We start from the raw sequence: 207293 nt of genomic DNA, 5'->3' as shown, positions 1-207293 counted from the left end.
CGCTGAACACGCACCCGCGTCAAGCTTTGACACGAGAGGAGCGAAAGCTATACCGCCATTATTTGTAGTCGTCTCAAGCACACGTGATCTCTGCCAAATAGCTAGGTGTCACAACTTCTTTAAATTTACAGGGTTCTCTGGTAGCGATGAGAAACAGAGTCAGGAAATTTGCTTGATCGCTTGATTGCTTGAGGCTTAATCCTTTGCACACGTTGCGAGCTAACGAGGGGCCGGGCATTCGTCGAGAAGAGCACGTGATAAAGCGATCAAGCTTCAAGTGCACTACGCTGAAAGAAATGGAGCTGCAGGTGCCCACCAGGGAGACCACATAGCTCCAGACACCATCCAGTTAGATGAAGAAGAAGAAGAAGAAAATGGCGCCGAGCAAAACGAAATATTTTATTGGACAAACATCGAACGTACAAGTACAATTGTTGGTAGACAAGTAAATGAAAAAAAAAAAAAATGCTAGTCTTAAATAGGTGGATGGAACTTGTGGACTTTGATATGAGGTGCACTTTATTCCCGCGACGTATTGCACTTTTACCGCGCTCTTAAATGAGGGCCTCCGTCCTTCAGCAACCACATAGTAGCTGTGACTACAAAGCTTGGGCATAGCCTCCTATATACTGAGCTAACAAGGGGTATCAGTATATAGGAGGCTATGGCTTGGGACGGTAGTCGCGTGCGTTGCACGGGCAGCACGGATGGTCTTAGTTATACCTATAGGCTTATAGCCTAGTCCCAAGCCGATGAAAAAAAAAAGAAAGGAAATGCATAAAAGGGTAAAATCTTCAAACGGAAAACCTAGCTTCACGTGTGAGTGTCCCAAGCCTTATGGGCAGCTATAATCTGCATAAAAGGGCGATTGCCTATCCCCCAGTCGGACGCAAACCCTATCTCAAGCACAGCTCGTCCCGCAGTGAAGGCCCCCTTTTAAGAGCGGTATATTGCACAGACATGGAAATCAAAAAGGCTCGATCAACGGCCCGCATTTGGACATGACTTAAAATGCTGTACAGATCGTGTAAGCGTGCTTGCGATGGCAGACCACTAACATATGAAAGATGACATGCGCAGTATAACGGGCTCTGCAAAGAGATTCGAAACTGAATACCGCGTGGAGATGGACCTAACTCGATGACGTTTCGTGCCGGAATGACCATTTACTCGCGTGCGGAGCGTGCATAGGCTTCAGAGCAAAACTTCACGGCATTACACGGCGTGCGGGGAAAGAACAAAAGAGCATTTAGGCAGCATCACCTATAGAGCAAACATAGCCTGATCGCTTAAACGACGTGACGTAGTCATTAAGAGTCCGCCAATCAGGAGCGTTGCTTGAAATCATCGGCGGCGATTGGCTGAGGCAAACGACCTCCCTACTCTACATGCCCATGTGGCGGATGAGTGAGACGATACATTAAGCAGGCTTTTCTCTATCTAAATGACGTCGTACTTAAGGAGCGTCCGAACATTGGCCCATATTTAAATGTCATTGAACCAATCACGGGTATTCTTTCACGCACTTGCAGAGGTCTTCGTTGGAGATACATTTTGAGGATGGCTGCTACGAATTCTTTGAGTGAAAAAGTAATGAGAGCAAAACGCGTGCAAAACATTGACAACCACAAAGAGACGAGGGGGACACGGACTGGCACTGAAAGAACAGTTATTCAAAGAATAGTAGGCAACGGACTCAACTTTTCCGATTTTGAGTATACCCCGGTCCCAACGAAAAAAAAAAGAAGTCTCTGGTTCAAACCGCCGATCTTTTCACCTTATCCGTGTATTCACATGAGCGACATTCTCCCAGAAGCGGAAGTTGCGAAAAGCGTCATAGCTTTCTGCTGTCACGTGAGCGCGAGTGTTCAACGTTGTGTCTTCACGTACACTGCTGACCGTAAGGGATATCCTGCTACACAGTCACAAGATATTCCGTAGCAGACGACAGGAAAACACGCTGACGGTGTCGTCTGCTAAGTGTCGTCTGCTAAATGCGCAGTACGCCACTCCCGACATTCCGCAGCGTGTGAATGCTCAACATAACACAGGACGGAACTTCGGCTCTGTGAACAGTGTTTTCGCTTTTTCTTCCACAAGAATATTCCGTGAGGATGTCGCTCGTGTGAATACACGGTAAAGCTAAGAAAGTTGGTAGCGCCTTAGGGCACGCCCTCATGTCCTCGTCGTGGAGCACGGAGTGTAATTTTTGGTACCACTCGAGACAGCTAAGCTAAAAATAACTTCTTCCGTCGGCCCATCGGCACCAACAACAACCACTTTTCGAGCTTGGAGTGTTTACAGGTTTGATGGGATATAGCGCTTGTCTTATCACGTACATAAATAGACTACGTGCGAGAGGCGTTGCCCTGATAGTCAAGCGACCTTTGCTGGTCTCTGGCCCCTCCTCGTCTGCTGTGCTGTAGGTAGGGTTCAGCGTTTTCGGCGTTTATTCCTGGCGAAATTTGGCGGGCATTTTTCGGCATTTATATGTTTTGCCAAATTCGGCTATTTTCGGCATTTCAAAACGTTAGCGCCAAAAATAGATGCCGAAAAATCGGCAGCTAGGAAATGACTCAAGGAGGACATTGAGAACGCCAAGAACATCCTTTCCCTTGTTGGAGGGTTCCACGCGTACTTGAACCCCATTGACCCACTGATAAAATTGTAACAGGAGAAGGTTTGTCGCGAGCAGCACCGCAGGGCGGTATTCCCCGTAACTGGAAACGAGGTGAAGGTAAAACAAAAAACGTAATGCCCCGAACGAATAAAAACAAAAATACAATCGGGTACCGGCATTTTCGGCATCTTGCACTATATGCAAGACTGTAATTCGGAGTTTTTCGAAATATGCCGAATTTCCGGAAAAAAATATTAGACGGGTGTTTTTCGGCAAATGCCGAAAACCCGGAGCCCTAGGTATACACTATGCAAGTGTGCCTTTGCGCATCGGAGGAGGAAAAGGTTGGAGAAAGCACGTGACGAAGTCAGAGTGCGATCACTACCCCAACAATACCGAATGTCCTCAGGATGTACGAATAATGTCCCAACGGATTCTTACGTCCGACGGATATCTGAGGGACATCCGTAGGACGTCCGAACTCGTTTGGACGTTATTGATTATTCGTACATCTAGAGGATATCCGGTGTTGTTGGGGTATGGATCTACGTATCGGTCCCTGCTGACCTAGGGTACAATCACGATGGACTCAGCGCACAGTCGCAGAGGACAAGAACCCAAGTGAAAACTAGGAAAGGGAAACGCGTGTACTATTGTTTGTTCTTGATACAGTCATAAGTGCGGACACTAGATCTAGTCGCTGTCCAAATCCATAAAATTGTAACTAATCTACCAGTTTGTATTGATGCGAGTGGGTAGAGTTCATTTGAATAAATAATAAATAAATAAATAAAAAATAGCGAAAGGGTACTTCCGAAGGTAGCAAAGCTTGCGAATACCTACGTGCACAGCACGACGACAAAAGAACGTTACCGCACAGCACGCAAACGAGGGAAGAGGGAGTGGTACGGGAAGAGCGCGCGGATTGTACAATTTTTCACTGTCCAATCAGAAAGCAGCAATAATATGGGGCATTCCACGTGGATCTCACGTGCACTTGGTATTTGAGGGCGACCCAATATATCTGAACAAGGGGAAAGGGAAACTGAGTGGCTGCGCGAAAGGTTGACCTTCTTGTGCAGCGTATTTTCCTAGCATGACGGTGGGGGCAAACTGTAGAATCGAAAAATTGAATCTTCGTGTAGATTACCCCAAAATAGTACACCTAAATAGTGTTCCGTTGTCAAGCATGTCTTTACCATTGCGGCTTACCGTCGACAGTAAAGATACCACCTTCGCGTCAGTGAAGGGAAGTGCTTCAGGACGAGGGCGAGAGCGAGATATTTCGAACTTGGACAAGTTTTCTTCTGGGCAGAAGAAGAACAGTCTTTGTTCGAAATGTCGGCTGCTCTCGTCCTAAAGCACTTCCCTTGTACACATATGTGTCAGCGATGTTTGGGTGAAGGTGGTTGTATTACGTTCACATTTTCTCGCTGCTCGATAAGGTATATGTAAAAGACACGGACAGCTCTGAGAAAAGAATCCGGAATAGCCGTCGTGCCAATAGCCTCGGAGTACTTTCCTTTTCTTTTCTTTTTTTTTTTTTTGCAGTTTACGACATGACGTTAGTGAAATTCCAGAACTGCTCTCAGTTGCTTTAACCCCATCAGCAAAGTGAACATCATCTTCCACGATGAAGAAGTCGTTGCAGCCTCCCCTCGAGCAGATAATGCTTTTCAGATAAGCAATAAAGCGCTATACACGAATCCACCTTGTCGATGATCCTTCATGGTAGTCCAACACGATTTTTTTCCGTCCGCGAGAGATTCAGTCAAAGTCTGCTTTGTGTTTCCCCAGATTGGAGACGGTGAGACTACGCAGGGATCGAGATCGTTCGAACAAGGACGGGTCCGTGTAGATGGGTTCGCTGGGATCTTCGAACTTGGAACCCGGATGATGGCCGACGCCACCGCCTTGGAACTGGGAGACGTACAAGTTGTTCGGAGGCTGGGACGAAAAGTCCGCTTGGGCGTTCTTCATCTGGAAGAAAAGTCATAGAAGACCTCGCAACCAGTTCATCCGTAAGTTTTCCTGTTTAAAATTACGTTTGTCTGTCTGCAGTTATCCTGAAAGTCACCGTAACAGCCTTCCAACGGCTATAAGACTATAGGTGATGAGTGATGACAGAAGCAAACCGACCTTGATTTAACGCTTCAATATTTCTATGGCAATGCCAGCTATTCGCCCAAAGGTTGTCACCGTACCTGCAACTTGGCCTTGCGGATTAGGAACGTAGATCCCATAGCAATTCCCACGACGGCACATAGCAGAAGGGCCAGCATGGAGACCAAAGCATAGTAGCCGGACTGTGCCACGCAAACCGTCGGCTTCTTGTACACTGCGCATGCAACGTTGCAGTTGGTAAACTGCGCTACAGGTTTTGCCGTAACAATAAAATATATTGGCTCAATATTGGCAGTATATCGGCAATACCGGTCCAAGATTTGACCGATATTGGGCCGGCATTGTCAATGTTCAGCCGATATTGGGCAAGATGTTGTGCTACTTGGGAAATTGGCAATGCGCTATATTACAATCCCGACCCTAGCCATAGGAAGAGCCACTGACATGCTGAAGGAGTATCCAGAGGTATGTCCGCCCTGGACAGGTAGACGTGAAGGAGTTCACGGACTTCCTCCGCTTCTTCTTCGGTACTGTTGCCGCTGGTGGAATTTTTGACGTTAGTCATCGTCGTGGAACTCGCTGCGACGGTTCCGTTGAGCTGCGTCAGAGCAGCGGGCGAAGCGGCATCCACTGCGCGCTTGCGGCGGCCCCATGACGGGAACGTGCCGGGGCGACCGCGGTCGCTGCATATTACCTGTCACGAAGAGCAAAATCAGACAGTCATATTGATGGTGAGTCGCGTGGTTAGGTGGTGATACAGTGTTACAATATCAAAGGTACATACAGGTTCGCAGGGACCTCTGCACGTCCGAACAGTTGCTTGGAAAACGAGCAGATTGGAGTCTGGTATCTTGAAAGCGTAGAATTCTGCCTCCAGAGCGCCGTCCGGGGCCTTGTGAAGTTCCGGGAAGACGTACAGGTCAACAGGGCATCTGTGAAGCGTTATTTGTTAGAGTTATCCCTAGTTTGTAAGGATCCGTTTTCATTGTCATGAGGATTCCGCGTCATGCCTTACCCCCTGGAGTCGATGAGGTGTACTTGTCTGCCGGAGTACGGGTCCTTAGCGATCACGTTCGTGGCAAATATATCGCTGTAGAAGTCGAATTGATCTGCAACGGTGTAAGAATCCTTTGTACTAGTACTGTGGTTCTCAAGTTCTGTTATGCGAGGGAACCCGCAATGGCGCCAGCACGACTTCGTGGAGCCCACCAATACACAACGATAGATGGCGATAGCTGCTTGGTCTGTACTAGGGATGTGCCTCGAATCCTTGAATCCTAGGCGGGGATTCGAGATTTGGGAATTCGAATCCCAGTGCCCAAAATGGCGACTCGAATCTTTCGAATCCCCCAATCACGTTTATTTGTTTCTTTTTAAAATTGGCGCCTCCGGAGTCCGCCGAAAGCCTCATTGACCGACGGGTGTTTTCTTGTTTGTTCGTTTACATTGCGATAGACTGAAAGAGTTCTTCAGGCAGGAACTGTTACGTTGACAAGTTTAAAAGTAACATGGTTTTGTTTTTGATAGTTGCTTAGTTTTATAGAAATAATTCAGACATGAGAACTTATGTATTTCTTGTAGTCGTTGAACAACACGTTAAATAAATTACGTTTAAGAAGAACTATACGAACCGTATATTTCCTCCTGAAACTGCACTATTATTTAATTTCTTTTATCATATTCTGCTTCAAAACACTTTTCAGTAGAAGTTTTCTTCTTTTTTTCTGGCTTTTTAAACTCTTTTTAAAGAAAGGATTCGAAAGATTCGTGGATTCGCAGAACCTTCATTGGATTCGGATCCGGATTCGGATTCGTAACGTTCTGGATTCGTCCCATCCCTAGTCTATACTCTTTACAACAAGCGTTAGGCGCAGCGGTTCTGCGATATCGATGCCAATTCCGATGCCAACGGTGAGATGTCGGGTACGGTAGTCGGTAGTATATCAAAGCTTAGACCTAGGTGGCCTACGCCGTGCACTGGTACGCACTCAAGTTGCGCTTGCGGGAGCTCGACAGTTTCTCGGTACCTTAGTAGAAGGTTTGAGGAACCCCAGTTGACAACCACTGTATTAGCACATCGACGTAATGAGGGACGTAATCGGCATTGGTTTAAACCGGTCGAGTTTATCCTCCAGCTATTGCCCAACTTTCCTGTTCAGTCACATTATGTCGAGTAAGTAATTATTAGACAGACGTACGTTCTTCGCGAACCAGGTGGATTTCAAGGAAAGATCACTAGCACTGTCAATGCGTTACAGGCGTGAAAGACACGTAAGACACCACCTGTACGAACAACGTTCTAGGAAATTTCGCTCACAACAACGGAACGCTGAGACAGCACCATATTCTTTCGCGCTTCCATTGTCAGATGAAAGAACGAAGAAACAGCTGCGCGAGGGACCTTCGATACGACGGTAACACAATGTATTTAAAGTTGATGTACAGGGTGTGTGCAGAAAAACGTGACCCGCATTTAGGCACATAGCTTGTTGCCTACCTAACTAACGAACTTCCGGTGGCGCACGATGGCGCATTTATGCGTGCGAAATCTGTAGAAAAATTGTGTAAGCCATACCCAGCTTAAAAAATAAACGGAGCAACGAAAACGTCGGCTTCCTTGCATCAGAATAGGGCAACATGGTGGACAACAGGGTGTATTTGAAAGGGCAACATGGTGCACGTAGGAGAGTTGTGTTCAAGTACCGCTAGGGGAGCTGTCGGTGCATAAATCGAAACGATGTCCCACATGGATGCTCATCGGCAGTACCCCTAGCGGTGCCTGCACATAACTCTCATGAGACCGAAATGCACTACCATGCACTGTCATGACCGCCGTATTCTAATGCATGGAAGCCCATGTTTTCGCGCTCTGTTTATTTTTTTACACTGAGTATGGCTTCCAGGATTTTTTTGTAGCTTTCGCACGCATAAATACGCCGTCGTGCGCCACCGGAAGTTCCTCGGCTAAGTAGACAACGAGTTACATGTAAAAACGCGGGTCATGTTTTTCTGCACACACCCTGTACAAACGTGTAGCTGTACACCTTGTCGGGCCTGTGCCTTGGGTGGCTGGGAAAATGGTAGCATTCTAAAAGAAAAACTAACCGTTCAAGCACAAAGCAACTTACTCGCGCAAGAAGTGGCTTGGAGGTCAACTTGATGAATAGATAATAGATTATTTTTACACTGTACACGATTAATATGTAACTTACACTTCCCTCTCGCTTCGAGCCTGAACGTCAATAGATCCCCGACGGCGATGGTGGTAGTGGGTGTCCCCCTGTAGAGGATTCGCAGCTGCACGTTGGACGTGAGTATGTTCTGAGCCGGGAGATGCTCGATTTGGGTCGGATACCGCCTGAAACAAAAATGTCCCGCATTAGACCGTGCTGATAGGAACAGCTCGTGCCATACCCATCGGTCCTCGTGTCCAAGTAGTTGGACGTGACCACGGCTTCTCCGGGACCTGAGAAGTAGCAAGTGAGGTTGTACTTCTTGTCCCTGCTGGTCTGCACATAATCGTTGAACTGCACCACCACGATGTTGGTCATGGCGTCTCCGTACTAAAAAAGAAACGACGATGGGCTGTAAGTGACTTAGAGGAAGGTCGGGGTTGCGGGATCACCTGTTGAGTGCCACAGCGTGGAAAGCCGTTAGCACGGCTTATTCGGAGGACATTGACACTGCCACCGTTGCCGTCGTAGAAGCAAGAGTCGTAGAAGCCGTACGTGTAAATGCGGCCGTAGAATCCGTCCACCGTGCGAAGGCTGAACTCCATGCCGTCAGGAGTGCACGTCTGACTCACTGCAAGGGGAAACGCTCATTCGTCGAATGACTCACTTTCCTACCGCCCCAGATTGTGATACACTCACCGTCTAAACAGTCTCCTCCTCCGGGTCCATGTCCTAGGTCGTCCCTCTCGTAATAGTCAAACTGCGTGCTTTGATCGAAGTGGGAAGGATTGCCCAGCTGAAGTTGACGAGAGTCGTAGTCGCTCAGCTCGCAGTTGTCCGGAAAGAATGCGCTGCGCAAGTGAAAAACAATGATAAAAAGCGCGAAAGAAGGATGTTTTTCTTTCCTAACTCCAACTCCAAGGATGTGAGTGTGCCTTACCGGAAGTTGAAGGACTTGCACTGTATGTCCCTGGCCTCGGAGCATGCTTGCTCGCATTCCTCCAGCCTCTCTGTCCTGGCCACCCGCCTCACATAAAAGCTCTTGAGCCTCGTGCCGTAACCAACCCTCCGAAAGACGGCGGACGAGAACTTGCACTTGTCAGCCAGTCCCGGAGGCAATGGTGGCCCACCGAAGGGGGGACTTCCAGCTCCCACGACAGGTGGCAAAGCTTGATGCGCGTGTGGTGGGGGCGCTGGAGGAGGTACGAAACTCCCACCATGGCTTCCCCCGTGGTGAGTACCACCACCGTAGCCAGCCCCTCCTCCTGCGCCGTAGCCACTTCCGCCTGTGGCGCCGTAGCCTCCGCCTGAGAATCCTCCTGCTGCGGACGAGCCGCCGTAACCCCCACTCGTTGAGCTCCAGGGTGCACCGTATCCGCCGCCTCCTGAGCCATACCCTCCGTATGATCCGGAACCGTATCCTCCTCCGGCGCCACTTCCGTAACCACCAGCTGAAGTTCCTCCTACAACGCCGGTGGCACCACGTCCAGGAAGGTAGCCTCCGCTCGGTGGCCATCGACTGTGAGGGTATCCCGGGTCGTAGCCTCCGTCGTGATGGGTTGGAGGATAACCTCGGTGCGAGCCGTGAACTCCATGCCATCCACCGGCTGGGTAGCTTCCTGGAGCACCACCGGGACCACCGAAGCTCGGCGGTGGTGCTCCTGGAAAGCCTCCGACATGGCCTCCGACATGACCTCCGACATGACCTCCGACATGGCCTCCGACATGGCCTCCGATGTGACCTCCGCTGCTTGGACCACCGAAGCCGGGAGCGCCCGCGTGCCCCGCACTGCGATCTGTGTGACAAAAAGTTCTCACTGTGAAGCACCGCTTGGGGACTCACATAGCGTGCAGCAGTGAAGGGCAGTACTCGTGTCGCACGTATGTTTTACTTGTGGAACTTTCAAAAATCCCTCATTTGTAGCCTACCTTACGCGCTGTGTGCCGTTTAACCTGATTCGCAGGTACTAATACCTTAATCTGCGCAGCCTTCTTTACATGTCCTCTCTTCTAAATCTCCCCAATCACTTACGGAATTTTGTCGGCACACTACGTAACTGTATTTCATGTATGCCTTGCATATTTTAGCACATTTTCCCCAGTGTACTTAGTAACTTCGGGATGTACTGTGTATTATTATGTGGTGCTTTTTAGTCTAGTTTACGCACAGTTCAGGAGTACTTTGCCCACCACTGCTGTTCAGTTGCATTGGAATGCTGAGAGATGGGCAGATTGTGAGCAGAGGCTTCGCCTGCAAAGGATGGGCGACGCAAGCGAAGCGACGGAAGCGAAGCGAGCAAATCTCCTGCTGGAAGCAGAACGTCATGTTATCGATGGCGCAAGCAGTGAGGAGAAACGGTGCTACATGAAGCCAAAGCACCGTGCGCACCATTCCGGCAGTTCTCCAATGCAAAAGCGGCACCTCCTTTGTGCGAAGCAAAGCTGATTCACGCTGGCTCAGAGTGAATTTGTCACGCTTGCTTTCCTTTGAAACACTTCTTTGCCGCCTACGCCAGTTTAAAAATGGTAGCCCGTCATACATGTTGCCTATCAGCGCTGCAACAATGGCGGGATAGTCGCATCGCAAAGGATATCTGTTCAGGGCACAAAGTACCGAGGTAACGTCCTGCAACAATCATTTTGTTGCGCCTGGTGAATGTATTACGATCTCCAGGAGGTTTGCCTTCGCTGCGTATTTTTCAGGAATAGCAAGCCGTCCTTTCTGGCTGAATTTTCCTTCCAAAATAAATTGACCCCCCCTCCCCCGTATTTTCATGGGTCGTTGAATAGTATAGAGTAGTACTTAACTTTATATACGGATAATATATTAAGATATATATATATATATATATAGCTGCGACTATTTTTCCTTATATACTTCACTGGTTTTGCACTGTGCTTTCAGTGGTGAGTCGCACACCCTGATGGGAGGAATCACGTGTCACGTGTCACCCGCTCAAACGTTGCGTGCCTGCGTACTGCTGACGATGATTCGGCTGGTTTCCGTTGTTTAAGTGGAAGTAAAATTGACCTAAGGGTCGACTGCTTATCAGATGCTTCTTAATATTATTCTTTTTTTAAAAAATCAAAATTAAAAGACGGAAAAACATGATACCGAAACCGAAGTCCTTACAATGGTTACCTCCCGCAACTTGACGTTACCTTCAGGGGGTCCGTAGTTGAGTGACAATATATCAGCTGATGATAAGAACAGTGTTGCTTGACTGCTGTCTCAAATAAGAGCTCCGAGGAGATCGATTCACGTATACTATTACAACCTATTTAAAATCGCATGTGTAACTCGGACTTTAAATTTCCGTTTGCCTAGATGCGATAATGGGACAATAGTATAGGTCTTCCCGCTCGTACAATGCAAGGCAGTTTGGCTCTTCAACGAACGTGTTCGGTATTTATATTTCACTTTCGAACTACACAGCCAATTCAATTCAATTCAACGATAACCACGCACCCTGACTCACGACGATATATTCTCAGTTAGTGTGATCAGCGTATTTAAGGTAGCGGTGCACCATAGAAGCGTGTGGTTGAAGCCACCGGGAAGCGAGAGCAGAAAGAAAAGCAAGCGTGACATCTTTTTTTTCCCTCCCGAGCAAGCGTACTTACACCACTTGAACTCGTAAAAGTCGTAATAGTCGTCGTCAATGAGGTTTGGCCGGGAGGATCCTTCGTAGGAACTGAACCTGCACGATTGGTAGCGGGAAGAATATTCGACGGAACGACAGTCCTTCCCGTATCGACGCATGCACTCGTCCAGGCACTCCTGGAACGAGTACGCCTTCACCTCCACCTGGTGAGAACCGTCCAGGCGTTTGCGACGGTAGCACTCGAACGTTGCGTTGTTCAGCACGTTGTCTACGACGTACATGGGAAATGTATAAGGCACATATGTGGCAAACAGTCGGGTACAAGGTGAATCTTGACTCACTACTGGTGGGAGGCTGTCAAGTTAACACCAGTGACTATATACTATAGAGGGTACGCCTGCACTCTAACAAGAACAGGAGTAAATTAGACAGTAATTACGGCTCGCAGTCTTTTAGATCGCAGTTACTCTAAATTTTCGGTCCTCCGTGAAATGTACTCCCCAGAAGAACTGAAATTACTCCACTTTTTCTTAGAGTGTGTGTCTTCAACTACTGTTCGACCTAAGAACGGCACGTTTAAGCCCCACCCTACGCTTGTTCCTATTGACTGCAGTGGCAAGCCTTATCAATCTACGCTGCAACAAGTAGTGCGTGTAGAAACGCGTGAAGATATACATATAGGAGTCGCTATAGGCTGTGGCAGGTGGTTCTGCAGTATAATTTCTCCGACTCTATTAGGGTTGATGGACTACATTTCTTGCCGTTCTTAGATCGAACACAGTTACAACGAATATCCCTTGGAGAAAGAAAGTCATTGTTCTTTCACCTAAACATCAATGCAAAATGCGGTGCGGTGTGATCTACTCCAATTTGCAACTTTTCGGGTTTGAGGGCACAAAACAACGACAACAGCAGCAACGGTTATTCCGCCACGTCTGTCGTCATTGGCCAATGGGGGAAAATGGCGCCGTTGACAACATGATCCATATGGGACAACGAAGAAGAAAACGCAATTGTTGGCGACCTACCACGTTCCGAAGTGCCGCAGAGGACACGGTATAGATCTCCCGTGCTCGCCTTGAGCGGCTTGTGGGAGTCCGGTCCTTCGCCCAGAGGGTCTTCGTCGTACAGGGTGCACGTGCGTGCCTTGTCGTCGAACAGGAACGAACGACAGAAGTATCCCCTGTCCGTGAGACCCCTGGTGCAGTAGTTTGAGCACTCCTGCAGATCTCTGGTGGTGATGACCTCCCGCTCGAAGGCGCCATCTAGTTCTTTGCCCGCTTCCAGGATGAACGCTGTTGTCGTGCACAGCTGGGTACCTGAATGTGGCGAAGGCGGTGAACTTGGGTGTTGGTGAAAGTCATAAGACGTCATATAGTCCACGCGTAACTAACAGGCGCTGGTGATGGAACTGCTTAGGCGGGCAACGTCACAACTATCGCCGGTGGGTACCGTTCGTCCCGGGCTGACTTCACGGGGAACTGTGCCGACATTTGCCTCGAAACGTCAAAAACTCAGGAAAAACACCAAACAGCATAGCCGGCTGGGTTCGAGCCCGGGTCACCTCCTAGTCTCGGCGTCGAATACCATCATCGTAACCAGGGCCACGGGAGCTGGTGCGTAACTAATAGTATTAAAACAGTGAAGGGAACGAAGGAACAAAGGGCGACCAACAAGTCTACTTTCGGTACACGTTTTCCGATGAGTCTGCCTTCAAGACGGCAGTGTGCCGCTCAGAGAAGGTTTAATAATAATTGGGTATTTACGTCGCGAGACAACTGAGGCTCAGAGAAGGGAGATTGCGCGTCGGGGAACTATGCTGACATTTAATTTTAACGAGCGTCTGAGGGAATCCTGGCTAAAGCACCCCAACACAGCCGTGTGTTGCAGTATTGTGCTCGCCCGAAGTTTTACGTGGTTTTATGTAGCTATGCAGAACGAGCATAAGGGTAGAATAACCGCGTATTCATACGAGCGACATCATCACCGGAAGATTCTAGTGGAAGAAAAAGCAAAAACTGTTCCGTCCCGTGTTATGTTGTGCGTTCCCACGGCACCCGAATATGGGGAGTGGCGTACTGCGCACTCAGCAAACCACACTTAGCAGACGACACTTAGCTGACGACAGTTAGCAGACGACGCTTAGCAGACGGCACTTAGCAGATGACACTTAGCAGGTGACACTCAGCAGACGACACTTAGCGGACGACATCGTCAACCTATTTTCCTGTCGTCTGCAACGGAATATCTTGTGGCTCTGTCGCAGGTTATTCCCCACGGTTGGCAAGACGTTATTGAAAGCTCGCGTTGACGTGACGGCACAAAGCTATGACGTTTTTCGCATCCTCCGCTGGAGCCTTCTGGGAAATATCGCACGTGTGGATGCACGGTAAGGGGAATTTCGGAGATAAGGGGAACAGGAGAAGACGAACGTGATCTCTTTAATGCGAGATTACGTTTAGCATATATATGACCCGGTTGTTTTTACTTGGTACGTATTGTGTCATCGTGAGGGCGCCAGCGGAGGTTACTAAAGGGGTGTCATTATGTGATGACCTCTTTTCTCTCACTTCCTCAATTAGCGCCTCTATACTTCCAGTTCGGCACGCACGTGACTCTTCAGTTCTGACCCATTTTCAAATCACCTTTCTGGGCGTTGTGATCGCACCACTTAGGTTTTTACACCCTGGCGGATCCTTGTTGGAAGTATACCGTATATCGCGTATGCTCGTTAACACATTTTCTATTCATCATACTTATACAACGAAAAGGAAAACACGAGATCGTACCATGTTATCTGAAACACAGTTTCAGTACTACTTGCCAGTATTTCACACTCTCCATGACGTATAATAAACCTTTATGACCTTTACTTGAGGAACGACCAGGGATGCATTTCATGCCTGTCACTTTGTGGGGTACCTGAGACCAGGGAATTGACAGGATTTTCATTCTACGGTAGTTTTGGAATTTTGTAGGGGTGCGTGGCGCCCGCACCACTGGTTACTGCCATACTATTCATAATAATCCATTGAAAATTTACTCGTATAGAAAGAAAAGTGATTTTGTGAAATATTTGGGGGGAACGGTCCCTGTCTGGAGACCATACTCTACGGGTAGAACTTGGCCGCATAGCACGCTCCGAGACAACAATTGGGAAAGGAATACGAAAACCTCCCGTTCATTATGAAACGCGGCGTTGAACTCCCAGAGATGGTACATGTTCCTGACACTTCGAAAGATGCCACATTCGCAGTGAAATGAAAGCCTGTACTCACTTGGCAAGCAGAGATTTTCAAAGTACTCGGAGTTGGCGTCCGCCTTGAATCCCTGCGGGTTCATGTACTTGGTCTCGGGGCTGAGCCTGCACCTCTGGGCCGCCCTGTCGAATGTGGCAGAGCGGCATACCAGACCCAGTTCACCGAGGCACTTGTCCTCGCACTCGGTACGGTTGGACGCGAACAGTTCCTTGTCGCCGTTTCCCTCCAATCGGTACCCTGGCGTGCGGTCGAACACGTATAAACGGCTCGAGCAATCCGACGTCACCTTCGGAGCTGCAATGAGACAAACAATCTCAGTGACTGCTGTGATGATCAGAAGCATGCAAGGGTCTCCGTGCTGGTTAGGGGCTATACTATGTGCCATGATAAGGTGTGGTTCGTATGATATACTACGCCAGTTTAGATTTTTATAAACCTCTACCCGAGAAACGTCGTCATGACTTTGGTAGACAGACTGAAACCGAAACAAATCGGAAGGGGAGGGCTGGGTTCCACGAATGGGCACTTGTTCGCTGCCTCCTATTGAAAGAAAGGTAGGGCCTAAGGTCGCGTCCCTTTCAGGGACCATCGCAGTCCCCTCAAGACCGTGGCTTTCTGGCGTGACCTTGTTCGCCCCTAAGTTCGAGCATAGTTCAACTCTCACAAACTGGTGGCGCTGTCGAACACTATGACGTCATTTGTTTACAAACAGGAAGTGGTCGATTGCCAACTGCCTCGTAATAACGCATGGTAGAGGGAAAAGCATCAGGCTATGAGCGGCCGACAAGAGTAGAAGGTTGTCTTTCTGCTAGGGCCTCAGTTCAACAGAGATGGGTATAGTAGGTTGAAGCAAAAACCACGGAAGCAAAAGCCCTGGAGCTGCAAGAGCGACAGTGAGGAACACTGAGGACTTCCATCCAAAAAGCCACAGTTCGAGAGTTGGCTATTTCGAACGGAGACGGTTCTGCAGAACAACAGTCTCCGTTCGAAATATCGGCGTCGCTCCACTTGAAGCTTTTGCTTCAGTCCTGTAACTGGAATATCGAAGGGACGCGTTCCTAACAAGAGGGCACGCTGGGGGGTATCTTTCTGTCATTACAAAAGTGGCATTGGGGGAGGGGGGATCTGTTTATTGAAAAAAAGAAAGGGAGGAAAGGTTAGTCAGGCGTAGGCCGACTTGCTATTCCTTAAAAAACAGAAGAAAACAAAAAAAAACAACAACAAAATAAAAACAAAAACCACACACACAGAAGGGGGCCTTAGAGGCTGGTCGAGAGGCCGGAGGCATCAAGAAAGCTCAAGAGGGCAGTCATAGCCGCCCCCTGGTTGTGCAAGACTGGACCGAGCAGAGTGGCCAAAGAGACGTTGAGGTAACCAAGTTGTCACAAGTGGCGTTGGAGGACGAGTCGTTGAGAGAGATACCGGTTGCAGCATAACAGATAGTGCCCAATGCCGCCTTCCACGCAACAAGTTGTGCAATTGGGCGAGTGACATTGGCTCAATATATAGGTAGGGGGGGGGGGACATGGTAAGAAATCACATGCTCACAGCTGACGCAGACTTCGTTGAAGTGCCACGCGTTGTTCTGTCGTACTAGCGTCTCCCCGCCGTCGGGAGACGCTCGGTCGTAGTACAGGTAGCAGACGGACTCCTCAAATTCGACTGGACCCGGCTGTGGTGTTCCTCCCCCTGCAACGGGCGCTGGCCTGCGTCTCCCGGGCATGAAGTCGAAAGAGAGGCATTGGGCCACCGCCGTGGTGCGGTCTTCTTGGCATCGCCTCACGCACTCTTCTAGCACTTTGATCGGCTGGTCGGCTCGGGTGATCTGATATGGAGTAACATTTGTCTCAATATCATTAAACGAAAACTAATTTCAGCTTATGTTTATGACGCTATTACGCGAGCAAGTAATGTTGCCCACATGGCAAAAGCCGGTTTCCCCAGCGATTTGTCGTTTCAAATGCGCCAAGAAATGTGCGCGTAGCGGTCATCTTGATGCATCTGCAGCACACATGCTGGGAGGTCAATGGTGACACTCCTCTGTACCTCTATACAGGTTGAAAGGAAGAAAAGGAAGACAGATTCGGTGTCCAAGTTTGGGAGTACTCTTATTCGGGGTTAGGCCCTAGGGGGGGGGGGGGGAGGGGGATATGTTTAATAGAATAAAAGGAAAGCACAAAAAATGGAATGTCAGCCAGGCTACTGCCGGCTTGCTATTAAAAAAAAAAAAGAAACTAAAAAAAGGGAAAGAAAGAAAGAAAGAAAAGGAAAACAAAAACACTCCACCCCGGTTCCACAGGGTTCCTCCGTAAGCTAGGTTGACGGATGAAAAACTTGTTTTTTTAAATATATATATTATTATTGACGTAAAACGAAGAGAGACTACATTGGGTTTGGAAAAGAACGTTGGAAATACTTGAGTGTCGCATTGAAGACATATCGTATGGCCATAGATAATGAGATAATGAAAGACTTACCAGTTCCACCCTCTGCCTTCCTCCACCGAAACCCGCACTGAGCTTGTAGTCGGCTATTTTTTCATACACCAGCTTTCCCAGCCCATTATTACAACTTTGAGCTGAAAAAAAAGAAAGGAAAGAAGAAAAATAAAAACGCATTCAGCACATCATCTCTGACCCTGCCTATCGACGGGACAGTGTTCGTTGTAGAATACGTGCCGCAATCCTGGCCAAGCGTAAGAGGCGACTCATGCCTGGTTCTCTGGAGTGCGTCCTTAAGGACAGAGTCATTATGAACATTACGATAAAAAGAAGCTGAACGCCGTATAGTTTGTGATGCTTTTTCTAGTCCACAGATGAATTCAAATTGGGGGTAGATTGACAATAAAAGGTGGGTTAGCCTATTTTGTAATGCGGCATGCTGCACGTGCCACAGGGTAGGATTGCGGATGATTTGCACCGTGTACGTTGCGTGCTTCTGGCGTGCACAGACGAGATCGACCCAATGGCAGAGAATCTGCATTATTTCAATCAGAATCTCTCGTTTTGCCCGAGAACAGCATAAGCATACTTTAGAGTGACGAACTTCTCCAAGGTTTTTGCAAAGGTTCCGCAAGAATATATGCTGTCTCATCTGGTTTGTTTGTTTGTTTGTAAGGGAAAAGAAAGAGAGAGGAGAAATTGATCCCGTCTCCCGACATGTTCTGCTACTCCTAACATAAATTCCCCCCCCCCCACACACACACACTTCCCAAAAATACTTCTAATGTACTCTACTCTCAAGTTCGCTACTCACTATGCACATGTTCGCTCAGAAGTCCCCTATTCGCATGTTCACTAGAAGTCCACTATTCACAATTATTCCAAGATCATGCACAGAACGCAATATACTGCAATGCAATGCAGTATATAATATATGCAATATATGCAATATTATATATAGTAATATTTGGGTCATAGAATTTGGGTCAGTTGCATATGGAACTGCATTGGACAAACTAATGTTGCGCGTCTAGAAGCAGTTTTTAAGCGTTATTTCAAAACCTGTTCTCGAAGATTCCCACTTGGTGATATGCAACACGCATCTGTATCCTTCCTATGTAACCGAAGAATAAGTCGTGATTTAATTTTTCTGTACAAGTGCGTTCACAATATTATACATGCAGAGTATGTGATTCACCATTTACGTTTTGATGCACCACTCCGTACTGTCTGACACACTTCTCTGTTCTATGTTAAGGATATGGCCGCTCCACAGTCACCGTCTCGACGAATACAAACATCTTTGAATGTTTTCACCAATGAGGCATTGATTTACTTCATCCCTGCTTCAATCACTTTAGACAGGAGCTGCTCCAAAACGTCAGCTTTGTGTAGTATATGCGAAAGTGCGTAATAATAATAATATTATAATATTAATTGTATTTAATTGTATAATAATAATAATTTATTGTGTAACAATATAATAGCAATATTATTGTTATTATCTTCACGGGACATGAGCATATCACGCATCTTTTGTTTTGTCGGACCTATAGATGACATTGATTTGTTTCGTTCCTGCTTCGGTCACTTTAGACAGGAGGTGCGTAATAATAATAATACTCAGTATTCTTATTAATAATATTATTGTTATTTTTAATATTATATTTTTCTTTTTCTATCACATCACTCACATAATAATAATATTATAACATTGCATTATATCATAAATTGTATTGTATTGTATAATAATATAATAATAATAACATTATTATTATCTTCACGGGACATGAGTATATCACGCATCTTTTGTTTTGTGGTACATATAGACCCGTTGGCTGTACAGACACCATGGATGTACGCATCTGTGAATAAAAGCTTCTGCGCACATTTCACGACATTTCAAAAGAGGAATCCAGGTGGCTGAGCCCACCCGATACGCAATATCGTCGCTGTAGCTGTCACAGCGAAATGTCATTGAGACCACATCGAGAACTATACATACACATGGAAGCCTGTTCGCGGGAATGCGATTTTTTGATACCCAGCGTATCGCCCGCCCAATCCTGTGCCGTAGCAATAGCGTTTGCCATTCAAAATAAACGCTTCAATGCAATGGTACCCAGCGGTTCGATGAGGACGGTGACAATAGAGGTTGACATTCCAGGAAGCCGATTTCACCAGTGCGTTGTGGACGAGCGCTTTTTATCCCCGTCTACTCAAATTCCCTCTCGCCAATAAAAAGGAATATAGTGGTGGACGCAGAATACACCGGAAGTGAGCAACGGGGTCGACGCTTCCGCACTGACCGGATGTGACGATGTTGCTAACCGCCCATTCCCTTGAAGCCACTCTTTGTGCACGCACGGTGTTGTCGGACTTTTGGTTATATTTTTTCACCAAAGGTAATTCATTTACTTTTTGTGTTCCGCTTTTTTTTTTCAGTCTGCAGGGGGCATGGACGTTCAACTTTGCACGGTTATATCATGCATTTTCTCAGCGCTTAATTTTAGTGTTGGGTTAAGCAATGATATTTTATGTTCGATAAATAAAAGATTGGAACCATTATAAGGCAAATAATATCTTGGAACGTATTTACTTCTCCATTTCCTCTTCTTTTTACTTCTCGAACTTCACAAAGTACTACAGCAATAGAAGTGCGCACGGTAGATGCATTACATACTGTGTGCACCAACGACACACAATTATCAATAGGATTTGTACTATGTGGTCAGGTCATGGTCACGATTTATTTGTTGTTGTTGTTGTTGTTGGTAGTAGCCGAAGTCGATAGAAATATAGGGAAGTGTCTTGTAACACGTGGGGCCGACCCTATCCGCACAAGAAGAAATTATTACACTGCCCCTTTCAATTGAATTTCCATTTACTTGGTGTTAACCATCGACCCTTTGTTACCAACGGTTATATTTGACCCTGTTTGACGGGAAATCTCGCTATCCCGCGTTGGTGAAACAGGCCTGACGATTAATACCAAGTTTAGGGAAGTCTGATCTCTGTTCGAGTGTTAACTCGCGTTGGTGAAATCGGGCCGTACATTCTTAGAAATGAACTTCACCGCATAGCACGCTCCTAGCCAACCATCATCTCGAATGATATCGTTATTTGTCCTGATTTGCTGAAAACGGGAGGCGTACGCCATTTTTGTGACAATTATGAATGGCATAAGTGTCACAAACAAGGCGTACGCCTCCCGTTTTCAACAAATCAGGGGAGGGTACAAGGGCATTAGTTAATCGGAAGCACTCTACGCTCTAAAAACAGACCTTCGCCGCATAGCACGCTGTGCTCCAACCATTACCTAGAATGATAGGGTTATCGCTTCTGAGTCGACGGGAGAGGGGGGGGGGGGGGGCGTACGCCCACCTCTCCCTTCGAATCAGAAGCGATAACCGTATCATTCGCGGCAATGGCTGGCGCACAGCTTGCAATGCGGTGAAGTTCTGTTTTTAGAGTGTACGGAAACGACGGATCAAGGATGCTTTCAAGTCAGAGATAAGCAGGGTGATGTCAGCAGGCATCTCAAAGGAGTCAGGCGACTGGCTAATCATGATTTGGGAACCGTTATCGTCAACACCTTCTTATCTACAGAAACTCGCAATTACCTCACTCAAACGCACGAATATTATAACAAGCATATCGTTTAGATATTCAGGGAAGATCCTTAGGACGAGAGCTTCCGATATTTCGAAGAGAGTCTACTCTTTTGTCCGATCAGGGGCCCTATTCTCGTCAAAGTAATCGACCTCGATTACTTCGTGTCTCGCCTGTCATTGGTCGTTACGCGAAGAAGGCATGAAGAACTGAGGGGAATGCCACATCGTGAGGCCGACAACGGTAAGCCCCATCACCACCACCACCACCACCACCACCAGGGGAATGCCACGCGCCCTCAACCAATAGCCGGGCTCTTGATTCTGCACTCTTCGTGCTTTATCCACTTTATCATGAAGATTGCAGGATCAAGAGCTTGACTATCGGTAGAGGGTGCCTGACATTAATTTCTGTTCTTCACGCCTTCTTCACGTAACGACCAATGACGGACGAGATACAAAGTAATCGAGATCGATTACTTTGACGAAAATAGGGCCCCAGAAGCCAAAAAGCCCAGAAGAAGAACAGTCTCTGTTCGAAATATCGGCGGCTCCTATCGGTTCACTGAATTTTCTACCTTTCTATATGATTTGCATAAGGTTTAGGAACTGTTCACGTAGCTACATACTTTTATGTTCATCAGACTCGCGATTTTCGGCTGATATCGAGACATATGGTACGATATACTCAGTACTTTATCCCTGCTAGTGGTACAGGAGCTGCCCGGAAGTCCGGAACAAGGGGTGCGGAACGGAAGAGCCGCTATTCAGGAAACGTTGCACTCTAGTTTGCTGTCGTCTCTCTCTCTCCCTCCCTCTCATCCATAAAGATCACATATCATCCCAGAGACTCGAAGGTCTTGCTTCAGATTATTCGCGCAGCCTTTGTAAAAGAATTTGCAGTGATCCTAACACCCTTTTGTCACATCCTCGTTAATGTGTGTTGCATGTACTGCGCAAACTGCGAAGTGCGCAGAGTTATTTGTGTGTGTGTGGTTTTAACGTTATTCCTCTGCAAACAAGCCCCAGGTCGTCCCTTTCATAGTGTCATTCGATATTTTCGCAATGGAATACATTTCGGATAATTCTTGGCGAACGTTTATGTGGGACGTCTCGCGTAAAGGGCTGTCTATTGCTTTGTTAGTTAATATGTTTCTCTGTACGCGAATATGCAAGTAGTTTGTGCTAGGTCGGCGGCAGGAGGTCGGCGGTGAATCGCCGACCTCATCATCATTCAATGTGTGCACTCTTAAAAATGAACTTCACCGCATAGCACGCTCCTAGCCAACCATTATCTCGAATGATATCGCTATCTGCCCTGATTTGTTGAAAACACGGGGCGTACGCCTTTTCTGTGACAATTATGAACAGCATAAGTGTCACAGAAATGGCGTACGCCCCCCGTTTTCAGCAAATCAGGGCAGATAACGATATCATTCGAGATAATGGTTGGCTAGGAGCGTGCTATGAGGTGAAGTTCATTTTTAAGAGTGTGTGTGCGTGTCATTATGTTTGTGACTATCGTTCCGGGCAAGCATGTATTGGTGAACGAAAGACGCATGATATTTCGAAAGGGAAGCTGCCGCATTATGCGGAGGATCCAAATTAACATAGGTGTTCGCACAAAGAAGTAGCGCGGAGAAGTAGCACAAATAGAAAACGTAAAAACAAAAGCTAAATGTGAACACAAGACTGTAAAAACAAAAGAACCACTATAAGCAATAATTTTTTTAAATCAGTGTTTGTCAGTCGCATCTCCTTGACAATAAAAAAAAAAAAAAGAGAGAGAGGAATCAAACTGCCGGACAAACTGCAGCAGCAACTGGTGCTATATTCTCTGCAGTATATGTATCGGTTACCTCAATCGCTCTGCAGCTGGTTCAGTAGGAAAGAGGATATGGAATTGCTTGCCTCACACTATAGTGAAGTCAGAATCTCCATTTTAATTTTTCTTTGCATCAATCAATTAATTAATCAATCAATCAATCAGGAGAGGGCATCTTCTTCTTATAGTTCCTTCTATTCTACGCCTCTCTCCTGGCAAAGCAAAAGCCTGGCGGCCAGTAACGGTGCCATATATTGTCCACGCAAAGATGTCAAGTAAAATCCAAAATTTTCTGTATTAACAAAGTCGGCCCTACTGTAGGAAACGTTCGTGAAAATCATAACATCGGGCGAGAAATATGTTATGACGAATGAGTTTTCTTGCAGCTAATTTGCATATTGCACTTTTCATTTTGTGAACACTGTTTTCTTTCTCTCGTTGTCGACTACAACCTACGTTCATACATGGATGATGAAAAGAAAGCGAGTCTGGAATTATGCACCATTTGGTCCCGTTGATTTGCAATTTCGCATCATAATTTATGTAAAATTCCTACCATATTTATATATATTATATTTTATGACGCAGTTCCGACATACCATTATCTCGAGACTTTTTGCTAAAATATCTCAAGGAGTCCTGCTCCTGCGAATGTCTATTAAAACACAGAAAAGTAAACAGTAAATGTGAAATCGCGAGTAATAATAATATGAAGAACGTAGAATAATTCTAATAATATTACTTTATGCAGTTGCTCGTAGAAAGCAAATATGTTTCTACAGAAGTACCCCTGGAGGAACAAAATGGACCAATTAGGGACTTACCTTCAGTTAAAATCCTAAGCGCTGCGAGGAAAGACACCAAAGGTACCATGGTTGTCCAGCTATAGACCATCTTGCGCCGAAGCACCGTCTACACAGAAAAAGCACCCATCGTCACTGTTGGTCATTCGCACATTGTTGCCACGCGACAACCGCTTCCAAAAATGAATCCAATTTCAACGCGCACAACTGCTTCAAAAACGGCACCCCGTCTGGAATTCGACAGGGGACGCCCATTGGTTCCCGCTGCGAAAGCGCACCTTTGGTCATCCAATGGGACGGCTTCCTGTCCTCCGCGACACAAAACCAACATGGCGCGGGGCGCGTTTCCGGCGGCGAGGTCGCCCCGTTTCCGGGATGGCATCGATTCTCAACGGTTCAACGGTGACGTTTCGGAATAGTCGCTCTTCGATATTGTCCATAGCGGGTCACCGTATACGAGCTTCACTGGGCCATTGCCAGCACATTCCAGCCACGGTGGAGAGATGCTTATCTGTGCCACAGCTCTTTCATTGACATTGATTGACATCTTTTTTTTTCGCAGCCATTTATACTTTTTAATGACTCCTGGGACCGACAGTGCGTGACGACGCATCCGAACAGTTACCCAAATTTCATGGTAACGGTTTGCTAGGCTAACTTAAAGGCTAAACGGATATAATAAAACAGACGTAACATCAATTTAAATCAAATTATTTCGCAAGAAAAGACCAAATTCCTCAATGGGCTTCGCAAGCTTGAAAGATGTAGTACAGTATACATCACGTACACGTTGCACTGCACACCAGGGTACTGAAGAAAAAAGATAATTTTTCTACACATGTCGTACTTTGCGTCATATAAACCGTCGAACACACGCATACGTCAAGCTCGGACGTCGAAACGAGAGCTTGGGCCATTTCCATTGGTATAGTAGTAAGCACGTGACCTCTCTCGCGCTGCTTCATTGGCGGATACACCTTCAGTGATATCAGAGAAGGATCAGTTTCTGGTATTCGCGGTGCCGATTTCGCGGAGGTGCTTCAACTTGTCGACCATCCTCGGCCCTTGGGACACCGCGGCCGACTCCAGGGCGGCCTTACGTCACGTGGTTGACTTCTTTGAGGCGACAGGCCTAAAGGACTCACTATGACCCCAGCAGCGCCCTCGGACGCTCCCACCACCACGATCACGTCCAGCATCGTCATCGCCACTTCGATCATTCCCGTCATCTCTCATCGTCATCACTGATCGTTGTCACCACTCATATTAGACCCCTAGCTATGGGGTAGCGTTCCACTCCTAGAGTGGAAAACCTCCCCACTTCATCATCACAATATATATGTTGTTGTTGTTCGCGGAGGTGGTGGGTTCGAATCCTACCACCGTCTGTGCTGTCTGAGGTTTTCCCTGGGTTTTCCGAAGACTTTCCAGACGAATGTCGGCACAGTTCTCCCTGAAGTCGACCCAGGACTCATACTAACCCCCCACTCCTTCCTGCTGTCCTCTCTCCATCTGTCCACATCTTTGCGCCGCTCATAGCTACAGTTGCTTCGCGGCGCTAACACAGAATATAAAAAAAAATTTACCTTCCCTGCTGTAAAATACTTGGAACGCAGGTTCACATCGATAGAAATAATAGACCTCTACCCGAGAAACGTCATCATGACGTTGGTAGATAGACTGAAACCGAAACAAATCGGAAGGAGAGAGCTGGGTTCCACGAATGGGCACTTGTTCGCTGCCTACTATTGAAAGAAAAGTAGAACCGAAGGTCGCATCCCTTTCAGGGACCATCGTAATCCCCTCAAGACCGTGGCTTTCGGGCGCGTCCTTGTTCGCCCCTAGCTTCGAGCGTAGTTCAACTCTACCAAACTGGTGGCGCTGTCGAACACTGTGACGTCTTTTGTTTACAAACAGGGAAAGGTCCATTGTCTTTCACAATTTATTCGGCATAGCTTGGGCACGAAGGGTCGCAACCACTTTTGCTGTATACGATTTTATTTATACGACGATGGCGTTCCACGTAGAGACTGGGACGTGACTCGATCGTGTTCGAATCCAAGCGTCGGCACATGTTCAGTGAAGTCTGCCCAGGAGGCACGATCCCCCTGATCAACATGCCGCCACACCGGCTGTCAGACCGCTCGGAAATAGCGCACCGCCACCACCACTTTAGCTGACTCTTACAGCTTATCCTGCTCGAATGTAGCGCACCGCTCTCGAAAAGCGGGACTCGAGGGGCAAGGACTGTACGGGGGATCCTCGGGCTCCATCTCCGAGTGCCAGGAACTGCAATCCATTTAGCCGTAGTACGCAGCATAAAGAGCATAAATAGCCAGACATAAAGCGTGGACCAAATGCATACAGCGCAAAGTTTCACGCTTTCCTCAGCAGAGCGCCTTATAATACGTAGTTCCCCAAGAAGCACGTCATCTTGTAGTTTGCTCATTCTGACGTGATGGATGTGTACAAATGAGGGAAGATAAGTAAAAACGGCTGATCCACAGCAGAACACACTATAAGAAAAAATGAGTAATTTTAGTCACTTTAGGGACTGTTAGTCAACCGTCAGTCCCTTTCGGGACTAATGGGGTTTATTCACATGACGTCATCCGTAGGAGACCTATCCGGATACTGCCTAAATAATAGTACGCGGCGCGGGTTTGAGTCCCGGCAACGGATGTGCCTATGTGCGTTTTTCTGTGCTTTCCTTACGCGCTCCAAGGCAGATGTGGGCAGAGTTATCTATGAAGTCGGCCCAGAACGCGCGATTCCCCCTCCCCAGAGCATGGTGCCATATCCACACTCCACAGGCAAACATCTCGATAAATAACAACGGCACCACCGCCAAGTCTTTCGTGTAAATATGCTGAACCTCATAATTACGTGGTTGTTTGATCATTCGTAGCTTGTAAAATACGTGGCTTAGAATCGCTGTTCGAGAAAGATATAGTATCGGGTATTGTCTAAAAATTCCGCCTCTGTTGGTTTTTCTTAGATGAATCCGAAAAGTATTTTCCGCAGGGGATGCTCTATGATGTCCTGCCGTTTCCCCGCTTGAGGGAGGATTGTTACGAATAAAAGGGGCCGTTGTGGTCGAGCTGGGAAAAACGCGTCACATCCGGCAGTCGTTCATCGTGCAGTCGTTTAGCGCCATCTATTGGGAACCTTACAAAGCTCGGCGCGTTGAGCCTGTAAGCTGGCTTCACTGTGAACGATGCCGCGGTTTTTTACAGCGTCTAGCTACGCGTGCGTCGTCTCGAACATAACCGCCGCGATATTTCGAAACACCTGTTCGCTAAATAGATAGAGTGGATATATGGTAAGGTCGTGTGGCAGGAGGGCTTCGAAACATAGGCATCGCAAGGACGCGAATAGAGAAACGCGCAGAAACAGTACACTCTAAAAACAGAACTTCACCGCATAGCACGCTGCGCGCCAACCGTTGTCACGAATGATAGGGTTATCGCTTCTAATTCGAAGAGAGAGAGAGAGAGATGTGTACGCCTTTTGTGTCACTTATCATATATCGAAATTGATACCAAAAAGCGTACTCTCTGTTCGAACCAGAAGCGATAGCCCTGTCACTCGTGGCAATGGTTGGCGCACAGCGTGCTACGCGGTGAAGTTCTGCTTTTAGAGTGTACGCTATAAAGGATTTGCGGAGAGAAATTTCTTTACATCGAACCCTGGAGGAGGATAACGAGCCATGCCATCAAAAGCTGAGCGAAGGCGAACATTTACCACGCAAAGTAAACAAGCACTGAGATAACGAACACATAAGTCCGGATAGAACAATCTCGGTTATAACGCGGATAATACTAGCCTACTCTTAGATACGTACACCTCTACCAGTTGTAGCAAAGTCCTAAATAATCATTCGCCATTTTTCTTTACCTCGTCATCATTATCATCACCTAAATAATCATCGGGACCGGTTGCTCTCGGCTTTCACTCAGTAAGATGACGCAGGATTAGACGTTTTTGAGAACGTGGCATGTTAGTCGTGGTCGAATTCCATATTCCTAATGCTCGTGCCTATCTGGTGGTGCCTTGAACAGGGATTGGTCTACTTTCTCATTTCTTCTAATTAACTTTCCTATCATTCCTATCATTTATCATCGAGGACTGTGAGCGGTACACGTGTGAACGCCGGGTACTTCGACGCCAACTTGAACTCCTCGACCATAGACCATTCAGCTTGTCCAAAGTACTTGGCCCATGGAGCTCCCCTGAACATCAGTGCCGGGCTCTTCGCTCCCTTTTTGTTTTCATGCAGGCCACTGGACTCCTTGAAGAGCTCTAAACAGAACTCCGACCTGTCGTTGCCTCATTCTCACCATAATTCATCCTCTCACATTAACCACTGTGAAATGGGGTAGTGTCCTGTGGCTACCACGGGGAAACATCCCATGTCATCATCACTTCTTCATTTATTGTTGTTGTTGTTCCTATCATTCATTTACTCCTTCGTCTTTTACCATTTACCAAAATCCACCCCCCCCCCCCACCTAAGCCACTGTTACATGAGTGCGACAGAAGCGGATCGAATCGAGTGATCGCACCCCCTCGCACCTATCTCGACCAGTGAATTGGATCACTTGGCTCAGTAGGAAAGGATTTGTTGCGATAAGTCCACACGATACGCTTTTGTTGCATGCATGTAAACGCAGCTCTAGTGTCGATAGCGCTGAATGCAGAACGGCAGTGATGGCGATTCATTGCCATGACACGGATAACTTTGATCTGTTCAACAGATTGCCCATTGCTGTGCGGGATAAAATCTTTTATGATGGGCAGGTGAAGCTGACGACATCCTGGAAAGAGGACTTCGCCGCACATCAGGTTCAGGACCAACTAACTAAAGCAAATGTAACTGGATCCTCAAAACATAACTAAAGTAGGAAACTTATGAGAATTCGGGACTTTCGATTTTCGAAGAAGTTAAATCAACGGAAGTTTCGAAGTTTTAAATCAACCTCTATCACTGCATCCGAGCACCACCTGATTGTACCCGTGAAGAACCGCTTGGATTGCAACTTACCATTTCCTTAGCGGTGCTGCGTTTATTCCAAAGGTGAATCGGAGTGACACCCACGGCCTCGCCCTCGAATGGACAGTCCAATCGTAAATGATATTTCGCAACGACTGCAAATCACCGATGTCCGTCATAGGTGTCGCCACCAGCTCAGCTACACGACGAACTCGACTACAGCCAGCGCGCGTATCAAGAGGCGTTGTCAGCTAGATGGCGTTGCCATCTCCACAATGAAGCCATTTATAAATACCTCGGGAGAGAGAGAGAGAGAGAGAGAGAGAAGGCCATGCTACCGACTTTGTTGCTGCCAAACTCGTGGGTGGGACTTTTAGACCCCACTCTCCCCTTGAACGATGCCTCTGTTGTCTTTGCGTTCATTGGCTGAATCATGCGACATTGTCCATAGCAAACTGCAACGTCGGCTTGCAGCTCTGGTTTAGTCAGATAATCAAATTCGTTTTGTAAGGCATTTCCTGCCACGTACAAACACCAACGAAGCGAGAATGATCCTGTTTGTGTCCTTGGTCTTTGGGCCAGCGCAACGTTGCAGCGTTTGACCATCGAATGTCTTGGACATTTTCTCGTGCACGTGCACGGAGGACTGGCGCCTCGTTTTTAACCGTGTCATGTGATCATGTCAATGCTAGTGCGGTGCATTTGGGTGGATAACATAAACTGGACACCCTTGCTAACAACCCGTGAATTCAGAGCAGCAGGTCCTGATTTTTGGTGACCGCTTTCTGTTCCTGACCGATAAAAGGATCGGAGGTGTCTAATGCTCTGCGGTGGAATACATTGTGTCGTGTCGTCATTTCTGTTCGTTCCCTTGCCAAAGTTCAGGCTTTTTCTACAATTGAGGGGGTGTAGGCCGACTTGCTATTCCTTCAATAAAAAAGAAAAGAAAGAAAAGAAACACACACAGACACACAAAAGGGCCCTAGAGGCTGGTCGAGAGGCCTGTGGCACAGAGAAGGCTCAAGAGGGTAGTCGTAACCGCCCCCTGGTTGTGCAGGACCGGGCCGAGCAGTGTGGCCAAAGTGACGTCAGGGTAGCCAAGTTGTCGCAAGTGGCGTTGGAGGATGACTCTTTGTGAGAGGTACCGGTTGCAGGATAGGAGGCAGTGCTCAGTGTCGGCTTCCACGCAACAAGTTGCGCAATTGGGGGGAGTTCATCTTGCGCATTTTATACAGGAGTGAGGGTGGTCGTGCAACATTCATTCGAAGACGATGGAATTCTACAATGGAATACATACCGTACCAGTCGCTCGTACTAAAGTCGAAAGCTTGTACTCATAGAAGTATAGAAAGCTTGTATACTCAAGTCGTGAGACTGCAGCGAACACGTTATGGTACCAGCATATAGGCTGCCAGACTTCACTAAACATTTCATGTTGATCCACACATGTTTCTCTTCTTCCGCTTCGAAAGTACTACCATGTGTTTCCAGGGGACCTATTCTAACAGCGAAATTGATGTTCATAGCTAATCAGCGTTTAGCATTGTCGATCTGTCGTGCGATTCCTTTAGAAAACGCGCCTTTCCATAGCATTCTTCCTGTCAAAAAGATGCAACTACTTTCGCTTTAGTTCAGAGACGGGCAGTATGCTTCAGACGTGGTAGCATACCACGAAGCAAGGATTTCTAGGCGCGTGGCAAGGGAGCACAATACTTGCTTCCACTGAGAAAATTTACACAAAGGGAAGAAAAGAAGAAAGAAAAAAAAGGCTTCGCTTCTTCTTACAGCCTCTTCTCCCCTAGATTGCAATCCCATTTTAGTCACCTGGTCCCGAAATTTAGTCCCCCACTGCAAATAGTCCCTAAACTTTGCATAAAACTTCCGTGCATATGGTTCCGAAAGAGACTAGCGATTGTGGCTATCCATCGATAGTTCCCAGAAGGACTAAACTTATTCTTTCGTCCCCCCCCCCCCCCCCCTTAAAGTGCAAGTACACTTTGGCCAATGACTCGCGTTGCAGTTCAGCGATGTCCTGTCCTTGTACTTGTCTTCGTCTTCGTCTACGAGCGCTGATAGCACCCCGTCTGCACTTTCGCTCTGTTGACCTCGACCATCCCAGAAGACAGAACATGCCGCTCTGGGTGTCCTGCTTTCTAGCGCGCTGCGTACTGTGCATGGCAACTGCCATGAGGGGTCGACGCTGGTGCCTCAACCATGTTGGTTATCATGCTCATGCCCTCGTCACACATGGAAGCCACGCCTCGATTCATTCCCTGTTTCTGTTAATGGTCCGAGCGGACGCATAAAAGAGTTATTGGTCCCTCCATTTTCCCGAGCGGAAAGTACATGTTGCCAGACGACGATCGGGTCAATCGCAAGATTAGCGACCTCTTTCAATTGGCGCCGGATGTCCTGTTGGGTAGACGATATTATTTGTGGCCAACGCGTGCAGTGGCCGGATTCTTTATGTGTGTTACAAGCGAAGGGAGGAGATGCATGGGAGTTATTTGGTCAACGGGTTAGTCATATAAAGAGAGATATCCGTCAGAAACTCGCAAGAGGCATTGACGTCGTTAATTAAATGTACTGTCGTCATTGGGCGTTTTGTACGTGACGTATAGGCGTGGTGGACCACCCGCAATTACGGGAGGAACTGGAATATAGGGGCGGGGCCTCAGGGTAATGCGGTGGGCGAATTTGTTATGGCTAATTCATACTGTCGGTTATTATCCTTTTATATTTTCTTTTTCAACTAGTTTCTTTTCTTTTGTCTAATTCTTTCCAACTCGTTGAAGCTCGAACAATTGAATATGCAATGCGCACGCGTGTGTGCACGTTACGAGCAAAGTTTATGCCCTTCCACCGGGCGTTCTCTTTATTTATTTATTTTTTCGATTTCAATGTGCAAAATTATGTTATTATAAGAACCTCAGTACTTTGCACAGTTGGTATTTCGCCTACTGCATACGGGGTATTTATTTTAATGACCGAACTCAAATTTCCCTTTTACAACAAATGTATCTACACCAAAATTTCATTGTGCTGGAAGCAAAGACAAGTTTCTAGTTTCGATTATTGCTTCGATTACACCGCGTCAGAACGATGATGGCGATGATGATGTGATAAAGAAAAAAAATATGGATGTGAGTCGCGATAAAGTCTTACTGGCTACCCCCAGGACGCGTACAACACAACGTGAGTACAAACACCGTGAACGCCTTAAAGTGATGGAGTGCAACATTAGTTCAAAAGTTTGAAACGAGTGAGTGTAAAAGAATATACGCACACACACACATACATGGGACGATGGTGAGGTGGGTTAGAAGAGGAATCACTGGGGCTACATACTTAGCAAGTCATAGAACGTCCATTAGCCCACTTGTACATAGAAAATCTTCAAGTACCCTCAGCGCCTTGTCGGACGACTGAGGACGTAACAGTTTCGTGGTGTCGAAGGCTCGAGAGTCCACACGAGGCAGGCTCAGCTCTAAAGCCCTTCGAGAGTGTACAACGTATTTTCGACACCTAAAGAGGATGTGTTTTGCGTCCTCTACAACGCCACACGCACTACAGCACGGAGAGTCACGCTTGCAAGTTTGAAGAGAAGACGTGCGCTGCACGGTACATTAAGCCGTGGCCTATGTTGGACAGTCGTCCTTTGTCGCGAAAAGGAAGGCGGTGCTCGAAAGCGTAACTCTGGGTCGACCTTGTAAAGTAGCGAATCCCGAGCAGATCCTGTTAGCCAGGAGGTGCTACACATCTGTTGCTTGAGTTGGCTCAGCCTTCGTCACCCTTGGTGAAGTAGATGGGCATTAGTAGGACGTGCCTGACTTGAAGAGCCCGGCGTGCAGCTGCGTCTGCAACCGTACTGTCTTTCTGTGAACTTCGGCCCTTTATATACCTATTAACAGATCGAGGCTACAAAAGGTTAAACCAGGGCGCTTACGAGGGAAGCGATTTTTCCATGCCATAAAAGAAACCTATACTGCACCAAGCACTGTACAAAAGCTCGCTGTTTCTCGCCCATATTGTTAGCCTACGAAGACAATCATCTATATCTACTGTAGAACGTTTCTTAATGAGCGGCGCATCTTATTGAATAAATAATACGTCTTTACTATGGACTAGCTTGACTGGACCGGCTAGACAGGAGCTTAAACCTTCACGTGAACCCGATTCGTTGTCATGGAAACTCTCGCCTTACACGGACAACAAGAGGGCTATGAAGCAGACCACCAGTCACTTCGACAAGCACGTGACCGTGGGCCGAACGCACGCCTGGGGATGGAGGTGCTGCTTAGGCGACCGCGGTTACGTTCAACCTCATTACCATCTGTACTGCGCTGAAGACACTACACCAAGATAAGATATGAGACGTTTTAATTTCCATTCCGTCTTAGTACGCCGCGAAGCAACAGCTGTTAGCGGTATACGGATATGGAGAGATGGAGAGAGGATAGCAGGGATGAGAGAGAGAGAAAGCGGGGTTAGCACGGGCCCTGGACCGTCAACTGTATGCTGGCATCTATTCGGAAACTCCTATAGCAACCCTAGCGAAACCAATAGACAGCACAGCCTGATGGTAGGATTTAGCTCCCGATCTTTCAGATGGTCTTAGGGCAACGCGACAAACACGCAGATGCTCTACCAACTTAGGACAAAGGGCAGGCGAGGTTACATGACCTGAAGTAGGTTCGGATGCTATAGGCCGAATGACTAGATATACCGGGGAAACATCCATGTGAATTGCGTTCGTTGCGTACGGTCGACCTGGTGAAAGTGAGTTCTGGTACGTTCTTCTAAGGAACGTCATCTGTTTTGGAGCATCATCCTACCATTTTCCTTGTGCGTTCCTGTGGCATTTTGTATTTGCACGAGTTGTGGGTGAAGGGACTCGAATCGCCATATTATGGCGCTGTCGTGGTGCCGTCGTATGACGACGGTCAAGCTTGTCAAGTAGATCGTCAGGTCGTCTGCTTCACTAGGGACTTGTATTCAGTTGAGATGCATTGACTTTGCCCGTGTCACCATAAAGGCTGGCGGCGGTGTTGGAGTAGCGCATGCAGTGGCAGAAAGTTGAACAGGCTGTAGGTTACTAAGGTCAGTCGATCTGGGCGCCAGAAACGTGTAGGGTTCGCGACGTGCACATTTATTGTACCATGACGTCAGCACGAAGAGGTTTAGAAGCCGAAACCGGACTTCGAACAAACCAGCGTGTGTTCAAGGCGCCATGCGTAACTTCTTGTTTTGTCTGACGCATGATATGTGCTTCAAGACGAAATTACCTCCATTTCTGGTCTGAGCCTCACGACATCGAACGTGGGTTACGTCGGACGACCTAGGTGGGAGGACAGGATATTCCGTACGGAACTGTACATACAAGGTGTCGCGACACGTAATCCTTTCACATCTACCGGAACACTACCTCATCCTCCAAAGCGGCATAGCTACCCTTCCGCCATAAGCACTATTTTTGCCCAATGACGAGCTTTCCTCTCAGAACACAGAACATCGACATATGAGCGCTTTCGCTGATCCTCCCATCTGCATGACAAGTGGGCGGACATCCGAAAGCTCTTGTTTCACTAACTGAGCACAACCGACGCCATTATTCTCCAGAAGGGCCCTCTTTTGAATATGCTTTCCCTGACATGCATTCGTTGACCCAATTGCCGTTGTCTTTCGCGCCGACGCCTCCTCACCATTGGCTGTGTGCCGTCACGTGGGCAGCGTCATGACGGTCGTCGCCATATTGTGTCACTCCGCGTTTAGCGATAATTCAACTCCTCCCCACTTTTTTTGCTAATTTACTTTTGTTTAACGCTTTGTGAATGTTTGTAAAAGAGCTTTCGTTTTTTTGTGAATGCAGAAAGATCGGCCTTGAGTGGTGGCTGTGCGACACAAGAGAGATGCTGAATCCCGATTTAGGCACCGCGCGCGATGCCAGTTAATTAATTGGAGGTCCTTTCTCTCGTTTTGACAACCTTTTCCTTGGAAGCGATGGCAGGCTCGTCCGGTAGTCGTCGAGGCCTTTTATTTCAACCAATTAGCGAGCAAGGCTGACCGTTAGCTTTGCGTCATTGGCCCTCGTGTTTTTGTTCAGGGTCGTCGTCTGCTTCTGAATAGATTGTTCGTTTTGCAGACGACGCTCACTATATAACAGACTTCCGCGCAATAGGATCTCGCACGTATACTCTTAAAAATGAACTTCACCGCATAGCACGGTCCTAGCCAACCATCATCTCGAATGATATCGTTATCTGCCATGATTTGTTGAAAAAAGAGGGCGTACGCCTTTTTGTGACAATTATGAACAGCATAAGTGTCACAAAAAACAAATCGGGGCAGATAACGATATCATTCGCGCTGATGGTTGGTTAGGAGCGTGCTATGCGGTGAAGATCATTTCTAAGAGTGTATGATCATTGATGTACTCTCGTTATCATATGTTATCATATCGTTATCATATCGTATCATCTCGTTAACAGATTGTCTGTCGCTCTCCCGTCACACCGAGGATTGATGAAGAAACATGTAATCACCTGTCGCCTGAACAGGCAACCAAGACTTGTGAACTCAAAGCACACGGTCCGTTTGTTTACTGTACTTACGTACTGTACAAGAAACACGGGATTGGATGGTTATATATTTGGTACTTGGATGTTTTCGTCACAGAAGAGTTCCAGATGATGCCCACAGCTCTTAAACCCGTAATCCCCTACCTGTTAGCCCTTACACTGTCATGCCGAGAATGATGCCTAGTATAGAACAATCTGTATTCGACATATCGGTGTCTTCGGACGTTTTTGCTTCCATGCACCTACACCGGATTGCTGGATTACGAAGCGATCGATACGAACCGGTGATCCGCAGCCTTTATGCACGATGGTTCCACTTATAACGATACCGGTTATGATGATAGCGGGGTCGCGTGTATAGTTACTACCTGCTTACGTTTATTTTTTAATTTCACGTTACCTTCTTGTTATCTTTTCGAAAAACGAAGCATAACCTTCTGTCTCTTGACTTTGTCTCCCTCCATACAACTGAACTCTCGTGTCGTCTTTCTTTGTGCCTAAGACATATTGTGTCGTCCCTGCGTGTTCCGCTGTCTTGGCAGTTTTGTTCCTACCGTGAACCTTAAAGTTATTCTTATAGTGAAGCCAATTCAACAAACGATGGTAAGTTAGGAAACGGGGTAACCAACGAAATGTATTTACAAAAGGCACGATTGCTCTGAGGGAAGCTTCGTAACATTTTACATTCTCTGCCTATTTGCTTACATGGCAACCAGCTCACATTGCATATTACTGAACGCGCGCCACAGGCTTATATGTGTTTCTCCCCAAGCTTTGTCCTATCTGTCTTGCTAACAAGCTACAGGTGTCTGACAAAGGTACTCGATCCTCTCTCCGGTACCGGTATTCGATCCCGGATCACCTCCCAATGTTACAGTGAAGGGAGGCTAAATAACCTGCTGTTACTCCCTTCGGAGTAAAGAAGCCTGCCTGGGGATGTCGCTCCAACTTCTCCCATGCCATGTCGTGCTTTTTTGTTTTCTATAGCCTCGAATAAAGCGGGAACCGCATACGGCGTTTCTCCCGACGGAAAATCGTCGAGCTCCGCTGTCGTGACATCGTTCCGACGGTAAATCGCCGAGCACACCAGCAAACGCGCGATTTATCGACGGTTCCTCGCGTGGGGTCAGCGACGCTTGGCCTTCGGAGCCCCTAGCGGCGTTCCTTTTCACGAGCTGAGGGACGGCTCTGGTCTCACGCCTAGAACATAAACCACACTACTGCCTGCGTATAATTTGGTAACTGAAAAGAGTCATCCCATTTTGTGGAACCGGAGGGCTTTCAAGGATGGAGGGAAGCAACCGTCGTGAGAATATAGGTGTTCTGTGACCTGGGATGATTTTTTTTTTAAATATTCCTTCTACAAAAGGAATTCTCCTGTATCCTCAATTCTGTTGTCCACTTCGTCCGTACTTCGGCAAACTACTTTCATTGTGTGTCCCCGGCGGCGCGAGCACATTGGGTTACAGCTGTGCCGGCTACCGTTTCCGGCAGGCGCACCGACTGGTGAAGATAGAGGCGTCACTTCCTCCCGTCGTTCGCCTGAAGTTGCTGCCCAATCCAGACGTTGGCGAAACAGGTCTGCGCCTATTGTATTTGGAGCCTAAGGGAAAACCGTCGAGACCTCGACGTTTTTCCGTCGCGAAAACGTATGCGTGCCGTAACGTCATATGTGGGTCGGCCTTAAGCGCACGGCGGCTAGTTTGGGGTAATTTTTCTTAATTTTCATTTTAGCGCGAATTTTGTAAACGGAACCCTGTAATCGTTTATGGCTGCAGCAACGATAAACATTCTGATTGATTGAGCTCTCGAATATCTGCGGCGAAGTAAAATACTTAGTTTATAATTATATTTCTGATCAGGAGTCGTCGTGATAGGCGTAATCCGGTTTGAACCGTCCCGCTTACAGCGATGTCTCGGTTATAACGTGACTGCACGATCCTGAAGAGTAGATTATAGGGAACAAAAATGGGAAACTCACAACGAGTAGAAGCTGGATCATGTTGGAAACCAGAGGCACGGACACAAAAAAGCAGGCACACACAAATCGTCTGTCCGTGCCCCTGCTTTCCAACATGATTCACTATTAGGTTGCCTGCACACTGTCTCTTCTCTCAGAAGTAGAAGCCCCTTGTGGAGTGTAATACCGTCTTGGTCTGTAATTAACTTCGGATTGCTATACCGAAAACAATTTTAAACACCCCTCTTAGCAACGCAAGTCCCTCGTGGTGACACGCAAGGCATTTAAACATGCACTGATGAATAGCGACAAAGACGATTTATGAAGACAGCGATGAGGAGCGTCGTAAGGATGTTTCACCCGGCTCCACAGCGGCTCTGCTTTTTCGCACAATAAGGCTGCTGTCATACCAGTCCAGGAGACAGTTTGAGTTACTTCGTTTGGGTAACTTCGTTCCGACACCGCAACGCCTCGAGGGTCCTACCTTTTTTTTCCCGCAACATGGACGCTGTTAACGTGGGTTCTGAATCATACTAAAAAAAAAAACGCACCAACATTCGTCTGGGAAGTTTGTTTTTTTTTTCGATAGCGTCACGGCAAATCCTAGCCAGCAATGTCGGCCGTGGGATTCGATCTCTGGCAACACCACCTAGATAGAGAAATCTTGCTCACTCGTCGATGTGACGCAACAACTAAGAGTCAGCCAATCGGGATCGTGTATTCAATGGCCGTAGCCAATCACGAACGTGCTTTCCGCAGTCGTAGCCATGGAGACGAACCGCCGTCGTCTGCGAGTTGTGATTGGACGTCCCCGTGTATTAAATGGGAAAAAAACTTTAAAATAAGGCGCAAAACTGTCCCATATCTTTCTCAAAAGCGTGTTGCGCTTTTTGTTTACGGGTTCGAGTCTGGAGGTTAAAAGTTAGGTTAGGTGCAATCCTTTGCGAGTTCTTGAATTCGCAGAACTGCGATTTGGCAGCAGTAGCGGACGAATTCTGACTTTATATGCCCACGTAGCGAAGGAGGGAGAGAAGGCAATAAGCAGCCCTACTGTATCTAGGTGGCGCTGTCTCTAGTCAACCCTGAGCCCTTGCCCTACGCCCGTTACGGTACTCTAAAAACAGCACTTCACCGCATAGCACGCTGTGTGCCAACCGTTGCCAAGAATGATAGGTTTATCGCTTCTGATTCGAAGAGAGATGGGGCGTACGCCTTTTTGTGGCAATTTTCATATATCCAAATCGCCACAAAAAGGCGTACGCCCACCTCTCTCTTCGGATCAGAAGCGATAACCCTATCATTCGTGGCAATGGTTGGCGCACAGCGTGCTATGCGGTGAAGTTCTGTTTTTAGAGTGTCTAGTCCATGCCCTCGTGGACACGGTTGGCGCAAAGTGAAGTTTTAGAGCGCAGTTACTTAGCAGGAGGCTAGTCAGACTTTGGTATTATAACGTGGGCCCCACATTTCGCAAAAATGAATGTTTTTTATGATTTCGTTCTTGGTGTCCTTGCTTCGCAACGTGATGGCGAGTTTCGAACGCGCATGGCCTTTCTGTTTTCCTCTCCAAAGCGGCAACAAAAGCACACACAGGATGCGCGCGGAATAATACCGCACTCTCGTGGAATGCAGTTTTGTTTCTGGCCTACATCGGGCTGCCAGTTTACATGCGTCCTTTTCATCTCTCTACTGACACACATACGACCATGGAGCATGACTGATAATAACGCGTCAAACCGTGTTCCACGTTGTCTGACCGTTGGCTAAATGATACAGAAGGACCGCTGCTGAAGACATGGTGTACCTTCGGCTCCTTGTTATGCCTTGAAGGGAATTGATAGCGGATCATCCAGGGATCTTTTATCAAACGAGGATTCTCGTTTCAAAGTATGTCTCGCGACGGAGTACAATTGCGTATAGTCACCAAGCCTGACGAGTTCTTCCCAAGACGTTAACAACATACAGTACTGGCGCGGTTGAACAGGAAGATTTTGAGCTGACTTTTGGTTATTGTGAAGTTCTGATTCAATTTTCTACGTGATTTTGCTAGAAACCTACATTATCCAGGATATTTGGGGATCTTTTTTTTTTTTTTTTCTGCCCCGCATTTTTTTATCTTCTTTTTGGCAGGTTGATGATGGTGGTGGAACTGTTCGCCGTGGTGGACCACACGTGTAGAAATGTAGGCGTTACTTTTTAGTGATACATTCGGCTTTACTGCGACAGAAATGGCCAATAACCGCACAATTTCTGTCATTGCAGCATTTGTAGCGATGCTGTCAGAAAAGCAAACACATGTTGTGACGACGAGTCAGGGAATTTGCGAGGGTGTTATAGGCAGCGATTATCATATTTCATTGCCGGTTCAAGGTGTCCTTAACATGTGTTACGGCAAAGGTCTACCAAGAGTTTGAACACCTCAACTAAAAATGTATGATGATTGAAGTTTTTCTGGCGCACAGACATAAAGAACATCACTCGTACGAACTCATGTTGCAATGGCTGGCTGTTACAATGCCTGGAAATTCTGTGTTAACCTCTGACACTACTATAGCCTAGTCGTCTGAACGTGATGCCCCGTTGTTAGGGGCAGATATTCCCGTTGTGCAGTCATCGCAGGCTTGCTACATAGATCGGTGTCTGCGCGAACAATACACAGACACCTTTTGCTCACGGCAGAGCACAGCTACCTTGAACTACTTGAGCAAGACAACTACCTGGTCCATATGCTATGCTCGAAGAACTTTTTTAATTGTCCTCGGGTCTTCCGGATTCCTTTTGAAACTACTCAACAAGCTGCCAGCCAATACTATATGCTTTGGCAGCCGTGTATCCTTCCACGAGATCACATTCATCACTCACCTCGACTGTTGAGACGTTCTTCCCTGAAGAAAAAATATAGGCCACCACCCCGCACCTTCCGTCTGCATGCACTGCCGCTGAAAAAAACCACCAGAGTCCCTTCTGTTATGGCACGCTAGCACGGCGCGATCTCCTGGAGCTCCCTCTTCAGGTCCACACACTGACCAGACGCTACAAGGAGTGGACGCGGACCGATTTGAGCACGCGCGCGCAGTTCCGCTCGGACCAACTTCGGCCGGATGTGACGTTGCCGTTCAGCCTTTCCCGTATTGTGTCTGGCACTCGTCATCGAGTGGCCGATATAGACTACATTTCGATTGTGCAATGATTATCTGGTACAGCCCTTTTGTGCGCTCTCTGGGGATGTGTGCTTTTACACCCTGTCTGTATAGAGGACTGTGTCTGTGACACGGGAAGTGTTAATGGTTTGCTCCAGAATGCGATTCGAATGGAGGTTAAGCTCGATGTGCTTTTTTTTTTTTTTTTTTTAGTTTTGATTGTGACAGTCCAACGGCAGAAATGTTACACTTCAAAGATTGTCTCAACACAGTATGTGTGTGGCTATAAGAAGAGTGAGTAACCGAGGAACACCTTCATCCTTCGTAACCAAGACAGTTTTCAAGACTGGTGTTCCTGTTCGAAAAGCAGAAGGGATGGTGTGTTGGGGTGTCGAACGAATAAAGAGGTCAACTTACTCCTTACTTTGTTGCGAGATTAAAGTAACATTTTCCTGACTTTGAGGCAAAAGGCACAACACACAGGACAGAACACAAGGGAAAACTCCTATGCACTGGCGTAGCCAGAGAAGGGGTTCTGGGAGTTCACCCCCCCTCCCCCGAAATGGTAGATTTGGTAATGCATTTGGAAGAGGCTAACCAAGGTGGAAACCCTTCTCTCCCACGTAAAGTCCCCATAGAACTCCTTCCGCTGCACCGTGTACCATTAATGACAATTTAACGTCGATTACGATTAGGTATACTTCACATTACAAACTCGTTTACACACCTATCATATTTTTCGCACAAAGGAAAACGCAGTCAAAGTAAATATTCACTCTACATACATCGCTCATTCCCGCTAAGACGTCGTTGATTGCGCTTAGTCATTATTTACTACTAAATTTAGGTTTTCCGCATAAGCAAACTGCAGCACAAATACTTCGTCTAGAGCGTGTACCCATCCGTTAAAAACTACGTCCACCTTCAAGTGCTACAGGTTGCAAGCTCATAAATGCTCAAGTGCTGAGAGAGAGAGAGAGGTGTTAAGCGTAAGAGAGCGAGAGTATGTTAACTATCTTCCGTTAAATCGATGGTCTCGTCGAGAATGGCAGTTGACACAAACGAGTCGTCCGCCAATATCACGGACCATTCTTTCGCGTCAACGGCAGTCCAGCTGCCGTCTTCGTAGAGCTGTACTTCTGCGCAGGACGAAGGCACTTCCTTTAGTATCTCGACCCAAAGTTGGTCTATTTCCAGGTCCGTCACATCGACGATACGGTAGCACACGGGACAACGCCATACGCCTGGCCCTCGAGCTGTCTCGTTGGTTTTCAAGTAACAAATGGCGTCGAAACACTGCAGGTGGTTGCAGGTGATTCCTCGACAGGGTACCTGGAATAGTCGATATAGTCTTCAAAATCCTACAGAACATACATGGTGTTTATTTTTAGCCTTTAAGTAAGTTTTGTAAAAAAGACAAAAAAAAAAAAGACAATGAGAGCAGCATGGTCGAGTTCTAGGGCCTGACGGATATCCTCTGGGAAAGGGGGGGGGGGGGGAGGGTATAACTACCAGGTAATTAATTACCTGAAGATCATTTTTAATTAGGGGGTGTATGTTTATTAAGAAAACAAAAAGGAAAAGTTAGCCAGGGGCAAAGAGCCGGCTTTTAATTAGGAAATTTCGTGCAAAAGCGAGATAACCGATTGAGAGACTATCCTCGTTGAATGCCGTTACACGTTTAAAAAATTCTGAAACAAGCACGTGCGTGAAAATATCCATCCCCGAATTTTGATATGCAAATGAGCCGAAACGGAAAAAGCGCGCCTAAGGAGCGCATCACCTTCGCTGACGGATGCTTATCTGGGCCGGAAAGGCAGCTTATCTGGCCAGCTGAGCGGCGCACCTGCTCCAATCATCTCCATTGCTCCAAATCACGTGGCCCTCTGACGTAAAACGAGTGCTGTGTACTCCCCGCGTTCCCAATCGCCGCTGTTTCGACTCATTTGCATATCAAAATTCGGGGACGAATATTTTAACGTACGTGCGTGTTTAAGTATTTGTGAAATGGCTCGCAACTAGCATAGTCTCTCAATCTGCCACCTCGTTTTTGCCCGTAATCCCCTAATTAAAAGTTAATTAATGAATTTTAGGTAATTAGCCATCTTGTAGTTACACACTTTCTTTGAGAGGATGTCCGTCTGGCCGTAGAATTCAACTGGAAAAAGGATACCTATACTGCTGTCATAATTTTTGTTTTGTTTTTATAAACATTCTGTAAAGGCTAAAAATGAACACCCTGATGTCATTGCAAACGACGTGTGTCACACTACACTCTCCCAAGATATTGTTTCTTTCTGCCAACCTTAAAACACGCACGCACACACGCGTTTCCCTCTCCACTCTCTTCTCTGCCTCCTCACCCTCTCTGTACCCGGAATCGGTGCCAGGAACGATCTCCCCCACTTTCCACGCCTGGGAGGTTACCCGGGTTCGAATCGCCGCACCGGCTCTGCTGTCTGCGCTTTTCCCCTGAGTTTTTCCGGCAGAGTTTCCAGACGAATGTCGACACAGTTCCCCCTGAAGTCGGCCCAGGACGCATACCAACCCCCCTGTCCCCTACACCTTCCTACCATCCTCTCCATCTGTCCACGTCTGTACGCCGCTCATAGCCACAGTTGCATCGCGGTGCTAACACGGAATTTAAAAAAAAAGCATCCTCTCCCACACCTCTTCCTCACGTAAGTGTCCTCCGTAGCGGGACGCGAAGAATTCCGAGAAAGGGGGCGACCGAATCAAATCATGACATAGTTGAGACGAGGTGAGTGGGAACGCCCCGGTGTCATCAAAATGTCGTCAGACCGACAATCGCGCATGCGTCGCTCCGCGCGGGAATTTCAAACGGTGCGGATTCCAATGATTTATATACTGCCGGTAATAAATTTACAGCGCTCAAGTAGCCGAAAAGAGAATCGGGGATTAGGTAAATTAAGAAATTGATTAAAACCTACCAGTACATGCCTGTAGAAATCGAATTAGAGTCCACAATGTTGCAACATTGAATCGTATCTCACCTGAAGTCTGGTTCTGCTGAGGGGACAGCTGACAGACACGACAGCCGTCGTGGCAGAGACTTCGCTGTCCAAGCTCGTGTTGATGGTCTCCGCTATTAGGGACTTACTTCTTTCCGCCGAATTCATCTTCTTGCCCAGTTGGTGCGCGCGTAAGAGCTCACCAGCGGTGGCGCGTTTGACAGAGTCGATGGACACCAGCACCCCTCCTTTACCAGACATTGCATAGTGGTCTATTCGAAGCCGGTTGGTACCGTGTTTGAGGAACGGGGTGACGTTTACGGTCCCCACGGTACGCGGTAATGGTATACCGTTGATGGAAATGGGCAGAAAAAGTTCGTCATCGGCCTTCCCAATATCGAAGGTCCGAAGGAACACCAGCTCTTCCGCGAGGGGTAGCGGTTTACCGGACTGGGTTGCAGGCACGGCAACGTTCCGAAACACTGGAAACTTTGACCACCTCGTCACCATGTAGCTGTCCAATGTACGACGGATAGTGTAGAAGGGCGACAGGTCTCTCTGGGCTTTGGAAGCATCTTTGGGTCCTTTGCTGGAGGTGGCCATCAGCGCTGTTGATCCTTGGTTTGAATTTTTCTGCATCTCGCGCCACTTACAGCCGGCGATGCACGCGCTTTCTGGCTGGCTTTGTCTTCGACTACATGTTACACTGCGGCTAAAGTTGGAAACGCATGCAGGATCAAAAGAAATAGACCTTTTTCGTATTGCCAACTGTAGGATGGGACAAACGAAAGCTTGCTTACATCAGAATTCAAAAATATAGTACTGCTCTCGCCCTAAAAACGAATAAGAAATAGAAAAAGTAATAGACATTTTTAGAAAAGCACGCAGGGGCTCATGGGAATTTCCAGCGTCTCAGAGCATTACGAGACGGCCAGAGGCGGATGTAGAAGAACAAAAACATCCCCGGTGTGCGCAGCAGCAGCGGCGTCAGACGGGCTAAACCATAACGAAGCAGACGACAGAGCAGTGTCCCTCAAAGTTCCCATGCTGCTTTGCGCTGTGCGCTTGGTGGCGCGCGGATCTTTGAAATACCGTCTATTGAACGCTGTATTTCGTTACTTTTTGTTCATCCGTTTCATGGCCCGCCCTGTGGCCATGCATGGTAACTCTGGGCACGACCTTTCTTTGGTGCAGAGGCACCGCTTGTGCCCGTGGTTGTGGGTCGAGTACCCCTTCACCTGTCATCCGCTCTGTCGACACACAGATCACGCTCCTGGTGGCCGTGCTCTTTGACTAACTTTTAAAACAGCAGGGGTCGTACGTGTAGCTGCTTCATGCGATATAGGTAACGCTGCTGCTAATAGAGAGTTTTAGTACACCGTACGCTATCGTCTTCGCACACATAAGGGATAGCGTTGATAGTGGTTCTGCGCACACGCGAAGGTCCCTTTCTTTTATAGGCATGCGCAGAGCGACGAACGCTATCCCTCACGTATGCAAGGGCGGTAACGAACGATGCACTAGAACTCTCCAATACCGAAATTTCAATCAGATCCCCCAGATGACCCAGGAAAGAAAGATACTTCACAGACGCAGTTCCCTCATCGCCATGTATTTCATGAGTATTTACATGCAGTGCAACTTACAAAATGAAAATAAATAATGGTGCGTCGTAAATAAATACTATAGTACTCTCCAAGGCATTTGCCGCAGCTTGCGATACAGTAATCTGCAATTCAGATCTTTTTCTCCGACATTACGTAGTCCTCTGAGAAATCGCTGGCGTGACCGGTACCTGCCGAATGTGTGCAAAACGCGTGTGCCAAACGTGTATGTCATACTCTTTCCATTTTGCTTTGTGTCTTTCCTGTCCTCAAAACTACCCCGAACTGCGGCATGTTTGGTCATCTGCAGTCGATGTCTTCCAACAAAGGCAATCCAATGGCAGACAAGGAGGACATTGTCCGGCTCATCCGAAGATGTCAAATCTGGGCATGAGCCACCTCCAGAGGACGCTCTTGACCCTAGTCCTTGCCCAAGCAACAGAGATAGGATCGTGATCGTTGGGCATCCTCAGATCCAACATGTATGCTCCGTTCCGCACCGATATTGCCGTCAGGGTCTCCGTGCTCTTGGACATGCCTCCGTCGTGCCAGGGGTCACGCATGTTGTTGCTGCGTGCGAATAGGCAGTTGGTATCTCATCCATGCAAGTGAAATATTTTTTTTTTAGATTCATGGTCGCTAACCCTTAACAAGTTCAGATCTTTCACAAAAAAAGAAAGAAGAAGAACTGTTCTAGCAGGTTGTCTTATGAGGCACAGTGCACCTTATTTACGAGGGATTATGCTGTAATTACGTACTCTTTTAGGCGGAATATATGCGCTTCTTAAAAATAATGTGTGTCGAAGTACTTGGTCAACACGCGTGCCAACGCTATTGTTGAGAAGAATTAGGAAGGTGCAAAAACCGGGAGACAGTGTGCAGGTGACTGACTGAGTGTCTGTCATCGTTGTTCTTATTGTAGTTAACTATTTTTGTTTTTCTATAATTGATCTGGAGTAGCCGGCCCTCGTAATGAGTGCCTCTTCCTCCATGTATTTGTTTTTTTTCTTCTGTCTTTCAACACAACTCAACTCGGGAGACACAGACAAATAGACACGAACACACGAAACACTCAAAATATGGGAGAACTCCCAACGTCCGCTAGCGAAAGACAAGTCAAGACAAATGGGGCTATGATTGTTTTGACGATGATGAATGATTACGTGATTGTGCCGCACACCAGATGAATGGATAAACAGTACTGGAGCAGTCGTATAACTGTGGAGCGCACTGCAAATGTCGTTGCCCGCTGTAGCCGGTTGCGATAGCCATAGCCATATTTGTCATAATATTGTCATCAAGCTACACACGTACAGAAGAATAAACCCCGTGCGTTACTCACGTAAATACGAGGTTGGTGGTGCTACTCATGTCGCTGCCTCCGTAAAGCATCTTAAGCCTTGACGGATCAGGCGTGACGCCAAACCTCTGCTGGCACCTCTTGGCTAACTTCTTCAGATCCCAAGCCTCAGGCTGGAACATGTCGCTTACTCCATCCGAACACGTGGGCATTATCAGCTCGGTACACGTCTGTGAGCGTGTTGGTCAATATTGGACAATAGCATATACGATGCAAATATCTCACCTGAAAGCTCCACCCGGAATGGTCGCCAGGCACCCCATCTACGCTGTAGCAGGCGGCATCTCCGGTGCTGTTGTACAAGATGGAAGCTGCTTTATGCAGGCTGGATATGAGGTCTGGATCTGTTTGCAGAGGGTTCCACAGGAGTCGACAAGCTTCCTGTTAAAGATAAACGGAGGCTTGTCACGGGGGTTTGCCGTTCTCGAGCTCTCCATTGTAAGCAGCGTTATGAACGGTAGCAGGTCACGTAGAAATGCAAAATTATCAAATAGATCAAGGACATGTAGAGGGACTGCGCTGTAGCGTCCCGTCGGTGATGAACTTGCGTGAAAGTTGCCAAATTTTGGATGGTAAACGGGCTGATTATGCCGAACATGGTTCATGGTTCGGGTCACCAAATGTATAGAGGAGATGGTGTTCCCCTGCAGACCCCTTTTCATAACTGCTTATGCGCATGCTCTGTGGTGCCGATGACGTTGGGAGGGCCGGACCAAGGTAGTAGTAGTAGTAGTAGTAGTAGTAGTACTAGTAGTAGTAGTAAACTTGTCCTATCCATTTTGTGTCAGGCTGGGCTACGCTTGCCTCCAGTAGGGGGCCCGCGAGCCGCTGGGAATCTCGAAGGTTATCTGTGTACTCTATAGATGGCGCTGGATGGGGCCGACGGGAGTTGTTTTAGAGCACGCCGAGGGTGGTTCGCTGGAGAGCCGCTAAGACACGACGCCAATGTGAAAATATCCATTACAGATGCTTCGACGCCGAGGTACGTACATTGCCCGAAAACGGTGTCTCCGAACATGTAAATTACAAAGTATTGAACCGGCTCACGGATGGTGTCGAAAACCGAAAGTATTCTTTACGCGCGTTCAAATTGTGATATAAATATATCACATAACCATCACCATTAGTTCCTAATCCTTTATATTCTGTGCTGAAGAACACGTTGTTATTTGATAGTCGAAATAAGGAACTAAACGAGAAATAGCTAGTCTTCCAATTTGGTATAAGGTGAGAGGGTATTTGTTGAGCAGGATGCTGTAAGAAATAAGAAGCAGTGGGATTACCTTTACGGGGTGGGGAGGAAGTTTTCCAAAGAGATCCGTTTCATACGGGTAATCGAGCATGGCTAATGTCTGGTAAACCTCCCGCAGCCACTGCTTGAGGACAGGCACGCTGTCCGGGGTAAGTCTCTGGCAGGCGTGAAACGTGTCCGTCAAGAACTCCAGGCCCGTGTCTGAAGTCAATGATAAACTACATAGCGTAGCATGCAAGGGTGATTTCCATGCATGTGCAAAATGCTGCAAGCTTGAAGTTGTTAAGAATCATTCCGCTTTGAATCGTTGACAACCAAGGAGATTGGCACTGATAGTTCAGCTGTTCGAATGACCGTCTACTGCGAGAGAAACAACAGTGACTATGGGGGGGCATCAGTCGCGCTGCCGTTATTTTGGCAGTGACAGGGGAATGCGGACTACATGTCGACTATACTATATGTGGACTATATGTTTACCTGTCTCAGCCATTCTGTCGATGATTCCCCAGGATCGCCGGATGCTCTCCACACAATTGGACGAATGAGTCCTGTAGTTTTCGGTGATGGCCTTCAGGAACTTTCCACAGGGTACTTCGCTGCTGTAGTACCCGATTGGAGCACTTGACGCATAGGCGCTGTTCAGGAGACACAACAGTGGGTGGAGTTAAAGAGCCATGGGGCTCCTCAGCTGAGCAGCGTCCAAAACTGAGTGCTCCCGCAGCGCCATGCGACATTGTCCCAGAGCTTTCCAGGAGAGGCGCGTTATGCTCTTACCCTGTGACTAGGTGCGGGTACCTCCTCCTCATCCAGACAGCTAACATGCCGCCGTATCCCCCTCCGAAAGTCACCACTGGGCTCTTCCTCGCTCCGGGCACCGTAGCCTTGATGTGCTGGATCAGGTGCGCAAAGTCGGCGAGAGCCTGTTCCGTCGTCAGGTAGCCGCGTCTTTCTCGACCCTGCATTTTTATTCCTTTTCTCGCACTTTGTCTTTCACGCATATAACGAAAGCGCCTTACGCTGAAGGAGAGCTCGCCGTAGGGCAGAGAATCTCCGTAGTAACGATGCTCCGCGAACACCAGCATAGCTTTGAAGTCTGGAGCCCAGTTGTACATCACACCCTGCGAGATGGGCCGTTATTGGATGACACTTCTAGCGAGGGAAGAGACTTACCATCTGATTGGCTGCCACTTCGATGTTCATCTCGTTTCCGGTATAGAAGAAAATAGGACCGCCTTTGCGGTTCCAGTGCTTGTCGTACACCAGGTAGCGCTGGCGGAAGACGTCCCGCTTGCTGAAGCTGAAGTGGTCCACCTGATACGAGGAGTTGAAAGAAAGGGCGGACGTGAAGCATACCGCACTCGGGAACCCGTTAGAGCGATATTTGTTATTATGGACACGGATACAGCGAATAACCTGGACGTGTGGTGGCATTACTCTCGCTCGGAACTGTAGCCGTGTTTGCAATAGAATACTGGCCCATTTACATTTTTTTTTTTTCATTATAAGGACAAACAAAACGGGTATTTCGTCTTCACTAGTGTGTGACAAGAAAATCCACATCACTTGCACCAGTTACATTGGTGAAAAGCTCTTGGAACGACGATGATGGTGATGATGATGATGATTCCGACGAAAACAATTTATGTTACAATTTATATAACAAACGCAGTGCATTTATTCGTGGCTACCTCGTGCAGCTTTTTTCTTTTCTTTTCTTTTTTTTACGTCCTTTCGGCAAATCGTGCAGGTTGTAATAATTATCACCAGGGACCTGAAAGGCTGAAACAGAGTGCACGTTTTTACTCTTACACATTCTTCCAGAACGTTCGTTCGTAACCTGCAGCTGGGTGGTAATTCGCCACCGTTACACTGCACTGAACCAATGTGGTCCGTCCAATATCACATCATCTAGGGACAGGGCCGGTTCTAGGGGTGTGCGGGGCCTGAGGCAAAGGCACATCGAGGGGCCTGTCTAACACGATTAAGTGCATACTTGATATTTAAAAAAATTAATCCTTGGTTGAGGAATTCGAGCGCGGGGCCTATGCAAGCGCGGGTCCTAAGGTGGTCGCCTTACTCGCCCCCTCCCCCCCCCCCCCCCATCGCAGGCCTTGTCTAGGGACTACGAGGCGTTCGACCATAATACCTTGTTTCCCTCATGCGCTTAGTTAATTTCCGGTTGTACGAAATAAACATAGCCTGTACGACTGCTAAAGGAAAGCAACGCCCAGAGCTACTCCGAGAAACAACGCAGAGCGCAGTGCCTGTGTAGTATGTCTATATGTTTATTGTTCAAGTACTTGTGAGATATCAATGCTATAGCAGCTTGATATCTTACTTAAGCAGGAGACTATTTTACGTTGCTCCAGGATGGCTTCATACCAAGCTACGGAACGGCGCGAAAGTAGCGATATTAGACGACGGAGAAGCTTGGGTGAACGGAGGTCGTAATACATAGGTAATTGGAGGTATAAATAATGGCAATAAATAAATAAATAAATAATAATAAATAGGTACCAATTGGAGTAGATGCACATGTAAGTTGAGTCCGACCACATTTGTGGGACGACATGCTGCACGTTCCGCAGGGTAGGACTGCGGATAATTTGGACCACCTTTCTTTTGACGCGCGCCGGAAGTCTCCGACACGCGGTGCTGGACGCAATGTTTACTAACCACACATTGCTACCGTCATCGGCGGGGTTCCAACCGGCGATCTTTGGCTCAGCAAGCCGACAGGCTACCGACTGAGATATCGATGAACCATGAGGCTCACAATATCATGTGCTGCGTCCAAGACTGGTAGGTCACTACCCGATTGAATTGGCAGATTGTATGTCAGCTTGCTTTATGCCACAGGTCCTACACTAGCGTCCTTTATCAGCGTCCTGTGGCTACCACGGGGAAACATCCCATGTCATCATCACCTCTTCATTTATTGTTGTTGTTGTCCTTGATCAGTGTACTACATTATCGAAATGCCTCTTTATAGTCGTACTATTTTTGTTAGGCCCGAAACGTGTTCAGGTACTGCAGGATGCAACACGCTATAATAATAATAAAACACACTGACCTTCTGCTTGATATAATTGACGCTGTAGTTGTGTTGACCGCCGAAGACACTCATCACGTTCAGGACGATCATCGCCACCGCCGCCGCTACGCATGTCACTCCACGTGGCTCCATGTCGTCGTCCGGCGACGTTTCGGCTGTCTGTGCCAATATGTGATGCGCCTATAAGCGGTACTGGATCGACCTTATTCACAACTCCCCTCCGGGGGATTGTGATAAGTTTGGGTCAGCGTCTGTTCCTACTTTTTTTTGTAATGGCGCCATCATCGAGGTTGCTTCCTCGCCAGCGGCTATTTTCCACACTCCACCGATATTTGTTTACTGGAAGCCTTCTTTCAACCACGTAATACGTGCTCCGTTTATGGTCGACAGCGAGTTGCTTTTTTTCTTCTCGCTCTCTCTCTACGTTTCCATCTCCTTCCTTTACAGGCTTTTATCCGGCCAATTGTTTTTTTGTACCGTGTATACAAGTAAATAGAACCATCGGCAGGTTTGACTTTCTATGCATCGGCGTGGTCGATACGGTTCCGCGTTGGCCAACAATGCTATAACTCTTTTTTTTTTTTTTTTTGCAACTTTCGAACGGGAGATCCCTTCCAATTGTCGGTTGTGCCAATAGAGTGCAGCTGGGCGATTCGACTCGAAATATCCTCAATGTGGGAGGATATTGAGGCAAATGTCGCTGCTTTTCCCAGGGCTGCGAATCTGTGTTGGCGTCCAGTTCGTAGTACAAACGAAAGTGCTTATTGATGCTTATCCGCTGCTATATGCTTAAGTGATTGCTTATCAGGTAAAGTAAAATTGACAGTATCAGACTGCGTGAAGCCACTTTCAACAAGGCGGACGCGTCATAGGCGACATCCGTGGTTGTTGACTTCCATTTTTGCGAGGATTAATACTTTCAAATATAGTTTATTCCCAAGAACGATCGAACTTGTAATCGAACTTGCTCCCGCCAGAGATTTTTCAGTCGGCTAGTTTATTCGAAGCGCTTGAGCTAATTTTTTTTGTTAAATTTTTGTTATTGTGACGATATCCCTTGTGAACGGTACTTTTCCTGTTTTTCCAGTTTTCTTGTTGGCTAAGTTTGGTTGAACCACTTGAGCGAAACTTTTTATTAATTTGTCAAAATGTCTCGCAGCCTTTTGGTCGTTGTCTGACGCCTGAGCTGATCTGTAGTGACTCGCTTTATTGAGGATAAGGCCCCTCCTGCTTGTGCTACGGCTCGCAGTATGTTAAAATAAATAAATAAGTGTGTTTATGGACGTTTTGGAAGATACAGACACATGCAGAACGTATGATATTGTGGAACAGCTGTATTTATTGTCCAGAAATAGCCGTTGAAATTGGTTCTTGGTCTGCAGACGGATATCTGTATAGGTTTACCCGCCTGTACCTACCTGAGGTTAACTTACGCTTGTTAGGTCACAATATACAGTGAAAACGGTAGATTATACGGCAGTATAATGTACATCTGTCTATCTAAAGTACCATGGGCTAAGCGCACTATCCGAGCTGCTATCTGAGTACCGGGTGACGAAGTAGCCCGTGTGTCCATTACCTTCAAGAGAAAAGATTCACCCGTGTGATTGAACGGTTGAACATGTAAACTCTATAGAGTTGCTAGTCCGCCTGACTATTCTTCTCAGTCGCAAATGATTTTCCTGCAAGATATGATAGTGAACGATAGTGTATAACAGCAATGATGCTCTTATTGCAAGATCAAAAGTCGATAACAGACAAAGTTCTATCGCACTCCCTGTCGGTATTGATCGAGCCATAGGCGAATGTATTCTTTCTCCTTTGCCCGAACTGCCCGCACAGAGTCCGAGTCGTCCGGATGCGCGGCTCGGAGATCGTAGTGGTGGGCGCCGTCTTCCACTGTGAGAGCCACCAGAGTTTCGGATATGGACTCCAGGATTCCCCCTCCAGACCAAGGGTCCAAGTTGCCGTTACTGCAGTAGATGTTTGTCGTAGGACGATGTAACAAGCCTCTTAAAACGTAACTTCAGCATAAAGAGCGCTGGAGACCAACCATTGTACAGAATGACACCGATATGACTCCGATTTGTAGAGTGCGTATGCCTCTATGTGACAATTAACGCAACTGCATATTTTCTATTCCGTGTCATTAGCGCCGCGACGCAACCGTGGCTATAAGCGGCATACAGATGTGGACAGATGGAGAAATGACACCAGGAAGGAGTGGGTACACGGGGGTTACTACGCGTCCTGGGTCGACTTCCGGGGGAACTGTGTCGATATTCCTCTAGAAAGTCTTCGAAGAACCCAGGGAAAACCTCAGACAGCACAGCCGGTGGTATAGCATTCGAACCCACCAGCTCCCAGTCTCCAGCACGACCTTGGCTACCACCAACGAGCGAAAAGCCTTAACCCGCTCGCCCATGCCGCTGGTGCAGCTGCATAAGTGTCACAAAAGGGCATAGGTCTTCTCCGGTAACATATCAGAGGAGTGAACCACGTTATTCAGTATATGATAGCCGGCTCTTCTGTTCTGGCTGAAGTTATGTTTTAATAGAGTGCAGTGTATACTCAAAAAGCAATCTGACCTGAAGATGATGTTCGAAGCTGCTTGGATGTGTTTCCCCCCGTACGTGTTTGCAATCTTATCGACGTCGGGTATGACGTTGTACTTCTTCAGACAGCGCTCGTTCAACTCAGTCGCATTGAAAGGGGAAGACCAGGCCAGGTCGTGAACACCATCGGAACACATTGGCGCCACCATCTCCGTGCACTCCTGCCAAGAAAATGGCGCGTTTAGTTCACATACAGATACATCTGTAACGCGACAACTACGCGTGTGTACTTTTTATGATGACCCTGCAGTCACGTGCCTGAAAATGCCAGCCATCATCGCCTTCGAGGCTGCCAGTGAGCCCACCGACATCGTGACACTTGAGACTTCCGGTGTAGTTTGTGAAGATGCTGATTGCCTTGTAGACTCCTTCCACCAGGGTCCTGTTGTCGTGCTGACCATCGACTAGAAACTTGCAAGCAACCTGTAGACGATAGCATACACTCTTATGGCGGATTGGGGTGGTCATTTTGTAGCAACTTTTTCTTTTTTTTTTTGCGAGATCTCGAGCAGTCATGTTCGCTGGTAAAATGAAGCAATCTCGCATGTTCGCGTGGCGCCTTCCGAGCGCTCGGAATTTGCCAGCTAGCACTCTTTTGCCCGGTCTCAAAACGACCGAGCAGCGGATTGCTCAACTATATACGGTGACGTCAAAATCCGCACTGCAACGGTGGCGAGTGCCCTCATTGGCCCGCACTTTGAAATCACGTAGTTTAGCAGACGACAGAACTCGAAGACGAGCGACCGCGATGCCCCTAGCGTGATCCGAGATTTCCGAGCGCTAGGCCGTGTTGCCACAAAATGACCAGCCGAATTCGCCATGAAAGCAGACTTTACCACATAACACGTGGTATCCTACATCCATTTACCGTTACTACTACTGATTTGTGGAAGGCGCTGCGTACGCCTTTTTGTGACAACTATCATAACTTAACATGCCAGTGTCACAAAAGGGCGTGCCCCTTCCGTTTTCCTGAAACCAAGGGAGAGAACGATTCAGCACGGCGGATGGCGTCTTATGCGTTGAAGTTTTTCTTCTTTTTTTTTTTTTTTTTTCAATGCAGTGAATGCGGCCCGAAACGCATTTATCTTTTGCCGTCGTTGTATTATGCGAGACCAAAATTTTGTAGTATTTCTTATTTTCGAATGGCCGTAACAGAGGAGGCGTTTGTTGCATAGTGACACCGATATTTCTCAATAGGTGGCGCCACGAGTCGCTTCAATGTTGCTTGACGAGGAAGTCTGCAACTTTTGCCTGGCGAAGCAACTTCTTTGAAAGCCGATTGCTAAGAGACTGCTCAATATACTACAAAGCGCTTACGAACCTGAGACATTAAATGTACAAGATCTCAGAAGAACATGCAGTTCCAGTAGGTCCTTCCATGCACAACAAAGTGTCGTGTACATTGCGTTAAGAATGGTAACATGCAAAGCGAATGGGGCTCCTTCTATAGCAACAGAACAACAACAGAAAAAGGGGTTTATTCTTCTATAGGGTTTATTCACTGACGTCACCTCGCTGCCATACTGTAGGTCCCTCGAACTTATGTTCCCGCATTAGTTCGCTGCCATGTGCTTTTTGGGTGACTATTAACGTCGAAAACATGAAATTGCTTGGATATGCTACACATCACACTGCACAATAACTTTAAAACGCCAAATATACGGTGGGTGCGATATGGTTAGTTGCATGTATGGGACCTACAACATGGCGGCCGATGCAGCACATCTGCCTGTAAGCGACAGTGGCGTATTCTTGCGGATGACGTCATGTGCATAAACCCTATGCATAGTCCGAGATATCACCTATGGGCTTTATGCCTACCTGAACAGGGTACGCGGGCGCAGGGGCAAGGAAATCTGTCGCATAAGGGTAATTGATCATAGACAGCATGGCGTAAGCGTCGTACACCCAATCTCGAAATTCCGTATAGTTCTCGGCGGTTAGTATGTTACACATCTTGAAAATTTCACCCAGCTCTTGAGAACCGTTGTCTGAAAGAAGACGTCGTTTTAGCCGATGATGCTATGCTGCGCCGGCAATGACTCTTTACCCGTCGATGCCATGTCCCGCATTACGTCCCATGACTTCCGTATCGCCGTGTCGCAATGGCACGATGCCGTATGATAGGCCTTGGCCACGATCTGGTTGAAGGCTTCGCAGGGGGTCAAGCCTTGGAACTGTAGCACGGGAGCGCTTGATGCCAGGGCTCTGCAAACCGATACGTAGACACCACATTGCGTTCCTATATATCTCGCCAAGAAACAGACCTTTCTGGGTATTGTCTGTCACATTAACTACATTAAGGGGGGAAAATTATCAGGAGCTCTTTGGCTGCACGTATAGCATATGTTTGTAAGTCAAACGTCGCCATGCCAGTACTGGACAGCTGTTTTGGCCTTCTTGGACGCAGGCAGGCAACGTCAGGGTGTCTTAGGACACCCTGACGGGAGGCATCACGTGCCACGTGACCTTCTGACGCCATCCGCTCAAACGTTGCCTGCCTGCGTACTGCTGATGAGGCCCAAGAAGGCCGAAACAGCTATCCAGTACTGGCATGGCGACGTTTGACTTACAAACACATTAACTACATGTTGGTTATGTACGTATATCCATGTAATTATGCGTTGACTTACGCCACAGTTAAGTGAGGATACTTCATCCTGAACCAGGCCGCCAGCATGCCACCGTAAGAGCCACCGAAAGACACAACGGGGCTTTGGGCGGCGCCTGGTAGTGTAGCCTTCAGGAACCGTACCAGGTCGGCGTAATCCGCCAAGGTCTGATCGGACGTCAGGTAACCCAAATATCGACCACTCTGCAAAACGCCACAGCTTAGCAATGGCTAATGCATCCGGGGCATAATCCCTTACCGTGTACGAGAGGTTACCGTAAGGTAAAGACTTCCCGTAGTAGCGGTGTTCGGCAAATACGAGAAGAGCCCCAAATTCAGGGGCCCAGTCACACATCAGTCCCTGCGGTGGTTTACACACCAACTCTCTGAGCAGTTGTCAATGCAATAACTATATTTGAATGATGGTGGGTAGATGAAGCGATAAATTATGTGACAGGTACAATTGCGTGATGCTCAGAACGTGATGTCGCGTGCTTACAGCTTTTCCTACACCATGCTGTGTGTTCGGTACACTCGGAGTTTATCTCGGCGGTATTCACTTCTTTATGTTGAGGTACAGTCACTTCGTGTTATAGAAACGAAAGGAGAAGAAGAAAAAATATTAAAGTGTATTAAACCTATTAGATGTCACGCCATGTTTGCACCACAGTTCGATATCATGAAGCAAAAACCGCAAGTCTGGAGTCGCCGATATTTCGAACAGAAACTGTTCTTCTGCTAGGCTCTAGAACAATCTCCCTTCCAAATATCGGCGGCTCCCGACTTGAAAGTTTCTGCTTCCATCTATACTTGCAATGGATCGCTAGATTTACTGGTCTTCTCAGTTCGATAAAAGTTGTTCTCTAGCAGTCTAGACTAGTGTTGAGGTTAATAAAGCATGCCTTCAATGAAGTCTGAGCTAGATAGGAGAGTATTGAAAGCCACGAACCTAAATGCAAAACTTTGCATGCAATGAACAAGGCCTGACGCTTCCGGCTTTCGTCAGACCTCGATATAACGAATTGTTCCGGATACCGGATACAGCGATCACCCGGCACGATAATATTACTGCCTGTTTTCACAAGACTCAGTCGTTGAATAGACCCCGAATTTTTTCAATCTAAAAAACTCCAGTGCTTGGAACAGGGACAGAAAAACGACACAACACATTCACTTAACTTAAACCGTGCAGTTTTGTTCGTTTGGATCATTTGTTATTAGCGTAGCGTAAAGCAAATGCGTACCGTGTGTTTAGCAAAGAATTCGATGCCTCCTTCGTTTCCCGTGTAGAAAAAGATAGGTCCTCCGCGGGTAGAATTCCAGTGCTGATCAGAGATCAGGTAACGCATCTCGAATGTGTCCTGGTGGACGTAACTGAAGTGGTCCACCTGAAAGAATCGTGCTCCCCGTTCTCATACAACGTACAGGAGCTAAGGCACCACCGCAGCGCTACTTACGCTGATCCGGGCTTTTGCTGAAACCAGTTTCTCAATTTTTGCAGACGATATTTATTAATACTATGCAGGACAATAAGTGAACACATCACGTTCTATGTACGGATCTTATAAATGTAATTAATAACGAAGTTTGCATATTAGAGTTTTTTATTTATTTGTTTATTTTCATTTCCGCAGAAATGTGGGCCAGGTACAAAAGGCATAAGCCTGACGAGGTACCTGGACCAGGAAACAACAATAACAGTAACAGAAATAACATGAATAACATGCATAACATAACATGACATGCACTCGGCGTTATACAATTTCTACGATTGAATTCAACATAAAATTTCTGGTTATTTTAACTATACAAGTCATGATAAAACATATCAAGTACACATGGTAACGTGCGACGGGTTAATCTTACGTCATAATAGACTGATATTGATGTCAGATTCTAAATGTGATCGGAGTACGCGCTTGAACTGGGTCTGTGTACAACGGGGGTCCAAAAAACTTGAAAACTTATTCATAAAAAGTGCTATTACGTACGGCAAAGCCTGTTTGCCGTGGTTTGTTCGAATCGTCGGTACAATGCACTTCCTGCTTTCTCTTAAATTATACGGCGAGATTCTCGTAGAAAAGTCTATTTTCCCATCTTTTAACAACTTGTGAATATGAATTCCTAGTTTCAGAATGAACATGTGAGGTACAGTTAAAACACGCGCATTCGCAAAAAGTTCTGTGGAGCTAGTAAAAAAGTCGGCATTGATGATGAGTCGCACTGCCCTCCTTTGCAGTACATGCAATTTATATTCCATTCTAATATAACCAGGCAATTATATAAGAAAAGAAACCACATGCTTTATGACTGCACGTTCCGTAGTTCGCCTTTGCTTCTTTAGCATGTCAGTATCCCATTCCCCGACGTCCATTTGGGTATAATTGGAACTCATCAGCATAACGCAACAGTGCTGACGAGTTGCAATGAGAGCGCCTGTGTTCAGCTTGAACACAAGTTCGCTTGCGAAGCAGTGTGCAGTAATACTTAGGCTCTATATCGTTCTATCGCTCGAAAAAATGCGCGCTATGTATACAAGGAATGACGCATAGCAAGATGGTATTCGTGAAAACGTTACCTTTGTCCTGAAGTATCGCGTCTCATAACTGCACCCACTGACGAAAGGAACCACCAGTGCCGTCACCACCACCACAGCGAAACTTATTCCTTCCATGCTACCAACACACACCGATGTACCGGCACAGTAACCGGCTATGCCGGGAATATATGGATGTCACCTCCCCTCGACACGGAAATGTCCGTACAGTGTTACACGACGTGACCGCTTTGAAATTCAAGAGGCACAGTTCTAGGAAAGTAAGGAATGTTACACCTGGAAGCGCGCGTTACTTAAGGAGACGCGCGTGCAGAATCTCCCGCACACGATATAGCTTGGCTCATCATCGGACAATGAATCTCTCCCTGCCAGTATGATAAACAGGGCGAAAGGGTATCACCAAGGCTTACAACGAACGCAGTGACCCTCTCCAGTACCACATGCGCGCTCGTGAACCTTGGTGTTGAAGACCTTGGTAGTTGATGTCATCTCTATACCTTTCACATATGTGTCTACATGCTTCTAATACTTAACACGTTTAAACTCTCTCTCTCTTTTCAATCATGTAATGGCTTTCACACTATGAGATACTCCTGGATTGTATATACCCTACCAACAACACAGGTGATGGCCACCGCATCACATTTCCATAGAATAAAGTTGAAAACTGGGCGGCTTGCCATTCTAAAATCTGTATAAAAGACAGTGCTGGGAAAATAAAATGAACGGACACAAGTATAGGCACCGGAGTGACAACCTCTTTCAAGTGTTTGTCACTGATGTTTAATGTCTCTACTTGAGTCCGTTCCTTTCCTTTCCTTGGAACTCTTTTTAATGCGTTTGTATTAGGATTGTCAAAGTGGAAAAAGCTGTATGTCTTTGAGAGAGAGAGAGAGAGATGGTGAAGCCTGGGAAGGAGGGAGAGAGGGTCTGCGCAGCTGCGAATGGGAGCTCGGGAGAGGGAAAGGAGACGGCGCTGCAAGCGTCGTCGACTCAGCAGTGTTGCCAGATTTCCTAGATTTAATTTTCCTAACTAAATTTCCTAGATCTAAGGGATCTGAAGTATGCCTGGGGAAAAAAAGAATTCTTTCGAAATCTAGTGAATTTTACTGCCGCGACACTTGTACCGAAAATTTCATAATATACAATTTTCCCTGGCTAAAGCAAAGGAAAAACGCAACCACAGGGGTATATGTAAATGTTCGTATCGTTACATACTTGCTTCTGGTAAAGCAGAAAGGAGAGTGTGTCGTATACAAACACTTTTTTAATGCACAAATGCCAAATGCAATCTTCACCATCCTTCAAGTGGCCTATAGACGAAACCAACATGTTCCCTCCTCTTGGAAGGAACATGGAGGGAACTGGACACTGGAGGGAACATGAAGGGAACTGGAAGGAAACTCCTCTTGGGAGGGAACATAGCTGTTACAATAGCTGTTTACAATAGGAACATAGCTGTTACAATAGCTGTTCATTTGTTTCTTTGTTTGTATTTTTCGGGGTTGCTGCGTTCTTATCACGTCCCCCGTCTGTGTTGATGAAGCCATAGCCTTATGTATTCCTTTTCCTTTGCCCGAACTGTTCGCACGGAATCTGAATCGTTCGGATGTTCCGCTCGCAGTTCATCATGATGGGCACCGCCTTCAACCACCAGGGCCACCAAGGAGTCGGAGACGGACTCGAGGAATCCACCTGCCGACCAAGGGTCCAAGTCGCCGTTGCTGCAAGGTAACAAAACAACGCACTTAGCGATCCAAATGAAAGACAAGATTTACAGGCGGTCACATATTCCTATATCTTCCTTCTTTAAACCAACAAACCTGCCAATTCAGGAATAAAGACGAGAGATAACAGTGAATTTTAGTATATCGTACGCTGTCGCTTTTGCGTACATAAGGGATAGCGTAGCGGTTCTGCGCAATACTCTAAGCTTTGCTCGTGTCTTTGCGCGTGCACAGAACCACCAACGCTATCCCTTGCGTACGCAAAGGCGATAGCGTGCGATGCAGTAGAGCTCTCTAATAGCGAGTTTACTAGATCGGGTGGTGTTTATACGGTAACGGCTCCGAAAGCCAGTCGCCTGATCCGTTTCAAGTGGCTCCCTTTATCGTTTGGTGTCGTATCGATCTACTAAAGCACCCTACCAGAACGCACCTGAGTGGAAACGGTTGCGGTATAAATACCAGTAGGATTGACTTTATGTGTAGTAATAATTGGGCAGGTTGGGACGTCTCCATCATACGCCGACAACAAACAAAACATGAATTCACGGTACCAGAGCAGTGCTGGTATGCATACAGTATACACAGTACATTACTGTACCAGCATTGTCTGACTTAGTACCTGATGTATTTATTGAGCATTGTATAAATATATGATGAAAAATTACTGTTACAAATTGATACTTAAGTTGATGGATTGATTTTTTTTTATTTTTGTCCGGTGCTCGCCCAACGACTAGGTCGGCCCTGAACCCTTGGTAACCCTTATGACCCCGAACAAAACAAACTGTCTAATCGGAGTTACATGAAATCTCCCCATACCACGCTCGAAATGCAGAGAAGACCATAGCAAAACTCACCTAAATATGATGTTGGAAGCTGACAGGATATCTCTTCCTCCGTAGTTCTTGATCATCTTGTTGACGTCGGGAGTGACTCCGTGTGTCTGCCGACATCCCTCACTATAGACGGTGAGGTTCCATGCAGAGGGGAAGAACATGTCGTGCACACCGTCCGAGCACTTTGGCGCCACCAGCTCGGTGCATGACTGTCAATATTTTCGCGACTCAATTAATTGGTTAAAGAACTTAACTATGCAGTCTCTTGGCAGGACTTCTTGTTTTTTATGCCTGCTTGTCGTTTACCTGGAAACCCCAACCAGCATCACCTCCCAGATTGCCGGTGAGTCCACTGGTCTCGTGGCAGTTTAGGCTCCCAGTGTAGTTCGTGAAAATACTGATCGCCTTGTATACTCCTTCCACCAGGGTTCGGTTGTCGCTTTGCGCAGCGTCCAGATACTTGCAAGCAGCCTACCAAGGTTCATAACACAAAGTAGTTCACTCTGCACCAACTCGTGGACTTAACAGCAATTGGCTGAATTCAGATTTCACCCGCTTACCCGAACAGGGTATGCCGGCACGGGGACGACGAAGTTTGTCGGGTAAGGATAGTTCATCATGGACATCATGACGTAAATGTTATACACCCAGGATCGGAACACTGTGTAGATGCTGGGACTTAGGACATGGCACATCTTGAAGACCTGGCCGAGCTCTTGAGCCCCTTTATCTGAAGGAAGACTCGTTATCACAAATTCAGAGCCAATCCAAAACAGCTTGATTCAGGTCAAAGCTTTAATTTGCTGTTTTGTAGGAAGCAGGAATTCACCTGTAGAAGCCATGTGCTCCATAACATCCCACGACTTTCTGATTGCCGAGGTGCACGCGCTCGACGCACTCTGGAACGCCTTGGTCAGTACACGGTCGAAGACACCGCACTCGGTCAGACCTTGGAACTGCAACACTGGAGCGCCGGATGTTAAGGCTCTGCAAATGTGTTCCACGGAGTTAATCGGCAGTTCGATAGCGTTCGATCTTCCCAAGGTGGCTGGGGTTTCTGGCTTCACTTACGCAATGGTTACGTGGGGATATTTCATCCTGAACCACGCTGCCAGCATGCCACCGTAAGAGCCACCGAAAGAGATGACGGGGCTTTGAGCGGCTCCTGGAAGTGTAGCCTTGAGGTGCGCCACCAGATCGGCATAATCTGCTAGCGTCTGCTCGACCGTCAGGTAGCCCAGGTGCTTGAGATCCTAGAAAACGGAATTCAGGGGGGGGGGGATACGTTTATTAAGAGAAAAAGAAAGGAAAGGTCAGCCAGACGGAGGTCGGCTTGCTATTCCAAAAACAGGTAAATGGGGAAGGAAAAGAGGAGAGGAAAAGAAAAGAGAAGAAAAGGAAAAGACAAAAAGGAAAAGAAGAAAAGGAAAGGAAGGGAAGAAAAGGAACGGAACGGAATTCGCCTCACTGCACACGGTACGCTTAATGAAACAATGTTCCTTACCTCATATGAGCGATTTCCGTAAGGCATAGACTTTCCGTAATAGCGATGCTCGGCGAAGACGAGGAGGGCTTCGAATTCAGGGGCCCAGTCCCACATCACGCCCTGGATGTGTTACGTGAAGTTCGGATATTCGTAATTAGTTCCACACACGTTTTCTAGAGTATCTTCATGCAGGGCCATAATTACACCACCTTGAGAACGTTTCTATTGAACCGCTTCACCCCTACCACACCCAGATGTCGCTCGCAACCTCACACATAGCACATCCATTAACTCGTACATCTAACTCGTGTGTATATAAAACCATCGTGTTTGGCAGCGCTTCTGCAAGCCAGAGTAGTCACTTCAGTCGATATATAGAGCGCTATAATGACTACTATCATTGGTTTATTTCATGGAACACAGGGTCGACGAGTTGTTCTGGGAGTGACGATTGAATCGTCGCGAAAACTTAGGTGCATTCAGTGGAATGGCAGTTAGTGCACGATTTGGAACTATTTTATAGAATGCCCTGTCGAAGCATCGCGCTGATGTTGCTGCCACTTTACATGGTACGTTTCCCCACGCTGTTAGCTATGCTTTTATTGGACAACCATTATGCGCAATAATTCTCTCAGGCCGTTAGGAACACGTATACGTACCGTGTTTTCAGCGAAGTGCTCGATGCCTCCTTCGTTTCCAGTGTACATAAAGATGGGTCCACCGCGCGCGGAATTCCAGTGCTGGTCAGCGATCAGGTAGCGCACCTCGAATGTATCATTGTTAGCGTAGCTGAAGTGGTCCACCTAAAAAGAAATTGTCATGCAGTCACTATATCCTACGCTGCATGCGTGCAAATTCGTTTGGCATCTAGGTTAACTATGTGCTTCTGTAATAAACGACCAAGCAGACGGGTCTCACCTTTGTCGTAAAATAACGAGTCTCATACTGGTAACCTATGGCAACGGCTAACAGGGCAGAAAGAAAAGTAGCGAAGCGTAGTCCTTCCATCCTGACAAAAGACGTGCACTGTCGACATATTCAGAGCCGTGTCTTATATATTGATGTTCCCATAATATGCTGGGTGTATACCTGTGGAAAACCATCTGCGTCACTTATCTGTTATCTCCTAAAGGGTGGAAAAATACGACAAGTCACTGTATCTCCCTGGGTTAACGTACGATATGTGGCTACCTCATTACTAGAATGTGTTCCATTTGTAGAAAAGTAGGCTACTCTACTATCTAGCTCACGTGGTATAGCGGACAATGTGCGCCTCTTGTTTCAGTAAGAAAGGGACATTGGCAACTTTGATGAGGACTTGGTGGGTCAATACTCTCACGCCGTTCTCGTATCACTCTGTCCCTTTTCTGGTACACATGTCCTTCACTTGTCTTCAGCTGTGATGACCGCATTTCTTCGGGCGGCAGAAAAAGCGACAAGAGTGCTCGGGGGCTGTGTTGTAAGCCTTTGAAGACTACGATACAGTGTCAGGGACCAACTCAACGAGTACTATAGGTTCTGCCTGAGTGTCTAGACTCATGGCGACGCCTTATTCAATCAGGAGCTGGCACTGCAACTTTTTTTTTTTCAAAGCATTGCATCTACCGGGTCGTCGGGCAGGCACTTTGACCAGTCAGTGCGCCGCTTGCACGAACGTTCAGGAGATTCCTCGGTAGTGCCCACAGTACATTCGGTGGTACCATGGGCACAAGCTACTGTCCTCAATGGTGCTCCTTTGTAGAGCTCTGGCAAAGATACTGACGACGGCACTGTGATTTCCTCAACATTTTTTGCAATTTGGTCCTGGTTTTGCGTAAGCTGGTCCTCTTGTTCTGGAGCCGCAGACACGGGCAAAGATCCCTCCTCTGCACTTTAGCGGTTAGTGGCGTGATGAATGCATTCTCTGCCCAAGAAATTTCTTTGTGGGAGGCTTCTATGCGGAACTTATATAGACATGTCAGCCAAGCAAACCAGAAGGCAATTCTCGTCTGCAAGGCCTACAAGGCACGTCCGGCGAACATCCACTGTCGGATGGCGATGGTGATGACGTTAACGGCAGCGTCGCGACTGCTGCCACAAGATGAATGCGCACTTCAAGCATATAAGAATGTTTCACAGCGAAACTCGTATAATAATTGAGCTCATCAGTTTACTAGTTATTTTGTTGCAGTTATCGTGACCTTTATCGTTGTCCTTATTTGCAATATTCCCTATATGTTACGTTGTGTAAATTAATGACGTTCTCCCGCCCTGCGCTGTAACCTACAATACGCTCTTTATCAGCTCCTTCAGGAACAATAGAGATTAGCTATCAGAAATTTATTCCCCTTCCCTTTCCCTATACAAGCTGACACAATGGATATTTCTCAATATCTGTTGACACATATAGACAACGGCTATCGCCGCTTCTTACGTGCACGTGCGCGATCTCATGATGATGTCTCCAATCCTTTCGCCGCCCTTTCCGGAAGAGTTAGACCACTCTCCTCCATCGCCCGCGTTCTAGGCATTCTCTTTGTAGATTTCATTCACCAGCATCCAACCTTATCTTTCTGTTGGAGCTGTCTCGGGAAACCAAAGACACTGTTCAACGTCAGAAGACATCGCGTACCTCAGTCAAATATACCGCGCCCGAGAAAAAACGAAAGAAAAAAAAGAGGTGAGCGTCATACCGAACACAAACCATCCCCTCGATACCGAATACAACATTCGCATTCATTTTGCGCGAGTAATTAATTCGTAAATGATGACAATAGCAAACCGAAACAGAAATGCCAAGAGCGGAAAACAGCTCAATACTACGGCGGTTCGTCCGGAAGAGGATTCCGTGACGTCACCCAGCATTGTCGTCCGCTTTCAAGCCTGCATTTTTCTCCCTTGCCGGATGATGTCGGCAGTGTGTCGCTTTCAGCGCCCTCTAGCTTCACAGAGGCGAAGCACTCGCTTCGTAATAGTTCGTTTGAGTAAAATCTGCGCAGTTTTGGACCGAAATATTTCGTACACATGTTCGTGATATCCCAAAGTTGTGAAAAGGTGCTAACTTGTACACTCTAAAAACAGAACTTCACCGCATAGCACGCTGTGCGCCAACCATTGCCGCGAATGATATGGTTATCGCTTCTGATTCGAAGAGAGAGGTGGGCGTACGCCTTTTTGTGGAAATTTTCATATATTCAAATTGCCACAAAAAGGCGTACGCCCACCTCTCTCTTCGAATCAGAAGCGATAACCATATCATTCGCGGCAATGGTTGGCGCACAGCGTGCTACGCGGTGAAGTTCTGTTTTTAGAGTGTACAAGTTAGCACCTTTTCACAACTTTGGGATATCAGGAACATGTGGGATATCAGGAACAGAGAGAGAAAATCCAGGTGCCGGCTGTGCTGTCTGGGGTTTTTCCTGGGTTTTACCTCAGACGCTTTCAGACATATGTCGGCACAGTTCCCCTAGAAGTCGGCCCAGGACGCACATTTCCCCAGGGCGTCAGTCGTGACGTTGCCCACATACGTGAGGCCGACAACGGCAAGCCCTTTCAACATCACCACCACCACCAATCTGTTTTTAGAGTGTATAGTTACCTCTTAGGTCAACATAGTGTCTGATCAGGGGTGTAAAAGGGTGGTAAAAGAAATTATCATATATCCAAATTGCTAGAAAAAGGCGTACGCCCCCCTTGCTCACAGAAGCAGAAGCGGTAACCCTATCATTCACTCTTAAAAATGAACTTTACCGCATAGCACCCTCCTAGCCAACCATCAGCCCGACTGACATCGTTCTCCCCCCCCCCACGGGGGAGTCGTACGCCTTTTTGTGACACTTATGCAGAAATTTTAATTGTTACAAAAAGGCGTACGTCCCGCGCTTTTCACAAATCAAGAGTGATAGAGGTATCACTCTGTACAGTGGATGGCCTTCAGCGTGCTATGTGGTGAAGTTCATTCTTAAGAGTGTTCGTAGGTAGCACGCACAACATATGCGACAGCTATTACCTCCCAAACAGGTGTAACTATACTCCACCCCTTTTTCTAAGAGTGTGTGACGCGCATAATGATAATACGACTTGGCAACATTCAGTAACTTAAAATTGTAAAACAATTACGCAGCTCCGCAGAAATGGGATTTTACACAGAAGAAGCTTCGCGGACACCACTGACAACAAAAAATACAAATTTATCGTAACGATTCCAAAAATCCATTTCGGCAATCGTGATAGCGGGTCCATCGTCGCTAGTCAATATCCACTTTTGTTTATCGCTATCGTGTTTCTTGTTCGTGCTGGTCGAGCCACAGGCTAATATATTTCTTCTCCATTGCCCTGACGAATCGGACGGAGTCTGTGTCGTTTGCGTGAGCCGCTCTCAGATCGTAGTGGTGGGCACCACCTTCAACCAGAAGGGCTACCAGGGAGTCAGAAACAGAGCTCAGGAATCCACCCCCAGACCACGGGTCCATGTCGCCGTTACTGCAACGGAATAGAAAATGTTACACGTGACCACTTTTGGTCTGCCCGGATTCTGTTAGGTTGTCGTCATCCATTCCAGATATCACTGACTAAAGGGAAAACGAGTTGCATGTCGCTGACATATGTTAATCGTCATGCTGACGAATAGTGTTTTGTTTTTCCTTTTTCCTCACGCAGTCCCAACAAAGGTGTCACTAGCAATAAAATATATCGAATATATCTTCAAAATGGTCTTCAAGCAGCATCGGAGAAACCACGTCTCGCAATAGAGTATCCGTGGGGTATCCGGGTCCTCTATAATAATAATAATTGGGTGTTTACGTCGCGAGACAACTGAGATCATGAGCGACGCCACACCGGTCGGTCTGTGGATTGCTTTTGCCCACCTGAGGGTTCTTCAACGTGCGATGAAACCTCATCACACGGCACCCCGTATTTAACGTCCCTCGCGGAAGACGGCGTGTCTAAGCAACTTTTACCCTGCCACCAACTTGCTGACGTCCTCGGCCGGGTTCGAACCCGCGATCTCGGGATCAGAAGGCGAACACGCTACAGACCGAGCCACCGGGTCCTCTGATACTCCCTCAGGAGTATCAGAGGACCTGTCATTTACCTGAAGATGATGTTTGAAGCAGCTTTGACGTCCCTTCCTCCGTACGTGATGAGTATCTTATTGACCTCTGGAGTGACTCCATATTTCTGCTGACATCTCTGGGTGTAGGCAGACACGTTCCAGGGGGCAGGGAAGAACATGTCCTGGACGCCGTCCGAGCACATAGGCATCACCATCTCCGTGCATGACTGCGAAAGATAGAGAAGCCTCTCGCATGCAGTAGACTATAGGCACGGTCCCCGAGAACTTATTTGGTGATTCTACGCAGAACCTAGCACTCATCTTGCTTGAGGCGCAGGGCCGCACGGTCCGAACGCATTGCCCTAGGCAGCTACTCACTTGGAAATCCCATCCGGCATCGGCACCCAGCTTATCGGTATTTCCACTGGCGTCATTGCAATTGACATTTCCCGTATAGTTTGTGAAGACACTGATGGCCCGGAAGATACCTTGCACAAGGGTGTCGTTGCTGTAGTAGTCACCCTCCAGGAACTTGCAGGCAGCCTGACAAGAATAACGCGATCAGTTACGCAACGAGTGTCCCTCCATACATAATATCCTTCCTGTCCTTGATGTGGACACTCACTCTTAAAAATGATGGTGGTGGTGGTGATGGTGATGGTGAAAGGGTGAAAGGCTTAAAAATGAACTTCACCACATAGCACGCTCCTAGCCAACCACCATCCCGAATGACAACGTTCTCGCCCCTGATTTGTTGAAAACGGGAGGAGGAGCCAATTTTGTGCCGTGCATAATGGCACAAAATAGGCTCCTCCTCCTTTTTTCAACAAATCTAGGGCGAGAACGTTGTCATTCGGGGTGATGGTTGACTAGGAGCGTGCTATGTGGTGAAGTTCATTTTTAAGAGTGCTGATGTGGTTTGTGATTGTGGGTTCTCATGTGCTGTTATATCAGATATGGAACAATGTACCATTTAGTGCCTACCTCGACAGGATACGCAGGCACGGGATTGAGGAAATTGGTGGGGTAAGGATAGTTGGTCATGGCGAGATTGCCGTAAATCTGATACACCCAATCTCGGAACACTGTGTAGTTGTTAGGAGTTAGGACGTTGCATAGCTGGAAGGCCGCGCCCAGCTTTTCAGCACCTGCATCTGAATAAACGCGAGAAATTATGACTGACTTTGCGGTGATTCCGGTCGGGGCGTTCAACTAACCTGTAGAAGCCATGTCCTTCATAACAGTCCACGACTTTCGTATGGCCGAGACGCAGCTGTCGGACGCCCTTCTGAAGGACTTGGTCACGATCTTGTTGTAGACCTCGCAGGGGGTCAGTCCTTGAAACTGCAACACCGGAGCACTGGCTGCCAATGCTCTGCACATTTTGCGTCCCTTGTACATATCACTTCATTTTATTGTAGCGGTATACGCTTTTAAAACTATACGGATTAAATATGTAAGGTTTCTAGAAAACTACGGGAAAAGGCCGGCCGAAATCGCGCCATATTCAGTTGAAGATCTATGGAAACTATGGTGCTATGTGAAATTATGGTGGCTTTCACAAATGTAACTGTTGCAAGTGATATGGAGTTGTTGGTCTCACACCAGGAAACCGGAGTCTCCATTTTATTTTTCCTTCAAATCAATCAATCAACCAATATGGTGCTTTTCGCCGCTTTGCGATCGCAGGCGCGGTAGCACGAAGACGCTAAAGGCCGACCAACGCCTAACCCCGACATTTACTCCTCAGGACTGCAAATTGTCACTGAACTTCGCAAATGGTCTTCCGAATGCGACAGACTACGTAAATATGTGTTTTTGGTCAATTTGATGACATAACGCTGTATAACTCGACCAACTTGGCAATTTTCCACCCACACAGAGTAAGAAACAGTTAGGGCTTCTTTCTTCGTAAATTCTGCCCTATATACGTCCCAAGATTTTCTATCAATCGATATCCCACTGTTGACGGTTTGATTCAAAGTATTTTCATGCATGCACACGAATTGTGTGCCTGCAACTTTTAGAACAAAGCGTGAAATGCAGTCTCCTCTCTGTGACATTCATTTACTCCCGAAAGGGACAGTTTTTTGTGGCAATGCGTTTAGTCCGCAAAAGGAGTAAAATTACTCCTTTTTTCTTAGAGTGTAGACGAAAGGACTGGACCTCTCCTTCACATGTAAATCGAAATATATACATATATATAAAATATATATATAAAATATATATAAATATATATAAAATATAAATATATAAAATATATATACATATAAAGGGTTAAAAGGAAGTCGACACGCTTATGTCCTCGCCTTGTAAGCTGAACCAGGTGGCTTATATCTAGCGGCGCAATACACGGCTCGTGTCGGGCACTAAATTTCAAAACTGAAACCCGTACCGATGGGAAGTTTCACTTCGGTGAACAAAGGGGTCGCTTCAGCCGAGCAGGTCGACTGGATTCTTGAGTGCTCTTGGCGGATTCAGTCGATTGCTGTGTAAACCTCCGGCAGGACCTTCGTGATTAGTCGACTGAGGCATTCAGTCGACATATACCGGTCCATTTACACGCAGTCAATGCGACAAATTCACTTACGCCACAGTGACGTGTGGATACTTCATCCTGAACCACGCAGCGAGCATGCCACCGTAAGAACCGCCAAAGGACACTACGGGACTCCGGGCAGTTCCTGGAATCGTGGCCTTGAGATACTGGAGCAGATCGGCGTAATCTGCGAGAGCCTGTTCGGCTGTCAGATATCCAAGATGGTCTCGATCCTACAAAACGTAACGTAAGACGTAAGAGCTCCGTTCTCCTGCCTATGACCAGCCGCGAAAATAACTGCTTACCTAGAGGTCTATGTGCGCTGCGTAAACCTCTAAGTATACCAAGTAGCCCACCACCAAGCGCTATTTATAACTGCTTACCTCGTACGACCGCGATCCGTAAGGCTGAGACTTTCCGTAGTAACGGTGCTCAGCGAAAACCAGGAGGGCCCCGAATTCGGGAGCCCAGTCCCACATCAGACCCTACGTACGTACACAGAGAGCACATTAAACGCATATATTTTTGATGAGCTTCATGTTTCATTTTGGAGGATGCAAATTGAAAGGATGAAATTGAATTGAAAATTGAAAGCGACGAAGTAGCTACGTGCCGCATTTTGGGCGAAGTCCTCGATGCCTCCTTCATTGCCTGTGTAGAAAAAGATGGGGCCCCCGACGGTGGCATTCCAGTGCTGGTCACCAATCAGGTACCGCATTTCGTAGGTGTCATTATTTGCGTAACCGAAATGGTCCACCTGCAAATGTCAAGACGCACTTTTACTGATGATTATTATTTTTACTGACACACACACACACACACGTGTGTGTAGGGCATTTTCAGGTGTGTTCTATAAATAATTAAATAAATACCGCAGCTATTGCAGCGTCAGCATGCCTGTTGATTAACTGCCGTGTTTGCTTCGATCTGCGTTGCGTTATGGAAGCAGACTCGCGTATTACGAATTCGTTATACGAAGAATCGTAAGTTTTGGCACAATGTGTCCAGAAAGTTATCGATGAACCTGCAAGTGAACCTCTCAGCGCTCTGATAAACGTATTGGTGATATCACAGAATGTACACTGAAGAGAAATATCGGAAGATTGAGGGTGTTCGCACTCACGTATACGACGTGCTAACTATATAGTTCTGCCTCCCTGCAGCAATAGACAGGGAACCAACCCAAGCAGCACAACGTACTGAAAGTCGAGTGCAATAGGGGTGGACGGGTAGGTGAAAAGCCTGGAACAGACTCGTGAATCTACAGAACATTGATAAGACACATACCGTCCACCCCTATTGCACTCGACTTTCAGTACATTGTGCTGCTTGGGAAACGACAGCGAATGCTCAGTTTTATCCCTTCTTAGATTAGATTAGATACAGATTAGGGGAAAAAATAAGAGTAAAGGTTGGAACTTTCGTTACCCCTTCTATACGATATGCCACAGGTATGTAATAATAATCATAGCGGACACGTTTATGTCCGAGTCATATCCCGCGATGTATATTTACAAAGCACGTTCGTGCAGTACCCATTCATGTTCCCTCATATTTTATTCATGCGCTACAATCGCTGTATACGGGTACTGGCAATATCCGCCCACAAAACAAAACGACAAAACTGAAACATCACCTTCGTCGTATAGAAGTAGGTCTTGTAGTCATAACCACTGGCTAAGACCAACACGGACGCCAGAAGAGAAGCCTCTACGAAACAAGACCCCTTCATGCTGCCGACAGGTATAGAGTCCAACACCGTACACACTCCACGCTATGGGAGTCTCGACGGAAAAGCCTTTGAACCTTCGCCCCCCTTTTATCTCTTTCTATCACAACGCCAAGATGCAAGGAGAAGAAGTGTTGTACGACATCTGCGTTTGCGATATTTTCACGAATAGCGATAAGTTAGAACTCAGTCTCAGAACTTCTTCTTGCAGTGAAATCGGAAATATGGTGTGGTCATAAAACTAATTTCCGAAATATGCAAAGGCATGCTTTATGAGTTGTAAAAGCGTGTCACTACAATAACGATTCGCGGCAGTTTGCATTTTGGAATCTTTGGAAACTTCGAATCTGTAACTTTGAAAACATTGTTGTTTCAACGAGAGAATTTCTCAAAACGATTCCCAAATTTTACGTTCTCTGTTCGTTCTTTTCATTTCTTTTATTTCTTCAAGATGCTAGCGCGACATGAGTTTTTGGCCCTTGGCGATGAAACTCTCTTCGCAATATCATCATAAAGTTGTTTTTTGGGTGTCCTCAAAGAAGGATATATGGAGAACCGGTATTATTTGCACATGATTTTCATTTCTGAGGGGTATTGCCCTTCCTTTCTATCACCTTCCTGTCATGTACGTTAACAGAAAACATATTCATATCCGAATATTTGTTTCAGGTTTTTTATAGTGTGTGTTTGCGGGGAGGGGCTTGGAAAGTCCCAATGTAGCCCAGGCAGCGACTTTAAATCACCTATATCTATACTTCTTGTGAGTTGGGTAACACAGCTAATTCTGTTCGACAATGCTTTTTCGTCCAACAAGGTCGATCCAGTACTTTCTTCGACTACGATGCCGTTCAAATGCCGGGAATAGAAAAGCGTCCAAAAATTCGGCGGCACGAAGCTCGTCGCTGTGATTGATCGCGCTACCGCGAGGCAGCAGAAAAGTATTACATGCAACGGACGCACGAAAGCTTGACAAATTCACCAGTAAAGCGTTTCATGTACGCCATATAGCGCAAGAGTTCGAACGATAATGTGCTATTCGTTATTACGAACTGGCGATTGGTTCTATCCGAGATCGTTGTAATCGCACCTGGAAGTTAAAGGGATTATCGCATCCACCCCGTTCGATTCCGAAACTATATAGTGCCGTTTTACTCCGCGTTCATCACTGACAATAACGCCGAAAATCCCACGCAAATTGGTGGCGTTGTTTGATTGTGCAGTGTGACGTAACACATGGCAAGAGCAGACGACGCATATTGAGAGCACTCCGAATTCCCTCTCTGGAAGTGTCACCCGGACAAGGCCAATCGGCGAGCGGCTGGAGGAACCTTGTTAGCCTTGGCAACCTACTGATCGACACGCAGGCGGGCGGGCGAGCGAGGGGGAATACGAGGGGAAGGCGTCTGCTGGTCGCGGAGAGTCTGTGATCGGCTTGTGGAATGTTAATAGACCTCTCCCTGTTTGTAAACAAATGACGTCATAGTGTTCGACAGCGCCACCAATTTGGTAGACTTGAAGTAGCTCGAAGCTAGGGGCGAACAAGTTCGCGCCCGAAAGCCACGGTCTTGCGGGGATTACGACCTGAAAGGGACAAGTGCCCATTCGTGGAACCCAGCCCTCCCATTCCGATTGGTGTTGGTTTCAGTCTATCTACCAACGTCATGATGACGTTTCTCGGGTAGAGGTCAATTGTTTCTGGTTAACGTCGGACGTGTTCGTAAAGCCAGTAGCGTAAGATCGTGTTCCACTCATCATGGCCACGTCAGAATTGACACTGCTAAGCGAAGTTGTATTTTCTGACGACTTTTCACTTAGTATATCGCGATGCGAATGCCAAGCAGACGACCTCGGAGACAATCGCGTACGCTGCGCTCCCATTCGTATGCCTGGCTTACGTCATCATGTAGCTGCAGAGGGAGGAGTAACCGGTGGAGTAACGTGCACCCAAGGCAAACATCAGAGGAAATTGTGGGGACATCGTTCAGGAAACACTGTCAAAGCAAGGCGTAGCGAGGGGCTAGGGTAGAACTGTAGGCCACCCTGTATGTATGGCGCCATTTCTTCATGGTGGCTCAGGGTGATTCGCTGAAGCTCTCAAGAAATGTGATCACCACTTGGCTGGCGATCACCATTTTGCCCCGTACATGTGAAAGCAAAGATAGTTTTATTTTGTGCCACCTTCGAGCCACCCCCACCTCCCCCTCAAAAAAAAAAAAAAGAAAAAAAAATCCTGGCTATGACAGAGTACCCAGGCTGTTCCTCAGAGAGCACTGTCGGTAGTGAGATTCAGCCCCACGAGCTCCAACAGCAGCACAATCTTGCAGTCATCACAAACGAGCGGAGGTTTATCCATTTAGCTACACTGCTTTTATACTCATAAGAAGACATAGTTAAAGTACCAGTGGTGGGTACTTAACTAACGCACACCAATGCTTTATTTACAGAATCTCTCTGGCATTTAAAAACTGCAAGTTTGCTCTGCAATGTGCAGGCAAAATGGTTCAAAACAATCTTGTTTTATTTACACACTATTTACATCAAATGTCGCAACGAGTCGGTGCGACTTGTGGAGCGAAAACTTTTGTGTCGCAGGAGCACCTGTAGGTGGCTGTCAAATGGACGCTTTCCACCAAATTAGGACAGTGGGAAAAAGACGAGGGTGTTTTCTTTCTCCAATGTATGTCCACGCTGTCACGCACTGAAGGCAGGTGGTTCCTCTTCGTCACTGTCGAACTCCACATTTTCGTCTTTCACCCATTTACCCTCAGGATTCAGCAACCACCCGGCCCTGAAACAGAGAATCTCTTTTGGTTAAAAAATTATTGCAAAAATGACAGTTCATTTTCCTAAACCACAGATCCCTCCCAGCTACGCGTAAAATTCATTCGTCGATAAAGTTAAAGGAATGGTCTCAAAAAAAGTCTTCCTCCAATAATGTTACTATGCACCTGCAGGTAATAACATAATGGCAATTGATGTTCTAAGGCTGGAACACATAGAAAGGACAAATACATACAAAGCCTCGACAGCCTAAGAAATTAATGAAAGGAAGTCACTGAAAAGGTTAGCCAGCTGTAGGCATAATGTAAAAACCCCCGAGACTAGGGAACACGAAGGGACAGACACAACACGAAGACTTCGTGTTGTGTCTGTCCCTTCGTGTTCCCTAGTCTCGGGGTTTTTACATTATGCATCATCTTCACCAGCTCGCTTGCTTCCTAGCCATTTTTTCAGCTGCAGGACTTGAACCCATATCTTCTGGATTACTGATCCAGGGCTCTTACCAATTGAGCTAAGCTAACACACCTCCCCCAGCAATTTCCAGCCTCAGAACATAAATTGCCATCATGTTCAACAGATGTCGCTTGCGTCGATTCCGTCGTATGAATGTGTGTATGAGTGAGAAAACATGCGAGAGTGAAAGTGGGATGAGTGAGAGAGTGGTTCGTTTGTCCCTTCAGATGACACACCCTTGGAAGTCGCTGGGGAGGTGTGTTAGCTTAGCTCAATTGGTAAGAGCCCTGGACCGGTAATCCAGAAGAGGTTGGTCCGAGTCCTACAGCTGGCTAACCTTTTCTGTGACTTGCTTCTTTCATCATGTTTTGTGGCGCCATTAAGTGCTTTGTGATGGCATGCACTAGCCATCACGTCTCAATCCTTCACGTTTCTTATACTAACGGATATCAAAGACTGATAATTTTGTGATCACAGCATCTGCAGGCATCCTGTTTGTCTGTTAGTTCCTGGAACCTAAATACTTTTGAGTCGAGGCACGCACTTGTGGGAAAACTTGGAAAGGTTTTCAAACATTCTTATACTCTTTCATTCTGTAGGCGAAGGCATGATTATGGCGCCTTCCCAAAGTTTCCGAGTTCTACCTGATGGCACATAAAAAACCTGGTGGTTGCATTTCAATTTACAGTCTGAAGATGGACCAAAAGCCAGGGGACATGTTTCTTTAATAGTATGAAGTAAACACTGGCTTGCATAACAAGTTGTAAAAAGAAAAAATCGTGTATCAAAAAATTTTTTTTTCTTTTTACAACTTGTTATGCAAGCCAGTGTTTACTTCATACTATTAAAGAAATTTACAGTCCCTTTAAAAGAATAGTGGCCTTATGGATGCCCAAACTGCAGCCTACCTTTCTGCTGATGGTCACTCTATTTATTTCTAAAATCCAGTCTTGAATTAACTTTAAGCATACCCAATGGTCTCGAAATTGTGTGCAACATGCACATAACGTACTTACATTCTTAAATTAAGATAATGTTGCGCCTTCGCCGTGTTCTTCGCTCGCTCTTCTTCACTCAGCGATTGGTCAGAAGCAGTAGCGTGGCCTTTTCCAATGGAAGAAACTCTAATGGGTGTACCACCAGCTACACAGTCCTGTCCACATAACTGGGAAACAGTATTCCTTCTCTTTGACTCGATGGCTTCCTGGAAGCTTTTCTTGTGCTGGAGCTGCTGCACGTAAGTGTTCACCAGCGGGTTTGAACATGACTGCTCGCTCTGTTTTGCATGTCCACTACCTGCAAATATTTGTGCAGTACGCTGGCATTATTTGGGAGCACCAAATTGCCTCTCGGAAACAGGGACTTTAGGAACATTGCAGTGCAATATCAGTGAACATCCAGTGGTTTCTGTCAAATCTCCCACAGCATTGATACTCTTTTATTTTTTCGTGAAATTTCTATCAACATGTGCCTGTGGAAAACACTGTGCAGGGTGTGTGCAGAAAAGGTAGCCCCACATTTATGCACGTTACTACTACTGGCTACTTTATCTGCACACACCCCGTACTGTACAGGTGTTTTTCACACAAAACACAAATATCACCCCCAAATATTTTCCAAAATTCACTTCTACTGCACATATCTCTGCTGTCAAGTTTTTTGTGATGCGCATTGCCACAACAGAAAAAAAAAAAAAAAAAAAACTGGCAACATACCAACTGTTTTCTCAGTGCCATTCGTCCCACCCTTTTTGCCGCAGCAGCTGTTGTATTTGGCAGACTTCATGAGCTTTAATCGTGGACGTTTCATGCTGCTCTTTGCAGAGACCTGACCTAAACACTGAAATAGATGAAATAAAGAACATGAGCTTGCGTAGAAGACAGTGGCGTCACTGCAGGGGGGTCCGCACTGGGTGATGCCCCGCACCAGTATTCTCCCTCTACCACTACTCTCCAGTACTCTCGGCGCGATGACACCGAAAGCAACATGCATGTTGCTAGCATGTGTTTTTTTTTGCTTTTGCAGAGTGTGGTATGATACTGTTATTGTGCACTGCATCGTCTGGTATGGGGAGTGATCCATAAATAGAGTGGGTGGGGGGTGGGGGTTACGGTTAGTACGTACCCACACCGAGTGACGCACCCCTGGTGACGCCACTATTAGACGAGCATCTTAGCATGAATAGCTGTTCAACACTTTGTTGCAAAAATATGCCTTGAACATAAAATGTCTTGTAGGTATTTCCTTGAGTATCAGAAGACACAAATACAAGACACTCTTAAGTGTGTTGGGCAAACTGAACCATGTATCAATGATCGATTACGCAAACATTCTTCGAATGTAGGAAAAATACTGAATTTTCTGAACTAAACTGACACCTGCATTCTTACTCCGACTATGTCCCCATTTGGGCTCAATGTCAAGTACTGCACAGTCTAAAGGATGACACAGCCAGTGTCATTTTGGAGGCCAGTGAAATAATCTGTCACCAGCTTTGTATTAGCCAACCGTCGATCAATCTGGTGCCTTCTTTGCTGAACCTCCTTTCTCATACTTTGAGTGCTTGTGGAATAAACACTTCAGTTTGCTGGTTTGAGTTCGTCCCTTCATGTCACTTTGTCTTCTCCTCATACTCAAGGAAATATTACCTACAAGTTCAGTAAACCAGCTCGCTTGCCCCTTATTTCTTTGGCCAACATGACATGTCTTACCTTCGCAGCTTTATGACTTCCTAGTGGTGTTCGTAATTCCTGTTTGAGCTGCAATTCTTGTATTCTTTTTGTAGCTTCTTCCTTTTTTCTGTGTTCTCTAGCAAGGTGTCTCGAAAGACCTGTGTGAGAATACTTCAACTAGACACTATTCTGTTACACAGTTCAAATCACTGTTTTTTTCTTTTTTGCTTGTACTTACTGAAGAGGTGTTTTTTGCCTTTCCGATGCACGGCAAGCATTTCGATGGTGTCGAGCACAGGCCGGTGTGGGCACAATGTACAAGCGTACCTACCAAAGAGCGATACATGTCAGACCACAGACGTTTTGCGGTACAGAATGCAAAGCGACATTCACCATGATCGCCTTGCTCGAATTGCAATTGCGGCAAAAAAAATAAATAATCCCGAATCTGCACTGTCAGTAAATGTGCGCGATTATGTTTTAGAGCATGATAAGCGATCTTACTTTCCATTTTTCAGCAGGAAAGCTTCGTCGTCTGGTATCTTTTCCACGAGAAGTTCGGATACTCTTCTTTGCTGCAAACGGTAAACAATTAGCTGTGGCACGAGCCAAGAGTAGTTCACGTCAGTTTCACGAACGAAAAATCGGTTCAGATGTCGTTCAAACAAGTCGCATACATGTAAATCTTGTAGTAGTGCGGTATCTGTTCCTTCGCGTTTAAACGCCATGTTTGCTGGTTTTCAGTCTGGTGGCGGCATACAGCGAGCATGGAACGTACTACGAGTGTCGGTGGCACGGTGGTCGCTTCTAGGGTCGCTTCGTTAGTTTCGGTTTCGGTTTTGGTTTTAAATGGGATGCGTTGCGAATCCGGTTTTTGTCTCTTTCTTTTTGTTTGACCTCTTCAACACGGTCGTGTGAGAATTTCTTCTGGTTGGTCAGTTCGGTGATGCATTACGCAGCTTTTTCTGGCGTCAAGTCAACACGACGCTTTAATCACAGTCGGTCAACCGTACGGCACCTCTCTTCTTCCGGGGAGCTCTGTACCGTACTGTTTTTCCACGGGAAGAAAAAGATATTGACGGGTAACAATTCAAATGCCCGAATTTAGGCAAATATCAGGACAAGATGTTCGCAGTACTTGTATGTAATTTGGGTTTGGTAACTGGAATAAAGTCCAAAGACATATCTCTTACGATTGGGCTTTGTGCATATATACATATTTTGAATAAAAATGATTACTCAACGTGCAGACATTGTGGTGCTGAAAAAGAATAGAGTCAGTAGCCTTCGTGTTGCCGGCGTGCATACCCGTACAATATGTAAGAAACGCACTGTACACATGGGCAGCGACGCACAGTTTTCAGTGCACAAAATGAACATTGTAAAACACGCAGCTGAAAATTCTGCGCCGGCAAGTTCCAAATAGCGAGTCCTAGTCAGTATCTCTAATTCATGAATATCGTCTTGTGTTATCGATGCTACATGTTTTATTTTATTTTATTTCTCTCTCTCTTTCATAAACCGCATAACATAACTGCATTTATTGCGCACCATGGTCCAGCTTTTCTGCAGCAGTGTTTGACCACTGATGTGTGCTGCAGCAACACGATGCTCAGTCAAAGATGCACGCAATAATAGCAACAGGAAGACGTTCGTCTCGCCGGCTAGAATGCATCTGTCCAAACAAAAGAAACCCCACAAGCGCAAACAAAAAGTGTCCCCTCAGTGTCTGTCATCCGCGTATCTTGATTTCCATTCACCACCCACCACCACGCGCACGTTCGCTCGCTTGGCGTCACGTGACACCACTCCCTCTCCGATTGGATCGCCTCCCCTTCGACCTGAGCGCCCTCTTCACCGCTTCGCCATTCTTGTTTTTCATGTTTTGCTTTTCGCGCTGAGTGCTAGTCGGTTTTCGCTGAAGTTGTGTTGGTGCAGCATCGAATCTTGCACCAGCGTGACATAAAACAGGTCTCCCCTCGCAACGCAGCGCTTCCAAGCAGACGGTGGAATACCTTCGTGTTTTTTGTGTCGTCTGCGACAGCATTCGCCCGCGTCTGTGTGCGAGACGCCAAGAGTGACGACGGGTGAGTGCTGCTCTGTTGCCATTTTATCCTTCCCTACCTCGGGATTTATAGAGAATGCGTTACAGCGAAGGATGGAGGATGCTCGTCGCTGTGCGTCGCCAACCGCGCATTGATTTTGAAAGGGCTCCCGTGATCCTCCTGGGCGTCCCTGGATTTTGTTCCTCAAGCTTGTTTACCTCGACTTGTAATGCTACTCTTCTTCTTTTTCCCACACGCTTTGATACGTTGTGACGGCTTATCTTTTTTTTTTTTTATTGTTGGCCATGAGATTCAGCGTGGAGTGGAAGCAAGCGCGATAGGACGACTCACGTTCGCGAGAGCGCGTCAGGTGCGATCGCGTCAATGGAGAAAGCTGAGATAGCATCAGTTGTGGCCGCCGGATCAGGTTTACCAATCTCGTCGATTATCTGTTGATGTGAGAGGCTGCGGTATTGCAGACCGCGATTCCTTGGGATGCGTCTTCAGAAACATAGTTTACGTTTTGTGAAAATGCGATAAATTCTGCAGTGGGCGGTGGTCCGCTTCGTAAGCTTGGGGTGCCGCACTCCAGGATGGATTGAAAGCGACGGGAGTTGTTTATTTTGGAAAAGCTGAAGGAGTTGTCCTTTTTCTGGTGCCCATGGTGCTTGTGGTTATGTAGGTACTTGCCGCTCCAAACCGATCACCATCAATCTTGACATGAAAAAAAAAGAGAGAGAGAGAGAAAGAAAATGCCCGTAAATAAGCAATGACGCCAAAAACGTACAAGATAAACATTCCCACGTCTTATTTCTTCTTGTTTCTTGTTTTCTTTCTTACTTGTATTTGATAAACGACTTATCACCTTTCAGCCCCAATAAATCTGGATAGTTGTCGATGCGTGGCGTCTCTCCCTCACTGCTGTCACATTCCAGCCACCGTGCAGCCGGTTTCTTCCGCGCTTTATTTTCTTTTCGAATGTTTTATCTGGCAAAAATATGCCCGTGTCACGTCGGGTATGGTGTCATCAACCGGCCTGTCAGTCGCCTGCGCTTCTAAAATCGAACTTCGCAGACTGCCGGTTGCGGAATGTTTCGGCGCATACATTTCGCGGATGAATTTGTCTCTCTTCCTGTGAAATTAGTACGTGGTGATTTCAAAGGAAGCAGTTGGAATTAATAAAAAGCGGTTTCTGGTTACGATGTATTCTGTCTCCCATCACTTAAAAAAAAAAGAAATGGTTAAAATTCGGTCTGAACGGTGAGACGTCTATACCTTTGTTTGTTTGTCTTTCCAGTACTGTTCTTTTGCATTTTTTTAATACAGATTTTAGATGCCACTTCTTGAAAAGCCGCTGATCTGTAGAACTTACATGACAAAAATATGGAAATTGAGCACCTAATCTTGAGCATTTTCGGTGCAACAGGGAGGTTGTTATACTGTTCCGCGACAACCAGTGGCGTAGCCAGACCTCCAATGTAGGGGGGGCTCGATACGAAAACTCCCCCCCCCCCCCGATCCTGGATGCGACAACGCACATATACTTGTCCACACCGCAGAATGCGGTTGAAAAAAAAAAGAACGAAAATAATTTATTTGGGCGTTCACAATACGATTACATATATAGGATGTCATGTCCAATGAGGTGGTGTCACGAGATTGTAAGTACTTTGAAAAGCTCATACTTTGAAAACCATTCACGAGTGCTGCTTAGATAGCCGTCATGAACTGCAAGAACTTTCGCGATCGTCACACTGCCCCCCCCCCCCCCATATATTATTTTCTTCTCGGATTTGCACGATTTGCGTGGGTCGGGTCGTGGCAGGTAGGGGGGGCTCGAGCCCCCCCTAGCCCCCCCGTGGCTACGCCACTGACGACAACACACATTGTGCTCTGCCTCGATATTCTGGCGCCAGATACTACGTAAAAAGTGTTACGTATTGCATAAAACGCGGAACTTGCATGCGGGCGGTAGTGGCCTTGCTATACTCGTATGACTCGTGTGGCCCCTTTTGACGAAAGAAATTCTTCCCGGCAAGGTCCACGAACCCGCCCTGTGCCTGGTCGTCTTATGTGACGAGGCGTGTCTGTGTGCTTTGCGAACCTTCAATTTCCAGCAAGGTTTCCGGCGCTCCGGGTACTTTTTCTCGTCGCAGTCGCCTTCCTGCACGCTTACTGTCCTTGTCTAAAAGGAGTTAACCGAAGGTGTTTTCTCCAGAGGCTTCCATATTCCCTAATGGTTTTTGCGAAAGCAGTGAAATCTCGGGGCGGGGTGAGGGATTACCTACTTCCACGCCGCGACTGTCATTGTGTTAGTGGCAGGTACTAATCAGCAGTGGAAACATCTGTCCCAGATTGAACGGTATTGGCGCATTGTCTCGTTTCAAGCAGGCGCTTGTCAGCTGTTGTACGCGGCATCTGGGTTGCGGTAAAGCGCGGTGTCGCACGCGACGAGACTGTACACCGCCCATTTTGCGGAAAACAATTGGGGTGGGAAACGTCGATCTGCACTTTTTGTAAATGGGTTCTGCTGACACTTTGGTATGTGTGGTCCGTCTGAACTGGACCAAGTAGATATTTTTATATGAATTTTTTAGCGCGCAATACACGCTCAGTTACACCGGTTAGCTTGGTAGCAAAGGTCGCGCTGAAATCTGGGAGCTGGTGGGTTCGAATCCCGGCACCGGCTGTGCTGTCGGAGGTTTTCCCTGGGTTTTCCGAAGACCTTCTGGACTAATGTCGGCATAGTTCCCCCTGAAGTCGGCCCAGGACGCATACTAACCCCCCACCCTTTCCCCCAGTCCTTCCTGCTCTCCTCTCTCTGCATAACTGTCTTATTGCGATGCTTATGTTCCGCGACATTTCGTCGAATTGAAGTTTCATCGAACGCCGATTCATTGAACGTCGTTTCATCGAATCGGTGGCCGCCGCTTTTTCTTGCGGCAACGTGTGAAATACGTATAAGGCTCTCTGAACTAACCTTGATCAAGCGTCGATGAAACGTCTATTTTGGACGAAAAAGCGTTCGATGAAATGGGGTCGATGAAACGGCGTTCGATGAAATGGTCCGACACCGCTGAAGCCCAATGCGCTAAAACCATTCCGCGGGTATATACTAATCTCGTTCGTTTCTCCATCACCTTCTGTTACGGGCGTAACGCGAGTGACCCGTGGTCAACGATCGGCACCGGATAATCAAATTAAAATGGAACGAAAAAAAAAAAGCAGTGGGAGAGGACAGGCGAAGGATGTTCCGCTCTGCGAGCGAGGGTGTTACCTCTTGTTCTAGGCCGGACATTCCTCGCATTGTTCACTCGGCCGGCTCGCGCCCAGTCAAAACTGTAAAGCGCAACCGAGCGGCCAATTTCTGCCGCTTCCGCTAAGCGTTCCATTTCGCATAACACGTGACGTGATGCTGGCTCTTCTAACGAATGTGTTTCGGATTCGTCGGCATCTTGTGGGGCAAAAGTGTGGACTACGGAAAAATAGCTTCTGGTGCCAGCACTGAGCAAATTATGATAATGCGACCTCAGGTTTTACGTGGGGACTATGATGATGATGATGATGACGACGATGGTGATAGTGGAGGAGGAAAACGCGTGGAGTAGTTAGCCCCAACACGGTCCATCAGGACCAGAGCTGGACATCTTCAGCTCACCTTCATCTGATGTTGGGGTGGGATGAAAGAAGGGCGTTCAGAAAAAAACGATTCTGGTGAGGGAAATTTGCGCAAAAAAGAAAAAAAGAAGATCGAGGTGAAGTGAGGGAATTTTCTGAAAAGAGATAAAAAAAAAAACCTCCGTTGACAAAAATAAAGGTTTAGAGCACTTGCCCGCGCCTCTGGTCAGGACTGAGTATAGTTCAACAGAACTTACGATCCGAGCGTCGAACCGAACCGGAACAACGGAATTAGCCGTAATTTTAAGCTGGAACTGAACCGGAACCCGAACCTATATAAAAATTTCGGTTACCTGTTCGGTTCGCGTTGGTGTGTGGTGGTGGGGGGTGATGTGGGATTCGAGCGGTCTGCCTGCCTAGATTGGCGGCATGTTGCTCTCAGAAGGGGTGAAAGGGTGTCCTGTCGGTAAAAAAAGAAGAAAAAATAAGTGAATAAAAACGTAACTAAGAGATCTTGTATCATTTTTGGTGGCTACCTATAATTTTGTAGCATATTAGTGCCTCGAACCGGCTTACAGCCTCTGAACCGGTTAATCGATCCGACTCCGGTGCTGAATCTCTACCGAACATTTATGGACGAACCCGAAAGAAACCGAAAAACGTTTCGGTTCGACGCTCTGCTATTAGGATAGATTTCTAGCAAAACATTTTCCCGGGAACATCACCGCAAAGGGTACTGCCCCGACGGCCGTTTTATAGGCTGTTTTGTACAGGAAAGAACGTAATGAACACGAGCAGTAAATGTCAAAAGTTTCGAGAAACTCGGAAGAAATAAATAATTAATAAATTAATAAATTATCGAGCCGACGAGAACACCGGTTTGCATAGTCGTCTCGCTCTCTTTCGCTTCTTCCTTATTACTGTTCTACATCACTAAAAACATTCACGCCGAGACTGGGAGGTGACACGGGTTCGAATCCTGTCACCGGCTGTGCTGTCTCAGGTTTTCCCTGGGTTTTCCGAATACTTTCCAGAAAAAATGTCGGCACAGTTCCCCCTGAAGTCGGCCCAGGACGCATACTAACCCCCCTGTCCCCCCACTCCTTCCTGCTGTCCTCTCTCCATCTCTCCACGTCTGTACGCCGCTCATAGCCACAGTTGCTTCGCGGCGCTAGCACGGACTAAAAAAAAAATACTTCGGTATATGGGTACTCTTTATAGACCCGTACTAGTGTGCGAGTGCCAAAGAGAGAGAAAAAAAAGAAACATCGATGCGATGCATCGCCGCGGCAAACAAAATGTGTGAGAAATTTGCCGACCAACTAGAGCGTGATATCCGTGGCCGGGGAATCTCTTGGAAGAGCGCCTTTCGTTACTTTATCTGTCGAGTAGAGACCAGTCATGGAACCAATCGGCAGACGAGCGGCATAAAAGACAAAAACAAAGCTTCATTAGAGACATTTCCCCCTGTTGTTTACTGTCCTACAGATTGGGAAGTCCACCGAATCACGAGTATGTTAGGGCTGTTTTTGTCGACCGTGTCGTCTCGTCAGCCACTGATTAAGATCAGGTGGCGCGTGACAATACAGTCAAACTCCTTTACAACGAAACTCAGGGGACAGCAAAAAAAAATTGCAGTAAAGGTATTTTCGTTAAAAAGGGTGTCCATTATTGGACTTATAGGGCTCCAGCGGGACCGCAAAAAAAATTTGCTGTAGGGGTATTTTCGTTAAAAAGGTGTTCGCTATAAAGGAGTTTGACTGTACCATATACCAGTGGTGACGTCGCGTCCCCTCTATAATCTCTACTGGAAATAATCGTGCTGCTGATAACTGGAGTTATGATGTGGCGCATCGATAACAAAGTTCATAATGCGCCAACACTGTGATTAGGATGAGACTAGTTAAAGATAAGCACGGCGTTCAATAAAAGCGGGGCATGGTCGTATATAACGTCAGTCTAAAATTACAAAAGGTTCACAATTCCAATGGCTCTTAAAATATAGGCTTACATTGATTTTAATTATGGAATATTATAGCGCATATTGACATTAAAAAGAGCAACAAATAATAAAACATAAATAAAATAGCAAAAAAAGCAGATATTGACATTAAAGAGTGGGAATTACAAGTAACCGTATAGGGAGACTGGTCATATATTCGCCGCATATGGCACGCGACAAGCGTAATACTTCCTGTTATTCGGCAAGAAAATAACGTTCCCGGTAAATCCCAGTTGGCTATATAGCGACTGTGTCGCCTGCATCGGATTACGTAAACTAAGAACGGAGGTCCAGAAATAAACATAGCACTCCGGACTGCTCCCAGGTGTTGAGCAACCCTTCCCATAATATGACTTCCATCTTTTCCAGTCGGGCTTATACGGTCGCTGGCGGCCACATTGATGTAATTACAAGTACACACAGAGTCAGGCGGTACGACGCTCATAACTCATCTTGCCACTTTAGATAGGATACACGGTTGTCACCATTTCTCAGCGCCTTATTATCGAAGGTTGAACAACCGATGGCACGCCTCACTGATTCCACACCTTATTAGACGGCAATACAGTGTTCGCTATTATGAGAGAGACGTCCCCACTACGGATGTTTTGCCCAGTGTCGTTTCCGGTGCCGGCCGACGCAATCGTCCATTTCATCGATAAGGAATGGTAAACGTTCGACGCGTCCCCTAGCGTTCATCCCCCTGATGCGGCAGAAAGGTGTAGAGTGTCCTACGTGGGGGTACGAAATAACATTGTTCCAAAATAAATTCCCCAAAACGACTGTTCCAAAATAACATGTTCCTGAAATCCTCGTTTTTTAATAACAGACTCGAGTTGGACATCAATTAAAAAGATGCAGTGCCGAAATAACACGGCACCGAAATAAACTCACGAAACCTGTGTGGAGAAATAGCTGTGCTACGTGGTGCGTGATAACCTACGTGATACTGTGAAACCTGTAATCGTATAGCAGCGCATATTCAGTGGAAGGTGCAGACAGATGTTCTATAGACAGTCCGGCGTCGCTTGATCTTTATCTTTGCGACAGCACCGTCAGCATCAATCAATCAAATTATGACCTATAGAAGCCGGTGGACGGTGTGCTCATTTCTGCGAGAAAGTAGATTACGGAACGTAATATTTTTTTTTCTTTTTCTTTCCCTTTTTTTTTTTTTTTTTCTGTGAGCACCCCGGAGCAATCATTGCTGTAAGCGTCGTACGGACATGGGTAGATGGAAACAAGACGGCAAGAAGGAGAGGGATATACGGGGTTAGTGTGCGTGCTGGGTCGACTTCACGGGAAATTTTGCCGACATTCGTCTGGGAGGTGCGCCGGAAAACCGGGGAAAACCCTGAGACAGCACGGCCGCAGTTGTGGGATTCGAACCCACCGCCTTACTTCCTATAGTCTTCATTGTGACTATCGACGTGCGAATATTGTATCAGTTCTACCACGCTATACTACGGCAGGAATGGGCAGTATTTAAATACATTGTAATTAAAATACTATTTAAAATATAAATCCGTGTATTTATATTTTGTATTTAAATACGGACTCAAAAAACGTATTTATAATTATATTTCAATACCAATTTTTGGGTATTTATTCTCGTAAATACTTTATAAATACTCCTAAATACAGTTATATGTTATATAAGTACAGTAAGTGTAAGTAATATGTTGTGTAAAGTGTAAGCGTTATGTAAGTAATATGTTATATGTTATATATAAGTACAATTATATATATACTGACTCGTACCTTAAAGTTGCCCTGCATTTCACCTGTCGGGAAGAAGGGAGATTGGATTGGATTGGAAAAGAAAGAAAAATATGGAGAGGTTAGCCCCGACCCAGTCAGAACTCGCTACTCCAAAACGCGTTTGTGGGTGAAAAAAAAAAGTGAGCTAGGAAAAAGAGAAGGACAAACAAACAACCAAAAACAGGAAAGGGAAACTGTTGTTGCGGACAACGGTCGCGACCACCCAATTACCTTGTTGTACGAAGCAACTCCGTCAAATTTAATACAAGCATTTGTTCACCTGTGCACCTGTGCAGATGCTGTTCTCCTTTGTGAATCTGATTGTTCGGCCGAAGAGAAGATGCCTAAGAGATGCGTTCTTCGAGACACTTCTAATATTAAAATTGCCACGATAATCTAACAAATAAATGCTATTGTTCGTTGCTGATTTGTTGTTACGAGCATCGTTATTTCTGTAATTCCAGATGACATATTCCTCATAGTATTTATGGTAGCAGTTACGGTATTTAAATACTGCATTTACATTTTGTATTAAAAACTCGTGTTGAAAAGTATTTATGAATAATATTTAAATACTGGTGGTGGTGGTGGTGGGAGAGCTTGCCGTTGTCGGCCTCACGGATGTGGGCAACGTCACGACTCACGCCCTGGGGAAATGTGCGTCCTGGGCCGACTTCTAAGGGAACTGGGGGGAAATACTCAAAAGCTGTATTTATGCCCAACCATGCACTACGGTCACTAGAAGCTGCTGTCCAGCAGAGGTCGTTGTGGCATTTGCGTAGATGGGTGTTTCTTCGTCAACTTTGTTAAAAGGTCGAGCCATCTCTTCCGCTGCATTGTGCGCGAGAGCCCCTCCCTCCGTTGTTTTTACTGACGAAAGAATGTCTCTTTCCACGTTTTATCTGTGTCAATCCACAATGCGGTTTAGAGCTTCCGGTATTCCGGTTCAGAACAGCTACAGTGATGCCGTCAGTATTATGACTTTCTCACGTCACACGTTTCTTTTCACGTCACACTTGTGAGAGTCCCTTACATGGTTCACGGCACAATGAACTGGTACTATAAATACTTCCTATAGGACGAATTCCCCCGTCTTTTTACGGATGAACTGCGCGTTTCTCAGTATGGTTGGAGCAAAATAAATTCGGAGCATCTTCCATCTATTCCCACGGCAAGTGGCGGGCAATCAATCAAGTCGAATAGGTGGAAGGCCTTGAACAGGCTCGTGGAACTTAAGGACATTGATAAGACACATACCGTCCACCCCTATTGCACTCGAGTTTCAGTACATTGTGCTGCTTAGGTACTTCTCCAATGTATCTCTGTTCCTTGCTCAGTGCCGTGGTGCGTTCCGTACCACTATTAGGATGTGATGTGTGCCGCCGCCGTCAGACGTAACTGCGTGTTCTTGTCTCTTGAGCTGGGATTCTCGTTTCAACTTGAAATTAACAGGAAAGGGAAAAAAGGCTGAATCTTTAGGGTTGTACTTCTGATCATTCTTCTTCCTCACCACTCATATTAGACCCCTAGCTATGGGGTAGCGTTCCACTCCTAGGGTGGAAAACCTCCCCACTTCATCATCACAATATATATGTTGTTGTTCTTCTTCCTCTCTTCCCCTCTCTCCACTCTCGATAACGGTTACACACCAGCTCCCGTGGCATAGTGGTTAGAGTGATCGCTTTCCACGCCGAGACTGGGAGGTGACACGGGTTCGAATCCTGTCACCGGCTGTGCTGTCTGAGGTTTTCCCTGGGTTTTCCGAAGACTTTCCAGACGAATGTCGGCACAGTTCCCCTTGAAGTCGGCCCAGGACGCATACTAACCCCCCTGTCCCCCACTCCTTCCTGCTGTCCTCTCTTCATCTGTCCACGTCTATACGCCGCTCATAGCCACAGTTGCTTCGCGGCGCTAACACAGAATTAAAAAAAAAAGATAACGGTTACAGACGGACCTACGCGGCTGTCGACTTTGGTGGGCCATATAAGCTCACCGCTCTAAAACCAACATAAGCGCGTGTGATGTTTGTTTTTAATGCTCTTCCTCGAAGTGTTTTTCTCGTCCTGCGTGAAAAAGGGGTGCGAGACGAACGGCGGACGCATCTAATCTTGCAGACGCGCCTGCGTATATATAAACCAGCATATATAGGTTCTTATCTTGGACGCAGGAACGTTACTTAAAAGCAAGTCGGCGCAATCCATAAAGATAGGACACGCCTCGGACGCCAGAATGTTTATCCTACCATTTATATGCGTCGCCGACCCACTTTCCCCCGACTCTGTGTGCAAGATCTACCTCCCCTCCCTTCCGATAATACTATTGCGGAGGCGTCCGTCGATATTTCGCCGCGACCTCCCCCCACAAACACACGCACAGATACTACACCCATAGAAGACATAGACCTCGCCGAACGATTTTTTCTGTGTTGCAAATTCGGTCTTAGATACTAAATATAGATGGCTATCATCAGCATCGATTCCTCTCTATTGTGCGGAGCGGCGACGACGAAATGGAGCGAGTCTATTGTGTGAATGTAACGCTCCGTTTTCCCTCTGTGAAAGGCGATATTCAGACAGGCGTTGTTCACGAACAGTTAATATCCCTTTCGCTCGATGAATACGCATAAAGGCAGCGAATAGAAAAGAAGAGAAAGTCACTTTCTTCTGAGGTAGAGAAGTCGCCTCATTCGAGGTGATGATGTCCAGCTTCTGTGAGATATGGCATTGCCGTCTACGCTTTCGCATTTAAACTGTCAACGAAGCGCGATCATTGGAAGATGTCGCGTTGAAATGTGTGTTCACTTTAGAAACAATCGCTTTGCCAGGTGATGCTTCTCACTCGGGAAAAAAAAAAAAAAAGAAAGAAAAGCTGGGAAAAAAGGCTGCCTGTGCAAACATTCGTCTTTTGATGTACGGTGTCGTTCGTTTTTTCAAGGATAGAAGCTTTATGTGTGCTCTCTTATGACAAGTGTTTTTCGAAGCGCGCCTAAGAAAAGATGAATCGATGAACGCTTTCTGGGAAATCGTGCCTCCGTTGGCTCATATTGCTAGCAATCGAATGCGGTGTGGCTGTAACGTGCCAAACTATGGTACATTGTGAAGAAGCTACATAGCTACCGCTTTGCTACATAGCGCTAAAAAATTGCGCTATATTTTCCTCCTCGCATTGCTACGAACCGCTATAAAACCGCTCTTGTCGAAGTAAAGCCCCGGTCAACTTTTCTAGCGCTATATTTACTTACAATACCCCAAAGGCTCTTGCGAGCATTGCATGGGGGAGTGGGGTTGTACAGATATTAGGTATAACAATAAATGCACTTGCCAAATAACGGTGCGGAAAGAAAGGAATCAATTGATTATTAGTGAATGGTTAAATGGTAGATGATATCTTCCTATGAAACGTGGTGTGATCAGTGAGCTCCGCAATATTCAAGGGAAGATCATTCCAGTTAATAGTAGTCTTACAACAACAAAAAAGAAAAATGATTTAGCAAAGATATCAGTGTGGCAGACGAAACGAGTTACCTCGTACAAATGGTCGAAGCGGGAAAAGATTGTGGAAGAACGAGTGATAGGGGAAATGGTATGAATGAACTTGTGAAACAGAGACACCGACGGAGGCTCATCTGGGCGGGAAAGCGGTTTATCTGGCACGCAGGTAGGCACCTACTCCAATCACCTCCATGGCTCCAAATCACGTGGCCCTCTGACGTGAAACGAGGGCTGTACACCCCTGCGTTCCAGGTCGCGCCGTGATACCTTGTATTTTTTTATGGGTCGCGACGCGAGATAGCAGAGTTTGGGATGCACTGAGCTATTATAAAGACAGAATCAAAATGAACCCAATCTCTGTTGAAATTCGATACGCACCCGTCTGGACAGTGCTGGCTTCCATTCCATCAATGGGCAAAGGAGGCACGTAATCCCCGACTTCCTGTTCGTCAACCCCTTCCTGCATCCCTGACGATGAGATGACGTCATGGACACCTGACCTTCTCAGAATAGCACATCGATCGGAGACCCCCCTCTCCCTTATATGGGCGAAGCCCCCTCTTGAGTTTTCTTCTTTTTCCTTCATTTTCGGATAATACTATGAGGGAGCCATTTTTATCGCTCGGTGTGTGTGTGTGTATAGGGAAGAGGCGTTTCCATGACGACCCTGACCGGGGACTCCCGTTTTGATGGGTGCTTCCTTTCCTCTGGGCGTGAGTGTGTGCGGTCTCTCCATCCACGTGGCTCGTAAAAACGTGTTCCTCGCCCAAATGAGACGTAAAACTTTCGCGTTTTCGATCCTTGCAGTGTCCGCGGATGTCCCCAGGATGTGTTATGGACGTGAAAGGAAGACATTACTTCTCTAGATAGAGTGTGCGTGATCTGTGTGACGATATTTCCTTCTGTGCTGCGCGGTCATAGCCCTCGAGGCCTCGATGTGGCCAAGTGCTCCAATATAGTTTTACTTCTTGGTTGAGACAGTCACGTGCTGAACTCATTAATGGAAGTGTGAAAGTGTTGATGATGAAAATTAATATTGCTGTGCGGTGTCTCTTTTTGGGAAACAAGTTTCTTGGCCAGCTTTAATGGCGTTTTCTTTTCGGACGTCTTTGGGAAATGAAGCGAATGTGACAAGTAATGCAAGCATAACCCTGCTCAGTGTTGAACAGTGAACAAACTTATAAAACAAGAGCAATCCATGCGTTGCGAAGCGAGCATAGAAGTAAATATAGAGAACACGGAGAAAAAGATACTCGTTCAGTGTATTCACACGAGCGACATTACCCCAGAAGCGGGAAGATGCGGAAGGCGTCATAGCTTTCTGCTGTCAGGTGAGCTTGAGCGCTTAACGTCGTGTCTTCACGTGCACCCCAAACCGTGGGGAATATCCTGCGACACAGCCGCAAGACATTCCGTAGCAGACGACAGGAAAGCACACTAACGGTGTCGTCTGCTAAATGCGCAGTACGCCACTCCCGATATGCCGCACCGTGTGAATGCTCAACATACACGGGACTGAACTTCGGCTCTGTGAGCAGTGTTTTCGCTTTTTCTTCCACTAGAATATTCCGTGAGGATGTCGCTTGTGTAAATACACGGTTTCTGGCATTTATCACCAGGAAGTTGTCTCCGGTAGAGGAACTACCCCATAAATCGAACTTCTAAAGTCCAGCGATTGCCCGAACGACGAGGTTGCCTTCAAGGGGTTGCCCGAAGGCTACCCGCCTTTCCGGAAAGCTTCGACAGGAAATGTCGATTATCGCTAACCTCTATCAGTATAACGTAGTCGTTAACTTCCCATCAACCCTGTGCGCGTGCGCGGCCGCCTGTTTTTTATTTCGTTATCGTTCCGTGACGTGTGCCCCAGTGTTCTTTCAATGGAGCGTGACAGTGTATAAGTTGGCCGTGTGCATCGTCTTCCAACGGTCACGGCGTGGCGATGAGATGGCAATATCCGTACGTTGCGTAACACCGCTGTAACAGTACACTGGTGTATATACGCGTGTTGAGAAACGCATACTCTCGCAACGCACTGTCCCAGTGGCTACGTTTAGAAAGTTATTTCAGAATCTGCGCCCTCCTGCAATGATTGCAAGGCCTCGCGGAAGAGGGCGACACTTCATAATGATCTTTCCCCTATTGACTTGCTGGAGGGGAGGATGCGATATCGGTATCTTGATAAGCTGGTGGGCAAAAGTGAGGGCAAACAACGTTCAGGTCTCAGGTATACTGTTTTGTGCTACGTAATTTAGAATAGAGTAGACTGTCGTTATAGCGAAATCAACGCGACCGGGAAAATATTCGATATATGCGCAGCAATTCGATAAAAGCGGAAATGGCATAAAAACGGCTACAACAGCCTCGAAAGCGCGCGCGGAAACACACAAAAAATACTAAGCAAGGAAAAAAAAGAAGAACCGACGATGAACACCTTGACAGCCTTGTGGCCGTGGTTATGTGGAAAAAGTGGGAGAAAGGCGTAAGCTGGGTTTGCCGCATAAACTTCCGCCGACTCGCCCTTCGCACTAAGTGGAGTTGGGTTGTATAGGACACTTCGAATTATCCGTTTCGAAACGCATCCATTTCGTTCGGGATAGCGTAAGCTTTCACATGGAGCTATAATTTGAAAAAAAAAAAAAAAAAAAAAAAACGAGGGTGTTCCGCACGTTGGTTTACTCGGTGACTCAGCGATGCATCATGCATGGTTCTCAGTATACTGTTCACACTTTATCGCAATCCTATATAGACCCATTCGCTGCGGGTGATGGCTTAATTCTTTTGTAGCGGCGTTCCGATCGTGTATATATACACTTCGAATTGCATCTTCGTGCGGAAATCTCTGCGCTTGCTCTGACCTTTTTTGGAAGCAGGGCATTTGCTGGACAGAGCGCTGGGACCGCAACTGTTGACGCCTATTTCGGAGATATCCCAGCTGCCCCATTTTCTTCATCCTCTCCTGCCATAGCGCACGGGACTGCTCTTCAACTTTTGTTTATTTGCGTTGCTCTTTCTTCCTCTCGTTTGTGATTTGAAGCAGCCGGCTTGGCGTCAAACATGTCTACGACATTTACTTTCCACTTTGAATGTTGTATTCTCTCTCTTCGTTTATCGAGGCCATCGTCAAGCATCTTGCTGAATATGCAAATCATTTATAGACAGTAAGTCCTACCATCCAACTTAGCTTATACAGGGTGTTTGCTCTAACGTGTCCAGAAATTATATTTTAAGCGAGCGATAAAAGGAAAGCAAGTGGTACTTTTCTGCTACTTGAGTAAGAAACAGGTACAGCACTACAGGTCACCAGTAGCACCTGTTTCGTAATCAAGTAGCTGAAAAGTAGCGCTCGTTTCTCTTGTATCGCTCGCTTTAAATAAAATTTCTGGACACGTTAGAGCAAACACCCTGTATATAAGCGATGATAAGCAACGCAGTGATAAGAAAGGGCTAATCGTACGGGTGAATTTAGTCGCTCTTGTGCCATTAAACACGAAAACACCCTGCGGGTGAATGAAAACCACGACTATCCACGATGCCGAGGCAGGCAGGAATAGATATGTAATGTTATTTGTGGAGCGTAGTATTATAATTAGGGTTTCGCGTTTTCGGTTTTAATCGAAAAACACCGAAAAACATACGCCGGATAAATTCTGCCTCATTCGGTTTTAACCGAAAAACACCGAATACAGAGGGAGGTTCCGGGATATGACAGAGATACATTGCTGCACGCGCCCAGCAAGCTGTTGATGCAGATCCGAAAACCATACAGAAATACGGTGGTTGTGAAAAATGTCAGTTTATAATCAAACAATCAATCCGTTTAATTTCTGGAGGGGTCCTATGGCCACTTCACATGCGAGAGGAGGATTTCCCCCCCTCGTTTCCCTCTCCCGAATGCAATAGCAAAGGTACCGTGCCGGTATGTGTGTGTGGGCACTGGCTTCGGCAGTGACGTAACGTCACTGCTTTTCTTCCGAAATAATTCTTCAAGTGTAGCATTACATTCAGGATGGAGTAATGAGTAGCAAATACATTACAAAATAATAATTCGGGCTGTACGTCAGCAGACAACTGCGTATTACAAAAGCGGCGCGATTTACTCAGCTATCTATAAAGCATAAAATGAGTTGTGTGTAGCCCCCCCCCCCCCCCCTCTCCTCTTCCTGGGACTTCGTTGCACTCTTCTTTTTTCTTCTTCTAGCGACGCAGATTAATGTATCCGCATCCGCCATAGGGGCTTGCCTCGTCTCGGCTATTCCACTGAGACGAGCTACGTGTGCGTATCATGGTCGTCTGCTATGTCCCCAACGAAGGTTCGTAACAGGCCCGTATCATTTTTCGTGCGATATCTCTCGCCTGAACGCTAATCCGTAGATGAGGTTCGTTTTTCTTTCGTTATTTATTATTATTATTATTATTGTTATTATTTTATTTTTTTCATCTGGGCACTAAACGCCGAGCGTTCCCCCTTGCTTCGACCTTTCCGGTAACCGGAAAGAGAAGATTTACGGCGGCGTTCCCCTTTGGGCATCGATAAAAAAGTGCTTCATTGTAGCGAAATGTCCTGTAGACAACGCAAGTACATTTAAAAGAATGCCAGCTGTACTAGAAGCAAACATTAGAAAGAAAGAAAGAAAGAAACAAAGACCTTGAAAAGGAGCGACATTGACCTCAAAAAATCTCTGGCTCGTGTATACATGCAGAGAGCATATACTGCCGTTCATAACCCATGCATCATGGGCTATGAGACGCTTATGTATTCATGGAGCAAACCCTCGTGTATGCACGATGGTGGTTGACGCCCATGGACTTTTCATCTTCGCCAAAGGGATTAGCGTGTTGTACATACCACACACACATTGTGGTGGCGGGGTAATTTCTCGAGTGCAGGCCACCAAAGATGGAACTTTCGGAACGATTTTTGTTTATCTTATTGCCACTTTTGACTCGTTTCGAAGAGCAATTGTGCGGCAAAATCATGAATCCAAAAGCAACATCACTTTCTGGCGTCGGGACAGGTCAACTCCTACAGGTCGGCTCCGCCCACAAATCTAAAGACTTGTGTGATTGGATTATGCGGGCGCATGACGCTGAGTGAATTTAGATGTTTTGACGCTCCTAACACAATGTGCCAACTATAGATTCTCTTCTGGCGGAGATGTACCTCTGTGACTGTAGCTCTTATGCCGTTTCGGAATGTAGTTGTTACGATAAGAGCGCGGGTTTTGTTGTTTGCTCTTCCAGAAACCCCTCGTCGTGTTCCTCCAATGACTGTGGCCCATAAACCCCCTTCCAATTCTTCTTCTCCCAAGGCCGCGCAACGCGAGACGGTGTTGATGGTTCAGCCAGTTGATGATGGCCAGAGCACCAGAGGACGTGCATCAGGTTTTCTTGCTCCTGCATCGAACAATGCTCGTGCATTGCAATCGGCGCACAGTTCGGAATGCAATGGGACGTCCTTTCCCATCCCTTGCGTTTAATCCGGGTGCTCGATTTCGTTCAGCAACGGGAGAGGGGAAAGAGTAGATTGACCCGAATGCCCTGAAGGACAGGTTCCCTTTCTTCTTGTCCGGGCTCGCGATCCTCGAGAAAGACGAAAGCTGAAGGAAGACGTCGATGACGGGAGTGTGCCGGTCGTGGAGTCTGCATCAGAATGATCCCCGACACTCCGGTAACGCGGAATGGCCTGTTGCCAGACGAGTTAAGTATACCGAGGGAGTTCGTGACATTTGGCAAGCTTGAAAAGTAGACGTGCCAGACGCGTCTCTTCCACAACCCGCAATAGTATACGTTTGCAACATGGCCGTGAAATAGACGTGTCTCCAAGAAAACACTTTGAAGCTTTATGAAACCGGCTTTTTTCTTGCTTTTCTTTTTCTTTTTTGTTGCTTTTCTTTTTCTTTTTTTGAGCCTTACCCGCACTTCGCCCAACACACGTGAGTAATGTCCACGTGATGCGTCACGTGCTTTAACAAGCAGTTTTGCCTGACGCTACTCGGAGATGCACCTTTAAACTCATGAAACAAAAATAGGGGCTCTTCGCTATACACGACGTTCGGTATATAAAGGCAACCGTCAACCTCGTGCAAGGAAATAGCTTCACCGCAGCAAGCAATTACCGCTGCGTCAGGACAGGGTTCTATATAGGCGACCTATCCGGATTGATGGGAAATGTGCTCAAATCTCAGTTAGCTTCTTTGGTGCCCAACGTGTTCGTCACATAAAACGCGCTATCCACTTTTGTACGCGTTCGCTACAAGAGGAGTTCGTTATAACTGGTCAACCCGACGTCTCGACAGACTTTCGCTCTCCTCTTTCAGGCTGGTCTTCCGCCTCTTCTTAGAGGGAACGACAGTATCCGAAACAAACGTCACAATGCCGTGGCCTTATGCAACGCAGACGGTCCCAGAATAATCCATTTGATCGTGGAGGTGGGGACACGGCGTATGTAGGCCATGGAGTCTCTCAAAGTGAAACTGGGTCTCGCACATGGCTGGGCAGGCACACATCGGCCGACAGATAAAGCACATCAACAGAATCGTTATAGCCTCTTCCTGAGAACTGGGCCTTTCGTATTTATAGAGAACCCTTGCTCGCAGTAATCTACTTCTCGCCCCGTCCTTAATGACCGCACTTATACTTCTTTTTTTTTTTCTCCTAAAACCAAAAAGCGAGCACCCTTCGTATTCTCGACGTAGAAATGCTCGCAGAGACTGCTTTCCGCTCTATATTCCCTCGTCGCTTTTCCTGTCGTGTCTGATGACGTTAATCTGGAATCATCTCTTCAAGCTCTGTTGCCTCATCCGTGACGGATTTGCTGTAGTGTTGACACGCCCGGCATTTGAGGACGCGATGCGCGCTGCGCTCGGCAGACCTGTGGTGGTGGATGCTGTGACGGGGTGTCTCTCTGCGTTTGTCCCTCGTTTTGTTGGCTATGATGACCGAGACCTGTTTTCATTCGATTATTGCTACGTCCACTAGAATACCTCGTGAGCAATACAAGCAAACGCGGTCTAGATTGTTAAACAAAGTCGCTTAGACAACGTGACGTGGTCATTAAACGCGCGCTAAAATGGAAAAAAGAAGAAATGGAAGCTTGAGTTTCAACAATCACTGTGCAACCGAAATTGTTTTACTTCGCGCTACCGTTTGTTACGAAAATACCGTCGCTGGCGGCGTCCAATCCGATCCTCAACACGCAGGAACGGCGGCAGCCAATAGGGCAACAGAACAGTGGTCGCGATCCTGTCGTGTGTGCGTGCGTTTCGAACATAGCCCGCTCGTGATCTTGTACACGTAACTTTGGGTTGCAACCATGCTGCCGTTATCAACAGAAGCTCGTAAAAGGGAAAGTGAAAATGCGGGTACATGGCCTCCTCACACTTCGTTCGGAGACCTGAGCGCGGCCTGCAATTTGCGCGCCTCGAAACTACGGTTTTCACTTTTTGTTGTTGTTGCTATTGCCATTGTAGCAGTGAGTGTATTTTTACGATAGGAGATGGGGTAAATCTGGCATGCGCTTTCTGTTTCATGATGTTGACTTGGCAAATTTCGGAGTTCAATTGGGAAAATTCAATGTCTCGCGAATTAAATTTGACAAAAGTGCTCGGACGTCATGTCAGAATCTCACCCGAGATAAATAACGTTAACCGCATACTGTTCAGACAAATAGATTTTTTAATCCGATTTTTTTTTTTTTTTTTTTTTTTCACGTTAGGTGAAAGACCCCGTACTGGTGGCGTTGTACAAGTTGATGGAGAGAGACAGCGGTATGAAAACGAACGCAATGCACCATAATCGGAACTGAACTTAGTGATATATGTATATATACACGCAATTTTTCACGATAGCACCGCTGTTTCCTCAGAAGCAACAGTACTAGTAAAATATGATCGATGATGATGGTGGTGGTAAAAGACATGTTGAGATGTAGGCCCCACTGAGCACGATCGACTTGCTCCATCTGAGGGTGCCAAAGCAAATACGAACACTGCTGAAGCCACAACCAGATACAGTTCGGTGATGAAACTCTCCCCTGCTTGCGATGGAGAGGGGACAGAGAAGGATCGATTTTCCGCACGAATAATTGTCCCGGCTTCGCCGACGAGCCACCGTTCACCCCCAGCCGATCTTGTTCCATTATTCAGCAGACACGTTGCTTCGCCGGACTTGACAAAATATCCACTCCGCAGCTTTCAGCAAGTGTGAGCTCCTCTCGCGGCTACGCCAGCCTGTAGATCACCGCGAATCACGCGATGATACCGGAACTGAAGTATATCTATATACCGTAAACGCATTTTTATTCGCGAAGTATTAATTTTCGCGCATTTTGCGACCACACACACACAAAAAAGCGATAAATTGTACTCGCGAACACAGCTTTCGCGATTACGCGATTATAGGGCGGTTTCCTTTCGCGGGATAAACGTTAAGCTGTGTTCGCGAGTATAATTGTTTAGTTGTCGAAAAATTCGCGAAAATTTGTACTCGCGAACACAGCTTAACTTTTATCCCGCGAAACAAAAACCGCTCTATAATCGTGAAATTAAATACCTCGCAAATAACTTCGCAAATGACTGAATGCGTGATTCGCGAAAAATTAATACATCGCGAATAAAAATACGTTTACAGTATACTTGCATGGTGGCCCGCGCCGGCCGTAAACACTGTAAACTTTTTTAGTTCGCGTTAGCGCCGCGAAGCAACTGTGGCTATGAGTGAGCGGCTTACAGACGGAGCGAGGACAGCATAAAGGAGTTGGCGACGCGGGGGGGGGGGGGTTAGTATGCGTCCTGGGCCGCCTTCAGGGGGAAACAGTGCCGACATATTCGTCTGGAAAGTCTCCGGAAAACCCAGGGAAAACCTCAGACAGCACAGCCGGTGGTAGGATTCGAACCCACCACCTTCCAGTCCTCAGCACAACCTTGGCTTACTCAGCACAACGGAGTTTGGCAACCTCAGCACAACGCATTAACCCGCTCGGCCATGCCGGTGGTCACTGTAAGGACTTGATACGTCGTTTCTACAACTTATTGTGGACGTGGTTTGAGTAAAATGAAGACAATTGCTTTTTTCTTCATAATTGTCTCAAAGTATCGCTATACTTGAACACTTAAAGTGAAATTTCGTAGGCACGAGTAGTCCTCAAGATGCCATCCACTTTTCAGATTAAGAAGGGACGCTCTCTGTGGTTGAAATATATGGCAGTCGTCGCAAGAGCTGGACAGTGACATATCAATCCAACTCGCACCATCATGCTCTCTGAGGTAACTATAGACAATTTGTCTATAGCAGACGAATCCATCTTTCCCGCATTGTGAAGTTTCGACTCGTGTCCGCAGTGTATACTCCTGGAACTCTTTCCCACCTTTAAGTTACGGCAAAATGTTAGAAAACGCGGCGTCATACAGGTTACGCATGGACAGGTTCCCCCCTCCCTCCTGCACGCCTCATGAACTCCCTTCCCCCCCACCCTGTTGAGTGGATCGTCTATTTATGAACACCACCCGCCGGTGTTGGCACCGCGAGGTTTGGAACCGTTTCTCATGTAGCAGTGTTTTGCGCACGGCACTGAAGCTTTCCTTCGGGACAGGGGCCAACAAGGTAGAATCTTTGAGAGTGGCATTTCTCGTCCTGCTGGCAGCCTTGGCGGAGGAGGTGGTTTTTGCTGTCCGTCAGGATTTTTGGCTCTGGCCTGGTGTTGTAGCGTAAGCTGTGCGTGGATTGTGAAGGTTTCGCAAGCGAGCAGCTGGTCGAAGATAGAAGAGAGTCTCCAAAATGGTTCTGTCGAAACCAGCGCCAAAGTCGTGCAAGGTGGGTGAAAACTAACCCCGCCTTCCTCTACAAGTTGTAAGAGCACCTCCGCGAGACAGATGTTGGGTGTGGGTCATACACGTACGTAACTGACCGTTGCTTTCCGGAACATCTGATGTTATAGATGGGAAAGTAACGGTTATGAGACTGGAAAACACAATCTGCCTATATAGGTGTGAAATCTGAGCAATGATGAACTTCAATGTATATATACATTAGATGTCCTACTATGTACAGATATGTACGCAATGCTTAAATAGATACGGTGTTTAAGAAAAAAAAGGTACGAGCTGCTTGACGTAGTGGTTAGCGCATATATGGGACCGGTAATCAAGCTGTGCCGGTTCGATTATTTGCCCCGGTGTGACGTTTTTCGACGACTGCATTATTTCAGTCTGACGTTATTTATCGCCGAGATTCGGGAGGCGTCTTTGGAGTTTACTATCCATTGAGATATTCGAGATTACGGGACTCTCTCTCTCTCTGTCTCATCCTCTCTTTCTCAGCGTCTTTCTCTCTCGTTGTGATCATCTGATTAACAGACTGAGATCGGGAACTAGTTGTGCTAGTTTGACGTGCATGAAAAGAAAGCGAGCGGGGTTTCCCGCATTGGAATCTCGGAGATGCACCTGGAAGCGGCGTATTAGCCACGATATTGGAATGACGGTAAAATGCACGGAACGCAGAGCGTGCTGCTATTCTTGGAGAAACGCGGGTAAGTAAAACAATCTTGCAGGGCGGGAGTGTCGTTTCGATCCCCCCCCCCCCCCGAGAAAATTGTCTGCACCCGGAGTATATCCTAGTTCAAGTATATATAGGTATAGTCAGTGCGTCATCTCAACCATAACGTGTCCCGATCGAAAAATGACCCGTTTTTTTTTACAGGTGCTCCAGTTTGGCCGATCCTAATGTTGCTCTTATGTCCGCGTCAAGTCTGATTCACCTCAGACGTTCCCCTTCTTGCGTTTCTTGGTATGTCATTTTCAATAGAGGGCGCGTGCGTCAGGTACGTTGCCATGCGAACCTGGGTTAAGACGAGCCACCGGGTTGTTGAACCGTGTTTGTCTTTCCGCACTTTCTTTTTCCGGCTCCCGTTAAGTTTTAGCAGCCTACGTGAAAGGCGATAGGGATAAATATACACCCGAGTACAAAAGAAACTGGTTCACTTCCGACAACAGTGTTCAACGCTCTCTGGTTCGGAGAGCTTCACAGTTATCGCGTTAGATATCAAGAATTTGCGTTGGAAAATAGTAGTTTACTGTACGGTAAACTCTTCGGGTGTACGTCTTGGCACATACGTTTGTGGTGTGAGTTCCACATACCATGCTAACTGGTGTACTCTACAAAAAGACCAATTTTTTGGGGTGCATTCCACTTTAAATAACATTTCAAATTGATGTTTCAAAAGCACCGTTTTCGGCACTGTATTACACATTTCAGTAGAGCCTGTGAAGAAAAAAAAAAGCAAAAAGAAACGGGTGTTCATTTACAGAAACACCTCCTTTTCACGCTGAAGGGTGCAAAAAAAAAAAAACTTCCGTGTACGTAGGTACCTCCATGTTTTGCGTGCAATCCCATTCGCTAAATATTTACGGAAAAGGACTTGATAATGAATTCAGACGATGGAATTTAGGCAATACACTTGTAGAACAAAAAAAAAACGTATCTAATCACCTAGGCGACAGACAGTTCCTTGCGATCAAAAAGTATCGACCATATAAGCATATATAATTCTACAGAGTAATAACTCTCTGGAGTGTCACCTCTGTGCAGAGTTCCCTGACACAAGAGATTGATCACTGTTTGAAAGACGACCTTCCCCACACCGCCGTTGCCCTCCCGTTGTGTCTATTTGCGAACTTGTCTCATCTTGGGAACAACTCCAAGGGTTGCTCCTTTCACCGCTGCTCTTGGTGCCGAATGTCCACTGGAGTGAATCAGGTCGCTCTTGACAGCTTCTATGCGTGCCTTCCACGACATTCACGCGCGGTCTTTTGAAAGTATGGTCTATCGAGAAGTCGGAACGGAGCAGGGATACAGTTGTTTTCCACACGTGTACGCGGTGTTTTCTGCGATCGAATCCAGTTTACGAGTACTACTGGATGCGGTATTTTGAGTGACGTTCCAAGCTGCCTTGCGCAACCTTTCCATATCTCGTTGGTTTCTGCTGTCCTCCCTCAGCCTGTCCAGCGGAAAAGCCCTCCGTTGTTTCGCACGTGTTCGGCCTGAGAATGTCCTGCCCAACGCTTTTTCAATGATTAACCGCGTCACTCTACGCCGCGACAAATAGTGCGGTAACGCGTCCAGTATAATTTCTCTCGCGGAGTAACTATTAGAGTAACTCTGTTCGGGACTTCGGGTTGACGAGCTACGTTTTGTGTCGCTCTTCGGTTGAGCACCGATATAGTAACGCAACGTGATCATTAAAGCTGAACCAAATTATGCGGGCAGTAATGATATCCTCAGGACATCCGAGACACCGCCACGTATGCGTTCATCAGCGAGAGAGAGAGGGGGGAGGGAGAAAGGAAAACAATTGTTCAGTGACCTATGTATAACGTCCAGATGGATACTTCGAAAAACTTCTTCGCTCACTTTAATTGGATAACTATTTACTTTATCGTTGCGCCCACTGATCAATAATTGATACTTTATGGGAGTACGTTCTCTTCGGACAGGAAGGCGGTTTCTCGAGATCATGTGACCCGATTGGATTGACACAGTAGCAAAAGCAGTGACGCCAGAACCACGTGGCTTTATGAAAAACATGCGCCCTTGCATGCGATACTATGCATACTTAGGGGCCACGTCGAAGTCCGTCATTCGTGATGAGACAGCATCGAAAGCGGAAACATAGGAGGAGCCACTGCCAGGAAAGACTATGTCGCTGGGATGACGTGTACCTGGCGAAAAATTGCTCGAAAGCAAACAGAAACAAAAGTAACAGCAGCGTGTGTCGGAGATCTCCGGCGCACGTCAAATGAGCCCCCAGGTGGTCGAAATTATCCCCAGTCCTATACCCTGCGGAGCACGTGCAGCCTGTCGCCACACAAATAGGCTGACTCGCGTTACGTGTAAATACGTGTAAATTTGAATTTGAATTTAAATTTGAATTTGAAGAGAGGAGTCCCTCGCGAAACTCAATCGTGCATTCAATAAAGGTTCTGCCCGATCTTCAACTTGTCCTTATCCCATAACGCGCGTCAAATGCATCACTTCAGCCCGTGGTGGTGCCGGGATTCGAACCCAAGTACCTCCCAGTCTCGACGTGACATGGCCAGCACGCTAAGCACTCAGTCACGCGAGTTGGTACTTCGGCCCGTGATTCGCCACGAGCTCTCGCGCGAGCCTATCAAAGCTTAGCTTTGGAACGCGCGAACTTTAACTATAACGATGACCATCGCTATGTCCGAGTTGAAGATCGGGGCCCAGCTTCTGCTATAGCGATGTACCAACGTGCCGTTTTGTGGCCGTTTTGCGGCTAAACACTCCATCTGGGGACCCTGATGTAAACAAACACATCCGGGGGCTCTTGTGGCAACGTGGGCGGCCATTCGATTGGTCAACGCGTGCAACGGCACTTCTTGTGTAACAGCTAGTTTTTTGTGAACCACTGACACAAAAAGTCAGTGGATATTTGTTCTGTGGCACCGTTGAATGCCCCGAGCACGTTGTACGCAGCAGCTATTCACGTTGCGCACTTCGTGGATGACGATACGAGCGCTATAAAGCATATAAACGCACAGCACGCGCAACCAGTGCATCTCAACTTGACAGGCGATCGAGTTGCAGCAGGAATTTCCTCATGGCGTGTTTGAGAATGCCCGTACATGTAAACACGTTGTAATGCCCGCACGGAAAAGCATTGCACCCCCCGCCAGTCTGAACGGAATGCAGAAGACGGGTCATAATGAGACCCCCTTATATCGTCTTACAGGACAAGAACTTCCTCTTGGTCGTGGCGCGACTTGGTTCACATAATGGGGGTCCTTGTTTTCCGGTGGTTCACATAATACTTCGGCGTAGTGGTATGGTGTGGAGCTGAGTGTCGTGTATCGTACTGCCTGCCACTCAGAGCGCCCTCTTTAAAAAAAAAAAAAAACTTATATGCGGCTCTCGTAACGTCTGCAGAGTTTGTCCTCGCGCGCGATGACGTCATGGCTGCTGTTACTTCTCGTGTCGCGCTTTAATGGGGCGTGTATGTGTGTGCTTCGCGATATCTTACCAGTGGCACAAACAGATGGTGCGATATGTTGCAGCGAGAGAGAGAGAAAAAAAAGGAGCCTGTATTGAATCGATCTCCGCACGAGATGTCTGCGCAGTATCGAAAGGAAAGGGTTCATATCCTCATTCTCTAGCTGCGTTTATAAACCTTGAGTCTGCGGCGAAACTAATTAATATTCTTTTTTTTTCTTTCTTTTTTTTAATACGTTGAATCGTTGTCATCTTTTCTTGTGAAAGCTCGCTGCGAAAAATATGCGCGAGATTTGTTTCGCTTAATTATTGTCGCAGGTGTCCTCCTGCTAAAACGAAACTGTCGTAGGGACACCTCTTCTGCTCTTATATCGCCTCTTCTCTTGTTTTGTTATCTAATCTGCATTTGTTCTATTGCTGTACTTCTTTGTGTGTAATGCGCAGCCTTTAATTTTTATTCTGTGTCATGCTTCGCTGTGCGGTCACCTGGGAAGCCAGGAGCTTTTTATTAGTCACTAGGGGAGGCCAGGGGCTACCATCACAGCGGAACATGATGATGATGATGGTGATGACGATGATGATGAAATCAGGTGTTCCACTGCTGTACTTTTTTAAATTCTGAGTTAGCGCCGCGAAGCGACTGTGGCCATGAGCGGCGTACAGATGCGGACAGATGGAGAGAGGACAGCAGGAAGGAGCGGGTGCCAGGGGGGGATAGTTTGCGTCTTGGGTCGACTTCAGGGGGAACTGTGCCGACATTCGTCTGGAAAGTCTTCGGAAAACCCAGGGAAAACCTCAGACAGCACAGGCGGTGGTGGGATTACCGCTGTACCCGAGGGATCCAAAACCACATTACATGCGGCGGGTAAAATGGCAGGCACAACTTGAGCAGCGCCGCACAGCTTCGTGGCGCTTCCTTTTTCCTCCTCTCTCACCTTCGTACCACGACACGTCGCCATCAAGGAGGATAACGAGAACTGGCTTGATGGGGGCGGGTGTTTCTTTCGATGGATTAATCGATTAAGTCTAGTAGTCGGCAGATATATCACGCGAACGCATTAGCCTCACTCCGCGATGATGTGCACGCCATCCCCTCATCTGAAACCTCATCTGAAACCTTAATCTCTTTTAATCCATCGGGGTCGCTGCGGAACCTGTTTTCCCCCGTAGTGAAATGCGTTCACTGACTATAGCAGGAATTGGAGGAGTTTGACGGCTTCTAATCGTACACTTTGGACGACGACGACGATAAGGACGAGAAACTTCATACGCAGCTAACCTGTTTTATATGCATTCTCCTAGTCTATAGATACGACAGGTAAATAAAAACAACCATGAGGAGACGGATGCCTGTACGCAAATGTCAGGTTTTCTTGGCGCCTCTGTTAATTTTATTTTATGTTCGGTGGAGTCTCCAGCGTAGAGTCGTCAGGTTTACTTGCGGCGCGCATTTTCATTTGTTTCTTCACTTTCATAAACGGGGCTCATTTACATCATGGAAGCTTTGTACTGAATTCTACCGCTAAGTGCTTCAGAAGTGTCGGCACCTTCCCTTTTCGCTGTCCAGGTCTAGCCCTAACCCATCAACACTATACATTGGTCCTTCTCAGGCCCCTTTGTTCAATTCTTACAAACACTTGGGCCTTAACCTCTCTGCTAGCCTCTCCTTGTTCCGACCATAACCAAGGTGTTGTTTACGACGCCAGAATACTGAGGAAAAATAATTATCCTATCTGTCGTACTTGGTGAGATACAAGTCCTCGAACACACTCCCGAGCAAAGCGCAGACGTCACAGAGCTCAGAGTTGCGCTCATTCCCATTGGCAGCCGTATAAGCACGTGACTTCTCCTGCGCTGCCTCGCTGGCGGCAGCGAGGTCTGTGACGCCAGAGCCGCATAAGTTTCGGAATTCGCGGCCCCCCTTTTTCTCCTCTTCTATTGCCGTCGTTTCTGTGAAACTTTCAATGCAGGTTCACATCGATTCAAAGAACCGTGTTTTGCGTTTCTAGGGGACAACCCGGGATGACTTGTCGCAACCTGACGGATAGGACGGAAGTCCTACATTCGGTGCAGGATGGTATCCCTCCCGTTATTTTGCATCCTTGACGTATTGCTTCCTGCCAAGCCGCGATAATGTATCACGTTATCGAATCTCTCGGGTGTCTGTGGAAAGTCGTACGTGTTCTTAGGTCACTCAGGTCTTTGTGGAACATTTGAGATTCCACAGTAATTCCGTGTGCACTGGCACATGACATTCGAGATGTTATAATTTATAATTTACTTTTAAATATTTATTTATATTTAATATTATATATATTATAATATTATTATTTTAATATCTATTTTTAATTTATAAAGCGATACGAGACATATGGAATCACATGTCAGTCTTTGATGTGTCCATGCGGTAAGAGCGGCATTCTGTACAAATCGTTTTTCTTTTTTTTCTTTTTTTTAAGTAGGTGTTGAGCTGAGCTATAACAGCTTAGGAATTTCAAAATTGTAATTCGCTGGCAGTGTGACATATGTCGACCGGAAAGTATACTCGACGGGAATGGGAAAAAACGAAAGTGCGCTTTCGCTCTCATCGCTTTCACATCCTGCCCGTCCTTTGTTGGTCGTAGAAAAGAAGAACGAGCAAAAAACTGACCTCTACAAAGAAAAAGATGTCCGGGTGACGTAAGGATGTGTACAGAAAAATGCGGAAGTGGCAGTGGATAACTTCCGTCGGCCGGGGGTGAAAAAAGAAGTGCTTGCGGTCGCGAGAAAAATGACGCTGTTTTCTGGAAATATATACATTTTTTTTTATTTTTCTCCAAATATTTCTGGCTTCGTGCCAAGTCTAGAGAGTCTCAAGTTATGCGCTCTTATGCAAACAGAGGGAAAGCCAATAGAATGCGATGGAGAGGAGGTTGAACTTGGAGTCTAAAGGGTAGGAAAAAGCGGGGCGAAATGCAAAAATGAGAGACAGACGTTTTTGGTTGCTGGAAATAAACTCTCCCCGCCTAGCATAGCGGAGCAAAGGTGTGCAAAAAGGCCGCGAAGCATGACGGGATAGTGTTCTGTCTCGGAAGGATTATTTCCTGCATTCCATAGGAACATGTTGAGGTCGCCATGATAGTCGAAGGTCATCCGATGTTTTCATTGGGTTTTCCCCGAAGACTTTCCAGACGGATGTCGGTAGAGATCCCCCTGAAGTCGGCCCAGGACGCATACTAACACCCCTGTCCCGGACTCCTCATTGCTGTCCTCTCTCCATCTGTCTGCCGCTCATAGCCAAAGTTGCTTCGCGGTGCTAACACGCGGATGTCCTTTTTTTAAAAAAAAGACATCTTCCTCAACGCGGACATCTAGACTGTCTTTCTTCAGCCTTGTAGCCCGACAGTACAACAAGCAACTGATGGATATGGATATGCTCATTGCCTTTATGTTGTCATCCGCGATGTCTCTGTTTGGCGCGAAACGATGTGATCCGATTGACTCGCGCGTGTCACCTTCGACAAGCAACCTTGGTACAACAAGATGCGCTCTTTTCCCTTTCCTGGATCTTACGAAGGAGGTCGTACACTCGTATTATTCGAGGATGGGGCAGTGGTATACCTATGCGATATCAGCATTTTGTCTCTCATATCCGTGCCTCCATTTTACACGTCGCAGTTGTGGTTTTCGTCAGTGTTGTTGGACATTTAGAGCGGCTATCGAGGCAAAGATCGTAGATCCTTGCGCCAGTAAAGTGAAATCAAATCAAATCAAGGCAAAGATCAGCGACGTGATGTCAGCCACTCCAAAGGAATAAGGTTATTGGAGTTTGGAAGAAACGTTATCGCGAACACTTTCCGATCCAGTGGTTTATCCAGAACCGCAAAGCTGGTATATAAAACTGGACTGGTGGGGGCATGAGTGTATAGCCAGGAGGACGGTGGTTTAGGGGGTTCAAACCTTCCGATGTCGTACCTTTTGTAGTGCATTTGGGAAGGGGAAACCCCCCTCCTTCCCATGTAAAGTCCCCCCATAAAACTCCCGCCTCCGAAATGTTTTTGTGGCAACCATGCCGGGTGGGGGGCATCATTATTGTCACATTGTATAATTTGCCATTTGTGTATCATTGCCAACATGTGTACAAATGTGTATCTATCTGTAGTTAAAATAAAGAATACGCCCCCTGTAGGAGATGTGCATGAAGCAAGTTGGGGAGGGGGGGGGGGAGGGGTAAATCTCTGTTCCGAGAAACTAAAGCTCTCTACTGCCAAGACGCCTCCTCCATTCCATCTACCCGGCGATTGCTGCAAACAAGTTTACTAGGCCCACGTCATCCTTTCCGCCTATTTCCAAAACCTAATGTCCTGACCGAGTAATCCACTTTTACCTCGACGACAATATCAGTCTGAAACTACCAGAAAGTAACTACGTAATATACCGTGCTGATTAACCGGCACAAACGTATACGTACCGCGCCCACGTGATCCATCATCTAAGTAGCGCGTGTCACTTCATCAAAAGAAAAAGAAAATAAGGAAGAAAAAAAAAAAGAAGAAAGCGTTTCTTCCAACATCTCTTGGCTCGTTCGCGGGCCCGGGGCGAGGGAAGCCGTTTCTAAATGGAGCCCAGGCACCGCGCACGAGGCTAGCCCTCTACTCTCGACCACGGTGCACGCGTGTAAGGTTTCACTTTTGAGCGGCGCGTTCTTGCGGCATCCACGCGTCGCTGGATTTTATAAGTGTGTGCGCAGGATTGACCAGAAGACATCGTCGGCGTCGAAACGGGGTCCCGTGTCCAGTGGGTAGTTTACTCCTTCGTCTCTCTTCGGAGCTTGAAATAAGAGTGAGCATGACATATTTCAGAGTTTATTTACTAATCCTGTATCCGCCATTTCTGTTTAAGTCTATTCTGACGTCTCTTGGGTTAGAAAGTGTTCTCCGTGATCGGACGGATAGTGAAAAAAATGGCGATCTTAATCCGTGTCGTTGTCTCGACGAGAAGGAAGTAAGCACAAGTGGTCGAAAATGATTTTGTCCGTTTTTATGGAACTGGAGGTTTTAGTCGTTTGCGCAAATCTTCGTTCCACCCAGGTTTTACCATCAGAGTCGAAGGTCGGTTTAAATTTCATTTCTTTCCTGGTGTTTCTCTGACGGCTGCTGAGTGTTATCGAACAGCCACTTGTCAGCACTCGCGCGTCTGTGATCTATAACTGGCAAACCTGTTGCAGAAAATGGTACTGCTCATACTAATTAATCCTTTGAGTGGCATAGCCTGAAAAATATTTCGGGGAGAGTTCTATGAGTGCTTTACATGGAGGAGGAGGATTTCGCCCTCGTCCCCCCCCCCCCCCCGGCTACGCCACTGAATCCTTTTGATATATATTTTTCTGTCTGCACCAATCGCCATCTACCACACATTTCTTTTCCTATCATATTATTTTATTCATTTAATTATGTTTGTTGTATGTGGGCTGGTAGGCAGATTGACAAAAAAAAAATTTCTTTTACGAGAAGGTACCCCCGTACATTAAATCCATTTTCACCCAGTGCTGCAGGTAAAAATGAATAGCTCCGGTATCAGAAATTCATCCCGAATTCAGCGAGAAGAGTGTTAGTCCTAAAGAGAAGCCCTGATCAATCACAGCTTCTGTTTCCCCTCCCTCTCACGTACTGTGCTCACGTATGCCTTCGGGCAATCTGAATTGAACAGTTTTCCCCAGCGTTCTCATTATACTCGTTCCGAACCTGGAAGGCAACATATAACTGTTCTGAGGGACAATAGTGGAGTACGTATTTGTTTATTCGCTGAACGTTGCGTCTGAAGGAGGTTTCATATAGGCAGCTCGTACATGGTTCGCACAGGGAGGAATACAAGGTAAAGGAAAACGCCATAAACATCCCTCGCGGTGATGTCAGCGGTGCGTCGCTACATTTGCATCCTTCACAATCCAGCGTAATAGAAAACACCGTTGAGCCTCACAACGTTGGGGCCACAGCCAAAGGTATACAACCTGCAAAATTTTCCGTTATTTTGTATTTAATCTCAACAACATTTATTTACGTTGACGTCCTTGCACTACGCGAGAATTGACACTTAGCCAATGAGACGATAGATCGAGACATGCACACCAAAGCGTTCATATGGGGTATACATAGTTTGTACTTCGAGCAAATTCTTCAACATACACTCAGCAAATAACAGGATGACACTTACAACACGACTGCTGATGTGTACGTTGATGAATGTGGCCAAGTCCTTAGCAGAGCGCATCGCAATTTGTCACTAAAAGTCACAGATCGGTACTGGCAGTTGAGACAGTGGACTGCAGGTATGTCGGTGCTGCTCGGCGGGCTGCAGCACAGGGCGAATTCTTGGATTATACCAGCGGCACGGCTGAGTGGGCTAAGGCGTTCGCTCGTTGGTGGTAACCACGGTCGTGCTGAAGACTGAGAGGTGGTGGGTTCGAATCCCACCGCCGGCTGTGCTGTCTGAGGTTTTCCCTGGGTTTTCCGAAGACTTTCCAGACGAATGTCTGCACAGTTCCTTCTGAAGTCGGCCCAGGACACATACTAATTAACCCCCCTGTCCCCTACTCCTTCCTGCTGTCCTCTCTCCATCTGTCCACGTCTGTACGCCGCTCATAGCCACAGTTGCTTCGCGGCGCTAACACGCAATCAAAAAAAAAATCCTGGATTACGTTGGCCAAGGTGCAAATGCGCGCTTCCGCAACAAGTCAAGAGTATTAGCATTGCATCCGAATTCCAGAATGAACATCGGGTTGATATTGCAGAGAACAAGAAAGACACATCGGCGCGTGCCAAGGCCGGTCCATTGTGAGATTTTTAAAACCACGTAACAGCTCGAGTGGCTTTTTTTCTCACTCGAGCTTCCTTGAAGAGTCCCCGGTTAGTTTGGAATAGTACAGAATTCCGAGGGAGGTTGATGACCTGCGGTGGACTTGTTTGTGGAAGACAGCCTGGTGTTCTTCACCGATGTGACTCGCTTGTCAAACCAGGGTGACGGAAGGACTTGGCAGCATTAACGCGCAGACGCAGGTGTTCCTGCACGATGTAGTGTCGAGATAATCCTGTTACAAGACACGCGCTTCATCGAGCGTGGAAGCCGAATCAAAGAAAAGTCAGGTCGTGGCCGTAAACATGCATAGTAGAGATTTTTGGCACGCACAGGATAGGAAGGCCACAAGGAAGGCTGGACAGGAAGAGCACTGATCCCTGGAAGGCTCCAACGAGAGGTTTGAGAGAAAGAAATCGTTGTCTCGTTGCCTTCACCGTATAGAAGAAGGTACGAGCTGCAATAAATCTTGCTGCAGAGGACATCATGCGGTAACGTTAGTCGGAAGGCACGCGTAGATGGGCAGCAGGGTTGCGGAGTTGCCACTCCCGGGTTGGAATGATTCCGGAATCATTCCAGATTTATCAGAGCCCGGAATGGAATTGGAATGGAATAGCGGAAACTGTCCTGGGAATGGACTTTCGCAGGCGGAATAGAATTGGAATGTAATGGTCTGGGTGCCACACGGTCAAGGGCGATGGTTTAGTTTGGCTTTAAGAAAAAAGTAAAATGGAGATTTTGGCTTCAGTAGTGTGACGCCCGCAACCCCACATCACTTGTACCACTTACTTTAGTGGGAAATTCCTGTAATGATGATGCCAATGAAGAGGAGGAGGGCGAAATAACCTTGTTTTTGTGCTTTTTCCGTGCTGGGTAATGTCAATCTCCTCTATAGCACTGCTGGGCTAGCTAGTACGGCTACCGGTCCTAATTCTTGTATTGGTGCAATTAAAGGAATGAAATGAGGTTGCCAAGCCCATTCCAGGAATGGGAATTGACCATACCTATTCATTCCGAGGAATTGGAAGGAATGGAATGATCGCAAATCTTCATTCCTCGGAATGGAATGGGTGATCCCATTCCGCAACCCTGATGGGCAGCGTGCTGAACATTATCGAGCGCTTTGGCAATGAACTGAAAAACTGCGTTTGACTTTGTTAGCCTACGCGACACACACGAGCCACAGGTGCGGGGCAATGGCCATAACCCAGTTCTCGGAGTGCAGGTGTCGCAGTGTCTGCGGTGACGTTCGCGAGAAGTAGGTCCCAGGAAGGGACACGTATGAGGCCAGGTATCAAATGACTCGGAAGCCGTGCAAGGAATATACTGCAAAGTGCACACGGTTGAAGTAACGCGTCAGAACTTCTGCCGCAAGAATCTCGATGCTCATGAAAGTATGCTCAAAAATGACACGTCCGCTATGTACTCCTTTGGTGCATATTATACCGTATTTTCCGGTGTATAACGCGCACCCCTAAAGACTGGTCGCATTTGAAAAAAAGTTTGATGTATAATGTGCACCGCAATGTCGCTACAAACTTCTGTACTGCAATCAGTATACAAAATAAGGAAAGGCGTTGTATCATATATGCATATGCTTTATTTGAAACAGATTTAGACAAAGCTGTTAAACTCCGATGCAACAGAGTCTGTGTCATAGTATACTTCAGTTTCCACTCCACTTTCGGTTTCGCGTTCCTTCTCAATCACGTCAGCCTTCTGAAATGCCGTTGAGAACGCCTTTGGGAACGCCAGCCTTTGAGAACGTGTTGTGTCTGTTCCTTTATGCTCCTTGTCTCAGGTTTTTCGTCGTTTTACGATGTACCAGCTCGCCGGCGCCCTAGCACTGTTACTGTTCTAAAATGAATTCAGGATTATTGACAGCCCAGTAGCACCATTAAGCAATATCATGTTCAGTGCCCTTTCGCCGGTTTTGTGAACTGACCCAAGAGGTTTCGGAGAAAGCCACAGCACACCCTGGAAGAGGCCAGAATTTGTACGTCACCCACCTGAAAAGGAGCTCTGCAGGAAAATATTTCCGTGTATAACGCGCACCGTTAGATAACTCGCAGGACCTCTTCAGAGAGAACTGAAGTTCTGAGGCTGGAACAACATAGAAAGGACAAACACATGGACCGGTAATCCAGAAGATAGGGGTTCGAGTCCTACAGCTGGCTAACCTTTTCAGTGACTTTCATCTTTCATGACCTCTTCAGAGCACTACTTTTTTTTTTTTTTACTGTATAATGCGCGCGTTATACACAGGAAAGTACGGTAATTACTGGAACACTACCCTCAAGGCATTGCAGGGTATATTGGAAATGCTTTGCAGATTATGAAAATAGAGCGACCCCTGCAAAGTTATAGCCATGCTGGCCTTACGTGGCTACAGGGTCAAGCTATATAAACGGACAAGGAAAAGCGTGTACGTAGACGTATAGATGAGGAAGGTCCGTGTTTGAAGAGTTGAGTAATCGACAGTTCCATCGCGAAAGCCAAGTGTGCTTGTCCAGAGTATAGCGTTGACAACTTCATCAAGAAGCAGGGAGGAGGCTGCCCCATAATCAAGAGCAAAATCAGGGTGTCTACCAACCTGGAAAACCTGGAAAACAGGGAATCGTCAGGGAATTTTGATGTGACTGGGAAAAGTCAGTGAATTGTCAGGGAATTCGGCTAAAAAGCAGCCGAAGTCAGGGAAAATCGCAGACAAGTGCCGTGATGATGCACGGCGAATCGCCGCAGCAACGTTGCCGTGAGTAGCAATTTGCCAATACGACAAGCTCTGAGGCAGAAGAGTAGGGTAGCCTCACTAATACTTAATAAATGGTTTGTTTTATGTTGGATGTGGTATCAAAACGTATGAGCAGGCACCAAGTTCCCTTTTGTTTTTGTCAGGGAATTCACTTGAAATAGTCAGTGAAAACCTGGAAAAGTCAGGGAATTTGAAGGCTGCAGTTTGGTAGACACCCTGAAAATGAAGGACGTTTCGTTCACAGCTTCCCATCTTGCCTAGTGTTGGAAGAACAGCGCCTCGTAGTTGCTGAAAGACGTTTCACAGGGGCACTGTGGAAGGAAAAGAGCTTGGCAGAGGTAGCGGAAGAGATATGAAGGACAGATGGCTCTTGCGCGGGAAGCACGACGCGGAACGTCTGCTCACGTTAGCGTCTATGAACTGAGTTAGCGAAGCAGTAACATTTCTATAATGACTTTCGGTAATGCACTTTTCAAGGGCTCGTTCACTGGGGATTTGAAGGATGCAGTCAAGGTTAGAGCTGATAAAAGTTTTGCTAATAAGAGCTATATACCCCAAGCGGCAATCTTGGCCCAATATTGGCTGGATATCGGCGGTACTAATCCAATATTGGAACAGTATTGCCGATATCCGGTCAATATTGGGCAAATATATTGTGCTGCCTCGGCCATTTTGGTGTAGGTACATGGGAAGACTACGTGTTTCGTCGTAAGTTACGCCGGACAAATGTGAAAGACGGTTGGGTTGTATGCACCGATGTGGACTTGCAGGTATTATATAGGAAAAGGGGCAATAGATGCTTAGACAGTAATCACCGCGAATACCGAAACCCATCCTGCGCTGACGTCGCTGCAGACATCTCCGCCAACGAGGCGGCAGAGGGCGAGGTCACGTGCTTCCGAGAACCAATGAGAACTGTCGAGACTGTGACTCGCAGTATCCGAAACGTAGAGTTGTTTTTCCGTCAGTTGCGTGTCTGCATGTTGCAGTAACCCTTTTCTTGCGCTATATGGTGGAACACCTTGTATGCGCGTCTAGTGTGGCGTAATCACATTGTTCAATTTTAGTCGCGTTTCAGTTTACCAAAGACTTATGGCCACTCCTCGTGGTGTACACCATTGTTTCGCTTCAAAAGACCCTTCGTACACCGCGGGGCATTTTGCAGACAGCTGCTCCACCAATCGCTGTTCGTTGACCCTGGCACGCATTATGAAAGGGCGCTCGTTGACCGGTGTAATAAGGAAGGCTATTGTTTTTAGCGTCGGCCATCGAATAAGTAACATGCTTGTACGGTGTGTGTACACGCGCCTGGTTCGAGGCGGAGAGGTTATCTAGCAGTTCATCTCGGAGACTCGTGATTATCTGGGCCCGTAATAGATGGGTCGGTTTTCACGTCCAGGGGACATCCCTGGTATGTGATGACACAGGACGTCGCCGGTCAATGCAAATGACGCTCAATACAGATGACGTCCTCATTGGTTCTGTCCTTTGGTGTCCCTGTATTCCTGTGGAAAGAAAGAGTGTACAACAAGGCAACGCACAGAAAGCGTTGTGCGTCTGCCTTCCGTGCTATACAGTAATCATGTTTTACCAAGAGGCTACCAACATGTACCAGGTTACATGTACACATGTAACAGGTTACCAATGTGTTTGACACCTTTCGGCGTGTAAAAGGGGTGTCTTTATAACTGAACACCCTTTTTTATTTTCATTCTGCATGCACATCTGAAAGGTGTAATAACGAAAAAGGCGCCAACAAGACACTTTTATATGATGTAGTGTTTTAAATGGAAAGCAACCACCTGAATTTGTTTTCTTTCTCATTTTTTTCTTCGTTCTGTAGAATACACGATTTAGAAGGATATTTTACACGACACCCTTCTTCGTGGTGTGGAACTTACTAGACAAAGGTGCGCACCTTCATGGTGTGGGTTCCTCAAGCAGCTAGACACCCGTACCTCCTGACTTTTGGGGCTCCTTTACCAGTTTGTCCTTTTTCTTTCTCGTAAGATCTTTGTGGGGAAGTGTTAGGAGTGGGCGGAAAGGAATGCTGCGAAAATCCAGAGGGTAAGTCTAACGCAACGCGTACAGTCACTGTATAGTGACTGTAGCAATGCGCAGTGACGATTCCAGTTTCATTTCTTTGAGGTCACGCAGCGCCTCGGGTGCCCAATGCGAACTCTCTCCATTGTTGGCACTTCTCTTTTCATTCCGATCGCGTTTGTATCCGAATGGCATTTCTCCGGCGGAAGTGACGGCCACTGTGAAAGATGCTGCCTGACATAGTTCTGTATACGCTCCGCGTGCAGGGAATGAATGTGGGGCATTGCGTGCGGAGGAATCATTAGGCCCGCGATTAGTTCTTTCTTTCCACGTCGTCACGCTAGGAGAACGGTGACTTTTTCACCTGACCGCCCCCCAATCGTCAGAGAGACACCGTTGCTCATCCTTGTGCGCATTATTCTCAGAGGGATGCTCGTATTACGTGATATCGCGTTACGTTTTTTACTTCCGCTATTGTTCCGCTATCCCGTTGAAAGCGATTGGCAGATCGTGTTCAAACTACAAAACGTACGTATGACATCGTGTAACTGCGCAGCAAATGTTTTACACCTTTAGGGTGCAAGTGCTTCTTCCTATGGGCACACTTACGCCTTCGTGGTGAAAGTTCGGCATCGTACAGACTGGTGTTTTGGGCAACACCTTCTACAATCTCTCGTGGTTTTGAAAAAAAAATATATATATATTCCCGGGAACAGCACCTCAACGGATACTGCACACCCCTGACGTCCGTTGCACACATTGATGATGGTTGCACATAGTATACGAGAAGCGCCATTCATATTCAGCGGAAAACGCCGTTTCGTGAGACGTATTTTTCTTAAAACACAATTTCAGAGGGTTGCATTCCGCTCAAAGCACTTTTACGAACGTTTTTCTTTTTCTTCTTTTTTTTTTTTTTTTTTTTTTTACGCTGATATTACACCAGTTGGGCTTGCGGAATAAGAAAGGGTGCGTATCAATAGTGCAGCAAGAAAAATATATTGGGAGGGGTTCTTCAGGGACTTTACATGAGGACAGGGGCGTCGCCAGATTTTTTTTTGGGGGGTGGGGTGGGGTTACAAAAAAATATGTAGATATTTGTTCGAACATTCATTTCTTGAGCGCTTCTGTCTCTCGTTTGTGACAAGTGTTCCCACTAGTTCGGGATGTTTGTCTCTCGCCCCCCCCCCCCCCAACTACCGGGGTTTCTCCCTTCCTTTCCTTCCCATGTTTATTTATTTATTTTTTTTCAACCAACTGCGGCTAAGTGGTCCGGGGTAGCCAGTCTGATTTTGTCGTAACTTAATCCCCCCCCTTTTTTTCTTCCTCTATCACATCACATCACATCACATCACATCTTGAGCGCTTGGGCGAATCAGCCCGAGCCGCCGTGTATGAAATGGCGCCGTACATACAAGGTGGCCTACGTTTCGGGGGGGGGGGGGATTCTAGCCTCCTGAGCCCCCCTCCCACTCTCTACGGCTCTGCATGAGGGAGAAGACATCACCGTCGTTTTCCCTCTCCGAATACAAATCAATAAAATACAAATGAAAGGTACGATTTCGGTGGTCTTGAACCTCCCTCTGGCTGTATGTATTTACGAAACCACCGCATTTACAAGCTGAAAAGAAGTGAAATATGTGCAGGCACACCGCTGGGATCACACGAGCATTTCAGTTGCTGTCCAACTTGTCTTGACCATCATATCGGACGACGTCTTCCGAGTTCCATCACCTCTTTCGAGAATGTGGCATCAATATTGTAACACACCGCCGTCGACGCAAAATATTACTCGGCTGCCAACTTCCCGTCGTTCGGCCTAACTACTGTTCGTAATAAACTATTTATAGTGGCGCGTTGTCGCCGACGCCGACGCATATACTTTACCGTTCGCTGTCGGCGTTCGCCAAAAATAGGGAGCCTCTCGCGGCTGCCTATTTTCTAATACTGATCTAGGATGACAGAGACATCCTGCACAACACGCTTGGGTGCCTATAGATATATAGCGTAGATGCAGCTGACTTACGGTGTCTAGTTGCCGATGGATGACACGTTCCGTTCCTGTCGCTGTGTACCTGTCATACGTGCTTCTGCGTTTTGTCCGTAACCTGTCACTGCTTATAGAATTTTTGTAATGTTGTGAATCGACAGCGTGAAACGGTGACAGCCGTATAGCCGTTGACCGCATGGAAACGCCCCCGATGCTGTTTTATTTATATCTGATATACTGATATTTTTGTGTTGTGAGCTAAATTTCTGAAAGAATTGATCGAAAACGCTGTCAAAACTGTACGAAACCGTCACAGCAAATTTGAAGGTGACATGTACTAACAGTAACAATAACACACTGCGTACAGAGAAATGGCTTATCAGTACGACAGCGGGGGCAAATTTTATGAAATTAAGAAAGCCATTGTTAAGTTTAGTATTATATATGAAAATATAAAGAAATTATGGAAAAATACAGTGAACCCCCGTTATTATGACCATGGTCGTTCCCGAAATTTTTGGTCATAATGCGGAATTGTCATATTAACGGGGGAGATTTCGTTGGGTTTGGGAGATTTGGTTCCACAGCATTGTTCCCCAAGAGTATGGTCGTAAAGCGCGTATGTCATATTACCGGGGGTCATATTAACGAGGGTTCACTGTATATATCCATACGAAAGGCGGGGGCGAATTGACCATTTTTCTGAGGTAGGGGGTCCGGTCCAGGACAGCGTGCTAGATACAGTGCCTATAAGATATCTTGGTGATGACACAACCTGAGGGGTCTCGCTCAAAGGTTCAGCAGAGCCGTTCGTGATATTAGGGTTCAGCACTGGGGTTCAGGACGTCCGGACTCCCCCGATATTCGCCCCCGATGAACGTGTGAGAATGTGACTCATGAACAATAACATGTTTTTTGTTACTTTCTTGCGTCTAAATATGCGCATTCTTGTTACTTTTTGGTTACTTTAGTTTAGTAATATATAGATAAGTTGCCTCGCCGCTCTCGCGACTTTTGAATAAACGAAAACTCATAAATTCGGACTTTTCGTTCCTCGAATACATCCGTTGTGAAGACTTCTGCTGACATTTAAACTCGCGCAGACACCCTTTTGGACGTCATTTACGTCATAGAACAGCTGACAGCGGCCGATAGAGACTGACGAACCGGAAGCAAGCTAAATTTAGCGGGATGCCCAGAACGAACCCAAATGGCGTCCTTCTGGCAAGACTTCAGCAGAAATAGACGCGTCCTGTGACGTGGTCCTTTGCGTCTCCAGTCGCGCGCGCGCGTGTGTGAAACCTGAAAACCATTCGGGGGTGGTATCGGCAACGCCGTGTCGGTTACTCAACCATTCACGTGACTAACACCATAACGGGCAGTGGAAGTTGCTTTTGAACTGCGATCCTTGGCCGGGTTCGAACCCGCGCAATCTTGGGATCAGTACATATAGGCAGTCCGAACATAATCTGCTACGTGCTTTGACTTTTCCATTTGTTTTCGATGCGTATTTTTGACGCGAGAAAGAGAAGAGCTTTTCTCTTTAGACTCTGGGCCTGCGGGAGAATCTCCAGTAGGAGTATGATTTGTTGTCCCTTCTGGTTGTAGTTCGTAATTTAAGATTGTAAAAGATCAAATGGGTTGTGTCGTTGGCCAAAGAGGCGTAGCCAGAAAAATATTTTAGGGGGGTTCTTTCGGGACTTTACACGAGGAAGGGGATTTCAGCTCAACTTTGCTACCAAAGGTGAGAGTTCGGGGGTGGGTTCGAACTCGCACCTTTGGTGGTGCTCTTGGGAAAGGGACAGTGGGGATGAAATCCCCTTCCACGTGTGAAGCCCCCACAGAAGCATTACGTGGGGAGGGGGGTTTCACCTCAATTTTCTCTTTACCAATAACTACTAAAGGCGTGAGTTCGGGGGAGGGGGTCCAACCCAGCCCCTGCACCCTCCTTGACTATGTCGCTGGTCATTGCAGATGGTAGGTGGTGCACTGTTGCTCTGTTTTGTACAGTGGTCACATGCTCACATGACCCCGTCCCATGAATTCTTGCAATTTTTTCGAGGCAACAAACACATTACGGTTATTTTCTGCGCAAAGAAACATTGCCATAAAATGTCAACCTATCGTACGTTTTCTCTGCAAATGGCTGCAGGCATTGCCGTTCTAATTTGGTGACCCCTCTGTTGCAGGTCACCATGGCGGACGTGGGCGGATCCCCAGTAAGTAATCCCCAGTCTCCCGTGAATGGCATCTTGGATGACGACCCACTGACACTCGACTTTGACCCCATGAGCTTCCAGCTGCCCTCCTCTCCCACTGAGTCCAAGGGGCCACCCCTGGACGTAGACTCCTCCCCGGAGGATCCTCCATTCATTAACGATCCCTCTGCCGTTGCTAACGATACTAACTACAAGTACAACCCAAAGTCCTACCTTCTCGACCTGGAATCAATCGAAAAGATCAAAGCGACCGCTCAAGTCTCGTCGCCCGCTGACCTCGCGTCTCCGGAGAGCGACTCTGGGCCGACGCCGGACCTCCTCGTCGACCTCAAAGAAGTACCGTCGCCGAACGAAGAGGATCCCGAGGAAGATCCCGAAGACTCGTCCTCCGACGCCAAAACGGACTCTAAAGAGCTGGACCTTTCAGCGGGGTCCGAGTCGACGTCCAGTTTCGTAGCTGAGTGTGTCAGTCCCAGTGCTCAGAACGGACATTCGGAGAGCGACGGTTCCAGTCCAGAGCTCGACGAATCTGCGGGTCTCGTCAAGGAAGTCATAGAGTCGGTTGGGGAGCTCGCAGAGACATGCGTTCACTTCACCAGCTTTAGCCCTTGCGAGAAGCCGTCGACTCCGGATGCTGGTTCGCCGGGAAAGCCGTCTCCGGCAGTCGCTAGTCCAGTGGAAGAAGAGTTCAACCCGGTCTTGCTAACAACGTCGACACCTGTCGATTTACTCGATAAAGGCGCGCCCAACCTTTACTTAGAAGAGTCATACCCGCCTACCAGTCCTGAAAGAAAGTCTCCTAGTGCAGTGGTATCCAGTCCCGTTAGAGATCAAGACGCGGCAGTCATCTCGGAACCTGCTGATCTAGTCGAAGACCAAGTTGCTCTTCCCGCTGAGTCGTCGAGCCCTCCGCCAAGTCCCCCTCAAAGTCCACATGCAGTGAGCACGACGGAAGAGACTGACAGCACCTCGACGGGGTGTACCTACAAATTAGCTAACCTGCCAGTTGATAGTTCCCTTCCAAAGCAGTGCAGTCCTTTGCAGGACATTTCGGATTTTGATTTGAGTAGTGCGGATACAGTAACTCCTCCTCCAATGGATCCCTGTAGGAGTCCACAGAAGACACAGTATGATGACCTCTGCGAAGACAATTTGGATGAGGGAATAGCTGAGAATGTATATACTTCAACTTACACCTGCATGCCTGACCCTGACACCCCTGCTGGTGTCGCTGAAACCGCAACCACGCTTGTGTCACCGGTGCATGAGAATGATACAGAGGAGTTCGATTCGTGTGTAAGTGTTGCGTTAAGTGTAAGTACATGTGGGCTTAGAAGTAATATCCAGTAGCGTCACTAGGGGGTGCGAGGGATGCGGTCCGCACCCGGTGACTCGATGGAAGGGGTTGACATGGCGCGCCAATACATCTTTCTCTGCGGGCATGTGATTTATTTTCTCTTTCTTTCTCTCTCTCTCTCTCTCTCTGCGGTAAGATATTATTTATCGCATGCCGTCTGGGGTCGCATTGAGGGGTGACGCAAAAAGCTCCCGCACCGAGTGACGCGTCCCTAGTGACGTTATTCCTATTATCCCATATCAAAAGGAAAGATGGTTCGTTTTTGTAACGTTTATTGTTAGCACATAATTAGTTTTTTTTAATTAATTCGACTTATGTAGTTATTGTAAAAATCTAAGCAGCTGTATAGGAATGTTTCACTCGAAGGCAAGAGTGTTGATGTTGGTTTCAATTTTGCTCATTTGTTCAGTTTGGGTAATTTTGTTGCTGTTCCCTTAGTGGTTTTGCTTTGTGCCCAGTTTGATGACTAGGCTCATTGCAGGTTTTTATCAAAGTAATGATGTTGTGAAGTAGTTTACTCGTTATAGTTTAAAAGTAAGTGCAGTGCAATCCCGTTAATGTGAACTCGAGAAGTACCGAAAATTTGTTCGAATAAAGCGAAGTTCGAACTTAAGAGGGGCTCTGAATGAGGGCCTGATGCGTTTGCAACGCATACTAGCTGCATCGGAAACGCGCCATGGCACCCTAGGCCTTGCCGCACGTTTCCGGCCACGCGACGACGAAAACACACTCCTTCATTCCAAAATATTTATTTACAGGCAAGCATCTCAGACCAGAAAATTATGTTCTACGCGCACACATTCGTTTTTTCAATCGCGATTCAACATCGTTTGCGATGTTGAGCCCAAACCAGTTGCGAACTCCGCGAATATCGCCTAGCAAATTCGAGAAAATATCTGTTCCTCTTTGCTCTGACACAAGTATCGCCGTTACAAGTAATGGTCTTTTAGTAATAAGTAAACTTGACACTCGAAAAAGTAAATGTTCCTGACACGCTAGCGGCGCGCCGGCCTGCGCACGGCCGCTCGCGTCCGTTCGCTCGCGTCTGTTCGATGCGTATTCAGCCAGTCAATCTCTTTCGAATCTCGTTCGTTGCGTACATTCGTATGTTTGAATTACAGGGTGTTTTCTCCGATTAAAATACGCACTACTTTAAAGGGACCCGAGCGCCGATTCGGATTATCCGAATGTTCGAATTAAGAGATTTCGTATTAACGGGATTGCACTGTAAAATCGTCTTTGTAGGATATCCCAGGAACAACGTCTTGATAACGTGCTAACAGCATGTTATTGTTCTTGTTTTTCTCATTATAGTGCATGATATGTTGTTGCATTGAACATTTAAGAATTAACTAACTAGCTTTCTCGCACTGAAGTATCATGATGCAACTCTAGTTATATAATACAAGTGGTTCTACTGCAGTTGGAACAACATTGAGCTACCCTGATGTTCAGACACCATTCCTCAAGCTGCATTTGTGGTTTTGAGCGTCCCGTTTGCCCTTTGAAACTGCGCACAAACACTGTCGTTTGCTTCACGTGCAACACGATATAAACTACAATTTATAATGGGGCTATGAAAAAAATAGTTAGCAAAGACAGTCATAATTCTTGTGGAAGTGGAGCCCTCTGGCAGTGAGCCAGACTGGCCTTGGTGTCGTCTGCCAGCAGGCCTGCAGCAATGCAGTTCTGTGTGTGTGCAGGCTCCAGGCTCCGCATTGCAGCGCTTGCTGGTGCCGGGCTTGTCGCCAAGGGACCTCACTTACATAGTGTGTCGCATTGTTTTCGTCATTAACTTTGTGTGTCGGCTGGTTATAATTTCTCAAATTTGAAGGGTGGCGCCTGTGCCAAACAGCTACGATGTGAGAGATGCTCTGATGAATCAAAAGAGCTCAGTCTCGACATCAGGGTGGAAACTGTCTAGCCAGCACATGATATAAGTTACAAATGAGGACAACTGATCCTGGTAATGTGTGTTGATGGTATTGTGTTTGCAACAGGTATCGAAAGTCAGGCGCGAAATGAAGAGCAAAACTTCGGAAACGAGCAGTCACCAGATGACGTCCAACAAGGAAGGAGGCAAAATGATCGTTGAACAAAAAACAGCCACCACATGCACTGTGGAAGAAGTCACAAAGCACAGCGCCTATGATGCTCTCAATGGTCTTGCTCACAGACATGATGTAAGTTATGCAGCACTATACTTAACTGTTGTTATCACCTATTTATACCGGTGTGCGTATTCAGAATATGCTGCATTATGGCAATATGCTCTAGCAGTGCAAAACAAGCAACCATACTGTTGCTTGAGTCATCCATAAACAAACCTTCTGTAAAACATCTTCCTATCTAATGGCTCTTAATTCGAATTAAGGATAATGTGACACATTCAAACAGTGTTCCAATGAGTGTTGCTATAATAAGTCTGTTTGAAGTTGCTGTGCCAAAGGATTTTTAAGTAAAATCTCTCTACTGTATTCGGTCTAATGTTAACATGGCACATCTTGTTAAAAAAAAGTCCGAAGCAAGTGAGTTGCAGTTCCATGAAGCAGGGACTGCTGCAACTGCACATTTGATCACTGTTAATATGAATTCATAAAAATGTGCTTTTATTTCATGTTAAGCACACAGTTCCTGGTGTGTTCGACACCATAATTTGTGAAAGTGATAACTGATGCTGAACTATTTCACGAGCATCCCACTTTTATTTGGTGCATGACCTTGTCCTTACTGTGAAATTGAGTCTAGTATAAAATGACTGTACGCCTTCAAGTAAGTACAACTCCGTAGACGTGCTTGATATCCAGGTTCATGTAACAGCCCAATAACTCGTTAACTGTACTCACCTGCTTTAACACGGACCGACCTGATTGGTCTAACCCGTTGTTCATGTGACTCCTAACAGTTGACTAATGAAACGGAAGACCTTGAATTTTACCCCATGACGGACTGTCCGGTGTCAGTGTCCAAATTGGTAAGAGCTGTTTTACCGCACGCTTTCACGCGGGCACCCCTTTGTGACACTCGCATTTTCCTTTTGCTATTTCTCTTTGTAACTGCATGATTTTCTCCTTGTTTTTCTTTTCTTTTGTCACTTTTTGTGTCATAGAAAAACGTCTACAACTCTCCAGACCCGTGTGCTAAGGAGAACGAGATCAATAATTCCTTCAGAGAAGTGGCCATTACTGGAATTAACCTTTACTCACTGGTATGCCTCCCCATTTTTAGTTCTGTTTGCTCGATTTTCCTATTCACAAAATAGGCGTTTTTTGTGTGCATGTGTTGTGTATCACGAAACAAACAACAAATTGCATGCCGTGATGGTCAGTTACACACTGGTCAGTATGAAATCTGATATGATGCCCTGACACTATGGCAGACGATTCTTAAATGGACTATCGCATCCGCAGAGGTGTGTACGAGACTGATACGGTAATGGTCGGCATGGCTTCCCGGTCTACTTGGCTAAGTGTCTCTTCCGAAAACAGTGTACTTATTAAATAAAGGGGTTTAGGGATTCACACTCCGTCTGCAGCTAAGCCAGAATGACGTAAGCCAGGCATACGACGGCACAAGGCGGTCTGTTTCGCGTTCGCATCGCAAAGTACTAAGTGGAAAGTCTCGGTGAATATGCCGACTGTTGCTTACCAGCGTGACTGCTGACATGACTATGTTCCGCAGGACACTGTGTTACGCACTTGGCTGTACAAACATATATGGCTCTAACCACAAACAGCATTCCACAAGCCGATCTCAGACCTCTCAGCGACCCGCGGTCGCCATCACCCCACCACTCCCGCCCGGCAGTCGGTCTCTCTCCCACTCTCTGATTGGCCTTGTCCGTGTCGAAGGGCGCTCACTGATTGGCCTTGTCCAGGTGACGTTTGCGGAGAAGAAATTCTGGAATACTTTCAACATCCGTCGTCTGCTGTTGCCATGCATTACAGCAAATTGCGCAGAAACAACTCCACTAATTTGAGCCGGATTTCGCCGTCATTGTCGGTGATGAACGAGAAGTAAAATGGCACTGTAGTTCCGGAATCGACAGCGACGGATGCGATAGTCCCTTTAACACCTACAAAAAAGAAGGAAGAAGTGATGGGCTTTGTACCAGATCCTTGGTATGACACAACAGCACATGCCTGTATGTGCATCATTACCAAAGTTACGTATGCCGCGTAACATCCATAATACCCCTGTCATGTGTGCAGTCTGCAATCCTCATTGAAACGAACATTGAACATGCATGTGACGCCACCATGTGTCTGACGTGTCAACTTCTCAATGAGTATAAGATCCAGTGCTTCCTAACAGGTTGACATGTTACACACTCGGTGGCGCTACGTGCATGTTCAGTTGCCATTGGTTTAGATGATCATTGAAGGATAACATTGTGACAGGTGTATTATGCACCCTGACCTAACAGTAACCACGTTATTGATGCATGGACCACCTCATGACGATGGAACATCACTGCGCACAGATTAAGCATACAGGGTGTTTCACTTACAGTGTTAAAAAATTCTAAGTGGTGACGAACTCGCCGGAGGATTGTGCAACTTTCGGCAATTACTTTCTGGAATCATTTGCTGCCATTTAGGAAGCCTCTGGACAATTTTTAATTCAGGGAAATTTATGTTTTTCAATCAAGCTTTGAAAATTGCAAAGCCAATGTCACTTTATTTTTACATAACTGCAGACCCAACAAGAACTATGCACAGTATAGCAACGGAAATAGTCGGAAAAAATTAGTAAAAGTGCTGTATTAGTCTCCCCTGCTTTATTGTCGCAAAAAAGCGCACGCGAAATGTGTGGCGAGAGGAGGAAGTATTTTGCTGTCTTTGTGATAAGACTGTCATCACCAGCATCAAGTGGGGGAAAGAAAGGTAAAACGAGGTGGGAACACTTCCTCTTCTCCCCACACCTTTCGTGCAGGCTTCTTTGCGACAATCAAGCAGGCTGGTTTAAAGCGACACTCTTACTTTTTTTTTCTGCTACTTTTGTTGCTATATACCGTGCATGCTTTTTGTTGGGTTATCCATGGAGGACTTCATATTTCTGTAAAATAAAAGTTCTGTAAAAAAGGTTCGCTTGGAAATTTTCAATGTTCGATTGAAAAAAATTAATTTCCCTCAATTAAAAATTGTCCAAATTGTGGCAGCCAAAGTTTCCAGGAGGTAATTGCCGAAAGACCCACAGTCCTTCAGCGAGTACGTCGCCAGTTAGAATTTTTTATCGCTGTAGGTGAAAAACCCTGCATAAAGGAGACCACTCTCCTCTAGAACGTTCAGAAAGGAAAAACAGTGCTTGACAGTACCGCACTGATATCGTGCCAGGGACCAAGAACGATGCCAATGTGAATGGTGCCTCAGTGAAATTATTCACGCACCATACTTTAGCACCCTTGACACCTGTGTCACACTTTTTGTTTTGCTTGCCTTTGAGTTTACGAGCATGCCTGTTTGTTCCACCCTGCATGCATTTTACCCCCACAGAAGTCTCAGTACGAGCAGTCAGTCGCAGAGCATGAGTGTGTACCTGCTCACCGTGAGATCATTAGCACTGGCATTGACATCAACACTCTGGTAAGTATGAGGTCATTGGAAAGCAGCACAAGCTTTTGTTGATAGATAGAGCTAGCTGCAAGTCCATATAGTCTGTCCAATCAGAGCAAAGAGTTTCCTCACCTTGTTTCTTCTCTCAATCTTCCCTCGTCAGCGAAGTCGCCACGTCATCTGTTTGCAAACGGTGACTCGTTTCGAAGGAAGGGATTGAATGTCAGTCAGTCCTGCCATTAACTAGGATGTGTTTCATGAAGCAGAATGTTTGTGTCTTGACCAGTACACAAAGATATTGTAATAAGCTCTGCTGATACTTGGCTCACTGCACTTAAAAGTGCGCATGCATTACGTTTGTTCACACAAAAGCCCTTTCTAAATACAAGGTCAGGTGTGTTACCTTATGTGTTTCTTTCATCTCAGACTCAAAGGACAGAGAATACAACTCTCATTCCTTGTTTTTTTCCTTCCTTTTTGACAAACATTTACATTAAACAATGCTTTCGCGATGGATGCTCAGAGCATTGTAGAAATATTCTGCTAGACATTGCTAGGAGCACCCCTGCTAGTGATTTTTTTCCCTGCATGTTCCCGCACCGGGTGACGCGTCCCCGAGTGTCGCCACTGCACGAATGCTCATCAAAATCCATTAGCATTGTTGTGACTCTGTACTTCATAACAGTGAAAGCGTGTTTGGTGTCGCTCGATTAATCTGCGATTTGCTCCGTCAATAGACCTCAACCCGAGAAACGTCATCATGACGTTGGTAGACAGACCGAAACCGAAACAAATCTGAAGGGGAGGGCTGGGTTCTACGAATGGGCACTTGTTCGCTGCACCCCATTGGAAGTAGGACTGAAGGTAGCGTCCCTTTCAGGGACCACCGTAATCCCCTCAAGACCGTGGCTTTCGGGCGTGACCTTGTTCGCCCCCTAGCCTGGAGCGTACTTTAACTCTACCAAATTGGTGGCGCTGTCGAACACTATGACGTCATTTGTTTACAAACATGGAGAGGTCTATTATTCAAAATACTATTTTTTTTTTTTTTTTTTTTTACCACAGAGTAATTAATGCAGTCATAGTCATGGCACATTTGGAATTGAGAGAGGCAGAGGTGTCTTATTGTACCAGGAGGTGCTTTGCATGGTGTGTGTTGTTCTTACCGCTTTCCCCAACCTTGCACGCTTTCCTTCCCCAGAAGTGCAGCTATACTGGAGTCACGAATGGGAACGACATGAGGACCTCACCGTGCGATGACCTTGTCCCAGTTGACATTAAATCCCTCGTAAGTCCCTTACCCTCCTCCCTGCGGTTCTCCCTCCTCAAATACATACTAACCCTGACACAAGAAATTCTGAGAACGACTCACTTTAGTTACTCACAGTAACATGTTCGTTAGTTATTTATTTATTATTTGGAAACCTAAAGCACCACGAAGGTCAGAGCCACATATTACCATTCTGCACACCAACCTTACGAAAGCTACATTTCTGCGTATGCTTCTTTGTTAAACGTTGCCGAAAGCCACAAGAAAACCGCTTCAGTGTGTTACTTGTCCAGTTGTGTTCACGCAAGCGTGCTCATTTTGGAATGCTAACAGAGGTCCCCTTGTGTCGCCTTGCTTGTGTCTAACGGAGGTTCCCTTGGCTGAATAATTCGTAAACAGGTGGTGCTATCGAAAAGCTTTCCTTTTAGTCATCATCCCTGAGACATTGACAAAAAACTGAGCAGTGAGCGGCTCACTTGCATACGGTCATTAATTACATGGAACTTCTAACTTTTAAATTTTACCTCTGACGCTTTCGGAACCTCTGTTTTACCGATCAGGACATTCAGCGAAAAATGTGTTCCAGGAAAAAACCTGTGCCAACACTTCAATTTTCTTACTAATTAATTTGTTTTGGTTTACATATTTCCTGCGCGGAGCAGCTTGCCAATGCGCTCTTTCACTCAGCTGACCAGGAGCCAATTGTGTGTTCATCTGTGTGCGGCGGTTCCTTATCTTCCGGTCACCCCAATGTGTGACCCAGGCAGATGAACTAGAGCACTGCATGGGCTCGGGCTTATCCAAAAGCACGGTCCCGGCCCGGCGGTAAAGACTTCTTTTTGTGGGCCTGAGGTGGACTAGGGTTTGACCATCATGGGTCTGGGCCTGGCCCGTACATTGCCAGGCCTAGGTCGGATTCAAGCCTGCATTATCCGTCTGTTAGTTAACCACTGTCAAATTTTACAGCCTGATACACCGGGCCGGGCCGGGCCGAGCCGGGCCGTGTAGCCTATAAATTTCTGGGCTCGGATCGGGTTTGGGCCGAGAAACTTAGAATCCTTCGGGCCTGGGCCGGGCGGGTAAGTCAGAGGAAGGCCACGCCTGGGCCTAAGAAAGCGGCCCGTGCAGTGCTCCAAGATAAACACATAATTGGCAGCCGGACAGCTGAGCGAAACAACGCGTTGGTATGCTGCTGTCCGCAAGAAATGTGTAAGCAGAAACCAATTATCCCTCTACAAATCACTAAGTGTTGACGCAGGCTTTTTCTGAAGGTTCCAGTCGGTAAAACAGATCGAGGTTCTGAAAGCACCTGAAGTAATATTTTGAAGTCGGGAGTTTTATTCAACTAATGAACGCAAGCAAATGAGCTGCTCATTGCTCAGTGTTTGACCAATGTATCAGGGATGCTCAGCAAAAAGAAGGCTTTTTGATATCGCCACCTGTTTATGAATTATTCAGGCGGGGGGATGTTCCTGAAACATCCAGTATAGATGCCATGTTTCGAATGTACAGGATTTGCTTTTTCGAGATTGGAAAAGATGGCTTTATCAGGGCTAGTTTTATCTGTAGTTAGTAGTAGCAGATTAGAAATTTTGAAATGCATAGGCAGACATTCTCGGTGGATGAGTAGGTGGCATCCTAATGATAACGACTCTCGTTTGGTGACAGTTTTGAAGCTAACAGCAGAGTATCAGTCAGACCCTCCAGTTTTACTGAAGTTGAGTCAAGTTGAGGACCCTGAAGGAATCAGTGCGCTGTTTTGACAGAATCTTGAAACCTAAGTGATCATCCTGTGATTTGTATGCTGACATGTGTTTCACTATGACATCATAACCATCATATTAGTTCATATAGTCTGTTTTGATTCTTTGCAGAAGTCCAACTTTACAAACAACCATTCTGATGTACAAACAACACCTTTAGAAGAAGTTAAGGTAGACAAGGCAAAGTTGCAGCAGAAGTTTGACAAGGTGCGATTTCTTTCGCAGTGCACAAAAACGTGTACCGCATCGGACTCTAAGTCCTGAAGTAATATTTTGTACGAGTCCCATAATACGAGTCCCATAATACGAGTCCCATAATACGAGTCCCATAATACGAGTCCCATAATACGAGTCCCATAATACGAGTCCCATAATACGAGTCCCATAATACGAGTCCCATAATACGAGTCCCATAATACGAGTCCCATAATACGAGTCCCATAATACGAGTCCCATAATACGAGTCCCATAATACGAGTCCCATAATACGAGTCCCATAATACGAGTCCCATAATACGAGTCCCATAATACGAGTCCCATAATACGAGTCCCATAATACGAGTCCCATAATACGAGTCCCCTAATACGAGTCCCCTAATACGAGTCCCCTAATACGAGTCCCCTAATACGAGTCCCCTAATACGAGTCCCCTAATACGAGTCCCCTAATACGAGTCCCCTAATACGAGTCCCCTAATACGAGTCCCCTAATACGAGTCCCCTAATACGAGTCCCCTAATACGAGTCCCCTAATACGAGTCCCCTAATACGAGTCCCCTAATACGAGTCCCCTAATACGAGTCCCCTAATGATTTGTTTGAGTATCCAGTCCTGTAATCACCACTGGATATGCCTAACGTGTGGCTGCCTTTCTGTTCTATTTCTTGCTTAGATCAAGCCCGAAAGTACCACAAGTTCAACGTGCAGACGCTGCGAGGGCACTGTGTACCCCGTAGAGCGGGTGAAGGCCGAGAAGAACTCATACCACAAGAACTGCTTCCGTTGCAAAGAGTGCAACAAGCTGCTTTCGTGAGTATTTCTGTTGCACGCAACAAAGCGGAGAACCAGCTTGAACTCTGTTATCCTTTCGATTTCAGCATAGACACGTACAACTCCCACGAGAGTGAGATCTATTGCAAAGTGCACTTCAAGCAACTCTTCCAGCCTAAAGTTTGCTTCGATAACGATGGAGGGCCGAGTGAGTTTATGATAATTTGCTAGGAACGTTTGCATGTGCCTGTTACACACTGTTTGTTGTGATGGCTGAAGTGTTCTTGCACAAAGGATCTGCAATTACTAGTTGCGCATGCCAAGATGCTTTGTCATGCTGTACTAATTCCTTGTCTTTGCAAAGTTCCTGCAACGCCTGAGCCGGACGAAACGGAGGAAGGTACGACGTTGCTTCTGCATTCTTTCTTTTTTTTTTTTTAATGTACCATAGCCTGATACGTATGTAGGTCTGGTATACCCAACAGTGATACGAGTGAATCATAATTTTGGAAGCCACACCTGTTCTAACATTAGGCGTGGATGCTTATTGGTTTGTATGCATAGCGAGTATATGCGAGTTGTGTTGGCCGTAAGACTAATACGCTTTAGATGCATCCTTGCATGTTTGTGCTAAACTTTACCTGTTCCATGCTAAGCATTAATGGAGGTCACCTTCCGTTGTTCCATAGGACGACAGAGACGTCACGAGATGATCATCCGAGAAAACGTTCCCGAAGAATTGCCACCAGACGTTGTGCGATGTGAGTAGTTGCCAACTTTGATAGCAGCCTCGTAGTGCTTGTAGCATGAAGTGCACTCTGAACAAACTGTAAGGGGGCCTAGTTGGCAAGCAACTTGGCACAAGACACTAGTAATACGGGTCCCGTATTAATAACGCCTTGTGCACATGGCCATAATGGGCCTTCGATAGTGCGACATCTTGGAGCCTTCAGCGCTGCAAGGCGAATTCTTACATAACATTCCCAGCTAAACTATACATGTAAGTAGTTGCCAACTTTGATAACAGCCTCGTAGTGCTTGTAGCATGAAGTGCACTCGGAACAAAGTGTGAGGAGGCCTACTTGGCAAGCAACTGGCACAAGACACTAGTAATACGGGACCCGTATGGGTCCCGTATTAATAACACCTTGTGCCCATGACCATAATGGGCCTTCGATAGTGTGACGTCTTGGAGCCTTCAGGCGCTGCAAGGCGAATTCTTACATAACATTCTCAGCTAAACTATACATAAAATTCTCAGCTAAACTATACATAAAATTTCCCGCAGTTGTGCCGTGAATAGCCCGTTTCAGTGCACATGCCACTCGCATACCACAACCAATATTGCATGTGTTTGACCAAGGATTTGACGAAAGACCTGAGAAGGACTCGACCGATGACCGATCAGTGCGTTTGGGAAGCATCCGATAAATTGGGGGGTTAAACTGTGTACTGGCCTGGTAAATTTTACATGATTCGTACACGAAGTTGGGCCGGACTTTGAGGCTCGCGTACATATCTCGGGATGCCTAATAGCGCAAGCATGGACAGACGAGTCTTGAGCACTCGTTATCATCTGCAGATTTCTTATGTGGCGTGTTTATTTTTAAAGCTGCTTCTGCGGAGGATGTTGCAGGTGAGGATATTTTACTCACGTTTCATACTGGGGGGGGGGGGGAATATATATTTATTAAATGGAGTTTAAGTAGGCCTGAATACTGCTGTTTCATACTGCTCTATTGCTTGCGCACACCATTTATTTTCGTTGCGCGAATATCCACTCTGTTGAATGTGTGTTGTTCGTCACTGATGAATCATCAGTGCACATGTCGCAAGGGAGCGATACGGTCACCCGCGTATTTGCCACCACGATGTAGGTACAGATGTCCTGGCCATCAAGACCTTCGCCCTCATCGTATTCACCATTCATTTGGTGTTCCTAAGTAGTAGTACTGTGTGAATATGATTTGTAACATATCGCAGTTGCCTCCATATGTTCTCAGTGTTACTACTAGTCGCTTATAAGAGTACAGAGGGCCATCCAAAAAAGTTTCAGAGTAAGACGTCTGACGAAAGTGTGTGTCATTTTACCGTATAGCGTGAAAGGTTTTGATGTGTGCAATTTGTTTCCCAGAAAAAAAAAAAAAAATCTCGCATAAACATGGCTCCGCGCGTTCACCCTTAACTCGCCACTCCGGGTATAACGAGGAGGAGGAGGTATGATGCCGCGTCACCGATGACGTTTCAGGGGGAACTTGTTCTGGTTCGCCAGTCAGTGGGAGTCAGCGCCCTCAGGGGGGGGGGGGGGGGGCTTTGTTGAAGCGCGTCCTGGGGGAGGGGAAAGGGGGAAATCCAATGTATAAACAGACGTTTTGGAGCGGCGATCGCCCCCCCCCCCCCCCCACCCCACCCACACCTCACCCACACCTACTCCCCTACCCCCCACGGATCCGCGACTGATTGCACCACGTCTCGATCACGCTGACGCATCCATTTGGTCCGCGAAGCTGCGCAATTGTACGCGTCCGCCTTTAGAACATGCAGGCTCTTTAGTTACACATGGTTTAGTTGTTTGTAGTAACAATAAATAAAGAAAGAAACAAGCAAGCAAGCATATACAATCACAACAACTATCACAATCATCTGACAAGGTATGAGCTCAGCCGCACGCTACGAACCCACGTAAATGCCGACATGGCGTATCGCTGAACTAGATCATGCCGCATATTAGCGCACTCACCAGATAACATCACACCTGTAACCAGAGATCGGCAAAATCACCCCTGCTGTGGTCGCAAGTGTGATCTTATCCGGTGAGTGCGCTTATATGCGGCATGATCGAGTTCGGCGATACGCCATGTCGACGACCTTCACGTGAGTTCGTCCTGCGGCTGAGCTCACGCCTTATCAAATGATTGTGATCGCGAGTTCCGCGTCCCGATATGCCGAGCTACGCATATAAGTCTGGTAGTTGCGCATCGTTGAAACCTTGCTCGTCAAGTCTTGTATCCAAATCAGATAATAGGTTATGCTGCTGTGACGTCACAAGCTCTCACTGGCTTTCCGAAGTAGTTTTTTTCCTGAGTTTGATTTCATTCATTTGGGCTTTGGATGTTTACGTGTTTGTGTCGTCCATGCTTGTAGCCTTTTTCACATACGCGTAGCATCCTAGCGCCTCTCCAGCGAACAACGGTCGGCGCGCGACAAAGCAAATCCACGTGGGTAGCGCAAAGGACCAAAACCGGTTCGGAGTGGGACCGACGAGCCCGCGCCTCTCGTGCGGTCTCCCCACTGGTCCACACTTGTGTCGTCGCCATACTGCTCCATCTAGAGTTGACGAAGATAACCCTCTCCGGCGCTTCAAGGTCATGCGCATGCGCGTAGGCTGTTATGAAGAAGCTCCTACACGAGATATTCCAGGGCAGCCGTTCTGTTATGTTATCGCTCGGTGTGGCAGTATGTGTTTGCTCAACTGCCTCACAAAGAATACTTTTTTACGTTTAATACGTTTTAAGATCTTGAAAATCGAGGGCAGAAATTGGGCTTTTTGTTTCATGAGCTGTAAAATCGGGCGATATCGAGTGAAGAAAAAAAAATCTCTCCTCGCATAACACTCGGACCCATTTCTAATCCACGCTCGAGTAACATGAGGAAAGAGACGCGTGTCCACACGCATGATGTGGAAAAAAGCTTCACGCGACCAGTTCGCCCTCTGTCGGTGGCGTATAGGCAGGCACCCAGTTGTTGTATTTTACGCCCTCTTGATTTCACAGACACAGTCCGATACCGATCGCCGGTTTCTCGCTCTTTTTTTTTTTTTTTTTTTCGTGTACCTGCGTTCCTTCATCTGTTACGGCCGTTCACTCTCGTTGAAAATACTAGAACAATTAAAGGTGTTCCTATATTGTCACTGACCTATAGCGCAAAATGCAACTGGGCTACTGAACTCGAGAGCCAGTTGCTGTTTTCTTCTCTTTTCTTTTCTTTTTTTTTTACTTACGCGTATTTTTTATTACTCATTTATTTATTCACTCTAAAGCGACAATCCGACCCGCAATGAAAACTACCAGCTCCCGCGGCATATAGTAGTTGTAGGATGACCGGTCTCCACGCCTCTGGACGCCTCGCCGATGACTGTCGAGACGCCTCTGGACTGCTCCTTTAATTTTTTTTAATTTTTACTTTTGTGGTAGCGCCCGCGAAGCAACTGGGGCTATGAGAACTGGCAGACGTGGACACATGGAGAGAGGACAGCTGTAAGGAGTGGGGGACAGAGGGGTTAGTGTGCGTCCTGGGCCCACTTCAGGGGGAACTGTGCCGACATTCGTCTGAAAGAGTCTTCGGAAAACCGAGGGAAAACCTCGGACAGCACAGCCGGTGACAGGATTCGAACCCGTGTCACCTCCGAGTCTCGGCGTGGAAGCCCTTTACGTTATACGTAGATACGTCCAGATAGCGGGGACACTGTGGAACGTAGGCCTGACTATTCACGCGTGAATCGCGGGGGGTAAAAAACTTACGTTTCTAACATCACGGCAACGGAATATCATCTTTGCGCATAGCAGAAGTTAAAAAAAAAAAGAAGATATATTTGACTTCAAAACGGTCGCCTCGCGCCGAAAACGCACGGTACTTACCCTTATACGTGCAAAAAAAAAAAAACAGAGAGAGAAGGAACATGAAGTGGTAGACGGACTGCGAGTGAAAGATAAAAAAAAAAAAAGTGAGTTTATTTTTTAGCGTTATCCTCCGCCTCCTCCATTTGGCTGCGAGGATGAGTTCACTGTACACGGACGATTGGCTTACTGGAGCGCAGGAAGTGAAAGAAGAAGAAAAGAAAATTCACATGGGCTGTCTTGCACATAGTCACCGTTAAATATGGAAGAACATGAAGAGTGACTCATTTAACGCGGCGGCGTAGCGGCGTGTCTCATGCATTCCGCGCGAAAGAGCTTTGAGCCCGTTTCTTTTCTTTCTTTCTTTTCTTTTCTTTTTTTTTTTTTTTGATGCCAATACGAGGGAAACTAAGCGACTGTTTCATGGAAATGAAATTCACTCGTTGCAGGTCGTGAGCTTTTGGAAGTAGACGAGCGACAATTAAATAAAGTAGTTTTGAGTTTTACGCTCCTCGTAACGTAAAAGTAAGAGGTATTCCGATAAAACTGGTGCCCTAACAAACTTGGAGATGATGGCAATTTATGTTCTGAGGCTGGAAGGGACATAGAAGGGACAAATACATACAAAGCCTCAAGTGCCTAAGAAATTAATGATGAAAGAAAGAAGGAAGTCACTGATAAGGTTATAGCCAGCTGTAGGACTCGAACCCGCATCTTCTGGATTACACATCCTCTTATCCAGAAGATGTGGGTTCGAGCCCTACAGCTGGCTATAACCTTACCAGTGACTTCCTTCTTTCTTTCATCATTAACTTGAAGAATTTTGCGGGTTTTTCTTTCGTTTTTTTTTTTCGTAATCTCCTCCCACGTTGTGCGTGATTTGTTTTTATGTGACTTACAACCAAACGTAATAAGTCAACTGATTTGTTTTATGCAAAAAAATAATAATAAAATCTGCAGCAAAGCATAGTCTCTCGCAATGACTTCCCCAGCACCACACTCACCTCTGCTGTCCTCTCTGCTTTCATGCTTAAATTTTCATGCTTTCATTTTCATGCTTTCATTTCATGCTTAAAAAAAATGAAAATCCTGGGTAAATTCCTTGTCTCTAGGCCGGACACCAGAGAGGTCACTGTTCGAACGTCCTGACAAGCTCCGACAGACGGCAAACGCGCTTCTGTTCTTTTTTCTTTCTTTCTTTTTTTTCACGCCGAAACCGACACCAAAGCATGGTGTCGCCTACAGTTGCTGTACTGTCGCCGAAGTGCTAACTCCCGAGAATAACGGGGGCGACCAGTTGACCCTTGCACCCGCTTGTCTCCGTTAGAACGGCGTTAACAGTTCATGCTCCAGTGACAGAGTCATTAAGCAAAACAATCTTCGCTGCTGGAATGTGACCGGCGAGGCTTCTTTAGAGTAGCATCGTGTGAGGGTCGGTCATCTCTTGCAGCAACTAGAGCATGGCCCTCCAGACTAGGCTTGCGTTGCGCTGGATGATGTTTTCAAGGTTACGTATAGAGACGAGGCTCCTCTGAGAATTCGTCTCGCCTTCAAAGGATTGAGAGGGTCTTTCCTCTGCTGCTCCGACTTAGCTTTGATATACCAATTAATTTGGAGTCTGCTGTCTGGAATGCGACCGCTGTTCTGGGCGATGCTAGTGCATCCGTCGGGGTTATGGCCGGCCGTGGGCATTAAAATTTTGGATTTCACTCTTCAAACTTCTTCTGTTACTACAAACTGGAACAATTTACAACCCAGGGAAGGCCATCTCAGGCACTGAAGTAGAACATTGTAATATAGCCTACTCTTATTACATTTAATATGAAAATAACATTTATCGAAAGTTAATATAACAAACAAATAGTAAATAAAAGTAAAATAATACTGGTGGTTAAATACAGAAACGGTAATATATATACATACAGTATATACCACTCCTACACATGCACTCCGTAAGTGTAGTACATGAGGCGCCTGATAACGGAGGAGAGAACAACCTTGATTAAAGGGCGGAAGCTTTAACCATGAGCGTGGATGACGTCATGGGACAGGGTCAAGTAGCTACAAGATTGGTTATCACAGCCTCCCAAAGCGCTCAGAGTAACATTATCGTAACACAATTATCTTCCTTTTATGAATTCAGTGTCGGTACGGTTTTCAAAATCAGATATATGAAGCTTATCTTTTCGAGACTTTGTATGGCTCCCTGTCGTGCAAAACCTGTTTTTCTTTCTTTTACATCAGAGAGTGTTTTCAAATTTCCCGCCTACAGTCGATGAAAGCTTTTCCCTTCCCCCAACCGTTCGTCTGCATTCACTCGATTCACTCTTTCTCGCTGTCGGCTTCCCCTTGTACGGTCAAATGTAACAGGCCCATTTCCTGTCTGGCGTACGCGACGATAGACTCGCTCCCGCAACGGAGAGAAAATCCCCCGCTTGCATTCACATCGCGGTCGGCGACTCGTCTCTCAGCAACCGTTTGTGTCTGCGTGCTACCGCTCGGAACTCGTCTGTCAACGCGCCATGGATCCCAACGATGGCTTGGACGGGCGCTTGGATATTACACGCGAGGACGCGAATGACGAGAAGACAGTCGTCGAATCCGAGCCATTTGACAGACCAGTCGATGTCAAGACAGACGGCATTGAAACTGCCAGCGAGAATGCAGACGACAACCAAACTCCCCTTGCGAACAATGCAGACGACACTGAGGCTGCGGTTGTTCGGAGCGCAGACGACGATGAGACTGTCATTGCTGATGATGACATTCGACCTATCATCGTTGACACTGTAGCAACAAGTTCGAGAAACGTCGAAACGGACGTTGATACCAGAGAACAGGACGACGTCGTGGTAGCAGACGAAATTATAAAGACAGACGACATCGACCCTGTGTCGGCTGATGCTGTTGGCGCGGAGGCGGTTCGAAGAATCGGCGAAGAGACGACGGAGGTTCAGACCGGTTCGAGTGAGTCTTTTGGGTTTTTACTTAATGTAGACATTCTATTTTTATAGAACACAGACTCACCCACGCTGCGAACGTTACCGGCCGCCCGCTTTGAATTTGAATGAGCTAGGGACAAAGGGTTGTTGATCACGCCCCTTGCCACGTGCGTTGTGTTTCGATTCCACAGTATTGCAGGCACTATTCCTCGTTTCAAGGCGCGGTCTGAGCAGACGTGGAACAGAATCTGGTTTACGTCCTGCGACTCCGATTGGAAGGAACCCTCGATATGCGTGGCCCAGAAAGATAAAGCACATTTCCCGGCTGACCGGGATGTGTGAAAGTTTCCTGCGATGAAGTCGCCCTAAAACCGATGTTGGTTAGAAATACGCAAATCAGATGTGTATCTTTTATCGTCCCCCCCACCCCCCTCGGCTGGTAGATTTCTTACAGATAACACACTCGTAACAGTTCGAAACAGTGACAGCTTCTGACAGTGGTCACGCGATTTACAGCTACGCCAGTCCATTGTTCAGGCCATCTCCCCCCCCCCCCCCCCCCACTTATTTGCATAATTGTCCATATGTTGGTATATTTGCTTTATGCTGCGACCCCTCGTTGCGAACATAATGAGATTGTTCTATATCTGAAACTGTCTCGTGTCAGTTCACTGGCGTGATTGCAGTGTGGTCACGGCGAGCCCCCTATAATATCTCGCGCACGGGTATACGGTTGGTTGCTTTCGCACCTATCCATACACGTCACCTGAGAATTGCACTGAGTCACGTATTACGTAACCTAGTAAGGAAAGGACCGCGTCGAATCCCTCGCATTTTGAATTATGTGCCCATGACGATACATGTGGGAAGTAGCCCCTGTTTTTCTTTGTATACATACCGCACGGCAACAGCATCTGTATCTTTCCGGTCCGTCTGTCAGATATCTACGGGCTATGTTGCCAACGGTTACTTTTTTTCTTTTTTTCAACGGTAGCACGAAGAAACAGTAAAAATTTGACAATATTTTGCAGCAAGGTTTGCGCCCGGGTTTCATCTCAGGGGGGTGAATTCCATGAAGTTTCTTGTACGTTTTTTCTTTTGTTTGTTTGTTTTTTCAGGGGGGGGGGTGAGGGAGGCGTGTTGTAAGATCTTTGGGGGGGGAATCTGTTTTGCAGTGATGACTATATCTATAATCTGTCAGCATCAGGCCTTGCTTGAAGGGTTCAGGAGCTAACAAGCCCGTATGACCGCTTTAATAGGAATCAGGCCTGTATATTTGTGCATTCCAACTAGGTGGCCAGGAACCGCTGGTTTTCCCTGGGTTATCCGAAAACTTTCCAGTCGAATGTCGGCACAGTTCCCCCTGAAGTCGGCCCAGGACGCATATTAACCCCCGTCCCCCACTCTTTCCTGCTGTCCTTTCTCCGTCTGTACGTCGCACATAGCCACAGTTGTGTCGCTGCGCTAACATTGAACAAAAAAAAAAGTCAAGGTGTGTCAGGTGTTGACATTGTCGAGGCTTTGTTGCCAAACAGGTGCACTACGAAGTTCGTTCATTGTGCATTGCCGACAGCGGGTGGCCTTGAAACGTACTTGTGCGAAGAACAGTTTTTGTGCCAAAAAAAAAAAAAACAAATGCGCACAATCTGGAACAGCAGGTGATTACCGAGAAACACATTCCGCAGTATTGATCAGCTACTGATTATTATTTCGGTAACGACCTGGAACCAGGCATTCCGAAAGTGCATCGAGGCTACAAAAGATGCAGCTGCAGTGTATAATACAAAGTTATACCACTGGAAGGATTTATCGGCTAAAAGACGCGTATACACGAATGTTATGGTTGACGAAGTATACTGCAAGATTCTTGGAATTTCGTGGGAAGGGATGTGACACCAGTGTGTGCCGACTTCTCGCGGTTTTTTTTTTTTTTTGACTTCCTGGGAGTATAAAAAAAAAATACTTTTGTCCTCTCCTTTTTTGGGTAGGACACAGGGCATGCGTTCCCCAGAACTGAGGGCAAAACTTGCCCCATATGTATGCATCCAACCGCGTTTTGTAACTGGAAAGGAAGTTCTGGTTGTTCCGCAACGCACGAAAGGGAAAAAAAGAATCCGGGAAGCATGTGGCATCCGAGGCGCGGCCGGTTGGCGTGAATCACGGCGATAAGTAGTCAAGGCCGAGGAAATGCCGCTGTAAACCCTTGTACGGCTGCCTTTTTCGCAGTTCTGCCGCATTTGCGCACTCCGTTTACTCGCCTGCGTGCTGTCACGCCCTTTCAACCACAGGCGGAACGCTGTGTAGATGTATGGCGCAGGTACGAAAGTATTCATACAGAATACGTGTGCCGGTATGCCATCATGCAGGGTACGCAGAAATGCAGTTAAATGGCCTCGGGAAATTGACAGATGGATGCTATGCCAAATGATAAAATCTCTAAAACCTGCGCTAAAAACACTAAGAACAACACAGGACGGACGCACTGCACTTTCAACAGATGTTTAATAATCCATCGCCTTACTCAACACTTAAGCGCCACGTCGCTCCACTCAAGCACACGTGTTTAGCTCGTGTTTTCGAGAAATGCGTGTATCTTATCAGAGTAAAATACTGAAGATGAACTTACACAATTGTCAGCAAGCAACCTGATCTGCCTCGCTTCCTCAAACAGTAACGCTAACCTACCCCTACATTTCCTGAAAATCTGAGTTTTCTGATACATGGCTGCACAATTATTACATGTCTTTAAATGTTCTACTAAAGGACTGTTTTCTGCATTCTGATGCTGCGCCAGTAAGGTCAAATCAAATCAAAAAATCAAATCTGCATTCTAATGCTATGCCGTTGGTCCGATGTCAATGTAACTCGGCAAATAACATAATTAAGGAATTGGTGAACTTGAGATTCCTAAGTGTTCCCGTATCTCAGATCATCTCTGAAGGATTCGTGGAAGAGCCCAAAAGTCGAATTCCTGTTTGTGTAGATTGATGAGGCAAATAATAAGCTCAGAATGACGTCGTACGTGGATTGCTTCCATTTTGGGTTGTGAAAGACTAATTGGCTACTGCATGTACCAAGTCTCGTTGCATCATCGGGCACACCAAAGTCTAGCTATATTTGGGGCAGTAATCTCACCATTGGAGCGAGTACTGCCGTCCGGCTCTCACGTTAATTGGTTGTCAATGCTGGTACGTCTTCTAAGGGCAAGGTGCACACTATTTTGTGGGTGAACAACCACAAATGAACCTGCGTCTCGGACTCTAACTAAATTTTTGTTTGCAACCTGGCAACACGCCAGGAATCTGTCGGAATAACCGGATGCTTTTTGTGGTAGCCCTCATTTTTGTCAAGTGCGATTTGATGCGGGTTCAGTTGAATAGACGTTTTATTCCTTCTTCCTATCTAGCTGTTAACAGTACTGTACTCGGCGACCACTTTGGGGCCTGTTACGCGCTTGTGTATTCGATGACAAAGGCAGGTGCGGAAGTCGAATTTGGCGTCAGTGAACTCTCGACAGGAACCATTAAAATTTCGATATCCAGGGTTGCTTTCACGTTTCGTTAATCTCTCTCCGGAAATGGCCTGGAGCGTAGACCGACTGTGTGTTCGCGATTATCCGAGGAAGTGTCGACGCCACCTAGATACACAAGGTCCGCTTATGATTGCAGCTCACTTGGAACCTGCAGACCCGAATATTTAGACAAAAAGGTGCAACACGCTTTCTAGAAAATCAGTTTTTTTAAAAAAAGATTGGGGCCGTTTTGCGCTTTATTTTAAATATTTCTCATTTAGTACGCGGGGACGTTCAATCACAACTCGCAGACGACGGTGGTTCGTCTCCATGGTTACGGCAGCTGAAAGCACGTTTGTGATTGGCTACCGCCGTTGAAAACACGATCCTGATTGGCTAACTCTCAATTGTTACGTCACGTCGACGAGTAAGCAGTCTTGGAGGTGTGTGTTCGAACAACACGGACAAGTGTCCGATGACTCAGCCGAAATCCAAAGTGAAATTTGACTCCTGTTTATTCCTTATTCTCGAGTATGAAATCTGAGCGGGGGGGGGGGGGGGAAGCCGACATTCCAGCGCGCTGTGGAGGAGTGTTTATCTGGCGTGCAGGTGTGTAAATCCTCGCGCGTGACTCACAGTCCGAGTATTTTCTCCGCGTTGCCATGACACGCTTTCTCGTATCATAGGGCACGTCAAGTTCCATTCGCGGACGCCGTCACGAAATCAAAGATCGAATTAAAGTGATCACGAAGCGAGACGTTGCTCATCACCCGAGGACGCCGCCGGAATAAATTGCGCGCAGGAATTGTCAGTCTTTCGGTTGACTGAAGCATGCCGTGACGTTCGCAATGGGAAAACAGCTTTCATGGTTGTCGGTTGGCTTATGCTCGCCTCAGAGTACGATATTGTTACCGAGGGCGCAAGACACGCGCTAGAGACGTGCCGTCATGTACTAAGTCATTCCTTTCCACAACAGATGTTGCCTACCGTGCAGACACAATAACGTACTTTGAAATGAAAGGGCGAACGCTTCTATTCTGTAGACGTTGTCTAAACTGAAGCAAAAAGAAAGCTAGTATAGGAGAAATGAGGGAGGGATTAAAATGGGAGTCTCTTGTCTCTCGCCGGAGAATACTGCGACTGAAGTTTTTATGAAGTTTCCAGGCGGAACGATCACGTGTACAAAATTTGAGTACTTTGCCAGCACAAGTACGTTTTCAAATGTTTTTATTTTGTAAAATATACTGAACAGCGGAATGACCTGTCGGGAGCACAAACGTGCATAGACATTGTAGAATAACCTCTCTAATCCTCCTGGTGTACGCCTTCGGGCGGTGTAGCGGAGTAATAAATGAGGAGATATTTGTCACTTGAAAGTTCACGATGACTCGAAGAAATTTTTACTCCTCCGCCGCGGTTATGGACAGGATAGTGGGCGCATTCAGTTACGATATCGAGCGCAGTTTTGACAAACTGGTTGCAAACGAGCTGCTCGTTTAACTTTACGTGTCCTCTGTATAGTTCACTTATCGACGGGAAGTGCTGCGCGCGGAAAAAAAAGCAGCGCACTGCATTGGGCATGAAACTTTCCGATACTCATCCCGTTGCTCGCTGTAGCCAATTTATCGCTCTGATAAGCGTACATCGGTTCCGTACACGCTGTCGTTTCCGTATTGCAAGTCCTCTACTTGACTCGTGATTGCGGGTGGTAACGTTGCTGCAATGACGGAACTGTGGCGCCAGACAGCGGGCCCAACTAACGCGCGTTTTTCTGACCTATTGCGCAGTGTTTCTTGCAAAAGGAATTGCTGGAATGCTGTTGTCAGGGGTTTTTATAATGGCCTTAAGGGATGCCCTAGCGCTTTGGGTTCCCAAGGAAATAAGGGATGCTCATTGCGCACGCCCAGAACCGAAACAGTGTTTTGCGCACAGACGTTCCCGACTTCCTTGGGGACTCAACGCGCTTGGGAAAGCACTTATTCTGTATTAGCCTTTTGCCATTAACCACCTGGATGGCCCTTTGAACAGCGTGCTTATAACGTGTGTTTTCGGTGCTTTGAAGAACTACTACTGCTCTGACACCCCTGCCACTTTCGCAACTGTTGCAGATTAGTGTTATTCTCAGACCGCCGTGGCAGCAGTTGCATATAATTTGGCAGGCATGTGCGCAACGGGGGGTTGCCGGGAAAATCCCTGTGCGATGGCTAGGGCCCGGAATTTTAGGCATTTGCCTATAAATGCCTAAATGCGACGTTTTCAGGGTTGCGCGCCTTTTTATCGATCCGTTTTGAACATTTTTAGATGCCATAACAGCCTTTTTTAGAGGTGCAAGTGCGAGTGTATCTTTCAGTCTCAAGCTGAGTGCTGCATTTTGCTTTTCGTTCCTGCATGCTTGCACCTTTTCTTTTTTTTCTCTCTCTCTCTCGTTTGGTTTCCGTACCTTGGTTTGCTAGAAGGGATTCATGTATATTTGAACAAGATATTGGGCCTTTCAAGATCTGTGAAGGCGGAGAACTAAGAGTAGTATTCAATATCACGTGGTTCTAGGCAGTCTATCCGTGTACAAGAAGTCAAAGCATGTACAGTACCGTACTAGCCCTTTTTCCTGGAGCATTCTGAAGTGCCAACAAAGTCAGTGTACCAGATCAACGTGCCTATTTTAGTATTTTATTGCCTATTTAGCTGTTTTTGAGGGCCTAATTGCCTGCCTATTTCCGGGCCCTAGCGATGGCCCACCATCTGCTTCTTGGCCTGTTCAGAGCACATTTTATTGGAGCCATTCGACGAGAGTAGTTCATTTTCAACGAAAACTGCTAGTATATCTAGTACAACCACATAGTTACTCTGGGCAGAACAGCAGTCGCCGTGATTGCCATCAATATGGGTTGCAGCTGTCGATTAACAACCCCTTTCAACGTAGGCTGTGCTCCGGCTTGTAGATGTCCTCGAAACGAGGTTGATCGACGTTTCTCGCAATCTGTGCAGCGGACACAAAGTTGGACGATGGACTTGGCCACCTGAACGTGGACCTGAGGAACATCCGGCAGCAGTTCGAGACGCCGCAAGAGTTCGTGCCTTCGGTGGGCGACAGATCCGCCTTGGCGCGCTCCGAGAGCCTCGTCAAGCGGCTAGAGAAGTACGTCCGATACGCATCAGTAACGCCTTTGCCGCTGTGCCTGATATGATAGCGTTGTAGTGCCCTGCGTTGTTTGATAAGCCCTTGATCGACGACCTATTTACCCTCGATAAATGATCCCGGCGGCAGCGTGACACGCCCGCGTGGGTGACGTCACGCCCAATTACGTAGATCGATATTCCTCTATTGGATGTTTTTAAAAAATGTTGGAAAAAAAAAATGATAAAAGAAACAGCCCGGCGGACACGGGCGGATTTAAGGGGGGCTACCTCCCCCCATACGGCTGTGTTGCCTATGTAACAACCCTATCTCCTGGATGTTGTGCCGCAAAGCACGAAATTTCCTTAAGACCCCCCCCCATGACAGACCCTTAAATCCGCCCCTGTGCGGACATCCTGTAGGACGGCATACGCAACTGCTGGACTACTAATTAGCTAAAATTCATTAACTTATTAATTAGATACTCTCTGGGAAATGCGAGATAGCAGAATTCGAGCCAGTCGTTATTCAAATCCACCATACTTATTGAACACCGAGAAGTGAACGTACCTTGAGGTATAAACTCCTGAATTTTGATATGCAAATTGATATGTACGCTACAAATTGATATTTGATATGTACGCTAATTAGGCAACTAGCTAATTAGTCGACCAGTAGTTGCATATGCTGTCCTACACGATGTCTGTGTGGCTGTATAACCCACCTGCAAAAACGAAATTGATGCAGCTCCCATAGTTTTTTTATTAAAATCTGGCGAATAAAAAAAAAAAAGCGCCTTATATATCGCCAACATGTCGATGCTTACCGATATTTAGTTTGAGATATCACTGTTCAAAATTCCGACATTCTTGCACCTCTACCAGCTAAGAGAAGTAATGTTAATGAAGCAACATGTTTCCGTGGCGCAGGTATAAGTGTGCCATATCCGGCGACAGAAACGGCACCATTGACTCTTCAGAGAGCGAGGAAGACGAAGATGAAGAACCCTCGGTGCATAAAGAGAGAAAGGCAAGAGAAAAGGTAGCTCCAAGTTCCTCATACACCTCAACATGTTCATTCTCACCAATGCTGAAATTCAATGTTGTAACCTGTATGCCACTGTATTGATCAAGTTTTCTCTGTACTGGCAACTTTCCCAACAACACCGAATATCCTAACGGATTCGCAGGTCCGATCCATCGGACGTACGGATCCATTAGGACATTATTCGTACATCCAGAGGATATTTGGTGTTGTTGGGGTTAATACCCGCAATTACGACTTTGTTAAAGGAGCACTAAAGTGCTAAAGTTTCCCCTAACAGACCGAAAGATTCCATTACCTTAACAGCAATATAAAAAAACAGAATTCATCGGTTGCTATTTGTGATTAATGTGCGAAGGAAAACACAATTTATGCTTTGTACCCTCTTGATGGCCGTTCTAGCTCATCTTCACCGTACCTATGCTTCTAGGTAGTTGTCTTCGAGGGCTTGTCCACGCTGAAGAGCCAGTGGGAGTCTGGGAACGTCAACAACCATCAAGAGGAGAAAGAGGAAGTGAAGGAAGAACTTGCGAAGCTCCGTAAGAAAATGTGTCTGGGCCGTTCGGAGTCGATGCGCCAGGTGTACCAGAAGGCTGTCGAGGATGCCAACCGAACTCCGGTGTCCGCCCGGACAGAGGCTGTCACCCTAGATGGCCAGGAGGTGAAGGCCACCGACATCAAACACAAGTTTGAGGCCGGCGTGGTGAGTCAGGAGAACGAAGCTGAAAAGATCGAGTGCCTCGCCAGGGAGAAGGAGGAGGAACTCAGTGTTTTCAGCGAGACCGGTACGGCGTATGTCTTTATTTCGCTTATCTACGGGTTTGTGGTATTTCTTTAGGTACAGTAATTAGGGTTGTCACCTTTCCTATGAAAAATACCGGCCGAAGGAGAGGCGGAATAGAGGGAGAGGAGGAAAGACTCGCAGGAGAGGAAAAGTGGGTGAGGGTTGGACGAGCACTGGGAGAGGGTGAGAGAGAAGGAGCGGGCGTGCTTGCTCAAGATAGTACGAGGAAACATGTTCCTGTGTGTTGCTGGATCATTGATATACTAGAAATTGCTATAAACTGGCGCGAACGCTGATAATAACAATGAATAATAATAATAATAATGAATAACCAAGAAAACGACTGGTGACTGCGGAGTTGGGTCTGTGCTCCAGATTTATTCAAGTTGAAGTGGAATGTTGAAGGGAAAACCCTGCAAAAGCCCCTATGAAAGATCTTGAGCCACAAATACCGGAAAAGGCTGCCGGTACCAGCTTCCTACCGGCAACCGGGAGAGCGAGCAAATAACCGGCCGTGACGGTATAATAATGGCCTAGTGGCAGCCCTAACAGTAACCAACGTGCGCAATCCAAAATGGTTGTTTCGAAGTCTCCACTGTAGTGCCAAAAGTAGCCGTATTCGTGGTTGTCAGCAAGTGTTTTAGTCCGGAAAATCGGACTTCGATCCGACCGCAAAAACAGTAGCAAAAATGTATTAATAATGTGGCAAATGTTACGTTTCCCCGTGGGAGTCGGAATAATCTGCGTCTGAAAAAAAATCAGTCTGCTACTGTACCACAGTTACCACATGAGGCGGATGGTTGTGAGCAATACGTCACGTAACTCATTACATGGTTACTGTTGCCGCCAAACTGGTTGTTTGTTGTGTGTTTTATTGACTGTTATTTGTCCTCGTATTGCACCCCTTTATTGACTTGGCTTTCCACCTTTCCTTCAGGAATTGCTCACGAGGCCAAGAACATCTTCAAGCAGATCGATGCCCATGTGTCGAAGAACGCCACACCCCCTCAGCTGGCACCCATGGCGCGCTCCCCCAGCAACCGCTGGAACCAACCCAAGCCCCAGGCGCCTGCCGCGGAAATTGTCCGCAGCAGCGACCCCGTAAACGACGTCGAGGTTGAGACCACCGAACTCTCGGAACGCTTCAAGTTCTTCGAAAACTACCAGGAAGAGTCCAAGGAACGGAAACGCTTCCAGATCACGCCGCCCCGCGAAGTCCGCGAGCCTTCCCCCGAGGCCCCTGCCGCTCCCAACCCGAACGTCGTCCGCGCCGTCGACGCGGTCGAAGACGTCATCGTCACCGACACGGCGAGAAGGATGCGGGAGAGGTTCCGCGAGATGGAGTCGCAAGCTGGAAAGCAGGAGGTCCCCGCTGGTCCCAAGCCCCTGAAGAGAATCACCCCTCCGCGAGAATACACCGTGGAGGACCGCGAAGAGTCTCCGGATGTGCAGAGGGATCCAACTGTGGTTCAGTGTTCTTACAAGGTGGATGATGACATTGTGGTTGAGGCTGATCGTGCCAAGAGCATGAGGGCGAGATTTGAAAACTGGGAGGCGCAAGTTGCTCAGGAGAACAGGAAAAACGGTGTAGCCGAGGACGATGAAGAGGAGTGTCTACCCATGGCGGACACCGCCAAGAACCTGCGGGCGAAGTTCGAGGCCATCAAGGAGGAAAGTGCGCGACAGGAGGCCGAGAGACGCAAGGCCAGGGTCAACCGATTTGTGGTGAGTTTCAATGTTTCCCTCACAAATAGGATGCAGTCTTTGCTTTCCGTAAAGTAGGTGTTTGGCTGTAGTGCAAAGAAAGTACAGCACTAGACAGAATGAAGAGTGTCAGTGGGATGTATGCAGATTGAAGGTATACAGTGAAACCCGCGTATAACGATATTGACGGTAATCGCGAAATCCATTGTTATATGGGATACATCGTTAAACGAGGGATGACGTAAATAGCGCGTCCCCCAAAAGTCGCGCGTCACCCCGCGTGTAGAAAAAGAAACAGATGCTAAAAAAAACGCGAAGCTGTATGACATCGCACTGGCTTGGGAAAGCAGCGATCAGAACTCCTGGAGGGAACCAGGGAACATAGTAGGACAACTTCTTGCAACACTACACGTCACCATTCCGAAAGTCGGCTTCGCCTAAGGCCTGTGTGCTTTAGGAGAAGCTCGCTTTAGAACAGTCGCGCAACTCGCGGGTGGAAAGCATGTGCTAGGCCTTTTGAATCAGCTCGCGAATTTGAGCAGCATTGGTCAAATACGGAGACAAAAAAAGCTTTACAACCTACCTCTTTCACTGACAGTATTGGAAAATGAACAGTCGCCGTCTATTTTCTTGCCTCAATTTTTATTTTGGTTTAATTCTTTTGATGTGAATTTCGGATTATACGATTTTTTTCCGCTACCCCGTGAGATTCGTATCATTGAGATTCTACTGTATCTTATCGCGGCGAAAATCGCCACGAGGTTACGCGCACGGCACAGCGCCCAACATCGTTATACGAGTACTCGGAACCGCGGTCTCCATCGCTATACGCGGGTGGTTTCCCCATAGAAACAATGTATATTTTGACGGTAAAATCACGAACAATCGTTTTACGAGGGATATCGTTATACGCGATATCGCTATCCGCGGGTTTTACTGTAATTTGCTCTCCAAGCGCGGACTCCATAGACCTTGGTTGCCACGGGTTGCTGCATTTTCTAATTTACTAAGCAAGTGCTCCACTTTGTGCCGGCATAAGCAGTATAAATTATAATAGTGTAGTGTGTATAAATTATGGTATATAAATCATAATACACAGTAGATTCAGATTATTTATCGTGCGAACGATAAATCATACTGCATAATTAATTGCTGGCACATAAACCATCGAAATCTGCAAGATCAAAGTTCCCGTGTACTGCGTGCAGTGACATGTACGCAATGTGATGAAACTAGTGCATTCCTATGACAGCATGCTTGGTTGGCCTGCTATCGGTGGCCATTTTCATATGACGACCCTTGGTACGTCAACCGCGACGTGAACTTTCCCTTTAAAGGTGGTATCCTTTGGCTTAAATGTGACAGAGTGGGAGGGACTTTGTGTACTGTATATGTTGTACTGTGGTAGTTTCTGAAATTTATCTCACCGTCTGTGATGATTGCATTTCATAGTCTATCAGAGAACAGCTATCTGCATAAGCCTGACTAGAGCTGTACTGGTCATCTTTGCTCAAGCACATTTCACTGTTTTTTCCAAGTAGAAAGTACTTGAATGTGGCAAACTTTAGCGATGGTGTACAGTCTGTACATTGTGTTAAAGTACCCATTGAGTTGAAATGTATTATTAGATGCTTCTGAGGTGGCATGATTATATTGGACGCTCTAACATGCATTTGTTTTCACGCGATACATGTTCTAATTGTTGAAGGCTTTGCCTGTTACATATCTGCCTGCCTTAACCGGTGTTGCTTCATAGTTCGGTTGCTGTCTAAAATTTGAGACAAGACTGCTGTGGGCTTTTAGGTTGTGTGTGTGTGTGTGTGTGTAAGCCTCGTATGACGTGATTGAAACCTGCCCATAGACATAGAAAAGCACACTATTTGTCGTGAAACCTCATGTTCATAAGCATTTTTAACCTATCATACCTCTGCCTTGCACTTGCAGCTATGAGTGTTCAGCCATTTCCATCGTGCAAGATAGCGAACGGGAGCAAAATGTGAACTGGATAAAATTAGGGCAAAAGTTGTCTTTATAGTTTGTGTCACAGCTCACCTCCCCATATTCTAAAATTCCCCCATATTCCCCATATTCTAAAACCACAGGGGATACTTGTGATGAGAGGTTGCATGGACATAATGCGAAGCAAATGATCCGTTTGCTTGACATTGGAATACCTTTCTCTCTCGGCAATAATTTTGATTCCCTACTGTTTTACTTTTTTCTTATAAATTATGAGATTGAAGAATTATTTCGAGTCTCTATTCACCCGTAGTTGGTGTTCCTGTGTCCTGTAGCATAGTTTTTGTATAGGGGGTAAATAATGCATGCCCCTACATGTTGACCATGTGATGTGATAACGTACGGTCACATGTGCAAGGTAAATACCCTCGCAAAATGGCCAAGATATGTAATCTCACTCGCGAGCTCGTTCGCTGTATCACGACGAATACTGGATGCACATTTCTGAGCGCAACACATCCGTACGCGGGTAAAATTTGCTGCATTCAAAATGCACCATTGCCGACGCTGCATTTAATCAATGTAGTGCGTGCCATTTGTCGAGATTCAGGACAAGAGACAGGACAGTTTTCGCACGTAGAAGCTACTAATTGCGTTGGACCGTTGCTTGGTAAGCTGCCGTTTTTTTGCCACTTCCCATTAACTAGATGCCTGACTTGCATGATACTTCGTGACATCAACACTAACAAGATATCTCGTAGAGACTCTCCTCAGTGCATTTCACTTTTCGACGTGTACGCTACATGAAGACACAAACTTTTCTTTCTCTTAGTAGTGACCAGGATTTTGCACCCTGCTGCTCGGAGCGTGGTCTTCGAAATGCGGTGTACGATCGCCGTGACTGATCTGAAGTGCAAGTCCAATCTGTGACGGGACTGAGACGCGTGGCTCTATGTGCAGTGCACATTGGCATGGTGCCCTCTCGTGCAGGACATTATGTGCTTACAGTGCTCCAGCTTTGTCAGTGTACGTTTCTTGCTACTGTGGCGTCTGCAGTGTGACAATGTTTTTCCTGGCTGCGCAGCATATACTGTATGTTTTTTTTTTTCCAGGTTTTATTACTGTACATTCTGTTGATATTGTGGATGCTAACTTAGCGTGCATGGAGAACGAGTAGGTTGGGTTCTGTTTTTGCCTGCACAAACCTGCTCAGGTCAGCTGACGCTAGTCACGTGGCTGTAAGACTTAACTTAGTAGTGAGGTGCCTTCGAGGCGTGTTGCTAAATTTTTACAACGCGCCATGCACAACGATATTTTCCCTACATGCTGTTGCTTGTGAACTCGTGTTTAAACGGTGAAATGCCACTCAATGTGTTTGTTGCTTCTGTGAAGTGTCGTATGTCTTTGTCGAGCTCGCATATATTTTTATTGCTCCGAGTGAAGCTTATATTTGTACATTTTGCGAGACAGCCGTAGTTTTTATTTTGTTTTAATTCTTACAACTGCTAGTAGTGTTGTTGGGGTATACCGAGAATTCGAAGCCAAAGTGCAGTGACAAGGCACAAAGCTGTAAAAAGTTTCATAATGGTGTAGCACTATAGCAGTATTTGTACTTGTGTACTTACCGAAGAAGGAAAAATGCACAACCTGTCAAATATTTTAGATGTTTATGCTGGTATTTGAAGGAATGTATATTGACCCTTTTCTTTCTTTCTTTCTTTTTTTTTTTAACCTTAAAGGACCACACAAACTTTTACGATCGCTTCCTTAGAAGCGAAAGTGTAACACCCACGAAAACTTTTTGGTACGATTAGGAGGAAAGATGTATGGTTGCCTAAGTGTAAAGGTTGTGGCAGTTTTGCCCTGACTTAACTGAGCAGATAAAATGATCGTATTACTGTGAACCCGCAATTAGTAGTTTCATGGCAAATGAGGTTAGCAGTCTCGCAGAAAACGCTACTGCAAAGGATGATGCTGCCATGACATCACAGCAGGTACTCAAGCAGTGATGTTGACGGGCATCAGCGTCACATGCCTTTGAAGACCAATAATCGTTGGTCATTCTGCTCTCTCGTTAATCAGAGTGCTGTTTGCCTGATGGTCACGTCACGAAGGAAGACACGCGTTTTCTTATTTGTGACTCTGACATTACGAGACATGTGTTATGGGATATTTACCAGAAGCAAGGTGTCGCAACCACTTCAGTGGGTTAAAAACTCGTTAGCTTATTTACATTGAGTATAAATCTTTCTGACTAATCAAGGTGCTTTTGTACAGCCCTACTCAGTACTAGAGATCTTTGCTTTTACACTTGTAAAGTGCAGGGGGTTTTACTCTGTAATGGTCCTTGGAGTTCTGTGGTGTAACTGGATTATGTGTCATGTGTTATTTCTTCGTATTGATATACAAGGTGTCCCTGCTTAAAACGAAAAGAGCACCAAGGTTTCTGTACACAGTGGATCTTTGAATAAAGTTTCTTCCTTACACTTGGGGTGACAGCATGTGATGTGGAAATGTTTTAATTACGTCATGTGCAAGATATGGGATCTTCTGTCAGATCCTGAAGGAGCTTCATGTGGGCAAGCCCTTTCCTAACAGATGTTGAGAAGTTTTGATATACATGCAGTTCTCAAAATCTGTGTGCAGATTGGAATGAAAAGCATTTTACCCAAATTGTTTTGGGTCAACTGACAAAAAAGGAACTGCTCACTGTTGTTGGGTCAGCAAAGACACGTTTCATCACTTTTGCTAAGGAAAGGGTTGCTGCCTTTTGCGTTGTGCCTTTGTCATAAGGGGAGTAAGTTGGTCAGTAATGACTGACCCTTTACTTTCCAAATGTTAACTTCGTGGTAGCACGTTGGAGACAGTGTTAGCTGCATTGCTGCCGAGATGAAGCATAGTGGTCTTCTTGGACGTTGTAGTGCTGCATAGTAGACCACACTTTAGGTTCTGACTTGCACACAAATCTAAGAGCATCATAAATCCTGCATGGGTCTTTTTCTTCCGCAGGAATTGCCTGGCACTCCAGTGTCAGATACATGCAGCATCTGCAGCAAGAAACTGTACCCCATGGAACGTATGGAAGCTAGTGGTCTGCGGTTGCACAAAAACTGTTTTCTCTGCAGCCACTGCAGCTGTCACCTGCGGTAAGCAGCCTTCTTTATGCCTCTCCTTGCTCTTAGAGTATACACAGTGGCGTCACTAGAGGGGTTGCGGTGCGCATCGGGTGAAGCGACGGAGGGGTGACGCGTCTCACCAATAGTGCCGCTTCCTCCCGTGCGAAGGAAGCTTCTGCAAGGCACTTTTTTCTCAGTGTGGTGTAATGTTTATTTATTGTGAATTGCCTGGTATGGAAAGGTATCCGTTAATGAGGGGTGGGGTGGCCACCTTTCGGAGTGCAAAACACTGGCTGAGGGAGAGGAGGAAATGCTCATGGGAAAGGGAAAGTGGGTGAGGGGTGGAGAGTATACAGAGAGAGAGAAAGACAACAATGATAATAATGAATAACTAAGAAAACGACTGGTGACTACGGAGTTGGGTCTGTGCTCCAGATTTATTCAAGCTGTAGTGGAATGTTGAAAGGAAAACCGGGTAAAAACCCCTATGAAAGGTGTTGAGCCACAAATACCGGCAAAAGGCTGCCGGTATCACCTTCCTACCGGCAGAGCGAGCATATAACCGGTCCTGCCGGTATAATACCGGCCTGGTGGCAACTCTAGTGAGGGGTGACACGTACCCTAGCGATGCCACTGAGTATGCATCACCACTTAAGACATGCCGGCGCAATTTTTGCGCCAGAAAATTGTAAATCAAACTCAAACTCAAACATGCCCGTGCAAGGCTGTGTATACAGGAGGTAGGAATCGTAGCAGTACTAAGGCAACCCGCACTGTTAGAAATAGATGACAAAGGTGGAGGGATGTGTGATGGTAGTGACAGAGAGAGAGAGAAAAAAAGGTAGTGACATGCAGAGAGTAACTTGGTTGCTTCAGCTGAGTGTCTACTACCCCACGTCACTCAAAAATGCCATTCAGTTAAGTGTGGAGTCGTCTAATGTTGCCTATTAGCTCATATTTTAGCATTTCATATTAATGTGCGGTATTAAACTACTGTGCTACACATAAATTGCAGTAAGGTGTGAAATTGTGACGCTGTTTAGACGTGAATTGTAGCAGACATGGAATGGTATAATTTCAGAGCATGCCTTTGTCTTCTACAAGGCAGTTTTTTTCCATATGTCACTTCAATTTTTGCTTTTGCTATTCCTCGTAATTCGCTGTGCACCCTCAGGTTGGAGAACTACACCGTGCGCGGAGGCAAGCTGTTCTGCACACCGCACTTCCGGCAATTTTTCATAGCCAAAGGCAACTACGACGAAGGCTTTGGCCTCGAGAAATGGTCCCGGTCAACGTCACCAGCTTCCAGGGAAAGCAGCGGAGACGACTATGCCAACGCCACGAACAATAGGCTCAACGGCCTCGATCAGCCAATCACAGCCTAAAGAGACCACCCCCACTTCCACTGCTCATCCAAGCCAAGCCAGGACGAACAATCACTCTCTTTTTAGTTCAGTTAGGGAGCAAATTGCACATTCGGAGGAAACACACCAGGTGCCGCGTTTCTGGTGGCGCTTGACATGGATAAGCATAGACATTCTGAACGAATGGACATAGTTCATCTCCGAGGATGTAAACGTAGTCCCGCTTGCGTAAATCGTTCGCCAAAGTTATTTTTCGAGGGTTCTAGAACACGCCGGTCTTAAGGGTCACTTTTGTGCAGTGCATGTATGGAGCTTAATTAAGTTGGCAGTCCTTTTCAGTGCTACCCCTTCAAAGTAATGGGATAACTACTTGATTGCAAATAATTTGGTGCTTCGAAGCAGACCTTACATGAACATTCATTCCAGCATTTATGTGTTTCACATTGAACATATTTTTGAAGCAGTTTAATGTGTGCAAAAACAAAAGTATCAAGGACCGACCAATGGAAAGGGTGTTCATCCTGAGGGGTTTGAAATGGTTTGCTCTCAGACTGCTGCGAACGTGTCGTTTCTTAGCCAACATGTCGCGTGGAGAATACAGCGTCACTGTGAGGTCTGTGTTCCATCTGGTCTGTGAACTCCCATATGGGATGCATGTCCTCTAATCTTTTCTGTTTTCCTTTTTATGGAACATGTTATTTATTCTCGTTACATTCTCTCAATACTTGAAGCAATACAAACACTTAATTTGCCTGGGTACTAGACTGCCACCTTGTCTCGATGTCTTGGCTTGGCACTGGACATTTGACAGATCCGATACTCCAAGTGCGGTATTAAGTGAGAAAGAGGACCATGTGATCAAATAACTTCTCCTCCTTTGCCCATTTGCTTTATTTTTTATATTGATTTTTATATTGACCTCCAAAGGTTGTGGATCAGTTGCTTGGGTAAAGGTGCTCAAATATTGATGATCATGCGTTACATTTTGAGAGAGCAGAAATTTTAGATAGCAGGAACTGTTGCTTCAGTCGCACGTTATTGTTTAGGTTCGCTCGCGGCATGGTTTGTATTAAGAAATATAGCTATATTTTGTTGCTTTATATTTTTGTATTGTTGCGTTTTAAGCGTAAAACGATGGTGCTTCATTAATTTTACTTTGTATAGAGATGTCACCCAATCGTTCGGCAGGCAAATCTGTGAGGCGCCCTCTCCCGTGTCATAACATTGAGAACCCTGTAAATATGAGTCGTGTGTAGTTGATTGTGAATAAAGATTATCGTGAACCTTGTGGTGATGCGCATGTCATGTATGCTCACTTGACTGTCGGATTAACGTGCAATATTGCAAAAAATGTTCCACATTTTGTTTACCGTACATTTACAAGTTGGAGCAGGTCAGGCTTTTGCGTACCTTTGTTAGATACACAAGTACAAACACCAAGCAGGCACAAGCTGTACCAAATGACCGAGAAACTTAGACTTGCAAATAAATATTTTGCAACAAGGTATTCACAATGTCGAAAATTGAGCACTGCAGCTTATGTGATTTGTGAATGTTTACAAGGCTGTCGTAAAAGTTAATTGTGTGCCATGCGCAAGAGATGTATAGATACATAGAAAGGAAATCGTGACACTCGACTCGGCACACAGACCAAAAATGTACAGACCTTGCACAGGTGCTGATGCTCCTCAAGAACCGCTTTTGTACCAACATAAATCAGAAAAAGGTGAACAGACCTTGACGGTGGGCTAGTTTGTATAAGTGGTTTGTAAGGTATGTAGTTTTCGTTCGTTCCGTTTGTGATTTCTTTGCAGTGCTTAGACTTTGAAAAGGTGAAAACAGGTGAAAATGATAATGTGCTGGCAGTGACTGAAGTCTACTTCGCACACCACTTTGTAAGTCCGTAGAAACGATGAAAGCAGCCACGACTATTTTTCAGGACATGCCAATCCAATCCCATTTAGCAAACTGATAAATTCGCCGTGTGTGAGTAATCACCACCATGGTGCACTGTAACCATGGCAACCGCCCGGAGTCACAATGCGGTTGGCGATGCGGCTGTTTTGTTTTCGTCTTCTGAGCTAGCAATGTGTCTGTCAAAGACCTTGCCCGCATGTACATGATCGCGCACAGATACGGATATGTATAGGTATCTGATAAGGTGCGAGTCAAGAGAGAGTCTGATACAAAGCTCGCCCACGGACTTTACAACGGCGGTCTCATGCGAGCAGCGAAGATAGATTGGAGGACTTCGACATACTTCGGAATGCTAATGCTGCTGCTTCTCGCTGTAAGTACACAGAACTGGTGTGAATGTTGTATTTTCCGTTCGCTCATTTGGAATAACTTTTTTTTTATTCGTTGGGGAAGTGCTCAAGTTTGGCAACTAGTACGATTGGCTATGGTGATTGGTAGTGTGTATTTGTGGTGGTGGTTGGTATATAGTCACCATAGATTGGTTTCGAAAGTAGGCAGCCAATGCATGATATATGTGGTGGAGGGCGTGCGGATGCGTGTGGCTCATAACCTCAAAAACGATTCTCGACAACGGAGGTATACGCGAAGCTTCGAGATGGAGGTGTTCTCTGCAAGTCGCCTAATGCATGCACGAAAAAGCGTCGATTTAAATTATTTTTGTCTGCTGATATAGGTACCAAAATAAATGGTCGTTCTTGGCTTTGGCTTCCATATCCAGGCAAGTTTCTAATATTGACGGCATGGCACTGTTTTGTTCCGGAAAGAAGAGTTATTGTTTAGGCGGGGGGGGGGGGGGGCTGACAGTCACGTAGAGACAGTGGAGAATAAACCGAAACTGGTGCTTCCACGACGCGTGGTACGGCCAGCTTTGGAATGATTGGCGGTCGCATTCAGGGGGATGGAACAATATCGATATGCTTAATGACATCGATATTTTATGCATGCGATATACATCCATTGTTTTAAGATATCGATATTTACGTTTAGAAATTTTGATATATGCGCATGCTGACAGAAATATTCGGCGACTTCTGCGCGGCTTTTTTCCCTCTCCCTCTTGATTTGGTCCCCCCACTCACTTGTAAGGGATGCAAAAGTTAGGGGCTGTTGCCAAACATTTGGTAGTGTAGGGGATCGTAGCTATGGAAAAGCTTTAGCATCGATACCACGGCTTCTAGAGAGAAAAAATAGCAACAAAACCACAAAAACACCATGCGTGGCGGCTGATGGTAAAATCCTTATATTTTTCAAGGCAAAATTACTTTTAAAAAAGTGGATTTTTAAAATTTATTCTACGAAATTAACCTTCAACGTTTATTCCTTATAGAAATTGCACCCTTATTCACAGTATCAAGCGACCTATGTACCTGCACTTATGATTTTCTTGCAGCTGTTGTTGCACAACGTCTCCTCCAGCCCTTTGCCAGGACACGATGACAACCCGCAAGGTTCGTTCACATGAGATGTATTTGAACACAACAAGGTTGTTGACGACACACGTAGTCACGAACCGTTTTGCCTGCAGTGGCACACGAGCCGTACCTGTACCCCGTGTACAACCTGAAACCCCAAGCAACTGTAGACGTACAAGAATCTGCCGTGCGTAGCCTTCTGCGGCGGCTCGTCCCTCGTCAAGAGCCCCAGTTTAGAATCCGGGTCCAGCCGGATACAAAAAACTGCACCGAGGCATTTCTGGTACGAAATATGGGGATTTCTTGAACACGTCCTTTGGTAATGCGATGCTCATCGATCTCGATCGATATTGCCTCCAGGTGTCTTATACACGTGTCCTATTAACGCGTGGAAGGCACGCTTGGAAGCGCCAATACATGCTTCCGTCATTCTTTCTACTTTTTCAGATAGAAGGCGTAGGTGATAAAGTTCAAATCACTGCCACCAGTGGCGTGACGGCTGCTGCTGGATTGTACTACTATTTAAAATCTTTCTGCGGTGCCCACGTTTCTTGGTCGGGCAAGCAGCTGCACACCGTGCCTGACATTCTCCCTCTGCCTAAGAAACCACTTACAAAGACCCTCAATGATAAGTAAGGAACGTTTTGGTTAATTAGGCTCTAATGTTAATACGCGGGCACTTTTCAGGTTCCGCTATTACCAGAACGTTTGTACGGCCAGTTATTCCATGGTATGGTGGAACTGGACCCGTTGGGAGCAGGAAATCGACTGGATGGCACTCAATGGCATCAACTTGCCCCTTGCCTTCACCGCGCAGGAAGAAATATGGCGGAGGGTAAAGACAAATACTATCTTGGTATTTTTCTTTCCGCATCATACCCTAGCCCTAAAGATCGTTCAAATCATCGATGACACAGCATTTATTGGGCTCCGATTGGCGGGTGGTGGTGGTGGCGGTGGTGATGACGGAAGTGCTTGCCGTAGACGACCACGCGCAGACGGGCAATGTCACGACTATCGCAAGTAGGGATCGTGCTTCCTGGGCCGACTTCACAGGGAACTGTGCCGACAGCATCTGAGGAAAACCTCGGGAAATAACCCAGACAGTACAACCGGTGCCCGGATTCGAACATGGGTCACCTCCCGGTCTCGGCTCGGATTGGCTAGTGTCTCCCTAGGCTCTTCTGCTGCCAATGGTGCTAACCTAACGTAGCTCTTAGCTTAGCTTAGCTTAGATTATTCCCAACAAAAGAGAGAGAGGGGGGGGGGGGAGGTGTAGAGAACAAGAAACAAGAGCACCATTATCACCGGAGTCTGTATCCCTATCTCTGTGCATCCATTGTACAAATGACGTAGATATTAACGCTTATGGCGATAACTACCGTTCTTAGTTGATTCATTGATTACGCTTGATACTCTGATGACGATCTTGAGGTGCATGTCCTGATGTCGCAGACGTACTTCAAGTTCGGCCTGCGGCAATCTGACCTGGATACCTTCTTCACCGGCCCAGCATTTCTTGCTTGGTATGGGCCCAGCCCAATTGCTTGGCACTCAACGATGGTAACGTTATCACTCTCACAGGCAAAGGATGGGAAACCTGCAGGGTTGGGCAGGCCCACTACCAGACTCCTGGCACACACAGCAAGTAACGCTGCAACATAAAGTTCTGAAGCGCATGCGAGAGTTTGGCATGATCCCGGTACTGCCATCTTTTGCGGGCCACGTTCCCAGGGCGATTGAAAGGTGATTTAGACCGTTGATAGCATGGCTTCCGAAGCACCGTATCCATACCACGCCCTATCAACTGATAAGGTTCAGAGTCATGCATGGGGCCATTGGTTCCGGTAAGTACGGTATAGCTTCACGGTGACGCTATCAACGGTACGATAACTTTCTCTATTGGTCGCTTGGGTAAGAAAGTAACAGGGACAATTATAAGAGATTTGCCAGTGGCACTGAAACGTAGCACATCGATCTCGCCCCATATGCACTGGGTTATGTCCTTTTTCTTTGCAGACTTGGATATAAGACATCGAGGCTACACTGGGGAAAGTTTGATGAGAAATATGGAAGGTAGGTTATTTATTTGTGTACGTTCGTCTGTGAAAAGAAGACACTTTGAGGTGGAGAAACTAAAACCAAACAAACTTTGTGTCACTTATCTGCAGCACGACATTCCTCTTTCCCAACGAAACGTTGTATCACAACATCAGCGTGACATTTCTGCGAGAGGTAAGGGAGCGTTTGTGATAAGCGGAAAGATATTGAGATAGATAGAAAGAGATTGTGATTGTGATAAGCGGATAGAAAGAGGACTTCTGTGAGATTCTCGTGAAATCCTAGCTCTTCTGCGCGCAATGTTTCGATGTTTGCTAATGTATTGACGAGAAATAATGCACATTGACTATCTTTCATCAACGTACGTGCAGTAATCTATAGCTGTAATCATGATGTCTGTTGTGGACGTCCGATGGATGCCCTCAGGATATCCAGCGAATACTTTTGGGAATCTAGGGATGTTTCACGCCTCTTTCAGTACATTAAAGAGTTTGGCACCGACCACGCTTACAGCGCGGACTTTTTCAACGAAATGAGGCCTCCGGTGAAGTCAGTACATTAACACCTCATAAATCGCTATGTTGTCACTTCTACAAGGGCCGTTCGAGGTTGACTGAGACTTTTATTTCTCTAAATTCAATTGAAAATTCGGGAAGCACCAAACTACGTCAATTCTTTTTTTTTTTTTTTTTTCTGTATCTGGATCATCTAGACCACAGATTGAGAAATTACCCGTCAAAAAGAACTCGTTACGAGTTAAGTTACCGTGTCAAAAATGTAACTAAGTTAATAACGAAGTTCTTCAGCCTGAAATGTAACTCGCAGTTATTGAGTTACTTAAAAAAAGAACGAGTTACTTCCAAGTTACTGTGGACACAAAATAGCAGTGCACAGGTGCATCGCGCGTGAGAAGTTGAGCTAGACATTGAGATGCCTGCGGAGGGGTGCAACACGCTTAGATCGTTTTTATTTATGTCCAACAATTCGAACGCTTTGCATTTTACTCCCTGTGGGCGCACAATAGTTCAGCTTCATTTCAATGGCAGCGGTTCTCACTTCCTGAATAGAATATTCTCATTGGTTGAACATCACGTTTTCGAATGCCATGAAAGAACCGTAGAGAAAGCAAGAAAATATGTGGACGTGAGTGAAAAGAGAATTAAAAGTAACTTGGAACTTAGCTTAAGTTACTTTGGAAAAGCTACCTGAAAAAGAAACGAGTTCCTCTGAAAGTTACCACGGCGCAAAAATACCGAGTTAAGTGTCAAGTTACCAAGAAAAGGAACTTAGTTACAGTACCTACCTCGAACTCTGATCTAGACACGGCTGCCATCGCTGTGGCAACTCCTTGATGCCTCTGCCGTATACAGAAAAAAAGTGGACTGCTGCCGTCTTTCTAGAAGGATTCATCTGTGTATAGAACATATCTGTTGAACATCAGAGAATTGATGTTCTGAGGCTGGAACGACATAGAAAGGTCCTACAGCTGGCTAACCTTTTCAGTGACTTCCATCTTTCATAGAACATATCTCCTCCGCTAAATCTGGACTGCAAGGGGCATGGGGCAAAAACTCCCGGCGCATTTCAGCAACAGCAAGGGTTGCTACCGTCAAAGTCGCCGTGTGCGGCACATTCCTGGCCTTTTCTTGCGAATTGCGTTTCGTACGGCGCCCTTTATCAACGTGGACTAGTAATGGGCATTAATCGTGACCCTTTGCTCCAAGAAGTTCACATGGGTGACACCCTGCATGTCCCAGAAAGCAGTTCCCATGGACTTCCCACAAGACGGCTGCATCTTGCTTTTCTTTGGCGGCGGGGAAGCCTTATGTGGCCATTCCATGCTGATGCTTTTTGTCTCTGGGGTGAAATGATGCATCCAGGTTTCATCGCTTGTGATGATTGCTTGCGAAAATCCGTCCCTCTCGGATTGAAACCGGCTCAGCAGCTGCTCAGAGACTGCCACGCGTGCTCCCTTCTGGTCACAAGTGAGGGTCGGGGATCCCACCCTGCACGTACTTTGCGAAACAGCGAGTGCTCGTACATGATTATCTCCACACTGCCGTGACACTTATATTACGCAGGGCTGCAATGTCCCATGCCGTTACTCGTCGGATCTCGATGATAGCTAGCTCAACGCCTGCGATGTTCACTGGCATGACTGCAGTCGACGAACGTGGCCATGTAGTTCATTCGACACCATATCCCCTCCCCTAGAGCCCTGCGCGGATGAGATTTTTGGCATCCGACCCGCATCCGCGCACACGTTATCCGCGTCCGACCCGCATCCGCAGCATACACAACAGTTTACATCCGCATCCGATCCGCTGAGCAGGACGCACCATCCGCATCCAATCCCTCAAAATTCGCACGTTTCGAAGGACGCGTAAAGACCGCAGGAAGCATATGTTGGTATAATTTCGGATGCTTCCATGCTGTCACGGAAGTACTCACGACGACAAGCAAAGGTAAACCTTTCAACAAACGCAATATACAACAAAGAGAGACTTCTGGAACGCGTGGAACGCTACCTCGCCGGTGCTCGCGTGGTTCGAGATGCCAGAATGCCTCCTCTCCCGTCTTGGCCGTGCATGGTCAAAGGTGAACCCGAGCATGCGCTCGCTGTCGGCGCGCAATACAAATAAATTGCAGGTCGAAAAATTACAGCACGCGGTATATCCGCATCCAATCCGCTACCGATCCGCTGCTTTCACATCCGCGTCCGATCCGCATCCGACCTCGAGCCATCCGCATCCGACCGCACACCGCAGGAAGTGCTAAATTTTCATCCGAATCCGCAAGTATCTTGCGGGTATCCGCGGTTATCCGCTTCCATCCGCGGATGGTGCAGGGCTCTACTGTCCTTCGCCAAACTGCCTGCACCATTACACTTTCCCCTTGACGACGTTTGTTCCCCATACTATGCCTGTAATGGTTGCAAAAACGCAACAGGTTTGACGTTTTCCTTCACAAGGAACTTGATTATGCATCGCTGTTCCACAGCTATACACACGCACTGCTCGCCGTCATGATAACTGCCGCTGCTGCACGTGCAGCTGACCCGAGGAGGATTGCACTTTATCCCTCGAAGGCTTTTAATTCCGTTACATTTACTCACTGATTTTTCTCGAGCAAAAGTCTCGGTCAACCTTGAACGATCCTGGTAGATTAGCTCCAGTTGAACGTGACTACCACATTTATTACTCGCAGCACCCCAGAATTTATAAGGTCTTGCGGAAGAGCTACTTTCGAAGCGCTCACGGCGGTGGACACAAGGGCTGTCTGGTACGGACCAGTTTGGAAACTCACTGCATTAGAATCTTGCTTCCCAATGCATGCAGCATTTTGGGAAACGGTGCATGTGAGACAGCAGTTTCTATTACAGTGAACCCCCGTTAATATGACCCCCGATAATCTGAGATACGCGCTTTACGTCCATATACTCCTAGGGAACAATGCAGTGAAACCTCTGGAAATCCCCCCCCCCTCGTTAATATGACAAATCCGCATTATGACCAAAATTTTCGTGAACGACCATGGTCATAATCACGAGGGTTCACTGTATATATTAAGTAATGTGCATTCTGTCTATTCTCGATAACCTGGCGTGCAAATGGGATGTAATATACGTCTTCTGCAGGTTAATGCAGAACTGGATGTTCGTCAACGACAAGAGAATGTGGACAAAGGACAACATGAAGGCTTTGCTCACGAGCGTCCCATTGGTACATGTTTCAAATCACTCGTTGCTTACAATCCCAGGATCCCAGTAACCCATATCAATGATACGAGCGTCACAACTATATCTTGCTTTTGTATGTAGCGTTTCAACACCATTAATGTGTCCAGTTAAAAATGTATTTATTAAACCCCACGGCTGTGTCAGTCATTTAATTGGGCACCGACCTCTGGACCTCTGACATGTCAAACTGTGTAAGAAGTTTGATTCTTGAGCGCTTTGTTAAAGTATATGATGTCGCAATGTACAAATGACATGTGCCTTACAGGGACGAATGATTGTCTTGGATCTAGAGTCGGAGCTCAATCCGTGGTACAGACAAGCATCCATGTATTTTGGGCAACCCTTCATCTGGAATATGCTCCACAATTTCGGAGGCGTCCTTGGCATGTATGGCATGCTCGATGCTGTTAATACGGTGAGTTGATGCGACATCATAAGACAACGGTGTACAAGCGTCATGTTTCGACAGTGCTTTGTGTTAACGGCACGCATATATGCGAGAAGAATAATGCGATACGTTACTGTGACATGTGAAATTGCGCGTACGGAAGCATACGGTTTGGCGCGCGTACGTTGCCGCAGTATGTTGTTAATGCGACATGTTAATACGACTCGTCAATATGAAGTTTCGGTAGATATAGGAAAGGATATGCATCCCACAGTACGCGTACGTTGCCGCAGTATGTTGTTAATGCGACATGTTAATATGACTCGTTAATATGAAGTTTCGGTAGAACTGAAAGGTTATGCATCCCACAGTACGCGTACGTTGCCGCAGTATGTTGTTAATGCGACATGTTAATATGACTCGTTAATATGAAGTTTCGGTAGAACTGAAAGGTTATGCATCCCACAGTACGCGTACGTTGCCGCAGTATGTTGTTAATGCGACATGTTAATATGACTCGTTAATATGAAGTTTCGGTAGAACTGAAAGGTTATGCATCCCACAGTACGCGTACGTTGCCGCAGTATGTTGTTAATGCGACGTGTTAATATGACTCGTCAATATGAAGTTTCGGTAGATAGGGAAGGATATGCATCCTACAGTGTATACAACATAGAAGATTTTCAATGCACAAGGCGATATTTCGCAAGTACCGTTCCTTACTGCTTGCAGGGCCCGTTCGTAGCTCGAAGCGCCAATGGAAGTACCATGATTGGGATTGGGCTTACGCCCGAAGGGATTGAACAGAACGACATTATATACGCCTTCATGGATGAGAACGACCTGAGGACGTCACCTGTCAATGTAGACAAGTGGTAAACCCTATATCATCAGTTTCCTGCTAAACCATTGCGCCATACCAAGAGAGTCCTATTGGTCCGGACGTATGGCACCGTAATTAGAGTCTCCCTATATGCAGTGCCCATATAGCCCCATACATGTGTCTTCTATATCGTTCCAACTCCTAGGGTCGCTGACTATGGGACCAGGAGGTACGGAAGATCCAACGCACACGTCGCACTCGCTTTGCGGATATTGCGGGTACAGATCGTTTTACTTTACACGGGGAAGGATATTCTCTCATAATGAGCAAGGCTCTTTCCTATTCCCTATTCAGCATTCCGTCTACAATGCCACACAACAAAAGAACCATGGCAGGTGTGCCCTAACCTCTAGACCAGGGCTACGCATCAAGAATAAAGTGAGTTTTATTGTAACAGTTTGACTTCTGAATGGACTGCCTCAATGACTAGGTTTTTGTTTCTTTGCCTCTTCGTTTTCTTCCTCAGGTTTGGTACAGTCCCAAGAATGTCTTTGATGCATGGGCACTTCTCCTGGAAGCAGCGAATGATTCACGCATTGCATCCATGAGCACATTTAGGTACTGACACTTTTTTTGCGTGACTGGCATGACATGGTTTCATGAAGCTTTCAACTTACTTTTATTCATTTAATACCGTTTTCCCAGACTGCCGTAACGGTCGTGAATTTCATAGTTTGTATGCGGTTACACCGGTGACAAACGCGAAAAAAAAAAAAAAACGGACGAACAGCGAGGACGCTCTGTATGCGGTTAATACTGTGCAACGGTTAATTCGATATTTCGTGTAAGGTGTCGCATTAACGCGTCGCATTCGGTAATATCCAGTGAGTGGCCAACTCACAGCGAAATGAAAGTGAAAACGTGGTACTCCTTCTATGCCGAGAGTTCAGGTTTCTTCAGCTACGTTTTTTTTCTCGCAAGGTTTTTTGCATAGTACCACAACGCATCAGTCACTGCTTTCTTCTTTTTCTTAGGTACGACCTCGTCGACGTCACTCGCCAGTCCCTCCAGTTACTGTTTGAGAGGACGTACCACGAATTCGTCGAGAGCTTCCACAAGAAATCGCTCGATAGGCTTATGTACGATTTTATTCCCGGTTCCTCCTGTTACGAGACTGACTCGGAATTTCGTTTATACTCCTGCAGAGAACTTTCGATCAGAGGTCAACAAATTATGCTGGACATGGAGCAAATTCTAGCGTCCGATCCCCATTTTCTGCTAGGAAATTGGTTGGAGGACGCGAAACGTTGGGGAACAACACGAAAGGTATACTTTGGGTCATTATATTTTACGACTTACTTATACGCTTCACATCAGGAGGTCGGTATCTACGAATATAACGCACGAAATCAGATCTCCTTATGGGGTCCACGCGGGGAGGTGCTAGACTACGCAGCCAAGCAGTGGTCTGGCGTCTTCAAAGGGTGAGGAATTTAAGTGCGATACTATGGGGAGAGGACCATTTCGTGTTCCAACCCTTCTACGTATAGATATTACCATCCAAGATGGAGGCTCTTCTTCCAGACGCTGGTGAACTGTTTGATTGACAGGACGCCTTTTAATAACACGCGCTTTCGGGAAGACGTGTTCACTGTTGAGGAATCGTTCACGTTTCAAAGCGACTGCTATCCAACGCAGCCGAAAGGTAAGCGAGGGTGTCTGTGCACGGGCTGTTATGCGAAAATGGCGCGTGTTGCAGGAGACTCCGTTAGCATCAGCGAAGAACTTCATCGACAGTATATGCTCCCTCCACGAACATGAACGCCAAGGTGGTTGATGGATAATGATACAGAGCGTCAACAATAAAGCATATTCTTTGCGAATAACTGCTCGTTCTTTTCCAGGGGTGTTTCTTTATTGTATTACGAGATATATGAGAGCTGACAAATGACTAGTAACAGTATTCACAATGCTTTTTTATTTTTTTTTAAAGATCAATATTTTCTAAGACATTTGTGCGTCTTTGAGCAGGATGGGAATGCAGGCTTGTCCGTTCGTCTGTCCGGCGATGAGCGTCGGTGATGCTATGAAGGGAGATCGCAGACGAAGTTGGGAAAGGGGATTTTGTGTCCCCACGGACTATTTTTTTTTCATTTCCCAAATTGAAAAGGAACCTCAACGGGACGAGGTTCGTTCGAGGACTTGGACCCCGTGAAAAGTGCCACAGAACGGTGGTTTTGTCTGGGGACCTTTCGTCCGGGGACATTTTGTCCGGATCCCGGTTGGTTTGGTTTTTTGACGACCAAGAGGAAAGGTTTTTTACGAGGCTATCTCAAGTTTGGAGGACTGATGGGTCAATTGTATGATCACGTTGAAAAGGAACAGCTTTCAAATTTTTGTCAACTTTCTTTGTACCTGAATTGCAAAACTTTTTGCAGCTTTTGCAACTTCAAGTGTTTTGGAGTTGCCGGCTCCTGTGTTTTCTAGGAGCCACAATCTCCATATTTTCCTTTTTAATTCCAATTCCAACTTTTTTGGATCGCCCCTCGCGTATGTAAATATTTGCTCTGTGGTTTCGGTATCTCCTGTATACAGAGCTCCAGCAAACCAATGAATCCTCATTAGTGAAAGCAATATTGAAGCTAATTAAACCAATTTAATTAAGCTCATTTGCGTGATCGTGTTTCTTCAGTTAAGTGACTAAATTAGTCTTTTTGAGACATTATCTTGACCAAGCATATCAAATTTATTTAGCTTATTATGGCAGCTATAGTTACCCCAATAAACTCCAACAGTTTACATGCCAAATGGACGTGCCACATGAACCAAATGCAACAAGCAAACATTATAGAAGGAGAGACCACTTGAAACGGCTGCACGTAAATTATGCTTTAGTATTTGGCCTTTGTTTTGATTTTTCAGTAATAAGAAACCCCCCAGTATTTCTTTAACAAAGAATATAGGGCAGCTCATTTTTGCAATAGAGTCAAGTAAGGGGCGGGTCTAGGATTTTGCCGAAAAGGGGGGGGGGGTATGGACAAGTGCCACGCGCATGCTGTGATTGGTCCATTGCACCCTATGCTCAAGTCCGGCATTGAAGGGGGGATCCGGACCCCTTAACCCCCCCACCCCCTAGATCCGCGCCTGAGTCACGTAGTTCTCTCGCTTGCACTGGTAGCTCCCTCAGTGCAGTGATATCACCGAAGCACACAACGCGAGGTTGCCCCAATCCACATGGGCTTTCACAGCGATAAATGCGCGGAAGTCTGCCATGTGTACAACGACAGCTAAGCAAAATGACGGCAAATTTACAGTTATCGAGAAATCGCCGTTCCTCGAAAGGTGTGTGCAGAAATTACAGCGTTGCTATAAAAAACAATTAAGCGCGCTCTTCCTCTTTTTGCGACAACGTCCTTTTAGCATGGTGACGAAAGGAACGTGGTCAGCAACGGTGCCTCAAGGAGCGGTGATGATTGAAAGAGGTCGCGTGGCGTGCCCTGTTGCTATAGCAACAACGGCGAATGACGAGTCACGGAGAAGAGCGCGCCAGCAACGCGTCCCTATTTTACTGTATCTTTGCGAATGCGTGTCAGCCGGTGTCCGGTGTGTATTCGTCGTAACATCCGTTGTGCATTTCTTGAATTATTCTAACACATGTACATGTGCATCTGAAAAGCTGATTACGTTCAGGTTTGGGTGTTCGGGAACATCTGGTCCCTTTTGTATTTTGGCGGGCAACATAACAGTAAAGGGGGCGCCACCGTCATCAAAACACCTCCCAAACATGGCGCATGTCATGTTTCGGCCACGGAGCTCCAGGGGTGCCCGATCATTGAGAAGTTAGCCCAATATTCTGATATTTTCACGAGATAAAATAGCAGGAAACTCAATATAGACGTCACGCCTAATGTACTCTATCAATTTCAGAGCGTCATGACAGCGAAGAGGACACCGTTCACTTGGATTTAACTAAAGGTTAGGCTTATCTCTGCATAAAAGTTGTTTGCAGTTCGTCTAGCGAAATATTACGGAACAATTTGATTTCAAGAACGACATATCTGTGTGGAGCTACACGTGCGCTAACACTTGCATGCTGAGACAGTAACATTATTGTCAACTAAACTTGCGAGCTCTCACAAGTTCGCTTGGGACACCCATAAAGTTGCTTTATCAACAATATCTTATCGGGGTTCCTGATCTGAAAATTCCTTTTCTAGAGGAACGCTTTCAATTAGTAGGATGTCTTTTTCCGCTTCCAACTCCGTGTTTGTTGGAAGGTCTTCTACCGAGTTACACTGTTGTCACTTCTACTATAAAGTAACAGCACGTCTTGTATGAGTTACTGTAGCCACAGAGATTAATAAATAGAAAAGAAAAAAACGAACGTGGTTGAGTGGTTGTGGATGATTACATTTGAGCGGTTTGATCTTGACCAAAGTGGTTTCACGTTTCCCTCCACGTAAATGAGCCCTCAGAACATGTCACGCTGGTAAAGGGTATAAGCATGTACTGTAACCTTTATTACGTATATTCCAGGAGTCGCTGACAACCTGAGGGAAATCCTCATTTACTTGGTACGCAAAGATGGAGTGAGCAAAAATAGAAAACTTGCCTACTTGAACTGTTTAGTGAAACTCAGTTCGAAGATCACGTCGCATACAGATCTTGGGTTCACACTCGAAGAGGTTTTTTGTTGGTAAGTCCTGCCTGCATCTGCTCATTTCCTAGCTGTCCTTCTCTTCAATTTAGTATGTCTTTGTTAACTTTCAGTTCCGCATACAAATATTTAGGTAGTGTGAGCTTGCCGCTGTAGTACACTACTCCGCAGATGTCACTCCGTGAGTTGCTCTGTGTAGGGTGCCTGACGACAAAAACCTGAAATGCTGACAGTCTCTCAGTCCCTTCCTTTCTTTTCCACTAGTGTGCAGTGGCCCTTTGTGTACTTCTTCTGATAGCTCAATTTTTTTTTATTAGAACGTATTTTTTAACTAACTTTTCCGAGTCTGCAAACAGACGCCAGTACTTTAATACAAATACAATCAATCAGACAGTCAATAAAAACACAATCTGACGAGTGACCTTTGTATCGCATTAAAATATTGTAACTACAGTAAGCACAATTTTATGAATGTCACAAAACTGTACGAGCCCTACTGAAATGCTTGCGTGCATCAGATCGTGCCCCCAAACAATTTCCATGTGAAGAATTTGTCTTTCTTTGTTGTGAAAACATATTTTGTGCTTAAAAGGAGGACAATGCAACAAGGTTAAGTTGACACCAGTTGTAGAAATGAGTGCGTGCTGATATGTTTAAATATGTTTTATGTTTGAGTATTTCCCCTTGTCCCTTTTGAGCAAACGGGTTTACCGTGATCAGATATTTTTGTATAAGTGTCTACAAAATCGTGTAGATTGTACTAGTGTAATTACGAGGCTAGCTCTCTCCGTCCCAAAGCGCAAGACACCAGGGCGCTGCGAACGTTCCATGTTTTTGGTAACTCTACAGAAAAATGTCCCTCGTTAAGAGTACAGATTTTAAGTAACATTAATTATGCTTGCGTTGACTCGTTTAATAGTAATATGAGAAGTGTCCAATCAGCTCTTCGACGCGCATGTGAACTCTGATGTTTGTATAAGTATGGCCAATGCGAGCTGCATGCTTTTTCATTGTGCTATGAACGTTTAATTTTATTGTATTACAGTCAAACTCCTTCACAACGAAACTCAGGGGACAGCAAAAAAAAAATCGCAGTAAAGGTATTTTCGTTAAAAAGGATGTCCATTATTGGACCTATAGGGCTCCAGCTGGACCGCAAAAAATTTGCTGTAGTGGTATTTTCGTTAAAAAGGTGTTCGCTCTAAAGGAGTTTGACTGTAATACATTCCTATGTTGTATGTTTTTATTGTGTACTGCTGGTAAGGCTTTAGGCTGTTAGTAGACACATATAAATAAATAAATAAATTTTAACACATTTTAAAGGCACATATTCACGCACATAATTCCGCTTATGTCCTCGCAGCCTCCGCATTCTACTCATCCACGAGGCCTGCGAAGTCCGCGCAGGATGCCTGCGAGCCCTCCGCCACCTGGTGAAGGACGAACCGGCTGCACGTGCGCTCATCGCCGTGCACGTCCCCATTCTCGTCGCGCGTTCCCTCGACGTCGCCCTGGAAGGTCGCACGGAACGTCTCCAGGCCCTGCGCCTTGTTCGACGTCTCGTAGTGGCTTCTCCGCAGTCGGTGCCTCCGCAGCTCGTGCGCTCGCTCGTCGCCATCGCCGCGGATGGAGCCCGAGAGAGGGACGTGCTTGTGCGGGCGTGCCTCGGGACGCTCTGCGAGCTGGCGCTGCTCAACCCGAAGCTCTGCTGCGAGACCGGAGGCTTCGGCACGCTCATCAGGGCTGTTCTGGACTGCCCGCAGCCTCATATTGCGGAGGCGATTCTCAGTGTCGTATTCCACACCATTAACGATCCTTCTACGAGGCACCTGCTCAAGCTGGACGTTGAATTGGAGGTATATCTCCCACTTTTATTTAATTAATTAATTTATTTATTTATTGTTAGAAGCCCAAGCGCCAGAATGCACTACGTGGGATTGTTTCATTGTTGTTGTTACATTGTTGATGTTGGGATACATTAAAAGGCATGAGGGAAGGAGGAGGGAGGAAGGGAGTTGCCTCAGGACAGAAGCCGCCGATATTTCGAACAGAGACTGTTCTTCTTCTGGGCACCGTCCTCATCGTTGGCATGGTATTTAAAGGGTTAGGTGTGACGTGTTTAAAGGTTCATGCGAATTGTGGGTCAACAGCCCGGAGGGAAGAGAGGTTCCGTACGGGCTTCTATGGCCGGAGTGAATGGCTGCTTTGTTAGAGTGTGGAGGGGATTATGTGAACTAGTGATCTAGGCTACAGACGGGTTACAGAAAAATGGAAGGTTCACGAACACGCGGACGAAACGGGACAACAGGCAAGAATTGGCAAGCGTAGCGAAAGATAAGGAGGTTAGTGGTTACGTGGGGAAAATTCCAGAACGAATTCCAGAAAATTCCAGAATTAAAAGGCATCAGTTAGATGATGCTACTAGAGATATGGGTTCAGTAAAAAGTTATGCTCGTACTGTTTGAAATGGTGGGTTACGAGCTAGGATCATTGGCATCTTTTCAAATGTGACAACACATTGGACAGTTATATGCAGTTTGCAGTAGCAAATTGTGAACCAATTGTGAACTGCTAGCTACATTTCTGTTGGCACTCTTGTCAACTTCAACTTTACTTTTGTTTCTTTTCTGCCTTAGCGTTTGTTTCGAGTGACTGCAACACCTTTAATGACGGGATTCAGCTCATTGGTAATTGATTTTCTCCTTAATTTGCAGTTTCTGGTAGCACCATTCACAGACAGCCACTTTCGTTTTGTTGAAGAATTGCCCGAGAACTCCATGTCGTAAGTCAATTTTGACCACATCTCGGGAGGTATTCCTTCTGAAGGCTCTATATCAATAAAATCTATTTGTTGACCTACAGAGATGACAGAGAGCTAAGGTTTCAAACAAGTCGTGTCGCCATAACAACAATATTACGGTCTTGGCCAGGTAGGGCTAACCTATTTGCTTATTTCTCAATATCATCTACGTACCTTTCCATTTCCCCTTGTTTCCAAGCCAATTTTTACACTTACGAGGGAAGAAATAATAGCGTAGATCTTCCGAATATGATTGATTGAATATCTTGTAACATTGTGCAGGCATGATTTATTTCTGCAAACCTCCTCCTTCGGGTCTACAGTCACTCATTGAGATACTTCACCTGCCGTACCCAGAAGTTAGAGTAAGTGGTAGTGTAGCATAAACTACTGATGCAGTTAAATCCATTGTGTTCGGCCATCTTCCAGAATATTTTTGAAGGTCGAGCTGAAGCACTTCAAAGCCCATATTTGCCTTTCAGAACAATATCCTGGCAGTTTTCTACGACGCGTTTTGTTTGACAATTCCCGAGACCACGAGTGACTTTGATGAGGCCGTTCGATCATCAGGTACAGAGCTTTCCTATTACTTACGAAGAGCATCTACCGCCTCCGTGCCTAAGTCTGTAAAGGAGCCCAGAAAGCCATTAAAACATTTTTCTGTTTCTGGCGAGTTACCAAAGGATGTAACTTGAAAGGACAACTAACACAAAAAAATTCTCCGTGCGCAGTATTTTTCTTGCAATACAACGCTCCCGCTCATCGACGCGCGCGTTCCTGCTCGACTCGCTCTGCAGGCCGAAACGAGGATGAGGAGGAGGATTGTGATGTCATCGCTCAAGAGAGAGCACGCGCCAATAGGGGCCGGCGCTTTTCGCACTTTTGTTTTCTTTTTCCTTTCTACTCCCAGTTCCATCTCTGTGTAGCAGACGACGCTTCTCCAAACCACGCTTCTCCAAACAAGCAAACCAGTCGGACGTCAAAACGACTCTGATGACTAGCTGCGCGCATTGCCTCCGTCGCACACGGTCGCGATTTTCAAAATTGAATTCCGTGATTTGTGTGCATCTGTCAAGTGAATCACTCTACGTGATGTGTTTTAGCAGTCCAGTTAACAGCTTGGTTTGAAAAAAAAAAAAAAACAGTCATAGTGCTTTCTGTGCTCCTATAACAAATCTGGAGAGATGTCTTGGCGACTGACACACAACTCTGTCTCTCCGACAGATCGTTCTGCCATGCAGGAGTCGTGGCAACTTTATCAAGGGTTTGTTGCTGCGGAAGGAAAGGACCTTTTACCACCAGTAGCAAAGCATAGGTAACTAATCCTTTGTGTGGTTGTTCTCCATGTGTTAAGAGTTTGTAGCTCAATCGCACGTTCGAAAGCCACGACAGCCAGTGCCTTGACATAGAACAGGTCGCACGCAATGCCTCTGCAGCATTTTAGCTCGCTACACAAGCAGCAAAGTGAAAAGTTTGCGCTTTGTCTCCTAAAAACTGTACTGGATTTCAAGACCACAAGCTCAAAGTGGTTGCAGCTTATTGCATCATGCGCATACTGTACTACGTACATACGGTATAGAGTATTCTAGAAAGAAAAAAATCTTTTTTTTTACATGTTGTAAAGGGTGAGATACAAACCATTGGACAATTTTTGGTTGCCTAAGTCTCATATCGGAGCAGCGAGAGACTTGGCCATTTCTATTAGTTCTTGTGAACATGTGACCCCCCTCTCTCTCTCTCTCTCTTCCGACTCACAGACTGAGATGATGGCTGTGATGTCACAGCCATGGGGGTTTCAATGTTCATGTTGCCGGTTTCCTTTGCATCTATTACGGTCTCTGCTGTAAAACTTGGAATGCAGGTTCTCACTGACGCAAATAACCCTCGTGCTATCAGTTGGCTGCCTCCAAAAGTGCTATGTTGCAGGCGACTGACTCTTTGTGGTACATGTATACCTCTACTAAACTTCCAATATATATGTTTGCATTACAGGTCGAATCTAGTTTGGAATTATCTAGCTCTACTACTTCTAGCATTTATACAGGCTGGTATATTAGAGGTAAGAATTTGAAAGTACAGTACGTGGTTGTTTGCGCTGTCTGCTTTTGCTTTGAGGAAGCGAAACTTCCATCTTTTTTTTTTGTCTTACTCACGTTGGCAGGCACTAGTTGAAGTAATCGTTTCCAGTGACGACGCAACGCTGGCAACCATCTTGCTCGCCGAGCTGTTGCACATGGTAAGTGCGCTTCTCTCCCGTGACGAAACAGATCGCACGGGAAATGGCCTGTGGTTCACTCCAGGAAAGCTCCAACGGTCGTCAGAATGAATTGCGTCATCGTTTTTCTCCTTTCCATTCCAGGCCAATATTTTTCTTCCCGCAGATTCGAGCCATCACTGTCATTGTCTTCCAAGTCTGATGCTGAGGGCTGCTTCAGATGCCTATCCCGCGGAGGAGAGAATGTAAGCTTGTTTTTTTTTTGCGGTGTTTATTGAACATCTCACAAGTACTTCGCTATCGTGTAAAAAAAAATATTTAAAAAAATAATCAACTTTTTCAGTCGCGCGAGCACTGCAGTCATCCGGTTATCCAAGATCCATGCCCGGAAAAAGAAGGGGATTGTCCCGTGCAGCCTTTTCCTCGACCAGCTGCTTCAGTCCTGCAATGTCACGAAACATGGGCGGCGATTCTTCAGCGATTGCGTTGGAAAGACCAAGTTGCTCAGCTGTATGAGGAAGGTGGGAAGCTCTTTGAGTCCTTCAGAAAACTGCCAATGAGTAAAGGATGTTTCTTCTATTGGTTTTGCCAGTTATTCATGCCATTTCTGGCACATCTAGTTCTGCCATTGCATTTGTATTTGTTTCGAGGTAGAGCAGTTCACGGATTCCAAAGCCACAAAAAAAGTCAGACTTGATATGGATCTCCAAGTTTGCATCGTGTGAACATTGCCATACATATTCTGAGACATTAGACATTTTACCGAGAAATCTTATCTCTAATGCTACTGATTTCCCAAAAGTCAGTTTATAAGGCAAATTTTGGTCCATTCAGTCAATTTGTTTGCTGTAGGAGTACACTTCGTATAAAATAGAAAGACTGCATGTTGACTCCGTTACTGAAAGTGTTGTTGTTACGTTGCTGTTAATAATGTTGCTTGTTGCTCAATGTCCTTGTTACTAATGTGTTCGTATGTCCAAAGTCCAATAACATTCCAAATGTCCTAGCTCCCTCCTCCAAACAGTTCTCTGACACAGGATTTAATCTTCATCCGTTCCTGCCCATACAGGATGCAGACGACACTGTTATCCACTCAATCAAGGACACACAAGTTCTCACCGAAGATTATTCATCCTGGGATTGGGAGCTGATCAGTTCCATACTCAAGGTGAGCATACCGTTACGGGACACACCGCACGCGGTGTTCACTTTCCAGAACACTGAACGGCGCATTCTGCAACTTTTCCCACTTGTGCCCCGTTTTTCAGTGGCCTGGGGAATCGCTGAAGTCTCTCAGCGACTCCGTGCAGCGATCGTTCATCAAACGACTGCTGTTTTTCTTCAAGCCGAGCAACAAACAGTTTAGTCACACAGAATCGCAGAGACCACGCTCCCACCATATGGTGGTTGTGGGTTGCCATTTCTTTGAGTTCCTACTTGAGGCTGAGGAGGTGAGCAACTTTTATGACTGACACCGCGTTAAAAATAAATAATAATTAGACCCTGAAGTTTTCGGGTTTTATATTTTTTCAAATTCGGGGGGGTAGAAAATTCACGCAAATTCGGGGCAGGAAAATTACCACCAGACTGAGTTCGAGGAGAAATCTGGCATTATTGTAGAATAAACGTTCACTGTACCGTTTATCCAGAGTGCCAGAAGTAAGGGGCAGTCGCATATTTTGTGAGAAACTAGTACGTCGATGCCTTGAGGTGCCTAGCCTAGGTGCAGTTTTGCAGGTAGAAATCGGGTTTAACCCTAGATAGGTGAACCTCAATTCGGGGTGCAAATTCGGGGAAAAATCGGGTTTAACCCTAAAACATCAGGGTCTAATAATAATGCAAGACCAACTCTGTTTGTTTGTTTGTTTTACAGAGCAAAGTCAACGATTACATAGAAGATTTCCTCATCGATCTCTGTAACTGCTTGCACGAGGTGAGATCCCTTGATTTTAGCTTTCTGATGCTGTCACGGTCGCATTTTACTTTTTTATCTTGGGAATGTCACGAAAAATTAGTTGTGGACATGTGAAGCATGAGTGAAGGGCATTTACATGCATGCCAAAGTGTCAACGAAGTGGTTACCGAAGTTTCCACGTATGTGTAAGATATCAAGATGTGAAGCTGTCTTTGTACAGCATTTTTTCAGTACCCCAAATGCCATGGTATTGCAAATGCCATTTTCAAGCTCAGGAAAACCCTAGAATTTTCCACAGTCCAAATTCTGCTTATCAAGAGATGGAACTATAGTTTCGGAACCACAGCTTCTGGCACACATTGCAGTTGAAGTCAATACAGCTATGCGAAATTTCGAATATGAAATGAATACCTGATGCTGTTCAAATGCTGTTCGCAACCTATTTTCAGTATTGGAAATTTTCGAATATTTTTCAAATAGTACTGAAGCGAGGTATGGTATCACTAGCGCCATTCTGCAAGTGGGCTTCGCCTCATTACATTGGGTAGTTAGGTGAAGCCCACTTCACGTTACCGTCATTGTTCTTTTGGTGTGTAGCTCCATTCTGCGGGTCAGCTTCACCTCATTACACTCGAGTATTAGGTGAAGCCCGCTTCACACTGTTTAGAATATTCTGTCATCAAAGTCTACAACTCGTGTGAGCACATGGTCAACACTGTACTCTGGATGTTCTGCATCTCTGCATCTCTGTTCTGGAACACTGCATGTTCCAGTAAATGTACTTCCAACTTTCAGAGTTATGCTCAGTAACAGATGGGAATATGTGCAGTTTCTAAAAAAAGTACAGGAAATTCGCATTGTAAACATAGAAATGAGGAGATGCACACAAAGCAGGCTCCATGGAACATGTTTACTAACTCTCAATGCAGTTCATCCCACCAATGCAGTCTACCATACACAACACAGAGGGAACCTTCTCACGACATGTTACGCTGGGAGAAAAGGCTCAGAAGTTTGGAGCAGAACATCATCAAATGAGCACAACACCACAAAATATTTCACCATGAATTATTCAAAATTATTCGAATTGGGCCTTTTCTGATTATTCGAATTCGATTCGCCGTCTGAAGAAATTATTCGGATTTGATTCGCAGTGCAAGTGGCATATTTGTAAACTATTCGCAATGGGAATTTTGCTATTTGCACAGTTCTAGAAATCAATATAGTGGGTACCAGAAGTGCGAGAAATGAACTGTGCCCATCATTGTATTCATTAGCCTTCTTTCTATCCATGATCTTTAACATTCAGGAGTCTTCAGTCATTTTTGTGAACAGATCACTCGAATTTTTGTGCCAAAATTGAGTGGGAACCATGTATTGCCATGTTTGTATAGTATAAATCAGTGATGGCCACTTACTACTTCTACGGTAGTTTAACTATAACTACTTCACAATGGAGTAGTTTAACTAGTAGTTCAAATACTTTTCAGGGGAGGTAGTTAAAACTACTTCTTTAACTACTGCAATATATTTTAACTATATCTCTAACTACTTAACGTTGTCCGTCAACACCAATCCCATTCTATAGTGTTCTTGGACACCTAAATATGAATCACAAGCAGTGATAAAAGTGAAGATTTAGTACACATGCACGGCACAATTGCTCTGCACCTCCGTTCTCATCAAACAAGTAGTTCAAGGTAAAAGTCGGAAGCACAATTGTGCCGTTAAGCTTGCGGCAAAATCGGAAGTAGTTGGCGCCTGCAGTAACCTAACTACTGTAGTTAACTACTCGAATTAGTAGTTTAACTAGAAGTTGCACACTACATTTCTGCAAGTAGTTGATAACTACTTTTTAACTACAATCAGGTAGTTTAACTAGTAGTTTAACTACATGTAGTTAACTACTGGCCATCACTGGTATAAATAAATGATTTTTCAAGTGAATGTTCGACTCCGTAGGTTGAAGGGGAAGCAGTTAGCCTGTCGACCACATTAAGCCCTTCAAGGATGACATCTACCGTTGCACAGACCTACTTCCTGTTCCTGGGACGCATGTCCAGCTCCAGCAAAGGGGTCCGCTACCTCGAAAAGCTCGGAGTGTACCAACAGTACGTTAATTCCTGTCCCTCAGCTCGGAATCGGCAACACTGGGGGGTACCAACCTTTTTATATTTTGCCCGTACTTTTTTATTATTTTTTTCCAGCTTGGTCAGCCTGGTCAGTATGACCTCTCAGGACGTCTACATGAAGCTAGTAGTTTCTAGTCTCGACTACTCTAAGTCGGGCTTTGCCAGGACGCTTTTCACCAAAGTTCTCACAGCCTCTTCAGAGGTATGATTCCCACAGTTGTGTCTTGGAGAGTCAGCGATGCATTGTATATTTGTCCTTCCTGAAAAACTGCAGACATCTCGTCTGTATGCTACAAATTATTTGCGGTTGCTCCTGCGAGCTGGTCTCCTGGACTTTCGCAAGTGGGCTGTGGAGCTCTTGGTGAACCAGCTGCAGGACAGGAGCAGGGCTGTGTTTTTGGCAGCCTCTGAAATCTTGGACGAAGCCTGTGATGTGCCGGTAAGACAGATATCTTTTGAGATGGTACTGCGGAGTGTAGGACGGAATACTGTCATACTTGCAGGCAAACCTTGAGGCTCTGATTGCTCTGCGGCCTTCGTTGCTGTCCCTCGGAGACAGCGGGCTTCTACTGCAACTACGATTTGCGTCTCTACCGTCTGGATTTAAGTATCTGCAGGAAGCAAATGTCTTGGAGGATATGCTGTCCAAGTGGGATAAGGTACAGGAACTAAGCTTTACCAGGAGGTCGGATGTTGTAGTTCTTTCTAATAACCTAATCAATAATGACTTAATGACACTCTTTGCCTTATGACAGGTCACCTACTTAAAGTATGTTATGATCGTCGAAGATGATATCAACCAAGCAGTGACGAGGCATCAACGTGGTGAGGATGGCACGTACGGCAGGCGCAGCAGTAACACAAGGTCCGCCTTTCCTGCTTTGCTAATGTACGGCCGTAAAGCGGAGTAGTTTGCGTAACTTTACGAATTCAATTTTTAGGCACAAAGTGCAGGACGTTTTTACGCCAACTCACTTGTACGGTCAACTGGCGCAGCATAATGGAGGCCTGCAGTTTTTGCTGCAGCACGGAAACCTGTCGACACATTGGGACACTGTGCGAGCTGCAGCCATGGACACAGTTGAGTCGATCCTTCAACTCAAAGCAGCTCTTTGGACACTGGTACGAAACCTGTTTGGCTTCCAAATCAACTCTAATGGTGCAGCAAATAGCAATGCCACAGGCGATAGTGTAGTGATGTGCAGGTGATATTGCTCTTCTTCCGTTCGCAGGGCAATGTAGCAACTTCGTCATCTGGATTCGCCCTCCTGATGGAAGCGGACGTCATCAGTGTCATTGCGGAGCTTGCCCAGGAGGCACCCGTGTATTCTATCAGAGGGTAAGCAACGCCATTTTTCTAGCATTGTTCCTGTGAGGGATGTTACGAGTGTTGTACAGGTAGTGATAATCCCATGTACAAGGTGCGATCAAAACGTTCCGAGACTAGTTCTGTAGCACAATGAGAGGTGGCACCACAGGGACAAGCACACAGCCGTTGATGTCAATGACCTTCGTTTGTTCTCATGCCAAGTGATTCATAGGTGAAGCCATAAAGATTCTTGTTTCTCGTCCCAGCGTCACAGCAGTGGCTTGTTTCATGTGCCTTTCGTTTCACCTGAAAATTCCCCGATGGCATATCGAACAGAGATTGTAGCGCCCGAGCTCTCCCTGAGTTCTCGCGTGTCTATAGCACCTGATTCACCCCCCACCCCCAATTTGAAAAATCGTAAAACCCGAAAACGAGGAACCCAAAACATACTCAGTTCTGTTCTAGGCATGCAGCGCATTGCAGCAAAATTTGTGCCGAGGGTCCTGACTAAGGAACAGAAACTCACATTAGAAACTCTGCACTTTTTGGGTCGCAGCCGAATAATCACCATTCCTCTCCCACCCTACTCGCTTTGGCTGAAGGGTCACCGCTTCGAAAGCGTGAACGAGGTGCAGCGTGAATCGCTGAAGGTGCTGGACGTGCTCCGAGAACAGGACTTCCTGGGAGCCTTCCGAAAGTGGAAAAAGCACTTGGAGCTGTGTATCAGTGCACAAGGAGACTTTCTTGGGGGTGACAATAGCCAAACTTAAAGTAGCTACTTGTATACATGTGCACCTAGTCTCTGAACTTTTTGTTGCCACCTGGTATGTCTCTGTACAGTGTTTCCTACCTGAGTAAATATACGCTTATCTCAGTAGTATACAGACACTCTGGGTTATGGAACAGAAGGAACTTTTGATAGCACTTTATGTTGAAGTAACGATTTTAGTTTGTGTAATTAAGCAAGTATGGGCATTCTTTTCGAACAATTCTCAGTAGGTGCACTAATAATGGACGCCGAACAGATCCTCAGTCACAAAAAAGAGAGGTGTGCTTACGTGCATCTTAGCTGAATTTGATACCATTGTCATTGTCAATGCATAATGCTCCCTTTTCTCAAACTTGCATTTCCAAAAGCCAGTTCAACAACAACAACGAAATACGAAAGGTGATAGGTCTCCACCGCGTAATTTTTCTAATTAATCTTGCCACAGAAATGGTGAATAAAGCGATTGAAAGTTGGTATCATATGGTTGGATGCGTTTATACGAGTTGGTGTTTCTAACTCCGAAGAGTCATACTTTTGTAACCACTTGTATAGGACCTGCTTCTACGTGCTCTGTCTAATGGCCACGACTCCCGGCGCATCATCAGTCCTCAGCAGCTTGGGCTGGGAGAGCGTCCAGCATCCGCACGGTGAACAGTGGCCAATCGCGACCTTCAACGAGGAGCCGGCCACACCTCCGCTCCCACCTCACAGACCTCACGCCTGGTCCATCAGCAGCGTGGGGAGCCACATGAGTGAAGTGCTCTCTGCAAACGCGCTTCACCGCCGCTTCCACGGATCAATCGCGTCCTCCCTCAACGACGAACACTGCCTTCCCTCTCGGGGGAGCTCCGGAAACCTCGCTGACAACTTGGCCAGACGGACGATGCATTTCGTCGCTCAGCAGCACGGGGAATCCCCGCACTTTCGTTACGCGCAGACCCTTCCGCGGAACGTGACCCTGTCCCCGAGACACGACCCGGTCGTCTCGTCCCGTCGCCCCCGCTCGTCGTCGGACTGCCGCGAGCAGAGAGACGACGTGGCATGCGCTCCGGAGCCGTCGGTGCAGCCACCAATGACGGGACTCTCCGTGCCGGACGTCACCAAAGACGGCGCCAGTTCTTTCGGAGGCAGCAAGGACTCCGGGACGGACGCTTCGCTCGGGGACAAGAGCCCGAGCAACTTGGAAGTGTGGGGCGGCGGGACGAAGGGCGAGAGGAGCGACAGCAACGAGAGCGCCCACACGGCGGGCACGAGCAGCAAGAGCCGATCCGACAGCTGCACGGATTCGACGACGAGCGGAGTCAGTTCGTGCGAAGAAGTTCCTCGTGCAGCGCAGACGCTCAGTCCCATTGCCAGTTCCACGTCCCTGAGCACGTTGGAAGGCAGGACGAGGCAGGAGGTCACGCCCGCGGTTCCAGCCCGCAGGCCGAGCGCGTTCCCTGCGGGGGCCGTGAGGTCGGTGAACAGGTTGTCGACGGGGTCAAGTCCAATGTCGCCGGAGTCCCCGTACACGACGGCTAGGGACGCAGCGGGTTATGCGACGCTGCGCTCGCTCAGGGCGGCGTCGGCTCAGCGACGGAGGAGGGTCTGCTCTCTCGGAGGCGGGGCAGACGTTGACGTTGCTTTGGGGACTGATGTGCCTTTCACCAGCCAAAGTCTCGACCATGGGAAGTTTTTCCTGTGAGTAAATGTTTGTTTTTGATTATGGGGTTCTCTGTTTGAAGGGTGTCTTACCTTGAATGTTGAGAGGTTTCTGCAGCTCGTTTTTCACGAGGAAACCGACGTAGATTATCTTTCTTGTAGCCTGTCGTACCTGTTTCTATACAGTACGGCACGTAATCCGTTGTGTGGGCATGTGTCGGATAAAGACGTTGCGTATTTATTTGTCAATTTCGATGCTTCACATTGCAAAAAGTTTTCAGAAATAGCTGACCACAAAATTAAATGATGCACTACCGATCAAGATTTGCTTTTGACGAGTCCTTAGTATCTACATAAAGTCGGCTGACTTCTCTTTGTTAGTTCATACTAGTATGAAAGCCCGCTATACTGTTTGATGTTTTCACTTATAATACCTGAGGAATTTTCTTACTGCGCCGACAGGGGTGATGACCCGTTGGTCGAAGTCTCTTCGGAATGGCGCTGTTCTTCTGTGGCAAGTGGTGGATCTCACTCTAGTGGTAAATCTTGCGACGGAGAACAAGAGGTCAAATATATGGGACTCTGTCTGCCAGTTGACACCAGGCTTATCTTCACTGTAAGTGCTGCGCAGATACTTGGTGATTTCCTTGTTAGCACGCTACCTGTAGTAGCAAAACGATCATTTCCAACTTCCAAATAATTAGTAATTAGTTAGTTATTAATTAATTAGTGACTAATTAATTGATTAGTAATTAATTAGTAATCCAAATAAGTAGTAATTTTTTGCGAGGACCTATTTTTCGTGAAATTCGCGAACGCCCTTCTTTTCGCAAATTTGAAGTCCCGCGAAATGTTAACCAATGACAGTGAAATACGTGAGCGAAATATATAAGAAATTCAACCCAGGACGCGGAGGCAACTTATGTGCACGGGGTTTCTTACGCTATTACACTGCAAAGTGCCTCGCAAAGTGTTCTGTTCGCGGCTGCAACTGGAGACAGTAGTCCCGACTTCATGCACGAATCCCGTGTGGAGATGTAGGCGTCCCGTGATTCCAATTCCTTGTAGGCCTGGATCATCCAGCAAGCTTGTATGCACTCTGCCACGTGCAGAGTAATTGTATTTGTAAAAGTTGTCGCATCACTATCTAGCGCCAATCGCACCTGCTCAATGCGATGACAAGAATGACGGGAGACAGGGGCAATTCGGCAGTGGCACAGTTACAAGTCGAGTAGGACCTCCTAATCGCAGGCCTTTCAGTCAGAGCTGCTCAAAAGGAAGACCAATTGAACGAGGTGCCCAGTTGTGATACCCTTTATTAGCTTCTTCCAGGAAGTTAAGGTGGAGGGCCCCGGCCGACGCCCCGCGGTACCGCGAATGATTGTCTGATCCTGGCTTCTCACAAGTTCGCGAATTATTGAGCCCGCAAATTTTGACCACTTATACAGTAAAATAATTTAGAGTAACCACCAGTGTGTAAATTTCATCGCAGGTGCAGGAGGCATACAGACCAAGACCTGCGGAAGTTGTCTGCCCAGCTGGGGAAACAAGTACCACTGTTGCCAGCACTGAGGAGAGAACTGATGGGCTTGAGCTGCATACACCCGAGAGCTGCCTTTTGTGCCATCGTGTGGCTCCTCCCAACCACACTCGAACGAGCGGAACTTTAGGTATGCCGCGTCTGCTCGCGTCTACGTAGTGTGCGCAGCACCATTGTTTATATGCCTTGTGGTTGCAGGAGATGGTGGTGTGGCCACAGCTTCTGGTCTCAACACAGCCCTGCGAAGACTGTCCCCCGACAGCCCCGTTCCTTCCGATTCCCAAGCGGCACCCTCACCTTGTCCGTACCTTCCTTCGTCCTTTATAAAGCGCTAATTATCTTTGAATGACACGATCCCTTGTGCTGCAAGGAATATGTATATTTAGAGCCTGAAGTTTTAGGGTTTTACCTGATTCTTCCCCGAATTTGCACCCCGAATTGAAGGTTGCCTCTTTAGGGTGAAACCCGATTTTTACCAGGCAAATTGCCCTCTCTGGGATGTCTGTAGGAATGTACCAACTTACTTGTTTGGCAGAAAAATGCAGTTACATCACCGTTTGTACCAAACCGCTACAGTTAGTTTGAATAACTGAGCCCGATTTCTCCCCGATTTTAGCGTAATGGAAGTCTTTTCACCCGAATTCACACGAATTTAGTGCACATGTTCGTTTACCCGATTTTTACCCCCGAATTTAGAAAAAAATATTTCCCGAAAACTTCATCTATGTATATTAGATTACTGCTCTAACAACTCTGTTGTTCCTTCTGCAGATTCTTTATGGTGCAGGAGACAAAGCGAAGGCGACTACGACGTCGTAGCCGTGCGGAAGGAAATGTTGAAGTACATCACAAACCTGAGTAGCTCCGTAGTCATTAAAGGTTCAGAGCAAGCACTTTTGAGGTGGGTTACAGAAGTGGACAATTTGTATGCCTTATTCCACTTGTACTTGTACTTGTCCAACGTTGTATGTTTGTGCTTCCTTACGCAGCCTGAAGCAGAAATACCCGGCCGCCTTCAGGGACATGTGCCTCTACTCAGAGATGTGTCTCCTGATGGCACATTATAGGTTCAGGTTATCTTCGCGTACTTTCATTCAGGAGCTTTTTTTAGACTTGGATTTTGAACAGGTAAGGTTTAAGGATTGCCTTAACTGTGCATTCACGCAAGCCACATTCCCAAGAGCACTCCAGTGGAAGATGGGCAAAACGTCACAGCTCTGCGCTGCCATGTGAGCGCGAGTGCTCAAACTCGTGCCCTTTCGTACTCCTCTAACCACGACGAATATCCTGTGGTCCAGCCAGAAGATGTCCCGTAGCAGACGACAAGGCCAGCGGTGTCGAATGCTCAGCATAAGTCGAGGCAGAACTTCCACCCCGCGAGCGGCTCCTTGATTTTTCTTCGCTGGAATATTCCGTGGTGATGTCGCTCGTGTGAATACACAATAATGCTCTGTTTTTGCGTCTGGGTAGTGGAGGCTCGTAGACATCTTCAGCAATAATTTGCGTGAACGATGGTATCTGTACTGCAGTCAGCGGGGTTTCTGATGGTGTCTTTGGCTGGTCACACCGATCCTATGGGGAGGAGCAAGCAAGAGTTCGGGCCTCGTTTCAGACCTGTGCGGGAGTAGTTGAAATTTTCCCTTGGTTTTAGTGATGTGGAGTGTTGTCACCCTTGACAGCTTGATCTCTGACTGGTAGCGGTGGACCCAGTTCTCATCCTGAGCCACAATATGAGTAAAAAAAAACTTTTGAGGTCTAATAACAACGAAGAAACTTCTGAAAAGAGTTTCTGATAATAAGCATACTCTTTAGTGCACATTTCTGAACATCTGACTGAGTGTAATGGCTCATACAAGCCAACATGGCTGCTTTTGTTTGTTTTGTTTTTTTATGGCACAAGGGCATCTAAACATGGCTGCTGCCTTCAGACGGGCAAAGCAACAGGTGTGTAATCAAATGTAACTTCGTTTTCCTGCTGAAGCAGGACGACATGGAGCTGATTTATACCAAATGAATAACGCCATTGTGATAAAAATTTGTCAGTGGAATCCCCAACAGTCGCGTGACCGGAACCCTGCCAGATCTTGCATCTGCTCCAACGGTCGCTCAGAATCAGAAGCAGGCGCTCGAGAAAAAGAAAAACAAGATAGCCAAATGGGGGTAATCGCTTTGTTTCCACCAGCTAAACACGAAGTGCCTCGCCAAAGAGCTCAAGAGTGATCAGAGGCGACCAGTCGAAGATGTCACGACAGAATGCCCTTTGATTCGCATTTGCTGTGACCTTTCCTGACTGCATCAATTGTTTTTACAGTTCAACGAAGAAGCTGAAAGAATTCTGAGGATACCACATGTTATTGTTATGCCTCCTGCAGAAGAGTCGGAGGCCTAACTTTGCTTACGTCCCCACTGTGCCTACTAGTCGATGCCTTGCGAAGATGTGTGTGTGTGTGTGTGTCGCAGGGACAGGAAACGAACATTCCGTAACATTTTACGGACAAACTCCCCAGAGTGTTTCTGTGCCGTAAACAGACACTACGATGTTGCGTTAACTTGCACAGCGTTTGCAGACACGCTTGTACATATGTATGTTGAGGACAGTTCCGCTAAAAATGCGGTTTCGTAGCTAGAGGTGTTATGGAAACACTTGTTTTTTTTTCTCTTCTGCAGTCAGCTTTTTATGTGAAACTGCAACGTTGGGAGCAGCAAAATCCTGCTTGGGAAAAGTTACTGTTTTTAACATTGAAGTAGAGGGGATCGGGAAAAAATACAGTGCCGTGAGGAGTGCCCCCGGCCTCCAGTTTAACTTCCAAGGCTGTGCGATTAGGAGGCCTCAAGCTGTGGATGAAATGCAGAGACTTGTCGCTTTATGGTGTCGGTACACTTTTTGATGATAATTGTGGCATCCACCTCAGGTAAATGAGGTAATCTCTGGAAGTTTGAAGAACACAATATTTTTTGGAAGGTCATTTGGGTGAGCACCCATGCGGGATATTACGGTCACACAAATGCCGTAATTTTGGGGATGTCGTGGGGGGCACGTTTTAGAGTCCCCCTTTGTGTAAAGTAGGAAAACCTTGTTGGCCTTCCAGTTCCTGCACAGACTATTTGAAAATGCAAACCATGAAATGTTGTTTGTGTACATAATATATGCATGTTCACACTGCCATGATGAACAAAAACAGAACTGCTGTACAGGATTATTTCCAGTGTTGTGCATGTTTAGTTAGAGCTGTAGATTTGGTGCCCAGCAAGTTTGTGTGAATTTTTGGACCTTAAATACAGCAATTCCTATATTTTGCAACACTCAAATGCAATTTAGAATCTATGCAAAATATCGTGGTGGAGCAATAGGCGTTTTTTTTTTTTTTTTTTGCTACGGGTTGCAACCGACGTAGTTTGTCACATATTTTTATTACCTCCAGACTTTAAACTATTTGTAAATATAGGACTTCCATTTTTGTTACAAGTTCAGTGCGGATTGTGTCTCGTAAATCTTTTCCTTCCAGGTTTTTAGATTGCGGAGTCTCAGATTTCACGAGTGTTTTATGAACTCTATACAAATCTTCCAACGGTGTTGTTACCTTGACTGTGTAAAAAGAAGGCAATTCATTAAAAGCTATGTTTTCTGTGGATTGAAACACAAGCTTTGATCCAGTTCGCATCAAACAGTGCTGCTCAAACAACACAAGCTGGTCTTATTTTATTGAAACACTGGTGCACTTCCCTATACATTTCAGTCATCTAGAACTCTGCCGAAGGCTCATTTAATCAAGGGCTTTGACCATGGCCTCGTGCACTTCAACTTCAATCTGTGCTTCAGCTTTTGCTTCATCTGTTGATGCGGAAGTCAGAGCGTGTTGCGCCTTGGCGAGACCTTCCCTGCATAGCTGTAGTCGAGGGGGAAATCTTACATGGAATCAACTGAAAATTGAATTGAAACTGACAAAATAGCTTACATTTGGGTCCAACCGCTCGACTGGCACCGCTGACTGGGCTAGTATCTGCACTGAGGAGTCTTCATTAACGGTAATTGTACCGCTGCTTACTGAAACACAGCACCAGTCATGTAGTGGAATATCTCATTGCACAACCAACAAAGCTTAGCATGTGTAATTCAAATGAAGCACTTGAAGCGCTCGTGAAATTGTGTACCAAAAAACTTCTTGGCATCTCCCTCTTTCGTAAATACGGTGAGCAAGCCCGGCTTTAAGACTGCCAGTGCCGGTACGTGGTTTGGAAGGATACCGAAGCTGCCGCTGTATGACGGTACGTCGACCTGCTTAACATCGACCTTGTTGTAGAATGACTGAAAGAAAGGAGCTACGCTTATTATGCTCATGGAAATTAAGCTTAGTACTAAGTATACTACGTAATAAAAAATATATCAGGTATAATAGGTTCGAGGATATTATCCCAGAGTGAATATCCTGTTGTTGTATCGAACGTGTGATTCCCGACAGAGTGATTGTGGCTTCAATATTTTCCAGAGAACCGGCTTACCTCGATAGGCGATGCAAATGTGAGTGGCATTTGGGCGTCAGCGTACGTTCTCGCCTGTACGGACTGCGATGCCAGAAGCCTTGCTCGTGGTAGAACATACCGACAAGCTCCAGATGTGGCTCGAAAAAGGGACATTTTAGTTAAAACGGTTCTAATCCGTGTTTCTAGTGCAGTAACCTTCCTTTGCTAATGGTGGTGACCCTTCAGGATGATGATGATAGCTATTTTCAGTAAAGGTATGGCAAAGTTCACATTTCTGTATAGATATATTTTATAAATATCTCATTATTTGCGAAACCTTTGTTGTTTATGTAATGTTCGTAGCTTACTCAAGAAATTTGTTCACAGACGACGCAACGTGTTGTGAAAGATGGCGCAATGGCCCCGGCGGTAAGCAGATTGCAGATTTGAACTTCTTAAATTACAGAATGTGTGCTCCGCGGTTACTTTTGCGTTGGAACAACTTTTCTTTTGTGTCCGACAATAGGCTCTATGCTTATAACCCATTTGCGCGTCATACCCCAACGGGACGAAATATGGAAAGACAGAGCGTTCGCCCTGTTCTTCTTTTCGTCGCTTTTAAGATGAACCTAGAAGCCCATCATTTAGTTCATTGGGTGCTGAGCTTGCTCGAACCTTCTTTGCCATAGTTTCATACTTTAATACCGAGGTTGACCGGTGCACGAGGCAACTCGCGGATTTGTGCCAAGGGTCTCCTTAGGCCGCATCGGCCTTTGGGCGTACGCCGATATGGCCAGTGAATTTTGTCGACTGTCATAACGAATATGTCCCAAGGTTATGTCCCTCCTGTGGGATGGTACCAATAGCGCGGTCTCCTTCGACACTTTGGGCAAAAACATACATGCAGTCTACTAATACTGGCAGTACCACAATCTGGCTTCACGTAGTGCACACAGGCATTAGGTGAAGCCGACTTGCAGAACGGTGACAGTGACACCTACCAAAGAAATGAAAATAGACTACGGAAGTTATACATGATGAAAGGACGCGAAGACGACACGGACGGACAACACGTTGAGCACAAACTGGCCAGTTCTTTCAACAATATGTGATAAAAGCCAGCTAGTTCTATTTGACTCAGTTCGAGTTGTCGAGATAAGTAATCAAGCACGAGTGTCAAGGCTAACAAACATTGTCAATAACACGGTTATCAACAATGCCAGCTTACACGTAAACACTGCACTGCTCAAGTCACCCAACATAAATGAAATTATACATTCATTACTAACATTTTATTTATGAATCGACCATAATCAGCAATATCAAACTCTGTCATCCTCAGCCACGACATTGCTACACGAATTTGCCATCAACATTTCCACACAGCCCCGCAGTTCCATCATTTCCTGCACGTTTTTCACTTCCTGTTCAACCACCTTCTGCAAAATCTGAAACCTCCTCAGTGTCTCGTCACATGTCGTGATCTGAGGATAGTAAACCTCGATCATCACCATTGCTACATCTAGTAAAATCCTGCAAAACCTTGTGTCTGCCGCGTAGCGCGTGACAAACTGCATCACGTCCACCAAGTCTTTTCCGGTCCTGCCTGCAAGTGCAGGCTTCAATGCTCGCCTTCTTATGAGATCCTGCATCACCGAAACAGCAATTTGTGGCTGGTCCATGAATTTGGCCTGCCGCAGCGCCGCAGTCAATGCTTTTGAAACTTGGAAAGTACGGAGATATGTATTGTACTTTGACAAGTACTGTGCCTTGCTCTCTGGAACGACCGTGTCACCACGTTCGACTATGAACCCAGGATCAGTCGAAACAGCCTGACTGAAACTTCTCTCCCTCTTTCGTTTACGGTTTGAGACGACTCGGGGCTCGTCCAGCTTTCTTCGCTGAACCGAAAACAGCCCGATGTCATTCCGACAACGAGGACTTTGTCCTGTGGCGAAATGTCCATGGACAGAATTGGTGACGGAAAGTCCAGCGTGTGGACCACCTGATAATTCGAAACATCGTAGATTTTAACGTGACGGTCCAGTGAACCTGAAAGCAGCCTCTGTCCTTTGCTGGCTAACTTGAGACACGTGACCGTCTTGTGATGTTGGGCGATCTGCGCTAAAAGTTTGCCAGCTACGATGTCCCAAACTCTTATACTGTTTCCACCAGCTGTGAGGAAAACACCGCCATTCGGAAACATGAGCACCGAGTCGACGGGCGCTTCGTGATCGACATTCACAACGGCTTCGGATGTTCGTATATCGAAAATCTTTGCATGATGGTCGTAAGATCCGGATAATACGATATCCGGATTCGCTTTGCAGACAGCGCCGCATCGCACGTAGTCGTCATGCGCGTCGATCGTTAACAAACGGGTCTGTCCAGGTATGTCCCACAGACTCACTGTAGAATCATCCGAAAAGCTCACAATCTGCGTGCCTTTCGGCGTGAAGTTGCATCGTTGCGTCGGTCCTCTGTGGCCAACGAATTGTCGGAGGAGTGACTTGCTTTTGACGTCGAATAACTTCACAATGCCATCTTCACCTCCAGCTGCTATCAAGTTGCCGTCAGATCGAAATACAGCGCCGCAAGCAGCCTTGTTGAACTTCGAAAATCGCTGCGTGACTTCACGACTGACCGGGTTGAAGATCTGCACTCGGGTGGAACAGGTGACGGCAAAGCTGTACGGCTCTTGACGCGAAATGTCGACGTGGTTGATGGCAGAAACATCTTTTACGGTTACGGGGAGGGATAGCTTGCGCCAATAAAGGGTGTCTTCAGTTGTTTTGACGCCAACACGTGGTAAGGAAAGCACTTGCACTCCTTTGAAGGCAGCCATGATTGAAACGTGCGCCGTCTGGTGCGTTGTAGCGCATCCTACGGTTGCGTGCTGCAAACCATGGGACAACCGCGTCGTCTGCTATTTGGTAATGTAAAAAAAAAAAGCCCGAGTTTGGGCAAAACAGACTTTTTGCCTTCTTGCGACTTCTTTTTTGCCCAAACTCATGCTCTTTTACAGTATGGAGTTACTCCACCAGCTCGCTTGCATTTATGCTATTTTATCAATCGCGTCGTCTGCTATTCCATACTGTAAAAAAGCCCGAGTTTTGTCAAAAAAAAGACGTTTTTGCCTTCTAAAGACCTCTTTTTGCCCAAGCTCAGAGTATTTTTTTTTTTACAGCATGGAGTTCCTCCACCAGGTGGCCTGCATTCATACACTATTTTATCAGTTTCGTCTGTTATTGTTTTGGGCTGCTTTATTCCGTTGGATCGCCTCTATGCGAATGAAATGTTCAAAATTTTTATTTTTACAGACGTGTTAGATGTTGACAGAAGGAAAATCCAGTGATCGCGTGAAAGTATGACGAACGACAAATGGGTTGGTTATGTATGAATCTATGTATTGTAGGCGACGGCAAAAACAAAAGCATACGAGAAAATAGCGGATAAAAGACAAAAGTTGTCATTGTATATCCAGGAAGAAGTCTGAGGTCAGCGTCATTGTCCGCCAATATTTCGAATAGAGATTATTCTTCTGCTGATTATTATTTACTGTCCTCTGTCCTCGGTACTGCTGTTTAAAAAAAAAAAAAGAGAGAGAGATTTTCTTTTGACCATTCATGCATATATACCTTAATTTTTCATAAAAGTGGTATAAGTAACTTCCACGGAGTGGTCACTTCTCTACTTCCTGTCTCTCCACGAGTAACTTTGCCAATGCAGCAGCGCAGATGAGCTTGTTGATAGACAAAGTATTTGTTGGAGTAAATAATTTCGCACGGGCATGGTAAGGCAAAAATTATGTCCCGCACTGTGAATGACCCAAACAGAAACTGAATCGACTCAAAAGCCGCGTCGGACAGGCGAATCGTTTGGCGCATGCGTAGTACGGCTGCCAGAGAAGGTACAAAAGAGCAGACGCTTTGGCAACCATTTCAGATACGAAACGGGCGCGCCGTTGCATGGGCTCTCGTCAGTCCTGAAAGGGAAGCTCAAAAGTGTCAACATGGCAACGAGGTGATGATTGTTGTTTCTGCTCGCTGGCAGGCACCTCAGTAGTCAGCAGCAATATAAAATGCGAACTCCATGGACATTATTTCTGCTACTGACCGCGACATGGAATGTCTACGAAACCCCTCTACAACCGTAGGACGTTTCGGATTACTTCTGCTGATCTTCTTCAGCTCCGTCCACGCTCTAGGTAAAGTATTTCTGCTTGTTTGGACACCATCTCGAAGCCCTTTCTCTTGCCGAAACGTCGGCTAGTATTTGGTCCATGATACCACGTTTCAAACTTCGAGGCTGAAGCCAGTAACTTTTTTTTTCTCCTGTGTTGTACGCGAGCTTGTATTTACATGCAAACACGGCTTCCGGCGCGCTTGAAAATCAAAACGAAAATCACTTTGACGTACAAAATCTTGTGAAGCAGTCGATATTTTGCATTTACTCGTAGGTGATTTGTGAGTTAGCGTTCAAATGAGGGCAGGTTTTGGTGTTTTGAAATTTCTTTGTGGAAGGGCGCGGAACTTTTTCCTTTGTGTTGCTCTGCACATTTCTCGAAGAGGGACAGGACAAAGTCCCAATCCGTGTATCTGGCGTAGTTTAAAGATCAAGCACCCGTAGGTGAGCCCATTTTATAGAGCGACGGTTGATTGTTGTAGTTGTGCGTAGAAAAGTGGACCGCGCTGAACGCATTGATGATGTGGGGTTCGGTGACCCTCGAAATGACATCTGGTCCCTCTGCTTTGCATTTCGTGTCACGTACCAGGGAAAATGATTGATGAAACTCAAATTTCGGTTTTGTGATCGTCGCTTGGCAACCATTCGCTACACGCTTTTCGACGGCTTTGTGTGCTTTGCTGGAGAGCAATGAAGAAGGCAGTGCGTTTCCGGTGCCTGTGGCTTCACATGTCTGGTAGAGCAAAAGAAAATAACGAAAAAGCCCGTGCGGCAGGTGTTCGGACAAGCCGGCATTTGAGGTCAATCATTGCTGTCCGTCATTGCGAAGTCATTTGGGTCAGTCCAGCAGGACAAGTATTTTTCGCTGTCTCCTCGTAAGCAGAATGAGAAGCTCCGATGTTTGCAAATTACAGTGAACTGGCCATTATCGAAGCTATGTCTCCTGTCTCTGCTGACTGCATTGTTTTTCGAACTTTTGCTGGGAGGAAAATTACAACATAACAGCGAGGCTGGACGAGCATAATTGTAACTGTAATTTGAAGGAGTGTGTTGTGCGTTAAAGTTTTGCTTTACGAGTGTGGTATAAAAACGATAGTGGTTGTTTTACGAACAATGCAGTGAAGACGAATGGCTCGCAAGCGGTGGCTCCAGCGGCGCAGCTGCAGGTGAGCCTAGTCCGTGCCAGCGACACCTTCGTCGAACTTGGCTGGGCGGCCAACGCTTCCCTCAGCAGTTGCGAGCTCGCCTATGGACCCATGGCTGACACAAACCAGGTACTACAATACCCTGAAAGCAGATCTCCACCACGTAGCACGCTCCCTTAGCCAGCTGTCGTCTCGAGTGACGTCATCCTCTTCCCCGTGATTCGTGGAAAACGTGACGCGTATGCCTTTTTGTGACACTTACGCGGCTATACGTTGATTGTCACAAGGTGGCGGTGATGTAAGAAGCCGTTCTTGGCCTCACAGCTGGTGAGCTTCGTCGCGGCTATAGCTAGTATATGAGATGATAACGGTGAAAAAAAAAAGTTGAGGACGCGAAGTAATTGTCACAAAAAGGCGTACGACCCGCGTTCTCCGCAAATCGGGAGATTTTATGCGGTGGAGTTCCGTTTTGGCAGCGTGATATCGCTCTCTTTCTCGGACTTTTGAAAATAGGAGGCTTACGCCTTTTTAGGACAATTTGGATATTAGAAATTGTCACAAGAGGCGTATGCCCCGTTGTCTCCTCAAACCGGAAGCGATGCCTGTATCGGTCGGCACAGTGGATGCGCAGAGCGCGTTATGCGGGGAAGTTTTTTTTTTTTTTTTTAGAGTAAAAAAATGTGTGTAAACCAGAAATGCCTTGTCATGCAAGTTATTCGAGCCTTGCAACATCCTCGCCACGTGGTTATACACGCGGAACGTATCTCGTTGCCCGAACCCCTTTGTATAAGAAGGCAGTGTTTAAGGCGGGACCACCTGCAAGTGGGCATCGTAAACGACGAAGCTATATTTGTGATCAGGTGGAGGTGCTGTCCAACTTCCTCCCTCGGGGTCCCACCTTCACCGTGGGTGGCCTTCAGTGCAACTCTTCCTACCACTTCCACATGGTCTGCTATTTTGGCAACGGCACCGAAAGAGTGGCCTCAAACATCCTACGATTCACAACGGGTGAGGCTCCTTCCACCATTCATCATCATCATCTTCTTTTTCTTGTTTCATCAGCTGCACGTTGTAACTGATCCCCGTGGTGCATAGTTTGATCAGCCTGCACCAGCTGGTGTATCAGGTAGCCCGAAGTGCGCGGAATTAGCGACACTTGTGAGGAAAGGGACATGAGTGCCCATATGTTGCAATTATAGTAAGATTATTTCGGTCGAATATTAGTATCGCAATAGAGATATTGAACCGTACTTTTTTTTTACGTTCCTCTTTTGCACTACACTCTTAAAAATGAGCTTCACCACATAGCACTCTGCTAGCCAACCATAATCTCGAATGATATCGTTGTCCGCCTTGATTTGTTGAAAACGGGAGGCGTACGCCTTTTTTGTGACACTTATGCTGTTTATAATTGTCACAGGAAGGCGTACGCCTCCCGTTTTCAACAAATCAGAGCAGATAACGATATCATTCGAGATGATGGTTGGCTAGGAGCGTGCTATGCGGTGAAGTTCATTTTTAAGAGTGTACGTTACTTTTCGAAATTAACTGAGTTACAGGTAGCTTATGAAAATAGTATATGAGTTGCAGTTACAGCTGGTACCTTCGAGTTGTAACTATAGTCACAGGTACCACGTTAAACTAACTCAGATGGCAAAAAAAATATCGCGCTACCTGGACAACTTTGTTGCTATTACATTTTACTGTTGCTTTCACCAAAAGTGGCAACTATGTCTTTCCCGAGGAAAGTACAGCTCGTAACTGTAACAAATTAATGAAAGCGTAACCTGTTACATGTAACTCAGGAATTACCCAACACTGTTGGAGAGACACAACCCGATATTTTTCATTTCTTTCTCTTTTTTCTTATTCTTCTTTCTTTCCTTTTCCATTTCTTTTCTTTTTTTCATTCCTTTTTTTTTATTCCTTTTTTTTTATTCCTTTTTTTTTTTTACAAATAGCTTCCATAAACTGAAGCCCTCAGTATTTCGAAGAGCTAAAAAAGAAAAAGAAAAAAAAAGATAGCGGGAGCAATCCGCACAATTGCTTCCTGCTGTGTCCCGCTGTCTTTCAAGGATAAAGAGTCGGCTAATTACTCCTAACGTGGGAGTCACTTAAGTGTGGTAGGTAGGTTTCTAGGCTTTGTGGTGGGCAGCAAATGAGTGACACCTCTTATGTTGCAACAGAATGCGGCAAATTATGTCACCCCCGGCAGCTGCATTCTATGCGTGTCAGTCCTTTTTTCTTTTTCTTTTTTAAGACCTTGCGTTTATATTTATTTCGGCTAGAACTCTGTCTAACATAATTGTTTGTAGACAATGAAAAACGTTACGTTGTTAACGTATCGGTTTAATTTTAATTTTAATTCGCATTATTATAGTTGCTCACAATGTAGTACAATTGAGTAACAGCATTTTTTTCTCTCTCTCTTTCTTGAAATTCTGGAAGTATAGACATTATAACTCTTCGGTGTAAATGCGCCTTAAAACAGGAACCTCCGGCTATGGCTCATTTTAAATAGGGCAACGGCAAAAGATGGCGCCGTAATTCAATTCTAAGCTGTCCCACGGGCTGCATTTATTTAGGAAAGCACGCGCAACGGACCTTTAAACGCGGGAACATCCAGTAGTACGAAGTAAACAATCTCCTAAAAAATGGTCGCGGCGTTTTATTTCTTTGTCATACGGAAGGGAAGCATAACTCGCGACTTTCTTTTCGATTGCTTGGCTGTCCAGCGTACTAACTGCACCCGTCCATTTGCCCCACCACTCGTCCCACCCCACCCTCCAGGGGCAAGCGGCTCTGAGGGTGGCAACCCTCATCCAGGGGATCGAAGTCCCCAGTGGTCTCCGGACCCTTATAAGGGTTCCTACCACGCAGTCTTTAAGCAGACTATCTTGCGTGACGGAGACGGCGTGCGAGGTGTGCCTTCTTTCAACGTCCTCCTTGGAGCCGTCGCGGGCATCGTAGGTTTCCTCATCATCAATGTCACCGTCGTCATCGCCGTCAGGCGGTGCTCGCATCGGCGCATGCGAAGAAGACGGATCCTTGTGCTCGAGTGAGTCTTGCCAATTTAGCCACGCGCACAAACACATATACCACATTCAGATACGTATAAACACACAAAAATATGTGGGTACGTGCGCGTATAAGTATATAATAAATGAGGTTGGAAAGAGTCGTAGGAAAAAGTAATAAATAGAACGTATATAAAGGGAGAAAGTTATTCAACCGAAACTTTATAGGGATAAAGTTATTAAACCGCAACTTTAAAGGGATAAAGTTATTAAACTGTTAACTTTAAATGGATAAAGTTATTGGCCTTTTGTTCCTCCTCCCTCCATTAAGGAAAATAAATTGAAATTGAAACAGGTGCTGGGGGGGAGGGTAGGTTGACAGTGTCGATGTTTCAGGAAGAGCCCTGAAGGAGCTTCCAAAGCAATGTCGACAATCTTATTAATTTCCCGCTTGCACTACTTTAATTACCATATCCCTTAATAAACTCCATGATTTCTTGTTGTTGCTTTCCGTACTGTTATTGTCCGCACGCAGTTATTTATTATTTTGCACTTGTGCCACTTTGTCGTCCGACATTTGTGTTTCACATATTTCTGCGCGTTTCCCGAGATATATATTCTGTAATTACAAACTTGCACACCAGTATGTACTACATAGTATACGCTGCGGTACAGTGCTTGCATTGAGTCATGCCAGATAATATACTCTGCCTCCTAATTCGTGACAGCACTATACCGAAAGCAAGCTTTTGCGGCAGCTCGGCTAAAAACAGTACTATGTATACGCTATGAGTACAGCAAGTTCGTGCTCTTCAGGACCACGTGACCACCAATCTCGGGGCAAAAACGCTTCTTGAGTTATATCAGCACAGCCCCCCCCCCCCCCCGCACGCACACACACACACACACACGGACTTGCGCAATTAACGTCCTGTTTCCTGTTGCGCCGCAGTTGTCATTTTTATTTATTTATTTTTTCGCGCACCACACCCGTGGTTGCGCATATTAAAAGCTCCGTCGTCACTAAACCACAACCTCGAGGTCGTCGTCGTCAACGAATCGTGACCGACGCGAACCCCTGACGCAATTTCCGGCTGGGAATGCGCAAATTTCCGGTTCGATCGGGGTTTGCATATTTCGCACGAGCTGAACGAGTCGCAGATATGCACGGATGAAGAAATATGGAAAAGCGATTAGGGCGAAGGCTGAGAATATGCCTGATGATTTCGTTTGAAGCAGGTAGAAACTAAGGGAGTGAGAGAAAAAAAAAGAAAGAAAAAAGAACCGGTTTGATTCCGCGTGACTTTCCATTGAAAGGAGGGAGGCGAGGCTTAGCTTAGTCTAAGATGGTAGTTCCTTCCTATCTGTCCATACCTTCCAGTTCCCTTAGCATTTCAATTTTAGCCTCTTCAGATCAACTCTAGAAAGGCGCTTTCCGTTTGAGACGTTCTCAATTTTCTTCCGTGAGGCAGCACTTTTTTTTCTCTCTCTCTCTTTTCAACCAGATTTTCGCTGATGATAAAATACTCAGTCCTTTTCCTTTTCGTCAGTCCGCGAAATCTACTTTATTTTCTAAAGAAGTCAAACACGCTGCACGAATACAAGGTCCTAGTCCTGCTGAAGCGCGTTAGTTGACTTAGACACCACGTAAGTGTAGTTTGGATAGGGCAAATTGTTTACTAGTGACCTGTTACCTTTCGGGCATTTCCGGTAAAAATAGTCTTGCATAACAAATTTTGATTGTTTAAACTCGTTTGCGCACATTTATATGCTTCTATCGGTGCACGCTTTCTGGCTCGTATTCGACAGATCTCATTTTGTGATTCCGTAAAATGTTTCGTGCACACACTTTTGTCACAAATGTCTGAGGACGACGCACGAGTTGTACTTTGTTAAACTGGTAATCCTTTTCCAAAGCATTCGCCATTGCCGCTTTCATAGAGGGTGTTGAGGGTATATCGTGTCATCCGAGGCTCATCTAAAGGATTGCGTGGTGTAACGCAGAGGTGGGCATCCTCACGAGGAGACGTGAGGACGTCCTCGGCATTACATCGCGGCCGTTGAGGTGGAGTGAGGAAGAATTTTCAGAAAAAAAAAAAAAAAAAACACTGATGTTAGGTGAGGGAATTTTGCTGGAAACGATTGAAATGAGAAAAAAATTCTTAGAAACGAACGTGAGGTGAGGTGAGGTGAGATGAGGTGTGGATTTGGGAAAAAGTGAAGAGGGGGCAAAGGGTCGTGAGGGCGTTTGCCTACCCTGGCGTAACGCAGCGCTACACTCCTGGAGAGCGTGCTTTGCCTGCAAAGCGTGGGAGTTGGGCAGTGAAGCACGCTTACCGCCGGTGGGAAAAGGCGCAACAGCAGCGCCTTACGGCGAAAAGTGCCTTCTGCGACAGCGTAATTTGAAAAGAAGTACAAAATTAATTTCAGTCGCCTCACCTTTTTTTCCCCTCTTTTCGGTACAATCGTCCCCGAGGCCTTTCGTGTACGAGGAATTAGTTGATCGCTCCCGTTGGAGTGTAGGATAAATAGGGCACGTCAATTCTGTGGCTCTAAATCCTCTAAGCCGCAATAACTCTTTCGTCAGCAGAAACGTTCTTCTTCATAGCACGTACAGAAATACGATTGGAATGCCGTCCAAGTGGGATATTCCGTTTTATTCAGTTGGCAACAAGAGCGCGGATTTACTCTGTAATCGATTTGGGTAAATCCTTCTCCGAATAGAACCAGACCATCGTGCTGCTGCTGCTGCTGCTGCAGTGGGTGCCCAGTCGTTGTCAAATACTTACCCATAATATCTTGTACATCGGCGCGTTCTTTCTTTCTTTCTTTTTTTTTTCTCTCTCTCTCCGCTATTTATGGCGCAGTTTTGTTAGGTAAGCACAATCCACGTCACAATTAACTGTATGACGTCACACTGCCGTAAGCGTTGTTAAACTTTCTCCACTTAATTCGACCTTCTCGTTCTCTTTTTCAGGGACAGAGACAACGACGATTTTCACTACGCCAGGGCGTACAACTGATACGATCATCTATACAACAACAAGGAACTTTGGAAAGCACGAGTTGAAGTTTGTTATTGTTGCCACTTCGCACGTTTTTTGTCATTGCCCACGCGCACATCGGGCACGTGCTGTGTAGGGTTCCTCCAACACATGCACTCTCCTGAACTGGTGGATGTGTATTACGTTGCATGTCTGAACGCATTGTTCCGCTGGACGAATGTTTGACTGGAGAACACTGCTGAGCATCGTTATCACGTGATACAAGCGTTACCGCGTTTATTTTTTTCATTTTTTTAAAGGAAATATTCATATCGATCAGGATGCAGGGTTTATCCTCTTATTGCCCCGTATCTGAAGGATGCGATTAATAGTAGGAAGCGTGATATTATACGTTATCGCGAAAGGGGGCTAGCCATTTCGTAACCAACGATACCATATCAAGATCTACAATGTTCGTCTGGAGAATACCTGCGAGTGTTTTATAGTTTACCAAGGTCTCGTCTGGACTTGGCTGCCTTCAATGTTACCGTGTCAACCTCCGTAGAGAGATAGCGCAATGTATAGGCGTCGCTACCGCTTTCGTAAACTCTCCCGTCAAGGACCGTGGGTGTCGTGCTGGCTATCCCATAACCGATGGTCTTCTGCAAAGAAGGACGAAGCCCACTTAGTTTAGGCAACTGTAGTCGACTCCGAAGGCGTCTAAATAGACGTCTTTAAGCATTAAGGAACCGCAGTAAGGGACCAACGCGATATCAGAGGGAAGTGCTTGGTAGGCAGAACGCCCCCTGTTGACTTCCCAACGCAGATTACAGAGTGCAGCATTTGTCTGCTATTGATGCGACTATAGTGTATGCTGATGAATGCTACGTATGAATCTAAAGACGTGTCAGACTCTTCTTCTCTCTAATCGTTCTTTTTTTCTTTTTTCTGTCGTCTGAACTACAGACAATTTTTCTGTTTCCCTTTATGTGTTACAGGAGCACTAAAGGACTTGACTCCCCTCTTCGTATACGCATCGAGCACTAAAGTGCAAAAATTTTCTCTCGCCGAGTGAAAGATTCCGCTGCCTTGGCAGCAGTACAGAAGGAACGGATGAATCGTGTTCCATTTTGTATCGCTCTCAAGGTAACGGCGTGTACATTCCACGAGGAGAATTTTTTGCACTTTAATGGCTCCTCCTTCAATCGCCACAACTCCCGTTTAAAGAACAGTAAACAAATAAAGTAGTAGGATGCTTATAATACTCTTCCCTTTGCTGTACTTTTTTTGTGTGTGTATTTTTGCATACAATGCCGTACAATGCAAATTTCTCATTTTTCGTCCCAATTTTCTCATCGTTCATTATAGACAAGTGATATCAGCGCATTTTGATGAGTGTGGGTGGTTTTTGAACCACACATCACGTGACAGATCACGCGGGAGCCTATATGACGTCACCCGAATTGTCACTGCAGCGTCTCCGCAGCGAGCAACGTAGAACGGACCTTGCGTTTCTTTTGAGCATATCCATTTTGTGACCCGTACCCGTATACGTAGATTTTTGCATGTTTTATTGCGTGGCAGCCTCGTTTCCGGGTAATATACGGTGTTTTCTCTTCGCTCAGTGCACTGACCGGATACCGGTACCGGATACATCCGTACCGTGTAATTCTTTTGAACTGTACGCGGCACTCCCTACATTCGAGAAACCAAAAAAGTTCTATACAAAAAGAGGAGGCAGCAACCGCAGTGAGGGCCAACTTTCTGAAAAATACAATTCACGAGATGACATTGGAGTCCCGGTTTTAGGTTTCGTACCCAGTAGCTCCATTGAACCACGGAAACAGGAGGCCTTCATACGTATACGCACCCAATTATCCGCTTTGCATTTAGTCCCAATTTTGTATCTTTTTTTTTATCTGCGTGTATTTTGATATCTGTTCTAAGTTAACCACAAGGTACGTCATGCTACGCAGCCATTATACTACTTCGGCCGTCGCCCATACAATCTTTTGTTCCACATGATATCGCCACACTCTTAAAAATGGACTTCACCACATAGCAGCCTCCTCACCAACAATCATCTCGAGTGACAGCGTTCTTTCCCCTGATTTGCTGAAAACTGGGTGCGTACGCCATTTTTGTAGTATTATGCAGTTCATAATTGCCACAAAAATGGCGTACACCCCCTTTTTTCATGAAATCAAGGATACGAACGTTGTCGTTCGGGGTGACGGTTGACTAGGAGCGTGCTACGCGGTGAAGCTCTGTTTTTAGAGTGCATGTAATCTCCGACAAAATTGTCGGCTATGACGACATCATTCACTCTTAAGGTTCATCGCACACTCTTAAAAATGAACTTCACCGCATAGCACGTTCCTAACCAACCATCATCTCAAATGATATCGTTGTCTGCCCTGATTTGTTGAAAACGGGAGGCGTACGCCTTTTCTGTGACACTTATGCTGTTCATAATTGTCACAGAAAAGGCGTACGCCTCCCGTTTTCAACAAATCAGGGCAGATAACGATATCATTCGAGATTACGGTTGGCTAGGAGCGTGCTATGCGGTGAAGTTCATTTTTAAGAGTGCATAGCACGCTGAAGACCAACTATTGCACAATACACTCTTAAAACAAAGCTTCACCACATAGCACGCTGAAGGCCAGCCATTGTACCGAGTGATACCTCTTTCACTCTTGATTTGTGGAAAGCGCGGGGCGTACGCCTTTTTTTGTGACAATTAACATTTCTGCATAAGTGTCACAAAAAGGCGTACGCCTCCCGTTTTCAACAAATCAGGGGAGAGAACGATGTCACTCGGGATGATGGTTGGCTAGAAGCGTGCTATGTGGTGAAGTTCATTTTTAAGAGTGTATGATACCGTTACCACGCCTAGTTTGTGGAAAGCGCGGAGCGTACGCCTTTTTGTGACAATTAACGTAACCGCACGAGTGTCACAAAGAGGCGTACACCTCCCGTCCTCAACAAATTCAGCGGTGAGAACGATATGTCATTCGGAGGTTGCGGTTATGTTGTTATGCAACCTGTTATGCTGTGATGCTCTGTCTTAAGAGTGTTGTATTTTAATCTTATCGAAGTCTAGAGGATCTTACGGCACCGGTGACTCTCTCCCCCTTTGTTTCCTCCCATTTTTATCGCCCCGCGCGAAGGAAGAATGCAGCCGGTGTTCCTCGTGTACATATAATGCCTGTCTCTATTTGCCACCGCTCGGGACAAACTTCGGACGCAGTGTTGCTCCATTTTGTTCCCCGTCGTGGCTCCCCAATCAGCGCAGTGTTATTGAAACTTCAAGTGCATGAGGGTGGCTGACAAGTGTTCTTATCGGTCGGTTGTGCGCTTCCTTTCACTTAGTGTAGCTGCCCACCGAGCCAACAACGTTAATCTACCCGTCAACCACAATGCACTCGTGCTCTCAGTATATTGTGCTGCTTGGGTCTGGTCCGTTCTACGTTGTGGCGCTGTACAGTCTAAACACAGAACTTCACCGCATAGCACGCTGTGCGCCAACCATTGTGACGAATGATACTCTCTTAAAAATGAACTGCACCGCATGGCACGCTCCTAGCCAACCATCATCTCGAATGATATCGTTGTCGGCCCTGATTTGCTGAAAACGGGAGGCGTACGCCTTTTTTGTGGCAATTATGAACGGCATAAGTGTCACAAAAAGGCGTACGCCTCCCGTTTTCGAGAAATCAGGGCAGATTACGATATCATTCGATATTATGGTTGGCTAGGAGCGTGCTATGAGGTGAAGTTAATTTTTAAGAGTGTAGGGTTCTCTCTTTTGATTCGGAGAGAAAGAAGAGGGGGGCGTACGCCATTTTGTGTGAATTTGGATATACGATATTTGACACAAAAAGGTGTACGCCCCCATCTCTCTTCGAATCAGAAGCGGTAGCGCTATCGTCTCCGTGTGAGTGGTTGGCGCACAGCGTGCTATGCGGTGAAGCTCCGTTTTTAGAGTGTAGTACGCGGTGACAACCATGAGGTTGTCGTCTTCAAGGAATTAATTACCTTGATTAATTGGCCTCGGATAGAAAAGGTGATTGATCTCCAAAACTACACTCTTAAAACAGAGCTTCGCCGCATAGCTCGGTGAAGGTCAACCGTCGCACAGAATGATACCCTTATCGCTCTTGACTTGTGGAAACCGAGGGGGCGTACGCCCTCTTGCGACGATTCATATAGCTGCATAGGTGTCACAAAAGGGCGTACTGTCATTTTCAACAAATCATGGGCGAGAACGATGTCATTCGAGATGGTGGTTTGCTATGAGCATGCTATGTGGTGAAGTCCTGTTTTTAAGATCGTAGGAGTTCACTAAAAGGGCCCCAAACTGGCAAAAGTTTCCGAACTCTTACGGGTGAGTCCCGTTCCTTTTGAGTTGATATCAAGGTAACGCCACCTTTAATTCCGCGAGGTATTTTTTTTTTTTTTTTCACTTTAGCGCTTCCTCTAAAACATTAATGCGAAGAATCAACACTGTCATCCTTATCATCGTAGTTCCTTCACGATAAACGTGCTTCTATATACAATAGCTGAGCTCATGTTCTAAAGGCCGCATAGCTACGCAAGCAAGTCAAGCCACTACGCGAGGTGACTATTATCAGCACTTGATTAGACATGGATTCTTTGGTAGTCACGCTGTCGATATTTTATTTTTCAGTATAGCTATGAATACTGATGATATGACCACTCTTGTACTCAAAGTATTTCTATACATGTACACTCGATGGAAAATGAAAAAAGAAAAAAAAAAACTATTTTCAGTAATGTGCGCGGGTATGTTCGCACGAGCGGGAGGTCGCAGAAATGTACCGGACGTACCGGGTACGGTGTGGAAGATCTCAATTCGTACCAGTTTGACCATTTTGTTCCGTGCAGTCGTCGTCTGTCAATGCATCCCTGTACTTCTCGATTCAAAACCGTTCGTATCGATTTCGTCGAAACAATTGATTTGATGCACCCGTCCACTTACGAGTAGAAGATGGCTGTTAGATGAAAGAAGTAGAAAAATGTAATATGGGGTATACGTGTTTGAATTATGCAATAAGAGCGTTGCTTGGTTGTCACTTTTCTCCCCAATTCCTCGTCTTGTCACGTTACAAGCGTTTTGTACAGAAACAATCGTCATATCCAGACCATTCTTTTTAAGCACACTATTGTACGTTAAACTGCGAGACCTCGAAACTGTTGGCCTTTTGTATTTAGGAGCAACAATCTTCGTGTGTGTTGTCGCCTTCGAGACGCACTGATGCACCACTGTACAGACATGTGTTGTGTGTCTGTGTCCTGCGTTTCCACCATGTGTCACTACCATAGCCTTGCGGACGCGGTCTGCTATCATCTATATCTATGTATGTGCACGATCTTGCTATGCAGAATCAAGCTGCACGGTGAGGACCCGTGATGGAGTACTGTTCCTAGAGCATAGCTTGAAGGTTCGCACATGTGTGTGTGTGGGCCGCGTTGAAAAGTCGATGTGTGTAGCGTTGCACTGACACTGTTGAAATCTGATGCCTTTTAGCATTCTCATGTATAACTCTCGAAGTGTTTGTTGGGTATATATGTACTTTCGTTTGTGCGTTCATAATGTTCCATTGTTTCCCACACCACCTTATATGTAACGGTAACAACATACATCGCATTGAAGCACTAGACAAATAAAACGTAGAACACGTTGACAGGGTCTCTTGCTGTGGGGTTCCGTCTGTACTGTACAAAGAAAAAAAAAGTAGCTGTGCAACCTTTGGTACTCGCAGCTGAAATACAGCGGCAGCTCTGCCGCTAGGCATTGTGGGCAGGCTCTAACACTATTCTTTCTCTATGTTTGAGAGTTCTTAGCACAGAATATGTTAATATTTCGAAATTCTCTCTTACAAATGCATTGCAACTCGAATCCCGTCCAGACGCTTAGGAATCTTTACCTAGCTGTCTCTGATAATCTTATCTTTTCTGAATGAGTACAAGTACACAAGACAAGAACCTTCACTAGGAACCTTTCTCGGCGGAGCCATCTTGGCGAAAGGCCTGGCGTCTTGTGCCTTCCGCTCACGCCATCTGCATCACCACACCTCACGTGATACCCAACGTCGCATCACGCCACTTTCGCAGCGCGCTTCTTCCGTGACTCACCGCGCCGCGCGACATCTGGCGCACGCACGCTATCCGATGCTTAACTCCGCGTACACAGCTATCGCTGTTAAAGAGAGAGAGAGAACATCATGTACCATCCTTCTAAAGATGTTCATTCCTCTTTATTCAAAAGCATAACCTACCAAAGAAACTCAATTTCCTCATCTTATCATGCGGTTGTCCTGATGTGTCATGCAGGAAAACGCAGAGTCACTCTGGCATCCATTTAGCTATTAGCCAGAGGCTACCACAGGAGCGATATAAGAAAGCTAGTTGACTCATTATCTTGTACGTAACTTCACGCATTAACGCCTGCGCGAAGCGAACCGTCAGAGCTTGGCACAAGCTATAGACGACCCTGTATTTACAAATATGTGACGTTACGAGAAGACCGGTTCGAGGTTATATTTTGTTGTGGTGGGCAAGAAGCGGGAAAAACGCGTCGGCTGATAAACTGATAAAGGTGATAGTGGCCGCCAGCATGCTTTGCGCGGCGCGGAGGCAACACCACCTAGATAAAGCCTGCTCATTGCCTCCTCTCCCTCTTTCAGTTAAGAGTGAGAATTCGTCTGCTACTGCGATTCACCGCTCTGCGAATTCAAGAACCCGCAAATGATTGCAGCTTGCCTGAAACCTGCAGACCTAAATATTTAGACAAAAAGTGCGAGACGCGTTCCACAAAATCAGTTTTGGGGAAAC

At 46.4% G+C, this 207293-nt stretch overlaps 13 protein-coding genes across 29 annotated transcripts; 4 read left to right on the top strand and 9 right to left on the bottom strand.

The window, feature by feature from the left end:
- Positions 1-3893: 3893 nt before the first annotated feature.
- LOC135390923 (uncharacterized) lies at positions 3894-23532 on the bottom strand. Its single transcript, XM_064620923.1, has 15 exons — positions 23484-23532; positions 17260-17360; positions 16331-16607; positions 14801-15076; positions 11542-11790; positions 8858-9713; positions 8617-8768; positions 8370-8548; positions 8159-8307; positions 7957-8102; positions 5760-5853; positions 5529-5676; positions 5189-5438; positions 4825-4958; positions 3894-4600 (listed from the first exon to the last, which is right to left on the bottom strand). Exons 1-15 carry the CDS (start codon positions 23530-23532, stop codon positions 4388-4390), a joined length of 3273 nt encoding a protein of 1090 aa, XP_064476993.1. The 3' UTR covers positions 3894-4387.
- Positions 23533-40444: 16912 nt separating this feature from the next.
- Positions 40445-43791, bottom strand: LOC135392672 (E3 SUMO-protein ligase PIAS3-like). The gene is made up of 2 exons (XM_064623394.1): positions 43145-43791; positions 40445-41462 (listed from the first exon to the last, which is right to left on the bottom strand). Exons 1-2 carry the CDS (start codon positions 43739-43741, stop codon positions 41139-41141), a joined length of 921 nt encoding a protein of 306 aa, XP_064479464.1. The 5' UTR covers positions 43742-43791; the 3' UTR covers positions 40445-41138.
- Positions 43792-45071: 1280 nt separating this feature from the next.
- On the bottom strand, positions 45072-48749 carry LOC135390545 (lysosomal Pro-X carboxypeptidase-like). Its single transcript, XM_064620239.1, has 8 exons — positions 48489-48749; positions 48335-48436; positions 48093-48274; positions 47796-47953; positions 47350-47519; positions 46292-46447; positions 46049-46236; positions 45072-45276 (listed from the first exon to the last, which is right to left on the bottom strand). Exons 1-8 carry the CDS (start codon positions 48747-48749, stop codon positions 45072-45074), a joined length of 1422 nt encoding a protein of 473 aa, XP_064476309.1.
- Positions 48750-51689: 2940 nt separating this feature from the next.
- On the bottom strand, positions 51690-58369 carry LOC135392671 (lysosomal Pro-X carboxypeptidase-like). The gene is made up of 9 exons (XM_064623393.1): positions 58181-58369; positions 56847-56990; positions 55862-55963; positions 55625-55806; positions 55042-55199; positions 54813-54982; positions 53247-53411; positions 52962-53149; positions 51690-52346 (listed from the first exon to the last, which is right to left on the bottom strand). The coding sequence occupies exons 1-9, from the start codon at positions 58274-58276 to the stop codon at positions 52139-52141; spliced, it is 1413 nt and encodes a 470-aa protein (XP_064479463.1). The 5' UTR covers positions 58277-58369; the 3' UTR covers positions 51690-52138.
- Positions 58370-59582: 1213 nt separating this feature from the next.
- LOC135390544 (lysosomal Pro-X carboxypeptidase-like) lies at positions 59583-63216 on the bottom strand. The gene is made up of 9 exons (XM_064620238.1): positions 63127-63216; positions 62868-63011; positions 62227-62328; positions 61794-61975; positions 61552-61709; positions 61283-61452; positions 61029-61193; positions 60744-60931; positions 59583-59883 (listed from the first exon to the last, which is right to left on the bottom strand). The coding sequence occupies exons 1-9, from the start codon at positions 63214-63216 to the stop codon at positions 59679-59681; spliced, it is 1404 nt and encodes a 467-aa protein (XP_064476308.1). The 3' UTR covers positions 59583-59678.
- LOC135390920 (LIM domain and actin-binding protein 1-like) lies at positions 59832-156550 on the top strand. Of its 16 annotated transcripts, none has more exons than XM_064620907.1 (18): positions 59832-59890; positions 120144-121469; positions 123531-123713; positions 124436-124504; positions 124640-124738; positions 127026-127115; positions 128287-128373; positions 130230-130325; positions 131010-131146; positions 131215-131315; positions 131472-131507; positions 131797-131868; positions 145162-145312; positions 146221-146332; positions 146766-147120; positions 148057-148844; positions 153792-153928; positions 155073-156550. In XM_064620907.1, the coding sequence occupies exons 2-18, from the start codon at positions 120150-120152 to the stop codon at positions 155281-155283; spliced, it is 4044 nt and encodes a 1347-aa protein (XP_064476977.1). In that variant the 5' UTR covers positions 59832-59890; positions 120144-120149; the 3' UTR covers positions 155284-156550. The 16 variants fall into 16 exon arrangements, with proteins under 16 accessions (XP_064476977.1, XP_064476988.1, XP_064476974.1 ...); XM_064620918.1 differs by having other exon boundaries at positions 59871-59890; positions 120144-120173; XM_064620904.1 differs by lacking the exon at positions 59832-59890 and adding an exon at positions 79283-79504.
- Positions 66358-71582, bottom strand: LOC135390919 (lysosomal Pro-X carboxypeptidase-like). The gene is made up of 9 exons (XM_064620901.1): positions 71419-71582; positions 70396-70539; positions 70166-70267; positions 69834-70015; positions 68461-68618; positions 68228-68397; positions 67622-67786; positions 67283-67470; positions 66358-66669 (listed from the first exon to the last, which is right to left on the bottom strand). Exons 1-9 carry the CDS (start codon positions 71512-71514, stop codon positions 66462-66464), a joined length of 1413 nt encoding a protein of 470 aa, XP_064476971.1. The 5' UTR covers positions 71515-71582; the 3' UTR covers positions 66358-66461.
- LOC135392670 (sodium channel modifier 1-like) lies at positions 74003-78184 on the bottom strand. Its single transcript, XM_064623392.1, has 7 exons — positions 78095-78184; positions 77922-77992; positions 77656-77744; positions 77457-77575; positions 76461-76584; positions 75762-76041; positions 74003-74299 (listed from the first exon to the last, which is right to left on the bottom strand). The coding sequence occupies exons 1-7, from the start codon at positions 78143-78145 to the stop codon at positions 74203-74205; spliced, it is 831 nt and encodes a 276-aa protein (XP_064479462.1). The 5' UTR covers positions 78146-78184; the 3' UTR covers positions 74003-74202.
- Positions 156551-157415: 865 nt separating the features above from the next.
- On the top strand, positions 157416-167548 carry LOC135390918 (alpha-N-acetylglucosaminidase-like). Of its 2 annotated transcripts, none has more exons than XM_064620900.1 (22): positions 157416-157552; positions 158630-158687; positions 158768-158934; positions 159099-159283; positions 159339-159486; positions 160107-160177; positions 160236-160397; positions 160671-160727; positions 160823-160886; positions 161191-161261; positions 163920-163994; positions 164350-164434; positions 164717-164866; positions 165572-165714; positions 165868-165940; positions 166017-166100; positions 166189-166280; positions 166697-166801; positions 166868-166988; positions 167040-167146; positions 167213-167367; positions 167422-167548. In XM_064620900.1, the coding sequence occupies exons 1-22, from the start codon at positions 157484-157486 to the stop codon at positions 167481-167483; spliced, it is 2304 nt and encodes a 767-aa protein (XP_064476970.1). In that variant the 5' UTR covers positions 157416-157483; the 3' UTR covers positions 167484-167548. The 2 variants fall into 2 exon arrangements, with proteins under 2 accessions (XP_064476970.1, XP_064476969.1); XM_064620899.1 differs by having other exon boundaries at positions 157417-157552; positions 158765-158934.
- Positions 167549-169400: 1852 nt separating this feature from the next.
- Positions 169401-188290, top strand: LOC135390916 (rapamycin-insensitive companion of mTOR-like). The gene is made up of 30 exons (XM_064620897.1): positions 169401-169501; positions 169590-169637; positions 170199-170358; positions 171683-172175; positions 173034-173101; positions 173182-173249; positions 173402-173484; positions 173602-173689; positions 174344-174434; positions 175112-175178; positions 175281-175355; positions 175479-175579; positions 175678-175855; positions 176404-176502; positions 176603-176785; positions 177208-177267; positions 179212-179360; positions 179457-179583; positions 179656-179820; positions 179885-180040; positions 180137-180246; positions 180323-180503; positions 180614-180720; positions 182012-183139; positions 183563-183716; positions 184593-184770; positions 184839-184940; positions 185412-185541; positions 185630-185768; positions 186952-188290. The coding sequence occupies exons 1-30, from the start codon at positions 169447-169449 to the stop codon at positions 187027-187029; spliced, it is 4821 nt and encodes a 1606-aa protein (XP_064476967.1). The 5' UTR covers positions 169401-169446; the 3' UTR covers positions 187030-188290.
- A 22-nt stretch (positions 188291-188312) lies between these two features.
- LOC135390917 (ATP synthase subunit delta, mitochondrial-like) lies at positions 188313-189358 on the bottom strand. The gene is made up of 4 exons (XM_064620898.1): positions 189141-189358; positions 188793-188946; positions 188597-188685; positions 188313-188527 (listed from the first exon to the last, which is right to left on the bottom strand). Exons 1-4 carry the CDS (start codon positions 189273-189275, stop codon positions 188405-188407), a joined length of 501 nt encoding a protein of 166 aa, XP_064476968.1. The 5' UTR covers positions 189276-189358; the 3' UTR covers positions 188313-188404.
- Positions 189359-190366: 1008 nt separating this feature from the next.
- Positions 190367-191982, bottom strand: LOC135392669 (U3 small nucleolar RNA-associated protein 15 homolog). Its single transcript, XM_064623391.1, is given in 2 exon segments — positions 190367-191022; positions 191025-191982. Coding segments are annotated over 2 exon segments (1521 nt in total). The 5' UTR covers positions 191947-191982; the 3' UTR covers positions 190367-190423.
- A 1069-nt stretch (positions 191983-193051) lies between these two features.
- On the top strand, positions 193052-202838 carry LOC135390915 (uncharacterized). The gene is made up of 5 exons (XM_064620896.1): positions 193052-193308; positions 194406-194560; positions 195292-195439; positions 197222-197489; positions 200426-202838. The coding sequence occupies exons 1-5, from the start codon at positions 193194-193196 to the stop codon at positions 200469-200471; spliced, it is 732 nt and encodes a 243-aa protein (XP_064476966.1). The 5' UTR covers positions 193052-193193; the 3' UTR covers positions 200472-202838.
- The last annotated feature ends 4455 nt before the right edge of the window (positions 202839-207293 follow it).

This window comes from Ornithodoros turicata, chromosome 4 (assembly GCF_037126465.1).
Source record: "Ornithodoros turicata isolate Travis chromosome 4, ASM3712646v1, whole genome shotgun sequence".
NCBI classification, from domain to species: domain Eukaryota; kingdom Metazoa; phylum Arthropoda; class Arachnida; order Ixodida; family Argasidae; genus Ornithodoros; species Ornithodoros turicata.
Note: the sequence above shows the minus strand (reverse complement) of the source record. Positions and strands in the feature narration are given on the sequence as shown.

Bases quoted from the DNA above. Each gene is read 5' to 3' on its own strand.
- LOC135390923 (XM_064620923.1), bottom strand. From the start codon at position 23,532: ATGGTACCTTTGGTGTCTTTCCTCGCAGCGCTTAGGATTTTAACTGAA. The intron at 16,608-17,259 runs GTAAGTCTTTCA...ACTCCATATCAG, and splicing joins GAAGGCAGAGGGTGGAACTG to ATCACCCGAGCCGACCAGCC. The intron at 5,677-5,759 runs GTAAGGCATGAC...AACGCTTCACAG, and splicing joins CACCTCATCGACTCCAGGGG to ATGCCCTGTTGACCTGTACG.
- LOC135392672 (XM_064623394.1), bottom strand. From the start codon at position 43,741: ATGCAGAAAAATTCAAACCAAGGATCAACAGCGCTGATGGCCACCTCC. The intron at 41,463-43,144 runs GTGAGATACGAT...CGACTATTCCAG, and splicing joins TCAGCAGAACCAGACTTCAG to GTACCCTGTCGAGGAATCAC.
- LOC135390545 (XM_064620239.1), bottom strand. From the start codon at position 48,749: ATGCCACCACACGTCCAGGTTATTCGCTGTATCCGTGTCCATAATAAC. The intron at 48,275-48,334 runs GTAAGGCGCTTT...ATAAAAATGCAG, and splicing joins ACGGCGAGCTCTCCTTCAGC to GGTCGAGAAAGACGCGGCTA. The intron at 45,277-46,048 runs GTGAGTAACGCA...ATTCGCACGCAG, and splicing joins ACCACCAACCTCGTATTTAC to CAACAACATGCGTGACCCCT.
- LOC135392671 (XM_064623393.1), bottom strand. From the start codon at position 58,276: ATGGAAGGAATAAGTTTCGCTGTGGTGGTGGTGACGGCACTGGTGGTT. The intron at 56,991-58,180 runs GTAACGTTTTCA...CGATTCTTTCAG, and splicing joins CGCGATACTTCAGGACAAAG to GTGGACCACTTCAGTTACGT. The intron at 52,347-52,961 runs GTCAGATTGCTT...CATCTACTGCAG, and splicing joins GCTTCGAACATCATCTTCAG to TAACGGCAACTTGGACCCTT.
- LOC135390544 (XM_064620238.1), bottom strand. From the start codon at position 63,216: ATGGAAGGACTACGCTTCGCTACTTTTCTTTCTGCCCTGTTAGCCGTT. The intron at 63,012-63,126 runs GTGAGACCCGTC...ATTTCTTTTTAG, and splicing joins CTCGTTATTTTACGACAAAG to GTGGACCACTTCAGCTACGC. The intron at 61,976-62,226 runs GTAAGGAACATT...TCCGTTTTCTAG, and splicing joins ACGGAAATCGCTCATATGAG to GATCTCAAGCACCTGGGCTA.
- LOC135390919 (XM_064620901.1), bottom strand. From the start codon at position 71,514: ATGAAGGGGTCTTGTTTCGTAGAGGCTTCTCTTCTGGCGTCCGTGTTG. The intron at 70,016-70,165 runs GTAAGCAGTTAT...TACGTTTTGTAG, and splicing joins ACGGATCGCGGTCGTACGAG to GATCGAGACCATCTTGGATA. The intron at 66,670-67,282 runs GTAAATGACAGG...ATTCCGTTGCAG, and splicing joins GCTTCAAACATCATCTTCAG to TAACGGCGACATGGACCCGT.
- LOC135392670 (XM_064623392.1), bottom strand. From the start codon at position 78,145: ATGGCGTTTAAACGCGAAGGAACAGATACCGCACTACTACAAGATTTA. The intron at 77,993-78,094 runs GTATGCGACTTG...TACCGTTTGCAG, and splicing joins CACTACTACAAGATTTACAT to CAAAGAAGAGTATCCGAACT. The intron at 77,745-77,921 runs GTAAGATCGCTT...GCTCTTTGGTAG, and splicing joins TTCCTGCTGAAAAATGGAAA to GTACGCTTGTACATTGTGCC.
- LOC135390920 (XM_064620902.1), top strand. From the start codon at position 100,109: ATGGTTCTGTCGAAACCAGCGCCAAAGTCGTGCAAG. The intron at 146,333-146,765 runs GTAGCTCCAAGT...CTATGCTTCTAG, and splicing joins AGAGAAAGGCAAGAGAAAAG to GTAGTTGTCTTCGAGGGCTT. The intron at 153,929-155,072 runs GTAAGCAGCCTT...GTGCACCCTCAG, and splicing joins CACTGCAGCTGTCACCTGCG to GTTGGAGAACTACACCGTGC.
- LOC135390918 (XM_064620899.1), top strand. From the start codon at position 157,484: ATGCGAGCAGCGAAGATAGATTGGAGGACTTCGACATACTTCGGAATG. The intron at 158,935-159,098 runs GTACGAAATATG...CTACTTTTTCAG, and splicing joins ACTGCACCGAGGCATTTCTG to ATAGAAGGCGTAGGTGATAA. The intron at 160,887-161,190 runs GTAAGGGAGCGT...CGCCTCTTTCAG, and splicing joins GCGTGACATTTCTGCGAGAG to TACATTAAAGAGTTTGGCAC.
- LOC135390916 (XM_064620897.1), top strand. From the start codon at position 169,447: ATGGCGCATGTCATGTTTCGGCCACGGAGCTCCAGGGGTGCCCGATCA. The intron at 175,856-176,403 runs GTGGGAAGCTCT...CTGCCCATACAG, and splicing joins TGCTCAGCTGTATGAGGAAG to GATGCAGACGACACTGTTAT. The intron at 180,721-182,011 runs GTAAGCAACGCC...CCACTTGTATAG, and splicing joins CCCGTGTATTCTATCAGAGG to GACCTGCTTCTACGTGCTCT.
- LOC135390917 (XM_064620898.1), bottom strand. From the start codon at position 189,275: ATGTCCCTTTTTCGAGCCACATCTGGAGCTTGTCGGTATGTTCTACCA. The intron at 188,947-189,140 runs GTAAGCCGGTTC...CCTTTCTTTCAG, and splicing joins CATTTGCATCGCCTATCGAG to TCATTCTACAACAAGGTCGA. The intron at 188,528-188,596 runs GTAAGCTATTTT...CCTCGACTACAG, and splicing joins TCGAGCGGTTGGACCCAAAT to CTATGCAGGGAAGGTCTCGC.
- LOC135390915 (XM_064620896.1), top strand. From the start codon at position 193,194: ATGGACATTATTTCTGCTACTGACCGCGACATGGAATGTCTACGAAAC. The intron at 193,309-194,405 runs GTAAAGTATTTC...CGAACAATGCAG, and splicing joins CAGCTCCGTCCACGCTCTAG to TGAAGACGAATGGCTCGCAA. The intron at 194,561-195,291 runs GTACTACAATAC...ATTTGTGATCAG, and splicing joins CCATGGCTGACACAAACCAG to GTGGAGGTGCTGTCCAACTT.